Source organism: Myxine glutinosa, chromosome 4 (assembly GCF_964187855.1).
Source record: "Myxine glutinosa chromosome 4, kmMyxGlut1.1, whole genome shotgun sequence".
In the NCBI taxonomy this organism is placed as follows: domain Eukaryota; kingdom Metazoa; phylum Chordata; class Myxini; order Myxiniformes; family Myxinidae; genus Myxine; species Myxine glutinosa.
The window spans coordinates 130,963,028-131,251,385 of NC_136264.1; the positions used below are offsets into that span (position 1 = coordinate 130,963,028).

The following is a 288,358-nucleotide window of genomic DNA, read 5'->3' on the forward strand; positions in this document are numbered from 1 at the left end:
CGCTGGCACGCGAGGCACGGCCTGGTCCAATCGCGGACGGTCTTCCGGAGGCCATGCCAGACGAACTTGTCGGCAACCAGCCTCTGGGAGGCCTTCGTGCCCGGGTGGGACAGGCCGTGGATGGCGTCAAAAACCCGGCGTTCGCGGGCACGATGGGGCGAGGCTGGCCGAGGGAGACGTCGCACAAGAGGGCCGTGCCCGCGCCGTCGAATGGCACCTCGGTGACGCGGAGGCCCGTGACGGCGGTCCACAAGGCCTGGACGTCGGGGTCGGCGGTCTGGTCCGCCGCCATCCGGGCATAGTCGATCCCGAGGTGGACCGCGTGGGCGACGGACCGGGAAAGGCAATCCGCCACCGGGTTGTCCTTCCCCGCGACGTGCCGGATGTCCGTCGTATACTCGGACACGGCCGAGAGGTGATGCTGCTGCCGGGCCGACCACGGCTCGGCGACCTTGGCCATCGCGAAGATCAGGGGCTTGTGGTCGACGAAGGCCGTGAACGGGCGGCCCTCGAGCAGATGGCGGAAGTGCCGGACCGCCAGGTGGAGCCCGAGCAGCTCGCGGTCGAAGGTACTGTACCGCCGTTCGTGCGGGCGGAGCTGCCGGCTGAAAAACGCCAGCGGCTGCCAAGCTCCCTTCACCCATTGCTCGTGCACCGCGCCGACCGCGTAGTCCAACGCGTCGGTGGTGAGGGCGATCGGTGCATCGGGCGCCGGGTGCGCGAGCATGGTGGCGTTAGTCAAGGCGAGCTTCGCGCCCGCGAACGCCGCATCCATCGGCTCGGTCCAAGCAACGTCACCTTTGCCCGGCTTCCCCCGGAGGGCCTCGTGCAGGGGGCGCAGGAGCTGGGCGATGCGGGGCAGGAACCGGTGATAAAAGTTCACCATGCCCAGGAACTCCTGGAGCCCCTTGATCGTGCGGGGGCGCGGAAACCCCCTGACCACCTCCGCCTTGGTCGGCAAGGGGATGGCCCCGTGCCTGGTGACGCGGTGCCCCAAAAAGTCGATTTAGGCTCCACCGAACCGGCACTTGACGGGGTTGATGATCAGGCCATGCTGGCCCAGGCGTTCGAAGAGCGTGCGGAGATGGCGGAGGTGCTCCTCACGGGACGCGGTTGGGACGAGGATGTCGTCCAGGTTGACGTAAACTAAATCCAAGTCGCGCAAGATGCTGTCCATCAGCCGCTGGAACGCCTGAGCCACATTCTTCAACCCGAAGGGCATCCGCAGAAACTCGAAGAGGCCGAATGGTGTAATGACGGCCGTCTTCGATATGTCCTAAGGCCTGACGGGGACCTGGTGGTAGCCGCGGATGAGGTCCACCTTGGAAAAGACGGACATTTTCGCCAACCGGGCGGAAAAGTCCTGGATGTGAGGGACCGGGTAGCGGTCGGGGGTGGTAGCATCGTTGAGGCGGCGGTAGTCCCCGCATGGCCGCCACCCCCCGCCGGGCTTCGGCACGATGTTCAGCGGCGATGCCCAAGCGCTCTTGGAGCGCCGCGCGATGCCCAGCCGCTCCAGCATAGCGAACTCCGCTTTCGCCACGGCGAGCTTCGTCGGCTCGAGGCGGCGTGCCTGGGCGTAGACCTGTGGCCCGACGGTGGGGATGTCATGCTCCACCCCATGCTTGACGGCCACCGCTGAGAAGGTGGGCCGCGTGAGGGCCGGGAAACTGGCGAGGAGGCGGGTGAAGTCATCCGCTGCCGGAAGCGTACAAACCAAACTCACCGGGATGGAACTGTTTAGCAAGCCGCTTGGTGAACCGCTCGGTGAGCCGGTCAGTGAGACGCTCAACGAGCTGCTCAGCGAACAAGCGAGCGAGCTAAAGGTTTCGGCCTGGACGAGCCTTCTGTGCTTCACGTCCACCAACAACCCATTTGCACATAGGAAGTCCGCACCGAGCAATGCCATGGGCACGCTGGCGGTTATGAACGACCATTGAAAGCGCTGCCTTCCAAACTGCAGGGAGAGGCAGCACTTCCCTAATGTGCGTATGGGTGTACCGTTGGCTGCAAGCAACGCGGGCCCCGGCCCGCGGTTCGCTTGTCGGACGCGTGGGCTGGGATGACGCTTACCTGCACTCCTGTGTCGCAGAGGAGGCGGCGCCCGGACAAGGTGTCCGTAATGAATAAGAGGCTGCCGGAATTGCCGATGCTCAGGGCCGCTACCGAGCGTCGGCTCCGTCGTTTCCTGACTTGCCAAACGAGCACGGCAGGCAACACTTCATAGCCTTGTGGCCGAACCTGGCATGGAAACGGCACCAAGCTTGCGGTGGGAGTGGCGGAGGTCACGGCTTTCGCCACTGCAGTGGTGGTGGGCGGGGCGTGGCGGCGGCCATGAGGTGTGCATGTGCATCAGCCTCGGGATGTACGAGGTGTGCATGTGCATCAGCCTCGGGATCCGCGACGGCCGCACCGAAGCTCGCCCGCCTGTCACAAGCCGCAAAAACTTGTCGGCCTCGACGGCCAGAGCGCGGGGTTCCCCTATTTTGGAACTGGCCAACGCGAGGCGTACCTGTGCCGGTAGCTGGCGTAGAAAAAGCGCCCGGAATAAAAAATCCGGGGCTTTGTCACCCAGCAACGACAGCATGTAGTCCATCCGTACCGATGGTCGTGTGTCGCCGAGTTCGGGAAGGTCCAGGAGGCGGTCCACCCGTTCGAGCTCCGTGAGGCCGAACGTGGCGATGAGGAGACGTTTGAGCGCCACGTACCTGTGCTCCGCCGGTGGGTGCCGCAGGATGGACACGACTCGGGCGGCCGTGCCGGGCCTGAGGGCGGCGATCACGTGATAGTAACGCGTCTCGTCCGCCGTTATTCCTCGAAGCTGGAACTGTGCTTCGGCCTGCACGAACCATACCTCGGCCTGTGCTTCCCAAAACTCAGGGAGCTTTACCGCGACCGCGTTGCTGGCCATGGCGCGTTCTGTGGTCAGCGACGGTTGAACCAAAAAGGGTCACCAGTGTAGCGTGGTGCTACGCACACAACTTGTTTGCCAAAGAAGGTAAGCCACAACGCGTAGGGTCAAAAGAGTCTTTATTGTAAAGCTCAAACTGTAGCACTGACTTGCTCAGGGCTGCGAGCCCCGTGTATATCCCGAGGCCACGCCTACCCCTCGGGCGTGGTCGACACCCTCTTGGTGCGCGTAATGATGTCACCGCGCCAGCGAGCCATCGTGTCCAGCAAGCATTCAATTTGAAACCGTTAAGGAACGTGGCATCATACTTCAAGAACGAGTTTGTGTTTAAAACATTTTCCTAAAAAGCCAAATATAAAACATGTCATCAACTAAATAGAATGCACTAGGACTAGGGTGTCCTCGCTTAACGTCGTCCCCGTTAACGTCGTTTCGTTACAACGTCTGTAATAAAATACCAAGGCATCAAGGAACGTCATGATTATTTACCCATAACTAGCTATTACATCGTCATTGGTCACATCACAGCACTCTTCTTATTTCGTACGCAGCCTCCTCATTTATTTCCTCAGCCCTTCTATTTCGCTTTCCACCGAGATTTGACCAGCTGCCAACTGCTCTGACAAAGTCTATTCCAACCTGTCCTGCGAGGTTTTAAAGTTGGCTGTCTTGACTGTCATGTTCTCCTGCGAGGTTTTAAAGTTACAGCTGACCTGCAGCTGACCTCCAGCTGACCTACAGCTGACCTGAGTTGCAAAATGCAACAAATGGAAAGCTCTCGTCGGCATGGGACAGATCAGTTATGTCAGTCATTATTGCAGGCCATGAGAAACAGTAATCCTCATGCAGGTCTCCAACTGTCAGGCCTTCATAAACTCAGTAGTGATGATGACATATCTTGCTACGTACCTCAGTACCTTTGAACACATTGCAACTGCTGCTGGGAAGTCGAGAGAGGAATGGCCTCAACTTTTGGAGCTGTATCTGACAGGAAAGGCCCAACAAGCTTTTCATGCATTGAACAATGATGAAAAGAACAACTATGACCAAGTTGTAGAAGTTATTAGACGCAGATACCATCTCACTCCGGAGGCCTACAAGATGAAGTTTAAGACTGATTCCAAGTGTGGTGATGAAACGTTTGAAGAGTTTGGCAACAGGCTACAGAACCATTTCTTCAGATGGTTACAAATCACCCAGCCTACAGCTGACCTGCATGAAGTACAGTGCATTCAGAAAGTATTCAGACCCCTTCACTTTTTTCACATTTTGTTATGTTGCAGCCTTATGCTGAAATCGTTTAAATTCATTTTTTCCCTCATCAATCTACACTCAATACTCAATACTCAATACAAGTTGGGACACTGGGCCCGTTGTTGTGAAAATCTCAAACGAAGCACAAGATATGTATGCTGATGGATACGAGTGGAGCGGCCGTCCTGCCATGGGTGGAAGAGGCCGTCGCGTCAGCAGAAGCAAGTTTAGAGGTATGCTTCGGGGAAGTAACAACAATGGGACCTCGGTGAATGAAGTGTCCGGGTATTTTACTGAAGGTGATGATGACAGTTATGAAAGTGACACTGACACATATGAACACACCAAGCCATTTCACTTGATCAGGGTATCCGCACTGTGTATGAAGGAGACGAGGGATGAAGTGTACACATTGTTGGACATTGTATGCCCTGACATGAAAGGTGTATACAAACTGCAGTTGAAAATGGATACAGGTGCATCAGGGAATACTTTGCCAACGCGTATTGTGAAGGACATGCATGGCAACAAATGGATGTCAAAACTGACTACGCTTGGTGGGACCAAGCTCACTGCTTACAATGGCAGTGAGATCAAGTGTCATCGAATCCTCAAGCTCTTGTGTCGATATAAAGACTCAGATTGGTTCAAGTACAGGTTCTATGTGGTTGAAGTACCTGGACCTGCAGTACTTGGACTGCCGGCATGTGAACAGCTCAACATTGTCACCATAAACAGCATTGCTCGACAATGGAAGACTTTGCTGAAGGCTGCACCTCCAGCATCAAGGATTCCGAAACCAATGGGCTGCAATGAACAGCCTTACAAGGTCAATTCCGTGGATGATTTGAAAAGGCTGTTCCCGGACAGGTTTGACTGCATTGGGAATTTTAAAGGAAAAGTGAGGCTTCATCTAAAGCCTGATGCAAAGGCATCGATTAACGCACCAAGGAAGTGTAGTGTTCACATCAAAGGGAAGCTAAAGGAGGAACTGATGAAAATGGAAAAACAAGGTATCATCAGGAAAGTGGAGCATCATACGGATTGGTGCTCTTCCATCTGTAATAGTGTAAAGAAAGATGGGAGCTTAAGAGTATGTCTTGATCCGAAATGCCTGAACTCTTGGCTGAAGAGGTGTCCACATAAGATACCGACATTAGACGAGCTGAACCCACAATTTGCTGATGCCACAATATTCTCAACATTAGATGCCTGGGCTGGCTATTGGGCTATGCATCTGGATGAGGAAAGCCAGGGTTTGACCACATTCCGCACACCCTTCAGGCACTGGTGCTTCAAGAGATTGCCTTTTGGGTTATGTGCCAGCCAGGATCTGTTCCAGCAAGCCATGGACTGCATAATCGAGCAAGCACCAGGCTGTATTGGTATTTCGGATGATGTGGCGATATCAGGACAAACCGAAGAGGAGCATGATAGAAATCTTCTGAACCTGATGAAAGTAGCACGAAAAGGGGGTCTGGTTTTCAACTCTTTCAAATGTATATCATCAAGACCGACCGCATCAACTTCTTCGGCTCGATCTACAGCAAACAAGGAATCTCACCTGATCCTGGGAAGATCTGCGACATCCGGTAGATGCAGTCACTGCAGGATAAGGAAGACCTGAGCCAATTCATTGGACTGATGAATTATCTGTCACCACATATTCCCCACTTTGCGGATATGGTGGCACACCACCAAGATTTACTGAAGAATGGAGTGCCATTCCTGTGATAGGAAGACCATCAGTTTGCATTTGAGCAACTGAAACAGAGTGTTGATGCAGGCACCTATCTAACATACTATCATCATGACAAGGAGACAGTTTTGGAAGGGGATGTGTCCCAGAAGGGACTGGGTGCATGCCTTTTGCAGGATGACAAGCCTGTAGCTTTTGCATCACGAACTCTGACACTCACTCAGTCTGCATTCTGTGTTTTCTGTGTTGCCATCACTACTCTGATCAACCATTCCTCCACTCCTAACTTCCTCATTGCCCATGTCAATACTTTGCGTGGAACCCTATCGAATGCTTTCTCCAGATCAACAAACCCAAGAAACAACTTCTTCCTCTTCTCCATGTACTTCTCCTGCAACTGCCTCACAATAAAGAGTGCGTCTTTCATTCCTCTTCTTGGCATAAATCCAAACTGCATTTCGTCGATCTTCACTTTCTTCCTTATCCTCCTCTCCAACACCCTTTCCAATACCTTCATTCCATGATCCAATAACTTTATCGCTCGTTTCGAGCCACACTCCAGAGGGTCACCTTTCCCCTTGTATAGAGGGACGAGGGTACTCAGTTCCCAATCCACTGGAATGCGGCCTTCTTTCACCACCAGATTACAGATCTCTGTCATTCTCTTCACACCCCAACTTCCTGCTGCCTTCAACATATCTCCCACAACTCCCGTCGGCCCTCCCGCTTTTCTACTCTTCATTGCTTTCATCGCTTCCTCAACTTCCTTCTCAGTTATCTTCTGCGCCGGTCCTAAAACTGGGTTACTCTCTATGTTGCCATCCCTTTCATTCTCTGTATTCATCAGCATTTCCATATATCTTTTCCATCTTCCTTTAAATCTATCTGGGTCCACAACGATTTGTCCCACTTCATCCTTCAAACAACTCACCCCCATCACATCACACCTCTCTTTCGCTATCTGCTTTGCAATCCTGAATACCGCTCTCTGACCCTCTTCCGAATCCAAGCGTTCTCCGAACATTTTCCTACATGCCTCCTGCGCCTTTGCTACCTCTTTCTTTGCAGCCTTCTTGACTGCCTTATAACTTTCATGCTCTGCTTTGTCTGCTCCCGTACCCTTCGCCTTCTGCCACTCCTTGAACTTCTTCCTCTTCTCATCAATCCTCTTTCCAACTTCATCATCCCACCACCATGTTTCCGAGTGCCTCGGTGGTCCTTTTTCCATCCACATACCGCACCAACGGCTCCCAACAGACTATCTTTCATTGACATTCAACCACTTTCAAGCTCAACCACATCATCCTCAACCCTACTCAGCCTCTCTTTTAATGCCTCCCTTACTGTCACCTCTTTCAACCTCCACACCTTCATTCTCGGTTGGTACTTCACCCGCCGAGCTCTCCTCGCACCTTTCACCCTTATGTCGCAGACAACCAAGTGGTGCTGTGAAACAGCCTCCTCCCCCGGGATCACCTTTGTGTCCCGGAGGTGCCCCCTATCTCGCCTACGCACCATCAGGTAGTCAACGGTTGTCGTCGACCCACCTGACGTGTATGTAACAAGCTTATTATCCTCTTTCTGGAAGTGAGTATTACAAATCAACAAATCAGCTCCATCAGTAAACTCCAAAATCCTTTCACCTTCTCCATTTCTCACACCATATCCGTAACCCCCATTAACTCCCTCAAAACCGTCCATACTCCTTCCCACGTGTCCATTTAGGTCTCCTCCTACCACAACAACTTCCTCATCTTTCACGTTTTCCATCAGCTTCTCTATGGCACACCAGAACTTGTCCTTCTCTTTATCACTCCGACCAACCTGCGGAGCATATCCCGAGATGACGTTCACCAAGAGCTTTCCAATCATCATTTTCACCATCATCAACCTATCACCGGGAAATTTTGTTTGAATGATTTTGTGTTTTCTGTGTTTGAATGATTCTGTGTTTTCTGTGTTTGAATCATTCTGTGTTTTCTATGTTTGAATCATTCTGTGTTTTCTGTGTTTGAATCATTGTGTTTTAGCTAATCATACTGAGCAGTAATTACATTTTGGTTAAGAGTTATAACAGTTACCCCAGATCCCATGTGTGTGTGGTTCAAGTTGCATCTGATTGTGTTTATTATTTTGATTTAGTTTGGTAGTGTTTTGTTGCATAAACATAATAATTTCAATGAAATAGTGGGGGGGGGCGCTATGTATTCAATTTCAGGTTCGTGTGCAGTTCATGTTAATTTTGGGCAACCACTATAAATGTATTCTACTCGGTCCTACTAATCGGAAAAATGATCTCGCCATTTTTTTCTGTTGACCTTTAGTGACCTTGACTCAAGGTCAAAGTTCAAACGTCATTACAGTGACCATACTTCATCCAAAGTATGACAACCTGGGTACCAAAATGTGGTAAATTTCACAAGGAACATTGGTTATGACATTTGTTTCGTCATTTGACCTTTCGTTTTTTTGTAATATGCAAATGAGCTAATTAGAGACAAAAATATGCATAATTAGCATACCCTATTAAACATATATCCCGGTTATACATATAATGGCTAGTACATCCCGTCTCCAGAAAATGTTAATTGTTAGTAATTAATCACAAATGTATCCTGGGTCCTATTAGCTGACTGATGTTGTCAATATTCTTGTGACTCTTGTGACCTTGAACTAAGGTCAAAGTTCCAAGAGCATATTTTGGCCACAATTCTGCATTACCATGATTGTGTTCCTATGTGCATCTAATGGTTATTGTTGACACACATTGTAAAAAATGTTTGCACCGAGTAAACTGGAAACATGTTTTTGCTTTTAGATTAGCTTCTTATATTGTTCACAACAAAGGATCTTCATAATCTTCTTCTTCTTCTTCTTCTTCTTCTTCATCAATCCCAAAAGCATGTCCGTGGTCATTTTTAGTACAGTTGTCATCATCTGCACCACACACACACATCTCTGTGCAGTTCATATTCTGTGATCTGCATTTTGTTGTCGTACATCCACACTTAACTAGGTGAGTGATGGCATATGGGGCAGGAAGTTGCTTTGTTGAGATGACCACCAGACCATCACCTTCCACTTTCCGCCCAAAGTCTGTAGCAGGTGGGAGCTGTGCGTCAGGCACGTAAGCTTGGTTCCACACCATTGCTTGGTAGTGAGCACGGGCGATAGCTTCTTCCAAAGCTCCTCGAGTCGGCGGCAACTTTTGAGCTTCTGATTGTTTCTTTGTGAACAATCTCTAGCGGAGGTCGCCAACATTGGTGATGGATGTCCCTGGCTCGTACAACTGACAAACAAACTCTTCTGGAGCTGCAATTGTTTCTGCTGATGGTCCATTACGATTACCAAGAGATGCAAAGGCAGATACCACATCAGGGGAAGATTTCATCAGTGCATGCCAGCAGCTAAGCTTACCCTTGCCAGCAAATCTGCCAGTTTGATCTGCCAGTTTGAATGAGGTTGACTGTAGACCTTCATGTAGATACTACAGGTCATTGTATCTTACAAAAGCATTAATTCTTTATCTTAACAGGATTGGAGTCCTTCCCTGAAAAGAGCAAACAGAATATACGTGTGATGCGAACAAGCAAAGTGATTTGGACATCTGCCAGAATCAATTTTGTGTTTTTAGGCAACAAATTAAATGTTAAAAATACCAACAATGGCTAAAAACCCAACCAACATGAGCAAATGAGCATGATGAATGAACAGTATAAAGAAAAGCATTGGGAACTTGAATCCAAAAATCAATATTCGAGACATCCGACTTATTTTGCTTGATCGCATCACGTGGTTAAAATGACATTTGACATTTCACCTTGGGTCAAGGTAAGTAAAGTCAAGTACATGTCAACAGAAAACAATAAGCAACATATTTTTCCAGTTTAGGATCCTGCAGAACACATTTGAGATGGTAACTAATGATTGGCATTCAATAATAATGCGAAGTGATGGGATTTACGTGTATGGTGAAGACTATATGTTAATTTATGCATATTTTTTCTCTAATTAGGTCATTTGCTTATTAATTTGCATATTGCAAACATCTGAGAGGGCAAATGACAAAACAAATGTCATAATCAATGTTCCTTGTGAAATTTGCCACATTTTGGTACCCAGGTTGATATTCTTTGAATGAAGTGTGGTCACTGTAATGACGTTTGAACTTTGACCTTGAGTCAAGGTCACCAAAGGTCAACAGAAAAAAATGGCGACATCATTTTTCCGATTAGAATACATTTATAGTGTGGTGATCTATTCTGTGAGAGCTTGGTATCGTCTTTAATAATCAACTTGATTGAAGGAGCGTCCTGCACTTACTACAAATATCGTGGCGGTGTAGCGGGTGGTCAACGAAGGCGGTGTATCGATAAAACCTGGAAAGGGAAAGGGAGAGGGTCATTGGTGAACATCTTATCAGGTTAAAGTTAAAACATGGAGTACTGCATTAGACCGAGAACTGTTCTTTCTGACAAAAGGAACTTCAGACTTGAATTACAAACGGATTGAGAAACGAGAATTGACTCTTTCAAAATCTACGACCCCCTCGCCCGCCAAGTGCCACTTCCACCGCTCCTCCTCCAACCTTCTGCATCTTATCTTTCACTTCCTCCGTGTATTTTCCCCTCCTTGGGTGCAGCTGCCGCTCTACGTTCACGGCTGCCAGTGCTACGTACGGTTCGACAGGGCTGGTTTTGGAGCTGAAGGACGCCACAAGGAAGGAAGACAAGAGCGATGCAGCTCGGAGTGGAAACGAACACGAGGATATATTACGTGTCTGGGCACGTGGAACTGCGCGAGGTAGCGACGGAACGAAGAACGGGGTTTTATAAGAGGAGGGGAATCTTTTTAAGGGTCGACTATAGTATACGGGGGACCCGGTCTGGGGGGGGGGGGGGTCGACGAGACGGGGGACCCGGTCTGGGGGGGGGGGGGGTCGACGAGACGGGGGACCCGGTCTGGGGGGGGGGGGGGGTCGACGAGACGGGGGACCCGGTCTGGGGGGGGGGGGGTCGACGAGACGGGGGACCCGGTCTGGGGGGGGGGGGGTCGACGAGACGGGGGACCCGGTCTGGGGGGGGGGGGGTCGACGAGACGGGGGACCCGGTCTGGGGGGGGGGGGTCGACGAGACGGGGGACCCGGTCTGGGGGGGGGGGGGTCGACGAGACGGGGGACCCGGTCTGGGGGGGGGGGGGTCGACGAGACGGGGGACCCGGTCTGGGGGGGGGCGTCGACGAGACGGGGGACCCGGTCGGGGGGGTCGACGAGACGGGGGACCCGGTCTGGGGGGGGGTCGACGAGACGGGGGACCCGGTCTGGGGGGGGGTCGACGAGACGGGGGACCCGGTCTGGGGGGGGGTCGACGAGACGGGGGACCCGGTCTGGGGGGGGCGTCGACGAGACGGGGGACCCGGTCGGGGGGGTCGACGAGACGGGGGACCCGGTCGGGGGGGTCGACGAGACGGGGGACCCGGTCGGGGGGGGGGGGGGTCGACGAGACCCGGTCCGGGTTTGACGTGTAGATCTTGCATCGGTAAGGGTGGGAAGGACGCCGGCCGGGCCGGGCATGTTGTCAACAGGATCTCCTGGTTCTGTGAGCTTTTATTTGGGACTTTTCAGCTCTCACTCGGCAAGTTTATGCAGATATAGTAGTGTAGAGTTACTTACCTTGGGTTCGATTCCCAACCCAGGTATAAACTGTCCAAGTGGTGCTTCACAGCAGACGACGGTTTCCTCGATGGACGTTAAACGGTGTGCCATGTGCTATTTATTTATTTATCCATTTTTATTTATTTATCATGTGCAACCCCAGTTTTTTTTTGTTTTTTTTGGCAAGATCGAGGCTCGTTTAAGAGCTAGCCCATTAAACACACATTAGCACATAAAACATAAACGGACACATAAAACAATAAAGGGAGGGGGAGACAAGATGGGGAGAGAGGGAAGCACACAAAACACAGCATGGAAAGCCTGATGTTGGCTTAACGATTACGGTGGCTGAATTGAGAACTTAGTGCCCTGAGTTTGAGCCCCTGTCAGGCCGTTGAATTAACACAAGCTGTGTTGACTCGGCCTGTCATCCTTCCGAGGTTGGAAAATGAGTCCGAGATGACTGGTAACGGGGGGGGGGGGGGGGGGGGCACTGCATCAGCGACACAGCCGTGCTCACAAAAAATGATGAAACCAGAAACCTTTTGCGAAGAGTTGTCAAGTCCTGAACAAATTACAGATTGCTGTCCTGTCCATTCTTGTGAAGGCCAAGGCGAACCACCTAATGTAATCCGTGATGGAACTTCTTCATTTATTTGTTTACACTGTTAAGGGTGGTGCACATGGAAATATGAGATTTGAGATTCAAAATTTCGACACATGTAATACATCAATCACACGGATGTTGTGGCCAATGAAAGCATTTTCAGTCATTGCAACAAGTAATGTTTTCAACGTCAATTCATTCATTACCTCCACCACCGAAGGTGGTCGGAGGTTGTGTTTTTACTCCAGTCTGTCCATTGAGAGATGGGGCCAAAAACGATATACAGCACGATATCTCAAAAAGTTGTGGACGAGTTGTGACAAAACTTGGTGGATGAGTTGGTTACATGACAAGAACAAGCCAATTCGATTTTGGTTCAGGTCCAGATCCATATCCGGCCTATCAGTGGGATACAAATCATAAACGGTTCAGCCTGGCGCAGGTATGCTCCCTTCCGAGTGCCATTCTTGTTTCTACAGTGTAATGTGGTGATGGGAATTTTTGGTGTAACTGCTTTTTCTTGGTTGCCCTGAGGGTTTTAGTAATCGACCACAATATGTGGACTTTTTGAACGTTGACCTGTACAATTTTGGTATTACGAATTATACAGGTTTGACTTTCCTTGTAAGACCAGTAAAGGTGTTAACTTGATTTATCTTGAAACGAGTCTTTTTTTGTTATTGCCCCCTGGATGAACAGGAAGTGCGTGAAGTTCCATCACAGAGGGCCCTTATTACCGGGGCGACTGGCCTGCTGGGCCGAGCAGTGTACAAGGAGTTCCATGCGAATGGCTGGCACACCCTCGGCTGTGCTTTCCGTCGAGCAAGGCCCAACCATCTCGCCTTGGACATCTGCAACCCCAGTGCTGTCAGGCGTCTGCTGCAGGAATTCAAGGTACAGTTCTACCGTTATCGTCCCAATCTGCACTGTGTTCACTTCACAATGTCAAACAAAAGTAGCCATATTAGACAGCTGCCCAATTTTGGCCTTAGAATGGCACGTGTTTTTGTTTTTAAAATTGTCCAAAATATGAGAAGGGAACATCTGAAGACTATTGAACTGCTGACCATCCAGCACAACGTGCCTTTCACAAACGTTTTGAAAACGCTCCAAATTTGTCGATCGATCATCTGACGTGTCCCCCCCCCCCCACAATAAGGAAAAATTTCCAGTTTGCCCTGTATTGTGCCACTGTAGCAAAAGTTAACCCAGGTCTCATGTCTTGTCCCAAGTCAAATCGATCCGCTACAGTCAAAACCGTGTGTTCGTGTTTGTACACCTGTTGGGGATACCACGTGTGTAGTATTCACATATTGTCATTGTTTGGCTATGTCGATGACAACCCCCGTGATTTGATTTGTCGGTATTTTAATTTGGCTTCTGAAAGAAACTCGCACAGCCATATCATGGACGTGACGACATTTGTGGTGTGTCGCTCAGCTGCATACTCGCAATTGCCCAATATGATTATGTATATGTATATTGTCCTGTCCGCAGCTGGTTACCACCGAGCCGAGGACGGATGAGCTGAACCAGCTTTAACTCCCGAGGCGATGCAATTATGGCGGTTATTGCGCGCGCGCGGGACCGAAGAACCACAAAGCGTTTATTCTCACCAACACGCAGGTTTATTCCAAACCCAACCAATAACTACACAACAAAATGTAACAATAATTATTTACAAGGAATTAAGGCGTGGAATGAGAATAAATAAAAAGTGCTGAGGTAAAAATGCTAAGGCGAGGATCCTCCACACTGACACAAAAAACTCACACAGGGTGGAGTAATAAAATAAAAGTCGCGCCCCGGCACTCAGCTGGACCAAATGGACCCCTGTGGTAAGTCATCAGGCGTGGAAGGCCGAAACCACACAGGCAGGAAGCCCGGCAAAATGGCAGCAACGGCAAATGCCAAGGGTGCCCGGTATCGAAGCCAGTGGCCTAGATGGCCCTCTTTCTCTCTCTCTCTCTCAAAGTTTCTCAATCCTTTTTTGTGTGATAATGAAAAATTTGGGGAATACGCTGGCACACGTCGAATACGTTATGGGTAAGTTTTGTATACGTTAAGAGCACGCTGAAGCATGCTGGCATACGTCGTAGTTGCACAAGCACTCCAGCTGGTGCACTCCAGCACACCAGCAACGGTAGCACAAGCCTCCACACAGGCACATTCTCCGAATCCTGTGAGAGACTATCTCGAACCTTCTCCTCCAACCCCTCGCTTCGCGCTCACGCTCTGCCTATGTCATTGGGCCGCGCCACTAGAGGGGGGGGGGGGGGGCTGCTGGTCTCATCCCCCCACCCATCAAACTATTGTAGCTCCGCCTCTCCTAGGCAGGCCTTTGCCTTATCGTGTCCACTGGAGCGTGATTATTTTGGCTGAGCGATATAAATGTTAGGAATGGCCACAGCGGGTATTACGAAAAGGGTAAATTAGCCTTTATCCCTACTACTAATTAACATGGCATAACCCCCATATGATGCACATTTAAACACAATCTTAAGCTACATTTTCCCTACTTATTACATCGAAATGCTCCTACACGTCACATGGTCCATGCTATTCCAATTCAATCCTACCTTTCATATGGTATTCTCTAACCTCCCCCCATAAATGTAACAATATGTATGTATGTATGTATGTATGTATGTATGTATGTATGTATGTATGTATGTATATATATATATATATATATATATATATATATATATATATATATATATATATATATATATATATATATATATATATATATATATACATATACATACATACACATACTAGCAGAAGTACCCGGCAATGCCGGGAACGGGGGGGGAGGGGAGAAGGGGGGGAGAGAGAGAGGGAGGGGGAGGGGGAGGAGGGAAGGGGAGGAGGGAAGGGGAGGGGAGGGATATAGATGGTTACTGGCAATTCATCACATCCACAAATGACGTAATCCACACAATTTATGTACTTTACATAACGTTAATAGGAATACATGGCCGTGTAGATGGGAAATACAGTTTGTTTGAAATAAATCACAAATATCAGATGAAAGTTTTTAAAATTTAGAACTATTCTCACTCAGAGTTAAACATCACCGCAACATTACGCGGTTGCTTCAACGTTTTCTGTGAATTATATGTCATCATTGTGAGATTTTTTTGTATTTTTTTTTTTTGAAATGAGATTTTTATATTTAAAAAAAACGGCAAAAAAGCATCAGAACAGCTGTGAAAAAGCATCAAAACAGCAGTGAAAAAGCATCAGAACAGCAGTGAAAAAGTATCAAAACAGCAATGTAAAAGCATCAAAACAGCAGTAAAAAGCATCAAAACAGCAACAATTGTCCGGTGATTTTTCAATCACCGCAGCTAAATGTGTCGGAGTAATTAACTATTTTCCTTCGTGCATTTTTGTGTGTTTTTTTTTATACACATAAATACATAAAATCACATAAAATACACATAAATACACATAAAAATCAGATCAGAATCAGAATCAGAATCGATATTCTCACAATCATCACAACACACCAGACACGTAGTTAATTACGCAGTGCTTCCTTGTAAACAATGTTCTTTGTCTTTCCTTGTTCGGATAGGATGTATAGATTGTTCTCTTGTCCTACCCGACTACATCCTACGTATAGTTGGCCATGGGAGAAGCACGGGGAATCAAGGTTCAGTCCGACCACCTTGAGAGATTGTCCTTGCGCCTTGTTGATGGTCATGGCAAAGCTGAGCCGTACGGGGAATTGGAGCCTTTTGAACTCGAATGGCAGATCAGATGGTATGATTGGTATCCTCGGAATGAAGACCTGTTCCCCGCTATAGTTTCCCGTAAGTATGTTGGCCTCAATTACGTGAGGCATCAACTTTTTGATAGCCAGTCGTGTGCCGTTGCACAGTTTTGGAGGATCGATATTTCTCAGGAGCATGATTGGAGCACCTTCCTTTAGATGGAGTATGTGGGGAGGCACACCCGGAGGCTGTAGCGAATTGAGGAACTCTACCGGGTAATGGACAGTCTCGTGGTCGTTTTGGATTGAGTCGACAGATCGGTAAGTTCTTAGATCCCCAGGAATAGTTTGCAGAAGATCCAAATTGATTTTGTCCACTGCATCGTTCTTTGGGGCTAGAATTGCCCTTTGACAGAGCCAGGAGTGATTTCGGTAGTTGGCGGGGATGTTGGGGAAGACGTTCGCCTTGAGTTCGTCAGCCGTGGCGACATTGTTGCCGCATGGTACGATGTCCAGTCCATCTTCAGGGCACGTCTCCAAATCTCCATTTCCGATCTGTAACAGCTTCGCTGAAAAGGCGCCTGCGGCTACATCTCCATGAAGGGTGACACGCATGTTTGTGCTGAGTTTCAACTTCGTCACTTTTGACCATAGAGGAGATGCCTTTATACAGGAACTAAGTTCATCTGCCTTGGTCCCACGTGGTATGACTGGCAGGGTCTGTCGGAAATCCCCTGCCATCAGAAGAGTAATGCCTCCCATGACAGTCTGATCATTTCGAATATCTTGCAGTGTGCGGTGAACTGCCTCCAGTGCAACTCTGTGAGACATTGTGCACTCGTCCCAGACAATGAGTTGGCATTGCCGAAATACCTCTGCGACAGCCGATGACTTGGAGATGTTGCACATTGGCTGCTCCTTGTTAGTGAGGCTGAGGGGGAGCTTGAAGGTTGAGTGGGCAGTCTGGCCCCCGGGGAGAAGAGTGGCAGCAATTCCGGAAGAGGCAACAGCCAGAGCAATCATCTTTTTCTGCCTGATTTTTGACAGGAGGAGGTTCATAAGGAACGTTTTTCCAGTGCCTCCAGGTGCGTCCAGAAAGAACAATCCACCTTCAGAAGAGTGTATGCTCGCCAGCACTTGCATGTAGATCTGTTCTTGCTCCACTGTCAGTCTTGGCTCGTTTTCATTGATGTAGTTTTCCAACTCTTGTGCGTTGTATGAAGTCTCTCGGAGTACTTCCCGAGCCAGGTGATTCTGTTGTTGTCGCTGTGTTACAGGAAGGCCAATGACCTCCAGCGAATGTCCTCCAAGAGAAAGCAGTTTGTCTTCTATGAGTACTAAGGCTTCATTGTAGATCGCATCGGAGTAGTCGGCTTCAGCATGAACCTGTCTTGCCCTGTGGAGAATGTCCTCGCTGAGATCGTCACGATGGTTATTCCACAGTTGTACCGGATTGGAGAGACCGCAAGTTTGTAGCATGATGGCAAAGAGATTTCTCAACAGGGCTGGAGAGCGTGAGACTGCTGCTTCTTCTCGAGTGGCATCCCAGTGGCTGTCATCCTCCAGAAGGCCATGCAGGTGGCAGGCTTGGCGGAAGGTGTCGCAAACCTGGCCGTTGAACGTTCTCAGTTCTTGGAAAGAGATGGGTCCTTTGACATGATGGAGTAGAAGGCGCAGGAAGAAGCATTCGAAATTGTTTGGATGTACAGTGTAGACTCGTCCAATTGCATCTGAACGGCGAATGTCGGGATGTCCCACAACTCGTGCTCCTTGTGTACGTCTTTTCCACGTCTTACTGCCAACCACCCAGGTGTAGTACTGTGGGATTTCATTGTAGATGAGTGTTTTGGCGAATTCATCTTGTTGACAATTGGAAGAATGCGGTAAGTGTAGTTGAACTTGGTGGTTCTGCTGCTTTTTGCCTTGCGTTGCCTTCTGTGAAGTACACTCTCTGGCCATTCTCAAGATGTACGGAAAAGTGTACAACGGTTGGGTAGCGTTCGTGGATAGGGAAATTGAGAACTCTCCAGATAGCTTCGTTACTACTGACGTAACGCCCCAGCTGATATGACTCGATCTCGTCGTTTTTGTTCCTCTGAAGGCCGAACATCGCCATGTCCGAACCTTTGTTGACGTATTTGCACACGTATTTGATTGATTTCACTGAGTTGCAGAACTCAACATTGAGATGAGCCTTGAACATTTTAGAGAGAAGTGGACAGTATGGTACAATCCATCGGTTGTCAACGTCTATGCTTCTAGTCTCGGAAATTGAAATAGATGTTTCAGATCCACCGCTTTCAGGCTTTCTCCTCCGGTAAAGTGGGTATCCATCCAGACCAGGCTGCGTTTCCTTGAGAAATGCCCTAGGATATCGCTTGGTGCATTTACCGTCCTTCATACATGGAGACGATGGATTCAGCCGGCCGCAAGGGCCATGCACCATCTGCGTTTTGACAATGTTGAACAGCTCTGGATCCTCATCAGGGTTTGGAAGTTCAGCACTGATAAAAGAGTCTACATTGGAAGCGTGGATCTTTTCTTCTAGCCACACCAGAATGTGGGCATGGGGCAGGCCTCGTTTCTGCCATTCAATGGTGTACATGAAGCATCAGACAGTCCCGAAAACTTTGCCCTTCTTAATCGTCTGCATGAGTTCCTTCTGTTTCTGGTGGAATACCCTTGCGACAATGTCATGGCGATGTGTTGGCTGCTGGTTGATCATCAACTCTCGCTTAATTTCTTCCCACTTCAGATTACAGGTGAAGGTAAGGAAAAGGTCAGGGCGACCGTAATTGCATACGTATGCCATCGCATCCTGGGTCCGCTCGTGCATGTATCGGGGACCTCCGGTGAACGTGGATGGCAAGATGACCAGTTGTCCCATGTTCTGAACATCTCCGTCATTGTTGACAGCATCCCTGAGGTGTGCGTACGATTCTGCCCTCAGTTGACGTTGGTGGAGCCGGATAAAGAGGAGTCTCTCACTTTCGATTTTGGCATACATGTCGACGATGAACTGGTGGAACAGATCACTGCACTGCAGGATATGATTCGTGGAATTCTTTCTGACCATGATGTGGAAGGCATAGAAGTCATTCGCAGATACTTTCTTTCCCCGGCCGCCAGCTTGTTCAACTTCAAAATGATAGCCATCTTGTCCTTTCCAGAAAATCAGAGGGTACTGGAGGGCGTCATAGAATCGGTGAGTCTCCGAAATCCGCTTCGTGCTGTTGTCCCGAAGATGCAGGACAATGTCGTGATTGTTGTACTGCTCTCCTACCATGAGAACTGCAACGTCATTGTTGACTTGCTCGTTAAACCGACGTTCGTGCTCTCCGTGAGGACGTTTGTCAGCTCGAATTACGACCTTGTAATCAGGTGAAGGCATTCTCTCCAATGTCGTCTTGAAGCTGTTGACCAGCGCATTATTTGAGTGGAGCATATCTTGTAAGGCGAGGATTAGTTCAGAGCGTAGGTTGGGGAAGTTCTGTCCTCGTCGGGCAGCTTCTTCTCGGTGGTCACCCATAAAATAGATTTGTAAAAATTTCGGTTGCTCACCTGGTTGAGGGTGGATAGAGCCAATGAGGTGGTATACCTGGCCTTGCACCTTGAATGTAGGCATGAATCCTTGCTCAGTGACGACGCGATCTGCTCCAAACGAAGTCATTTGGAACGAAGAGTTGTAATTACGGATTTCCTTCAGGAAGTGTCTGGATTGAGTCATAGTTGATTGAAGTAGTTCTTTCAAAGGTTCCGGTGGAGATTGGAGAGAAGGCAAAAGGACATTGCCTCCCCTGCAACACATTCCTGGTGTTTCTCCCTTCCATTTCAAGGCATGGCAAAACGGACAGGTGAACGACATGGAGCCAATATCAACGTTTGAGGAGTAGTCAGTGTTCGGATTGTAACTGAATGCAGCCTTCTCCCATGCAATGGCCGGCTGCCGTCTGCCTGATGGTTGCCAGTTGTTGAGTCGTTTTTGGCACTGTTCTTCTGTCTCCTGCTGTCTGGCCCTCGCTACACTTTGTTGATTGTCGTTTAGACGTGCCTCTGTCTCATCTTCTGTCTCTCGCTGTCTGGCCCTTGCCACACGTTGTTGATTAGCGTTCAGACGTGCCTCTGTCTCATCTTCTGTCTCTCGCTGTCTGGCCCTCGCCAGACGTTGTTGATTGGCGTTTAGACGTGCCTGTCTCATCTTCTGTCTCTCGCTGTCTGGCCCTCGCCAGACGTTGTTGATTGGCGTTTATACGTGCCTCTGTCTCATCTTCTGTCTCTCGCTGTCTGGCCCTCGCCAGACGTTGTTGATTGGCGTTTAGACGTGCCTCTGTCTCATCTCCTGTCTCTTGCTGTCTGGCCCTCGCCAGACGTTGTTGATTGGCGTTTAGACGTGCGTCTGTCTCATCTTCTATCTCTTGCTGTCTGAATCTAGAGACACGTTCTTGATTGGCTTGTCAATGTTGAAAAGTATCTTCATCGGTTTCATGGAGTCTCCGATCAGCGATTTTCCTTGCTCGGGAGGTTGAACGTGACAAATTTCTTTTCTTCGGTGCCATTGCCTTTATCACAGTCAGTCTTCTAGTCACTCACTCGTAGACAAATTCAAAATACCAAATTCAAAATACTCGTAGACAAAATACCACGTTTACACGTGGTAAGAAACGACGCAAACGCACGATTGCAACTCTACGTTGTGTCGTGGGCGTGGCCAACGTGGCCTCATGCTCCCAGCTGATTGGCTAACTCGAGTTCGAGCGAGCCATAATGCGCTACGTTATGGCAAAAAATATGGATCTAAAGATGAAAGAAAAAAAAACCTATGTGGTGTGAATGGCAATGTTCCTCGCTGAAATGTGAAAAAACGCAATCGCTTTTCGCTCTGAATTACGTGCGAATGCGTAACTGTGAGTTTATGGTGGCAAGGAACATCACGTGATCGCTCTGAGCGAATCAGCACGCTGCTCTGCCACTGGCTCAGATTCCGTGTATAATATTCCTCGCTGAAAAAAAATCTATGTGAAACATGCTACTATCTATGCTAAATCATGCTAAATGCTAATCATGCTAAAATCTATGCTACTTGCTGTGAGTTTATGGCGGCAAGGAACATCACATGATCGCTCTGAGCGAATCAGCGCGCTGCTCTGCCACTGGCTCAGATTCCGTGTATAATATTCCTCGCTGAAAAAAAATATGGATCTAAAGATGAAGAAAAAAAAAACCTATGTGGTGTTCCTCGCTGAAATGTGAAAAAACGCAATTGCTTTTCGCTCTGAATTACGTGCGAACGCGTAACTGTGAGTTTATGGCGACAAGGAACATCACGTGATCGCTCTGAGCGAAGCAGCGCGCTGCTCTGCCACCGCCTCAGATTCCGTGCATAATATTCCTCACTGAAATGCGCTGAGGTAAAAATATGGTAAAAAAATATTATGAAATAATTATTTTTAGGTTGGCCATGTTCTTCCCAGGCTCAATGGCCATGTCTATGCCAAATATCAAGCACGTGAGCCTCTCCGTTTAGGAGTCTATCGGTAACATCACACACACACACACACACACACACACACACACACACACACACACACACACACACACACACACACACAAACTGTTTTATATATATATATAAAATTAGGGATTCAATTTCAACATGCAGAAGTAATAATCGGAAATAATATTCACTATAGCAGAAATTTTGCATCTCAAAATAAAGATTTTGCATCTTCCAAATATATTTGGAAGAATTAAAAAAACAATCAAACCTGTCTTAACGGCGACCTCGACAGAATGGCTAACTGTCTATCCTCTATAGTCAAAAGCGATTCCAAAAATTTTCCCGCACACGAACCAATGTAAAGTAACCGTTATGGCCACATGTCTAACGAGACCAGTGGCCACTTTATTTTCTTTCCTCGACAACCTTTAACCCATGCCCACCCAACCCACCCAACAATGGTCATTGTTTGGAGTAAAAATTCCAAATCACTCTTGGCCGCCAATATATACCTTGTAGGATGTTCATATAAAAGATGTTTCGTGCACAAAAACGCAAACACTTGTCAACAATAAAATCGATTACATAAGGTGCATGCACTACAGTTCAGGATGGCCTTCGCTATGCTATCCCTACGATCGATCGATGCAGTGCTGCTCATCAATTCACACGTTAATCATGCCAGTAAGTTTTTCTATGCGCGATTACTTTATCTGTGGAACTGCCATGTTCATGGGGTCACGGTCACGTGGGGAAGGTGAGAAATACCAGGGGGGTGGGGGGGGTAGGGGAATGACTAAGAATGCTAATTCTTTCCCCATAGTCGTTTCTCATGGCAAGGTGTCAGGTGTACCAAGCTTCAACATCTTGTGTATGGTTTGGAAGATACAGTATGTATAGTGTACAGTATAAGATTTCACATTTCGATGAGAATTTTTTTTTCCTTAACTTTGTACACTTTTAGAGATGACTAACATTTACTCAGATCTTAACACTTTATTTCATGTCGCCTTTAATATGCACTAAGCACACGCATTGTTTTATCATGGTGTATTATCATGAACAGCGGCCATGGCGGCATCAACAGCAATCAATACTCACTCGCACCATATCACCTCACACATCTGAACATCACCACCACTTTTCACCCCTCAGCCCAAATTGGGCTATAGTCCATGGGCTGGGGTGGTTTCTGTGTGACTTTTATGTGCCCTAAGTTTCTCTTCATATTATTGAAGTAGACCATGTGGGACATCAAAAAAGTGAGGGTGGACATCTGGGAGCCTGGTCGGATTTGAGAAAATGACGTCACAATATCAAGCTTTTGAGTTCATGAGGCGACCAAAAATTTGGGGTAGGGGAAACTAAAATGCTTATAACGCCACAACCATACATGATATAACTGCAAACTACCAAATTTTTGCAAACTGCAAACTACCAAAATTTTGGATTCAAAATATTTGTTTTTATTCACTCTACATGTGACAATATGTAATTATCTGATTATTATGCAAATTTGCTGTCCAGAGGTCAAAAGGTCATGGAAATCGGGGGTTGCTTAAAATCTGACCCACCGGAAGAAAAATGTGAGTTACAGGCTGCCTGTACTACTTGAGAATGTTTGCTGGCTGTCAGAGGTTGCCAAGACATATCTCTATCACATGATATGCATTGTTTAAGAATTAACCCTTTTGTAACGTAAACATCAACTTTGATAAATGGTGCTATTTCAGAAAAGCTGATTTTCCTTTGCAGCGGAAGACACATGCCACAAAAGAAAGTAATCGAACATTTTCATCAGTATGAATATGATCTATCACCAACTACTTATTTCTTTAAGCCTAAATATCACTTAATTTACTAATTTCTTACAATATTCCCATGTCGTTAACCCACCAAGTCCTAAAACAACCACCTGTAGAGGAGGGGGGGGGGGGGGGGGGGGTGTTCGGAACATCCTTAGTCCATTCAGCAAAAATAAACTGCTGAATTTGCTCAGTTTTAGTAATAGTCTAGGTTTTCATATCCAAATGAAGGTATACTGCTGACTGTAGTCACTATTCCAAATCATGCCAATTTGATAATGGGAGAAGGAATACATGTCGATGCCAGGAGTACATTTCCACGCAGCTGTAAGTGTCGCATATGAGTTCTGTTCGGTTTTAGATACAACCAGCTGTATTTTTACAGCAAACATTCTCGTCTCCCATGCCTTGGCACTTGCAGAACTTGCAACAATGCAGGTCACTCTTTCGACATGCACATCTCTCTGTCGCACATTTCAAGCAAGTACAGTGCACAGCATATTCCTCGGGAATGGGTCTGATGGCCTTATCTGGATGGAGAAGTTCATCTTCCTCTTCAAATCCGTATAGGAGAGGATTCAACTCAGTCGTATTTGCAGAGAGAATTGTTGTCATCACATATGTAGCATAATATGCCCTTAGAATATGGGCCTTTATGGCATGGCTTGTCGGTGGCAACTTCTCGAGTGGGGTTTTGCTGTGGTGATGATTATGATCCCTGAGTTCATCCATTGTTGTACAGGTAGTTCAATTCTTTAGGACTTTCACTAGATATGATTCTGCTCTCTCAACTTCATCGTCAGAAGGTCAATTTTGGCTACAACCAAATCCTTGAAGGTAGTCTACTGGGTTTGCTTTAAGGGCCGCTTGCTTTGTGCCAACCTTGCTGGTGTAATCACACCCAGTGAGCGTATGCACAGTGGGAAGGACTTTGCATAGGTCAGGCCCTTTATCTGACGCAAGAGAATGTATTGGAATATATTTGGTAGAGTTTCCACTGCCAGCTTTCAACCACAGTTCATAAAGGCCCTTTTCATGCAGTACATCCCAGTAAAAGAGCAACAGCACAAATACATCAGTGTCTGGGGATAACACCACTAGTCGTTGTATTCCGTGCTCCACAGCATGTAAGGCGTGGGGTATAATTCGTGTATCTGCTTCCTCTATATCAATGCAGAGTTCTGGAATGTCCCTGCAATAGCCATCACAACAGGAAAGACATGGGACTTCGACAGATTCACTTGAAAAGCCACTCACAAATACCTTCAGGCTTGAAGGGGTCTCTCGCGTGTGCTTTATGGCTGTCTGGTGCAGTAAAATCTCAAAATTATGCTTGTTCCTGTTAGCTGGCCAGAACCACTCCATCTGAACTGGTAAAGGTGTATCTTCACTGACTGCATTCCGTTCAATCGGAGAGATGGTTTCTTGTCGCTTTCTTTCCGAGTTTTTGATTGAAATGTCAAAGTATGAATCAAAGATATAATCTATTCGGTCAGCTCCCTTTGCAGATCTCTGTATGTATTCTACAATGCCTCCACTAAATTCACCGAAGTTAGTAAATTCTTTGGCAGTCATCTTCCTTACATTAGCCATGACATCCGCTATATACCCAACCTGCATGTCTTTTGAATCATCCAGAACATCAATTGAATGTTTCTTTGTAATCGATCTCATTCATCAGGTCACTTTTGGTGCTCTTTGACATAAGACCCTGGCTGTCAAAAAGCGAAGAAGATGACGTCAAGTCATATTCTAGAAGGTCTGTCATGGATCTCCCTCGGGCACGGGCAATTTCAATGACACGCTGCCTATGTTTATCTTCCCTCTGTGTTTGTGACTTTCCTGAAGCCTCTTGTCCTTTTGGGAGTGCGCGGATACTCTTGAAAGTTTTCAGATTTGTTCTGTGAATGGTCCGAAATATTTGAGCCGACTGTTCAACAAACCGTTCTTTACGTAGTTTCTCATAGGCTGCGGTCCCAATTGCTTTTACCTGAAGCAGCTGATTCCGGATTTCGTCAGTCATTACTTCCTGTGTCATTATATTGTGAAGTATTTGCTGTGTGGCATCTTTCCTGAAAGGATTCTCCTTGTTTTCAATAACAGTTAGAATTGCTTGGACGTTTCTTTCCCTGGTTTCAGTCTCATATTTGCTGAAGGAGTTGTTTACATCTTGCTGGTACTGGGTTGTAACTCCACTTAGTTCTCTGAAAAGATTACTAATTGCCAGCATCTCATGGTAGATTATGTCCCACATTGCAACGTATTTCTTCTTCTTTGTGCTGCCTATTATCCCCGAGGTGCCTTTCTTGGACCTATTTATCGTTTGCTCCAGCGCCATGTCTGCTCCAGTTGCTCTAAAAGTCCCAGGTGTCCTCTTTATGGCAAATTTGCCCTCTTGGAATGCTATGTGGATCTCAGGTGCTGTTTGTGGGAGTTTGCGCATGTCCTCAAGATAGAGGGAACCCCACCTGATGTAGTTAGTTGGTTGAGTCAAAAGCCATGAAAATTGGAAGCAATGCTTGCACAGTCTGAAGATGTAAATCCCAATTTCCTTCCCTGTCACTTCTGATGAGGTTTTCCAAATGAGTCGCAAGTGTGATAAATGTGTCCCAATATTTGAAGGTTTCACTGCATTTTCCTGCTTCGTTTCTGAAGTCATCAAAAGCACAAAGTAGCTGCTGAGTTGACGTTTTTGATCCTTCCAGAATGCTCACACTCTCATCAAATGACTTGTTAGCAACTGCTGCTTTGAATGCCTCTACATTTTCTAGGTGCTCACTGTATTTTGTTGCATTGCCTTCCTGTTCAAAGAATTCCTTCCATTCCAGCTGACATAATGCTTCTTTTAGGAGCTGCATCCCCTTGAGTGACCTTGAGTAGTTTCTGGCTTCTAGTACCGAGTCAACAACATTGACACCAAACACACAACTTTCTACTCGAATATTTTCAGCCCCGCTTTCTTTCAGATATTTTCCTAAACAGCCTAGTACAACCTTCGCCATATGAAATGAACCAAGACATATGATGATGTTGCTGAACTCATCTGGGCGAATAAGTTGTATTTCCCGCGCTATATGATAAACGCCTTCATCGCACGTGACTCGTAGTACCAACTGATCAATGTTGCGCAGAACACCCTGGAGGTTTTTCATTGCGGTATAAACAGTGTCATACTGGGTAACAGGGTATGGTAGTATGGGTAGAAAAGCAATTCGTTTCCGACTGATTTCATCTGGAGAGCAAACCGAGTTTGTTGCACTCCAGGATGGCATTGTCTGGCTCTTGCCCATTATCAAATTGGCATGATTTGGAATAGTGACTACAGTCAGCAGTATACCTTCATTTGGATATAAAAACCTAGACTATTACTAAAACTGAGCAAATTCAGCAGTTTATTTTTGCTGAATGGACTAAGGATGTTCCGAAACCTCCCCCCCCCCCCCCCCCCCTCCCTCTACAGGTGGTTGTTTTAGGACTTGGTGGGTTAACGACATGGGAATATTGTAAGAAATTAGTAAATTAAGTGATATTTAGGCTTAAAGAAATAAGTAGTTGGTGATAGATCATATTCATACTGATGAAAATGTTCGATTACTTTCTTTTGTGGCATGTGTCTTCCGCTGCAAAGGAAAATCAGCTTTTCTGAAATAGCACCATTTATCAAAGTTGATGTTTATGTTACATTTAGCTCTTTCACGAGCCTCGATTCAGTATACAAAAAAAAAAAAAATAATAATAATAATAATAAAAAGGGTTAATTCTTATACAATGCATATCATGTGATAGAGATATGTCTTGGCAACCTCTGACAGCCAGCAAACATTCTCAAGTAGTACAGGCAGCCTGTAACTCACATTTTTCTTCCGGTGGGTCAGATTTTAAGCAACCCCCGATTTCCATGACCTTTTGACCTCTGGACAGCAAATTTGCATAATAATCAGATAATTACATATTGTCACATGTAGAGTGAATAAAAACAAATATTTTGAATGGTAGTTTGCAGTTATATCATGTATGGTTGTGGCGTTATAAGCATTTTAGTTTCCCCTACCCCAAATTTTTGGTCGCCTCATGAACGCAAAAGCTTGATATTGTGACGTCATTTTCTCAAATCCGACCAGGCTCCCAGATGACCACCCTCACTTTTTTGATGTCCCACATGGTCTACTTCAATAATATGAAGAGAAACTTAGGGCACATAAAAGTCACACAGAAACCACCCCAGCCCATGGACTACTAAGGGGTATTGTCGTCACGGGCGTCGTCCGGGCATCCGGGCGTCCGTCAACTTTTGGTTTCCGTCCATTTCAAGGAGAACAGCTTGTCCGATTAAATCCATTTTTGCAGTGTGTGTTGGGGTTGAGTAGAGGAAGGTTCCTTTCGAAAATGGGCGCGCTGCGATTTTCAATTGCGCCCTCTCTCTCGCTCCCGCTCTCTATCTCTATCTCTATCTCCCTCTCTCTCTCTCTCTCTCTCTCTCTCTCTCTCTCTCTCACTCTCTCTCTCCCTCCCTCTCTCCCCTGCCCGCTCTGTCTTGTGCCCTCTCTCTCTCTCGCACCCTCTCTCTCTCACTCCCACTGTCACTCTCTCTTATGCTTTCTCTCTGTCTCATACCCTCTGTCTCTCTGTCTCATACCCTCTCTCTCTTTGTCTCCTAAAATCTCTCTCTGTCTCCCATCCTCTCTCTCTGTCTGTCTCACGTCCCCTCTCTCTCTCTCTCTCTCTCTCTCTCTCTCTCTCTCTGCCTCGCACCCCCTCTCTCCATCTTGCAGCAGCTTGTCCTCAGTCATCGTTCGGTCCTATCCTTTCGGACAGATGGACCGATTGTCGGTGTCGCTAGAATTTCTGTATGTCGAAAACTGAAGTAAAGATTTGTTTGGCTTTCCTGGTGGATGGAAGACGGTCTATGAGGAACATCCATTGCCAAATTGGTGACTGTCTGAGTGGAAGATTTTACTTTGTGTTCATACACGGTCCACCGTCACAATATATACTGTACAGTAATTCCTCACTTTAAATTAGTTCACTTTAAATAATGTCGATGTTAAACAAATTATTTATTAACCTTAAAATTTTTATATAAACAGTGTGATTCAGAGTTAAACTATTTCTAAACGATTTGGCTAGAACAAAGTGAGCACCTCATTTCAAAATCCACACCTCACGCCTCCCGTGCCACCTTGAATCATGTGCAATTCCACCCAATCACCAAGAGACGCACCCTCCGATTGCCAAGAGATTTCATTTTGAATCGTGGCACGCCTCCCCCAAATGTCCTCCAAGTGGTTCATCTTCCTAAAAGCCCCCCATGAGAAGCATAAGACAAACAAGTTAGAGGTTAGAACAAGTTAAAACAAGTTGGAGGTACTTTGACGACTTGAGAGTGGAGATGGCCTGACAATGGTTGGCCGCATGTTTAACCTCAGCGAGTCAACCATGCGGTCCATTTGTCGGAATGCAGCCAAGGTTAAAGACTCTGTCACCCAATCAACTTTACTCCTGGCAAAAATAACATCCAGAGTAAGAAATCCTTAAAGTGAGAAGATAGAGAAAGTATTGGGAGTATGGGTGGAAAATCGAAATCAGAAGTGTTATGTACCAATCAACTCTACTCTTATTTGTGTGAAGGGGCTGAAGCTATACAACTGCCTAAGTCAAGAAGAAGGGGAGTGATTAACTGCCAACCCTCCATAGCAAGTAAAGGCTGATTTGATAAATTCAGGAAGCGTCAGGTTCTCCATAACTTCAAACTCACAGGTGAGGATGCCAGCGCTGAACAGTGATCATGTTGCAAGATTTCCACATTAATTTAAGGCTATCGTGGAGGCTTAGGGTTACAAGCCACAGCAAGTTTTTAATGCTGACGAAACAGGATTGTTTTCGAAGCGTATGCCAAGCAGGACATACATTTCCAATGAAGAAAAGACTGCTTCAGCATTCAAAGCAGCAAAGGATAGGCTGACACTGCTACTTTGTGGGAACCAGAAGGTAACTCTATAAATGCAAACCGTATTTGTATTCATTTATACTGCACTAGTGTACTGTATTTGTTAATATTGAATATTAATAATTGATGTATTCTTTTTGTGTTTGCTCTGTCAGTTAGTGAAAGAACAGTTCATAGCTGTCTTGGGTCTTTGACATGGTCTGGAACGTATCTCCCCTTGTGCTATGTTAAAATAGGTTCTTGTGGAATTATTTTCCTCAACGCCATTTTCTGGGAATGCATCCCTTGTTTAAAGCAAGGGAGTCCTGCATGTATGTCAAATGAAAAGTAAAGGTTAAAATCTTCACCGTAATATGTTAGAAAAACACCCTAATGTTTTGGGTGTAGCAGCTGTAGCCCTTAGTCGAAGTACTGAAAAGCCCAAACATAAGACGTTATAAATAGTAATACACGTATTGTATATTGCCTAGTGTGTGTGTAATTGATTGCATGATTTATTGGAATTAAGAAAAGCCCAAAATGTAACACTAATTCTCTAGGGGTGTGTCGTACCGAGCTGAAAAATGACCAAAGCGCTTTCTCTCCAAATCGCCAGAACACGCCTTGGTAACAAACACCGGGAGATCTTCCTTGGTTGCTACAAGAAGATCTATTGTATTTAGGCATTGCAAACAAGACATGACAAACATAACAAGGCATCTTATTATAATGGAGCAAATGTATATGGTCATGTACAGTGCATTCAGAAAGTATTCAGACCCCTTAACTTTTTTCACATTTTGTTATGTTGCAGCCTTATGCTGAAATCGTTTAAATTCATTTTTTCCCTCATCAATCTACACTCAATACCCCATAATGACAGAGAGCAAACAGGATTTTAGAAAGTTTTGCAAATTTATTAAAAAGAATAAACTGAAATAACACATTGACATAAGTATTCATACCCTTTGCTATGACACTTGAAATTTAGCTCAGGTTCCTCCCATTTCTCTTGATCATCTTTGAGATGTTTCTACACCTTGATTGAAGTCCACCTGTGGTAAATTCAATTGATTGGACATGATTTGGAAAGGCACACACCTGTCTATATAAGGTCTCTCAGCTGACAATGCATATCAGAGCAAAAACCAAGCCATGAGGTCGAAGGAACTGCCTGCAGAGCTTAGAGACAGGATTGTGTCGAGGCACAGATCTGGGGAAGCCTACGAAAAAATTTCTGCTGCATTGAAGGTTCACAAGAGCACAGTGGCCTCCATAATTCTTAAATGGAAGAAGTTTGGAACAACCAGGACTCTTCCTAGAGCTGGCCGCCCGGCCAAACTGAGCAATCGGGGAGAAGGGCCTTGGCAAGAGAGGTGACCAAGAACCCGATGGTCACTCTGGCTGAGCTCCAGAGATCCTGTGTGGAGATGGGAGAAACTTCTAGAAGGACAACCATCACTGCAACACTCCACCAATCCGGGCTTTATGGCAGAGTGGCCAGACGGAAGCCTCTCCTGAGTGAAAGACACATGAAAGCCCGCTTGGAGTTTCCAAAAAAGCACCGAAAGGACTCTCAGACTGTGAGAAACAAGATTCTGTGGTCTGATGAAACCGAGATTGAACTGTTTGGCTTCCGTCTGGCCACTCTGCCATAAAGCCCAGAACGGTGGAGTGTTGCAGTGATGGTTGTCGTTCTAGAAGTTTCTCCCATCTCCACACAGGATCTCTGGAGCTCAGCCAGAGTGACCATCGGGTTCTTGGTCACCTCTCTTACCAAGGCCCTTCTCCCCCGATTGCTCAGTTTGGCCGGGCGGCCAGCTCTAGGAAGAGTCCTGGTTGTTCCAAACTTCTTCCATTTAAAAATTATGGAGGCCACTGTGCTCTTGGGAACCTTCAATGCAGCAGAATTTTTTTTTGTAGGCTTCCCCAGATCTGTGCCTCGACATAATCCTGTCTCTGAGCTCTGCAGGCAGTTCCTTCGACCTCATGGCTTGGTTTTTGCTCTGTTATGCATTGTCAGCTGTGAGACCTTATATCGACAGGTGTGTGCCTTTCCAAATCATGCCCAATCAATTGAATTTACCACAGGTGGGCTCCAATCAAGGTGTATAAACATCTCAAAGATTATCAAGAGAAATGGGAGGCACCTGTGCTAAATTTCAAGTGTCATCGCAAAGGGTATGAATACTTATGTCAATGTGATATTTCAGTTTTTTCTTTGTAATAAATTTGCAACAATTTCTAAAATCCTGTTTTCTCTTTGTCATTTTGGGGGTATTGAGTGTAGATTGATGAGGGGAAAAATGAATTGAAACGATTGCAGCATAAGGCTGCAACATAACAAAATGTGAAAAAAGTGAAGGGGTCTGAATACTTTCTGAATGCACTGTACGTATGTATGTATATTTGTGACCAAAACGTTGTCTTCTTCATGTATAGGAAAACCAAAGAGCACGGTCCGTGAAACTGTGAGGCAGTGAGGCGCTGAAGCAGTGTGACTATGTATATATTAATTATGTACTGTTTGAAGGTCGGTTACATCCTGTCTATTAATTGGTTACGTCTATTAATTACGTACTGTTTTAATATACCGTTCGACCCTTTAGACTGCTGAGACCCTTAAGTTTAGACCTTTGAATACCCTTTAAGTCCCTTCAGATTAAAAAGACCCATGAAGACCGAAAAGACCCAGAGGACCCAAATAACCTGAAGACCCTTAAAGATCCCAAATATTCAAAAGACCCTGAAGACCATTAAATACCATGAAGACCCTTAAGATACCAAAGACCCGTAAGACGTTTTAGACCCATTAGACTTGCTTGGACATTTTACCATTTAGAGCTTAAGACCAATTGGACCCTTTTAGATTGAAAATAAATTACAATTAAATAATATCACCAATATTACAAATAAATTTGTACAAAAGAAATGTTTGTATTATGACTGGTGTAAATCATGACAACACGATTACTCAAGTTGTCAGGTCATTATCCTCAGTTAAAACAAGCCCGTACCTCTGTAGCGACTTGTGGTGAGGCGGGCGTAGCGAGCCAATCTACACTTGTATATTTAATGTTGACAGAAATGCAGTCGAAGTCTCATTGATAATTGTAATGGGATAAACTCTTCTGAAATAATCACTCATTTGTTAAACTCGCATATGGAAATTATCATCATTGTTGCAGATACGTCATAGTCACAGGAACTGAGAATATGGTATCAAATCTTTGCATGATAGAGGATGCGACTAATCGTATGTGGAGTATGAATGTGAATCCAGTGACTTGTGGTGAATATCCGTGCTGAATCCCTCAGCTGTGAAAAATACGGATGTCCCCAAGAAATTCACGCTGTTGTCTGAAATGTCATAGGTGTACTGGAGAGATGCACGGTAATTACTAACATAGTTAATAACATATTAAATTACTAACATAAATTACTAAAAAGTCTTCTGTTGATTATTTCAGAAGCAGAGGTTATTAAGAGGCCTGTATATTGAAAAGATTCGTTTTTGTGTTTTGGATAAACATGAGTAACTCATCCATTGGACATTTTGAATGCCTCTCGTAGGTTTGCAGTCTTCTTTGAGCCACAAATAACTGCCTGCCAGGAAGGAAAGTGGCGACAGCTGTAGCATCACCGCAAAATTGCTTGTAATAATCCCAGATGTACAATGTGTTTGAGCACGCGGAGTTAATGTTAGCAACTCTGGTGGGGTGACTGAAAGCAACATATGGCTTGTGTAGCTGTTCCATTACCATGTCGGTAGAGGGCTACCACGTCGTGGAGCACCTTGCTTTTTCATACGGGGTGTAAAGCTGGTTGTTCCATATTGTCTATGTATGAGCTGGTGGTTCAAACTGGACCGTTCAGGTATGGTGTACCTTTAACATGAGTGTAACTTTCCTACATTGGATTATGAGATTATGCACGTGCGGATATACCTTCTGTCCCTTTATACCCATTGCATAGTGGACGATCTTTTATAACGTTTGGTAAAAAAAGATGTAAAAAGTGTGAGGGGAGTCCTTGTAAAAAAAACAACAACAAAAAAAAAACAATGTTGCATTTCTTGTAAAAATTATTGTAAGAAAAAACTAAAAAAAGGCAAAAAGCTGCATTTCTTCCATGATGGTTGAGTTTTTACCACCACCACCTAAGGTGGTCAGAGATTAATCTTTTAATTGTATTTTTTGTTTGGAATTACTTATGAAATCGATTTTGTCGTGATACTGTTCAAAGTGTATGCATTTGGAGTAGGTTGGATCATCTTACCATGTGAATAACACGCTATTTATGTAGACTCCTTATTCCACTGAGTCTTACCCAGGCCATGTTGCCCTGAGTGATGTGATTTTCCATGAAGGTAAATGGAAACTTATTCATGAAGAACTAGAATGGCACTCAGTGGAGAGCGTACCTCCACCAGGGTGAACAGTTTACGTTTTGTATGCCACTGATAGGCTGTATCTGCATGCGGACCTCAAAAGAGGAACCCAAAAGTTTAGACCACCTTCATGGTAATCTATCCCTTGTACTCGACAAAATAGATAGTCTTTTTCCGAATAACGCTTCATATGGGTAATTTTGCGATTAAAGTCGAAATCTTCTTCTTCTTCACGATATTCAGTGATGTCACACTATGAAGTCGACTGCCATTGCTGTATTGTCTACGGGTTACATCCACTGAACTAAAAATACATAGAACGCTCATTGCCATTCACAACACAGTGTAGCTACCTGGCGTCATCTTGGTTAGCACTCAATGCTGGGCGAAGGCGATTTCCATCATGCGTTTGTGTGTAATTTAGAACAAAAAACGATCGCGTTTGTTCACCTTTTGTTCGATAGTTTTTCAATAGTAAACTTATCATAGTAAATAGGTAAAAAGGTCTAAGGGGACTCTCCTTTATCCTTTCCTTTTCACAATATAGTTGGAGAACAAATACAGTATTGTTCATTTGGGAGCGTGATCAACTCTGGCCATTTTTATAATGAAACCTACAAAGATCAAATCTGCCCCATTAATTTCACAATATTTTTTTCCCAGTCAAAATTCATGAATTTACCTGTCGTTTTTAAATTATATACCAAAATGATGCAAATCAAAACGATCAAATATAACCTATGTTATTATGTACCCATCCCATGGGTGGGTCGCGTTTGCACATTACCTGCTGAAAAAAGTATAGTCTGTGTTTTGCAAGAAGACTATAAATGTTTGCGTGGTGTGCGCTTAAAAGGTTCTAGATGGTTTAAAGGTCTAAAGGCTACATTGAAATAGTAGTGTGTCTAAGGGGTTGAAAGGGTCTAATCTCTCAAGAATGTAAAAATGGTCTAAAAAGGTCCAAAGCTACTTGTATAAATGGTCAAGGGTCAAAGCTGTCTTATCTGTCTGAAGGATGTAAGGGTCGAAAGGGTGAAGGGATCTAAAGGTGTCTAAAGTGTAGAAAGGGTCCTAAAGGTAAAAGGGGTCTTAAGGGTCTTCTGGATCTTTGGGGTCGAAATGGTCTAAAAGGTCTTAAGGGTCTTTGGAGTCTAAAGGGTCTTTGGAGTCTAAAGGGTCTTTGGAGTCTAAAGGGTCTTTGGAGTCTAAAGGGTCTTTGGAGTCTAAAGGGTCTTTGGAGTCTAAAGGGTCTTTGGAGTCCAAAGGGTCTTTGGAGTCCAAAGGGTCTTTGGAGTCTAAAGTGTCTTTGGAGTCTAAAGGGTCTTTGGAGTCTAAAGGGTCTTTGGAGTCTAAATGGTCTTTGGGGTCATAAAGGGTTTTTGGGGTCTAAAGGGTTTTGGGGGTTATAGTGTTGTGGTGTCTATAGGGTCTTTGGGGTCTAAAAGGTCTTTGGAGTCGAAAGGGTATTTGGGGTCTAAAGGACTTTAGGGTCTTAAGGATCTTAGGGATCTTAAGGGTCAAGGGGGTCTTAAAGGGTCTTCGAAGGTCGAAGGGGTCTCAGCCATCTAAAGGGTCAAAAGGTTTAAAATGAAATGGAAAAGCAAAGACTGCATTGGAGTCATCAGAAGAAACCTGGATAGGATTCGGGTTTCAGCCGCTACTCCACAACCCTCAAACCCACCCAGGTGCAGCCAAGTGAACCTTACAGAATTTTTTTTGCAAGAATGCACTTCTCCTAAGACAGATAGAAGAGAGAAATAAAGAAAAGCAAGAATTAGAATGAACAGAGAGAAATACGAAAAAGTAGAGAGAAATGTGAAAAGAACAAAGATGTTGGGAAGAACCTGGTGAGATAGATTTCAGCAGTTCTTCCACAGGCAAAAAACGGTACATTGCAATAGTACGTAAATTAATTGCAAACGCATACATTACAAACGTTGGAGTAGTCAGGGTGCAACTGATGTTCAAACAGTACCTGATTAATAGGCATATAGTCACACGGCTTCACGGATGGGATGGATGGACGGCTTCACTGATGGACGTACCATATTTTTAGGTTATATATGTATATATATATATATATATATATATATATATACGTATATATATATATATATGTATATACGTATATATATATATATATATGTGTATATATATATATATATATGTATATATATATATATATATATATATATATATATATATATATATATATATATATATATATATATAGTTGCGGATCTCGAGCCCGTCGACGTACTAAGGGGGAGTTGAGCCCTTTTGTCCCTCGAGTTTCGAGTCCACGAGGCCGCTACCCACTTTACACTCGTGGGGGCGGATTGCTGAGCAATTCCAGCCGCCAACCCCGCAGCGAGCGTGTGGAAGGGTTTCTGGTCAAATACCCGAGTACCTTCGATACACATGCCGCCACGAGGACAGGGGCTGAACCTCACACGAGTCACGCTGGGTTGATACGCCCGAGCGGTTTGCGTGTCACGTGACTCGTGCCGTTAATTATTACTAACCCGATCGAGCGGTTTTATTTCGTGCAATGCGCGGCCAATGGGGAAGAGACGTAGACAGTCAAGTTGAAAGCAAAACACAGGTTTATTCACAATTTGTACAATGCCAAAGAGAAGAGACACAGGATAGAAACTTAACCGTTCTTAACTTCCCGCCCAGACAAGGGCCCTCTGACTCACGCGGGGAAAGGGAGGAAGAAAAGGACGCGCTCAAAGCGCGGCCTCTTTGTGCAGCTCGCCCCGGACGGCTCGTTGGGCCTTCCCCTTCGTGATGTTCGTAGCTGGGACGTCGGCCTCAGTCGTGCACGTACGGGAATCCGCACAGCGTGTCCTGAAGTCAGCAAGGCTAAGCGCACGTGCAGGGCGTCCAGGCAGGAGATCGTTAGAGCACAGGGCCACGAAAGAGATCGTCCTGCAAGAGCGTTTATCACGAGAGCGAGGGCAAACGAGAGAGAGAGCCAGGGAGAACAGGGCAGCGGAGAGCGGGGCAGAACGCAGTGAGACCTCGACCTTCGGGCAGAGAGGGCTGAGAGCTTCTTGAGTTCGGGGGCAGAGAGAGTGAGCTTCTCGCTTCGAGAGTTCAGGGTCAGAGAGAGAGTTTGGGGATCCGGGCCGGGTTTTATAGCCCCCCCCCCCCCCCGAAGTCCCACCAGAATGTTCCAAGGGCCTCCCCTGGCCGCCGTTGCTGGCCACTCCCCTTTAGCTCCCATTGGCTGCTGTTGTTGGCCACTCCCCTTTAGCTCCCATTGGCTGTTTGCCGCTTACCAGCCACTCCCTCCGGCTCCTCCCTCGGGCCTCCTCGACTTGTTCTAGGCCCAGCACATGGCATTCCAGGCCCAATGAGGCCTACCTTTACTTACCTGCATCAACGCATACTAACACTGGGAAGGAGACTATACTTCACATTTAATAAGAAATAACTAAACTAAAGCGAGGCTACATGTTGTGGTGCAACTAACTAAAGGGGGGTTGTCTTTATTTCTCAAAACCACAACAATATATATGTACATATATATGTACCGTCGGACTCCGCTATTCGCGGGGGATGCGTTCCTGGAAAATCCGCGAATAGCGGTGCATTGTTTCAATGGAAAAAGGGGGATTAGGTTTCCGGGTCGCGAAAATCCGCGAATGGTGAGGCAAATCCCAATAATGTCGACGATAATCCGTGAATGTGGATGAAAGTCCCGGAAATGGTGAGACAAAACCTGCGAATGTCGACGATAATCAGAGAAGTTTGATGAAAATCCCGTGAATGTATGCTGTGGCATTGTTTCAATGGGGAAAAGAGGGATAGGTTATAGGTTCCCGGCGGTTCCTGATTCATAGAGGAAATTTTTTTAAGTTTAAAATGTTTTCGACCGTAAATGCACATGAATACAGTTTCACAAAAAAATGCTTCCAAAAAAAAAACAAAAAACCGACAACACCAGGTACCATTTCCAATTTATTGAAGGAATGCGATTACAGTTTATTGAAAGTGCTTAACCATAACGCACCTTGAAACTAACAAAAAACACAACACCATCATGTACCGTTTAAAATTTTTATTTTACAAACACGCGCAACTTCCAAATGAAGATGATGATCGTGATGAATTTAAATCCCATGAATTCCTCGAACTCTGGGGATGACCCAAATTATACTCCTGCAACGTCGTGCACTGAGGGAGGGGCAGGACAGGCAGGAGAGGCAGCAGTTGAGGGTGTTGGTGAGGACACCGAGAGGGTGGCAGGAGAGGGTGCTGGTGGTGTTGAGGTGGAGGGAGCAGGGTGAAAGAAATGGGTAATGGAGAGCTGCCTGGCAGATTGCGGCAGGTTTCGATGCAGCTCTTTGTAGGGGAGAAGCAAATCATCCAAGCCCATCTTGAACTTGAGATACCTCTCCATGACTGGGTCAGCATCTTCCAACTTGTCGACAAGCGCCCGCATGTCATGCAGCAACTCGCCCAGGAACTGGACTGTGAGGTTAGACCTTGGCACCTCTTCCTCATCACTGCCCACCTCCTCCTCCTCGGGAACCGTTATAATGGCCTCCAACACCTCCTCGGTGAGTTTGTCGCCATGTGAGGCAATGAGATCCTTCAACTCCTCAGGCTGCATGTTATCAAACCCTTCCCCTCCTAGCTGCCGTACCAACTCGACAATCACATGCCTCTCCTCAGTGTTATCGGGAAAGCCATCATTAATTTTGTCTTCAATAGTTTCTTCACATTCCCACTGATCAGTTTCAACATACTGTTTGTGGTGTCCTTGTGTTTTATACTTCTCCCTCCCCCCCCCCCTTCCCACGCCTCCCCCCCCAAGCCCTCTCCCTTCCACACATCTCCCTGCTCTCAAATGTTGTGTTTGTGTGCTTCCCCTTCTCTCCCCATCTTGTTTTCCGCTCCCTCTTTTTATATATTTTGTTTGTCTGGTTGATTTGTTTGTGAAGTAAATGTTAGCTCTTTCACGAGCCTCGATTCAGTATACAAAAAAAAAAAAAAAAAATACTGAAAACCTTTAGGGATACTCATGACGGGAAGGAATCAATATCGGAATCCGAGCTTGACATGCACTGTTTCTCTTTGTAAACTGCCATTTGGATCAAGGTGGGTTCATACTGTGACGTCACTGGTGAAATCGAAAATCGACACTATCGGGTTGTTTTCGACACTTTGTGATTGGCAAAAGAATTTCGATTTTTTTCCCCTTCAAATTAGACCGTGATTAAGGATTTTCAATGGTTTTCAGAAAAAAACACATTTTGCGTTTGTGTTCCCCTTTAACCAAAATCTAATCAGCTTGTTCTTGTCACCTACCCAACTCATCCACCAAGTTTCATCCGAATACATCCACGATGTTTTGAAATATCATGTTATATATCGTTTTTGGCCCTATATCTCAATGTTGAAGAATCACTTTAAAATTCTAGTATCCGGATCCTCACCATAATCAAATCAATTTGTCCTTGCTACCAAGTTCTGTTTGAATCTGTCCACAACTTTTTAGGTTATCCTGCTTGCAGACAAACAGCCAGACAGGGGTGAAAACTTCAAAGCTTCAAAGCCCACCTTCGGTGGCGTCGGTAATAAACTGGATGTATTGTGCTAACCTGTGCATCGTGTTTTGATAATTGTATATAACAGAAGTACTGGTATGTATGTTTTATTGTTTGAATTATTATTTACTTCATTTCTGGGGTGTTTTTGAGCTGCCTTGTGTATCGCACAGCCCGCATGTGGTGGTGCATTGTGCAGCCGAAAGGAGGGCAGATGTAGTCGAGAACAACCCCTCAAAGTTCTTACAACCTGAACGTTACAGCCCTCTGCAACACTGGCTCACGAGACAGGTAGGTTGAATGATGAGCATTGTTTGTTGCGTTGTGGAAAAATTAATGGTGGAATCGTGTTTTAACTCGTTGTGAAAATGAAATACACAAATATACACACACCCATGCACCTATATTTCTTGGTGCTCTGTTTACAGCTGAAGTTGGCGGTTTTATGATTTACATCAGCACCAATTATGTGTTTGATGGGAAAAACCCCCCGTATGGGCCAAACAGTCAACCACATCCCCTCAACGCTTATGGACGTAGTAAATTGGACGGGGAGAAAGCTGTGCTACGTGATCTTCCAGGTTGGCTTATCCCACATCCTTTCTACCATTTCCCATCTTTTATATAATTTATATATTTTTAAATTGTATACAAAATCTACATTCATGAAAGAATAAGGTAACAAAATGTAAAAAAGGCAATGCATTGACAGTGGGGCAGTGGGGACATATAGGGACAAAACGTGCAAGAGAGTGAATTGAATGAATGAATGAATGATCGTTTTAAAGGCCATTTTCCCCGCTAGAGCAGGGGTTAGCCTTGCGGGCCCCATGACAATCATGGTTCCCTGTTTGAGGCAATGTTTTTATGGCCGGATGCCCTTCCTGACGCCAACCCTTGGTCGCTTCTTACGATGCGCAGGGATACGGTGTACCTCTTCTAAACCGGGGTACACACCGGGATCATTCATCCCAGCAAGCTGGTACTCAATTTGCCGACCTCGGAAGGATGACAGGCTGGTCAACCCCCCTGGCGTTAATTCAGCGATCGACCGGGATTCGAACCCAGGATCCTAGGATCCCAAGCCGGCACATTAACCACTAAGCCAACAGAAAAAGAGAAAGGAGAGAGGGGAGGAATTACAAACTTGCAAGTAAGCACATTATGTTTGGTTGAGTTAGAAAAGATTGAGAGTTGGGATGGGGGATGGCAATATATGGTGGTACACCACCTGCTTTGAAGCCTATCGGTAAATTTTGATTGAACAGCCTCAGGAAGGCCGATACATAAACAGGAGGAACTAGAACGGCACTCAGTAGAGAGCATGCCTCCACCAGGTGAACAGTTTACGTTTTGTATCCGAGAATCGACCAGAAAATCACAATACAGCATTTAATCAAAATCATCCGTCCACAACTTTTGAGATATCCTCCTGCTCTATGTCGTTTTTGGCCCGATCTCCCCTCTGGTGAAGAATCACTTAAAACATTCAACTAGCAGGATCTGGATCCGGATCTTCACCGAAATTGAATCGATTCTTCCTTGTCACACACACAACCTGGACAACAAGTTTCGTCCAAGTCCATCCATAATAATAGTTTCGTCCAAATCATTGACTTCCGGTCCCTCGAACGAGGAGGCTTGCTTCGATCTCTCCACGGCATCGAAGTTCGAGTATTTTCCCATTCATGTCTTTGTCAAATTTCCACTGGTTATTTTATTGCGTATGTGTTATTGTGCATTTCTAGTTAGTTTTGGTTTTGTAATTATTGCAAACTTGTGTGTAATTAGTCGTTTTTTGTTCACACCTCGTGCAAGGCTGGTCTCTCTCGGCTCCCTCCCCCGTCGGTATTTTATGAATATAATTCTTTCCTTCGTTGTGTTTGCTTGTTTCTTTGATTTTCTCCCCCCCCCCCCCCCCCCCACCTCCCACGAACATCTTACCCTTTGTCTAACGTTTTAAATACAAAAAAAATAAAATTACTTTATTAATTCTTTCTCTCCTCACGGATACGTGCTTGTTCTCTCGCCCCTTTGTCTCGTCTTGTGCCCCGCCCCCTTTATCTCCTTTTTCTTCACCTCTCCAGCCTTTCCAACTCTAGTTTCCTCCATACTCATTCAACCCTTTCTACTTCTTTCTCAAAGCCACAGACTTTTCCCAGATTGTTTTTCACAGTTTTGTTTAAATATTATTTAAACATGTTTAAACTTTCCCCTGCAGTGTTTTATTCAGTGGTTTATTACAACATGCTGTATTTCTTCCTATTTAAAAGGCTTTTTAAAATCTCCTCTTCAATTCATTCCACTTCAAAAAAAAATTCAATCTCTCACAGTCCTTCCTTTATACATTCTATAAACTCACCTTCATTCCACCCCCCCTCCTCTATTATAATTTTTCAAACAGATCTCTGACTTGAAAATCACAAAAAACCCAGTTTGTAATGAATGTTCGTTTTTCATTAATCATCCACTTTCTAAACTGGCGTCAGGAAGGGCATCCGGCCATAAAAACATTGCCTCAAACAGGGAACCATGATTGTCATGGGGCCCGCAAGGGCTAACCCCTGCTCTAGCGGGGAAAATGGCCTTAAAACGATCATTCATTCATTTCATTCATCCACTTTCTAAACTCTCACCTCACACCTCCCCTCCTAAACTCCCCCCTCACCCCTCCCTTTCAATTCCCCCCCCTCGCCCCTCCCCTCCAAATCCCCCCCTTTCCCCTCCCCTTCAAATGTCCCTCCTCACCCCTCCCCCCTTCAAAACTCCTCCCCTACCCCTCCCCTTCAAAATTCCCCCTCACCTCTCCCCTCCAAAACTCCCCCCTCACCCCTCCCTTTCAATTCTCCCTCCTCACTACTCTCTTTCAATTCTCCCCCCTCACCCCTCCACTCCTAAACTCCCCCCTCACACCTCCACTCCTAAACTCCCCCCTCGCCCCTCCCCCCCAAATTTCCCCCTTGCCCCTCCCCTTAAAACCTCCCCCCTCCCCTTCAAAACTACCCCCCTCCCCTTCAAATCTCCCCCCCCCCTACCATCTTTCTCCAATTCTCCCCCCTCTTCAAAGCTGCCTCCTCCCCACTTTGTCTCCCTTCTATCTCATACCTCCACCTCCTCCAACATTCTACATTGCTCTGCCCCCCCCCCCCAACCCCCTCAAACAACCCCTCACTGTGCCTCATCCCATCACCATCGAACCTTTTGTCCTCCTCATCCTTCCCTTTCTCATAACTCTTCTCTCCCTACCTCCCCCTCTCACCCTTCATCTTACCCTACCCCTCCCCTCCCCTGTCCTGCACCCGATGCTCCCCCTCCCCCTCCCTCTTCCTTAACGGTATGGACCTCAAACATCCGGGGCCTTCGCTCAAACCTGATTGATCTCTCCATACAGGTTGCTTCTGACAAACCAGACGTAATCTGCTTAACAGAAACTTTCCTCCTTCAAGATTCTCTGATTCCTTAATATCTCTTCCTGGTTACTCCCTCCTCCGGTATGATAGACCTGACCCTCGTCCTGGTGGTGGGGTGGCTATCCTTATCAAAAACTGTCTTCCTCACTCTCCTTGCACTGCCCTCTCTCCACCCCACCCCCAGGAGTACCTCTGGCTACGGCTTCCGCTCCCCTCCCACCTTTTGTTCATATGTGTTTTGTACCGTCCTCCAAACAGTGATGACTCCATTTACATTTCGCTGTCTGACAACATGGACCAACTTCTATCCACTCATCCCAACTCTCTCTTCCTCATATGTGGTGACTTCAACTGTCATCATGCCAGCTGGCTGGGTGTGGGTACCTCTTTCACCAGCCATGGCACCTCAGCAAAGGCCTTCTGCGACTCATTGGGACTGACACAATCAGTCAATTTCCCGACTCGGATCTCAGTCAACGGAGCATCTTCTCTTCTAGACTTGGTTATGACAAACTTCCCTGCAAATGCTCTTTTGCTCCAGATTCCCTGCAAATGTCTTCCTCAATGATCTCTCTGATCTCTCTGGTAAATCCTCTCTATCTCTTTGCTGATGACTCCACTCTCTGCCGCTCCATTCCTCATCCCTCAGATCAGCAGTCTGCAGCCTCCTCACTCTCTGCAGACTTGGACAAAATCACAGACTGGTCAAACAAGTGGAACATGTCTTTCAATCCTGACAAATCTCACACTCTTACTATGTCTCTCCGAAAAGACCGACTGGAAAACCCTCCCATCTACTTTCTCAACAATCCTCTCCAAGAAGTTCTGTCACGCAAGCGTTTGGGTCTCATGATCTGCCATTATCTTTCCTGGGAAAACCACATTTCCAAGCTGGCCTCCAAAGCGAGTCGCACAACGATCCTCCGTCGTGCGAAGTCCTTCCTTGGCCGAAGTTCTTCCTTGGCATACCTAAGCTCCTCACCACATACAAGGCTTTCATGTGCAGCTCAATGGAATACTGCTCTCCCCTCTGGGCTGGTGCTCCTGCCTCACACCTAGCTCGGCTTCACGCTGTTGAAACCAAAGCTTTTGCAGAATCATTGGAATCTCCCACGATGAAGCTGATTGTGAGGACCTTTTACTCACCCACCGCAGGCAGGTAGGTGGTCTTTGTCGTCTACCGATTCCTATCTGGCCTAGCTCCCCCATTTCTATCTGTGCTCTGTCCCCCAAATATTCCTACAGGTCGCACTAGATCTGCCAGCAACCCTCTTCTGGTGAAATTGCCAAAATCAAGACTCTCTGCTCAGCTTCACTCTTTCTTTCCTCTTTACTCCCACCTCGGATCCTGAGTTCGAATCCCAGTCGATCGTTGAATTAACACCAGGGGGGTTGACTCAGCCTGTCATCCTTCCGAGGTCGGAAAATTGAGTACCAGCTTGCTGGGATGAATGATCCCGGTGTGTACCTCGATTTAGAATAGGTACACCGTATCCCTGCGCATCGTAAGAGGCGACCAAGGGTTGGCGTCAGGAAGGGCATCCGGCCATAAAAACATTGCCTCAAACAGGGAACCATGAGCTCATGGGGCCCGCAAGGCTAACCCCCTCTCTAGCGGGGAAAATGGCCTTAAAAAACGATCATTCATTCATTCATACTGGAACAAACTCCCTCACTCTCTTCAATCCCATTCTTCCCTCCAGGTCTTTGAAACAGCAGTTCACGACCATCTCTTATCTTTCCCCATCCAAAACCTTGATATTTTCTACCCATGTTAATTCACCCCAGATCCACTTTTTTGAAATACCAACCTCTTTCCTGGAAGTCCTAGCAGTGTCCATGTGTTTTATACCTCTCCCCCTCCCTCCTGTCCCCCATTCCCATGCCTCCTCCCCCCCCCCCAACCCATCTCCCTCCCACATATCTCCCGATGTCCCTGTACAACAGCGTATAATACCACTCCCGCTCCCTTTATTACACGCTGTTGTACTTCTTGTGTGCTTCCATCTCTCTTCCCATCTTGTCTCCCACTCCCTTTATTATACGTTTTGTGTGTCGGTTTTTTAAAATTTGTGATTAATGTTAGCTCTTAAACGAGCCTCTCGATCTTGTATACAAAAAAAACTATTTTTTTTTTTTGAGATATCCTGCTATATGTTGGTTTTAGCCCCATCTCTCAATGGTGAAAGAATCACTTAAAAAATTAAATAATTCTCATATCCGAATCCATATTCAAATCTTCACTGAAATCTACTCGATTAGTCCTTGTCACAAACCCAACCTCTCACCAAGCTTTGTCGAAATCTGTCCACAACTTTTTGAGATATCCTGCTATGTATCGTTTTTGGCCCTATCTCCCAATGGTGAAGAATCACTTAAAAAATTATACTAGCCGGATCCGAATCTGGATCTTCACCAAAATATAATTTGGTCCTTGTCACATACGCTACCTCTCTGCCAAATTTCGTCCGAATCCGTCCATAACTTTTTGAGATATATTGTTCACAAACAGACAGACAGGGGTGAAAACATAACCTCCATCCACCTTTGGTGGCAGATGTAAAGAGGAACATAGTGCAGGTGTGTGGTAAGCCTAGATTTTTGGAGTTTATTTGGAGGAGGAGGTGGAGGAGGAGGAGGAGGAGGAGGAGGAGGAGGAGGAGGAGGAGGAGGTGGAGGGGAAGTTTATTGGAAGAGTGCTTGCATCCTGGAGAAGTTGGGATAGGGTTGGACGGCAGAGGGAGCTTGACCGATGAAGTGGTCACTGATCTGTCTTTGACGTTAGAGCAGCATTTCCCAACCTGGGGGAAATTTCCCCATGGGGGGAAATTTTAAGATTCCAGCGGGGAAATCTATTCCAAGGGAAATACAATATTAGCATTCGTGTAATATTGTGCTTTAGTGAATAAATCTCAAATCTTTAATTCTTTTGTTCTTCGACTTTTTACTTAACATAAACATTTATAACATCGTCGGTAAATAAAAATTTATATACAAAATTTTTTTTATTTAAATTTATGTGTGTGAGTGTGTATGTGTCTCTGTATGTATATGTGTGAGTGTGTGGGTGTGTATGTGTTGCTATATTTTAATGTTATTTATTATGTTATTTATGTTATTAAGCGAATACATTTTGTGTTTTGGCTACTTTTTTCCTTGTACATATATATATATATATAGGGGGGAAGGGGTGGGGGGGGGGGGGAAATCCGGACGGTTGAACTGGTTGAAGGGGGAAACGACAGGAAAGAGGTTTGGAACCACTGCGTTAGAGCAACAGGCCGTTGCTTTGGCCTCATCGTAGGAAGTTCCAATAATGTTTCGAGCTTTTTAAAAATTTTCTTTCTTTCTTTCTTTTTACTCTGTCTGCCTGCCTGGTCGTCAAACAAAATTGAAAATCATTTCAAACAGGAAACGTATTGTGAGAAATTGCACGTGCCCCCTGGGGTCTCCCGTGAATGGCTCAACAATACTTTTCCCGACCGGTGGATGGGTCGCATTTCACCCAATATGCCCTGGCCCCCTCGTTGGGGCTTTATTTATAGGCTTTTTCATTTTTGTATACAATGTTGATGCTCGTGGAGGAGTTAGAACATATAACATATCAGGATATAACAGAACAAAACGAAAAGTATAAAGAGAGGGGGGAACACACCAACTGCAGGGATTAGGGACAAAATATAGGGAAACTTGGAGACATGAGGCATATGGGGAAGGATGACACGGGATGAACAAGATGGATATAACCGCAAACTGTCAGGAAAAACTGGAAATTTGGGAAGAGATGGGTTTTGCGAGTGTTAACGGGAGAAGAAAAGATCATGGTTTTGTATGGGGGATGATCTGAGATGGTGATGGGATGATGAGAATTGAGAGCAGTTCTCAATCAAGCTGCTGATGAAGGCCTTGTTGGTGGATAAGAGTTCAGGTGTGCCAAGGAAGGATTTTTCACGATGGAGAATGCCCAGTCGAGGACTGGCTTTGGAGGCCAACTTTGAAGTGTGGTTTGCCCAAACAATATCATGGTTTATATGGTGAGGCCCAGAGTTTTGAGTGACTGAGCTTCAAGTTTGAAAAAAAAAAGAGGAAGAACAGGTGGAGGTGAGCTCTCCCCACCTCCCCCCTTCTTCTTCTCCAAGCACACCGGCCAACTCTGGTTGAGAACTCCATCTCAGATGAGAACCCAAAACAGGCCAACTGTGGTTTTGTATGTATTGATGGTTGATTATAAAATTGATTTGACAAAGGGTTTAACACCCCCTCACCCCCTCATCCTCCATCCCCCATCCAATGTTTCCTGCTCTGTTCCTTCCCCTTCTTCAGGGATCCATTTCCCTCTCCCCCACATCCACACCCTCTCAATTCTCCACACCCTTTTGGGTCACACATGTTCTTCTTCATCCACCTCCCCAATGGTGAGACAACCATCTACAGGTGTGTCTTAAGTTCAACCTGTCTGCCATGTGTGCTCGTTTACCTCGTCGTTACCAAGGTGGGTGGAGGTTATGTTTTCACCTCTGCTTGTCTGTCTGTTTGTGTGTGAGCAGGATGTCTCCAAAAGTTATGGACAGATTCAGATGAAATGTGGTGGACAGGTTGGGTGTGTGACGAGAAATAACTGATATGATTTTGGTGACGATCTGAATACGGCTCAGATAATTTATTATTTTTTCTTGTAAGTGGTTCTTTACTATTGAGAGATGGGGCCAAAAACGATATGTCACAGGATATTTAAAAACGTTGTGGACGGCTTATGAGAAAACTTGGTGGATGAGTTGGGTCGGTGTAAAAATGAAATGCTCCATAGTATTGTGGTGGTGGTTCCTATACAGCCTGCGACTGCTTGGCTGCATCCTTTGCTGGGCGAGCCACTGTACTGCTTATGCAATGTACCCCTCCCCCTCATTACCAGTGAGCTGGTACTCATTTTACCAACCTCGGAAGGATGACAGGCTGAGTCAACCCACCTTGTGTAAATTCAACGGCATGACGGGCTTGAACTCAGGACCTCAAGATATCAAGCCAGCCACCTTAACCATTAAGCCAACACCAGGCTTCATAATATTGACATGTGATGATATAGTACACTATGCAAGCAATCAAAGTGCTATACCCGCTGAAGGACTATAAACATATAGGCGGTGATATCATTGTAGTGTGGTGAATATTACAGCTTCTGTAAAGGAAATATCAAATTGTATAATAGCTTGTATAACTCAAAATCTTAGCTGGTGAAGGCAACTCCATGCGACAGATTGTAGCCCATCTTCATGTTTTGGCAGAAGGTGTATTCCATATAAGACTCTAAGTTAGGTCCAGAACCTCGATTCCGTGACCATTTTCTGGCGAGTAAGGTTTGACGATTGATTTGACTTCTATGGACCTTATATAAAAAAATTAGCACCCATGTCCCTCCCAAAAATCCCAGCATTTTCCCCTTAAGGCCCTAATCCAAGATGGCCACCGGCACCATCTTTAAAAATAAAGTTTTGAACAAAAGCACATAGAATTATTTAGAAATGCACTTTTTGGGGTATGTCGACCACGAGGATCCCGAATTTGACATTAGTTTGACGTTACAACATCCTTTTGACCTAGGAATCCAATATGGCCGTCATCTGGTAGAGCAAAAAGGCAACTTTTGAAAAGGAGCACATGAATAAACATTATTTTGCCTGCATCTAGAATAGTCACGAAATTGAGGCTCTGACTAGAGAATTTTTTGTGTGTGTGTGTGTGTGTGTGTGTGTGTGTGTGTGTGTGTGTGTGTGTGTGTGTGTGTGTGTGTGTGTGTGTGTGTGTGTGTGTGTGTGTGTGTGTGTGTGTGTGTGTGTGTGTGTGTGTGTGTGTGTGTGTGTGTGTGTGTGTGTGTGTGTGTGTGTGTGTGTGTGTGTGTGTGTGTGTGTTTGTTTTTAATTTCATGTATTTCTATGTTTTAGGTTTCAGCTGTTCGTGATTTGAATTGAGAAGAAAGCTTATGCCAATGACCACCGTTCCGTGTGTGCTCCAGTGTGGCGGGCTTTGCAACAAAGTCACCGATGCCATTACCTCTGCCGAGAGTTGGGAAAATCTCAAGAAGAAGACCCTGTTATGGAGTGGTCTTGACAAGTTCGGAGACGTCCACGCAACAGTCAATTGGGATAATGGTCCCAGCGGACAATGTGTCCATAATTCATGTAGGTTGACCTTATGGAATGTCAAGAAACTAGAACAGGCCAAGACAAGGCAGATAAAACGAGAGGTCGAGGAATTCCAAGCTCAGTCTTCGTCTACGTCTGAGGCTTTGCCACCAGCTGCCACTCCACCTGAAAAGCGGCTGCGATCGAGCGTTCAAGGGCTGATACATGAAAAAACAAAATGTGTCTAGTGCTGTAAACCGGAGTCGCCCAAGCACCCAGAAACAAAGCTGTCCCTGATTTCGTACGATCATGCATGGGCGGCTTTCAAGAACCACACGGTGGTCCTGGAAGATCAGAGCATGCGAGATAGAATCAACTGTTTGATCGATTGTGCAGCTGATCAGCCCTACGCGATTGAGATCCGATATCACAACAAATGCTGGTTGAAATATGTGCGTTGTTACCAGAAAATGAGTGAAGATGACAAACTCCCACGCATGCACAATGTCAATCTCCGTGAAGCTCAGACTATCTTCTTTGACCACATCAGAACAGTTATCTTTGAGGAACATGAGCTAAGGTCACTGCAGAGCCTCCTCAAAGACTACAGTTCTATCATTTCTCGGTATGGCTTCCCAACATCCAGCGTCAAGTCTTCCTTTATCAAAGATATCCTAACCCGGGAGTTTGAGGGCAAGATCGGCTTCCACACCCGCCCTCAGAGGAACCAGAGCGACCTAGTCTATGATACGTCCAGGGGTGGTTCATATGTGGAAGCAGCGCTTTCCTCCATCGGTGTCAGCAGTGAGCAACTAGTGCGCAACGTGGCCGAGCGGCTCAGGGATGACGTCCTGTCAATCAAACACATCCCCTGGCCGCCGAGAGTCGAAGAGCTAGAAGAGGAGGAAGAGGTATCGCCTCTCATGGTGCAGCTGCTATCTGCTTTGCGGGGAAAAAAGGGGTAGATCTGTCTCCCAGCACACACTCTCTCGCCTCTCTCATCACACAGTACACCACAAAGCGACCAACAGCTACTGCCATCAAAGCCACCGTCACCCTTCACGGGATGACTCGCAGCAAGGAGCTTGTTGATTCTTACTACAAACTGGACATGGGGATCAGCTACCCGAACGTGCTTCTCCTGCGTGACTTCTGGACCATGCATGACCTCTAGCGGTGCTCGATCTGTCATGACGAGATTGCTGAGGGAGAACCAAGCATCAGTATCATTGACAATGATGACTTTCTCAACGACACCTTGACAGGAGGGGGTACTGCGCATCGGAGGTGAACTCAAAGCAAGAGTTGCTGAGATGGAGCGGAGTGCTCTCAAGGCATTGATCGACTTGGTCGAGGTCAGTCAGCTTGTGGACCTCACGGAATTGTTGGAACATCGTGTTGTCGAGGAGTGTGGCGCCTTATTCAACTCCAACTGCACATACAGGAAGACACAAAAGAGCAAGATAATCCAGAGGCTCTCTCTGCAGTCTTTAGTTTTACAGGAACCCTACACCGCTCTCATCGACATGGGCATGATCTGGAGGATGGCAACTCCATCAGCAGCAGACAGGCAAACGCAATATGGCATCGCGTACAAGTGGTCGGACTACGTCCATAAGGTGTCATCTATCATCCTTGCCCGCCATGGTGATGCTGAACGTATCATATGTGTGAACGACCCATACAACGCAACATACGCAACTAAAGATGACGAGCGAGACCTACGGGTACAGGGTAAGGCACATATCCCCAACACCTACATGAAATTGAACGACTCCTTCCCTTCTGCCCCAGCATTCAAAACATTGCTGTGGAGCACGAGCAACAAGGGGCGACTGCAAAAACTGATATGCAACTACCTGACAGACCTTGCACAGAGTGTTGATGTTGAGATGGTCTACTCTGTCGGCTCCCACTGCACAAACTTGTTAACCCAGCAGCCAATGGAGAACTACAGCTTTAACCAGTCAGAGGCTGATACTGTCCTCTTCTCCACATACGCAGTTCTCCGCGAGTCAGGCTACAGTGGCCCCGTTGTAATTGATGCCGCTGACACCGATGCCTATGTCGTGGCAGCGGCCATCTCGCACCAGCTCCCTGGATTACTCTATATAAAGAAGAAGCAGGAGATGGTCTTCTGCCATGGCCTGGTGACTGACGAGATGGCAGACTGCATTGTGCAGCTGCACTGTATGACGGGCTGTGATGCCAATTCAGGCTTCTACGGCAAGGGTAAGAAGTGGATGTATGACCGGGTGACGAAAAGCCCTGTGGCCCGGCGGCAGCTGTCGTGGTGCGGAGATAGCCTTGACCTCGAGGAGGAGGTTCTAGAGGAGCTCTTCCAGTTCACACGAGATGTCATCTATGGCGACAAAAGAGTAGCACCATGGCTGAGGCCTGTGCAGCGAGGTGGAGGACACTGAAGAACAAAGCATTCATCCATCTCCCTCCAGATGCAGATAGCCTATGTCAACACTGCCTCTGTGCAAACTATTTGGCATATCTTTCCCGCCATCCCTCCCTGAAGCACCACCCCTCGCCACTCGGACATGGCTGGGAGCTGGTAGGCGGTCACTGTCGCCCTGTCCACCACACCCGACCTGCCCTCCTGACGCATCTACCTGCACCAGGGACAGCCGAAGAGAGTGGGGAAGATGACGAGGAGGAAGGAGATGATGCTGAGAACAGGGGGGATTCGTCGGAATCTGATGATTCAGACTACAGTGAGGCAGAATGCTCTGATTCAGATTGACCACCTATCAATCTCATTGATTCACCAGTTTACACAAAAGCCGACGTGGTAACTTATTAATGTGTTTCAATTGTGTTGTGGTCAGTTTTCTACAAACCATGGCCAAAAAGTGTAAAATGATTTCTGTTCATATGTCATCAGTGGTTTCATTTGAAAACTGTTCACGTTACAGCCATTAAAATAATTGTTTTTGAAGTGCGAGTTTAGTTACTTTCATTCATTCATCAATTACTTTAATGCAAGAGATCCCAATGAATGTAGTTTGCATTACGTTACGTTTTCGTTATACCGGATGGCGGCCATCTTGGATTCCTGGGTCAAAATGATGTTATGTCAAACCAATGTTAGATTCGGAATCCTCATGTTCGACTTTTGCCATCTTGGCAAAACTTGGATGGCGCCGATGGCCATCTTGGATTTGGGCCCATAGGAAAAAATGCCGGGATTTTTGGGAGGGACATGGGTGCTAATTTTTTTTAATATAAGGTCCATAGAAGTCAAATCAATCGTCAAACCTTACTAGCCAGAAAATGGTCACGGAATCGAGGTTCTGGACCTAACTATCTAAGGAGGATATTCAAAACTGGTACAATATAGTACTGTTAACAACAGAATCTGTTGAAGAAGAAAACTCAAACTTTCCAAAAGTGATGATGAGTACCTCAGGGTATGATCTTTATGTGATGGAAAACGATCCAATTGAGATATTGCGAATGACCTAGCTGAAGGTACGGATGTTAAGATTTTAAAGAACAGTAAGAACTAGAAAGGCACTCCGTGAAGCGCATACCTCTGCCAGGCTAAACAGTTTGTTTTGTATCCCCACTGATAGGCTGGATTTGGATTCGGGCCTGAACCAAATCTAATCGGCCTGTTCTTGTTATCTAACCAACCCATCCACCAAGTTTAGTCAAAACTCGTCCATAACTTTTTTAAATATCATGTTGTATATCGCGGTTTGCCCGATCTCTCAATGGTGAAGAATCACTTAAAAATGAAATAATTCTCGTTCCCCAATCCATATTCAGATCTTCACAAAAATTTAACCAATTCTTCCTTGTCACACACCCAACTTCTCCACCAAGTTTTATCCAAATCCGTCCACAACTTTTTGAGATTTCATGATATTTATCGTTTTAGGCCCTATCTCCTAATGGTGAAGAATCACTTTTAAAATTCTACGAGCCGGATCCGAATCCGGATCTTCACCAAAATCTAATCGTTTCGTCCTTGTCACATACGCCACATCTCTGCCAAATTTCGTCCAAATCCGTCCACAACTTTGAGATATCTTGTTCACAAACAAACAAGAAGACGTCATGTAGAGCACGATACTTGCAAAATCCACCTTCCTCCCCCCCCCCCCCCCTGCCCCCTCCCCCTCTTCCACCAAAAATAACGTTTGCCATTGATCCAGCAAATTGTCCATTTCATCCAGATTAAAATTGACCATCTCGATCAAAGCTCGGGTCAATAGGATGAAAAGTGACGATTTTGCAGATGAAAATTGATGATTTTAAAAAGTTAGACCCAGAGTTGACCTTTCGACCTCAAATATAGTTGGTTTCCCTATTTAGTGAATCAATGTGCAAATGCTGTTCAATCCACAAGTCAATTGGATGAAAATTGATGGTTTTTCAGATGAAAATTGATGATTTTGGAAGTTTGACATTGAGTTGACCTTTTGACCTCAAAAATAGTGGGTTTCCCAATTTAGTGACTTTATACAAATACTGTTCAATTTTCAAGTCAATCAGATGAAAAATGGCGATTTTAGAAATTGGACTTCCAGATGACCTTTGACCTTTGACCTCAAAATCAATAGGCTTCTCAATTGTGACGACCTCTACAACTTGGTGAAGTTTCATGACTATCGGTTTAGAATTGTCACCTGTAAGCGAGTGACAAACAAACAAACAGAATAACAAGACGTCATGCGGAGCACGATACTTGCAAAATCTGCCCCCCACCCCCAAGAAAAAAAAAAACGCAACTGACCGATACAGACAGGGGTGAAAACATATCCTCTATCCACCTTCGGTGGCGAAGGTAATCACATCTTACTATAATTCACCAAATGTCTGTCCGTCTGTCTGTCTGTCTGTCTGTCTGTCTGTAAGGTTCGAATGCGCTGAACCGATCGCAACGATATTTTGGGTGGGTAATCTTGGGATCTCCAGGAGTAAAATAGGCTATTTAGTTTCCCCAATTTCAGCTTTGGTCTCCAGCATTCTCAGGTTTGGACTCCCGCATAACATTCACGTTCGCATAACGTTCATTGTGACGATGTTCTCATTGTGACGATGTTGTTTTCCTGGGTGCCGCACAAACGGCTGCACCGATCGATCGCTGCACGGCTGCACCGATCGAACTCGGTGACCTCGGACAAAGACCTTTTGTAAGGACACGGGTTGAATCCCTGCTTGAGAGAATTCCAACCCCCTCTCCTCCATCACGGCCGTCTCTCCAACTCACAGTCCCACGAGATATGCGGAAAGGACGACCCAAAACCAATATGAACATCATTCGTATATAAACATCATTTAAAGTAAATAATGACCTCGGCCAAAGTTCAAACGACATTTAATCTCTATATGAGAGAATTCCACATAGCTATTTGGGTGGTGAATACGCTAACAGATCGCTGTCTCCATCGATCGCCAACAGATCGCTGTCTCCATCGATCGCTAACAGATCGCTGTCTCCATCGATCTTGCCAAGGCAGTAACAGCTATCGGCTCAAAATCCTTTTAACTGTTGATTTGGTACAGTTACACGTATCGGGAATTTGGTACACGTATCGGGAGTACATACGACATAGCGATTGTGGACACGATTATCGATCACGATTCACGATCACGATCATCACGATCATAGTGTATCGATCACGATTTGAAACACGATGGAATAATATTTACCGATATGAACAGTGATGTGGCTTTTATTGAAATTCTAAAGATACTGTTTAGATTTTGATGATTTGCATGTGATACGATTTAACAGATGTTTATATGAATCGTTTAAAATAAATAAAAACCTTCAATTTCTGATATTTTGCCTTTTCATTTGGGCCTCCAAATTGAAGCCCCGCCCGCAGGGTGGGTACCGTTGCTAGTTAGCTAAATGTGTTGTTCTTTATCTGCTTGAAAACTTTTGCTGATGAAAGGGAACTAAATGAAAAGGCTGAAATGGGCAGCAGAAATGAAACCGTGGGATAACCAAACCTGGGAGAAGGTGCTCTCTACATGTGAATCCAGGTTTTAAGAGATTTATCAATAATTAACGGCAGTTTTTGATAACAGACTGGAGAGGGGTATAATGGTCACTGTACAACACCTACAGTGAAGCATCGGGGTGGATCAATGCAAGCACGTGGGTGCATCGCAGCCAAGGGCGTCAGAGAGTTACATATAGTCAAAGGTGTACACTATAGTCGCGGGCAGGTACTGGCTGGCTGTGCTGTTGTGCCATTCCCTTAGGGATATGTCACATTGGGCGAGGATTCCTCTTCCAACATGACGATGACCCCAAGCATACGGCCACTGTGATGAAAAACTGTCTGGAATGTAAAGACGCTAATATAACATCGACAAATATACCTTTGCCTGAACAAAGTCCTGATACGAACATCATTGAGGCAACGCGCACACGAAGAAAGTAAAACGGCAACCAAACACCTTGGCGGGGTTGTGGAAAGTGATACAGGATATGTGGAACATTCCATAGTCCTACACTGATAAACTATGTGTGAGCATGAAAACAAGGTGCTAGGCTCTATATAAAGAAAGGAAAGGGCTCGTATACCAAATACTAATGCATTGTATCATGCGTTCATTTTGTTTTTGTATATTTCCTGTAACAATACGGTGTGCGTGTGTGTGTTTGGGGTGTGTGGGTGTGTGTTTGGGGTGTGTGTTTGGGGGTGTGTTTATTGCATACAGCTCATTTGCAATTACTCATTATTTGTACATATCCTGTGCATGCTTTCATCATGCTTCCCAATACTGTATATTACTGAACAGTGATGTCAGGTTCATTGTTACGACAAACATAATGGGTTAAAAAGATTTTTTTTAAATGTAATTTAACAAGGTACCCACCCTCACTGGAACCTGTCTCGTGCTGGGTTTGTCGCAGGAGCTGCCATATTGCGTTTGCCACTACTCTATGGTGAGGTGACTGAGCTGGAAGAGAGTGGTGTGACAGTGATATTTGACCGCATACAACATGCCAACAAGTCCGCTAGCCTTGACGACTGGCAGCGTCGACAGCCAACGCACACACAGGACGTTGCCTTTGTTTTGAGGCAGATGGCTGAGCACTGGATGCAGGTGTTTTTTTATTTATTGTAGTTTTGATCCCTTTCATGATAATTGAATGCATCGACCTTCCTCTGCCCCCCCCCCCCTTCTTGCCCCACTTTCTCTGCCCCACTTTCTCTGTCCCACTAACCCTGCCCCACTTTCTCTGCCCCATTTTCTGCCCACCCTTTTGTCTGCCACCCCTTTTGTCTGCTCCCCTTTCTCTGCTCCCCTTTCTCTGCTCCCCTTTCTCTGCCCCATTTTCTGCCCACCCTTTTCTCTGCCACCCCTTTTCTCTGCTCCCCTTTTCTCTGCTCCTCTTTCACTGCTCCCCTTTCTCTGCTCCCCTTTCTCTGCCCCATTTTCTGCCCCATTTTCTGCCCACCCTTTTCTCTGCCACCCCTTTTCTCTGCCACCCCTTTTCTCTGCCACCCCTTTTCTCTGCTCCCCATTCTCTGCTCCCCTTTCTCTGCCCCATTTTCTGCCCCATTTTCTGCCCACCCTTTTCTCTGCCACCCCTTTTGCTGCTCCCCTTTCTCTGCTCCCCTTTCTCAGCTCCCCTTTCTCTGCCCCATTTTCTGCCCACCCTTTTCTCTGCTCCCCTTTTCTCTGCTCCCCTTTCTCTGCCCCATTTTATGCCTACCCTTTTCTCTGCTCCCCTTTCTTTGCCCCTTTCTCTGCCACCCCTTTTCTCTGCTCCCCTTTCTCAGCTCCCCTTTCTCTGCCCCATTTTCTGCCCACCCTTTTCTCTGCCACCCCTTTTCTCTGCTCCCCTTTCTCTGCCCCATTTTCTGCCCACCCTTTTCTCTGCTCCCCTTTTCTCTGCTCCTTTCTTTGCCCCTTTCTCTGCCACCCCTTTTCTCTGCCACCCCTTTCTCTGCTCCCCTTTCTCTGCCCCATTTTCTGCCCACCCTTTTCTCTGCCACCCCTTTTCTCTGCCACCCCTTTTCTCTGCCACCCCTTTTCTCTGCCACCCTTTTCTCTGCTCCCCTTTTCTCTGCTCCCCTTTCTCTGCTCCCCTTTCTCTGCCCCATTTTCTGCCCACCCTTTTCTCTGCTCCCCTTTTCTCTGCTCCCCTTTCTTTGCCCCTTTCTCTGCCACCCCTTTTCTCTGCTCCCCTTTTCTCTGCTCGCCTTTCTCTGCCCCTTTCTCTGCTCCCCTTTCTCTGCTCCCCTTTCTCTGCTCCCCTTTTTCTGCCCCATTTTCTGCCCACCCTTTTCTCTGCCACCCCTTTTCGCTGCCACCCCAGCACATCACCATAATAAACTGATGTTAATGTGTGAGAAACTTATCCTTCCGTGTCTTGTTGTGCCACCTGTGCGTAACCTCTCCCTCCCCCTCCCTGCACCCCATAACCTTTTCTAAAACCACCTTTGCTCACTGCTTTCTTGTGTTCACATTTCCCCCATTGGCTCATGATGTAGGACAAGTCCTTTGGTGGTATTTACCACTGGGCCAGTTGCGACATAATGACCAAATACGAGATTGGATGTGCCATGGCAGATGCTTTCAATCTGCCCAGCAGTCATCTTCGTGCTGTGAGTACAGTACTTTAATATTGGAACGGAGAGTTATTTGACCAAGGACTAACAACAAAATATGGACACTGTTTGGTGTTCCCTTCCATGTATAATCTTGTGATGTCAGGATCCTTTGTTACCTCCGCCGGCAAAGGTGGATGGAGGTTGTGTTTTCACCCCTGCCTGTCTGTTTGTCTATCTGTCTGTGAACAGGATATCTCAAAGTTGTGGACGCATTTGGACGAAATTTAGTGGAGTGGTTGTGTATGTGACAAGGACGAAATGGCTAGATTTTGGTGATCTGGATCTGGATCCGGATCCGAGAATTTTTAAAGTGATTCTTCACCATTGAGTGATGGGGGGGGGGGGGGGGGAACTATGTATATAGCATGATATTTCCAAACGTTGTTACATGATATTACAGAGTGTAAACTGTTCAGCCTGGCAGAGTTATGCACTCTTCCGAGTGCCGTTCTAGTTTATACTGTTGTGGTTTCCGGCGACCCTAGGGAGACACATCCAACACATAAGGGTTCCCTAGTGTAGTTGTATCTAGCAATTTTGTTTCGTTAAAATTACCTCTCCCCTCGTATCAGTGGAAAGGGGGAATGCGTTGTGTTTGTGTAGCAGATTCGAACCCCCTTTCTAATTCTTCTTTTTCTAAATCCCCTTTCTTCTTCGTTGGCACTCTTCTTATCTCTCTGCCCATGTCTCCTCATCTCTCTCCTCATATCTCTCCCCATCTCTCTCTCTCTCTCTCTCTCGATCTCTCTCGATCTCTCTCGATCTCTCTCGATCTCTCTCGATCTCTCCCCCTCTCTCGCTTTCTCTCTCCGCATTTCTTTGCAGTGCATCCATACACGCTTTGCAACACACATTACACGTTACAAAAGCAAAATTAAAAGTCGTTGCAAATCCAATCAAGCACATCATAAAGTGGCGCAGACTTGGATCTGCAAATCAAGAAACGGCATAGCAAAGCGCCGACGGATGGGCGGGCCTCCACCAGTGGACGACGTGGTTGCTGCAGAACCATGGGCTCGGCCAATGAGTGTCACATGATGACAGGAATGCACCAATGAGGAGGTGGTGGTGTCCACGAAGCTCAAGCCACGCTCGAGGAGCGGGCCCCAGAACAAAGTCTCCCCCAGGAACTTTATAATGCCAGGAATTGAAGGGCTTAGGGCTGGTACGCGTCTAAGGAAAATCAGAGCCGAGGCTGAATTTACGAGAACTAACCTCTGTGAGAACGAACTTATCGGGCTGATGGTGCAAAGAGATGACAAGCTGCAGTTTTCCTGGACGTGCACTCTTTCTCTGGCTATCCCTACTTTTATTTCGTTCACTTGGAATGCGTGAGTGCTTTCAACAATTACACCCTCGACTTGTTCAGGGCTGGGTTAGGGACTCACAATTTGCCTATGAGTGTATGATGTGCCTACATGTGTAGAAACGTACTAAGGTGACTAAGTGGGCTGAAGTGCTTATGGGGTAAGATCTTTCTCTTGTGAACTGTTTGTCTGTGAATGTGTCCTTTTGATCTTTATAAGCTGCTTCAAAACTGCCTAATCATCTTTTCTCCATTGGTTAGAGTGTTAGACCATAGTGTGTTCTTCTGACAGGAAGTTCTGCCCCACCATTCCGTTATGGTTAGTCATTAGCTAACATCCCACTTGCGGTATCGCTCGGCCATTTTGATTGACAGCAGTGGGGCGTTGAGAGTGCAGTTCCCCATCTGGGAGGTTTAATTCACCAGAAAGGTAAAGAGGAGTTAGACGCTGGACCCTACCTGAATTAAATGTCTCAGATGGTATCCGTGGTTGCCTAGCAACCTGTCATACCACCGAGTTATCTGGGAAGTGGGTCCGAATACTCCCACGTAACCCCTGAATCCACAATAATATTGTTACGTTTGTGGGGGAAGGAAAAAATAGCTTAGTGAAGTCAGGATTGTGTAAATTAGCATGGACTGTGTGATGCAAAGAAGAAGAACCTTGATGTACGTAATCACTTAGACTACGGATTTTTATGTTAAGAAAATAGGCCTTTTATGTTTTGAAAAGCGGAATTTTTTTTTTTTATGTGAAAAAATCCTGAAATATTTTTTTCCCCCGTTTTATTCATTTTTTATTATTACCAAGTTTTTCAGAAATCAGTCAAAAAAAGAACAAAAAATGGTAAGCTTTTTCCTGCACAACATTAAGCACTTTGGGCTAGTAAACAGGTAAAAAATGACGTTCAGGTACCTTTATTGCAACCGCATTGTTTGATAAGTAGAGGACTAGAAGAAATTGACAAGACCCTTTTAGGAACGGTTAAAGTAGGTGTTTGAAATCATTATCTTGGTAATGTTCTCCTTGGTGAGGCGGTGTCGGCGGTCGGTGAGGACGTTTCTGTAGACGGAGAAGGGCCTTTCCACGTCGACGCTGACGATGGGGCAGTACCTCAAGAGGGGGATGTCAGCAAGCTTGACTCCAGCCGGCACACCAACCTCAGATCCGTGCTGATCTCCATCCAGGATCAAAGCCACTGTCCTCAGCACACCAATGTCGGGATTGCGCTGCAGCACCGCCTTGAACTTGGTGAGCAGGATCTCCTTACGGCAGCCTCGGATCTTTTCGAGCTCCTCCTTGGCCTGATCAAGGAGCTGGAAGGCCTTGGCCAGCTCCATGCCGGCCTCCTCCAGCTGCTTAAGGATCTTCGGGATGAACGACACGTGGGCATTTAAGAAGACCAAACTGAGCTTGATGTCCGCCTTTCCGAACAGGTCCTTGGCACTCCGATTGCCATCGCGTCGTCATCGTTCAGCTGGTCCACAATGTCCTTCACGGCCTCGAAGTGCTCGGCGTAAAACACCGCGGCGTCGATCCACGTCCCCCACCGAGTCAGAATGGGCTCCGGGGGGAGAGAACGATTGGGCTGCTGCTCCTTCCAAAAGACAACACGCGACGGGGCTTTGACGAACACCTTCTTCGTCGTGGCAATCAGGTCGTTGACGTCCTTGAACATTTCTCGGACTGTCTCGCAGACACGGTGGAGCGCGTGGGCAATGCAAGTCACATGCAGCAAGTCCGGGAAGAGTTCCTTCAGGGCATGGCCGGCCTTGATCATATAGGCCGCGGCGTCGCTGACGAGGACCTTGAGGCACTCCGGCTTGAAATCAGGCCAAAGATAGCGCAGCGTGTCATTGACTGCACGCACGATCTCCCCGGAGTTGGTCTTCTCCAGAAACATGCACTGGACGAGGTGGGGACGAAAGTACCCCTCCTTGGACAAGCGTCCCGCGATGATGTTGGCCACATATCGACCTGCCGAATCGGTCGTCTCGTCGACGGACAGCCAGATGGGCTGCTGTCCGAGGTCGGCACGGATCCCCGCCAAAGCCTCGTCGTAGCACTTGTCGAGGTAGTGCTTTCGAATCCAGCTTTCATCGGGGATCTGGAGAGTGATGTGCTTCTCCAGGAACGACCGGAGGGCAGGGTTTTCCAATTTCGACCATGGGATGCCAGCGGCCAACATGGCCTGGCACAGCTCCTGAGCCACCGACGTCGCACTTGTGCCTCTTTCCGCCACCAAAGTCCTCCATGGTGGCTTGCGTGACCGTCCTCTTCTTCTTCAAGGCCAAGTTGCTCTTGTGGCGGTCTCCTCGGACATGTTGGGCCAGCTCAGACTTCTGCTTCGCCCGGAAAGTCTTTTCACAAGCTCGACAGAAAGCCGTGTCACTCGACACGTACTTGAAGGTGGTCCCATCGCCGCCAGCGTTGAATTCCTTCAGCCACTTGTCACGAAGAGCAGCACTCATCTTGATAGGAGACTTGTTCACACTTTGTGTACACTCTCTCACTGTAGTACACCGCCTCACTGCTGTACACGCTGGGGACGCAACGCACGCAAGTGGACGCAACGTTTTGTTTTTGAGATCGATCGCAGTTAAAAATTTCGAAAAATTCCCTAATTTTTTTTAGCGTTGCCAGACATTTTCGACCAAAAGGGCATTTTATTTTATTTTTCCCGAAAAAGGGCGAAATATTTTTTTTCCTCCGAAAATAGCAAAATATTTTTTTTGCACGCAAAAAAGCAGTTTTATGTGAAAAAATAAAAAATATTTTTTCACATAAAAATCCGATGTATAGCACTAATCAGGGTAAACCGTGAGCGTAAGAGTGTTTGCATGTCGCCATAAGGGGCGTGGCTTTTGTGTTAATTGGTTCGAGGGCTTAAGATTAATAACCCCCAGTGTGTAATTGGCTCCCTGTGATTTTTCCCTAATGTTCTTACAAAACTCGGCCAGCCATGCAACCAGCTCCATTACTACAACGACAAGAACAACGAGCGCTCCATTCACCCACAATACCGTCATGCGGACCAAACCCCGAACACTCTCGATGAGAGACTAGACTCCGCCCCCGATAACTCGTAACGGAGAAACCACGCCCCGAGCTTCGTGAGTGGTTGAGAGGATATGGAATGATGTAATGGGGCACGGGGATTGGTCGGGGAGCGACGTCCGCGAGGGAAAAAAGGAGGGTGTGTCCATCTCTCGCTCTCTCTCTTGTTCTGGCTTTGGTGGGAGCGACCGCATCTCTTTTTTTGCCTGGGTTGAGGACGGCTGTACTTCGTGCTGTGTGTGCCTGAGAGATTTATCGGAGCCTTGTGGAGCGTGGGATGACCGGAGGAGGACGGTATTCCCGAGCAGTGGTGCTCTCCAGACGCGCTGTGGCTGCGCGGTGCGGTCCATCCAGGAATTCGGAGGAGGAGGACGTTTTGCCGCCGCTTCGTGGCTCAGTGTGCCCGCGTGGCGATTCGCGCCAACTTGTGCACTTCCCGTGCGGAGACTCGAGAAGCATTCACGTTCGTCTTCGTTGGAGCAAGGCTGAGTATCGGCCGATTCACTACACCATTTTCTCTTTTTTATGTTTTCCCCTGTTGTGTCTGTGTCTGTGTCTGAGCGGAGACGTCTCAACGTAGGAATATAGTTTTTAGCTCACCTGGAACGAAGTTCAGGGGAGCTTATGCGATGGCGTGTCGTCAATCCATCCATTCGTCCGTCAGTCAGTTCGTAAACACTTGCCACTTCTTCTCCGAAACCGCTGAAGGGATTGTGACCAAACTTGGCGCAAATGATATATTTGTTGTGTTGTGACTAAAGTTTGTTCACGGCATAAAAAAAAAAACTCGGGGTCTAAGGGGGTTTACCGGGGTCAAAGTGGATCCAGGTTTGACCCCCCCAAAATAGGTATTTGCTTTTTCCTCTGAAACTACACACAATTTCAATGAAACTTGACCAAAACCTTCACCACCCATGATGTACCAACGTTTGTTCACGGCACTAAAAAAAATCTGCCCCATTGGAGTTCTTCAGGGGGGTTGCCCCCAAAATAGGTATTTGCCCTCTTCTCAGGAACTACACATGCAATTTTGATGAAACTTCATCACAACCATAATCACCCATGGTGTACCAATGATTGTTCAAGGCATTAGAAAAATTGGGGTCTTAGGAGGTATATGGGGAATGGGGTGGGGGGTTTGCCCCCCAAAATAGGTAATTTTTTGTTTGATTGTTTAAAGTCTTACGATTATGTTAGTATGATTCTACATGCTGCCCTGTCTTCTACCAACCAGTAAAATTCTTTTGAAATACCGTTTGAACCTTTTGAGTCGGTGCAGTATACTGTTTATTTTCCCAGGTGAGTGACAGGAGTGTTGCCCCTATGTTTTTCTTATTGTCTTTGCATTTATTGCCATTAAACCCATTATTGGTGAATTTCATTCCTCGTCTTTTCGTTTCTGTGTTGTGGGGATCGGATAACCCCCGTGTGCTTCTCGTTGAGGTAAGGCTTCGGTTCCTTCCCTCGGGCGCCAAAAATAATCCCGCCAAGTTCGGGTATACGCCTCGGAGTTAACGACGTTAGGCTTTCCGTCATCCTGAGTAGAGGTGTTCACTGCTGTCTAGCCTGGGTTTGAATCTTTGCCCAGCTATAAACTGTCATCCTGATGATTCACAGGCAGGGTGATTACATCATTGTGTGTGTGCGTCCCTCAGATGTATGTTAAACAGGGAGTCTCGTCTGCTGGCATTAGTTGGTGGACGTTGAAGATCCTACGGTGTCTTTCGCAAAGAGTAGGCGAGTTATCGCCGGCACCCTGAACAAATTCCTGCCCCGACTGCTGCTGGGAAGGCAATGGCATACCACCCAGTATCAACTATGTGATCATATGAAATCGTTGTGTAATTTTGCTTGAGCCTTTTATCGCATTCAATAAAATCTAATAACTTTGTAACCTGATTTTGGTTAAACACGTTGACTTTGCGCATGTGCCGCAGACCAGTTTGTGAGGTCACCGTTGTTTTTAATCACCTGTACAGTTTAAGCTTCTCAAAAATGGGCAACGCTCATTACCCATTATCTTTTCCCTCCCCTTACACCTGTCGATTTACAGGTGATCGAAGAGCCTACAGGTAACGTGCAACGACCACGCAATGCTACTCTGGACTTTTCCGCGCTGGAGGTCTTGGGCATCGGGAAGCACACTCCTCTTCGGATAGGCCTTCGCAAGGCTCTGTGGCCTTTCCTGGATGATCGCCGCTGGCGCCAGATGGTCTTCCACTGAGATACCTCGTGATCATTTCTCAGTCCTGTTTCTGACCCTTAGTCACGTGCTCATGATCCTGAATTGTACATCGTGAGGGTAGTTAGGCAAGGAGCCGAGGATGACCCCATTGAGTAATGAAATAATTAATTTTTTTGTGTGCTCCCATTTTCCGATGAATTCATCAGTCGTGCGAGGTCCGTGTAAGTTATGCTTATTTTGGATTACCTGTACAGATTCTGTATATCGAAGTGGCAGAAAGTCGGTGTCTTTGCCTATTGTTCTTTAGTGTTACTTTTGCAAGCTTACCGCACTTTTCGTCTTTTTTTTTTTCCCCCCCCCAAGCGTTGGATTTCTCCTCAGGATGTTTGAAATGTTGACCCATGGAGATGTTCGGAAGTCTTCCCCCCTTCTATGGACTGTGTTTTAAAGGGAATAGCAAACCTAAACAGCTAGGCTAATTGTTCTTCCTTTTATGCACACGTTGTTGTGTTGTGTTGTTTTAAGGTGGTAACAGTGCTGGGGGATTTAAAAGGGGGTGGGGGGAGGTGTATTACTGCAGTTTGCTGTTACGGACTTACGCTCGTATTCCTTGGCAGAGCAATCTATAAAATAATTAAAAAGGATTAAATTAAAATGGAAGCCTTGGTTCTGTTACAAGATCAGATAAATGGCGTTTTGTTTTTTTTATCTTGAGGGAAGGGGAAGAGACTAGAGACATGCTCACACTTTTCATTTTTCCCCTCAGCCTCAGGTTTGGGGTGTCGGGCTTGTGTACTCCAATAAACATCCTCGCGCCATTTTAACCGTTTCCATCCCGAGTCTCTTGATTTCAATGTTTAAATTTAGATCCTACGCCTGTGGTAGGTGCGAATTCGTACGTTAATCCGCAGCTGTTTGGATACAATATTTTTTTACCTCAGCACGCCACGTTCGCGTCACTTCCTCACGCGTCGGGATACAGGGGCGGGACATGGGCGGAGAGTTCCGGCCTTCTGGGTGGGGAGGAGGGTGTGTGTGCGTGTGTATGTGTGCGCGTCTCCGAGGTGCGTGGCTCAGGGGTCGTGTGAGGGAGCCTTTCCGAAACTACGGTGCAAGGCAAGACGTTCAGCTTGAGGTGCGTGTGCTTACACGGCCGGTGCTCGCCCGGTCAATGACGCTGCAGTGATTTGCTGGGTTTCTAAATCCCGCTGTTTTGTGCGTGTAGCAGCACGCCGATCGTGTTGTGGTGTATTTACCACAGAGACTGATTGAGGCAGCCTGTTCGTGTCGCGGCCCGTGCTGCTATTCTGTGCTCCAACTGACGACCCTCTCCCTCGGCGTGCGCACTTCAATGTACGCCGACGATTTCCGTACGTACGGAGACCGAAACACGCAGGGCGTCCGGCGATGTCCCGTGCAGAACGTGTACTGTACTTCGCGTATGCAGGTGTCTCCCTTGTGCTCTAAGGGCAACTGTAGTATGCATGCCTGTGGTTAAAAAAATATTTTTTACTGTAACTATGGTTACGTCACACCTTTACCTGGTTATTCAATCAATGTCTGTATCCCGAGGGCTCCTCCGTTCGTGTGTGTCTCACGGGTGTGACGGTGGAACGCCATTAAATAATTATTACATTAGGAGCTATTAAACCCCATGATGGCTGAACGTTCGCAAGAGACGGGTTGTTCATGCGACTTGATCAGTGAACGAACTCTTTGAAAGTAATTGTCTAATCGGATTCCATAATTGATTGTGTCCTCAATTGTTGGCCTTGATCCACAACGCAATTTGCTTTTGACCTGGATTGTCTTGTCCCAACCCAACCACCACCACCGCCACAAGCACCACCACACCCACAACTACCACCACACCCACAACTACCACCACACCCACAACTACCACCACACCCACACAACTACCACCACACCCACACAACTACCACCACACCCACACAACTACCACCACACCCACACAACTACCACCACACCCACACAACTACCACCACACCCACACAACTACCACCACACCCACAACTACCACCACCACCCACACAACTACCTCCACCACCCACACAACTACCACCACCACCCCCACAACTACCACCCCCACAACTACCACCCCTACCCCCACAACTACCACCCCTACCCCCACAACTACCGACCCCTACCCCCACAACTACCACCCCTACCCCCCACAACTACCACCTCTACCCCCACAACTACCACCCCTACCCCCACAACTACCACCCCTACCACCACCACCACCACCACAAATACCACCACCACAAATACCACCCCTACCACCACAACTACCACCACCACCACAACTACCACCACCCCCACAAATACCACCCCCACAACTACCACCACAACTACCACCACCACAACTACCACCACCACCACCCCCACCACAACCACAACTACCACCACACCCACAACTACCACCACACCCACAACTACCACCACACCCACAACTACCACCACACCCGCAACTACCACCACCACACCCACAACTACCACCACCACTCTCACAACTACCACCACCACACCCACCCTACCCTCACCAGGCTAATTGTGTTATTCATGGTCGTCAAAGGTGTTGATCCATTCCTGTGACCTCTGTGCTTTATTGTCAGTTGGTCATGGTAATGATTCATCTTCTTTATTTTTCATTTTTTTTTCAAAGGTCAAGGCTCATGGAGGAGAGAGCAGACTTACATCCTCGTAGTATAGGGAGTCCTGTCTCCATATTCCATGGTTTGGTTGGGTGGGGTGCGGATATGATCCCAAGCATTTCAGGTGGATCATCTGATGCTCTGGTAACACCACCACCTGAAGAAGTCTTGTCCAGCAGTCCTGCTGAGCCCTTTACCTTTTCATGTAGCTTCGTATTTGGTCACGTGTGCCGACTTCCAGATCCTTTTGGGGGCAATCCGGAGGTTCCTGTGAGGTGATGAATCCCAGGTGGATCCATCGACCATCGTTTGGCGACAACAAGGCTGTTTTTTTGCTTCTCACATCAGGGGTGATTCGGGGACTCCCTGAGCGACATGTACGTTATTTGTAGAATACTCAGGGGGAAATTGAAACAGAAACCAGGACGTCACACGTTTAATATGGATTTCTCATGAACATACCTGTCCGCATGCAAGTTGAACCCAGGTGTTCCATTTGAGTCCCCACCCAGTCTCGAATTCTCGTGGTGTTTAAACGAGTTACCTGGTACAGGATTTGTCATTTTTATTTATTTTATGATTGCCACTCTCACCATATTGCTTCGTTGACGCCCTGTTTGTGACGACCAGGACCGCCCTTGGTAACGCGAACGGCTCATGATTCTTGCCACATGGCTCGAGAGAAAAACATTTCGCCGTTTGGGAAAAAAATCGACACATTTTGCCAAAAAATCCAAAGAATGTAAAAAGAAAGCACAAACTCGGGCCGAATGTGGTCACACAATATACAATGGCTGGGATGGCGCTTCGGCCGCTGGAAAACCTTTATCGGGGATTGCGCTGGAGAGCAAGTTGTCCTTATCACAGGTGCTTGAGATGAGGAACCCTTTTTCGCGTTCATTGTCCTTGTTTTGCCGACCGACAGGATGGGAATGTGGAAAACGCTGATCTTGTTTGAGGATTCCCACGATGGTTAATAGCTCGAGGCTTGTGATAAAGATGGAGTGATTATCTGGATTGTGAGCGGGACATAATGATGGAGTGTTGCCTCGCTAATGATAAAAAACTATATTCAGAATGTTTTTTGTTTTTTTTTAAACCGTACATTTTGATAAAGGGCAGAACCAAGTGCACGTGCTTTCTGACCTATCCGAGGAAAAACTTCCCGAAGTTTTGGTAGGAAAATAATAAATATAAAACTAGTTGGTTGAGACCCTCAATCGATTCACCCCATGGAGATGTGGTGCAGTTGTGAAAAGGTGGGCACGCTCATGTGGGTCCTTGTAGATGAATGGCAATCTTCTATGCACCTCCTGGTATTATAATTGCATTTATTTAAAAAGTTAATAAACTTCTGGGAGAATGGGGGCGTGGGGTGGAGGGAGAAGGCGTGCAGGGGAGGACAGGGGGGGCGCTGACCTGAAATGTGGTAACATCATTATCTCAGGCTGCAACTTCACAGATGAAGCAATTTATTTGGAAGGTGAACTGGATTACTTCATATTGAATAATTTTATTTTTCATCGAGTAAATACTGTTACGTTTGTGGGGGTAGATGAGGGAATCCCATAGTAATGGTAGGACTGTATAATTATAGCAGGGGGTAGATGATGGAATCCCATCGTACAGATTGGATTGTATACGTAGTGTGTTCAAAAAGTATCCGACCTTTGTTCATAAAAGATACTCGCATCCAGATAAAAAAATTTTTTATAATAATCTCGTTCAAAGTAGTCCCCTTGGGCTGCCACACACTTCTCCCAACGGTTCTGCCACTGTCAGAAGCAGCGCTGGAACACCTCTTTTGGGATGGCGCGCAGCTGGTCCGTCGCATTCCGCATGATGTCTTCTCTGGAGTCGAAGAAGGCGGTCAGCATGACTTTGACATTGCTGCGGACCTGCCTTGCTTTTTTTGGCCTCGGGGATGTTGGATGCTTCCATTGTGATGACTGCAACTTGGTTTCTGGGTCGTACCCATAAACCCAGGACTCATCGCCAGTGATCACTGTGTTGAGGAAGCTGGGATCGCTGTTCACAGTCTCCAGCATGTCCTGTGCGATCTCCAAACGGAGTTGCTTCTGCTCAATCGTTAGCAGCTTTGGTACGAACTTCGCTGAGATTCTCCTGAAGCCCAAATCCTCCTTCATAATGGAATGAACGGTGTTGAATCTTGCGGATCGTTTCCACTTGGGAATCGCCAAGCTTTACACAAAATTTGATGCAGTAGCGTTGTTCAAGTTTTTCCGTCATTTTGTCAAAAACGAAAATCCGACGGCGCTCACTTACATGTCCTCACTCATCGGCGGTCTGCCGTCGAATGACAGCTTCTGCAGGTGGGAAAAAATTCACGCGTGCGCATTAGGATCGCCTACATACGTGCACCAATCAACGCCTCCCTAGCTTCTTTTTTTTTACGCACGAAAAATAAAGGTCGGATACTTTTTGAACACAGTAGTAGATACAGCATGGACCGTGTCTGCGTAGGAGAGACATCTCGATGTATTTAAGTATGGATACTTGAGCTTAAGATTGTTTATGTGTCTTCACACGAGGGATGAAGCTGAGTTAACTAGTTAGGGATTAAGGTTAGTTCTCCCCAGTACGTGATATTCCCTCTGTGATTTTGTCGCTGTGTTTTTACAACCGCACAAGGCCAGCCATGCAAAGCCTCCATTAAACCACCACAACCGCTGACAGTACCCATACATCTGACAAGTAAGCCCCGCCTTAATTAACACTCATGCCAAGCAAAGCCGGCAGGCCACGCCCCCAGAATGGTACGAGGGGCGTGGAGGAGCAGAGCCAGCAGACCACGCCCCTGAGCTTGTGATTGGTCGGGGTGACGTCGGAGGAGAGAAGGTTCGAGAGGAGTGAGGAAGAAGAGCACGTCTCGCTCGCGCTCTCTCAGTGTGGGTTTTTGGGGAGAAACAGACGTTGGTGGAAGAGCTGTGTCTTTTCTTTTGTGTGTGCGCCTGAGAGGATTGCTTTTGCCGAGTCGGCAGGATTTTGAGGGGTTTTTTGGACACTGCTGAGGTCGAGGTGGACTGGGTCCGACGTCATGCTTTCCCGGACGCAGAGGGACCCGAAAGAGGACCTCCCTCACAAAGGACCTCACGTTCGTGGCACCGAGGGGCACGACTCTGCAGCCATCTTGTGCGCCTCCCGCCTGTGGGGATTCAAGCTTCAACGACCACCAAGCTCCTAAAAGTCCTCGTTGAGGCCAAAGCTGAGTGCTGGCCGTCTAATAGGAAACATTTATTTTCTTATTTGTCCCCTTGTCTGTTTTTGAGTCTGCCAGAGGGTCCCTCAAAGTAGTAAATTAATTTACCTCAACATTTATTTAATCATTGCTTTATTTTCAATTATTTACATTAAAATCATTATTGTTGAATTTTCCTGGCCGTGTTTGCATGTTTTGTGTGTTCCGGATTAAACCCATGTGCTTTCGTTCAGGTAAGCACTTCGCTTCCTTCCATCCCGCGCGCGACCAAACCAACCGCCAATTTCAGCTACTCGCCTTGGAATTAAGGACCGTTTCGGCTATTCGTCCGAGGCTGGTGTTCATCGGCTACGGACAGGACAATATCAATATTTTGTCCTTATTCAGTGATCCATAAAAATAAGTTTAGATTTTGCATTTTTTCTTTTTTACATTTGAGCTTCGATGGAACAAATGATCGGTATCAAACATGTAAAAACATTTTATACCTGCGAGGAATCGACCCTAATTATTTGGGTTTAAAAATGGAAACGATTGAAGCTTTAACTTTCAGGGCTTACTATTACCATGTTTTGAAAGGAAGAAGCCACATAAGAGTGTCGTTGGCTGGAACGAATGAGGTGAGTTTGCTGAAACCTGATTTCAATGGTGGTCCATACAGAGTGAAGAAGAGCATTAATATATCCTGGCTTGTACATTGCACAGCAATATGTGTCCCGCAGTACCCATCAGCTGAGGGTGCGTTGCCGGAACATCTCCGATATGTTTGAGTGAAACCTGTCTTTATTTTTTCTCATTCAGAAAGCCATACATTGGTGAGTTTTCCATGACATATTCACCTGTAAGTCGCGTCAAACGCCCACAGCCTGTTTTAGTGTATCCACTCATCCGCCGTGCTACGTGGTAGGTGCCGTGCTACGCTCTAGTGCCAGAGTGTTGCCTCATTTTTCTAAACTTCAGTATCCCATCACCGTTGTAACCTCGGTCACAATGTTGTCATGTTATTTTTGTTGCTCGCGTTACATGAAGCTTCTGCTGGAAGAGTAGACTGTTCATAAGCGGGATTTAGCAACAATATTTTCACCGCAAGCAATAACGCACCGTGTAGGCTCCCCCAAATTCCTTGGATTTATTGGCGAAAATACTTTGTAAAAGAGAATGAATCTGTGCAGCGAGCAAAACATCACCATTTGCACCTTCACAGTACAAGTCGCGACATGTTTAAAGCTCGAGGAGCTGGAAACCGTCAGCTTGATGCGGCGTCGCAGCATCTCTCGAGACGGACCCGAAGATCATTCAAAGAGCAGGTGGTCGCCGATGCTCGGATGGTAACCGTTGTTGGTTCTGAGCCAATTTTTTCCATGACCCACATGAGCCAGACACCTGCGTCAACGGGGTTTATCTATTAATTATTTAGCAGCAATTGTTAAAGCTTTGAGATGTGACCTCTTTCATGGGTACTTATGATTGATTGATGCGCAAATAAGTCCCAACGGTTGCGCTCAAATATTTATGCTCCAGGAACAGCTACGGTTTTTGTCTGTACAGTACAAAAAAAATGAATTGTAACCAACTACCTGCTTTTCTTTGTCTGAGCTGTTTGTTTCAAATACTCATCTGGAGAGATTGAAAATGCCATCCTTGTTACCTCCGCCACCGAAGGTGGATGGAGGTTATGCTGTCACCCTTGTCTGTTTGTGAACAAGATATATCTCAAAAAGTTGTGGACGGATCTGGCCAAAACTTGGTGGACGGGTTGCTTGTGTGACAAGGACAAAGCAATTCGATTTTGGTGAAGATCCGAATCCAGGTATGAGAATTATTTAATTTATCAAGTGATTCTTCACCATTGAGTGAATGTGCCAAAAACTATATGTAGCATGATATTTCAAAAAGTTGTGGATGGATCTGGCCAAAACTTGGTGGACAGGTTGCTTGTGTGACAAGGACAAAGCAATTCGATGGATCTGGGGGACGGCACTTCCGTTAGCAAGGGGTGGGGGGGGGGGGTTAATCCCCTTGTCCTGTTGAGCTGGCCGTCCGACCGGTCCTGGGGGTATGACGTCACTTCCGGTCGATGGTAAGTAGGGTTGTAAGCCCAATTTGTCTTAATACCTAAGTACTACCACTGGCCGTAAGCGAGGAAATACTCCCACCCGGGCCGCAGCGTGATTGGATTGCGCCGAGCGAAGCGAGCTGCGACTCGGGCCGTTATCAAGAGACTAAACCCGATTCCGAGCGTTGGCCGAATCGTGCCACAGGTACTCAATTGAAAGAAGGGACTAAAGCGATCGGGGGGGAAAGAAGAAACCAAAGTAAGGGAATACCAGATATTTATTAACTATGTACAAAACCAAAGAAACCAAGGAAGAAACGAAAGTAATATACAGGACGAAGAAGAAGAAGATACACAGGGCAAGCCTTAAAACAGTCTTATATTATACCCCAGACAACACGAACAGACTTACACGACAGGGAGAATGGCAATGGTAGGGATGCACCAGGGAGAGAAGGGTCCAAGCAGATGGTAAGGATGCGCCAGGGAGAGAAGGGTCCAGGCAGCGGCACAGCGTTGAGGTTCACTCCAGGTTCACGCTCCGGGCTCGAGGCGAACAGCGGCCGGCAGCTTCGCGTCTCAACAACCGGCGACAATAGGGCCCTAGAGGGTCTCGAACTATTGCCGCAATGCGAGCACCCCCACGTCTCTCTCTCTTCTCGGTTCGGCTGGATCACTCATCTGGCTAAGCAGTCCCCCGTGCCCGCCTTTATTGCTGTGTTGGAAATCAAGCCGCCGGCTCTGATGACCCGCCTACCGGTTCGCTCACCGCGGTGCTGGTTGGCCAGTAAGGGCTTGCTGACTCCAGCTCTGCCGATGCGTCGACCTGCCACGCCCGTGATCTGGCGGCTCCTCCCTCTTCTTCTCCGAGATGGAGCACATGGGCAATGGCATCTTGTGCGGAGATAACAAACCACTCGCACCGCTTTTGAAGGGAATTTTGGAGCCTACTCTTATTTCATTAATGCAACGCAGATTCAACTACTGGGAACAGATCCTTAACTGAAACACATAATAATGAAATAACTACGGAGAGGTCCTATGGTTCGCTACGTGTGGTACATGGACTAACTAGGGTGCGATTTTTAACAAGCCAATTGATGGGAATATTTACAGGGGGATATTTATAAGGGATGCATTTACTAAAATTTACTAGTGAAGGTTCTAAAAACCGTAACATGTAGCATGATATTTCAAAAAGTTGTGGATGGATCTGGCCAAAACTTGGTGGACATGTTGCTTGTGTGACAAGGACAAAGCAATTCGATTTTGGTGAAGATCCGAATCCAGGTATGAGAATTATTTAATTTATTAAGTGATTCTTCACCATTGAGTGAATGTGCCAAAAACTATATGTAGCATGATATTTCAAAAAGTTGTGGACGACTTGTGACAACGTAGTGGATGAGTTGGTAAGGTGACGAGAACAAGCGGATTGGATTTTGGTCCATGTCGGATCCAGATCTGACCTATCAGTGGGATACAGTTCATTCTGAATGACCATCTTGGCTCTGTCACGATCATCTCATCTGGTACAGTAGGTGCGGTGGATGTTTTCCATTCGTTACTCAGTCATGGTAATGACATGTCGTTATCGGGACATTACTGTGCTTACATTCCTTGCTTCAGGAGGAAGGGGGTTTGTGGTGCACGTGTGTGCTGGTGCCTCAGAAGCTATTTTTATTCATAAAAAGACAATTGATGTCCAAAGGAGTTGGGGTCTGCTGATTAATGGTAGTGCTTTGGTGAGTTTGCCTGATGAATGTGAACCTTTGGAAGAGCACAGTTCAGCCTCAGCGCTTCGTTCCCACATGAACCATGAGACGTCGGGACTGTGCCCTTGAATGTGGACCGTGAGTGATAAAGGAGGATGCGAGTGTGACCACTTGTACGCTTTAACTTGTAGCTCCTGCATTATTCACGCATGTTGAGGTTGCTCATTTCAGTCGAGTTCGGAGCTCCACATGCAGTTGTGTGGATTTCGCCATTAATTGGTATATCCCATTCTTATTCATAATGCTATTGTGGCGGACACGAAAGCTCACTGGCGTGAGGGCATCATTCCACGCACCAAGTGGGCGGCGGCCACGCCCGAGGGGTAGGCGTGGCCACGGGATATAACCCGGGCACGCAGCCCGGAGCGCGCCAGTGCGGATGAGTGAGCAATGAATAAAGAGCTCGATGATAACCAAAGCGTTGTGGCCTACCTTTTGTTCAACGTGTGTGCTCCCGCACCACATTGGTGACCTCCAATTGGTTCAACCGTAGTTGAACCCCCGAACGCGCAATGGCCATCAACGCGATCAAGCTGCCGGAGTTCTGGGAAGCGCAGGCCGACACCTGGTTTCTTCAAGCCGAGGCCCAATTCCAGCTCCGGGGCGTCACGGCGGACGACACGAGGTACGTCTACGTGGTCGCTGCCCTTGGCTCCGGCATGGCCGCGCGCGTCGTGTCCTTCCTCCGGCACCCGCCGGACGAGGGCAAGTACGCGGCGCTCAAGCAGCTGCTCCTCGATACGTTTGGCCTCCCAGAGGCCGACCGCGCCGACCGTCTTTTGCACCTTCCCGCCCTCGGCGACACACGCCCGTCTGCCCGCATGGATTACAGGCTAGCCCTGCTCGGCGACGGCCGCGCGGATTTCCTGTTCCGTGCTCTCTTCCTCCACGCGCTGCCTGTACAGGTGCGGCTCGCGTTGGCCGGGTCGACCATTACGGAACCGCGGGCCCTGGCCAGGGAGGTGGACAAGTACTTCGCAGCCCACGACGCGCGGCCGGCATATAGCACGGCCGTCGTGGGTCCCGGCGCCACGCACGGCGCTGGTGGTTCGGATCCTTCCGAGCACGGCGTAGGTTTGGCGGATCGCCGCGTGGCATGGCGTTCGGATCCTCCCGAATACGGCGTAGGTTTGGCGGATCGCCGCGTGGCATGGCGTTCGGTTCCTTCCGAGCGCGGCGTAGGTTTGGCGGATCCGTGCGTGGCCGCCGCCACGCCCCGCCCACCACCGTCGTCGCAACCGGTGTGGCGACCACCACCGGGCCAGACCTGGTGCCATTTCCATGCCAGGTTCGGCCACAAGGCCAAGTCCTGTCGCCCGCCTTGTACTTTTGGCAGGTCGGGAAACGACCAGGCCAGCGCTCGCTTCCTGCCATGAGCGTCGGCCATACTGGCAGCCTGTTGTTCATCACGGACACCTTATCCGGGCGCCGTTACCTGTGCGACACGGGAGCGCAGGTGAGTGTCGTTCCCGCCGGTACATCCGACAAGCAGTCCGCGGGCCGGGGCCCCGCGCTGCTTGCTGCCAACGGTACGCCCATTCGCACGTACGGAAAACGCTGCCTTTCTCTGTGGTTCGGAGGGCAGGTTTTCCGATGGTCGTTCGTCACTGCCGACGTGCCTATGGCACTGCTTGGTGCGGACTTCCTCTGTGCCAATGGCCTGTTGGTCGACGTCAAGCACAGAAGGCTTGTCCAGGCTGAGACGTTCAGCTCGCTCGCTTGCGCGCTGCCCGCCTCGTTGAGCAGCGCATGGAGCGGCTCATCGAGTGGCTCGCCAAGCGGCTTGCTGAGCGGTTCGGTTCCGGCCAGGTTCATCTGCACGCTTCCGGCAGCGGACGAATTCACCCGCTTCCTCGCCCGTTTCCCGGCCCTCACGAGGCCCACCTTCTCGGCGGGGACCGTCAAGCACGGGGTGGAACATCACATCCCCACCGCCGGGCCACCGGTCTACGCCCGGGCACGCCGCCTCGAGCCGACGAAGCTCGCCGTAGCTAAAGCGGAGTTTGCTACGCTGGAGCGGCTCGGCATCGTGCGGCGCTCCGGGAGCGCTTGGGCGTCGCCGCTCCACATCGTGCCCAAGCCCGGCGGGGGATGGCGACCGTGCGGGGACTACCGCCGTCTCAACGACGCCACCACCCCCGACCGCTACCCCATCCCCCATATTCAGGACTTTTCCGCCCGCTTGGCGAATATGTCCTTCTTCTCGAAGGTGGACCTCATACGCGGTTACCACCAGGTCCCCGTCAGGCCGGAGGACATCCCGAAGACGGCTGTCATCACGCCGTTCGGTCTTTTCGAATTTCTTCGGATGCCCTTCGGTTTGAAGAATGCGGCTCGGGCGTTCCAGCGCCTAATGGACAGCGTCTTGCGCGACTTGGATTTCGTCTACGTGTACCTGGACGACATCCTCGTCGCCAGCGCGTCCCGCGAAGAGCACCTACACCATCTCCGCACGCTCTTCGAACGTCTGGGCCAGCATGGCCTCATCGTGAACCCCGCCAAGTGCCGGTTCGGCGTCGCCGACATCGACTTTTTGGGGCACCGCGTCACCAGGCACAGGGCCTCCCCCTACCGGCCAAGGTGGAGGCGGTGAAGGGGTTTCCGCGCCCCCGCACGATCAAGGGGCTCCAGGAATTCCTGGGCATGGTAAACTTTTACCATCGGTTCCTGCCCCGCATCGCCCAGCTCCTGCGCCCCTTGCACGAGGCCCTCCAGGGCAAGCCGGGCAAAGGTGACGTTACCTGGACCGAGCAGATGGACGCGGCGTTCGCGGGCGCGAAGCTCGCCTTGGCTAACGCCACCATGCTCGCGCACCCGGCGCCCGATGCACCGATCGCCCTCACCACTGACGCCTCGGACTACGCGGTGGGCGCGGTGCACGAGCAATGGGTGCGTGGTGCCTAGCAACCGTTGGCGTTCTTCAGCCGGCAGCTTCGCCCGCCCAAACGCCGCTATAGTACCTTCGACCGCGAGTTGCTCGGGCTTCACCTGGCGGTCAGGCACTTCCACCATCTGCTCGAGGGCCGTGCGGTCACGGCCTTCGTCGACCACAAGCCACTGGTTTTCGCGATGGGCAAGGTCGCCGAGCCGTGGTCGGCCCGGCAGCAGCGTCACCTCTCGGCCGTGTCCGAGTACATGACGGACATCCGGCACGTCACGGGGAAGGACAACCCGGTGGCGGATTGCCTTTCCCGGTCCGTCACCCACGCAGTCCACCTTGGCATCGACTATGCCCGGATGGCGGCGGACCAGGCCGCCGACCCCGGCGTCCAGGCCTTGCGGACCGCCGTCACGGGCCTCCGCGTCACCGAGGTGCCGTTCGACGGCGCGGCCCTCTTGTGCGACGTCTCCCTCGGGCGGCCTCGCCCCATCGTGCCCGCGGGCTGGCAGCGCCAGGTTTTTGACGCCATCCACGGCCTGTCCCACCCGGGCACGAAGGCCTCCCAGAGGTTGGTCGCCGACAAGTTTGTCTGGCATGGCCTCCGGAAGGCCGTCCGCGGCTGGACCAGGACGTGCCTCGCGTGCCAGCGCGCGAAGGTGCACCGGCACACCCAGGCTCCATTCGCCCCGTTTACGGTGCCGGCACGTAGGTTCGACCACGTGCACGTGGACCTGGTGGGACCTCTGCCCCCCTCGCGGGGCTTCACCCACATCCTCACCATGGTGGACCGCACCACCCGGTGGCCGGAGGCCGTGCCTTTGGCGGCGACGGCGGCGGCGGACATCGCGCAGGCGTTCATCGTCACCTGGGTCGCCCGGTTCGGCGCCCCCTCGGATATCTCGTCCGACCGCGGCCCCCAGTTCACCTCGGAGCTCTGGGGGGCGGTCCCGCGGGGGCTCGGGGTCCAGCTGCACCGAACCACGGCCTACCACCCCCAGGCCAACGGCCTGTGTGAGCGGTTCAACCACTCGTTGAAGGCCGCGCTCCGGGCCACCCTCCGCGACGGCGGCTGGGTCGACAGGCTCCCCTGGGTCCTGCTGGGCCTCCGGACGGCGCCCAAGGACGACCTGCGCGCATCCGCGGCGGAGTTGGTCTTCGGACAGCCGCTGCGGGTGCCGTGCGAGTTCCTCCCCGACCCCACGGCACCATGGTCCGCGGCGCAGGAGCGCTCCGCGCTGCAGGAGACCGCCCGGAGGTTCGCCCCGGTGCCGACGGCGCACCACGGGCACCCGCCTACGCACGTCGCCCCGGAGCTTCGCACCGCGGAGTACGTCTTCGTCCGGCACGACGCCCACCGGACACCACTGCGGCCCCCGTACGACGGGCCTTTCCACGTGCTGGAGACCGGGGTGAAACATTTCACCTTGGACATCGGCGGCACTCCCGACCGCGTCTCGGTGGATCGCCTCAAGCCGGCCCACCTCGACGTGGACCACCCACCGCCGGTGGCTCGGCCCCCGCGTCGGGGCCGCCCCCCTGCGGGCGGACCCCCGGCACCGCCCAGGCCCGCCGGCACGCCGCCCCCCGGTCCTGCACCCATCCCGGGTGCAACCGGAGGCATCCCTGCACCCCGGACGCCGCCAGTCGCCAGAGGGCGCTTCGGCCGGGTCATCCGGTTGCCCCGCAAACTGGCCCTCCAGGTGCGCGGGAATTCTGGGGGGGCGTGTGTGGCGGACACGAAAGCTCACTGGCGTGAGGGCATCATTCCACGCACCAAGTGGGCGGCGGCCACGCCCGAGGGGTAAGCGTGGCCGCGGGATATACACCGGGCGCGCAGCCCGGAGCGCGCCAGTGCGGATGAGTGACCAATGAATAAAGAGCTCGATGATAACCAAAGCGTTGTGGCCTACCTTTTGTCCAACGTGTGTGCTCCCGCACCACACTATCTTCTTCTTTACAGCAACTCAACGGATGGCCTGTTTCGCATCTCCACATGAACAGATAGCTCACAATTCTGGAATAGCAGGTTCAAATACTCCATCGTTATCTGTTGGTGCTTATAATTCACGTATAAATACACAGATTTCTCTTCACGGCCATGTTTTGCACCTGATAGCGATATAAGCTCCTCCATGAGTCATCGATCGCTGTTAAAAAAACAAACATTTTGATCTCAGTTTTGCCATTTTTGAATCGCATCTGGGCTGCCCCTCACCTGGTTAGCCACTTCATCTTCCTCATTCTGTCGCATCACATGCATCAAAAGGTGGTCGGGTTCAGTTAAATTATGGTTCTACCAGCAACGTTGTGCCACGAAGGGCATATTTACTATCAAATTGTTCCTCTGCTTATCCACAGCTTTTCTCCTCATTGTACAATACAGCATTACTGATTTGAATACACTACCAGTCAAACAGTTTTAGAACGCCTCAATTTTTCCAGTTTTTATTGAAATTTATGCAGTTTAATGGCTCAATGTACTCTGAAATTAAGCATAGAACAAATAAACAATGGAGATAAAAAAGAAATCATCGAATCATTTTGATTAACAAAATTTAATTTTTTAATTTTTGACTCAGCAAAGTAGCCACCTTTTGCAGATATAACTGCCGAACACACTCATGGCATACTTTCTACAATGGAAATCAAATATTGTTCGGGAAGTTCTTCCCAACACTGTTGCAGAAGTTCCCACAAATGTGTTGCACTTGCAGGTTGCTTTGCTTTCACCCCTTTCTGTCCAGTTCATCCCAAACCAGCTCGATGGGGTTTAAGTCTGGAGACTGTGCTGGCCATTCCATGATTTGAAGCCTACCGTCTTGTTCTTTTCCTCGAAGGTAGTTTTGACATAGCCTGGAGGTGTGTTTAGGGTCATTATCTTCCTGTAGGATGAACCCCTGACCAACAAGGCGTATACCAGAGTATACCAGAGCATGGTGCTGCAAAATGCTGTGGTAGCCCTTTTGGTTCAGGGTGCCAGTCACTCTGTGCAAGTCGCCAACTCTGGATCCAGCAAAAGAGCCCCAGACCATCACGCTTCCTCCTCCATGTTTGACAGTTGGTGTCACACACTGAGGAACCATCCTTTTGCCTACTCGACGGCGTACAAAAACCCTGCGTGATGAACCAAAGATTTCAAATTTTGTTTCATCGGTCCATAAGAGCTTCTCCCAGTCTTCAGTAGTCCATTGGCGGTGCTTCATGGCCCAGGCAAGCCTGTTTTTCTTATTTTGCAATCTTAGCAATGGCTTTCTTACTGCCACTCGACCTGTCAAACCTGCAGCTCGAAGTCTTCTCTTCACAGTTGAAACTGAGACTTGCTTACTTCGACCAGTGTTAAGCTGTGCTTGAAGCTGTTGTCCTGTGAGCCGCCCATCACGCAAGCTGTTGACTCTCAGAAACTTGTCTTCTGATTCTGTTGTGGCTTTGGGTCTGCCAGACCTCTTCCTGTCAGAGTTTCCTCCAGTTTCCAATATACTACTTCCTGCAGTGCCATATTGTCCAAATAATGCTTCAGTGGGTGTAATAACAGACTGTTCCAACACTGCTTTTATACAGACAGGGGGTTTGTAATCAAGTCATCAGCAGAGGTTGGAACACCTGTAGGAATTGTTTGCATCAACTGTCAAGGCTTAATTTACTTACATTGCTGCAGAACAGCTGTAAGTTGTTAACCCATTACTTGTTCCCTGAAGAAGGCCTTTTAAATAATATAACTGTGCAATTTACATTATTTTCCCGTTTTTGCTAGCCTAAACTTGCTTTTTTTTAACCTCGAGCAGTTGACTGCCTACCTTTGTACCATTTCAGGTTATTCACTGGACTTGAATTGCTTAAATTTCAATAAAATTGGAAAAATTGAGGTGTTCTAAAACTTTTGACCTGTAGTGTAAACATCCACACCATGATAGAATTCTGAGGCCTTCAAGGAAAACGATTTGTCGATACGTGAATGGTACCACAGTGCTCATGCAGGAAGGTGATGCGAATGACCACATGTTGTCTCTGTTTCACTTTGGGCTCTCAATCCCAGTACGACATGCTAATCTCTTCCTGTAAAATTGGTTAAATCCTGTGGATTGAATTGTTGGTTTGTCAAATCCATTTTTATTCCTCTCTTGGGCTGGCTTATGGCCTTTGTGTTGTTTTGGAGTAAAAACACAGCGGGGTAGGAAATATCCTGCTATCTCTTTGAAGGGACACACACACACACACACGAAAGTGCTGCTGTATCCTTTCGGGAACAAACATCGTAGGACCAAAGTTGTACTTTCTTCTTTAGGGAACAAACACCATTGGGCCAAAGTCCATTATTCTTGAAAGTGAATGAAGGATAGCATTTTGCTCCTAGCTTTTGTACTTTTTTATTGGCCCTATCACATAGCTTACCAGACTCGGTGGCGTCGTGGTTAGCGTCTGCTTTGAGTCTTGGAGGTCATTGGATGAAACCATGGCCAAGTTATACCAACGACTTTAAAAACGTGGCCGCGTAGGAGACATCTCGATGTATTTACGTAGGGAAACTGGAGCTTCAGATTGTTTGTGTCTTCACACGAGGGGTGAAGCTGTGTTAACTCGTTAGGGTAACTTAAAAAACTGGTATGTGCTGTTCCCTTGCTCGATGTTCAGCATTTGAAAGGATAGAGCAAAGACAAACAACACTGGAAAGGCAATGGCAAACCAACCACAATAGCCCTTGCTAAGAAACTGCTTTAGCAGCACCAATGCTCTGTAAAGATAAAGAGTACGGTTCATCAAATCAAAATTACATAGCTTCAAATAAATTGCACCAATGACACGTAGTGGTGGTGAATGAGATTCTTGAGATGGGTTAAGAGTTGTCTCCTTTTTAAACCTGTGCAGCTTGTTCACCTTCATATCTCTCTGAAGGGTCTGCGTGTCTCCATGCAGAACTACTCAAATATAGATCGTTCATTCTCGGATCCTATTTAATCTATATAAGCATAATATAATCATGTCGAGTCTCCTCGGGCAATGGTGGCGTGCCAGACTCCACGATCCTCCAGTAATCTATATACTCGGGCGATACTACAGTTGAAAGCGAGTGAGTTCACCTGTCTTGTCTGTTTTTGTGATCTTTATCTTCCAAAACCTTCACCATTTTGAAAATGCTGAAATGCTAAAATGACATTTTGAAATTCCCTTTTCATCGCAGTGGTTTTGGAGGAATCGAGTTTTTTTTTATCAATTAAAAGTTTATAAGAGCATGTTTGTCACAATAATGGGAAAGAGGTGCAGGTAATGTTTTGAGCGTCAGTCCTTAGAGAAAACAAATAAATGCAATAAAATAAAAGGGTGTCTGATGAAGGTCGAACGCTCAAACGTCTCCTGCACCTCGTTTCCCACAGCGATAAACATGCTCTCATCGGCATTCGGTTGACAAAATCCATTGTTTATCGTGTCCTTTGACGCATGCTGATAGTGGCCTTCACAGAGACTTACAGTATTCACTAGTCTTGAATGCTGCTTCGCTTGAAAGCCAAAAGTTTCTTGGTAGTTACCTCTGCCACCGAAGGTGAACGGAGGTTATATTTTCACCCCTGTCTGTTTGCTTGTCTGTCTATCTGTTTGTGAACAGGATATCTCAAAAGTTATGGACATATTGGGATGAAATTTGGTGGACAGTTTGGGTGTGTGACAAGGACGTATTGATTCGTGTTTGGTGAAGATCTGGATAGGAGAATTTAAGTGATTCTTCACCATTGAGAGATTGGGCCAAAAACGATATCGAGAACGATATCTCAAAAAGTTGTGGACTTGTTCTGACAAAACCTGGTGGGTGAGTTGGGTGTGTGACAAGAACAATCCGATTAGCTTTTAGTTCAGGTCAGGATCCAGATCCGGCCTATCAGTGGGATACAACACGTAAACTGTTCAGCCTGGCGGAGGTATGCGCTCTACCGAGTACCGTTCTAGTTTGTCTTACATTTCTATCTGAGCACTGCTCGTGGTGCTGGGATACCAGGTTCAAATCCCAAATACTGTGTTGATTTCTTCCTTGCATGCCAGTGTCATGCAAATATATGCTGTTTCTTAACGGTATTGGTCTATGCCCTGTACTCCTTAATCCATGTCGGAACACTACACAGTAATACAGTAAAATAAAAATCCTTATTGAAATTTTTGTTTCCACTTGCTGTAACCTCATTCTTTTCTCCTCCTTTTTAATACCCTGGTCAAGGCTCTGGAATTCCATGGTACGTTCAATTTGACGATCGGCTCTCCGGACTTTTGCATCACAAAGCATAGAAAACGTTGGCATATGGACTATAAAACCGAATTACATAGAGGCCATCTGGATCATCATCTAGATCTGGCCCAATTCGGAATGTCAGTCCAGGAAAACTATTATGCTACGTAACTGTTCCTTGACTGTCTTCACTCCTCGAGATATTTTGTAAACCTCTTCGGTTTGCCATTATGTACAATGAATAGTTTGGAATCTCAAAGAAACTCATGTCATGTTTCTCCGCCATGATGACCCAGTCCACCTTCCCACGCAGCGTTCACGATGCCTGCATTGTGCCTTGTCTTGTGTTGTTTGCTGAAATCTCGTACATTCCTGGTGCCATTGTTCTACCTCGGTGTGCTAACGGGATGAGGCCTTTGTGTTGTAAGCCGAAGGGCATCTCTTCTTGCAGAATCGTGTTGCATGTTGTTTCATTTGGAAACTCTAGCTTGGCATCAAATTCTCAAGGTGCAGCTGTAATGGTAAGCAGCGCAAATAGGCCCCAGAACGGTGGGGGCCTGGCCGAGCCTGTTTGGCGGAAAGTGCCAAGTCCGCAGGTCTGCTTTTAATGGAATCCATATGATCAGCAATTCTGCCCAGTGAGCTGTATTCTGGGAATTGTAATTGCCGCTCCTGTTTTTGTGCTTCAATGCCGTTTTGCATCCTCCCTGTTTGTGGTCGGTAAACAAGGTCCAAGTTAGGTCACTTAGTTCAGCTGTGACCTGGTTTTGCTTCCCTCACTGGCACGTGACCTGCTCGTGTTGAGGCTGCAAGTACAGCACCACCAAAAGGGTGGCTCTTGCATTTGAAACTCTAACGTCTCTGCTCTTTTAATAACCAAAGTGCAAATTTTCTAACAAGTCAGATCCATTATTGAGGAGTTGCAAAGGAGGACTCTTCTCCGCTCTTTGAGTTAAATAGTTTTTCTCTCCACCTTCACCTTCCAGGATATTGCCCATTATATTGATGAATCTTCAATAACCTTTGTATTGCTAAATCCCATTGCTCTCCAGCTTTTCAACTTCTTCTTATTCACAATAAGGAGTTTTAAGTCTTCATTCCATTAATGTTGACTGACTCTTGTGATGCGGTCAGGGTGTTTCACTTTCAAATGGGCCTGTCTCTCTGATCAAGCCCAAGGTTTCAGTAGCAGCATGAATTATAAATGATGCAGATCAGGATACGATCCGTACATTATACCCGGCTGGTGTTGAGGGGTGGGGTGGGGTGTCCCATCATCGCTTTCAATAGTGATGCTTTCACTGAGCCTTGGGGTCAGTTGCTGGCCATTTTCCTTCCTGTGTCTTTCCACTTTCACAGGCATGTCCGTGCAAATGGCTGACGGGCATGTGCAATGTTTTCTTTTTCTTTTCTTTGTGTGGCGCAGGTTGTGCCATTCCTGAAGGAGGTGGAGCTTCAGTTTCTTCCTCCTGCACTACATTGGAGTCATCGAGAGTATATTCACACACACACACACACACACACACACACACACACACACACACACACACACACACACACATTTGGGATGAGCGGCAGCTGTTGTTGATTGCTTTTTGTGGGGGCTAAGTTGGGCATAACAGGAGAGAGGGGGATTGGGTTGCGGGGGGGAGGGGTGGTGTTTAATGAAAATCGTTTGTTTTTTTCCCCCCAATGTCACAGAAACTGAATATTTACAGGTGATGGAAACTTTTTCTGTAAAGCAGACATGCAGATAAAAGAGCTGATGGTTGGCACATGTCAGCCACTGAATATTAGACGTGCTTGTGTCTGCTGAAACTGGAAATGGAGACAGATGCGAATGGCAACACAGTTGGATCTGTTAATGCCACCTGCAATGAGCATGTGGAGAAAATTGTCACCAACCTTATTGAGACTCAAAAGGTTTCTGATGACGCAAGTTTTGCTCGACAAGTCACAGGATCTACCGTTGAAGTGGGCAGTATCAGGAATGGTCTCGGTTCTGGCAACCGAGCCGTTGAGGAAAGTTTAGTGTCAGATAGCGATCCACTCTCATTTGGGACTCAGAGCGAAGCGTTTAAAAAGGTAGCTCGGGTCTCTCGAGGTCCCACAGACATTCATGGGGGGTCATCTACAGATGAAGGAGATGAAGGCTTTTTGTCTGGAGGGGGGCGTGGTGCAAAGGGAAATGTGATTAGTGCCCAAACTGAGCTTTCACTTAGCCTTGGAGCTAGTGATCACACTATTGCTGATGATGACTGGACAAAAACCATGGAATCAGATCGACCGGCCCCAGCATCCACCCACTTTTATAACACAGGGCAACACTCCGACTGCAATGTTGGCTATCTCGAGCAAACAGCTGCCTCCTCTTGCATGCGTGAAATGCCTAATGATGAAATGATCAGGCACAGTCAGTGTCGACAGGTCGTAACAAAAGGTACCCAGGAGATGATGCAGCAAAGTGCTTCTGAAAAACAGATTAGCGATGTTGACACAACGTCTGAGGAGGCTGTCTCTGTCACTTTTGGCTCTGGTACACCTCATGATCATTCTCCATCAATAGTTGACTCGAGTGAGGGTGAGGCCAGCTTCCTGGATGCTGCAACTGACCAAACGGCAAAGAGCTTCATGGAAAATATCTTCCAGGCTGTCGATGAAGATATGCCAGGGATTGATAGAAGAGTTGCAGTACAACAAGAACCTCTTGAAGAAGATGAACAGGAAACTGACATATCTTCAGTGGCCTTGGACGATGAGGCATATGTTGGGCGCCATCTTGTCTGTCCTGCTTATACATTGGAGAAAAGTAATGGTTTTCAGCCAGATGGTAAAGGTGAAGAGATTATTTCACAGGTGCAAGAGGACATCATGGAGGCATGCCCTGAAATAATGAAAAATGCATCAAGTGGCAGAGCTGTAAATGTGGAACATGAGGTCCTCCAGAACTCTAAGCTGGCTAATCCTGCAGCAAAAACACCTTTGCGTCATGTGACTAACGGGATCAAAGGTCAAACTGAAGTTGAAACTGGATCAAGAACGAGGGGAGGTCAGTGGATTGGTGCCAAGGGTGGTACGTCGAGAGGGAAAAAGATACTTTTGCCACGGCCTCGACAGACAACTCGGCGGAGAGAACCAAGTTCTTGTGCAACCACCAGTAGTGGTGTCAATAGGCCTCGAAGCGTGGAGCAGGCCTCAGAGGGAAGTCGTTCATCTTTTGAGGTAAGAGGTAATTTTCTTGAAATTGTTTGATTTATTGGTGCCTTGGTGGAAGATTATGAACTCTCATGGTAATTTGACTTTTTGGTTTATTTTTCCTGATAAGACACCCAGTGCAAGAAGCAAGTCTGTTGCTGTCGTGAGACGTGCGTTATCGAAATCCGCAAATGCAGCGTGTACCTCTCCTCGCCAAGCTGCTGTAGGGACCACAACACAAGGCCAGGCACGAGCAATTGGACATGGGCCTCATAGGCAAGATCAAGGCAAGTACTCTTCAATGATGCTTGTTGCTAAAACTACCATCCACATTGTTTAACTTTCTTTCATTATTATGTGATTGAAAAACGCAAATGAAAATATTTGTCGGCACGGCAATGTAAGGAGATCCACTTCGTAGATTTCAAAACGTGTTTTGTTTCTACTTTGTAGATTTCAAAACATGTTTTGTTTCCACTTTGTAGATTTCAAAACATATTTTGTTTCCACTTTGTAGATTTCAAAACTTATTTTATTTCATTATTATGAATGGCTTGGGAGAGAGTTTATGGAAGTTCTGAGAATTGAATGCGTATTGTTTAAATATTTTTCTGTTTGTTTACGTCTGCAGCTCCTTCATCAGCTAAAAGCAAACATCCTTTCCCTCCATCAAGACCTTTGCCATCTTCTCCAGCAACTTTGTCTGGCCATACTGTACAGGATGGTGCTACGCCACTCGCTTCCATGAGGACCCAACAAGCTAATAAAAATGTAGTGGCGAATTCTGCAAGGCCACAAGTTGGGCAGAATTCTTCCACAGAAGCCTCTCGTCACACTCGAGGAAACACCCCACAGCCTGGAACAAAGCAGCGGCATCTTCTTCTCCATGAAAAAACGAGGTCGTTACCCTATTCACGACGGGATGTAATAAGACCGACATCTTCTACCAACCAGGCAGGTGCGAAAGTACAAGCTGACGTAAAAGATGGACCTTCATTGAGCCTTCCACGTCTCAAGATTCGACCAATAAACGTTTCGCACACACCACGTCAGGCAAAGGGAACTGCCATACCCTCTACGTCCCTGTCATCACGGCAGTCTGTGAACCAGATCCCCCGGTCTCCCAGACAGCGCAGCGCCAGCATCTCATCCGGCACAAGTGGCCAGTCCCTGCCGGCCATTCTTCCCAGCTCAGCCGGTGGTGAGCAACCGTGACGCTGATGGTTACATGGGATAAATAATGAATCTGAGCTCCAACCTGGTGAAAGAATCTCATTGTTGGAAAGTCACTTATTCATTCATTCCATTCATTCATTCATTTCTTTGGTCAAAAGTCGCTTGTACTCAACTATGAAAATTGCTATTTTGTAGGTATTATTATTATTTACAGTTTGATCTTCGCAGCTCCTGGCGAATGTGCACGAAAATCTTGGGACATGAGTACGCGAGTAAGCTTCCAGCCTTGCTTGGGTGAGAATGAATGCTGCTATAACGCTGTGCTAACTCTGCTTTAACTCTGCCACAATGCTCTCCCCTGTGTCCTAACACCGATTAACCACTCAGGGTCGTATTATTCATCACTAACTTGCCAACTACTCTGCTCTCTCTTATGGAATACCATCGCTTCACGGATATGATTGCAGGAATTGCGACTGGATCTTCACCTTGCAGCGAGTGTAGCAAACGCTTTTATACAATCGGTCCCTTCAGCGACCAAAAATACAAAAACTATTTTGGAAGTTATAGGCACAGAAAGGCACTGTGTACTGTTCGAGCTTTGCTTGTGGTATAGCATTGTGTGGATGAATACATTCTTTGAGCATCAAAGAACAATTTGTGTTTGGAAGAGTTCATAATCGCCAAGATCGAGAGAACCACGGAGCGGAGAGAACGAGGGTACAACCAACTCAAGATGTTCTCGAAAAGACAAACTTGGAAAGTCCTCCTTTTGTGGGCTTTTGTCTTTCAGACAAAATCTCGAGTTGTTTCTGTTAATTTATTTAATCAGTTTATTTAGCGACATCATAAATGTTCTAAAAATGGATCGTTACGAGACCAGGGCAATGGATAGATTTTTAAGCAAGCTCACATTCAAGTCATTCTGTTCTGGGTGCGATCTCCGGTAGGGGTAGGGTCAATTCCAACAAAACTGTCGTCTGGCTCAATTCTCTCAAAGCTTTGCAAATGAGCACAGCATTTGAAGGGGTGCGTTAGGCCGGCTGGTTGGACTTTTGATCCTACAAGCCCTTGAAACGCGATTTATCGGATGTGATCTGCTATTTAAAGTTTGCCATCCGTAGGGCCACTGCGACGGATTAAAGATCACGAGTAATCCTATTGAGGCAAATTTGTCAACACCGTGCTTGCAAACTTTAGACTTTGTCTAGCCTCCTGGTCTATAAGCCACGATAGCTTTAAATTATGCAACCAAAAGGGAATAGCTTAGCATTTCCAGAGAATGGAGTGCTCCACAATGCGGTACCCACTGCCCACACTGTACCAGATGGTTTTTCTCAGCCGATATTGCATCTACTCTTCGTTTGTTCCATTCTGCTTTTCTTCTTCCGCCCTCAAAAGTCCCAAATTGTAACGTTTCAAGGAGACAACGTGAATGTTGACTCCATGAGCAGTTTACATTTTTGTGGATTTGAGGGATTATGATGCCGCTTCAGTAAAAACATCTTTTGAGAAGAGCTCTGCCTCAGACATTGCATGGCTGGCTTACCTTTTCCTGGGGCTGTCCGTTTCATATATGGAGTCTCTTTCAGTGTTTCGTGTAAGGCCAGAGTTGCATTGTCGCGTGCAGACCACTCCACGCTGGAACCTGTATCAGACTGTTGGACTGCTGGTATACTGGGAATCTTTGCAGTATTGTTTGTTTTTCGAGTTGAGCCAAACATTTAGTACAATGGAATTTATAAAGTGTTTCCGATGCATGAACAAAAGGCATTTTGTCAATTCTTGGTCGGCTGCAGGAGAGGGTGGAGAGCAGGAGAGGGTGATATGAAAGATGGGGGAGCAGAAATGGGCAAAGTTTTCTGTAGTAGTTCCCAGAGTGCATAAGTTAATCCAGTATATATTTACATGGTGTGCAAGTTAACCCAGTACATGTTTCCAGGGTGTGCAGGTTAACCAAAGTACATGTTTCCAGAGTGCATAAGTTAATCCAGTAGATGTTTCCAGGGTGTGCAAGTTAACCCATTACATGTTTCCAGGGTGTGCTAGTTAACCCATTACATGTTTACAGAGTGTACAAGTTAACCCAGTACATGTTTACAGGGTGCACAAGTTAACCCATTACATGTTTACAGGATGCGCAGGTTAACCCAATACATGTTTCCAGGGTGTGCAAGTTAACCCAATACATGTTTCCAGGATGTGAAAGTTAACACTGTAGTCTGTATGCTACATGTTTCTGGAACGGTGAGGTTATTCCGGTACATGGTTCCGGGATGTGGACGTTAACCAGTACATGTTTCCGGGATGTGGAAGTTAACCCAGTGCATGTTTCCGGGATGTGGAAGTTAACCCAGTGCATGTTTCCGGGATGTGGAAGTTACCTGGTAAGTGTTCCCCAGATGTGTACATTAACCCAGTGCATGTTTCCGGTATGTGGAAGTTAACCCGATACATGATCAGCTGTATGTTAACATGAATTTGGATGTCTTCATTATTGAATCTTTCTGCTGTCCTCGCGTCCTTAGTACTACTTAGTCTCACGACTACGTTTACGTTACTACTCCTCACGTCCTTATTCCATTATTCTAATTTCTGAAACAAAAGTGTGAGAAATTCAATATTCAGCAGGATATGATTTGGACCTTTTACTTTAAGGAAGATACAAGTGGGCGGAGAAGTTTTGGGATGACACCAATAGGTGTGAAAGCATCCTGCACGCGAAGGTGTGCTGTTGAATTAACGGGGAGCCATTTTGATTTTATTTAAAATTTTCTTTCCAGTTCGTTTGTAAACATTAGAAGAACTCGTGTGGTGGCTTTATGTTGATTGGATCTTCTCGATACGATGATGACCAGTTGTGGGAAGGCTGTATTTTAGGGAGTTTCCTGCGTTTGTGCAGTGTGGTGGAAGGGTTTGGGTTTGTTTTGCTATTCATTGTTCTAGCGGTGACTGTGGCCGGGTGTGGTAAGATCCGAGTTCTCTTGGCCCAACGGAATGTACGCAGACCAATTTTAGTTATATTGGGGCTATGTAAGTGAGCGAGTGAGATGCGGTTTGGGGCATGTCAGAGGGCCTGGTTTGCATGCCATAACCCCAGCAATTCCCAAGTTGTAATACATGTTCTCACTGCTGAGCGTAAACTGAGATTTTGTATCGACAACACCTACTGATTCGGTTTGGTGCAACCATACGGCTGGCTGTTAAGGAACCAATAACCTGAAATTGACTGCTTTCGATCCCTTCATTTGTTACCATCTTACTTTTGTTGACAGCTACCGGAAACCAATTTTTGTTTTTCAATTTTGTTGCTCCAAAGATAGTTGGATCACGATGAGGTGGGAGTTGGGGTACGTATGATGAATTAAAGGTTCTGGGAGGTGAGTTGCCAGGATTCTAAAGCTGGTGTAAAGCTTCAGTTAGTATGGACGAGTTACAATTGAACGTTTTAGGGTGTAGGGTGTCGCATGCCCACTGTGCCAGGAATGTGGTACTTGGACTCTTGCATAACATTTTCCCCAAGTTTGGTTTTTTATTCCTCCACTGACAAAGTTGCCAGAGGCATTATGTTTTTGGGTTGTCTGTCCGGCTGTCCGTCCATCTGTCCTTCCGTCTGTCCATCCGTGTGTGATAGGGTTTTCGTTTTTGCAATAACTTAAGAACGACTGAAGGGATCCAAGTCAAACTTGGTACAAGTACTGTATGTATAATGATGCAAAGATTAAATGATTACATTATGGGGTCAGAAGGTCCTGTTAGGTAAAAATACTGTTACTGAGCGAACTTGTGAATCAGTGATGGGATTTTGACCAAACTTGGTATAAGTATATGTTATGATGCAAAGATGAACTGATTAGATTTTGCCATCAAGAGGTCAAAGCAGAGAGTCTAGTAGGCTTCTGTTACCGGGTAGCCTAAGAATGGCTGAAGGGAACCTAGTAAAACTTGGTATAAGTATGTATAATGATGCAAAGATAAACGGATGTAATTAGGAGGTCAAAGGTCCCTTTAAGTAAAAATTGCATTACTGCACTAATTTGTGATCCAGTGATTGGATTTTGACCAAACATGGTCTAAGTACACAGTGGCCTGTAAAAGTATTCACCCCACTCCAAAGTTTTCACATTTTGTTGCCACCTGAGCTTATTTCATGATTCTTTCAAATCAAACTTATTATATAGTCTTCACAAACTACTCCAAAGTGATAAAGCAAAAAATGCAAATAAAATGTGAATAAGTTAAATTAACAGAGAAAATCACATGATTCTCAGTTGCACAAATATTCAAACTCTTTGCCTAATTAACCCTAAATCACTTCGGGAGCAAATTATTTGTTTGAAAGGTTACAAAATAAGTGTAATAGGTTTCACCTGTATGTAATCAGTGGTTCAATTTAAAAATTAAGTTCCCCCACTTATGTAAGGAGTTTCAAGATGCAACTCACATGGTCAACCAACAAGGCAAACAAGAAGACCAAGGAGCTTTCCAAAGAAGTCAGAAATAAAGTGGTGGAGAAGCCCCAATCAGGAGAGGGTTATAATTAGATATCAAAGTCACTCATTATCTCTTTGAGTACGGTGAAACCCGTCATTAAGAAGTGGAAGACGTTGTCTTTTGAGAAACCTTGACACTCGCATCATGGTCATAAACCCTATGCCGGTTGGCAAGCTAACCCTGTAATATGTAAGTGAAGTAAACTGCAGTAGGATATAGAAGTTAAGTGAAAATATTGTTGCGCACCTATAGGCAGCAGTTTGCAACGCCTTGAGGGTGGACCTCAAATTTGAGCTCAGATGGTGGATCAGATCTCTGGGAAACCTGTTTTCTTAATACAGAAGGACCTCGCTATTCGCGGGAATACATTCCTGGAAAATGCTGCGACTTGCGAAACTGCCAATGGCAGGGCATTGTTTCAATGGAAAAAAGGGGGATTGGTTCCCGAATCATGAAAATCCGCAAATATCGAGCAACAAACCGGGAATGGCAAGGCAAAATCCACAAATGGTGAGGAAAAATCCGCGAATGTCGGGGATAATCCGCGAATGTCAATTAAAATCCCACAAATGGCGAGGCAAATCCCACGAATGTCGATGATAATCCGCGAATGTATGCCATGACATTGTTTCATTGTGGAAAAGTGAGACAGCTAATTGCACTAATAGATGCTGTAGAGTGTTTTCATTCTATACAGTATCTCGCGGGGATGATGGTTTTTGCTGCTGGTGAAATATCCCGCAAAGCTATTCATAGTGTGAATGGCAGGATATCCCGCGAAACATTATTTACCTGTGAACGGCAGCGGGATATCACGTGAAGCTGTTCACATTGTGAAGGACGGGATATCCCGTGAAAGCAGTGAAAACACAAAGCACAGCGCTGCGAATGTAGAACAGGTCATTCTTGCGGCTCGTAGAAGATGTTTTTTTTGCGTAAGTCCAGCTGCTTTGTACATGGCTGGTGAAAGTTGGGTTTTATAAACTAGCAACGGTACCCGCCCCACGGGCGGGGCTTCAATTGGGAAACCCAAATGAAAAGGAAAAATATCAGAAAATGAAGGCTTTTTTATTTTAAACGATTCATATAAACATCCGTTGAATCATATCACACGCAAATCATCACAATCTAATCAGTACATGGCGCCCATTTTGAAACAAGATTGAATTCTGCAAAACGGAAGCGGCCGCTGCACATCTTTCTGAGTCGCACATTTATGTGTGAAGAATGCGCGCCGAATCTAACACGGAAGCGGCCACTACACCTGTTTCTCAGTCGTTTTGCACATGCTGCCATGTTACTTTGGAGCCGCACGTTTATATAGGAAGAGTTCATCAAGAGTCAATCTACTCTCTCCTGGTATGTAAAATTTCAACAAAAGCCACATCACTGTTCATATCGGTAAATATTATTCCATCGTGTTTGGAAAAACTGGAAACTTGGAAAAATTGGAAAAACAATATAGCCTATTTTACTCCAGGGGATCCTAGGATTACCCACCCAAAATATTGTTGCGATCGGTTCAGCCATTTTTGCGGTACCTTCGAACGGACACAGACAGACAGATGGACGGACGGACGGACGGACATTTGGTGAATTATAGTAAGATGTGTGAAGCTAGCGGCTCGTGAAAAAAAAAAAAAAATTACGCCCCCGAAAAATCACAAATTCGCGGGACACGGCTGCGAATAGAAAAAAAACTGCGAATTCACGGGACACTTTTCCACGAATAGAGAAACAGGTCGCATTTTATCAAGCCGCGAATATGCGGAACACGCAAATAGCGGAACCGTGAATAGCGGGGTCCGACTGTACTGCAAATTGTGATTTAATTTGGAGCTTGATTGCATGAATGAAGTGAATGAATAACACCACTTTCATCATGAACAAATAATTTATTAAAAGCATACAATAACAAACTAAGACATGATAAATAAGCAATGATGATCACGAGCAATAATGCTATGGACCAGCAGGGGAAGGTAAATAACAAAGGGAGGGAATAAAATCAAATGGGGATGCAATGATTGTCTTTATCTATTTGCTGATGACTAAACCCTCTGCCGTGACATCCCTCATCCTTCAGGCAGGAAGGCTGCAGCCTCTTCCCTCTCTTCATATCTGGAAAAAAAAAAAAAAATCACAAGCTGGTCAAACACTTGGAATATGTCTTTCAATTTCAATTGGGAGAAAAAAAAAATCCTGACAAGTCTCACACTCTTGCTATCTCTCTCCAAAAAGACAGTCTGGAAAACCCTGCCATCTACTTGTTTAACAACCCTCTTGAAGAAGTTCAGTCATTCAAACTCCTTGGTCTCATTATCAGCCATGATCTTTCTTGGGCAAACCACGCTTCTAAGTCGGTCTCTATAACCAGTCGCTGGCTGAGCATCCTCTGTCTTGCAAAGTCCTTCCTTGGCACACCTAAACTCGTATACACCTACAAGGACCACAGCTTGATGGGGTACTGCTCTCGCCTCTGGGCTGGTGCCCTTGCTTCACACCTTGAAAAGCTTATCGCAACGGAAACCAAGGCCTTCAAGATCATTGGAACATCCTGGGACGAAGCTGAGTCTATGGGCACGTCATTTTCACATTGCAGACAGGTCGGTGGTCTCTCTGTCTTCTACCACCTCCTTTCTGGTCTTGCACCATCTGTCTTCTATTGGCTTTATACTACTTGAATCACATGTCTTACCCACGTCAAGCACTGCATGCTTCTCCCATTGTCTTCAATCGACTGCTACCATGTTCCTCTCATTCGCATCCTGCCTTGTACACTAGAATTGTCTCTGACAACACATTCTTTCAATCATACTCAATATTTCGTTCATCTGTAGTAAGCATGCATGTTGATACTGGTAACAAATTCGTTTTCTTTCTGGAATTCTTGTGCGAATGGATTTTCCGTGGCCGTACAGCGATGCTGATTTTTCTTTCAGTTAGTGTTGCAGCTGAGAGCAGGAGGGTGGGAGCAAAGCATGGTGGAACAGCAAGCGATTCTTCAGGAGGACAGCCAGCCAGAACAGGTATGGCTAAGGTGAAGAGAGGAGGAATCTGTAATATGAAACAATGTTTGGCTTAAAATATAGACATTCAAAGAAATAGCTGAAATGCCCATGGATTTGTTTTTCCCTCTAGGTACTGTGATTGTACGTCCCACAGTGTCGGCCTTGTTCAGGCAGCCTCAAAATGACTCGATCAAGGTCGATCACATGACCAATACACCTAGACTGGTTGAATGGTCTGTTGCAAGTCCAAACATACTCCTTGCGCTAGACGCTCTGTGTGTTGTGCTGCAGTATTTCAACTCTCAGGTATATCATCAGCCATGAAAATAATTTGGCTTATTATTGTTTATTTCCCACAGGTAAACAAAATCGTTTATATTGGGGGGAAAAAATGTTTATTAATTTATGTACAACTCGGCCAGAACTTGGGCTGGTCTGGTCAGTGAGACGTTTAAAGGCTTACCTTAAGATGAAGAGATAACAGGTTTGGATCTCTTGCCTCACATTGACATAATGCCCATGTGATGTATGTAATAAATAAACATTACACATGTAGCAGAAAATAAGAATATTGAGTGAGGTTAAGCTGGAACGCAGATACTTGTAAAATAGTATTTTTGGATATAAAATCTTGACTTGTAGTTACAGTCAATATTATGCAGGTGCATGTTCATAAAATAAAACAATTAAGTTTGATTGTGTCTAAAATATAGGAAAGGTAATAAATATGGAAAGCACATTCACACCAAACATACCTGTGTGCACAGTCGCGATCTGCTCGTGATACTTTCCTGTTAACCATGTGGGTTGATGCATGTTTGTGTGTGCACGTGTGCGCAGCATGACTTTGCAGTGCAGCAAAGAAAACAGGTGGACCAACAGCTTGAATTGATGCAAGAGAAGCTTGGTAAACTATCAGATATTTTATCCCTCTTTATGCCATTATGTTTATCCCGAGTATCCCTGATATATCTTGAGCCATTATGTTTTTGGGGTTTTCCATCTGGCTGTGCGTCCATCCATGCGTGCGTAGAAGATTTTCGTTACTGTAATAACTTGCGAACCACATCAGAAATTTCAACCAAAAAGTGATTCTTTACCATTGAGAGGAAGGGCCAAAACGATATATAGCACGATATTTCAAGTTAAGGACAGGTTGGGACTAAACCTGGTGGATAGGTTGGGTGTGTGACAAGAATAAGACGATTCGGTTTTGGTTAAGGTACAGATGCCGATCCGGCGTATCATTGAGCTACAAAAAGTAGACTGTTCAGCCTGTGGGGGTTTGCGCTCTACCGAGTGCCGTTCTAGTTTTACAAGTTATTTTGCTTTACATGTTATTTTATACATTTTACATGTTAATTCCTGTTTTACATGTTATTTCTGTTTTTCATGGTATTTTATGCATATTTCATGCTCTTTTATACATTTAACATGTTCGTTTGTAAATTTTATTTCATTCATTTCACATGGTTTTGTTTCTCCTTTTTCTACTTTCACATGCATAAATATTTGATCAATGTTGCTTGATTCGGGTTAAGGGTTCTCTTTTCCCTTTGCTTTCTGTAGATCTAGCGAGAGTACAAGGCTCTACCTTGGGCAAAGCATGCGAAACGCTAAGCCACAGGTTGCAGGAAGAGCTTGGTAAGGCCAAGGCTGAAAGCCAAGTGGCACTGCAAGCATGCCGTGCAGAGCTGGGGGAACAGTTGGAGAGTCAACGAGAGCAGTTGGAACAAGAGCGAAGCACACATGTCAACTCACTCGGGAAACGTCACCATGAGCAGGTAAACGGTAGCCCTGGTAATGGTAGATTGTGTGAAAGCCATTTAATATGGAACAAGATCGTTTATTACGTTCATCACATGGACCTCAAAACCCACAGCTGCAATTTTAACCTCCTCTTTTTCTAAGTATGTATTTGGGTTAAGATTGCACAAAATTGTCCTCTTTGGTGTTCTCATCTAAGCACCGATCTCCAGGATTGATGAGGCCATGTGAGATGGTGCTGTAATCAAGATGTTTCTTTAATTGCTTTTGCTGTTTAAAAAAACCCCCCAAAAAACCCCAACTAATGAGTAAGGTTGTGGAAAAATATATAAACAAAAATGTATTTGCCTCCATCAAATGCACTTCCTTGATTTTATGCAATCAGTATTATTAGGTGATGTTAACCATTGATTTAGGTGATGTGATGCAGTTTACTTGGGCAAGACAAACATTACATCATCATCCCAAATAAACAAACTACTTTGTATAGTTTAATATCCCCTTTTTACCCTGCGCTCGCGAAGCGAAAAGTGGGGTTAAGCATTCATGTATGTAGGTACATACGTGTCTGCAATTCAGTAAAGTAAAGGGTGTGCCATGTCAGCATTTTAAAAATTCATTTTCTTGGCAACCGTTAGTCCGATTGACATGGAATTTTCACCATAGGTGTGCCTCCTCCTTTATAATATTTTAATGATAATCATGACGTCATAGGTCACGTGTTACAGGCGCCATCTTGGAAAAACCGAAAAACGTTGCACCTCTATCTCCAAAACTGCTCTTTGGAAAAAATGAAAACATGGCTCATTGTCAAGTACTCACCATGGGGAATAAGATATGTTGATGATGATGTCATCCGGTGCCTTAATTCTGACGTCATAATTCGACAAGTACAACACTTGATCTGATCAGTATGAAAAAAAAAAATTCCTCTGCAACTGTTAGTCCGATTGGCACGAAATTTTCAGAATATGAGCGGCTCCTCCTGTGGAATTTTTTAATAATGATAATTATGACGTAATATGTCACATGGTACAGGCGCCATCTTGGAAAAATCGAAAAAAGGTTGCACCTCTATCTCCGAAACCGCTCCATGGGAAAAAACTGAAACATGGCTCATTGTCAAGTACTCCGCTTGGGCAATAATATGTTAATGATGATGTCATTGGTACTTTAATTATGACGTCATAATTCGACAAGTACAACGCTTGATTCGATCAGTATAAATTTATTTCTCTGCAATTCTTGGTCTAATTGACACGAAATTTTCACCATAGGAGGGCCTCCTCCTGTAGAATATTTCAATGATTATTATGATGTAATAGGTCATGTGGTACAGGCGCCATTTTCGAAAAACTTTGCATCTCGATATCTCTGAAACCACTCCATGGAAAAATTGAGACCTGGCTCATTGTCACCGACTCCCCATGGGGAATAAGATATGTTAATGATGATGTCATCGGTGCCTTCGTTATGACGTCATAACTCGAAAAATACAACACTTATCCATCCAATCATTATTTAAAAAAAATTCAGCAACTGTTCATCTGATGGACACAAAATTTTCACCATAGGAGCTGTAAATACTCCTTTGGAATATTTTAATGATAATCATGATGTCATAGGTCATGTGTTACAGGCGCCATCTTGGAAAAACCGAAAAACGTTGCACCTCTATAATCTCCAAAACCACTTATGGAAAAAATTGAAACGTGGCTCATTGTAAATAACTCCATATGGGGAATAGGTGTTGTTAACTATGACGTCATTGGTGCCATAATTATGACGTCATAATTAGACAGGGACAACGCTTAGTCTGATCAGTTTGAAATTTATTGAGCATGATCTATGCAACAATTATTTAGAGAATATACATTTATGATGTCATCGCTCATGTGGTCTGGCAGCCATATTGGATCAAAAAAAAAAGAATTGTTCAAAAACAAAAGAGTTGGCTCACACCAAGTTGACTGCGCAGGGTAAGTATTTTATGAATACCATCTAGTTTCTTGTCTTTGTTTGCAAACTCAGAATCCCGACCTTGTTGTCTTCCACCCAACCCCTCATCCCTCATATGTTCAGCTTGAGGAGTTGCTACACTCGCACAAAACGCAACTGCAAGAGATGGGGGCTCGGCACAAAAAACAGCTCAACACCCTTAAAGAACAGCATAGTCGAATTCTAGAGGGTATGTGATAACAAATGGTTGTAGTGAGTCAACCGGTGGTTACATTCTTATTACAACCAAACACAAGTTCATTACAGTTCTGATTGTTTTTAAGCTCATTGTACTTTGAGGTTGGTACTGGAGGGAACATGTTAACTCAATATGGCCATTGTGATTCTTGTTAAAAGCAAAGTCGGAGCAGACCCTTTGGGATGAGTGGATCCTCCGTGCAGCCCTAGATAGCCAGTCCTTCAGAGTATTTGATATACAACACAAGATGACAGCTATGCTTAATCCATTTTGCACACTAAAAAAAAAAAAACCACCTTTAGAGGCCATTTTTCAAAAAAATTTCAAAAATTTGGCACACTCACGCAAGATAATTCGTGTTTGTGTTGTGAACATTTTATATGCCTCACAGAGGCAGTTCAGCATTTGATTCTGTTACGGGGTCCTCCCGGTGACTACCTGGTCTCGGTGACCCCCCGGACCGTGAGAGGAACTCCGCCAGAAAGATCTATGAATTATACGCTTTCATAACGCAATCAATTGAATTCCAGTCAATAAGAAACCCCACACCAAGGATCAAGAGTAATCAATAATATATTCTCCAAGCAATCAACAACCATCACAATCAATCCAATATCACTAAGATGGCCATCTTATATATGTTCCCCCCTTTCCCCACTCACGACCCCTTTTGGTCACTGTCCCTCACAATGTCTCTGGGCCCCTCCAGACCAAGGTGAAGGTCGGCTTCTCCGCACACGGGCGGTTGAACGAACCCCTGGCTGACGTGCTCCCAAACGTGCACGTCACGTAACGGGAACAACGGCTGCAGCGCACCCCTCCTTGCCAAGCAAAGCGGGCAAAGCAACGCACGGCTTGCCCAGCGCGCGAGGCCCAAGGTGCGACCCGTACGCGTCCTTGTAGACGGGGAGGCGAACTGTGCCGGACGCTTGGTTCCGTGCACGAACCCACGGCAACTTGACGTGTAAATGGGTAATTACCCCGCGCAGGTGACTCCTTTCGCCAGACGGGTTTTCAAACGCAGCGTCCCCCACGCTGCTCAATATCGATACTCCTCGCCTTGGAGCTCGGCGAGGAAGAGGAAGACGATCGCCGCTTCTCTCGGCCCTCGTGTCTTTTCTTCTTCCGTTTCCGGTCTCCTTTTCCCCAGAAGGGCTCCTGACCCTTTAATCACAACAACCTTTAATCGACTACACATTAATAAGCAAAGACCTGAATAGTAATTCACATTAATTCACATAAATCCGTAACACTCCCCCCTTCAAGAAAGAAAGTTTGAACCCAGCGAAAACTTTCTTTGCCGGCCAACTTGGATAAACAAACCAGATAACTCACCCCCCCCCCCCCCCCCCCACCCAAATCATCAGTTCCCCCCGGGCACAGTTATCACTTAAAAATAAAGCAACAAAATTTCACACAATCCCCTAGATTAATTCCCTCTGGACCAAGCGTCAACCATTTGTAGTTTCTCTTGAATGACGGTTAAGAGGTGGTGACCAAAGCCCCCAAATTTAAACCTCTCGATAGCACTTTTTCGGGAGGCCCAGCTGAGTATTCCCTACATGGACGCCTTAAGGAATGTGGAGTTCACGGTTAGTCCGGGGAGGAAAGTTCATTACATGGACGCCTTTAAGAACGTGGAGTTCACGGTTAGTCCGTGCAGGAAAGTTCACTACCTGGACGCCTTTAAGAACGTGGCGTTCACGGTTAGTCTGTGTAGGAGCCCCGGCTCGGCGGCTCCCCCGTATATAGTGCTTCAACTTCTCCAGACTCCTAACAGTTACGGTGGGACCCCTGGTCCCAGCCGTTACCTGACTGGCGGTCTCCTTCTCGGCCAGTGCTCTGACGTTCATTCTTTCGGGAGGTGCCATAACTCTGGGAGCCTCCATAGTAATATCGGCTGCTGCCAACCCCAAAACTACTGCCAAGTTGTCCTCTTCTGTAGACCTCTCGACGCCTACGAAATGCCTTCCCTACTGTTATGGTCCGACCCTCCAAATCCTTACCATTCCAATTCTTCTCTGCCTCTCTGGCGTCTCTTGTGCTTGCAAACGTGACAAAGCCGAACCCTCTTGACCGTTGCGTTTCCCTGTCTTTTACCACCCGCACTTCCACCAGCGGCCCATATCTGTTGAAGACAGAGGTCAGAACTTCTTCCTCTGTGTTGAAGTTCAGTCCCCCTACAAATAACTTGGAACTTTTGTCGCCATCCCGAGCGGGGGTGGTGTTATTTCCCCTGCGGGGCTCTTTGCCCACCCTCGGGTTACCATAAATTTGCCCCCCGGCCAAATCATTCCCGATAATCACAGATACTCCCTCTACAGGAAGCGTGGCTTGTAAACCGACGGTGACCGGTCCTGACACCAAATCGGATTCCAAATGGATGACATGAAGTGGGGCACTAACACAGCCACCGATCCCTTGTAACCGAACACTATCACCAGTTGCGGTACTCTTTGACAATGGCAAAATGCCTTCAAGCATTAAGGATTGATGGGCTCCTGTGTCCCTCAAAACCCTAACCGGTCTTGGGTTAGTCAAGTCTCCCTTGAGTGAGACCAACCCCTCATAAATAAAAGGTTGGTAACTCTTCTGTGGGCGATTTCTTACGCTTGCCATCGCATTCGGAGTGGTAATAGTCGGACTCCGCTCTGGGTCTTCCCTTTTCATGAGGTAACAACTGGACATCAAGTGTCCAGGTTTCTTGCAAAAAGCGCAAGTACGCCCGGAGGAAAAACTCATGGTCTGCCTCGGGCCCCCCGAAAAATAAGTTTGTCTTTGGCCCGTAGCCCTCTGATTTCGAACAGGTGGGGTATCCGCGTGGTCCCCATAATCCTCTCGAGGCCGCCGCCATGTATTGTCGTTCTCCGCACCGGGTGTTCCATAACTCCCCTGCTGAAGTCTAGGCGAGGAGCTAGGTGTGTGGACCCCTATCCGGTGTGTTAAGGCATAATCATCTGCCATGGTGGCTGCGTCCCACAACTTTGGTACTTTCTTTTCCTGCAGGTACACTTTGATGTCCTCGTGGACACACTGTTGAAATTCCTCCACCAGCATCAGGTCCCGCAATGCTTCGAAGTCGTTCCCGACTCCTTTCGACTCACACCACCGATCAAACATGTTTTCTTTCACTCTGGCAAACTCCACATGGGTCTCACTCTCACTCTTCCTGGCATTCCTGAATTTTTGCCGGTAAGCTTCAGGAACCAACTCATAGGCTTTGAGGATGTGCTTCTTCAATACCTCATAATCTGCACATTGGTCCATTGGTAGCGCCGAATAAATCTCTTGAGCTTTACCCACCAGCACACTTTGCACTAGTATGGTCCAGGCCTCCTCCGGCCAGTTTAACTGTCGAGCCACTTTCTCAAAGTGTGGAAAAAATTGAGTGACTTCCTTTTCACTGAAGGGTGGAACCAGCCTCACATGTCTGCCCACCTCCCAGGTGTTCTGGCTAGGTGTCGACCCCGTCAGCAAGGGTGGTACCTCTCCCCGTTCTCTCATTAAATCCAGCTCCTTGAATTTAATTTCTTGCTGAAGCGCCAGATCACGTTCCTTCAACTCCCTTTCGGCTTTTCTCTCCTCTGCTTCGAGTTCCCTGGCAGCTCTCCTCTCCTCTGCTTTTCTCCCTTCTAACCTTTCCTGGAGTTCTCGTTCCACTCTCCTTTCCTCTGCTTGTTTCTCTTCTCTCCTCTCTTCTACTTTCCTTTCTTCTTCTGCTCTTTCCTTTTCTGCTTTCCTTTCTTCTTCTGCTAACCTTTCCTGGAGTTCTCGTTCCACTCTCCTTTCCTCTGCTTGTTTCTCTTCTCTCCTCTCTTCTGCTTTCCTTTCTTCTTCTGCTCTTTCCTTTTCTGCTTTCCTTTCTTCTTCTGCTCTTTCCTTTTCTGCTTTCCTTTCTTCTTCTTTTAACCTTTCCTGGAGTTCTCGTTCCACTCTCCTTTCCTCTGCTTGTTTCTCTTCTCTCCTCTCTTCTGCTTTCCTTTCTTCTTCTTTTAACCTTTCCTGGAGTTCTCGTTCCACTCTCCTTTCCTCTGCTTGTTTCTCTTCTCTCCTCTCTTCTGCTTTCCTTTCCCCTTCTGCTCTTTCCTTTTCTGCTTTCCTTTCTTCTTCTTTGATCCGTTCCTGGCTCCGTAATTGCAACTCCAGTTTCCGGAGCTCAACGTCTTCTGGTTCTTCGGGTAGCCACTGCCAGGCTAACTCGTCCCATGTTCCTAATCCCACCATAGATTGTATCACCGTGGTCTGCAACTCTGCCTTCGTCAAATTAGTTCGGACCTCCAAGTTAAAATGTTTGGCCAATTTCAAGAGGTCCGCTTTTAGTAACGCTCGGAACTGTGCCTCACTAGGTGTTACCGCAAAGTTCTGTGCAACAAACGCCATGGTGACTATCGTTAACACCTGTTAACCTTCACCCAAGACTTTACCACAATTTCTCAAAAATTTACCAATTAATAATTAATTAATTAATTTTAATTAATAAAAATTATTATTTTATTATGTTATACAATTTTAGATCCCGGAATTCAATTGGACGAGCCCCCAATTCTGTTACGGGGTCCTCCCGGTGACTACCTGGTCTCGGTGACCCCCCGGACCGTGAGAGGAACTCCGCCAGAAAGATCTATGAATTATACGCTTTCATAACGCAATCAATATGAATTCCAGTCAATAAGAAACCCCACACCAAGGATCAAGAGTAATCAATAATATATTCTCCAAGCAATCAACAACCATCACAATCAATCCAATATCACTAAGATGGCCATCTTATATATGTTCCCCCCTTTCCCCACTCACGACCCCTTTTGGTCACTGTCCCTCACAATGTCTCTGGGCCCCTCCAGACCAAGGTGAAGGTCGGCTTCTCCGCACACGGGCGGTTGAACGAACCCCTGGCTGACGTGCTCCCAAACATGCACGTCACGTAATGGGAACAACGGCTGCAGCGCACCCCTCCTTGCCAAGCAAAGCGGGCAAAGCAACGCGCGGCTTGCCCAGCGCGCGAGGCCCAAGGTGCGACCCGTACGCGTCCTTGTAGACGGGGAGGCGAACTGTGCCGGACGCTTGGTTCCGTGCACGAACCCACGGCAACTTGACGTGTAAATGGATAATTACCCCGCGCAGGTGACTCCTTTCGCCAGACGGGTTTTCAAACGCAGCGTCCCCCACGCTGCTCAATATCGATACTCCTCGCCGAGCTAAGAAGATCGCCGCTTCTCTCGGACCTCGTGTCTTTTCTTCTTCCGTTTCCGGTCTCCTTTTCCCCAGAAGGGCTCCTGACCCTTTAATCACAACAACCTTTAATCGACTACACATTAATAAGCAAAGACCTGAATAGTAATTCACATCAATTCACATAAATCCGTAACACTTCGCTGACTGGATGATGCAGCATTTCTGTTGTTGATTGAATGGATGGAGGAATGTGGTTTGCTTCACTAATTGAGCAACCATCTAACACTCGTGTTGAACCTCACAAAAGGAAATTTCATTTCTCCACCATATCCTCATCTGTGCTGTTACTAGATGTGGAAAAAGCACAAAACGCTGAAAGAAAGAATCTGAAGGAGGAGTTTGAGAAGATTCGCCTTGACCTTCAGGTGAGGCTGGAGATGTTACCAGGATGCAACTCTTGTGATGGTATAATTTGTGTTGGGGTTGTTGGCCTTATTTCAGCCACATTCCTGAGAAACATATCTATAATTATATATAAAACACAGTTTGTGTGTGTGTGTGTGTGTGTGTGTGTGTGTGTGTGTGTAATGTTACCGATAGACTCCTAAACGGAGAGGCTCACGTGCTTGATATTTGGCATAGACATGGCCATTGAGCCTGGGAAGAACATGGCCGACCTAATAAAAATTATTTCATAACTTTTTTTTTACCATATTTTTACCTCAGCGCATTTCAGCGACGAATATTATACACGGAATCAGAGCCGGTGGCAGAGCAGCGTGCTGATTCGCTCAGAGCGATCACGTGATGTTCCTTGCCGCCATAAACTCACAGTTACGCGTTCGCATGTAATTCAGAGCGAAAAGCGATTGCGTTTTTTTCACATTTCAGTGAGGAACATTGCCATTCACACCACATAGGGTTTTTTTTCTTTCATCTTTAGATCCATTTTTTTTTTTCAGCGAGGAATATTATACACGGAATCTGAGCCGGTGGCAGAGCAGCGCGCTGATTCGCTCAGAGCGATCACGTGATGTTCCATCCCCGCCGCCAGACCATTGAACATAAAACACAGTTTGTGTGTGTGTAATGTAATATTACCTCCCCTCCCCTCCCCCCTCCGTCCTCCCCTCCCCCCTCCATCCTCCCCTCCATCCTCCCCTCCCCCCCTCCATCCTCCCCTCCCCCCCCTCCATCCTCCCCTCCCCCCCCCTTCCCCTTCCCCATCCCTTCCCCCTCCACCCTACCCCCTCCCTTCCCCCTACACCCTACCCCCTCCCCTTTCCCCCCTCCCCTTCCCCCTTACCCTCCCCCTTCCCCCACCTCCCCTTCCCCCTCCCCCTCCCCTTCCCCCTACCCCTTCCCTCCCCCCTCTCCCTCCCCTTCCCCTCCCCCCTCTCCCCCCTCCATCCTCCCCTCCCCCTCCATCCTCCCCTTCCCCTCCCCTCCCCCCTCTTCTCCCCTCCCCCTCTCCTCTCCTCCCCTCCCCTCCCCCCCTCCCCCTCCCCTTTCCCCTCCCCCTCCCCTTCCCCCTCTGCCTCCCCTTCCCCCTACCCCTTCCCTCCCCCCTCTCCCTCCCCTTCCCCTCCTCCCTCTCCCCCCTCCGTCCTCCCCTTCCCCCTCCCCCCTCCCTCCCCCCTCCACCCTCCCCTCCCCCCCCTCCATCCTCCCCTTCCCCTTCCCCCTCCCTTCCCCATCACCCTACCCCCTCCCTTCCCCCTACACCCTACCCCCTCCCCTTTCCCCCTCCCCTTCCCCCCTTACCCTCCCCCCTCCCCTTCCCCCCTTACCCTCCCCCTTCCACCCTTACCCTCCCCCTTCCCCCACCTTCCCCTACCCTCCCCCTCCTCCCCCCTCCCATCCCCCTCCCCTCCCCCTCCCTCCCCTCCCTCTCCTCTCCCCTCCTCCTCCCCCCCCACTCCCTCCCCTACCCCCTCCCCTCCCCCCCCTCTTCTCCCCTCCCCCCCCTCTCCTCCCCTCCCCCCCGTTCCCCCCCTCTCCTTCCCCCTCCCCCTCCCCTTCCCCTCCCCTTCCCCTCCCCTCCCCCGCCCGGCAATGCTGGGTACTTCTGCTAGTACATAATAGAAGGCACTATTGCCAAAGCATGAGTTAGATTGCATTAGAGGGGTTAGCTGTGGAGCCACCATACCCACCACACTTTTTGTTAAAATGCTACATTAGCCCCTCCATTTTCTCGAGAAAGGTCAATAAACCCAGCAGCCAATTACTGTACATTAGCCTCCACTTGTAAGCACACCCCTTGAGAAACAGAAAAGGTGTGCTTTTAGCCAGAGTGAATCTTTTCCTGGTCTCCACACTGCAATGAGATGGACGCTTCACAGTGCTTTTAACCCTTTGAGTACGGGATTTTTTTTTGATAATTACGGGAATGCAACCATGTACTGACAATCTATTTATAGGTATAGTCGATGACGTGTAGGAACATCATCCGTACACAAAACGTTTTCGCGGGTTGCGGCACTGGACGTCATCCGTACTCAAAGTGTTAAAGACCATATGTTTGCAAACCTATATTTATTTTCAATAGAAACGACTTCAAAATTAACTTTTTTCTGACAAAATTGGTGTTTGTTTTTTGCTGTTAGCAATTGTGCATTGAATTCTGCTTCAGTAGTGTGAAACATAGCAATTTGGGGGAGATCATGGCACTGTATGAAGCCCCTCATCATTTAGAGCATGTGGGGGGAACCTTTCCAAGTCGGAGGGCCGTAACAACTATTGTTAAATTTGGTGCGGGCCGGATATATACTTAGTGATGTGTTGGTAATTTACACAGCACACATGCAACTAAGTAATGCAACTAATAATTTTGATTGTTGTTGATGCACAAAAATGATTGTAATGTCACAAAACCTCCTCATTCTTGATACTAACAAAACAAATGTAACATAGGAAATCATTTACATTTTAATAATACGGTGCAGTCATAAGCCTTACTATAATGGAGCAAACGAGGATGTCACTGAAACTCCAATAGTACCACCTTTGGTGGTACCCGGTATTGCAAATCATCTTCCTTTATCTTGTGATCTATATTATAATAGGCTACGGTGATTCTGTCTGTCTGTCCGGGGGTGTGGCTTACTCCATTTACAGAGTAGCTCCACCCATTCTTGGAGAGGCTTCATGCAAACAAATATCCACCATTTTATTAACTCGAATAGCTTTGAGGCATGTTTAGTTAGGCCCGTGCTGTCTTTCTCTCTCACACAGGTTTATTTCAATTCTGATTCGATATATCATTTCATTTTTAACAGCCGCTAACATAGTTTTAGACTCGGTTGAAAAAAAACGGGAAGAGAATCCCATGAAAGTTTCCGTTTATAGAACGAAATGTTTTCTCAAAGGCCTGTAAACTAAAGCCCATTCATTGAGAGTCACCCTCACGATTTTATCTCGAATTCACCATCTGATTTAATTTTTATCGATGGTTTTAGACTCAGTGTCAGAAATAATTTAGAACATTCACGCACACACGGGAAAATGCAGACATATATTTTTAAAAATCGCGCCACGATGATACACGAAAATACACCGCCTAAAATAACAGTCGGGGAAAATGTCGACATATATTAAAATTTCGCTTTTTCTTTTCCGTTAAGATATATTACTTTTACTTTTGATGACAGTCGTCACAAAAACGACACATATTTCTTCGTTCTTATTTCATTCAACATTATCATCCGGAAGTAAAATATGTTTCAGGAAATTACCGAGAGATATTTCTTCGTTTTTTAAAAAATTAGTTATGTGCGCATACACTTTAAATAGGTTTATTTGAAATCTTTAATTTTCACAATGTAATTTACTTGCCATTTGTCATTTGATGATTACGAGACACTTCCTCTTGAGGATCGTGACAATTCATGCGTTGCGTGGAAACTTCCATTTCCAAAATGAATGCGACGGTCGATGAAGAACGCAGACTTGAACAGGATGCAGCAAGAAAACGAATGAGACGGGCGAACGAGTCCGTCGACGAACGTCAATGCAGACTTGAACAGGATGCAGCAAGAAAAAGAACGAGACGGGAGAACGAGACCCTCAACGAACGTGATCACAGACTCTCACAGGATGCTGCTGCAACAACGATGAGGAGGGTTGGAGAGGAGTGAAGGGTTGGAGAGTGAGGAGCTAGGGGTTGGAGAATGAGGAGCTAGGGGTTGGAGAGTGAGGAGCTAGGGGTTGGAGAGTGAGGAGCTAGGGGTTGGAGAATGAGGAGCTAGGGGTTGGAGAGTGAGGAGCTAGGGGTTGGAGAGTGAGGAGCTAGGGGTTGGCGAGTGAGGAGCTAGGGGTTGGCGAGTGAGGAGCTAGTAGTTGGAGAGTGAGGAGCTAGGGGTTGGAGAGTGAGGAGCTAGGGGTTGGAGAGTGAGGCGCTAGGGGTTGGAGAGTGAGGCGCTAGGGGTTGGAGAATGAGGAGCTAGGGGTTGGAGAGTGAGGAGCTAGGGGTTGGAGAGTGAGGAGCTAGGGGTTGGACAGGAGCGAGAAATTGGAGAGGAGTGAGGGGTTTGAGAGTGAGGAGCGAGGGGTTGGAGAGTGAGGAGCGAGGGGTTGGAGAGCGAGGGGTTGGAGAGCGAGGAGTTGGAGAGTGAGGAGCTAGGGGTTGGAGATTGAGGAGCTAAGGGTTGGAGAGTGAGGAGCTAGGGGTTGGAGAGTGAGGAGCTTGGGGTTGGAGAGTGAGGAGCTAGGGGTTGGAGAGTGAGGAGCTAGGGGATGGACAGGAGCGAGAAATTGGAGAGGGGCGAGGGGTTGGAGAGCAAGGAGCGAGGAGCTGGAGAGTGAGGGGCGAGGGGTTGGAGAGTGAGGAGCTAGGGTTTGGAGAGTGAGGAGCGAGGGGTTGGAGAGTGAGGAGCGAGGGGTTGGAGAGTGAGGAGCGAGGGGTTGGAGAGTGAGGAGCGAGGGGTTGGAGAGTGAGGAGCGAGGGGTTGGAGAGTGAGGAGCGAGGGGTTGGAGAGTGAGGAGCGAGGGGTTGGAGAGTGAGGGCCGATTGGAGCGGAGAGTGGGGGGCGATTGGAGCGGAGATTGAGGGGCGATTGGAGAGGAGAGTGAGGAGCGATTGGAGGGGAGTGTGAGGAATTGGAGAGGAGTGTGAGGAATTGGAGAGGAGTGTGAGGAATTGGAGAGGAGTGTGAGGAATTGGAGAGGAGTGTGAGGAATTGGAGAGGAGTGTGAGGGATTGGAGAGGAGTGTGAGGGATTGGAGAGGAGTGTGAGGGATTGGAGAGGAGTGTGAGGGATTGGAGAGGAGTGTGAAGGATTGGAGAGGAGTGTGAGGGATTAGAGAGGATTGTGAGGGATTGGAGAGGAGTGTGAGGTATTGGAGAGGAGTGTGAGGTATTGGAGAGGAGTGTGAGGTATTGGAGAGGAGTGTGAGGAGGTATTGGAGTGGAGTGTGAGGAGGTATTGGAGAGGAGTGTGAGGAGGTATTGGAGAGGAGTGTGAGGAGGAGTGGGAATGGAGAGGCGTGAGGGTGGAGAGAGGAGAGTGTCAGGTGGAGAGGAGTGAGGGGTCACATATTATGTGAAATAAATAAATTGTGTTCATTACACCATTTCTGGATCTGATGAATTGCCAGTAACCATTTTGTAAAATTTAATGTGCAGCATCTAAATGAAGATATCCAAATGTCACACACGTCAATGCCCGTGGGATTCCCACGGGTGACCCCACTAGTATAATAATAATATGTCATGTACAATGATTACGGTAAGTACAAGACATAGGTACAAGTACAAAATACATGTAAAACATTGAAGGAGGGACGTCAGATAACCCTATTATTGGCCAATGTTCTGTGATGCTGTGTTGCTGAGATCTGATCATCGGTGTCACAATCCAACAAGAGCCTATCAATACAAGTCCTGGTGTGTCCTTGACCATGACGCAACCACTGTGTGGGACAACAGCTCAACACCTGTTGGATTGGTTGAATACAATACCCTTCAGATTGAATAATATTGTTACAGAACCAGGATTCGCCACGAGGGGGACTTCTCGGACTCTCCTCGACCTCCAGCCCTGCAGGCCGCCCTGCCCGCATAAATCCGCAGCCGATGTGTTGTTCTCGCCGTACCTGGCAGGGTCCACGCTCTTTTACAAACGCATGAGCTTTATGGTGGTTTGGCGATGCTAATTGTGGTATGTACCCTCAGTTTGCAATGTACAAAAGGTTTGACCTATCCAGGCTATAAAATGGTGATGGTCCAATGCAAGAATGTGAATTCTTGTGTGCCCCAACGTAGATTCAAAGGGTCCTGGCACCTTGAAAAAGGGTGCCAAAATCGGTCTTAATTTGAGTTTCGTGCACAATGATATAGTGATATGATATGTATTACTGCAGACCGAAGGGGTTCAACAACGGCACAAATTAGCATTAATTAGCGTTATAATTGTACTTTTGAGCCGCCCAAGCATGAAATTAATGGCAAAATATCCTCCGATCTCATATCGTTCAGAATCGGGCACGTAAGAATCATTTCACTTCGACTGAAACTGATCAAGAAGCTTTTTATGCTAATTAGTGACCCAATTATGAATTTTAAATATTTTAGCCCAACTATGAATCGTTTATCAAAAGATAAGTTTGAACTCCCCAAAGACCCAGAGGACCCAAAAGTCCCTGAGGACCCAAAAGACCCCAAAGTTCCTGAGGACCCAAAAGACTCATGACCCAAAAGTCCCTGGGGACTCAAAAGACCCAGATGACCCAAAAGTCCCCAAGCACCCAAAAGATTCCGAGGAGCCTTAATCTCCCCCCCCCCCCCCCCCCCACCGCCCCACCCCCCTCCGCTCCCCGCCCTCCCCCTCCCCTACCACCCCATCCACCTCCAAGTCCAACAGGCAGGTATGCTACAAGGCAGTGAAGACCAATGAAAAATTGGTCCAATAGTCCAACGGGCCCCCTAGACGAATAAGTAACGCAACAGCAAATATGCCAAATTATAGGTGCGGTAATGACATTTTGTAATGTTTTCACAAACTTCAACAACAGATGAACACATCTGATCTAACTGGCAGAACCTGACTCGTACCTTTTGGAAGAGCGAAGCACTTTTATCCAGGACCAAGCATCCCTCCATGATATAGTCACGTGAAAAAGTAAGTACACCCACTCCATGTAAAGTTTTGACTTTTTCAACATATTTCAACATACAGCTATTTGATCTTCATTTCAACAATATTGATAGATAAAGATGATATAATATAACAAATATCATGAAACATTAACATTTTGTAGTCCATTGTATAATTTAAATAAACATAAATGCAAATTTTGCATGTGGAAAAAGTAAATACACCCTTGGCTCTAATAGGAGGTATTGCCCCCTTTGGCAGAAACAACCTCAAGTAGGTGTTTCTTGTAACTGTCTACCAGTTTCTAACATCGACTGGGATAAATTTTTGCCCACTCCTCCATGCAGAATTCTTTCAGCTGTGCGATGTTTGAGGGGTTTCTTGCATGCACAGCTCGTTTCAAATCCCCCCACAACATCTCGATGGGATTTAGATCCAGGCTTTGGCTTGGCCATTCCAGAACCCTCCATTTCTTTTTTTTCAGCCATTCCTTGGTGGATTTATTGGTATGTTTAGGGTCATTGTCATGTTGCAAGGTCCACCTTTGGTTGAGCTTCAACTCTCCGACAGATGGCCTCACATTATCCTCAAGCACCCTCTGGTACAATGAAGAATTCATAGTGGATTCTATGATGGTGAGCTGCCCAGGCCCTGATGCAGCAAAGCTGCCCCAAACCATAATATTTCCACCACCATGCTTTACAGTTGGTATCAGGTTCTTGTGGTCAAACGCTGTCTTTGGTTTTCGCCAAACATGTCTTCTGGTACTGTGGCCAAATAGCTCTACCTTTGACTCATCTGTCCAGAGCACATTGTTCCAGAAGTGCTGGTCTTTGCCTTGGTGTTCATTGGCAAACTTTAGTCTTGCCCTGATGTTCTTTCTGGACAGCAAAGGTTTCCTCCTGGCACACCTCCCATGTAGATCAAATTTGTGCAGACTCTTTCTAATGGTAGACTCGTCCATTTTGACATCAACAGTGGCAAGAGCTACCTGTAGGTCCCGTGATTACATTCTGGGGTTCTTCGACACTTCTTTCAGCATCTTGTGGTCTGCTCTCGGGTTGAACTTGCTGGGGCGGCCTGGCCTGAACAAGTTGGCAGTTGTTTAGAATCTTCTCCACTTGTAGATGATCTTCCGGACAGTCGAATGATTGATTTCAAATTATTTGGAGATCTTTTTAAATCCCTTCCCAGACTCGTAGGCCTCTGTAACCTTCTTTCTGAAGACCTCAGAGAGCTCTTTTGATCTAGGCATGGTGACGCCGCACACTTCAACAACATAGAGCAAACCAAACTAAATGTCTGAGGTTTAAATAAGACAGGTTCCTCCAAGATCCTCCCTAACGATGTTCTAATCATTTGCACCTCAGCTGGTGCACCTGATTCTAATTTTAGGTATTTGAAGTCGTGATAAATGTCGGGGTGTACTTACTTTTTCCACATACGAAATTTGCATTTATGTTTATTTAAATTATACAATGGACTACAAAATGTAAATGTTTCATGATATTTGTCATATTATATTGTGGCGGACACGAAAGCTCACTGGCGCGAGGGCATCATTCCGCGCACCAAGTGGGCGGCGGCCACGCCCTAGGGGTAGACGTGGCCGCGGGATATACACCGGGCGCGCAGCCCGGAACGCTCCAGTGTTACAGTTTAGCTCTCGAATAAAGACTCTTACAACTTACCGCGTTGTCCACTTCCTCCTTGCTTACAAGCAGCGCGCATAACACCACGCTTTATTGGTGACCTCCAACGTTCTGGTCAGCCGTCACTGACCACCCGAACCCGCCACAGCCATGGCCACCAACGCGGTAGCGATAAAGCTCCCCGAGTTCCGGGAAGCTCAGGCGGAGATCTGGTTCCTGCAGGCCGAAGCCCAGTTCAGGCTTCGACGCATCACGGCGGACGAGACACGCTACTGCCACGTGGTCGCCTCCCTCGGGGCCGGCGCGGCCGCCCGCGTCGTGTCGGTCCTGAGGAACCCACCGGCCGACGACAGGTACGAGGCGATCAAGCGTCTCCTCCTCGCCACGTTTGGCCTCACGGTGGACGCACGGGCCGATCGCCTCTTGGACCTCCCCGAGCTCGGTGACACGTGACCGTCGGTCCGAATGGACCATATGCTGTCGCTCATGGGCGACGAAACCCCGAACGCTCTATTCCGGGCGTTATTTCGACGCCAGCTGCCGGCACGAGTACGCCTCGCGTTGGCCGGTTCCGCGACAACGGAACCCCGCGCGCTCGTGGCCGAGGCCGACAAGTTATACGCGGCTTTGGACACGCAGGCGAGTTTCGGTGCGGCCGTAGCGGCTCCCGAGCCTGAAACCGCTGCGGGTGCCCACCCCTACTACACGATGCACCGCGTAGCCGCTGAACCTCCTGCGGGTGCCCACCCCTGCTCCGAGGGGCGCCTCGTGGAGGCCGCCACGCCCCGCCCACCACCACCGCGGAAACCGCGACCTCCGGCTTCGCCGCAAACCTGGTGCCATTTCCACGCTAGTTTCGGCCACGAGGCTCGGCAATGTCGCCCGCCGTGCTCATTCGGCAGGTCGGGAAACGCCCGGGCCGGCCCTCGGTAGTGGCACTGAGCGCCGGCCGATTAAACAGCCTCCTGTACATAACGGACACCTTATCCGGGCGCCGTTACCTGTGCGACACGGGAGCGCAGGTGAGTGTCGTTCCCGCTGGTACGTCCGACAAGCAGTCCGCGGGCCGGGGCCCCGCGCTGCTTGCTGCCAACGGTACGCCCATTCGCACGAACGGAAAACGCTGCCTTTCTCTGCGGTTCAGAGGGCAGGTTTTCCGATGGTCGTTTGTCACTGCCGACGTGCCTATGGCACTGCTCGGCGCGGACTTCCTCTGTGCCAATGGCCTGTTGGTCGACGTCAAGCACAGAAGGCTTGTCCAGGCTGAGACGTTCAGCTCGCTCGCTTGCGCGCTGCCCGCCTCGTTGAGCAGCTCACGGAGCGGCTCATCGAGCGGCTCGCCGAGCGGCTTGCTGAGCGGTTCGGTTCCGGCCAGGTTCATCTGCACGCTTCCGGCAGCGGACAAATTCACCCGCCTCCTCGGCCGTTTCCCGGCCCTCACGAGGCCCACCTTCTCGGCGGGGACCGTCAAGCACGGGGTGGAACATCACATCCCCACCGCCGGGCCACCGGTCTACGCCCGGGCACGCCGCCTCGAGCCGACGAAGCTCGCCGTAGCTAAAGCGGAGTTTGCTACGCTGGAGCGGCTCGGCATCGTGCGGCGCTCCGAGAGCGCTTGGGCGTCGCCGCTCCACATCGTGCCCAAGCCCGGCGGGGGATGGCGACCGTGCGGGGACTACCGCCGTCTCAACGATGCCACCACCCCCGACCGCTACCCCGTCCCCCATATTCAGGACTTTTCCGCCCGCTTGGCGAATATGTCCTTCTTCTCGAAGGTGGACCTCATACGCGGTTACCACCAGGTCCCCGTCAGGCCGGAGGACATCCCGAAGACGGCTGTCATCACGCCGTTCGGTCTTTTCGAATTTCTTCGGATGCCCTTCGGTTTGAAGAATGCGGCTCAGGCGTTCCAGCGCCTCATGGACAGCGTCTTACGCGACTTGGATTTCGTCTACGTCTATCTGGATGACATCCTCGTCGCAAGCGCGTCCCGCGAAGAGCACCTACACCATCTCCGCATGCTCTTCGAACGTCTGGGCCAGCACGGCCTGATCGTGAACCCCGCCAAGTGCCGGTTCGGTGTCGCCGAAATCGACTTTTTGGGGCACCGCGTCACCAGGCACGGGGCCGTCCCCCTACCGGCCAAGGTGGAGGCGGTGAAGGCGTTTCCGCGCCCCCGCACGATCAGGGGGCTCCAGGAGTTCCTGGGCATGGTAAACTTTTACCATCGGTTCCTGCCCCGCATCGCCCAGCTCCTGCTCCCCTTGCACGAGGCCCTCCGAGGGACGCCGGGCAAAGGTGATGTCACCTGGACCGAGCAGATGGACGCGGCGTTCGCAGGCGTGAAGCTCACCTTGGCTAACGCCACCATGCTCGCGCACCCGGCGCCCGATGTACCGATCGCCCTCACCACCGACGCCTCGGACTACGCGGTGGGCGCGGTGCACGAGCAATGGGTGCGTGGAGCTTGGCAACCGCTGGCGTTCTTCAGCCGGCAGCTTCGCCCGCCCGAACGCCGGTACAGTACCTTCGACCGCGAGTTGCTCGGGCTCCACCTGGCGGTCAGGCACTTCCGCCATCTGCTCGAGGGCCGTGCGTTCACGGCCTTCGTCGACCACAAGCCACTGGTGTTCGCGATGGGCAAGGTCGCCGAGCCGTGGTCGGCCCGGCAGCAGCGTCACCTCTCGGCCGTGTCCGAATACACGACGGACATCCGGCACGTCGCGGGGAAGGACAACCCGGTGGCGGATTGCCTTTCCCGGTCCGTTGCCCACGCGGTCCACCTCGGCATCGACTATGCCCGGATGGCGGCGGACCAGGCCGCCGACCCCGACGTCCAGGCCTTGCGGACCGCCGTTACAGGCCTCCGCGTCAATGAGGTGCCGTTCATCAGCGCGGGCACGGCCCTCTGGTGCGACGTCTCCCTCGGGCGGCCTCGCCCCATCGTGCCCGCGGGCTGGATTTTCGACTCCATCCACGGCCTGTCCCACCCGGGCACGAGGGCCTCCCAGAGGTTGATCGCCGACAAGTTTGTCTGGCATGGCCTCCGGAAGGCCGTCCGCGGCTGGGCCAGGACGTGCCTCGCGTGCCAGCGCGCGAAGGTGCACCGACACACCCAGGCCCCATTGGCCCCGTTTGCGGTGCCGGAACGTCGGTTTGACCACGTTCATGTGGACCTGGTGGGACCTCTGCCCCCCTCACGGGGTTTCACCCATGTCCTGACCATGATGGACCGCACCACCCGGTGGCCGGAGGCCGTGCCTTTGGCGTCAACGACGGCGGCGGACGTCGCGCAGGCGTTCATCGCCACCTGGGTTGCCCGGTTCGGCGCCCCCTCGGACATCTCGTCCGACCGCGGCCCCCAGTTCACCTCGGAGCTCTGGGGGGCGGTCGCGCGGGGGCTCGGGCTCCAGCTGCACAGCACCACGGCCTACCACCCCCAGGCTAACGGCCTGTGCGAGCGGTTCTACCGCTCGTTGAAGGCCGCGCTCCGGGCGACCCTCCGCGATGGCGGCTGGGTCGACAGGCTCCCCTGGGTGCTGCTGGGCCTCCGGACGGCACCCAAGGACGACCTGCGCACATCCGCGGCGGAGTTGGTCTTCGGGCAACCGCTGCGGGTGCCGGGCGAGTTCCTCCCCGACTCCACGGCACCATGGTCCGCGGCGTAGGAGCGCTCCGCGCTGCAGGAGACCGCCCAGAGGTTCACCCCGGTGCCCACGGCGCATCACGGGCACCCACCTACGCACGTCGCCCCGGAGCTTCGCACCGCGGAGTACGTCTTCGTCCGGCACGACGCCCACCGGACACCACTGCGGCCCCTGTACTACGGGCCTTTCCACGTGCTGGGGACCGGGGTGAAACATTTCACCTTGGACATCGGTGGCACTCCTGACCGGGTCTCCATAGACCGCCTCAAGCCGGCCCACCTCGACGTGGACCACCCACCGCCGGTGGCTCGGTCCCCGCGTCGGGGCAGACCCCCAGCACCGCCCGGCCCTGCCGGCACGCCGCCCCCCGAGCCTGCACCCATACCGGGTGCAGCCGGAGGCATCCCAGCTGGCATCCCTGCACCCCGGACGCCGCCAGTCGCCAGAGGGCGCTTCGGCCGGGTCATCCGTTTGCCCCGCAAACTGGCCCTCCAGGTGCGCGGGAATTCTGGGGGGGCGCGTGTGGCAGACACGAAAGCTCACTGGCGCGAGGGCATCATTCCGCGCACCAAGTGGGCGGCGGCCACGCCCGAGGAGTAGGCGTGGCCGCGGGATATACACCGGGCCCGCAGCCCGGAACGCTCCAGTGTTACAGTGGAGCTCTCGAATAAAGACTCTTACAACTTCCCGAGTTGTCCGCTTCCTCCTTGCTTACAAGCAGCGCGCGTAACACCGCGCTTTAATATCACCTTTACCTGTCAATATTGTTGAAATGAAGATCAACTAGCTGTATGTTGAAATATGTTGAAAAAGTCAAAACTTTACATGGGGTGTACTTACTTTTTCACGTGACTGTATGTTTCCACTTGCTTGCCTGTTTCTTGTTAAGTTATAAATAAGCTCAACCTTCATGATGACAAAGAAGATCTCTTATGTTGATCCATTCTGGATGTAAATTGTGCTTGAAAGTGTTTTAAGTTGATAAATATTCTATGGAAATGTTGATTCAAAGCAGATGTTGCTCACCAGTCATGTTTCTGACAATCGATGCTCAACAGGTAAACGTTTTTTTTTGGGGGGGGGGGGGGGCTTCCCACCATTATGATGGTCGTTTCATTTTGGCCGTTATTGCTCGTGTGCTCAGGACCAAGTGGATACTCTCATCTTTCAGAAGGAGGCCTTGCAGGACAAGGCACGACGATTTGAGGCCGCACTGCAACGTGGTACTGAAGAGCATGTACAGGTAGGCTGGGAGGTGTTATATTACTCGGAGGTACAGAGAAACGAAGCTCATCGTTTTGTGTCAGTGATTTATTTATTTTTGACCTGCCGCAGGAGGCCCTGGCCCCATATCAACACATTCAGCAGGAATTGCAAAGTCTGCGTGCGGTGCTCGAGTTGAGGAACTCTACAATACATGAACTACAAGAGCGTGTGCTGCAGCTGCAGGATCTGGTTTGTGCTAGTCCAGCAATATCGCTTTGTCTCTTCGGTAATGACATGATATATCGGCACAATAAGTGGTCACCAATTTATAATGGGAGAGGGGAGGGGTTTAAAACTGGCAATTGGGACGAGAAGATTGGTGGGACATGGAAAAGGAGGATATGGGATGAGAAAGAAGGTTGAGAGGAGATGTGAGTAAGGGAACTTGGGGAGTGTGTGTGGTTGAGGGGTTTATGATTCTGAAACTTTTACACACTTAATAATGGGGTCACAAAGGACAAATCGGCATGGTATATGGGGTTTGAACCTGGAATTTCAGTGTTGGATGTGAACGTCATGGATTACATGAAGAAATGTGCTTACCTTGTATTTTTATCTGGTCTTGGATTTCGGATTTGGTCGCGTCCATCCGTCCATGGGTCCGCAACCATATCTTGGAGGTGTATGCACTGATTTTGTTCATACTTGGCACAAAGATGATACATACATGACGTTATACATATGCACATCATTTTGTTTTCCGATGCAATCCAAGATGGCCGACTGGCGGCCATTTTAGTAGTAAAAAACACGATATTCAACACATCCTCAACCATTTCTCGGAAATGCATTTGCCGATCTTGTTCAATCTAAGCACACAGATAATGAATGATGGCTTCCATATGCGCATCATTTATTTTCGAGATCAGATCAAATATGGCTGACTGGCGGCCATTTTGTTAAACGTGTCCCCAACCATTTATTGGACATGCGTGGTCTGATTTTGTTCAAACTTGGCACAAGCACAGCACATGACAGCATATACGTGCACTTCACTTTATTTTGTGATTGATCAAAGATAGCCGACTGGGAGACTGGTGGCTATTTTAGTTGTAAAAAACCCGATATTGACCACGGCCTCAACCATTTGTCGGACATGCATTTACCAATGTTGTTCAAATTTGGCACACAGATAATGAATGATGGGTTACATGTGCACGTCATTTTTTTTTCTTTTTCCCAAGATCAGATCCAAGATTGCTGACTGGTGGCCATTTTGTTACCTAAACGTGTCCCCATTCATTTCTCAGACATGCATGGACCGATTTTCTTCAAACTTGGCACAAAGACAATACATGAGTATACATATGCAGAAGATTTTGTTTTGTCATCCGACCAAAGATGGCCAAATGACAGCCTTTAACACCGACAGTAAAATTACGAAAGTCACGGAGGGGGCCATGACATTTTGTCTTTTCTTCTTGTTAATTTTGTTGCTTTGATGCATCTCCTCAGCCTGTCCGTCTCCTCATGTGTTGGTTCAGAGCAAAGATTCAGTGGCATAGCGGTTACCCCAGGCCCTCCTCCCCCATCCCAGCAAATGATGCTACCGCAGCCATGTGCTGCATGCCAAAGAAGAAGAACAACAAAAATGTATGTCATAAATTCCACGTGTGTGATGTTCAGGCAATGCCCATGTGTGTACATGTGTGCAGGAGGAGGCAAATGTGGCGTTGAAGGAGCAAACGCGTACGTTGAGGCAGCAGAATGAGGAGCTGCGGATGCGTGCTAATAAAAACTCTGCTTTAGCACGGTACTTTCACCTTTACATCACTGGATGTCATGGAAAACAAAAGTACCGTAAAAGAGAATTACTGCATCTCTTTGGAACACTCGGGCATGATTGGTTATGAGAGTTTGACACATTTTAATTACATGCTTCCATTTGTTATTACCTCCACCACCAAAGGTGGATACCACCACCATAGGTGGATGGAGGTTATGTTTTCACCCCTGTCTGTCCGTTTGTCTGTTTGTTTGTGAACAATATATCTCAAAAAGTTGTTGATGGATTCGGATGAAATTTGGCAGAGATGTAGCGTAGCGTATGTGAAAAGGACGAAATTATTAGATTTTGGTGAAGATCCGGATTTGGATCCGGCTACTAGAATTTTTAAAATGATTCTTTACCACTGGGACATAGAGCCAAAAACGATACATAGCAGGATATCTCAAAATGTTGTGGACGGATTTGGACGAAACTTGGTGGACCGGTTGGTTTGTGACAAGGAAGAATCGATTCGATTTTGGTGAAGATCTGAATATGGATTCGGATATGAGAATTATTTAATTTCTGTGATTCTTCACCATTGAGAGATGGGGCCAAAAACGATACATAGCAGGATATCTCAAAAAGTTGTGGACGGATTATTTTGATTAAATGTGATTCTGTATTGTGATTTTCTGGTCTACTCTATGATACAAAACGTAAACTGTTCACCTGGCAGAGGTATGCTCTCTACTGAGTGCCGTTCTATTTGATTACTGTGTCAATGGTATCATGGTCATTGACCTTTTTTTTTTCTTTTCTTTTTTTTTGTATACAAGATCGAGGCTCGTGAAAGAGCGAACATTAATCACACAGAAAGACAAACAGACACATAAAACAAATAACATCGGGAGCGGTAGACAAGATGGGGAGAGAGGGGGAAGGACACAAACACAACATTTGAGAGCAGGGACCGAGAGACATGGAGACATCGAGAGATCTGTGGGAGGGAGAGGGCTTTGGGGGGGAGGCATGTGAAGGGGGGGAGGCATGTGAAGGGGGGGAGGCATGGGAAGGGGGGGGGGGTGGGAGAGGTATAAACATATGGACACTGCCAGGATTTCCAGGAAATAAGTTGGAATTTCAAACAAGGTGGATCTGGGGTGAATTAGTGGGGGTAGAAAAGATCAAGGGTATGGATGGGGGAAGATAAGAGATGGTGGTGAACAGCTGTTTTAAAGACCTGGAGGGAGGAGAGGGATTGAAGGGAGTGTGGGAGTTTGTTCCACAGGCGGGAGAAAAGAGGAATGAAAGAGTGAAGGTGAGCAGAGAGCCGAGATTTCGGCAGTTTAACCATCAGAGGGTTGCTGGCAGATCTTGTGCGACCTGTAGGAATATTTGGGGGACAGAGCACAGAGAGAGCTGGGGGAGCAAGGCCGGAGAGGAGTCGGTAGAAGACAGAAAGACCACCTACCTGCCTGCGGTGAGTGAGTGAAAGGCCCTCAGAGATAGCTTCATCGCGGGAGATTCCAATGATTTTGAAAGCTTTGGATTCAACAGCGTGAAGCCGAGCCAGGTGTGAGGCAGGAGCACCAGCCCATAGGGGAGAACAGTATTCCATTGAGCTGCGGATGAAAGCCTTGTAAGTGGTGAGGAGCTCAGGTGTGCCGAGGAAGGACTTCGCACGACGGAGGATGCCCAGTCGGCGACTGGCTTTGGAGGCCAGCTTGGAAATGTGGTTTTCCCAAGAAAGATCATGGCAGATAGTGAGACCCAAAAGCTTGAGTGACAGAACTTCTTGGAGAGGATTGTTGAGAAAGTAGATGGGAGGGTTGTCCAGTCGATCTTTTCGGAGAGACATAGTAAGAGAGTGAGATTTGGCAGGATTGAAAGACATGTTCCACTTGTTTGACCAGTCTGTGATTTTGTCCAGGTCTTCAGAGAGTGAGGAGGCTGCAGACTGCCGATCTGAGGGAAGAGGAATGGAGCGGCAGAGAGTGGAGTCATCAGCAAAGAGATAGAGAGGATTTTCCAGAGAGTCAGAGAGATCATTGATAAAGACCAGAAAAAGCACAGGGCCCAGCACACTTCCTTGGGGAACTCCAGCCTGAACAGGAAGGGGAGATGAGAGAAATCCATTCAGGGCCACACGTTGACTACGACCAGAGAGGAAGTCCGCACCTTTCGTGCCAGGAATGTGACTGTTACACTATGGCTGAAGCACAGCACCGAATTATTAGATGCCGTGACCGAGCACGCAACACGTAGCCCTTGACCACAATCTGCATCACTCGCTTCTCTCATAGGAAACGAGCTGTGTTTACAAGATTCATCCCAAAAGTTCTGTTACCACCACCTATGTGATATATATCGTACCATTTCCAAACTTCATAACATTCTTCATTATGTCCAATGCACTGGACAATTCAGCGGCCATCCAACTATTTTGATCCCAGCACAAAAACCTTCCTTCTAAAGTATCCTTAATGGAGAGTACATGGGTGTGTGCATATCTGCATTTTGAGAATGATACCCATTACCCATCGCTGAATTTCTTGCTGGGTTTCATGTGCATTTGTCTTCTGCAACACCATTAGGTTAAGAGGAGTTTGGATTTCTGCCTTACAGCAGCTTTCTCTGTACTTGATGCCGTTATTTTCTGAATCCTAAAATTAAATTGTGAGAAACTTGATATTCGGTAGATAATGAGGCAGTACACATGACATTTTGTGATAACCTGGTTGTTTTACTTACAAATGGGGTGACAACTTTTGAGATGACGATCATTGAGCATGGAGCGTGAGCATCCAAACAGCAATGTGGCACTAATGAATCTTCTTCTTCTTTCGTATACAGCACAAGGCTACAGTGTAGCATAAGTTGTAGCACAAGGCTGTGCCGCTGATGTCTAGGTTCGAACAATAATTTGTAATTTGTTCAGGGTGCCGACGATGGCTCGCGTACTCGTCGCGAATGACACTGTCGGATCTTTAACGGCCACCAACTAATTCTGGCAGAAAGGATGCCCAGTTTAACGTCCATCTGATGGATGGCGCACACATCCATGAATTTCCCTGTCTGTGTAACATCAGGATGACAGTTTATAGCTGGTTCGGTATTCAAACCCAAGCTAAACAGTTTAGAGGCGAGTGTGTAAACCTCGAGGCCATCTTGCCAGCCCTTACAGTAATGAATGAAATGCCCAGACGAGCTAGTTTCTAGGACGTGCATCACACACAATTGCTCTTCTCGCCCACCATAATCACAATCACATAATCTCACGAGAGCATCGTGCTCATGGGTTTTGAGTGAGTCTTGGAGAATATTTTGCTTTTGTACGTGAAGTAGTTAGACTGTAAGCGAAATCGTTTTCACCATGCCAAAAACGACCCTGATGTGAAATTGGGCCTACTATTAGAGCGACCTCAACCAGAAGCTTAAATGTCCAAGTAGATAAAATATACACACTTCATCCTGGGAGGCCTCTTTGGATGCTGACGTGCAGTATAGATGAGCCTAGAGACTCTATGATTAGAGACATGTGATGGGGTAGACCAGATAGCAGAAATTTTGAATTTGTGTTAGACACCGATGTAAAATGGCCTGCTAAAAAAGCAGCTGGGGATATTTAATGTACTGTGGCATGTAAAAGTATTCACCCCCTACCAATAATGCCACATTTAGATGAATTCCGAATTATGTAGAAACTTTTTCATTCATAATTTGAGATCAAACTAAACACTGTTATAGTTGAAGGAGGTTACATGTCAGGAATACCTCGAAAAAAACATGTACAAATCAAAATTCACTGGTTGTAAAAGTATTCATCCCCTTAGATCAGTACTTCTTCACATGAAAATTGCTCTAGTTCTGCCAAGTTTGACGGGGATCGTCGATGGACTGCAATCTTCAAAGTCTCGCCATAAATGTTCAATTGTGTTCAATTGTGTTCATAACATTCTTCATTATGTCCAATGTACTACATTCAGCGGTCATCCAACTATTTTGATCCCAGCACAAAAACCTTCCTTCTAAAGTATCCTTACTTTGTTGTGTTTGTGTCCTTCCCCCTCTCTCCCCATCCTGTCTGCCACTCCCCTTGTTTTTTGTGTTTTGTGTGTCGGTTTGACTTTTTGTGTGATTAATGTTAGCTCTTTCACGAGCCTCGATCTTGTATACAAAAAAAAAAAAAAAGTCAGGACTTTGACTGGGATACTCAAAAACATTTATTCTCTTTTTATTCAGCCACTCCAGTGTGGCTTTAGCTTTGTGCTTTGGATCATTGTCTTGCTGCAATGTGAATCCTTTCCCCAATTTCAAATTCATGGCTGATTCAAGCAGGTTTTCATGAAAGGTTCTCTTGTATTTTGCCCAATCCATTGTCCGTTCTATCCTGAGAAGTTTGCCAGTCCCTGCTGATGAAAAGCAGCCCCATAACATGATGCTGCCACCACTATGCTTGACAGTAGGGATGGTGTTGACTGGGTGAAGTGCAGTGTTAGGTTTGCGCCAGAAGTACTGCTTTGAATTTAGACCAAAAAGGTCATGTTTTGTCACGTCTGACCACAAAACATTTCTTCTCTTGCCTGTACTATCATTAAGATCGTTTTTCACAAACTCCATAGAGCTTTTAAATGCGTCTTTTGCAGTAACGGCTTCTTTCTTGCCACTTGTCCATAGAGGCCAGCTTTGTGAAGGGGACAGGGTATTGTTGATTGATGAACACTGACTAGTTTCTTGCTTGCCTGGCTGCTGTGTTTGGATGGGCAACATGATCTGGGTAGAGTCTGGGTGGTATGATATGTCTTCCACTTTTTAATGATGGATTTCACTGTACTCAAAGGGATATGGAGTGACTTTGAAATCTTCTTGTAACCCTCTCCTGAGTGACGCTTCTCCACCACTTTAAGTATGACTTCTCCTTGGTCCTTATGTTTGCCGTGTTGGTTGACCAATTTAGTTGCACCTTAAAATTCCTTAAACTCCGTAAGTAAATGGGGGAGTTTCACTTTTTAAGTTAAAATAAAGATTACATCCAGGTGAAACTTATTGCACTTATTTTGTAACCTTTCAAACAAATAATTTGCTCCTGAAGTGATTTAGGATTAATTAGGCAAAGAATTTGAATACTTGTGTAACTGAGAATCATCAGATTTTCTCTGTTAATCTAACTTATTCATGTTTCATGTGCATTTTTAACCTTTATCACTTTGGAGTAGTTTGTGAAGACTCTCTATATATTAGGTTTGATTTGAAAGAATCATTAAATAAGCTCAGGTGGCATCAAAATGTGAAAAGTTTGGAGGGGGGTGAATACCTTTACAGGCCACGGTCCACACTACACAATGAGTGTTAGCAGATGGGACAACCAGATTAATGTCCCCTTCTAAAAGACTACATACTTTGTGATGGGCTGCCATGTCCGTAGAGCAGCTGCACAACTCTGTTTTCTGTTACAAATCGAAAACACAGAATCAACCATTCCGAGCACATGACCTCTATCCTGCCATTCACATTTTTCTCACTAATAAGACATTATCCTCAAGCATGAGTAACATTTACAAACCCCCTCCTCAACCCTACCCCTCTTTTCACCCCTTGTAGGCAGCTGTCCTTCGAGCAATCAGCCCTACAGCAAACATTGCAAAAGGAAAGCAAGACAAACAGGTCTCTATCGATGGAGAATGAGGAGCTTCTTTGGCGTATCCACAACGACAATCCACCAAGCCCCTCTCGCTGTCCTACATCAAATTTTCCTTTACCAAGCGTTATTCTCCGGCCACCCCCAGCCTCTGCTCCCGCGTCTCCGACCCGGGCCCAGTATGTTCCTCGACCCGTAGTGTCACGATCATCAGTGCGACGGTGGGGGGGTGCTAAACCAATCTCTCCCGTTACAGTTGATGCCATGGCTGTCGGAGCTGGCAACGGGACATCCATCGGAGTTCAAACGCACTCTCAGACCCGTGTCATGGCCATGTCCAAATCTTGGGAACAAGCGTCACCACAATCCAGCACTGGAAACGCCATTTTTGAGTCAAATATTGTGCATTGTTCAACACCGGACAAAGTCGATATTGGAAATGGTAACGATTTTGTATGTAGCCCGACAGGTTTTTCAACTCTACCTGCTGAAACCGTCGATTCGTTTGTAGTTTGTTCTGCTGGAAAAGCATCGACGACGCCGCTCGTGTGTGATGCAAACAAAGCACTACCCTCGGTAAAAACAGTCAGCCACAGAGAGAGGGCCCACACGACGGATAATTGTGTCGAGCCTCATCCCACCCGTTCCGGAAATAGGCCACACTCCGTTAACCAAAATGGCAGAAATATGCAGCAGCAAAATGCTCGTGAATCACCGCTGCACAACAATTCGACGCAGATGCATCAATGATATTTTGTTGTTGTATACGTCACAGGGGCCTTTCATAAGGGGAAAGGAATTGAGAAACAAAGTTACTCAGAACAGTGGGTAATTCTCATTCTGAACGAGGTGGAGATTGATTGTTTGAATGACTTGTTTCTGTTGTTGTTTATCATTTACTTGAGGTTAGACAGCCTGTGGTTGTGCATTTTCTTCCTCCATAAAACGGTTAATTTTTATAATTATTTTGCCAGTTAACAAGCTTCATGCCGGACGTATCAACCTGAAAATGAACATGACTGGATCTACACGTCCGAATCGTCAATAAAATGGTAGAAATAAGTTGCAAGGGACAATGGGGTTTTGTTCAGAATGTGGACCGCACTTGGGTTTGTTTATGTGTTAAAAGTTAAAAAGAAATGCAATCTACATCGGGTTTTGTACATATGCATATACAAAGTGGATTTGTAGCGATGATTGTTGTTGGCACTTGATTCATGGCAGCTGTATCTCGAGGTAATTGTTCTCCCTCTTTCTCTCTCCTGCTCCTTCTCTCCCCACTCTCTCTTTTCCCTCTCCCTCCATCTTCCTCTCCCCCTTTTTTCTCTCTCTCTCTCTATCTCTCTCTATCTCTCTCTCTCTATCTCTCTCTCTATCTCTCTCTCTCTCTCTATCTTCCTCTCCCCCTTTTTCTCTCTCTCTCTCCATCTTCCTTTCTCCTCTCTCTCTCACTCTCACGCTCTCACTCTCTCTCTCCATCTTCCTCTTTCCCTCTCTCTCACTCTTACTCTCACTCTCTTCCCTTGTCCATCAACTTTGTGTATTGTGGAAGTTGTAATTATTGCAAATTTGGCCCCTTTGCTGGATCTCTCTGCTACTTTGGGTTGTCTGTACGCATGGCGTGCTTCGTGTCATACATTCTCTACTGAACATATCATTTGGGGTAGATCCAGATTTTATCACGACAATGAAAACTGTCTGCACGAATCAAGTTCTCAGCATGAGAAATGCTTGGTGGTGCATTTACTGGTTTTAAGTGATCCACAAAAACCAGGTTGGACAACTGTACAGGTAACAGGTACACCTCCAAATGGTCCTGTGCTTGGGGATCCAGTGGGGCATGTAAAAGCTGAAAGTTTCAAACCTGATCCAAGCAGTGGATGTACGTGTTAACAGGTGCATAGACCATTGAAACCATTGACTGGTTTGGGTCATAATGCATACACACATAACAGCCCTGAACAACATTCCTTCACTTCTGTAATGCATTTTGTGTCATCCAGCATTGCGGCATTCACAAGAGAGAAATGATACATTACCGTAGTCTTCAGTATGTATTGAACCACCAAATCAATGGAATAAAGTTCAAAGTGACTGATGCAGCTACTGTGCACTAATGTGTTGAAACCTTGATTGAAGATCAACTTTCTCAAGGTGAGTTCCATTTCCTGTAAACACGGTGAGGCTTCTCCCTCTATGAGCTTAAACTTTTATATATACTGAGCATCAAAAGAAACTTATCACTTTCATTTTTTGAAATGTGCATCTTTACAAACACGTTTCTTCAATTGTAATGGCTGATTGTGTAACGGGAACTTCACTTCAATCACCTGGTTGATCAACAATGGCATGCTTGAGTGGTTCTGCATAGGGATTTTTCCCTTTAAATAATGACCCTCATAATGAAATCCTTCAGTGATCGTGGTTCGACATTCATTTACTGCTGTCTATAGTCACTCTAGACTAGAGGCTTTTCACAGGGAAAACAACAAGAAAATTCAGATGCCACGCCTGACATCTGAACAACGTTTAAGGGCAATTGGGATGCTTGAGGCTGGTGTAAGCAGGTGAACAATTGCCCAACGTCTGAGTCCAGATTTTGCCTCCATGCTGCTGATGGGCGTCAACGGGTATGGCGCAGAGGTCGGGAAAGGTATGCATCATGCTGTATTCGCCAGATCAATCATTGGAGAGGACCCAGTGTGATGGTATGAGCCGGCATTTCCACCAGTTTCAGGACACATCTGGTCGTCATCGAAGGCAATCCCACTAGTCAGCGTTATGTCAATGATGTTTTGAGACCTCATCTGCTGCCATTTCTCCAGGCTCATCCTGACATCGCAGTTTTCCAGCAGGACAACGCTCGACCCCATGCTGCTCGCCTGACCACCAAATTCCTCCACGAACAGGGTGTTGAAATGATGCCTTGGATGCCTTATTCCCCTGACCTCAATCCCATTGAACATTTATGGGATGAGCTTGGTCGACGTCTTGCATCGAGGAGATCAACGGCTGTCAATCGGCAAATGCTCATTCAAGGCTTGCAGGAGGAGTGGGACAGACTTCCCCAGGACCGCATCAGACATCTGGTACAGACTATGCGTCGGAGGTGTACAGCCTGCATCACAGCTCAGGGAGGACACACGATATTGAGGACTGCTGTCATTCTATCCTTGACTGTTAGGAGTGTTGTGTCTATTCCTGTGTCATTTTGTTTTGACTGTATTCAGGTGCGTGCCTTTGTGTTGCAGCGCTGTGACTTTTGTTGCACCACCCCTTGTGATGTTCATGCTTTTTGCTTTTTTGTGATTGAGGCAACCTCTTGTTGTAGCGATGTTGTCTGTTCGCACAGAATAAATATGATTTTCTCTGCAACCGTTGGTCCGATTGACAGGATGTTTTCACCATAGGTGCAACTCCACCTGTAGAATTTTAAAATGATAATTATGACGTCATAGGTCACGTGGTTTGGCCGCCATCTTTGAAAAATCGAAAAACTTTGCACCTCTATATCTCGGAAAGTGCTGAATAGAAAAAATTGAGATTGCTCATTGCAAAGAACTCTCCATGCGGAATAAAATATGTTAATGTTGATGTCATAGGTGCCTCCATTATGACGTCATAATTCGACAAGTACAAAACTTCATCCGATCAAGATGAAATTTATTGAGCATAATCTAGGAATAAATTAGTTAAGAAAAAAATAATAATGTCATTGGTCACGTGGTTCGGCCGCCATATTTGTTTGAACACAAAAGCCTTAACAACCACTGAAAATACATCCTGGCGAGGGTTTGCAATCTCTGATTGCTCTTTTTCTTGTTTATTGACGTGTTTAGTAAAGATAGCTGAACTTTACCTGTGTTCAAATATTTTTCATTTTTATGTGGAGGATTTCAATGAGTGTCCTTCTAAAGATTTGATAAGTTTCTTTTGATGTTGAGTTTACAAAGAATGCAATGTGTGTGTTCCTTTATTAAGAGAATGAGACAAATGCAGCCTTTGTCAGGCCAAATGGTTTATATGACTTTCCATACCAACCCTCCATTGCTAAACTTCATGAACACCGATTCAAATTTCCCAGTAATAGTCAGGTTTGTTATGTAATTTCGTTCTTTTTTTGTGGAGATTAGCAAAACTATACATTTTTGGAAAGCTGATAACACCAGGAATCCGAAAAACCATGTTTCCATTTGCGCAAATTTTTCTTTGGCGGCCATATTGGATTTTCAAAATGGCCACCATCGGAAACCTATTTTTCGCGATATCTCAACATCCGAACCACCTAGAGTGCTGATTCCAACACCTATACCCACATTTTTGGGGATGAGGAATCACATGAAGCCATCTAAAATAATCTACACCTACCCTGGGATACCAGGTGGCAGCCTACAGCGGATTTTCAAGATGGCCACTTTCAGGAAACATGTTTTTTTCTGAATATGTATACCACATTGAGTGATGTTTCGCTACATTGTGGCACACGGATCATAATTATGAAACCACATCCCTCATATATCCTAAACAGGTGATTTATGTATTCAAGAGGTAAGTATATAGAGATGAGGCTATACAATCCATAATTATACATGTAATAATTACTTTTATTTGAACATAGAATATTTCCCATAGATGAAATTTTATCTTTGTCAACATTCATCAACATTTTGTCCTCATAGGTTTTCAAATGTCCTCATCACTGTCGTCAGAGCAGAGAACAGGTTGACAGTCATCGTCGTTTTCACATTCGGAGCTGCACAAACACAAGTCTGTGCATGCCAAGTCATTGGCACGGCACGAACACCGTCTCGATGAGCAGTCTCCTTTGCACTGACATCTGACCATCTCAAGTATTGCTTTCGGTGCTGGTGGTACATCTGTCATTAGTGGTTTCAATTCCCCATCGTTGTCCTTGAAGTAGCCATGTTGCTGTGGATCCAAGAACACTTGATGTGCGATAGTAGCCTGAGCCCATACCCTTGCCTGAAGATGTACACGATCAACATGCTGATTTAGAGCCCCTAGCGTTGGAGGTAACTTGTGACTTTCAGTCATGTGTTTACAGAAGAGGTACCAGCGCAACTCCGGAATGCTGTTGATACATATTCCCTTTGGTACGTACACTGCACATACAAATCTTGCCAAGTTGGACATCTGATCTGCGGTCACATCTGCAGCATCACCGAGCATTCTCATGGCCTGTATCACGTCACTATCGGCTCTGACGAAAGCTTCAAACCATGTTGTTTTGCCTATTCGCGAAAACCGTCCAGTATTGTCTGCTCCTGTGAATGTGTGGAATGCTGGCAATGCCTTGGCCTTTTCGACGCCAAGATTGTTCCAGATTGGTTGTACTTGCACAAGGCCCGACACAAGGGAGACAGCAGTGTTTTTGAGCAGAACATCATAGTTAGCTATGACCAAGACCAGGACATCCGTATCAGGAGAGAAGAAGGTAAGCTGTTCTGCGTTGGGATTGTGGCGAGTTGCCAGCACTGCTTGGTGAATCATCAGAGTGTCTGCCTCCTCATGATTATTGTCTTCAAAATGCACGCCTTTGTTACTCTTGGCCTTTCCTGCTGCACATATAATTATCAGCTTGGAGGCATCTCTGTTGTACTCCAACGTTTTCTCAGCCAGATATTCTGCCAAATCTGACTTTGTCTGATCGTGTGACAAGAACCGCTTCATGGTGATGTGTTGGATCTTGGTATTGTCCTTCACTTGGTACTGGACTGGATTGTGCCCCCCTCGTCTTTTTTGTCTTGTGCTTTGCTTCAACGAATCGGCCTTGTAAGTATCAAACACGAGGATAACTTCGTCAAAATGTCTTGTCAGTGACATCAATCTGGTATTAAAGCTGACACTGAGATCTTCAACGGTTACTGTTGCAGCTGGTTTTGTCGACAATTTCTGTACAAGAACCATGGCGTCGACTACTGCTATTTTCATAGCTGCAGAGTTATGGACTTGAGCTTGAGGACTTGAGGTCGGAGCTAAGTCACCCGGAGCTAAGTCTCCATGTTTCACAAGGAGATGGATTAACTTTGACTTGTCAAGGCAAGGAAGCAGGTCACCGTTTGGTGCGAACAAGGCGCGAGGTGTAAGGGTGAATTCGTAGTTGCCTATTGCGTCTTTCTGGTCAACATCACGGCTTGATTTTGTCAATATCATCAGCCTTCCATACAAGTCTTTTGTTTCCTTCAAGTCGACTGACTTGTCCCTGAGCATGATCTTGGTCTTCTTCACACCAGACAAGTACATCGTGTTGTTTTCTTTTTTCACGGGTGCAAATAAGCTGACTGTTCCGTTGATTCTTTCATCAACATACTCTTCGTACAAGTGTTGACCAATGTTGTCGATATTCAGGATTTGTGACGTGTGCTCCTCTGGGACATAGGCATGTGTGATCAAGTTGTATATGCTATTTCCTTCTGTGGTAAATGGATTGCCATGACTCATGATAGCAGCCTTGATCTTTTCAACCGCTGTATTGTTCAGATTCACTGCCCTCGGACTAAGTTCGTGGTGTTCTGTCACTTTGTCTGTTTTGGTGTCGAACTGATCTTTGAATTCTCTGGTCAGCCGTGACAATTCTGGAGAGGCCATAAAGAATCTCTGCCTTGCATTGGCATTATTGGAGATGCCTGGAAGTCCAGAATGAACCTTCATTGCTCTGTTTTCCTGTTCACAAGCGTGGTCTGCACCGATTGATACAAAGGGGATGCTAGATTTCGTTACTGAGATATTTCCATTCGCGAGTTCCCTATATGTGGCCGGATGCGTCTTCCTCAGGTCATACATATCTGCTATGTATCGCGGCCAAAGACGTTTGTATTTGATACGATCCATGGAGAAAAATAGCTTGCTGAGTGCCTCACCAGATTCGAGGTGGAGTTTGAGATCTGCGTCCAAAGAAGCTTCCACAAAGAACAGAATTGTCTCCACTCGATGCAGGTAATTCATCAAGGACTTGAACATGGCTTTTTTGGATTGTTCTGTTTCCCAAGTCTTGAATATGTTCACAACATCAGCTGTAGTGATGACATTCAACAGTTTTGTGTTGGCTTCTTTCACACTTGTGGCTTTGGTGAACTTGTCCTTTTCTGAACATGCCTCGTCTATTTCTTCTGACATATCTGAGCAAACGGCTTTCAACTGTGGATAATCTTTGAAGAACAGGTCCAGCGCCATTTCATAAAGTGCTATATATGAATAAATATGAGCACGGAGAGTGCATTTGTAATGCGAACATCTCAGGATCTGCCTTATTGTTGAAGGTCCGTAGAGGTCGGCCTCTATCCACGCGTCATCAATACCTGAGTTCTCAATGGAAGTACCCAGGGCTCTCAAAGCAGCCATGACCACATGCAGCTCGCCAAGCCGAGGTACAACGGTACCTTTCAGGTCTGGCCTTGCATCCAGCAGCCTTATCACCTTTTCATAGAGGGCCATATCCCAGGAAATGACTGTAGGGTGGCTTGTACCAACAACTAAGTTCTTTAGCTGAGTTGTCTGAGAGATGACGGTCAGAAGAGTCGACCACTCGTGTGCTACTTCAGGTAGAAGGGGTAAGACTCCGACTTGTGTCAAACTGTGACTACCCGACAGCAATGAGTGGTATCCTGCCCAACCAGGTATATATGTGCTGTTTGATTTCTGCATTCTGGTGATCATAGAAGCAACCAACCATCCTAGATGTGTAAGGTGATACGCTGGTGATATACCATCCTTGCTGATGTGGAATGTGTCTGTTCTCTTTATGGTTTTCGGCACCGGCTTGTCACAATGAAGCATAGGAACCTGGTACGGGGTCACTGACAAACTGGTAGTGTCAGCTATGCTCAGTTGTGGCACCAATGTTTCTCCTTGAGTGTCACGTTTTTGATAAACAGCAATGATTGTTCCATGGGTTGTCCCTTTGCCATCCACGCTGTCTTCAGCAAAGTCTGTGTTATCAGCTGCAAAAAACACAAAAGTTCCCTTCTTCAAAAATGGAGGAACATAAAGTCCTTGGAACTTCAGGGTGTTTTCCACAATGGCATTTGCTAGGGCTGTTTCGAGGTGCATAACACGACTGTACGAGACACAGTAACCTTGAGAGCAGAGACTTTCCAGGAGTTTCTTGTTTCTTGTGTCATGGTGAACTGCCAAGGCTAATCCTAGAGACTGTGGAGTTTCTTGTGATTTGGTTGATCGGAAGGTCGCAGAATCAGTTTTGGGCCTATAGTTCACTTGCTTGTCAGATTTGAATCCACCCAATAGCATCTGACTAACAGTGAGTACTTCTCTGTTAACGTGAGTGGTTCGTTTTTCAGTTTCTAGTGTTTCTGTTGGCCCCACCATAACCCATCTGATCATTGCGTGGAGTGCTGCTGGAACATCATCTGTGCTGCTAGTGACCTGTATAGCATCGGATGAGTTTTCCTGTTGGTGGAAGTTCTTGATAATTCTGCGCAATGCCTTTGCTGCTTTATAGATAATATTCAGATCGTCTACTTCACTTTCTATCATGGCAGACTGAACCATATCGGATTCGCATGCATCTGGGGAGTAAAGAACAGAAGGTTTTCTCCTGTCCTTTTGCCTAACAGACGTTACGTGTGGTAGTTCTAGAAGAATTCTCTCCTTGAGCCAGTGTCTACTATATGCAGGGAAGTGGTGCGCCAATGCATCTGTGCCACCAAGCAAGTTGATGTATGTTGTTTCAATATGTGCCATGGATAAGTATTGTTTATTCTGAGTTTGACAGTCGACAAGGCTAATTAACTCAATCAAACATGATGTTTGAAACGGATGACCTCTCTCTGTTGTTCCCTTGTTATCCTTGGTACGTAACACATGGAATACATTTGTTGTCCAACATGACTTGTGGTATTGAACATCGATTGCATGTGCATCAGTGGGTGAGATGGATGTGTTTAACCTAGTTTGCAGGGTGAGATTTCCAGACAGCTCCACAGCATCGTGTAATGCTTTCCCACCGTTTTCTGTTCTCAATGTGTACAATTTTTGCTCGTTATCTTCCTGGCAGAAAAAGCAATGTTCCTTAATGAATGGAGCTGTTGCAGAACGTGTAAACGGACTGGTGGTGGAAGTTGATGGTTCGTCCAGTTCTGTGCTTTTTCGCTTTTGTCCACGTTTTTTCTCTGTGTAGGAGCCGGCTGAAATGTGATATTGATGGCGGTCTTTGGCACGTTGTACCTTCTCTTTGTTGGTTGCATTTGAATAACAGATACGATGCCAAACTGCATTATTGAATTGCAGACTTTCACTTGTTTCATCCTTTAAGCGACTGTGAATTTTAACATATTTTCCATCTTGGTAGGCTGCTCTATCATTAAGGGTTTGTAGCAAGTGTTCAAACGAGTCCGGTTTGGGCTGCTGGACAAGCGTTCCATATTTTGCTGAAGCGGTTTGACAAATTATGCAGTGCTGCCACTGTGTGGGCTGAGTCGTAACTTCACTCATCTTCTCTCAAGACCTGCAAATATATAAAACGACAACAGGTAAGTAATTGTGAGCTTCATAAGGTTTATTTTAAATGAACTATTAGGTCTGATATAATGACTTTCCATGTACATGAACTGAACATGTTGAAATGATTATTTTCATGTACATGAATTATGAAATGAAATGAAATGAGTAGATTATTTTAGATGGCTTCATGTGATTCCTCATCCCCAAAAATGTGGGTATATGTGTTGGAATCAGCACTCTAGGTGGTTCGGATGTTGAGATATCGCGAAAAATAGGTTTCCGATGGTGGCCATTTTGAAAATCCAATATGGCCGCCAAAGAAAAATTTGCGCAAATGGAAACATGGTTTTTCGGATTCCTGGTGCTATAAACTTTCCAAAAATGTATAGGATTGCTAATCTCCACAAAAAAAGAACGAAATTATAAATCTGAACATAATGAACCTGACTATAATATTCCAACCCCCAAAATGTATTTAAGGTTACATACTATATATTCACCTTGTATCTGTGCACATTTTGGTGAACTTTCCCTTATGGGTAATTTTGTTTTAAATGTTCCCCAAAAGGATTCGCCGGAGGTGCTGCATTACCTGGTCCATGTGTGGAGCGGACGAAGCAAACCCCTAATCCAACTCCTGACACCAAAAATCCATTTAATAGACCAGTCCCGCATTATGGGACATATCAGAGATCACATTGATAAGTGTATATTTATTAGCATAGATAAAATAACAAACCGACAGAATTTTAAAATAATTTAAAAAATTCCACAAAAGAACAAAGGCAAAAACAGAATAGGAAGAGGAGCCTGGGATATCTTCTGAAGGAAGGAAACCCAAGGGGCCAAAAAGGGGCACGAGGCCAATTCAAATAGCAGGACCTTTAGCCACAAGAAGGTTCACCCATACATGATACATACACAAACAAATAAAATCAGGAAAAGGTTAAAAACCAATGAACCATAAAACCTTTAAAAATATGATTCACACCACAATAAGAGGTTAATGACATTATTAAGGACGACCACCGGAGCCAGGGGAGCCAGTATTCTCCGGGGATGAAGATTTGGTTCTTCAATCCCTGGAGACAGAAGGGCAGATGCCCCAAACTCACCTCGCCTTGGCAAGGCCCGGGGGTCGTCCTGGCGCAAATTTGTGACGTGGTCATTAAGATCAAAATGGGACCACGAGCCCTCCCTTGGATCGTCCATGCCGACCGAGTGAGACCCTACACGGGCGAGCAGGCGCCCTCATGGATCGCCTTGGCCTTAGAGGCAGGACCCAGTACCTCCAATGACAGGGGCTCATAGTTCAGAGGACTGGGGGGAGTAGTGTTGGGGAGTAGTGTCCCCCACGTGGGGGAATGATGGTGTCACCATTCCTCACACGGGGGGGAGGGGAGCCCATGAGCACTACTTTAGGGGGATGGCAGTGATAGGTCCATGGAGGGCCCAGCAATGGTTGCCTCCACGGGGCACCGAAGCTAGCCGAGGGAGGGCTAGGATAATTGCTCGGGAACTAGAAGACCTTAGGGACCAGAATTAAGTTGTGACACCGGACTATAGAGGGGACATAGGTAGCTTAGATGGTTGATAATAAAACAGGGTGTGCATAGTGTAAAGGGATGACGGGGAAGCACGAGTTTTCGGGGAAGTAGTTAGATAGATGATGCTGTGTGTTTGAGGAGTTGTGTTGCAGTGTGAGAGGAGTTGTGGGTGAGAAAAAGTGGAATTGTGTTTGAGGTGTGTGAGCACAAAAGGTGTGCAAGATAAATTGTGTGCGAGATAAGTAGTGTGGAATGCTTGGTGTGGAAGTAAAAGGTGCGGAATGCATGGTGCGAAGGAGTGAATGGGGGGTGTGGAACCCATTCACGAAAGCCTGGGGGGGGTGGGGGTAGTGTAAAGCCAGGTATAGGGCATAGGTAAATTGTATGGATATTGACACCTGTGGTGCGGGTAGTGGAAAGTAGTGCTTTGGAGGGTGCATGAGACTGTGGAATGGCTGGGCGTGTGGCTTACTTAGTGCATATAGTTATTGGGGCACTCCGCCACTAGTAGTTTGTCGGCCAGGTGAGGCCGTAGGTAGGCTCTGGGAGCCGGATAGGTTAGTTTGTGAGTGGGGCCCGAGGATCCCAGGAGAGGACCCGGGTTGCCCGATGCCAAGGTGGGCACAGAGGGGGTAAGAGCCAGGGAGGGCCTTCCCCAGTTAGGTAGTCGCGAGGAGCAGGTAAGCTCCGGTGGCGGAGGTGCTCAGGTAGGTAGACCTGCTGGTAGGGCCACACGACCCAGCCCCGAAATTGTGCGAGGGCACAGCGAGAAAATTTGCGGGAGTGAGACCCAAATTCAGAGGGCACCACAGTGTGGGCAATGGGAATTCTGGTTCTTAGAACCACATAGTTTAAAGAGGCCGATTGGCAGGGTACGACCCCGGGTAGTTTAAATTAGTTAACGTTATTAGAGTAGTTAGGATATGAGAAATCCCTTCGCACCATCCACAGCCATTCACCAAGGAGGAGGAGCTCCACACCGAGGCTCTGTAAACTGTTTGAGTAGTGAGACGCATCAGGACGTAATGTGACATTGTGTTTGTTCCATCCCTTCCTTCCTGGGAGGGATTGGGAGACGAATTTGGAATTAGAGGGGGATATGGGAGACAAGACAAGTAAATACATGGGAGACAAGTAAATATATGGGAGACAAGTATTATTGACGGATTGTAAATACAAGGGGGGGGGGCTTGGGTAGTGTAGCCAACGGTGGGGGGTACGGACGGCTTGGGACAAGCCTGCTCTGCTCGCTCTTCCGCGTCCCTCGCGCCGCACCACCTTGTTTTTCTATGTGCCACTGTGTGCTTTCCGCTTGCTTGTTGTGCTTTGTCTCTCCCCCCGCCCCAGGACCATTTTGGAGGCCGAACTGTGCAGCACCATCGAACTGTGCAGCATCCCTTCTGCACCTTGCTGCCCTGTCCTTGTTTCATCAGTGCAGCCGACCTGTGCAGCACCTTGCTGCCATGTCCTTTTGCTGCACCTTTGTTCGACCTGTGCAGCACTTTGCTGCCACAAACCCTTTTGCTGCACCTTGTCACTCATTTTGGACCACAAGCTTTGCTGCAAAATCATCTTGCACCTTCGGACCACTTGGTTGAGTGGCATTGATGCCACGCAGATGGACCACGTGAGAACGGCCCTGCTGGCCAAATAAAAAGCATTATTTTATTATTGTGTGCTAGGGATAACGAAGTTCTGCAAGTTTAGATGGCCCTGATGCTTCAAATGGCCTGTATGCTGGTCAGCGGGCCAGCCGGTTTGTTAGAAGCACACAGAAGAAGCAAGATGCAAGCAGCAAGTGCCATTTATGAGTGTGTTTTGTTGTGTTTTCTCTCCCGTCCAATCTTCTCTTCCAAAAAGTACAGGTCCTGGGTCATAGTATTGTAAATAAAGTTAAGTTCTGTGCTTGTAAATATAAGAATGCTGCCCACCGGCTATGTGTTTAGTTTGAAATTCCGGAAATACTCGGGTAGTTGTGGGTGTGAAATTGTTAGGTAGCTGCTCAACGCAATAGGAGGGACATATGTAGTGCTGAAACTGTCGCACACATGGGACAGAGTAAATGCTAGGGGGAACCACACCTATGTGTCACATTTAAATGTAATATTAATTTTGCATGTCAGGCTCTACCGGTCGTTCCATTGGTGGGTTCGACTCGGGACGAGTCTGGTGAGAGAGGGGTGTAGTGTTACGGTTTTGGAATAAAGGTTAATTCCCCCTCGTAGGTAGACGCACCACAACATGTAGCCTCGCGATAGTTCAGTTATTTCTTCGTGAATGAAAGCGTAGTCCTTTCCTGTGTTAGTTTTGCGTTGAGCAGGCCCGTGAGTAGGGCAGTCTTTTGGGCTGGAAATGCCACGTGGTATGCCTTCAACAGGTCTGGCAAGGCCGAAGGGAGGCGCTGCAGAGGGAGTGGCCGGTAAGCACGAGCCGCCAAATCAGGGCTCGAGGGGAGTGGCTAACCACAGCGATGAGAGGTGGGGCTTGGAACATTCGAGTAAGGCCGGGGCAGAGCCATCATACCCTGCTCCGAGCCCCCCACCTCAGTTCTGAGTTCAGTTGAAGGTTCGGAGTTCGCCTGAGTCAGAGCCGGGGAGTATCGTGAGTTCAAGTGGAGTTCGAGTTCAGTTGAGAGTTCAGTTTGCGATGAGTTGAGTCAGAGCCCCTGTGAGAGTGAGTTCTGAGTTCGGGTCGAGGCTTTGATTGAGTCAGAGTCGTGTGCACAGGCAGTGGAGTTGAGCTGGAGAACGCGAGTGGAGCTGCAGAACGAGGGAATTGAACAATTGCTTATCATCATTGTACATGAACTTGCCCCGTGCCCCGAGCCCTGTGTTCTGCGCTGTATTAATCACGCTCGAGAAGACGACCATTCCGGGCCACAGACGCGCGATTTCCTCCTGCCTGCCTTCTCCTGCATACGTGCCGTGACCGCCAGAGAGCCACGCCGGGCGAGCTGCCCCGGAGCGACCGAAGGCAAAGCGCGTTTGGCGCGCGAACTTCTTTTCTGCTTCTCCCCGTGTGCGTGAGTGGGCCCTGTGTCTGGGTTTTAGTTAAATTGGTTAGGCTTCTGCTCTGTGTCCCCTTTCCTTCATCCTGATTATGGTACATTGTAAATAAATTGTGTTATTCCTTTTATTTGACCGTTCTCGTCCCTTCCATTGATTGGCGACTAGAACGACTAGAACCGCTCGAATCGGGTTCCATAAAAGTAACGACATGAGTCACGTGATACGCATACCGCTCGGGCATACTCGATTAAGCGTGGCTTGTGTGAGGTTCGGTCCCTGCTTTCGTGGCAGCGTGGGTGCGTGGCAGGTACGTGCGACGTCGACCCGATACCCTTTTTCACGTTTGCTGCAGAAGTGACGATTCGGCCTCATGGACACGAAAACCCAGGGGGGGAAAGGGGTTTAATCCCCCCTTTGTAACGTGGAACGGGCTTCGGGAGACCCGCAACAGTATTATACCGGGATTAGCCGATATCGTGCATGTGGCTCCTGGTGAAAAAAGTCCTTGGGTTTTGCAGTTTTGTTTTTAGTTTCTTTTCCTTCGTATTTAAATTGATCAAACGAGAGAGTTCCAATGATTGAATATGGATCCATAATGACTGTCCAGACACCTTGAGCTTCCTGTATCACACCGTCCGGTGCTGGGGTTCTGCCTCCGAGGCCTACGTGGTGCTGCAGTAACCGACCCTCTGATGGTCTCGGTGCCGGCGAGGTGCACCCTCCCTCCCATGCCATCATGGACTGCGTGCGCCTGTTCGTGGATGTGGCGAGTTTTGTGATGTTCAGGTGCATGACCTTTCGGGCCGCTCTTGCAGTGGGCGGGAGGTTTCTGGCGGTGGGTTTCATCGGCGGGGCTTTGAGCAAGGATCGTGATGGAAGAATGCCTGAAAACTTGCACGTCGTGAGTGCTGCCATATTCTTGGCTCTGCATTTTGCCTTCATGCCCGTGCTGTCCTTGGGCTGCTTGCTAGACGAGAACTGCCATGGATTTCGACGGATTCGGCTCCTGGCTGCACACCTGGCTCTGCATTGCACACCTGGCTCTACATTGCGCACCTGGCTCTCCGTTGCGCACCTGGCTCTCCGTTGCGCACCTGGCTCTGCGTTGCACACCTGGCTCTCCGTTGCACACCTGGCTCTCCATTGCACACCTGGCTCTCCGTTGCATACCTGGCTCTCCGTTGCGCACCTGGCTCTCCGTTGCATACCTGGCTCTGCGTTGCGCACCTGGCTCTGCGTTGCGCACCTGGCTCTCCATTGCGCACCTCGCTCTGCGTTGCGCACCTGACTCTGCGTTGCGCACCTGACTCTGCGTTGCGCACCTGACTCCGTTGCACACCTGGCTCTGCGTTGCGCACCTGGCTCTCCGTTGCGCACCTGGCTCTCCGTTGCGCATCTGGCTCTGCGTTGTGCATCTGGCTCTGCGTTGCGCACCTGACTCTCTGTTGCGCACCTGGCTCTGCGTTGTGCACCTGGCTCTCCGTTACGCACCTGGATCTGCATTGCGCACCTGGCTCTCCGTTGTGCACCTGGCTCTCCATTGCGCACCTGGCTCTGCGTTGTGCACCTGGCTCTGCGTTGTGCACCTGGCTCTCCATTGCATGCTTCTCCTTGGTTTTGTCGGTGACGTTTTGGATCTACCTTGGCATCACAGATGGGCACTCCCTTCCTGCCACGGCTGCCCTCCCTCTGCTCATGACTTGATCTGCTCGCCATCGCCCCCCCCCCCCCCCCGCCGTGCTCGTTCCTGCGCCCCTCCACCCGCTGCTTGGTCTGTGTGTGCATGGGACTTCCCCGTGTTTTTCTGCGCAAACGCTGTGGCTATCGCCGGAGTTGTGGGATGGAGGTCTGGGTGACGGTCAATGTCGCAGCCTCCATGGCCTCTTCGGTCTGGTTTAACTTCATGGGGAGGCTTGGTACAGCTTTATTTATTTATTCTCACTCCACTTCATGGTTCCTTTCTTGTGCACCACTCGAGGTCTAGTCTACCACAATTGATTGTTTTGATCTACTTCATTATTTTGATATTTTAAATTGCAATACCTTATATTTTCCTTGTGGCCTTTTTGTGTTGAAATAACTTAATATATTGGTTTATGCATTTTATAACTTGCATCTTGCTGCATCTTATATTATTATTGTAACTTATTATTGTAATCAAAATGCAGTATTTGTAAATTGACTAATTCCGCCTATGGCTGCGGAAGTCTTTTTGGAATAAACGGATTATCATTATATTATTATTATAATGCAGTGGTATTGTTTTCATAATAATAATAATAATAGTTAATTCTAATAATATAGTAAATATAATCGTAACACTGCAATCAATCCCTTTGTCGTTATTGCAGAGTTTCTAGATTGAAACGGTGTATGGTTGGTTCATTGTTGACTCGAAACAGAATAAACCATGGTCTCAATGTAAAAATAATTTAATACTTACATTATTTGCGACCTGGTAATGGTATCCCCACCCAGGTGATATTCTCCTCAACTAAAGTATCAAACAAACCCGGCTACACCGATGTTCGACTTTCGGTCTTGTTTTGTGTGTACAGTCCCACAAGGCTGCGAGTTGCGTCATTGTCCGTGGTGTGTCTGTGCTGCTGATGTTCCCTGTAGGTTGGGGCAGGAATTTCAGGAACGAGCAACGGTACCTGCCATATGGGCGGGGCTTCAATTGGGAGGCCCACATGAAAAGGCAAAATATCAAAAATTGAAGGCTTTTTTATTTTCAACGATTCATATAAACATGCGTTAAATCATATCACACGCAAATCATCAAAATCTAAACAGTATTTGTAGAATTTCAACAAAAGCTACATCACTGATCATATCGGTAAATATTATTCCATCGTGTTTGGAAAAACTGGAATATTGGAAAAATTGGAAAAACAATGCAGCCTAGTTTACTCCAGGGGGTGTCGATTACCCACCCAAAATTTCGTTGCGATCGGTTCAGCCGTTTTTGCGGTACCTGGGAACAGACAGACAGACATTTGGTGAATTAATAGTAAGAATATGGCCAGGGTACTCACCTCTTCTTCACAAAGAACACCATGGGTGTTTCTCTTCTTCACAAAGAACACCATGGGGGGTCTTTAACCTCCAGAAATTGTCAGCAGACAACATGGCCGTTGAACGTCTATCCGAGGGAAGGCGCACTGCTGAATCGCCTTACCTGTGAAATAGTTTGTAGTTGGGTCAGGATGCGAGGTGAGTGTGCATACCTTTCGAGTCTGGACCATCCTGCAAGTACCTATAGATTTGTATAGAAAATTCTGGGTGTCCCATTTTACAATCAATATTTGTCCTCTTTATTATTTAATTCCATCAGCCTTTTTACAATCAATATTTGTCCTTTTTATTATTTAATTATATCAACCTTTTTACAATCAATATTTGTCCTTTTTATTATTTAATTCCATCAGCCTTTTTACAATCAATATTTGTCCTTTTTATCATTTAATTCCATCAACCTTTTTACAATCAATATTTGTCCTTTTTATCATTTAATTCCATCAACCTTTTTACAATCAATAATATTTGTCCTTTTTATCATTTAATTATATTGAAGGAGCTCGGGCTCCCACGTCGATCGGAAGAATGGACGCGACAAAAAGCTGGAATTCGTCCGAGTTGCTTTATTCAAACAAAACACTCAGGTAATCTGAAAAGCCCGTTTATCGGGCAGCAATATATATACACACATTATCCCGGAGCGTTTGCCCAGGAAAGGCGAGAGGGGGCGTGGCCGAGCGTCCTGGCTGCGGCCTGGCAAGTTGAGGGCGAGCCTGCCCGGGCGTCCCGACAGAGGCCTGGCAAGTTGAGCGCGGGCCTGCCCGGGCGTCCTGGACGAGCCCGGCATGGTGATCGCTCCGCGTCCTTGATAGGTGCAAGGCGATTGTGAAAACCCAGCGGTAGCCGCTACACACGTCCCCCCAGAATCGACTTGCACCGGCAGTGTCAATTTGAGGGGGGTCCTGATGACCCGGCCGAAGCGACCCCTGGCGGGTCGTTGGGGGCGGGGGGTCCGGTGTGGTGGTGGGCGGTCGAGTGGGGGGCACTGTGGACGGGGGGCGGCCTCGCCGCGGCGGAAGGGCCACCCGTGGTGGTTGGTCGACGTCCACGTGCGCCGGCTTGAGGCGGTGCACCGCAATCCGGTCCGACCTGCCGCCGATGTCGATGACGAACGACTTGTCGTCCCGTCACAGGACCCGGAAGGGCCCGTCGTACGGCGGCCGGAGTGGCCCCCGATGTGCGTCGTGACGCACAAAAACATACTCCGCTGTGCGAAGTGCTGGGGGGACGTAGGACTGGGGGTCACCGTGGTGGGATGTTGGCATGGGGGCAAACCATCAGGCGGCCTCCTGGAGGTCCGAGCGCTGGTGAGCTACGGACCAGGGACTGGTAGCGTCGGGCCGTAGACAAGCTCGGCGGTGGATGCCTGGAGGTCCTCCTTGGGGGCCGTGCGGAGGCCCAAAAGGACCCACGGCAGCCGGTCGGCCCAACCGCCGTCTTGAAGGCCGGCCATGAGCGCGGCTTCATGGAGCGGTGGAATCGCTCGCACAACCCGTTTGCTTGGGGGTGGTAGGCCGTAGTACGGTGGAGCTTGACCCCCAGGTTGCGGGCGACCGCGCCCCACAGCTCGGAGGTGAACTGTGGTCCGCGGTCTGACGAGATGTCCGCCGGTGCGCCGAAGCGGGCGACCCAGGTGGCGATGAAAGCCTGCGCCACGTCGGCGGTGGTGGTGGAGACGAGGGGAACGGCCTCCGGCCACCTGGTGGTCCTGTCCACCATGGTGAGCAGGTGTGTGAACCCCCGTGATGGGGGGAGGGGGCCCATCAGATCCACGTTGACGTGGTCGAAACGTCGTTAGGGCACGGTGAAAGGTGCCAGCGGGGCCTGGGTGTGTCAGTGGACCTTGGCCCGTTGGCAGGCTGTGCAGGTGCTGGTCCAATCGCGGACGTCCCGACGAAGGCCGTGCCAGACGAATCGCGCCGACACCAGCTTCTGGGAAGCTTTCCGGCCCGGGTGGGAAAGGCCGTGGAGGAGGCGAAGATGCGGCGTTGCCAGGTGACGGGCACGATGGGGCGAGGCTGGCCTTGGGAGACGTCGCAGAGCAGGACAGTGTCCGCGAAGGGGATGTCGGCCAGGCGGAGGCCCGTGTCCACCGCCCGGAGGGCTTGCACCATGGTGTCGGTGGTTTGGTCCGCTGCCATAAGCGCGAAGTCCACGCCCAGGTGGACCGCGTTCGCGCTGGCCTGGGAAAGACAGTCGGCCACGGCGTTGTTTTTGCCGGCAACGTGCCGGATGTCCGTGGTAAACTCCGACACGGCGGAGAGGTGGCGCTGTTGGCGGGCCGACCACGGCTCCGTGACCTTGGCCATTGCGTAAACCAACGGCTTGTGGTCGACGAACGCCGTGAAAGGTCGGCCCTCCAGGAGGTGGCGGAAATGGCGGACGGCCAGGTGTAGACCGAGGAGCTCACGGTGAAACGTGCTGTATTTGAGCTCGTTCGGCCGGAGCTGCCGGCTGAAAAAAGCGAGTGGCTGCCAAACCCCGTTCACCCATTGCTCATGTACGGCGCCCACCGCGTAGTCGGAGGCATCCGTGGTGAGGGCGATGGGAGCGTTGAGCACCGGGTGAGCGAGCAGTGTTGCGTCGGCGAGGGCCCGCTTTGAGCTTTGGAAGGCCGCGTGCATTGCTGCGGACCAGGCGATGTCGTGCTTGGCCGGCTTGCCCCGGAGGGCTTCGTAGAGGGGCCGCATGAGTTGAGCAGCGCGGGGCACGAAGCGGTGATAAAAATTCACCATTCCCAGGAATTCCTGCAGGGCCTTTATGGTGCGGGGACGCGGGAACGTGGTGATGGCCTCGACCTTGGTTGGCAGCGGCACGGCCCCGTTCTTGGTGATGTGGTGGCCCAAAAAATCAACGGCCGTCGTGCCGAAGTGGCATTTGGCCGGGTTGACGAGGCCGTGCTCGCTGAGGCGCCCGAACAGTGTTCGGAGGTGGAGGAGGTGCTCGGCCCGGGACGTGCTGGCGACGAGGATGTCGTCCAGGTAAACGAAAAGGAACGGCAGGTCACGCAGCACGCCGTCCATCAAGCGCTGGAACGCCTGAGCCGCGTTCTTGAGACCAAACGGCATCCGTAAGAATTTGAATAAGCCGAACGGCGTGATGACTGCCGTTTTAGGGACGTCGGCCGCCCTGACAGGTACCTGGTGATATCCCCGTATGAGATCAATTTTCGAAAAAATGACCCGTCCCGCCAGACGGGCGGAGAAGTCTTGGATGTGCGGGATCGGATACCTGTCGGGGGTGGTAGCGTCGTTAAGGCGGCGGTAGTCACCACATGGGCGCCAGCCACCCCCTGGCTTTGGGACGATGTGTAGTGGCGAAGCCCACGCGCTATCGGAGCGCCGCACGATGCCGAGGTGTTCTAAAGCGTCGAACTCGGCTTTGGCCACGGCGAGCTTGGCTGGGTCGAGGCGGCGGGCTCTGGCGTAGACTGGCGGGCCTGTGGTTGGTATGTGGTGCTCGATCCCATGCCGTACTGCGACGGCCGAAAACGTCGGCCGCGTGAGGGCCGGGAACTCCGTGAGCAGGCAAGCAAACTCGTTCGCCGCAGGGAGGGCGCATGCCAGCTCGGTCGGCGCGTAGCTGCTCAATGTGCATACCAGGGAGCTGAAGGTTTCGGCGTTGATTAAACGACGCCGTTGGACATCCACCAGCAGTCCGTGTGCGCAGAGGAAGTCGGCGCCTAGCAGAGCCATGGGCACGTTTGCGGTTACAAACGTCCAAGCAAAGCATTGGCCGCCGAAGCAGAGGGTGACGTTGCGCGGGCCGAAGGTGCGGATGGCCGATCCGTTGGCCGCAACCAAGGAGGGGCCGCAAACCGCGGACTGCCTGTCCTGGTCAGAGGCGGGTATGACGCTCAGTTGGGCGCCGGTGTCGCACAGGAAGCGCCGTCCGGACGCTTTATCCGTGATGAACAGTAAGTTGCCCGTGTGGCCGGCACTCATGGCTGGTAATGAACGCCGGCCCGGCCGTTTCCCGGCCTGCCGAAGGTGCACGGGCGTCGTCATGTCCGGGCCTTCTGTCCGAACCTGGCATGATAGTAACACCACGCTTGGTCAGGTGGAGGCCCCGGTCGTCATGCTGGAGGTGGTCGGCTCGGTGTAGCGGCCGCCAATTGCGTCGGCAGTTCAGTCGTCGACCGTGCCGGGTGCTCGGGCGCCATGGGTGTTGCGTCGGACGGCGGTGGGCCCCAGGTCGCTGCTGCGATGCGCTGGCATGCGGCGGAGATCTTGTCGGCTTCCCTGGCAAGGGCACGGGGATCCGTGATCGTCGTGCTTGCCAGGGCGAGGCGTACCGGGCTAGGCAGCTGACGGAGGAACAGCTCCCGGAACAGGATTGCCGGAGAGTGCTCGCCGAGCAGCGAAAGCATGTAGTCCATTCGCTCGGAAGGGCGCGTGTCGCTGAGCTCGGGCAGATCGAGCAGGCGCCGTGCGCGTTCCGCCGATGGGAGGGCGAAAGCGTCGAGGAGGAGCTTTTTAATCACGCCGTATTTGTCAGCGGCTGGCGGGCTCTCGAGGAGGCTCAGGGCGCGGGCCACGGTGGCTGAACCGAGCGCTGCTACCACATGGTGGAAGCGGGTGTCGTCGGCCGTGATGCCTCGCAGGGCGAACAGGGAGTCCGCCTGTGCGAACCAAACCGCCGTGTGAGCCTCCCAGAAGGTAGGCAGTTTAAGGGCCACTGCCGTGTCCATGTCGGTAGGTCACCAATGAAGGAGCTCGGGCTCCCACGTCGATCGGAAGAATGGACGCGACAAAAAGCTGGAATTCGTCCGAGTTGCTTTATTCAAACAAAACACTCAGGTACTCTGAAAAGCCCGTTTATCGGGCAGCAATATATATACACACATTATCCCGGAGCGTTTGCCCAGGAAAGGCGAGAGGGGGCGTGGCCGAGCGTCCTGGCTGCGGCCTGGCAAGTTGAGGGCGAGCCTGCCTGGGCATGCCCTGGCGTCCTGACCGAGGCCTGGCAAGTTGAGCGCGGGCCTGCCCGGGCGTCCTGGACGAGCCCGGCATGGTGATCGCTCCGCGTCCTTGATAGGTGCAAGGCGATTGTGAAAACCCAGCGGTAGCCGCTACAATATCAACATTTTTACAATCAATAATATTTGTCCTTTTTATCATTTAATTCCATCAACCTTTTTACAATCAATATTTGTCCTTTTTATCATTTAATTATATCAACCTTTTTACAATCAATATTTGTCCTTTTTATCATTTAATTCCATCAACCTTTTTACAATCAACATTTGTCCTTTTTATCATTTAATTCCATCAACCTTTTTACAATCAATAATATTTGTCCTTTTTATCATTTAATTCCATCAACCGTTTTACAATCAATAATATTTGTCCTTTTTATTATTTAATTCCATCAACCTTTTTACAATCAATAATATTTGTCCTTTTTATTATTTAATTCCATCAACCCTTTCACAATCAATAATATTTGTCCTTTTTATTTTTTAATTCCATCAACCTTTTTACAATCAATAATATTTGTCCTTTTTATTATTTAATTCCATCAACTTTTTTACAATCTATCTATGTATAATACTAGTACCCGACTGCAAAGCCGCATTGAGCCGGCGAAGCCAAAGCCTCTTGCCTCTATTTTACCCATCACTATGGCATCAGTAGGTTCGGTAGTTGGTAGTAGGTAGGTGTAGCAGGTACCGTACCTAGTTCAAAATGACACCATTTGCATTCTGGATGAGATTAAAATTGATAAAATTTCCTTCTTGATTAATTCGGTGAATTCCGTCTCAACTTCGGATATTTCCAGCCGTGAAAAACTATCCCCTACGGCCGCGAGATTTCTAAAAAAATAATTATTCGTCAATTTCAGAATATTTGACGCCGTTTTCACCCTCCGAAACGCGTAATAAGCTTTTTTGAAATAATTTTTGAAATGCTCGAATCTCATTGGTTCCGGTGTTTGGTGACGATTTTCGTTGAAGATAACTAGGTTGGTCTTACAGTATTTTAATTACACATTAGAGGTGCATTAGATTGTGAATCAAACAAAGACGGGTGAAACAAACTCCAATTGAGCTTTTTCTCAATTTTTTTATGCATACTTCCGCATCCGGACGATGGCGGCCTCCATTGATAGATTTGGTTTTAGAAATATTTTTTCAAATGCTCCAATCTCATTGGTTCCGGTGTTTGGTGACGATTTTCGTTGAAGATAACCACGCCCGTGCGGGCCGAGGTTGGTCTTAAAGTATTTTAATTACAAATTAGAGGTGCATAAGATTGTGAATCAAACAAAGACGGGTGAAACAAACTCCTATTGAACTTTTTCTCAATTTTTTTATGCATACTTCCGCATCCGGAAGACGGCGGCCTCCATTGAATGATTTGGTTTTAGAAATATTTTTTCAAATGCTCGAATCTCATTGATTCCAGTGTTTGGTGACGATTTTCGTTGAAGATAACGAGGTTGGTCTTAAAGTATTTTAATTACAAATTAGAGGTGCATAAGATTGTGAATCAAACAAAGACGGGTGAAACAAACTCCTATTGAACTTTTTCTCAATTTTTTCATGCATACTTCCGCATCCGGAAGATGGCGGCCTCCATTGAGCGATTTGGTGCATCACAGCTTCGGAATTCTCAAGCCAAGGGATCCAGCATAATCTGGTTTTCAACATAATACGTACGAGTTTATTCACAACACCGGCTTCGCCGGCTATAAAACACAGTTTGTTTGTGTGTTACCTATAGACTCCGAAACGGAGAGGCTCACGTACTTGATATTTGGCACAGACATGGCCATTGAGCCTGGGAAGGACATGGCCTACCTAAAAATATTTGACGAGATCCATATTTTTTATTCATATTTACCTCAGCGTATTTCAGCGAGGAACATTGCACACGGATCTCAGCATGTGCCAGAGCAGCTCGCTGATTCGCTCAGAGCGATCACGTGATGTTCCAGCCTCGCCGCCAGACCATTGAACTGTACCCGGCATTGCCGGGCGGGGGAGGGGAACGAGGGGAGGGGGGAGGAGGAGGGGGAGGGGGGGGGAGGAGGAGGGGGAGGGGGGGAGGAGGAGGGGGAGGGGAGGAGGGAGAGGAAGAGGAAGTGTCCTATGTCCTCCTCCCCCTCCCCCTCTCCTCCCCTCGCCCTCCCCCTCCACCTCTCCTCCTCCCCGTTCCCCTCCCCTCCCGTTCCCACTCCCCCCCGTTCCCCTCCCCTCCCCTTCCCACTCCCCCCGTTCCCCTCCCCTTCCCACTCCCCCCATTCCCCTCCCCTCCCCCACCCGGCAACGCTGGGTACTGCTGCTAGTCAATAATATTTGTCCTTTTCACCCCTCAGCCCAATGCGCCAAAAGGTATTGTCGTGACGGATGTCGTCTGGGCGGGCGGGCGGGCGTCCGGGCATCCGTCAACTTTTGGTTTCTGTCAATTTCAAGGAGAACGGCATGCCTGATTACATCCATTTTTGCTGTGTGTGTTGGGGTTGAGTAGAGGAAGGTTCCTTTCGAAAATGGGAGCGCTGCGATTTCCAATATGGCCGCCACTGTAGCCATCTTGAAATTGGTTTCCGTCAATTTCGAGCAGAACGGCTTGTCCGATTAAATCCATTTGTGTAGTGTGTGTTGGGGTTGAGTAGAGGAAGGTTCCTTTCGAAAATGGGCACGCAGCGATTTTCAATATGACCGCCACGGCAGCCATCTTGAAATTGGTTTCCGTCAATTACGAGCAGAACGGCTTGTCCGATTAAATCCATTTTTGCAGTGTGTGTTGGGGTTGAGTAGAGGAAGGTTCCTTTCGAAAATGGGCGTGCTGCAATTTTCAATATGGCCGCCACGGCAGCCATCTTGAAATTGGTTTCCACCATGCATGGGCTGAGGGGTTACGCTCGCTTTGCGGTGCTATTTATTTTTATTTAATTCCATAAACCTTTTTACAATCAATAATATTTGTCTTTTTTATTATTGAATTCCATCAACCTTTTTGCATTCAATATTTGTCCTTTTTATTATTTAATTCCATCAACCTTTTTACAAGCAATATTTGTCCTTTTTATTATTTAATTCCATCAACCTTTTTACAATCAATAATATTTGCCCTTTTTATTATTTAATTCCATCAACCTTTTTGCAATCAATATTTGTCCTTATTATTATTTAATTCCATCAACCTTTTTACAATCAATATTTGTCCTTTTTATTATTTAATTCCATCAACCTTTTTACAATCAATAATATTCCGATCCTGTTCAATCTGACCATTGAGCTGATTGTGCACGCGGCGCAGGCCTCAGCAGCAGCTTACGGCCCTCCTTGACGTGGCCTCCGCCACGGCTGACTTGCTGAGTCTGCAGTTCAAGCAGGCAAAGTGCGCATCCCTGTCGCTGAGTTGTCGACAGGGAATATGGGTCGGCGATTCGAATTTTCGATCCAGGGCAGGCCCATGCCTGCATTGAGTAGCGAGGAACATTATCGCTATCTCGGAACCCCCATCGGTGTATATCGCGATGACGAGGACATCTGCTCGTTGATTTCTAATATGACGGCGGATGTCCTCAAAATTAAACAGTCATTGCTGGCACCTTGGCAGAGGTTGGATGCCATCCAAACATTTATTCAACCCTGTTTGTCATTCGCATTACGCGCGGGGGACGTCCCGAAGAAATACGTCCACAGGTTGGTTGCTGTGATTGTCGCTGCTGCCAAAGAAATCTGCCAACTACCTGTCCGCGCAACAAATAACTATATATTCGCGGGCCGAGATGTTGGCGGGTTGGGGTTGCAGCACCCCGGATCTGAGGCAGATATCCAAACCATCGTTCAGACGGTGCGGTTTCTGGCCTCAAAAGACCCTTCTTTGCGCAGCATTGCCTCACAGCAACTCTTGTCGGTCGTCGGCCGAACGATCCACCGCGATCCTGAGGAGTCAGACGTAGACAAGTTCTTGTCTGGCTCTATGGAGGGGCCGTTGTCGAATTCTGGGAATAGCGGCCAAATTTCTACCCTATGGTCAAGGGCGAGGGCAGCGGCGAGAAGATTGAAAATAACTATCCGCCGCGCCCTTTCAGGCGAGCCAGTGGTCTCTCTGGCCCAGTCCCAGGAGTGTGGCGCGGGTGAAATCTGTGCTGCACTGAGAGCCTGGACCAGAGAGAAGTTTGCCCAACAGTTTCTCGCCATGCCAGACCAAGGGAAGGTGGCCGCTTGCCTGAAGGGAGATAGGTTTGCCAACGGCTACTCATGAATTCACGCGGGATCCTGCATGCATTTTTGCGACCGGCGCTTCATTCACAGGGCGAGGCTCAACTGTCTGCCGACGAATGCTGCCATACACCGGTGGAACCTTTGGGGGGGGACCTGGAAAACAAAAAAAAGATTCTTAGATGAAAAGTTGAAGGTGTTTTTTTTCCACTTGGAGGAATATTTAAATTTCAAAACTCCGTTGAGGGTCAAGGGAAGTTGTATAGTGGTTTGTGGGTTCCTTGTCTCTTTAATATTCTTCCCACTTATGATTATTCTCCTCCGATTCCTTATCCTTCTCCTCCTCTTTCTCCTTCTTCTTCTTCTTCTCCGCCTCCTCCTCTTCGTCTGTGTGCTGAAGCCTCTCTGTGCCCGTTCAAACCTTTCTTGCGATGACTATTCCAAAAACGTTAATGGAATTAAATAATAAAAAGGACAAATATTATTGATTGCAAAAAGGTTGATATAATTAAATAATAAAAGGACAAATATTGATTGTAAAAAGGTTGATGGAATTAAATAATAAAAAGGACAGATATTGATTGTAAAAAGGTTGATGGAATTAAATGATAAAAAAGACAAATATTATTGATTGTAAAAAGGTCGATGGAATTAAATAATAAAAAGGACAAATATTGATTGTAAAAAGGTTGATTGAATTCAATGATAAAAAAGACAAATATTATTGATTGTAAAAAGGTTGATGGAATTAAATAAAAAGGACAAATATTGATTGTAAAAAGGTTGATGGAATTAAATAATAAAAAGGACAAATATTGATTGTAAAAAGGGTGATGGAATTAAATAATAAAAAGGACGAATATTGATTGTAAAAAGGTTGATGGAATTAAATAATAAAAAGGGCAAATATTACTGATTGTAAAAAGGTTCATGGAATTAAATAATAAAAAGGACAAATATTGATTGTAAAAAGGCTGATGGAATTAAATAATAAAAAGGACAAATATTGAATGCAAAAAGGTTGATGGAATTCAATAATAAAAAAGACAAATATTATTGATTGTAAAAAGGTTGATGGAATTAAATAATAATAAATATCACCGCAAAGCGGGCGTAACCCGTCAGCCCATGCATGGTGGAAACCAATTTCAAGATGGCTGCCGTGGCGGCCATATTGAAAATTGCAGCACGCCCATTTTCGAAAGGGAACTTTGTCTACTCAACCCCAACACACACTGCAAAAATGGATTTGATCGGACAAGCCGTTCTGCTCGAAATTGACGAAAACCAATTTCAAGATGGCTGCCGTGGCGGCCATATTGAAAATCGCCGCGTGCCCATTTTCGAAAGAACCTTCCTCTACTCAACCCCAACACACACTGCACAAATGGATTTAATCTGACAAGCCGATCTGCTCGAAATTGACGGAAACCAATTTCAAGATGGCTGCCGTGGCGGCCATATTCAAAATTGCCGCATGCCCATTTTTGAAAGGAACCTTCCTCTACTCAACCCCAACACACACTGCAAAAATGGATTTGATCGGACAAGCGGTTCTGCTTGAAATTGATGAAAACCAATTTCAAGATGGCTGCCGTGGCGGCCATATTGAAAATCGCAGCGCGTCCATGAACCTTCCTCGACCCAACCCCAACACACACTGCAAAAATGGATTTGATCGGACAAGCCGTTCTGCTTGAAATTGACGGAAACCAATTTTTAAGATGGCTGCCGTGGCGGCCATATTGAAAATCACCGCGTGCCCATTTTCGAAAGGAACCTTCCTCTACTCAACCCCAACACACACTGCAAAAATGGATTTGATCGGACAAGCCGTTCTGCCTGAAATTGACGGAAACCAATTTCAAGATGGCTGCCGTGGCGGCCATATTGAAAATCGCCGCGTGTCCATTTTCGAAAGGAACCTTCCTCTACTCAACCCCAACACACACTGCACAAATAGATTTAATCTGACAAGCCGTTCTGCTCGAAATTGACGGAAACCAATTTCAAGATGGCTGCCGTGGCGGCCATATTGAAAATCGCAGCGCATCCATGAACCTTCCTCGACCCAACCCCAACACACACTGCAAAAATAGATTGATCGGACAAGCCGTTCTGCTTGAAATTGACGGAAACCAATTTCAACATGGCTGCCGTGGCGGCCATATTGAAAATCACCGCGTACCCATTTTCGAAAGGAACCTTCCTCTACTCAACCCCAACACACACTGCACAAATGGATTTGATCGGACAAGCCGTTCTGCTCGAAATTGACGGAAACCAATTTCAAGATGGCTGCCGTGGCGGCCATATTGAAAATCGCAGCGCGTCCACGAACCTTCCTCGATCCAACCCCAACACACACTGCAAAAATGGATTTGATCAGACAAGCCGTTCTGCTTGAAATTGACGGAAACCAATTTCAAGATGGCTGCCGTGGCCGCCATATTGAAAATCACCGCGTGCCCATTTTCAAAAGGAATCCTTCCTCTACTCAACCCCAACACACACTGCACAAATGGATTTAATCTGACAAGCCGTTCTGCTCGAAATTGACGGAAACCTGTCGGGTACTAGTGTTATATTGTGGCGGACACGAAAGCACTGACGTGGTGACATCACCCCGCACACCAAGTGGGAGTGGGCCACGCCCTGGAGAGAGGCGTGGCCTCACGATATACACGGGGCGCCATTGCCATGGCCAACAACGCAATGTCGGTTAAACTTCCCTAATTTTGGGAGGCCCAGGCCGAAGTTTGGTTCGTCCAAGCCGAAGCCCAGTTTCAGCTTCGGCGCCTCACCGACGACGACACGCGCTACTGCCACGTTGTCGCCTCCCTCGGGCCCGGCACGGCCGCTCGAGTTGTGTCCGTCCTTCGCCACCCACCGGACGGCCACAAGTACGAGGCACTCAAGCGGCTGCTCCTAGCCACGTTCGGCTTCACGGAGGACGCACGGGCCGACCGCCTCCTGGATCTCCCCGAGCTTGGCGACACGCGCCCGTCGGTCCGAATGGACCATATGCTGTCACTGTTGGGCGACGAAGCCCCTGGTTCTCTATTCCGGGCGCTTTTCCGTCGCCAACTTCCAGCACAGGTACGCCTGGCGTTGACCGGGACCGTGCTAACGGAACCCCGAGCATTGGCCGCAATGGCGGACAGGTACTTCGCGGCTTCGGACACGCGGGCGAGAGTCGGTGCGGCCCACCTCGTGGATCCCGAGGCCGATGCTGATCCACAGCATCAGCTTCCACAGCATACACAGCATGCTGATACGCACCTTGTGGCCGCCGCCACGCCCCGCCCACCGCCTCGGCGAAAACCGCCACCGCGGGGAAAACTGCCGGCTCCACTGGCCTGGCGGAGCCAGCCGCGCTCCTCCAGCTCCACCACCTGGTGCCGGTTCCACGCCAGGTTCGGCCACGAGGCTCGACAGTGTCATCCGCCATGCTCCTTCGACAGGTCGGGAAACGCCCGGGCCGGCGCTCGATAGTGGCAATGAGCGCCGGCCGTTCGAACAGCCTGCTGTTCATCACGGACACCTTATCCGGGCGCCGTTACCTGTGCGACACAGGAGCGCAGGTGAGTGTCGTTCCTGCCGGTACGTCGGACAAGCACGCCGCGGGCGGGGGCCCCGCGCTGCTTGCCGCAAACGGGACGCCCATCTGTACGTACGGAAAACGCTGCCTCTCTCTGCGGTTCGGAGGGCAGGTTTTCCGATGGTCGTTCGTCACCGCCAACGTGCCCATGGCATTGTGTTACATATTTATGTGAATGTATGTGAATTACTATTCAGGGCTTTGCTTATCAATGTGTAGTCGATTAAAGGTTGTTGTGATTAAAGGGTCAGGAGCCCTTCTGAGAAAAAGGAGACCGGAAACGGAAGAAGAAAAGACACAAGGTCCTGGAGACGGGACGATTCTTCTTCTTCCTCGCCGAGCTCGGACGCGAGCGGTATCGATTGAGCAACGTAAGAGAATCGGCGTTTAAAAGCCCGTCTGGCGAGAGGAGTTACCGGGACGTGTAACTACCCTTTGACACGTCAAGTCACTGTGGGTTCGTGCACGGAACCAAGCAGCTGGCACAGTTCGCCTCCCCGTCTACAAGGCCGCGTATGGGTCGCACCTTGGGCCGCGCGCGCTGGGCAAGCCGCGTGTTTGTTACTTTGCCTGCTTTGCTTTACCCGCTTGGCTTGGCCAGGAGGTGCGTGCTGCAGCCGTTGTTCCCGGTACGGGACGTGCCCGGTGAAAGCACGTCAGGAAGGGTCCGTTCAACCGCCCACGTGCGGAGATCGAACTACAGGCGTACGGAGACATTGAGAGAGACATTGACCATGGAGGGAGTCGGGAGTGGGGCTCACGTGAGGAATGTATAAGATGGCCATCTTAGAGTTATTATAGATGAGTTTACATCTTTGTACTATTGATTCCTGATTGTGGATGGTTGTTGATTGCTCGGGGAATATATTGTTACGGACCGCAGTTTAGATGTTATATTTGCCGAGCGGAGGCTCCGCGACCGAACAGTTGCTCCCCTTTTCTTCCCTTACACTCACCCGATTCACCCAGACGTTGGCCAAATCGCGCTATGCTAAATCAATGATGGAAAGGACACGATGACTGGGATAGATGAAACGACGCAAGGGGTACAGTTCTCAAGACCTCCGGAGGAGGGTATAATTACAGTGGTGGAGAAAAGGGGGTAGATTACAAGGCAGAGTGAGGTAAAGACACAGAAGAGATGGGCACTTAAATACAGTCTTATCTTAGCCCAGACAGACCACGGACAAATGGACAAGGTAGACTTACACAGGGATTGATGGCAGGAAGGGACAGGTAGGTCGATGGCACAAGGTGCACCTTGGCTTGGCTCGGGGACAGGATAAAGCACGGTTCAAAAGATGCAGGGAGGTCTCACAGCGCTTGGAGGTGGTCTTGCTTGCTCCAAGCTCAGCGCGCATCTGACGTCACCTCCCTCTCACTGCGCATGCTCAGCGGGGAGTGACACGCCCTCGGCTGGTTGGTTCCACCCCACTGGGGCCGGTCCGCCGCTTCCATTGGGTGCGGGGGTTACCGGGCTCCGCCCTTGACGAGGAGCCGACAGGGAGCCCCTGTTTGGTAACCCCGTCGAGCACATGTCCGATGGCGGCTCGTTGGGAAGGCCTGGTGCCCTCCCACCACTCCTACCAAGCCGGAGTGAGGACGCGCACTCCCTGCGCTCGTTGTTGTTGTTGTTGTTGTTGAACTGTGAGGAAGAGCTGCGGGGAGGTATTGGGAGGTCCTAAACTTCCTAACGGTGCCATACAATCACATTCTGGTGCAACGAAGGGTCAGAATTAATGGAAACGAATCCTTAACTGACATAGACTAAGAATAACTAGCAAGATGTCCTATAGTTGTCTTACATGAGATGCGGTGAACCTGGGTGCGACATTTAATGGGGGAAATAGGGGGAGGTCGGGTCTACAGAGTGTTGTTTACAGAAAATGGGACTAGGGAATGGGGGATTGGGGAGAGTTGGGAAGTATTGAGGAAATAGGGGAATATTTACAAGCGGATATGGATGGATGCAAATCCCATATCCGCAACACTGCACCCTTCTCGACCTCGGGGCGTCCCGACCCGATAAATTTTTACCTACTTTAGTGTGGCACTCAGATGTAGTTCCCTCTACTATTAACTCAACCCTGAGTGCGACAGTTTTACAGATGTTCACAAATGAGTAAATATGTCCCCCTGCGACGTTGCACCCTTCTCCTAACAGAAACACACCCACAGGATAACCGAATCGCGGAAAGCATCCTCAAACTAAACATACAGCCGGTAGGGAGCATCATTTACAGTTGACGCTACTTTTATTTACAAGGCTAACCCAGGACCTGTGATTGTTCTTTCTGGGGGGGAGAGGGAGCATCATTTACAGTTGACGCTACTTTTATTTACAAGGCTAACCCAGGACCTGTGATTGTTCTTTCTGGGGGGGAGACAGTCTGCTCTGCATCAATGCACCATGAAAGCACCCAAAACGCACCAATACACCCTTAGGCACCAATCGGTGCCCAGTCATCATAGTTCGTCAATGTTCAATAATAAAAATAAACCAACAACCCCTAACCCTGCAGGTGGTCTCTTGCTCTTTGGCTCCCTCTGCTGGCTATTTACTTTCTTCCAGATGTTGTCATGTCCTTTCATTTTCTTACTGGCGGCCTATTTGAGCATAAAATGAAATGCACCCAACGTGTCCATTTTTATTTATTTATGGCCCACAGGGCCGACTAGTGTGGTTCACCTGTGGGGCATCGGTGCCCTGTGGCCAAGGTCCGCCAGCAAGATTTCGGGCCCTCATGGCCGGTTCCAGCAAAGGGGCCATGCCCCAACCCATGGGGTCCATCAGTGGGGCTCGGCCACAGACATGTGGTCCATAATGTGGTGCATCGATGCAGACAGCTGGTTCTGGGAGTTCCGGGCGCACAATGGCCGACTCACGCACGCTCCCCTCGGCGCCCAATGGCGCACAGGTCATGTGGGAGACAAAAGGGGGACAAGACAAATGAGCGAGGGGTAAGGTCACAAGGGTACACATCAATAAGGCAATGCAAGGCGAAATGCGTACGGAGAGTGAAATGAGAAAGCTCGTCCCTACCGTACATCACCCCCCCTGTCACCTACACTACCCTTGCCCTTACCCCATATTTACAAAATCTACACATTTACAAATTCGTCGCTAATGTCTCGTCTCCCCATATTTCTCCAATACCAAATTCGTCACCACAATCCCTCTAACCAAAATTTGCCATCACCCAATTCGTCATCAATCCTCATAAGGAGGAAGAGATGGAACATCAAGCACAATGTCACACCCACGTCATGATGCGTCTCACATTCCAAACATTTGCACAGTAAAATAACAAAACATGGCATGGTGTGGAGGTACGTCATCTTTACTTCAGGTGAGTGCATGTAGATGGTGCGAGGAGACTTCAATCCTAACTATCCTCTAAATGACTTTAACACCCTTTACACTACCCAGGGTCTTTCCCTGCCAATCCATTGGCCAACTTACACTATGGGTTCTAAAAACCAATTCCCATTGACCAAACTGTGGTGCTTCTCAATTTGGGGTCTCACTCCCCCGATTCATCTCCCGGTGCCCTTGCACAATTTCTGGGCTGTGACATGTAGCTCTCCCAGCAGGTCTACCCACCTGCACACCTCCACCACTGCAGTTGCCACCCGAGCTTACCTAGCTCCTCACCCTAACCTATCTAACTGGGGAAGGCCCCTCCTGGCTCTGTCACCCCTTGGTGCCCTCTGGCACTGGGCTACCCGGGTCCGTCCTCCGGATCCTCGGGCCCCATCCACATCTACCGGCTCCCAGAGCCCACCTGCGGCCTCACCTGGCCGACATCCTCACAGTGGTGGAGTGCCCAAACCAACTACACACACTAACAGGCTACACGCCCAGCCATTTCCACAACACTAATGCACCCATCCAAATACCATTCTTCCACCCGCACCACAGATGCCAATATCCAACCACAATTTACCTATACCCTCTACCTAACACTTACACTACCCGCCCCGGGTATTCGTGATGGGGGTCCATCCTTCCCCCATTCACACCTTCGCACCATCCACTCCACTCCATAGTTTCCATTCTACTCACTCCACAACCATCCATTCCAATACTCCATATATTCCACACTCCATGTATTCCACACTCCATGTATTCCACACAACCATTCTCCATTCACCTGTAGTGGCACACCTGTGCAATCATACCTGGTGCCACCTGCACCCTCCTTCTCCCTGGACCATTTGGTCAGCACAACTCATCACTATCACTCACTCAAACACTGCTCCACACACCTGTTCAGTTGCACACCTGTGCAATCACACCTGCTCAATCACACCTGTTCCTCACACACTGCTCAATACACTTGAATACACCTCCAACACTCACACGGCATCATCTCAACTACCTGTTCCCCTGCTAACTTAGTGCTCCCCGTCTTCCCTTTAAACTAAGCACATACCACGTCATTATCATCCACTCTAAGCTACCTGCGTCCCCAGCTACCTGGTGTCATTGTCACTAACTAACCTTACCGTTACCTAATGTCAATCTCTTCTAGATCCCTACACACAATATCCTAACCCACCCGGGCTAGTTTTCACTGCCATACACCCCATAACTCTAGTGCTCCTTTGCCCCCCCCCCTGTGAGGGATGACAGAGTTGCCATCCCACCACATCGGGGACGTCCCACTATCAATTTTGCTCGTCCAATTTCCATAAATCAAAAATTTTCCATCCCAAAATTTCGAATCCAAAAACACTATCAGTATCATCATCATCATCACAGTCCGCTATATCCTAGCCTCGGTGCGTCATGACATCATTAAACTCGGCTTCGTAAAGCCGGGCAATTAATTCGGGTGGTTTGGTCGCCGGCAGGTTGAATCCGTCCGGCTTTCGGTTCAAGGGAGGTGGTTTGGTCGGGCCGAGATTCCACGCACCATCTCGGCGTGGCACCTTGCGGTCCCGGCCCCGATGGCTCAATCTCCCCCGGTCGGAACCCCGTCCCCGCCAGGGGGCACCGTCCGCTTCCTCCCACTCGCCCTTGAACCGCACCGGTCGCCTCGCCCGCCAAGGCCCGGACTCGACCGTGCGGGGCGGGGCCAAGCCCGAATCGGCAACGACGCTTCGAAGAGAAACGACGCAGCTTCGATCCGCGCCGGGCCCTGCATCCCACAAAACACACCGCGCCCCGAGTGCTCGCATCGGCTATCCGTCGCCCTAAACGCTAACCCGGTTACCGTCGATGCTTCACCTGCATGCTCACTTGCATACGCCACCCCTTTCACACTCCCAAAACCCGGCGTTCCAACGCCGTCCGTCCATTCCACCAACGCTCTCCCTGTTACACACCACACCTCTCGCGCACACTCGCCGTTCGCACACCTCGGTCCACACCTCTCCTCCGTTACGTCCTCCGTAACACTCACCATGGGCGTGCACTCTGGCATCCACCCACTAACGCGCTCACATGGGCTCTCCCACACTCGCGCTACCACCAACTCAGGTGTGCTTCCTCGCACACCCTCAACCATTCCAAGCGTGCATTCTCGCAGCCGCTCCACCACCAACTCACTCCTCGTGTCACACTCCCCCTCGCACGTACACTCCGTATTGCTCTCACTCCCTGTGTCACACCCCGTACACCCCGACGTGCATTCTCGCTCGCACTCGGTATCACACTCGCGCTTCGTAACACGCTCACCCTTTGACGCACACTTTTTCCTCACACGCGTGCCATTTTTACTCACACGGGACCCTTCACCAACGCCCGGATGCCTCCTCGATCCCAAGCGCGCGAAAATTCTTTTGTCGCCAAACATCCTCTTACAAAATCTCCCCGCACAACAGCATGTCTCACCTTCGGGGTTCTTCTTCCTCCCTGCACCAAAACCTGCAAACTCTTTATTTGGTGAGTGAGCACATCATTATGAGTTGAGCACCGACCTTGTACATATTCCATCTTTTCCTCCCGCCGCGAGTGGTTTTCTAAGTCCCCGGTCTCTTCAATTTCAATGCCCACTTCCACTTTTTCTTTACTCGCCTCGACGACCGTTGGCTTTAATAAAATTCCCTCTACCTCATCGGTCGCCGGCTTTTCCAAACCCCGTGTCGCGATTTCTACCCCCGTCATTGTACCCGCGCTTTCCTCCGCTTCGCTCAACCAGCGCTTCTCGACCCGCGTTACCTCGTCGTGCACCCCTGGGACTCTCTCGCCCACCCTGCGGTCTCTGTCCCTCTCCGCTTCCCTTACCTCATATGCGACTCTGTCCCTCGCCATTTTCTCCCTATTGGCCCTCATTCCGTTCATTATTCTGTTTTCCATTTTATCAATCAATTTCTCCCCCTCTATTCTCAGCATCTCGGTGAATTGCGCCAGGAAGTCCCCCACATCAAAGCCCGCTGCTACGGTCACGGGCGCGGCAAAATTTGGTGCCGCTGTAACCACGTGCGCGAGAGCGCCATTTTAGGCACCTGATACCTCCTCAACCACACCTTCTTTACTCTCCTCCACCATTTTCCCCACTTCTTCCTTGGGGTCCTGGGTCGATTCTACCCCACTCTCCTCTACCGGAACCCAGCCGTCTTGATCTCCCATAGCGCGACTTTCAAAATTCGGGTTTTTGTAAAACAAAAGCAATTTCGGTACTTTATAATTTTGACCAAATTTTGTCTAGATGTTTTTTTTTAAAATTTGGTTCGGGCCTCGTATCTCACTCCCTGACACCAGTTGTTACGGACCGCGGTTTAGATGTTATATTTGCCGAGCAGAGGCTCCGCGACCGAACAGTTGCTCCCCTTTTCTTCCCTTACACTCACCCGATTCACCCAGACGTTGGCCAAATCGCGCTATGCTAAATCAATGATGGAAAGGACACGACGACTGGGATAGATGAAACGACGCAAGGGGTACAGTTCTCAAGACCTCCGGAGGAGGGTATAATTACAGTGGTGGAGAAAAGGGGGTAGATTACAAGGCAGAGTGAGGTAAAGACACAGAAGAGATGGGCACTTAAATACAGTCTTATCTTAGCCCAGACAGACCACGGACAAACGGACAAGGTAGACTTACACAGGGATTGATGGCAGGAAGGGACAGGTAGGTCGATGGCACAAGGTGCACCTTGGCTCGGGGATAGGATAAAGCACGGTTCAAAAGATGCAGGGAGGTCTCACAGCGCTCGGAGGTGGTCTTGCTTGCTCCAAGCTCAGCGCGCATCTGACGTCACCTCCCTCTCACTGCGCATGCTCAGCGGGGAGTGACACGCCCTCGGCTGGTTGGTTCCGCCCCACTGGGGCCGGTCCGCCGCTTCCATTGGGTGCGGGGGTTACCGGGCTCCGCCCTTGACGAGGAGCCGACAGGGAGCCCCTGTTTGGTAACCCCGTCGAGCACATGTCCGATGGCGGCTCGTTGGGAAGGCCTGGTGCCCTCCCACCACTCCTACCAAGCCGGAGTGAGGACGCGCACTCCCTGCGCTCGTTGTTGTTGTTGTTGTTGTTGTTGAACTGTGAGGAAGAGCTGCGGGGAGGTATTGGGAGGTCCTAAACTTCCTAACGGTGCCATACAATCACATTTTGGTGCAACGAAGGGTCAGAATTAATGGAAACGAATCCTTAACTGACATAGACTAAGAATAACCAGCAAGATGCCCTATAATTGTCTTACATGAGATGCGGTGAACCTGGGTGCGACATTTAATGGGGGAAATAGGGGGAGGTCGGGTCTACAGAGTGTTGTTTACAGAAAATGGGACTAGGGAATGGGGGATTGGGGAGAGTTGGGAAGTATTGAGGAAATAGGGGAATATTTACAAGCAGATATGGATGGATGCAAATCCCATATCCGCAACAATATCATTGATTATTCCGGATCCTTGGTGTGGGGTTTCTTATTGATTGGAATTCATATTGATTGCGTTACGAAAGCGCAGAAATAATAGATCTTTCTGGCGGAGTTCCTCTCACGGTCTGGAGGTCACCGAGACCAGGTAGTCACCGGGAGGACCACGTAACAGAATTGGGGGCTCGTCCAAATTACGCTTTGCGGATTCGCAATTGGGTCTACGTCCGGGATCTAAAATTGTATAAAATAATAAAATAATATTTTTATTAATTAAAATTTATTAATTTAGTATTAATTGGTAAATTTTTGGGGAAATTGGGGTAAAGTCTTGGGTGAAGGTTAACAGGTGTTAACGATAGGCACCATGGCGTTTGTGGCACAGACCTTTGCGGTAACCCCGAGTGAGGCACAGTTCCGAGCGTTACTAAAGTCGGACCTCTTGAAATTGGCCAAACATTTTAACTTAGAGGTCCAAACTAATTTGAGGAAGGCAGAGTTGCAGACCGCGGTGATACAGTCTATGGTGGGATTAGGAACATGGGACGAGTTAGCCTGGCAGTGGCTACCCGAAGAACCAGAAGACGTTGAGCTCCGGAAACTGGAGTTGCAATTACGGAGCCAGGAACGGATCAAAGAAGAAGAAAGGAAAGCAGAAGAGAGGAGAGAAGAGAAACAAGCAGAGGAAAGGAGAGTGGAACGAGAACTCCAGGAAAGGTTAAAAGAAGAGGAAAGGAAAGCAGAAGAGAGGAGAGAAGAGAAACAAGCAGAGGAAAGGAGAGTGGAACGAGAACTCCAGGAAAGGTTAGCAGAAGAAGAAAGGAAAGCAGAAAAGGAAAGAGCAGAAGAAGAAAGGAAAGCAGAAAAGGAAAGAGCAGAAGAAGAAAGGAAAGCAGAAGAGAGGAGAGAAGAGAAACAAGCAGAGGAAAGGAGAGTGGAACGAGAGCTCCAGGAAAGGTTAGAAGGAAGAAAAGCAGAGGAGAGGAGAGCTGCAAGGGACCTCGAAGCAGAGGAGAGAAAAGCGGAAAGGGAATTAAAGGAACGTGACATGGAGCTTCAGCAAGAAATTAAATTCAAGGAGCTGGAGTTAATGAGAGAACGGGGAGAGGGACCACCCTTGCTGACGGGGTCGACACCTAGCCAGAACACCTGGGATGTGGGCAGACATGTGAGGCTGGTTCCACCCTTCAGTGAAAAGGAAGTCGCTAAATTTTTTCCACACTTTGAGAAAGTGGCTCGACAGTTAAACTGGCCGGAGGAGGCCTGGACCATACTAGTACAAAGTGTGCTGGTGGGAAAAGCTCAAGAGATTTATTCGGCGCTACCAATGGACCAATGTGCAGATTATGAGGTATTGAAGAAGCACATCCTCAAAGCCTATGAGTTGGTTCCGGAAGCTTACCGGCAAAAATTCAGGAATGCCAGGAAGAGGGAGAGTGAGACCCATGTGGAGTTTGCCAGAGTGAAAGAAAATATGTTTGATCGGTGGTGTGAGTCAAAAGGAGTCGGGAACGACTTCGAAGCATTGCGTGACCTGATGCTGGTGGAGGAATTTCAACAGTGTGTCCACGAGGACATCAAAGTGTACCTGCAGGAAAAGAAAGTACCGAAGTTGTGGGACGCAGCCACCCTGGCAGATGATTATGCCTTAACACACCGGATAGGGGTCCACGAACCTAACTCCTCGCCTAGATCTCCGCAGGGGAGGTGGGGAACAGCAGGTGCGGAGAACGAAAATACATGGCGGCGGCCTCGAGAGGATTATGGGGACAACGCGGATACCCCACCTGTTCGAAATCAGAGGGCTGCGGGCCCAAGACAAACTTATTTTTCGGGGGGCCCGAGGCAGACCACGAGTTTTTCCTCTGGGCCTACTTGCGCTTTTTGCAAGAAACCTGGACACTTGATGTCCAGTTGTTACCTCATGAAAATGGAAGACCCAGAGCGGAGTCCGACTAGTACAACTCCGAATGCGATGGCAAACGTAAGAAATCGCCCACAGAAGAGTTACCAACCATTTATTTATGAGGGGTTGGTCTCACTCAAGGGAGACTTGACTAACCCAAGACCGGTTAGGGTTTTGAGGGACACAGGAGCCCATCAATCCTTAATGCTTGAAGGCATTTTGCCATTGTCAAAGAGTACCGCAACTGGTGATAGTGTTCGGTTACAAGGGATCGGTGGCTGTGTTAGTGCCCCACTTCATGTCATCCATTTGGAATCCGATTTGGTGTCAGGACCGGTCACCGTCGGTTTACAAGCCACGCTTCCTGTGGAGGGAGTATCTGTGATTATCGGAAATGATTTGGCCGGGGGGTAAATTTATGGTAACCCGAGGGTTGGTAAAGAGCACAGCAGGGAAAATAACACCCCACCAGCTCGGGATGGCGACAAAAGTTCCAAGTTATTTGTAGGGGGACTGAACTTCAACACAGAGGAAGAAGTTCTGACCTCTGTCTTCAACAGATATGGGCCGCTGGTGGAAGTGCGGGTGGTAAAAGACAGGGAAACGCAACGGTCAAGAGGGTTCGGCTTTGTCACGTTTGCAAGCACAAGAGACGCCAGAGAGGCAGAGAAGAATTGGAATGGTAAGGATTTGGAGGGTCGGACCATAACAGTAGGGAAGGCATTTCGTAGGCGTCGAGAGGTCTACAGAAGAGGACCACTTGGCAGGAGTTTTGGGGTTGGCAGCAGCCGATATTACTATGGAGGCTCCCAGAGTTACGGCACCTCCCGAAAGAATGAATGTCAGAGCACTGGCCGAGAAGGAGACCGCCAGTCAGGTAACGGCTGGGACAAGGGGTCCCACCGTAACTGTTAGGAGACTGGAGAAGTTGAAGCACTATATATGGGGGAGCCGCCGAGCCGAGGCTCCTACACGGACTAACCGTGAACGCCACGTTCTTAAAGGCGTCCAGGTAGTGAACTTTCCTGCACGGACTAACCGTGAACTCCATGTTCTTAAAGGCGTCCATGTAATGAACTTTCCTCCCCGGACTAACCGTGAACTCCACATTCCTTAACTCCACATTCGTCCATGTAGGAATACTCCGCTGGGCCTCCCGAAAAAGTGCTATAGAGAGGTTTAAATTTGGGGGCTTTGGGTCACCACCTCTTAACCGTCATTCAAGAGAAATTAGAAGGGGTTGACGCTTGGTCCAGAGGGAATTAATCTACGGGATTGTGTGAAATTTTGTTGCTTTATTTTTAAGTGATGACTGTGCCCGGGGGGAACTGATGAGTTGGGGGGGGGGGGGGGTGAGTTATCTGGTTTGTTTATCCAAGTTGGCCGGCAAAGAAAGTTTTCGCTGGGTTCAAACTTTCTTTCTTGAAGGGGGGCAGTGTTACATATTTATGTGAATGTATGTGAATTACTATTCAGGGCTTTGCTTATCAATGTGTAGTCGATTAAAGGTTGTTGTGATTAAAGGGTCAGGAGCCCTTCTGAGAAAAAGGAGACCGGAAACGGAAGAAGAAAAGACACGAGGTCCTGGAGACGGGACGAATCTTCTTCTTCCTCGCCGAGCTCGGACGCGAGCTGTATCGATTGAGCAACGTAAGAGAATCGGCGTTTAAAAGCCCGTCTGGCGAGAGGAGTTACCGGGACGTGTAACTACCCTTTGACACGTCAAGTCACTGTGGGTTCGTGCACGGAACCAAGCAGCTGGCACAGTTCGCCTCCCCGTCTACAAGGCCGCGTACGGGTCGCACCTTGGGCCGCGCGCGCTGGGCAAGCCGCGTGTTGCTTTGCCTGCTTTGCTTTACCCGCTTGGCTTGGCCAGGAGGTGCGCGCTGCAGCCGTTGTTCCTGGTACGGGACGTGCCTGGTGAAAGCACGTCAGGAAGGGTCCGTTCAACCGCCCACGTGCGGAGATCGAACTACAGGCGTACGGAGACATTGAGAGAGACATTGACCATGGAGGGAGTCGGGAGTGGGGCTCACGTGAGGAATGTATAAGATGGCCCTCTTAGAGTTATTATAGATGAGTTTACATCTTTGTACTATTGATTGCTGATTGTGGATGGTTGTTGATTGCTCGGGGAATATATCATTGATTATTCCGGATCCTTGGTGTGGGGTTTCTTATTGATTGGAATTCATATTGATTGCGTTACGAAAGCGCAGAAATAATAGATCTTTCTGGCGGAGTTCCTCTCACGGTCCGGGGGTCACCGAGACCAGGTAGTCACCGGGAGGACCACGTAACAATTGCTTGGTGCGGACTTCCTGTGCGCAAATGGGCTTCTGGTCGACGTAAAGCACAGACGTCTTGTCCAGGCCGAGACGTTCAGCTCGCTCGCTTGTGCGCTGCCCAGCTCGTCGAGCAGCCCACTGAGCGGCTCACCGAGCGGCTTGCCAAGCGGCTTGCTGAACGGTTCGGTTCCGGCCACGTTGATCTGTACGCTTCCGGCAGCGGACGAATTCACCCGCCTCCTCGCCGGCTTCCCGGCCCTCACGCGGCCCACCTTCTCGGCGGGGGCCGTCAAGCACGGGGTGGCCCATCACATCCCCACCATCGGGCCACCGGTCTACGCCCGGGCACGCCGCCTCGAGCCGACGAAGCTGGCGGTAGCAAAAGCGGAGTTCGCTACCCTGGAGCGACTCAGCATCGTTCGGCGCCCGGAGAGTGCTTGGGCATCGCCGCTGCACATCGTGCCGAAGCCCGGCGGGGGATGGCGACCGTGAGGGGACTATCGCCGTCTCAATGACGCCACCACCCCCGACCGCTACCCCGTCCCCCACATTCAGGACTTTTCCGCCCGTTTGGCGGGCATGTCCTTCTTCTCGAAGGTGGACTTCATACGCGGTTACCATCAGGTCCCCGTCAGGCCGGAGGACGTCCCGAAGACGGCGGTCATCACGCCGTTCGGACTCTTTGAATTCCTGTGGATGCCCTTCGGTCTGAACAATGCGGCTCAGGCGTTCCAGCGGCTGATGGACAGCGTCCTGCACGACTTGGATTTTGTATACGTCTACCTGGACGATATCCTCGTCGCCAGCGCGTCCCGCGAAGAGCACCTACACCACCTCCGCACGCTCTTCGAACGCCTGTGCCAGCATGGCCTGATTGTGAACCCCGCAAAGTGCCGGTTCGGCGTCGCCGACCTCGATTTTCTGGGGCACCGCGTCACCAGGCACGGAGCCGTCCCCCTGCCGGCCAAGGTGGAGGCGGTGAAGGGGTTTCCGCGCCCCCGCACGATTAGGGGGCTGCAGGAGTTCCTGGGCATGGTGAACTTTTACCATCGGTTCCAGCCCAGTATCGCCCAGCTCCTGCGCCCCTTGCACGAAGCTCTCCGAGGTAAGCCTGGCAAAGGCGACGTCACCTGGACCGAGCAGAAGGACGCGGCGTTCATGGGCGCGAAGCTCGCCTTCGCTAACGCCACCATGCTCGCGCACCCGGCGCCCGATGCGCCGATCGCCCTCACCACCGACGCCTCGGACTACGCGGTGGGCGCGGTGCACGAGCAATGGGTGCGTGGAGCTTGGCAACCGCTGGCGTTCTTTAGCCGGTAGCTTCGCCCGCCCGAACGCCGTTACAGTACCTTCGACCGCGAGTTGCTCGGGCTTCACTTGGCGGTCAGGCACTTCCGCCATCTGCTCGAGGGCCGTGCGTTCACGGCCTTCGTCGACCACAAGCCACTGGTTTCGCGATGGGCAAGGTCACCGAGCCGTGGTCGGCCCGGCAGCAGCGTCACCTCTCGGCCGTGTCCGAGTACACGACGGACATCCGGCACGTCGCGGGGAAGGACAACCCGGTGGCGGATTGCCTTTCCCGGGCCGTCGCCCACGCAGTCCACCTCGGCATCGACTCTGCCCGGATGGCAGCGGACCAGGCCGCTGACCCCGACGTCCAGGCCTTGCGGACCCCTGTCACGGGCCTCCGCGTCACCGAGGTGCCGTTCGATGGCGCGGGCGCGGCCCTCTTGTGCGACGTCTCCCTCGGGCGGCCTCGCCCCATCGTGCCCGCGGGCTGGCAGCGCCAGGTGTTTGACGCCATCCATGGCCTGTCCCACCCGGGCGCGAGGACCTCCCAAAGGTTGATCGCCGACAAATTCGTCTGGCATGGCCTCCCGAAGGCCGTCCGCGGCTGGGCCAGGACGTGCCTCGCGTGCCAGCGCGCCAAGGTGCACCGGCACACCCAGGCCCCGTTGGCCCCGTTTACGGTGCCGGAACGCCAGTTTGACCACGTCCACGTGGACCTGGTGGGACCTCTGCCCCCCTCGCGGGGTTTCACCCACGTCCTCACCATAGTGGACCGCACCACCCGGTGGCCGTAGGCCGTGCCCTTGGCGTCGACGACGGCGGCGGACGTCGCGCAGGCTTTCATCGCCACCTGGGTCACCCGGTTCGGTGCCCCCTCAGACATGTCGTCCGACCACGGCCCCCAGTTCACCTCGGAGCTCTGGGGGGCGGTCGCGCAGGGGCTCGGAGTCCGGCTGCACCGAACCACGGCCTACCAGCCCCAGGCTAACGGCCTGTGTGAGCGATTTCACCGCTCATTGAAGGCCGCGCTCCGGGCCACCCTCCGCGACGGCGGCTGGGTCGACAGGCTCCTCTGGGTCCTGCTGGGCCTCCGGACGGCGCCCAAGGAGGACCTGCGCGCATCCGCAGCGGAGTTGGTCTTCGGGCAACCGCTGCGGGTGCCGGGCGAGTTCCTCCCCGACTCCACGGCACCATGGTCCACGGCACAGCAGCGCTCCGCTCTGCAGAAGACCGCCCAGAGGTTTGCCCCGGTGCCGACGGCACGCCACGGGCACCCACCGACACACGTCGCCCCGGAGCTTCGCACGGCGGAGTACGTCTTCGTCCGCCACGATGCCCATCGGACACCACTGCGGCCCCCGTACGACGGGCCTTTCCGCGTGCTGGAGACCGGGGTGAAGCACTTCACCCTGGACATCGGCGGTACTCCTGACCGCGTTTCTGTGGACCGCCTCAAGCCGGCCCACCTCGACGTGGACCATCCACCGCCGGTGGCCCGACCCCCGCGTAGGGGCCGCCCCCCTGCGGGCGGACCCCCGCCACCGCCCAGCCCCGCCGCCACTGACCCTTCAGGTGCGCGGGGATTCTGGGGGGGGGGGGCACGTGTGGCGGACACGAAAGCACTGACGTGGTGACATCACCCCGCACACCAAGTGGGGGTGGGCCACGCCCTGGAGAGAGGCGTGGCCTCACGATATACACGGGGCGCGCAGCCCTGAGCAGCTCAGTATTACAGTGAGCTCTTGAATAAAGACTCTTACAAATTACCGCATTGTCCGCTTCCTCCTTGCTCACAAGCAGCGCGCGTAATACCGCGCTTTAATATATAGATAGATTGTAAAAAGATTGATGGAATTAAATAATAAAAAGGACAAATATTATTGATTGTAAAAAGGTTGATGGAATTAAATCATAAAAAGGACAAATATTATTGATTGTAAAAGGGTTGATGGAATTAAATAATAAAAAGGACAAATTTTATTGATTGTAAAAAGGTTGATGGAATTAAATGATAAAAAGGACAAATATTGATTGTAATCAGGGAACATCAGCAGCACAGACACACCACGGACAATGGCGCAACTCGCAGCCTTGTGGGACTATACACACAAAACAAGACCGAAAGTCGAACATCGGTGTAGCCGGGTTTGTTTGATACTTTAGTTGAGGAGAGTATCACCTGGGTGGGGATACCATTACCAGGTCGCAAATAATGTAAGTATTAAATTATTTTTTACATTGAGACCATGGTTTATTCTGTTTCGAGTCAACAATGAACCAACCATACACCGCTTCAATCTAGACACTCTGCAATAACGACAAAGGGATTGATTGCAGTGTTACGATTATATTTACAATATTATTAGTATTAACCATTATTATTATTATTATGAAAACAATACCACTGCATTATAATAATAATATTGAAGGAGCTGTGCTCCTACGCGAGTCGAAAGGATTGACGCGACAAAAGACGGGAATTCGTCCGAGATTCTTTATTGAGCGAACCAAAACTCAAGTAACGGTTGGGTCGAGGAAGGTTCATGGACGTGCTGCGATTTTCAATATGGCCGCCACGGCAGCCATCTTGAAATTGGTTTCTGTCAATTTCGAGCAGAACGGCTTGTCAGATTAAATCCATTTGTGCAGTGTGTGTTGGGGTTGAGTAGAGGAAGGTTCCTTTCGAAAATGGGCACGAGGCGATTTTCAATATGGCCACCACGGCAGCCATGTTGAAATTCGTTTGCATCAATTTCGAGCAGAACGGCTTGTCCGATCAAATCCATTTGTGCAGTGTGTGTTGGGGTTGAGTAGAGGAAGGTTCCTTTCGAAAATGGGCACGCGGCGATTTTCAATATGGCCACCACGGCAGCCATCTTGAAATTGGTTTCCGTCAATTTCGAGCAGAACGGCTTGTCCGATCAAATCCATTTGTGCAGTGTGTGTTGGGGTTGAGTAGAGGAAGTTTCCTTTCGAAAATGGGCACGCGGTGATTTTCAATATGGCCGCCACGGCAGCCATCTTGAAATTGTTTCCGTCAATTTCAAGCAGAACGGCTTGTCTGATCAAACCCATTTTTGGAGTGTGTGTTGGGGTTTGGTCGAGGAAGGTTCATGGATGCGCTGCGATTTTCAATATGGCCGCCATGGCAGCCATCTTGAAATTGGTTTCCGTCAATTTCGAGCAGAACGGCTTGTCCGATCAAATCCATTTGTGCAGTGTGTGTTGGGGTTGAGTAGCGGAAGTTTCCTTTCGAAAATGGGCACGCGGTGATTTTCAATATGGCCGCCACCGCAGCCATCTTGAAATTGGTTTCCGTCAATTTCAAGCAGAACGGCTTGTCTGATCAAACCCATTTTTGGAGTGTGTGTTGGGGTTGGGTCGAGGAAGGTTCATGGACGCGCTGCGATTTTCAATATGGCCGCCACGTCAGCCATCTTGAAATTGGTTTCCGTCAATTTCGAGCAGAACGGCTTGTCAGATTAAATCCATTTGTGCAGTGTGTTGGGGTTGAGAAGAGGCAGGTTCCTTTCAAAAATGGGCACGCGGTGATTTTCAATATGGTCGCCACGGCAGCCATCTTGAAATTGGTTTCCGTCAATTTCAAGCAGAACGGCTTGTCCGATCAAATCCATTTTTGCAGTGTGTGTTGGGGTTGGGTCGAGGAACGTTCATGGACGCGCTGCTATTTTCAATATGGCCGCCATGGCAGCCATCTTGAAATTGGTTTCCATCAATTTCGAGCAGAACGGCTTGTCCGATCAAATCCATTTGTGCAGTGTGTGTTGGGGTTGAGTAGAGGAAGGTTCATTTCGAAAATGGGCATGCGGTGATTTTCAATATGGCCGCCACGGCAGCCATCTTGAAATTGGTTTCCATCAATTTCAAGCAGAACGGATTGTCCGATCAAATCCATTTTTGCAGTGTGTGTTGGGGTTGGGTCGAGGAAGGTTCATGGACGAGCTGCGATTTTCAATATGGCCGCCACGGCAGCCATCTTGAAATTGGTTTCCGTCAATTTCGAGCAGAACGGCTTGTCAGATGTAATCCATTTGTGCAGTGTGTGTTGGGGTTGAGTAGAGGAAGGTTCCTTTCGAAAATGGGCACGCGGCGATTTTCAATATGGCCGCCACGGCAGCCATCTTGAAATTGGTTTCCGTCAATTTCGAGCAGAACGGCTTGTCCGATCAAATCCATTTGTGCAGTGTGTGTTGGGGTTGAATAGAGGAAGGTTCCTTTCGAAAATGGGCACGCGGCGATTTTCAATATGGCCGCCACGGCAGCCATCTTGAAATTGGTTTCCGTCAATTTCGAGCAGAACGGCTTGTCCGATCAAATCCATTTTTGCAGTGTGTGTTGGGGTTGGGTTGAGTCAGGTTCATGGATGCGCTGCGATTTCCAATATGGCCGCCACGTCAGCCATCTTGAAATTGGTTTCCGTCAATTTCAAACAGAACGGCTTGTCCGATCAAATCCATTTTTGCAGTGTGTGTTGGGGTTGGGTCGAGGAAGGTTCATGGACGCGCTGCGATTTTCAATTTGGCCACCACGGCAGACATCTTGAAATTGGTTTCCGTCAATTTCGAGCAGAACGGCTTGTCCGATCAAATCCATTTGTGCAGTGTGTGTTGGGGTTGAGTAGAGGAAGGTTCCTTTCGAAAATGGGCATGCGGTGATTTTCAATATGGCCGCCACGGCAGCCATCTTGAAATTGGTTTCCATCAATTTCAAGCAGAACGGCTTGTCCGATCAAATCCATTTTTGCAGTGTGTGTTGGGGTTGGGTCGAGGAAGGTTCTTGGACGTGCTGCGATTTTCAATATGGCCGCCACGGCAGCCATCTTGAAATTGGTTTCCGTCAATTTCAAGCAGAACGGCTTGTCAGATTAAATCCATTTGTGCAGTGTGTGTTGGGGTTGAGTAGAGGAAGGTTCCTTTTGAAAATGGGCATGCGGCGATTTTCAATATGGCCGCCACGGCAGCCATCTTGAAATTGGTTTCCGTCAATTTCGAGCAGAACGGCTTGTCCGATCAAATCCATTTGTGCAGTGTGTGTTGGGGTTGAGTAGAGGAAGGTTCCTTTCGAAAATGGGCACGCGGTGATTTTCAATATGGCCGCCACAGCAGCCATCTTGAAATTGGTTTCTGTCCATTTCAAGCAGAACGGTTTGTCCGATCAAATCCATTTTTGCAGTGTGTGTTGGGGTTGGGTCGAGGAAGGTTCGGGGATGAGCTGCGATTTTCAATGTGGCCGCCATGGCAGCCATCTTGAAATTGGTTTCCGTCAATTTCGAGCAGAACGTCTTGTCAGATTAAATCCATTTGTGCAGTGTGTGTTGGGGTTGAGTAGAGGAAGGGTCCTTTCGAAAATGGGCACGAGGCGATTTTCAATATGGCCGCCACGGCAGCCATCTTGAAATTGGTTTCCGTCAATTTCAAACAGAACGGCTTGTCCGATCAAATCCATTTTTGCAGTGTGTGTTGGGGTTGGGTCGAGGAAGGTTCATGGACGCGCTGCGATTTTCAATATGGCTGCCACGGCAGCCATCTTGAAATTGGTTTCCGTCAATTTCAAGCAGAGCGGCTTGTCCGATCAAATCCATTTTTGCAGTGTGTGTTGGTGTTGGGTCGAGGAAGGTTCATGGACGCGCTGCGATTTTCAATATGGCCGCCATGGCAGCCATCTTGAAATTGGTTTCCGTCAATTTCGAGCAGAACGGCTTGTCAGATGAAATCCATTTGTGCAGTGTGTGTTGGGGTTGAGTAGAGGAAGGTTCCTTTCGAAAATGGGCACGCGGCGATTTTCAATATGGCCACCACGGCAGCCATCTTGAAATTGGTTTCCGTCAATTTCGAGCAGAACGGCTTGTCCGATCAAATCCATTTGTGCAGTGTGTGTTGGGGTTGAGTAGAGGAAGTTTCCTTTCGAAAATGGGCACGCGGTGATTTTCAATATGGCCGCCACCGCAGCCATCTTGAAATTGGTTTCCGTCAATTTCAAGCAGAACGGCTTGTCTGATCAAACCCATTTTTGGAGTGTGTGTTGGGGTTGGGTTGAGGAAGGTTCATGGACGCGCTTCGATTTTCAATATGGCCGCCACGTCAGCCATCTTGAAATTGGTTTCCGTCAATTTTGAGCAGAACGGCTTGTCAGATTAAATCCATTTGTGCAGTGCGTGTTGGGGTTGAGTAGAGGTAGGTTCCTTTCAAAAATGGGCACGCGGTGATTTTCAATATGGCCGCCACGGCAGCCATCTTGAAATTGGTTTCCGTCAATTTCAAGCAGAACGGCTTGTCCGATCAAATCCATTTTTGCAGTGTGTGTTGGGGTTGGGTCGAGGAAGGTTCATGGACGCGCTGCGATTTTCAATATGGCCGCCACGGCAGCCATCTTGAAATTGGTTTCCGTCAATTTCGAGCAGAACGGCTGGTCAGATTAAATCCATTTGTGCAGTGTGTGTTGGGGTTGAGTAGAGGAAGGTTCCTTTCGAAAATGGGCACGCGGCGATTTTCAATATGGCCGCCATGGCAGACATCTTGAAATTGGTTTCCGTCAATTTCGAGCAGAACGGCTTGTCCGATCAAATCCATTTGTACAGTGTGTGTTGGGGTTGAGTAGAGGAAGGTTCCTTTCGAAAATGGGCATGCGGTGATTTTCAATATGGCCGCCACGGCAGCCATCTTGAAATTGGTTTCCATCAATTTCAAGCAGAACGGATTGTCCGATCAAATCCATTTTTGCAGTGTGTGTTGGGGTTGGGTCGAGGAAGGTTCATGGACGAGCTGCGATTTTCAATATGGCCGCCACGGCAGCCATCTTGAAATTGGTTTCCGTCAATTTCGAGCAGAACGGCTTGTCAGATGAAATCCATTTGTGCAGTGTGTGTTGGGGTTGAGTAGAGGAAGGTTCCTTTCGAAAATGGGCACGCGGCGATTTTCAATATGGCCGCCACGGCAGCCATCTTGAAATTGGTTTCCGTCAATTTCGAGCAGAACGGCTTGTCCGATCAAATCCATTTGTGCAGTGTGTGTTGGGGTTGAATCGAGGAAGGTTCCTTTCGAAAATGGGCACGCGGTGATTTTCTATATGGCCGCCACCGCAGCCAGCTTGAAATTGGTTTCCGTCAATTTCAAGCAGAACGGCTTGTCCGATCAAATCCATTTTTGCAGTATGTGTTGGGGTTGGGTTGAGTAAGGTTCATGGATGCGCTGCGATTTTCAATATGGCCGCCACGTCAGCCATCTTGAAATTGGTTTCCGTCAATTTCGAGCAGAACGGCTTGTCAGATTAAATCCATTTGTGCAGTGTGTGTTGGGGTTGAGTAGAGGTAGGTTCCTTTCAAAAATGGGCACGCGGTGATTTTCAATATGGCCGCCAGGGCAGCCATCTTGAAATTGGTTTCCGTCAATTTCAAGCAGAACGGCTTGTCCGATCAAATCCATTTTTGCAGTGTGTGTTGTGGTTGGGTCGCGGAAGGTTCATGGACGCGCTGCGATTTTCAATATGGCCGCTACGGCAGCCATCTTGAAATTGGTTTCCGTCAATTTCGAGCAGAACGGCTTGTCCGATCAAATCCATTTGTGCAGTGTGTGTTGGGGTTGAGTAGAGGAAGGTTCCTTTCGAAAATGGGCATGCGGTGATTTTCAATATGGCCGCCACGGCAGCCATCTTGAAATTGGTTTCCATCAATTTCAAGCAGAACGGCTTGTCCGATCAAATCCATTTTTGCAGTGTGTGTTGGGGTTGGGTCGAGGAAGGTTCATGGACGTGCTGCGATTTTCAATATTGGCGCCACGGCAGCCATCTTGAAATTGGTTTCCGTCAATTTCGAGCAGAACGGCTTGTCAGATTAAATCCATTTGTGCAGTGTGTGTTGGGGTTGAGTTGAGGAAGGTTCCTTTCGAAAATGGGCATGCGGCGATTTTCAATATGGCCGCCACGGCAGCCATCTTGAAATTGGTTTCCGTCAATTTCGAGCAGAACGGCTTGTCCGATCAAATCCATTTGTGCAGTGTGTGTTGGGGTTGAGTAGAGGAAGGTTCCTTTAGAAAATGGGCATGCGGTGATTTTCAATATGGCCGCCACGGCAGCCATCTTGAAATTGGTTTCCGTCAATTTCAAACAGAACGGCTTGTCCGATCAAATCCATTTTTGCAGTGTGTGTTGGGGTTGGGTCGAGGAAGGTTCATGGACGCGCTGCGATTTTCAATATGGCCGCCACGGCAGCCATCCTGAAATTGGTTTCCGTCAATTTCAAGCAGAGCGGCTTGTCCGATCAAATCCATTTTTGCAGTGTGTGTTGGGGTTGGGTCGAGGAAGGTTCATGGACGCGCTGCGATTTTCAATATGGCCGCCATGGCAGCCATCTTGAAATTGGTTTCCGTCAATTTCGAGCAGAACGGCTTGTCAGATGAAATCCATTTGTGCAGTGTGTGTTGGGGTTGAGTAGAGGAAGGTTCCTTTCGAAAATGGGCACGCGGTGATTTTCAATATGGCCGCAACCGCAGCCATCTTGAAATTGGTTTCCGTCAATTTCAAGCAGAACGGCTTGTCTGATCAAACCCATTTTTGGAGTGTGTGTTGGGGTTGGGTCGAGGAAGGTTCATGGACGCGCTGCGATTTTCAATATGGCCGCCACGTCAGCCATCTTGAAATTGGTTTCCGTCAATTTCGAGCAGAACGGCTTGTCAGATTAAATCCATTTGTGCAGTGTGTGTTGGGGTTGAGTAGAGGCAGGTTCCTTTCAATAATGGGCACGCGGTGATTTTCAATATGGCCGCCACGGCAGCCATCTTGAAATTGGTTTCCGTCAATTTCAAGCAGAACGGCTTGTCCGATCAAATCCATTTTTGCAGTGTGTGTTGGGGTTGGGTCGAGGAAGGTTCATGGATGCGCTGCGATTTTCAATATGGCCGCCATGGCAGCCATCTTGAAATTGGTTTCCGTCAATTTCGAGCAGAACGGCTGGTCAGATTAAATCCATTTGTGCAGTGTGTGTTGGGGTTGAGTAGAGGAAGGTTCCTTTCGAAAATGGGCACGCGGCGATTTTCAATATGGCTGCCATGGCAGACATCTTGAAATTGGTCTCCGTCAATTTCGAGCAGAACGGCTTGTCCGATCAAATCCATTTGTGCAGTGTGTGTTGGGGTTGAGTAGAGGAAGGTTCCTTTCGAAAATGGGCATGCGGTGATTTTCAATATGGCCGCCACGGCAGCCATCTTGAAATTGGTTTCCATCAATTTCAAGCAGAACGGATTGTCCGATCAAATCCATTTTTGCAGTGTGTGTTGGGGTTGGGTCGAGGAAGGTTCATGGACGAGCTGCGATTTTCAATATGGCCGCCACGGCAGCCATCTTGAAATTGGTTTCCGTCAATTTTGAGCAGAACGGCTTGTCAGATTAAATCCATTTGTGCAGTGTGTGTTGGGGTTGAGTAGAGGTAGGTTCCTTTCAAAAATGGGCATGCGGTGATTTTCAATATGGCCGCCACGGCAGCCATCTTGAAATTGGTTTCCGTCAATTTCAAGCAGAACGGCTTGTCCGATCAAATACATTTTTGCAGTGTGTGTTGGGGTTGGGTCGAGGAAGGTTCATGGACGCGCTGCGATTTTCAATATGGCCGCCACGGCAGCCATCTTGAAATTGGTTTCCGTCAATTTCGAGCAGAACGGCTTGTCAGATTAAATCCATTTGTGCAGTGTGTGTTGGGGTTGAGTAGAGGTAGGTTCCTTTCAAAAATGGGCACGCGGTGATTTTCAATATGGCCGCCACGGCAGCCATCTTGAAATTGGTTTCCGTCAATTTCAAGCAGAACGGCTTGTCCGATCAAATCCATTTTTGCAGTGTGTGTTGGGGTTGGGTCGAGGAAGGTTCATGGACGCGCTGCGATTTTCAATATGGCCGCCACGGCAGCCATCTTTAAATTGGTTTCCGTCAATTTCGAGCAGAACGGCTGGTCAGATTAAATCCATTTGTGCAGTGTTTGTTGGGGTTGAGTCGAGGAAGGTTCCTTTCGAAAATGGGCACGCGGCGATTTTCAATATGGCCGCCATGGCAGACATCTTGAAATTGGTTTCCGTCAATTTCGAGCAGAACGGCTTGTCCGATCAAATCCATTTGTACAGTGTGTGTTGGGGTTGAGTAGAGGAAGGTTCCTTTCGAAAATGGGCATGCGGTGATTTTCAATATGGCCACCACGGCAGCCATCTTGAAATTGGTTTCCATCAATTTCAAGCAGAACGGATTGTCCGATCAAATCCATTTTTGCAGTGTGTGTTGGGGTTGGGTCGAGGAAGGTTCATGGACGAGCTGCGATTTTCAATATGGCCGCCACGGCAGCCATCTTGAAATTGGTTTCCGTCAATTTCGAGCAGAACGGCTTGTCAGATGAAATCCATTTGTGCAGTGTGTGTTGGGGTTGAGTCGAGGAAGGTTCCTTTCGAAAATGGGCACGCGGCGATTTTCAATATGGCCGCCACGGCAGCCATCTTGAAATTGGTTTCCGTCAATTTCGAGCAGAACGGCTTGTCCGATCAAATCCATTTGTGCAGTGTGTGTTGGGGTTGAATCGAGGAAGGTTCCTTTCGAAAATGGGCACGCGGTGATTTTCTATATGGCCGCCACCGCAGCCATCTTGAAATTGGTTTCCGTCAATTTCAAGCAGAACGGCTTATCCGATCAAATCCATTTTTGCAGTATGTGTTGGGGTTGGGTTGAGTAAGGTTCATGGATGCGCTGCGATTTTCAATATGGCCGCCACGTCAGCCATCTTGAAATTGGTTTCCGTCAATTTCGAGCAGAACGGCTTGTCAGATTAAATCCATTTGTGCAGTGTGTGTTGGGGTTGAGTAGAGGTAGGTTCCTTTCAAAAATGGGCACGCGGTGATTTTCAATATGGCCGCCAGGGCAGCCATCTTGAAATTGGTTTCCGTCAATTTCAAGCAGAACGGCTTGTCCGATCAAATCCATTTTTGCAGTGTGTGTTGTGGTTGGGTCGCGGAAGGTTCATGGACGCGCTGCGATTTTCAATATGGCCGCTACGGCAGCCATCTTGAAATTGGTTTCTGTCAATTTCGAGCAGAACGGCTGGTCAGATTAAATCCATTTGTGCAGTGTGTGTTGGGGTTGAGTCGAGGAAGGTTCTTTTCGAAAATGGGCACGCGGCGATTTTCAATATGGCCGCCACGGCAGACATCTTGAAATTGGTTTCCGTCAATTTCGAGCAGAACGGCTTGTCCGATCAAATCCATTTGTGCAGTGTGTGTTGGGGTTGAGTAGAGGAAGGTTCCTTTCGAAAATGGGCATGCGGTGATTTTCAATATGGCCGCCACGGCAGCCATCTTGAAATTGGTTTCCATCAATTTCAAGCAGAACGGCTTGTCCGATCAAATCCATTTTTGCAGTGTGTGTTGGGGTTGGGTCGAGGAAGGTTCATGGACGTGCTGCGATTTTCAATATTGGCGCCACGGCAGCCATCTTGAAATTGGTTTCCGTCAATTTCGAGCAGAACGGCTTGTCAGATTAAATCCATTTGTGCAGTGTGTGTTGGGGTTGAGTTGAGGAAGGTTCCTTTCGAAAATGGGCATGCGGCGATTTTCAATATGGCCGCCACGGCAGCCATCTTGAAATTGGTTTCCGTCAATTTCGAGCAGAACGGCTTGTCCGATCAAATCCATTTGTGCAGTGTGTGTTGGGGTTGAGTAGAGGAAGGTTCCTTTAGAAAATGGGCATGCGGTGATTTTCAATATGGCCGCCACGGCAGCCATCTTGAAATTGGTTTCCGTCAATTTCAAACAGAACGGCTTGTCCGATCAAATCCATTTTTGCAGTGTGTGTTGGGGTTGGGTCGAGGAAGGTTCATGGACGCGCTGCGATTTTCAATATGGCCGCCACGGCAGCCATCCTGAAATTGGTTTCCGTCAATTTCAAGCAGAGCGGCTTGTCCGATCAAATCCATTTTTGCAGTGTGTGTTGGGGTTGGGTCGAGGAAGGTTCATGGACGCGCTGCGATTTTCAATATGGCCGCCATGGCAGCCATCTTGAAATTGGTTTCCGTCAATTTCGAGCAGAACGGCTTGTCAGATGAAATCCATTTGTGCAGTGTGTGTTGGGGTTGAGTAGAGGAAGGTTCCTTTCGAAAATGGGCACGCGGTGATTTTCAATATGGCCGCCACCGCAGCCATCTTGAAATTGGTTTCCGTCAATTTCAAGCAGAACGGCTTGTCTGATCAAACCCATTTTTGGAGTGTGTGTTGGGGTTGTGTCGAGGAAGGTTCATGGACGCGCTGCGATTTTCAATATGGCCGCCACGTCAGCCATCTTGAAATTGGTTTCCGTCAATTTCGAGCAGAACGGCTTGTCAGATTAAATCCATTTGTGCAGTGTGTGTTGGGGTTGAGTAGAGGCAGGTTCCTTTCAATAATGGGCACGCGGTGATTTTCAATATGGCCGCCACGGCAGCCATCTTGAAATTGGTTTCCGTCAATTTCAAGCAGAACGGCTTGTCCGATCAAATCCATTTTTGCAGTGTGTGTTGGGGTTGGGTCGAGGAAGGTTCATGGATGCGCTGCGATTTTCAATATGGCCGCCATGGCAGCCATCTTGAAATTGGTTTCCGTCAATTTCGAGCAGAACGGCTGGTCAGATTAAATCCATTTGTGCAGTGTGTGTTGGGGTTGAGTAGAGGAAGGTTCCTTTCGAAAATGGGCACGTGGCGATTTTCAATATGGCTGCCATGGCAGACATCTTGAAATTGGTTTCCGTCAATTTCGAGCAGAACGGCTTGTCCGATCAAATCCATTTGTGCAGTGTGTGTTGGGGTTGAGTAGAGGAAGGTTCCTTTCGAAAATGGGCATGCGGTGATTTTCAATATGGCCGCCACGGCAGCCATCTTGAAATTGGTTTCCATCAATTTCAAGCAGAACGGATTGTCCGATCAAATCCATTTTTGCAGTGTGTGTTGGGGTTGGGTCGAGGAAGGTTCATGGACGAGCTGCGATTTTCAATATGGCCGCCACGGCAGCCATCTTGAAATTGGTTTCCGTCAATTTCGAGCAGAACGGCTTGTCAGATTAAATCCATTTGTGCAGTGTGTGTTGGGGTTGAGTAGAGGTAGGTTCCTTTCAAAAATGGGCATGCGGTGATTTTCAATATGGCCGCCACGGCAGCCATCTTGAAATTGGTTTCCGTCAATTTCAAGCAGAACGGCTTGTCCGATCAAATCCATTTTTGCAGTGTGTGTTGGGGTTGGGTCGAGGAAGGTTCATGGACGCGCTGCGATTTTCAATATGGCCGCCATGGCAGCCATCTTGAAATTGGTTTCCGTCAATTTCGAGCAGAACGGCTGGTCAGATTAAATCCATTTGTGCAGTGTGTGTTGGGGTTGAGTAGAGGAAGGTTCCTTTCGAAAATGGGCACACGGCGATTTTCAATATGGCCGCCATGGCAGACATTTTGAAATTGGTTTCCGTCAATTTCGAGCAGAACGGCTTGTCCGATCAAATCCATTTATACAGTGTGTGTTGGGGTTGAGTAGAGGAAGGTTCCTTTCGAAAATGGGCATGCGGTGATTTTCAATATGGCCGCCACGGCAGCCATCTTGAAATTGGTTTCCATCAATTTCAAGCAGAACGGATTGTCCGATCAAATCCATTTTTGCAGTGTGTGTTGGGGTTGGGTCGAGGAAGGTTCATGGACGAGCTGCGATTTTCAATATGGCCGCCACGGCAGCCATCTTGAAATTGGTTTCCGTCAATTTCGAGCAGAACGGCTTGTCAGATGAAATCCATTTGTGCAGTGTGTGTTGGGGTTGAGTAGAGGAAGGTTCCTTTCGAAAATGGGCACGCGGCGATTTTCAATATGGCCGCCACGGCAGCCATCTTGAAATTGGTTTCCGTCAATTTCGAGCAGAACGGCTTGTCCGATCAAATCCATTTGTGCAGTGTGTTTTGGGGTTGAATCGAGGAAGGTTCCTTTCGAAAATGGGCACGCGGTGATTTTCTATATGGCCGCCACCGCAGCCATCTTGAAATTGGTTTCCGTCAATTTCAAGCAGAACGGCTTGTCCGATCAAATCCATTTTTGCAGTATGTGTTGGGGTTGGGTTGAGTAAGGTTCATGGATGCGCTGCGATTTTCAATATGGCCGCCACGTCAGCCATCTTGAAATTGGTTTCCGTCAATTTCGAGCAGAACGGCTTGTCAGATTAAATCCATTTGTGCAGTGTGTGTTGGGGTTGAGTAGAGGAAGGTTCCTTTCGAAAATGGGCATGCGGTGATTTTCAATATGGCCGCCACGGCAGCCATCTTGAAATTGGTTTCCGTCAATTTCAAACAGAACGGCTTGTCCGATCAAATCCATTTTTGCAGTGTGTGTTGGGGTTGGGTCGAGGAAGGTTCATGGACGAGCTGCGATTTTCAATATGGCCGCCACGGCAGCCATCTTGAAATTCGTTTCCATCAATTTCGAGCAGAACGGCTTGTCCGATCAAATCCATTTGTGCAGTGTGTGTTGGGGTTGAGTAGAGGAAGGTTCCTTTCGAAAATGGGCATGCGGTGATTTTCAATATGGCCGCCACGGCAGCCATCTTGAAATTGGTTTCCGTCAATTTCAAACAGAACGGCTTGTCCGATCAAATCAATTTTTGCAGTGTGTGTTGGGGTTGGGTCGAGGAAGGTTCATGGACGCGCTGCGATTTTCAATATGGCCGCCACGGCAGCCATCTTGAAATTGGTTTCCGTCAATTTCGAGCAGAACGGCTGGTCAGATTAAATCCATTTGTGCAGTGTGTGTTGGGGTTGAGTAGAGGTAGGTTCCTTTCGAAAATGGGCACGCGGCGATTTTCAATATGGCCGCCATGGCAGACATTTTGAAATTGGTTTCCGTCAATTTCGAGCAGAACGGCTTGTCCGATCAAATCCATTTATACAGTGTGTGTTGGGGTTGAGTAGAGGAAGGTTCCTTTCGAAAATGGGCATGCGGTGATTTTCAATATGGCCGCCACGGCAGCCATCTTGAAATTGGTTTCCATCAATTTCAAGCAGAACGGATTGTCCGATCAAATCCATTTTTGCAGTGTGTGTTGGGGTTGGGTCGAGGAAGGTTCATGGACGAGCTGCGATTTTCAATATGGCCGCCACGGCAGCCATCTTGAAATTGGTTTCCGTCAATTTCGAGCAGAACGGCTTGTCAGATGAAATCCATTTGTGCAGTGTGTGTTGGGGTTGAGTAGAGGAAGGTTCCTTTCGAAAATGGGCACGCGGCGATTTTCAATATGGCCGCCACGGCAGCCATCTTGAAATTGGTTTCCGTCAATTTCGAGCAGAACGGCTTGTCCGATCAAATCCATTTGTGCAGTGTGTTTTGGGGTTGAATCGAGGAAGGTTACTTTCGAAAATGGGCACGCGGTGATTTTCTATATGGCCGCCACCGCAGCCATCTTGAAATTGGTTTCCGTCAATTTCAAGCAGAACGGCTTGTCCGATCAAATCCATTTTTGCAGTATGTGTTGGGGTTGGGTTGAGTAAGGTTCATGGATGCGCTGCGATTTTCAATATGGCCGCCACGTCAGCCATCTTGAAATTCGTTTCCGTCAATTTCGAGCAGAACGGCTTGTCCGATCAAATCCATTTGTGCAGTGTGTGTTGGGGTTGAGTAGAGGAAGGTTCCTTTCGAAAATGGGCATGCGGTGATTTTCAATATGTCCGCCACCGCAGCCATCTTGAAATTGGTTTCTGTCAATTTCAAGCAGAACGGCTTGTCCGATCAAATCCATTTTTGCAGTGTGTGTTGGGGTTGGGTCGAGGAAGGTTCATGGATGAGCTGCGATTTTCAATATGGCCGCCACGGCAGCCATCTTGAAATTCGTTTCCATCAATTTCGAGCAGAACGGCTTGTCCGATCAAATCCATTTGTGCAGTGTGTGTTGGGGTTGAGTAGAGGAAGGTTCCTTTCGAAAATGGGCATGCGGTGATTTTCAATATGGCCGCCACGGCAGCCATCTTGAAATTGGTTTCCGTCAATTTCAAACAGAACGGCTTGTCCGATCAAATCAATTTTTGCAGTGTGTGTTGGGGTTGGGTCGAGGAAGGTTCATGGACGCGCTGCGATTTTCAATATGGCCGCCACGGCAGCCATCTTGAAATTGGTTTCCGTCAATTTCGAGCATAACGGCTTGTCAGATTAAATCCATTTGTGCAGTGTGTGTTGGGGTTGAGTAGAGGAAGGTTTCTTTCGAAAATGGGCATGCGGTGATTTTCAATATGGCCGCCATCTTGAAATTGGTTTCCGTCAATTTCAAGCAGAACGGCTCGTCCGATCAAATCAATTTTTGCAGTGTGTGTTGGGGTTGGGCCGAGGAAGGTTCATGGACGTGCTGCGATTTTCAATATGGCCGCCATGGCAGCCATCTTGAAATTGGTTTCCGTCAATTTCGAGCAGAACGGCTTGTCAGATGAAATCCATTTGTGCAGTGTGTGTTGGGGTTGAGTAGAGGAAGTTTCCTTTCGAAAATGGCTCGCGCTGATTTTCAATATGGCCGCCACCGCAGCCATCTTGAAATTGGTTTCCGTCAATTTCAAGCAGAACGGCTTGTCTGATCAAACCCATTTTTGCAGTGTGTGTTGGGGTTGGGTCGAGGAAGGTTCATGGATGCGCTGCGATTTTCAATATGGCCACCACGTCAACCATCTTGAAATTGGTTTCCGTCAATTTCGAGCAGAACGGCTTGTCAGATTAAATCCATTTGTGCAGTGTGTGTTGGGGTTGAGTCGAGGAAGGTTCCTTTTGAAAATGGGCACTCGGCGATTTTCAATATGGCCGCCACAGTAGCCATCTTGAAATTGGTTTCCGTCAATTTCGAGCAGAACGGCTTGTCTGATCAAATCCATTTGTGCAGTGTGTGTTGGGGTTGAGTAGAGGAAGGTTCCTTTCGAAAATGGGCACGCGGTGATTTTCTATATGGCCGCCACCGCAGCCATCTTGAAATTGGTTTCCGTCAATTTCAAACAGAACGGCTTGTCCGATCAAATCCATTTTTGCAGTGTGTGTTGGGGTTGGGTCGAGGAAGGTTCATGGACGCGCTGCGATTTTCAATATGGCCGCCACGGCAGCCATCTTGAAATTGGTTTCCGTCAATTTCAAGCAGAGCGGCTTGTCCGATCAAATCCATTTGTGCAGTGTGTGTTGGGGTTGAGTAGAGGAAGGTTCCTTTCGAAAATGGGCATGCGGTGATTTTCAATATGGCCGCCATGGCAGCCATCTTGAAATTGGTTTCCATCAATTTCAAGCAGAACGGATTGTCCGATCAAATCCATTTTAGCAGTGTGTGTTGGGGTTGGGTCGAGGAAGGTTCATGGACGAGCTGCGATTTTCAATATGGCCGCCACGGCAGCCATCTTGAAATTGGTTTCCGTCAATTTCGAGCAGAACGGCTTGTCAGATTAAATCCATTTGTGCAGTGTGTGTTGGGGTTGAGTAGAGGTAGGTTCCTTTCAAAAATGGGCATGCGGTGATTTTTCAATATGGCCGCCACGGCAGCCATCTTGAAATTGGTTTCCGTCAATTTCAAGCAGAACGGCTTGTCCGATCAAATCCATTTTTGCAGTGTGTGTTGGGGTTGGGTCGAGGAAGGTTCTTGGACGTGCTGCGATTTTCAATATGGCCGCCACGGCAGCCATCTTGAAATTGGTTTCCGTCAATTTCGAGCAGAACGGCTTGTCAGATTAAATCCATTTGTGCAGTGTGTGTTGGGGTTGAGTAGAGGCAGGTTCCTTTCAATAATGGGCACGCGGTTGTAGTGAAATCGTATCCGTACTGAACCCGGGTGGGGATGCTCGCTGCTCGCTGTCATTGTTGTCCCCACTAGGGGCGTGACTATAAGACCCGTTGCTGTGTCAGTGCTCCGAGACTTCTCCCTTGTGTCATGTTACATCGGTAGCCTCGTTAATGGTACGCCTTTATAGAATATCTAGCTTGCTTGCATTGACTGATATGAATGGCTTTATGAGATGTCGCATCGTATGCTTATTGTGTATTTCTACTTACAGGAATGATGTGATGATCTAAATGCAATTAAACCAAACCGTTGGACTAAAAGTTGTGCGGACCTGAATGGTTTTCCACAACACTTAATTGCATTTATGATCTGCTGACATGGCTGGCAACAAGACGTTGACGGTGTCCATTTTCAGCGCCGACCCACAAGCCACGGACGGAGGCTTGCAACTCAAGCACTGGCTCAAGCAACTGGAGCATCTCTTTAATGAGCCTGATACCGCTCCGACGCCTGCCGCGAAGCTGGCAATATTACACTCAAAAATCGACTACCGGGTCTACCACTCGGTCGCTCAATGCACGACGTATGATCTTACCGTCGCGGAGCTCAAGCGGCTTTATATAAAAGAAAAAAGCCCTGTGTATGCGCGTTATTTGCTGCAGACGCGACGGCAGCAACCCAACGAGCCTATGGATCATTACGCCCAGGAGCTCCGGCAGCTCATGCTGGACAGCGCCCAGCCACGGACTCCCGAGCAGGCTAAAGATGATCGACTTTTAGATGCCTTCATAGCAGGGGTCTCCTCTCAGGAACTACGTCTCAAACTCTTGGAGAAGACCGACCTGACCTTCGCTACGGCGGTTGAGCAAGCGACGGTGTATACTGAAGCGCGGATGCAATCGAACGCCTATGATCGCACGCGCCTTTTGGCGGGCACCTCACTACACGCCCGGCCGGAGAGGACCACTGACGAGGACGTGGATCCGCCTGCTGAACTCCGGGATGCTCCGGAGGATGACCCTACCCTGACAGCTGCCGTTACGACCAGCAGACCCAAGGCCTTGCGCGGGGCCGCATGTTTTCGTCTACCTCGATAACCTTACGGTTTGTGGATATGACCAAGGGCACCATGACGCTAATCTGAAGCGCTTCCTTGAGGTCGCGCAACGGTATCACTTAACTATGAACGAGGATAAGTGCCGATACTCCCTACGCACCATAGATCTTCTGGGGTACACCGTGACCCATGGCTCTGTCTCTCCGGATAAGGAACGTCTGCGACCTTTGCTCGACATGGCCCCTCCCTGCGATCGGGCTTCCCTGAAACGCGCCCTTGGGCTGTTCGCCCATTACTCCAAATGGGTGCAAAATTTCTCCGCGAAACTTCGCCCCCTTGTGGCCTGCGACACCTTTCCCCTGTGTTCGGCCGCATTGACGGCCTTTGAAGGACTTAAGACCGACATCGCCCGAGCCGCCGTAGCAACCATTGACGAGAGCGGCTCGTTCGTCCTCGAAAGTGACGCCTCGGATCAGGCCATCGCGGCGACCCTCTCCCAAGGGGGACGTCCCGTGGCTTTCTTTTCACGGACTCTTACCTCCGCTGAGCGGCGGCACTCGTCCGTTGAAAAGGAAGCGTATGCGATCGTCGAGTCTATTCGGCGATGGCGCCCGTACCTACTCGGGCGGAGCTTCCAAATCATCACGGACCAGCAAAGCGTTGCGTTCATGTACGACACCTTACACGCCCAGCGCATTAAGAACGAGAAAATCACTCGCTGGCGTATCGAACTCGCCGACTTCTGTTACACCATCAAATATCGCCCAGGGAAGGATAACCAGGCCGCCGATGCCTTATCGCGCCCCACTACATGTGCTGGTATCACCTCGTTGGAGGGCCTACGGGTGCTGCATGCTACTGCGGGCCATCCCGGCGTAACGCGTTTCGCTCATTTCGTGCGGAGTGGGAATCTCCCTTACTCGATTGACGATATCCGCCGTATCTGTCGCGACTGCGCTATCTGCGCGGAAATCAAACCGCGTTTCTATAACCCCCCTATGGGGACTCTGGTGAAGGCTACACGCCCGTGGGAACGCTTGGCGATGGATTTCAAGGGCCCTTTGCCGGTGTCGAGCGGCTCTCGCTATCTGCTCACTATCGTTGATGAGTACTCACGATTCCCCTTTGCTTATATGTGCGCGGACATGACTGCTGCCACGGTGATGCGTTGCTTACAGAACTTGTTCTCAATGTTCGGTTACCCGGCCTATGTCCATACCGACCGGGGTGCAGTCTTCTTGTCTCAGGAGGTGCGCGGCTATCTGCTCCAAAACAACGTTGCGTCTAGTTACACCACGCCGTATAGACCCCAGGCTAATGGGCAGATCGAACGCTTCAACGGGATTATCTGGAGGGCCGTCATGCTCCATCTCCGGACCCACGGCCGGGGCCTCGATAAATGGGCTTGGTCGCTACCTGCGGCGTTGAACTCAATCCGGGCACTCCTGAGTACGGCAACTAACCAAACTCCCCACGAGCGTCTTTTCCACCACCCCAGGAGCTCGGGGTGTATACGGTCTTTGCCCAGTTGGCTCGCTGGGCCCGGGCCGGCCTACCTTAAACGGGCAGTTCGCGCGAGCAAGTACGACCCCCTTGTGGACAAAGTGCAGATTCTCCAGGCTAATCCTGAGCATGCTCGTGTGATGACGTCTGATGGTCGTGAGACTACTGTCTCCGTTCGTCATCTTGCCCCTTGCGGGGTCGACGACCTTAGTAGGGAATCGGACGGACCAGTCGAACCCGTCTATGAGACTATGACCTCTCCCGACGCTCCCATCGCCGACAGTCCACCGACCCTCCCCCCGTCGAGACTGCCCGGGTCCGACGACTTGGCGTTACCCCCTTCATCACCCGACCCTGTTGACGCCTCTGACACCGGGGATACAGGGTTACGAGACGCCGTACCCGGGGAATTTCGAACGCGTGCTGGCAGAGAAATTCGCCGCCCGGCCCGCTACGGTTGGGCCGACTAATACTCCGCGCCCATGCTGACGCTCACTCGCTTTTAGCCGCGCGGCCATATAATTCTGACGGGGGGTGAATGTAGTGAAATCGTATCCGTACTGAACCCGGGTGGGGATGCTCGCTGCTCGCTGTCATTGTTGTCCCCACTAGGGGCGTGACTATAAGACCCGTTGCTGTGTCAGTGCTCCGAGACTTCTCCCTTGTGTCATGTTACATCGGTAGCCTCGTTAATGGTACGCCTTTATAGAATATCTAGCTTGCTTGCATTGACTGATATGAATGGCTTTATGAGATGTCGCATCGTATGCTTATTGTGTATTTCTACTTACAGGAATGATGTGATGATCTAAATGCAATTAAACCAAACCGTTGGACTAAAAGTTGTGCGGACCTGAATGGTTTTCCACAACAGCGGTGATTTTCAATATGGCCGCCACGGCAGCCATCTTGAAATTGGTTTCCGTCAATTTCAAGCAGAACGGCTTGTCCGATCAAATCCATTTTTGCAGTGTGTGTTGGGGTTGGGTCGAGGAAGGTTCATGGATGCGCTGCGATTTTCAATATGGCCGCCATGGCAGCCATCTTGAAATTGGTTTCCGTCAATTTCGAGCAGAACGGCTGGTCAGATTAAATCCATTTGTGCAGTGTGTGTTGGGGTTGAGTAGAGGAAGGTTCCTTTCGAAAATGGGCACGTGGCGATTTTCAATATGGCTGCCATGGCAGACATCTTGAAATTGGTTTCCGTCAATTTCGAGCAGAACGGCTTGTCCGATCAAATCCATTTGTGCAGTGTGTGTTGGGGTTGAGTAGAGGAAGGTTCCTTTCGAAAATGGGCATGCGGTGATTTTCAATATGGCCGCCACGGCAGCCATCTTGAAATTGGTTTCCATCAATTTCAAGCAGAACGGATTGTCCGATCAAATCCATTTTTGCAGTGTGTGTTGGGGTTGGGTCGAGGAAGGTTCATGGACGAGCTGCGATTTTCAATATGGCCGCCACGGCAGCCATCTTGAAATTGGTTTCCGTCAATTTCGAGCAGAACGGCTTGTCAGATTAAATCCATTTGTGCAGTGTGTGTTGGGGTTGAGTAGAGGTAGGTTCCTTTCAAAAATGGGCATGCGGTGATTTTCAATATGGCCGCCACGGCAGCCATCTTGAAATTGGTTTCCGTCAATTTCAAGCAGAACGGCTTGTCCGATCAAATCCATTTTTGCAGTGTGTGTTGGGGTTGGGTCGAGGAAGGTTCATGGACGCGCTGCGATTTTCAATATGGCCGCCATGGCAGCCATCTTGAAATTGGTTTCCGTCAATTTCGAGCAGAACGGCTGGTCAGATTAAATCCATTTGTGCAGTGTGTGTTGGGGTTGAGTAGAGGAAGGTTCCTTTCGAAAATGGGCATGCGGTGATTTTCAATATGGCCGCCACGGCAGCCATCTTGAAATTGGTTTCCATCAATTTCAAGCAGAACGGATTGTCCGATCAAATCCATTTTTGCAGTGTGTGTTGGGGTTGGGTCGAGGAAGGTTCATGGACGAGCTGCGATTTTCAATATGGCCGCCACGGCAGCCATCTTGAAATTGGTTTCCGTCAATTTCGAGCAGAACGGCTTGTCAGATGAAATCCATTTGTGCAGTGTGTGTTGGGGTTGAGTAGAGGAAGGTTCCTTTCGAAAATGGGCACGCGGCGATTTTCAATATGGCCGCCACGGCAGCCATCTTGAAATTGGTTTCCGTCAATTTCGAGCAGAACGGCTTGTCCGATCAAATCCATTTGTGCAGTGTGTTTTGGGGTTGAATCGAGGAAGGTTCCTTTCGAAAATGGGCACGCGGTGATTTTCTATATGGCCGCCACCGCAGCCATCTTGAAATTGGTTTCCGTCAATTTCAAGCAGAACGGCTTGTCCGATCAAATCCATTTTTGCAGTATGTGTTGGGGTTGGGTTGAGTAAGGTTCATGGATGCGCTGCGATTTTCAATATGGCCGCCACGTCAGCCATCTTGAAATTGGTTTCCGTCAATTTCGAGCAGAACGGCTTGTCAGATTAAATCCATTTGTGCAGTGTGTGTTGGGGTTGAGTAGAGGAAGGTTCCTTTCGAAAATGGGCATGCGGTGATTTTCAATATGGCCGCCACGGCAGCCATCTTGAAATTGGTTTCCGTCAATTTCAAACAGAACGGCTTGTCCGATCAAATCCATTTTTGCAGTGTGTGTTGGGGTTGGGTCGAGGAAGGTTCATGGACGAGCTGCGATTTTCAATATGGCCGCCACGGCAGCCATCTTGAAATTCGTTTCCATCAATTTCGAGCAGAACGGCTTGTCCGATCAAATCCATTTGTGCAGTGTGTGTTGGGGTTGAGTAGAGGAAGGTTCCTTTCGAAAATGGGCATGCGGTGATTTTCAATATGGCCGCCACGGCAGCCATCTTGAAATTGGTTTCCGTCAATTTCAAACAGAACGGCTTGTCCGATCAAATCAATTTTTGCAGTGTGTGTTGGGGTTGGGTCGAGGAAGGTTCATGGACGCGCTGCGATTTTCAATATGGCCGCCACGGCAGCCATCTTGAAATTGGTTTCCGTCAATTTCGAGCAGAACGGCTGGTCAGATTAAATCCATTTGTGCAGTGTGTGTTGGGGTTGAGTAGAGGTAGGTTCCTTTCGAAAATGGGCACGCGGCGATTTTCAATATGGCCGCCATGGCAGACATTTTGAAATTGGTTTCCGTCAATTTCGAGCAGAACGGCTTGTCCGATCAAATCCATTTATACAGTGTGTGTTGGGGTTGAGTAGAGGAAGGTTCCTTTCGAAAATGGGCATGCGGTGATTTTCAATATGGCCGCCACGGCAGCCATCTTGAAATTGGTTTCCATCAATTTCAAGCAGAACGGATTGTCCGATCAAATCCATTTTTGCAGTGTGTGTTGGGGTTGGGTCGAGGAAGGTTCATGGACGAGCTGCGATTTTCAATATGGCCGCCACGGCAGCCATCTTGAAATTGGTTTCCGTCAATTTCGAGCAGAACGGCTTGTCAGATGAAATCCATTTGTGCAGTGTGTGTTGGGGTTGAGTAGAGGAAGGTTCCTTTCGAAAATGGGCACGCGGCGATTTTCAATATGGCCGCCACGGCAGCCATCTTGAAATTGGTTTCCGTCAATTTCGAGCAGAACGGCTTGTCCGATCAAATCCATTTGTGCAGTGTGTTTTGGGGTTGAATCGAGGAAGGTTCCTTTCGAAAATGGGCACGCGGTGATTTTCTATATGGCCGCCACCGCAGCCATCTTGAAATTGGTTTCCGTCAATTTCAAGCAGAACGGCTTGTCCGATCAAATCCATTTTTGCAGTATGTGTTGGGGTTGGGTTGAGTAAGGTTCATGGATGCGCTGCGATTTTCAATATGGCCGCCACGTCAGCCATCTTGAAATTCGTTTCCGTCAATTTCGAGCAGAACGGCTTGTCCGATCAAATCCATTTGTGCAGTGTGTGTTGGGGTTGAGTAGAGGAAGGTTCCTTTCGAAAATGGGCATGCGGTGATTTTCAATATGTCCGCCACCGCAGCCATCTTGAAATTGGTTTCTGTCAATTTCAAGCAGAACGGCTTGTCCGATCAAATCCATTTTTGCAGTGTGTGTTGGGGTTGGGTCGAGGAAGGTTCATGGATGAGCTGCGATTTTCAATATGGCCGCCACGGCAGCCATCTTGAAATTCGTTTCCATCAATTTCGAGCAGAACGGCTTGTCCGATCAAATCCATTTGTGCAGTGTGTGTTGGGGTTGAGTAGAGGAAGGTTCCTTTCGAAAATGGGCATGCGGTGATTTTCAATATGGCCGCCACGGCAGCCATCTTGAAATTGGTTTCCGTCAATTTCAAACAGAACGGCTTGTCCGATCAAATCAATTTTTGCAGTGTGTGTTGGGGTTGGGTCGAGGAAGGTTCATGGACGCGCTGCGATTTTCAATATGGCCGCCACGGCAGCCATCTTGAAATTGGTTTCCGTCAATTTCGAGCATAACGGCTTGTCAGATTAAATCCATTTGTGCAGTGTGTGTTGGGGTTGAGTAGAGGAAGGTTTCTTTCGAAAATGGGCATGCGGTGATTTTCAATATGGCCGCCATCTTGAAATTGGTTTCCGTCAATTTCAAGCAGAACGGCTCGTCCGATCAAATCAATTTTTGCAGTGTGTGTTGGGGTTGGGCCGAGGAAGGTTCATGGACGTGCTGCGATTTTCAATATGGCCGCCATGGCAGCCATCTTGAAATTGGTTTCCGTCAATTTCGAGCAGAACGGCTTGTCAGATGAAATCCATTTGTGCAGTGTGTGTTGGGGTTGAGTAGAGGAAGTTTCCTTTCGAAAATGGCTCGCGCTGATTTTCAATATGGCCGCCACCGCAGCCATCTTGAAATTGGTTTCCGTCAATTTCAAGCAGAACGGCTTGTCTGATCAAACCCATTTTTGCAGTGTGTGTTGGGGTTGGGTCGAGGAAGGTTCATGGACGCGCTGCGATTTTCAATATGGCCACCACGTCAACCATCTTGAAATTGGTTTCCGTCAATTTCGAGCAGAACGGCTTGTCAGATTAAATCCATTTGTGCAGTGTGTGTTGGGGTTGAGTCGAGGAAGGTTCCTTTTGAAAATGGGTACTCGGCGATTTTCAATATGGCCGCCACAGCAGCCATCTTGAAATTGGTTTCCGTCAATTTCGAGCAGAACGGCTTGTCTGATCAAATCCATTTGTGCAGTGTGTGTTGGGGTTGAGTAGAGGAAGGTTCCTTTCGAAAATGGGCACGCGGTGATTTTCTATATGGCCGCCACCGCAGCCATCTTGAAATTGGTTTCCGTCAATTTCAAACAGAACGGCTTGTCCGATCAAATCCATTTTTGCAGTGTGTGTTGGGGTTGGGTCGAGGAAGGTTCATGGAGGCGCTGCGATTTTCAATATGGCCGCCACGGCAGCCATCTTGAAATTGGTTTCCGTCAATTTCAAGCAGAGCGGCTTGTCCGATCAAATCCATTTGTGCAGTGTGTGTTGGGGTTGAGTAGAGGAAGGTTCCTTTCGAAAATGGGCATGCGGTGATTTTCAATATGGCCGCCATGGCAGCCATCTTGAAATTGGTTTCCATCAATTTCAAGCAGAACGGATTGTCCGATCAAATCCATTTTAGCAGTGTGTGTTGGGGTTGGGTCGAGGAAGGTTCATGGACGAGCTGCGATTTTCAATATGGCCGCCACGGCAGCCATCTTGAAATTGGTTTCCGTCAATTTCGAGCAGAACGGCTTGTCAGATTAAATCCATTTGTGCAGTGTGTGTTGGGGTTGAGTAGAGGTAGGTTCCTTTCAAAAATGGGCATGCGGTGATTTTTCAATATGGCCGCCACGGCAGCCATCTTGAAATTGGTTTCCGTCAATTTCAAGCAGAACGGCTTGTCCGATCAAATCCATTTTTGCAGTGTGTGTTGGGGTTGGGTCGAGGAAGGTTCTTGGACGTGCTGCGATTTTCAATATGGCCGCCACGGCAGCCATCTTGAAATTGGTTTCCGTCAATTTCAAGCAGAACGGCTTGTCAGATTAAATCCATTTGTGCAGTGTGTGTTGGGGTTGAGTAGAGGAAGGTTCCTTTTGAAAATGGGCATGCGGCGATTTTCAATATGGCCGCCACGGCAGCCATCTTGAAATTGGTTTCCGTCAATTTCGAGCAGAACGGCTTGTCCGATCAAATCCATTTGTGCAGTGTGTGTTGGGGTTGAGTAGAGGAAGGTTCCTTTCGAAAATGGGCACGCGGTGATTTTCAATATGGCCGCCACCGCAGCCATCTTGAAATTGGTTTCTGTCCATTTCAAGCAGAACGGTTTGTCCGATCAAATCCATTTTTGCAGTGTGTGTTGGGGTTGGGTCGAGGAAGGTTCGTGGATGAGCTGCGATTTTCAATGTGGCCGCCATGGCAGCCATCTTGAAATTGGTTTCCGTCAATTTCAAGCAGAACGTCTTGTCAGATTAAATCCATTTGTGCAGTGTGTGTTGGGGTTGAGTAGAGGAAGGGTCCTTTCGAAAATGGGCACGAGGCGATTTTCAATATGGCCGCCACGGCAGCCATCTTGAAATTCGTTTCCGTCAATTTCGGGCAGAACGGCTTGTCCGATCAAATCCATTTGTGCAGTGTGTGTTGGGGTTGAGTAGAGGAAGGTTCCTTTAGAAAATGGGCATGCGGTGATTTTCAATATGGCCGCCACGGCAGCCATCTTGAAATTGGTTTCCGTCAATTTCAAACAGAACGGCTTGTCCGATCAAATCCATTTTTGCAGTGTGTGTTGGGGTTGGGTCGAGGAAGGTTCATGGACGCGCTGCGATTTTCAATATGGCTGCCACGGCAGCCATCTTGAAATTGGTTTCCGTCAATTTCAAGCAGAGCGGCTTGTCCGATCAAATCCATTTTTGCAGTGTGTGTTGGTGTTGGGTCGAGGAAGGTTCATGGACGCGCTGCGATTTTCAATATGGCCGCCACGGCAGCCATCTTGAAATTGGTTTCCGTCAATTTCGAGCAGAACGGCTGGTCAGATTAAATCCATTTGTGCAGTGTGTGTTGGGGTTGAGTAGAGGTAGGTTCCTTTCGAAAATGGGCACGCGGCGATTTTCAATATGGCCGCCATGGCAGACATTTTGAAATTGGTTTCCGTCAATTTCGAGCAGAACGGCTTGTCCGATCAAATCCATTTATACAGTGTGTGTTGGGGTTGAGTAGAGGAAGGTTCCTTTCGAAAATGGGCATGCGGTGATTTTCAATATGGCCGCCACGGCAGCCATCTTGAAATTGGTTTCCATCAATTTCAAGCAGAACGGATTGTCCGATCAAATCCATTTTTGCAGTGTGTGTTGGGGTTGGGTCGAGGAAGGTTCTTGGACGTGCTGCGATTTTCAATATGGCCGCCACGGCAGCCATCTTGAAATTGGTTTCCGTCAATTTCGAGCAGAACGGCTTGTCAGATTAAATCCATTTGTGCAGTGTGTGTTGGGGTTGAGTAGAGGCAGGTTCCTTTCAATAATGGGCACGCGGTTGTAGTGAAATCGTATCCGTACTGAACCCGGGTGGGGATGCTCGCTGCTCGCTGTCATTGTTGTCCCCACTAGGGGCGTGACTATAAGACCCGTTGCTGTGTCAGTGCTCCGAGACTTCTCCCTTGTGTCATGTTACATCGGTAGCCTCGTTAATGGTACGCCTTTATAGAATATCTAGCTTGCTTGCATTGACTGATATGAATGGCTTTATGAGATGTCGCATCGTATGCTTATTGTGTATTTCTACTTACAGGAATGATGTGATGATCTAAATGCAATTAAACCAAACCGTTGGACTAAAAGTTGTGCGGACCTGAATGGTTTTCCACAACACTTAATTGCATTTATGATCTGCTGACATGGCTGGCAACAAGACGTTGACGGTGTCCATTTTCAGCGCCGACCCACAAGCCACGGACGGAGGCTTGCAACTCAAGCACTGGCTCAAGCAACTGGAGCATCTCTTTAATGAGCCTGATACCGCTCCGACGCCTGCCGCGAAGCTGGCAATATTACACTCAAAAATCGACTACCGGGTCTACCACTCGGTCGCTCAATGCACGACGTATGATCTTACCGTCGCGGAGCTCAAGCGGCTTTATATAAAAGAAAAAAGCCCTGTGTATGCGCGTTATTTGCTGCAGACGCGACGGCAGCAACCCAACGAGCCTATGGATCATTACGCCCAGGAGCTCCGGCAGCTCATGCTGGACAGCGCCCAGCCACGGACTCCCGAGCAGGCTAAAGATGATCGACTTTTAGATGCCTTCATAGCAGGGGTCTCCTCTCAGGAACTACGTCTCAAACTCTTGGAGAAGACCGACCTGACCTTCGCTACGGCGGTTGAGCAAGCGACGGTGTATACTGAAGCGCGGATGCAATCGAACGCCTATGATCGCACGCGCCTTTTGGCGGGCACCTCACTACACGCCCGGCCGGAGAGGACCACTGACGAGGACGTGGATCCGCCTGCTGAACTCCGGGATGCTCCGGAGGATGACCCTACCCTGACAGCTGCCGTTACGACCAGCAGACCCAAGGCCTTGCGCGGGGCCGCATGTTTTCGTCTACCTCGATAACCTTACGGTTTGTGGATATGACCAAGGGCACCATGACGCTAATCTGAAGCGCTTCCTTGAGGTCGCGCAACGGTATCACTTAACTATGAACGAGGATAAGTGCCGATACTCCCTACGCACCATAGATCTTCTGGGGTACACCGTGACCCATGGCTCTGTCTCTCCGGATAAGGAACGTCTGCGACCTTTGCTCGACATGGCCCCTCCCTGCGATCGGGCTTCCCTGAAACGCGCCCTTGGGCTGTTCGCCCATTACTCCAAATGGGTGCAAAATTTCTCCGCGAAACTTCGCCCCCTTGTGGCCTGCGACACCTTTCCCCTGTGTTCGGCCGCATTGACGGCCTTTGAAGGACTTAAGACCGACATCGCCCGAGCCGCCGTAGCAACCATTGACGAGAGCGGCTCGTTCGTCCTCGAAAGTGACGCCTCGGATCAGGCCATCGCGGCGACCCTCTCCCAAGGGGGACGTCCCGTGGCTTTCTTTTCACGGACTCTTACCTCCGCTGAGCGGCGGCACTCGTCCGTTGAAAAGGAAGCGTATGCGATCGTCGAGTCTATTCGGCGATGGCGCCCGTACCTACTCGGGCGGAGCTTCCAAATCATCACGGACCAGCAAAGCGTTGCGTTCATGTACGACACCTTACACGCCCAGCGCATTAAGAACGAGAAAATCACTCGCTGGCGTATCGAACTCGCCGACTTCTGTTACACCATCAAATATCGCCCAGGGAAGGATAACCAGGCCGCCGATGCCTTATCGCGCCCCACTACATGTGCTGGTATCACCTCGTTGGAGGGCCTACGGGTGCTGCATGCTACTGCGGGCCATCCCGGCGTAACGCGTTTCGCTCATTTCGTGCGGAGTGGGAATCTCCCTTACTCGATTGACGATATCCGCCGTATCTGTCGCGACTGCGCTATCTGCGCGGAAATCAAACCGCGTTTCTATAACCCCCCTATGGGGACTCTGGTGAAGGCTACACGCCCGTGGGAACGCTTGGCGATGGATTTCAAGGGCCCTTTGCCGGTGTCGAGCGGCTCTCGCTATCTGCTCACTATCGTTGATGAGTACTCACGATTCCCCTTTGCTTATATGTGCGCGGACATGACTGCTGCCACGGTGATGCGTTGCTTACAGAACTTGTTCTCAATGTTCGGTTACCCGGCCTATGTCCATACCGACCGGGGTGCAGTCTTCTTGTCTCAGGAGGTGCGCGGCTATCTGCTCCAAAACAACGTTGCGTCTAGTTACACCACGCCGTATAGACCCCAGGCTAATGGGCAGATCGAACGCTTCAACGGGATTATCTGGAGGGCCGTCATGCTCCATCTCCGGACCCACGGCCGGGGCCTCGATAAATGGGCTTGGTCGCTACCTGCGGCGTTGAACTCAATCCGGGCACTCCTGAGTACGGCAACTAACCAAACTCCCCACGAGCGTCTTTTCCACCACCCCAGGAGCTCGGGGTGTATACGGTCTTTGCCCAGTTGGCTCGCTGGGCCCGGGCCGGCCTACCTTAAACGGGCAGTTCGCGCGAGCAAGTACGACCCCCTTGTGGACAAAGTGCAGATTCTCCAGGCTAATCCTGAGCATGCTCGTGTGATGACGTCTGATGGTCGTGAGACTACTGTCTCCGTTCGTCATCTTGCCCCTTGCGGGGTCGACGACCTTAGTAGGGAATCGGACGGACCAGTCGAACCCGTCTATGAGACTATGACCTCTCCCGACGCTCCCATCGCCGACAGTCCACCGACCCTCCCCCCGTCGAGACTGCCCGGGTCCGACGACTTGGCGTTACCCCCTTCATCACCCGACCCTGTTGACGCCTCTGACACCGGGGATACAGGGTTACGAGACGCCGTACCCGGGGAATTTCGAACGCGTGCTGGCAGAGAAATTCGCCGCCCGGCCCGCTACGGTTGGGCCGACTAATACTCCGCGCCCATGCTGACGCTCACTCGCTTTTAGCCGCGCGGCCATATAATTCTGACGGGGGGTGAATGTAGTGAAATCGTATCCGTACTGAACCCGGGTGGGGATGCTCGCTGCTCGCTGTCATTGTTGTCCCCACTAGGGGCGTGACTATAAGACCCGTTGCTGTGTCAGTGCTCCGAGACTTCTCCCTTGTGTCATGTTACATCGGTAGCCTCGTTAATGGTACGCCTTTATAGAATATCTAGCTTGCTTGCATTGACTGATATGAATGGCTTTATGAGATGTCGCATCGTATGCTTATTGTGTATTTCTACTTACAGGAATGATGTGATGATCTAAATGCAATTAAACCAAACCGTTGGACTAAAAGTTGTGCGGACCTGAATGGTTTTCCACAACAGCGGTGATTTTCAATATGGCCGCCACGGCAGCCATCTTGAAATTGGTTTCCGTCAATTTCAAGCAGAACGGCTTGTCCGATCAAATCCATTTTTGCAGTGTGTGTTGGGGTTGGGTCGAGGAAGGTTCATGGATGCGCTGCGATTTTCAATATGGCCGCCATGGCAGCCATCTTGAAATTGGTTTCCGTCAATTTCGAGCAGAACGGCTGGTCAGATTAAATCCATTTGTGCAGTGTGTGTTGGGGTTGAGTAGAGGAAGGTTCCTTTCGAAAATGGGCACGTGGCGATTTTCAATATGGCTGCCATGGCAGACATCTTGAAATTGGTTTCCGTCAATTTCGAGCAGAACGGCTTGTCCGATCAAATCCATTTGTGCAGTGTGTGTTGGGGTTGAGTAGAGGAAGGTTCCTTTCGAAAATGGGCATGCGGTGATTTTCAATATGGCCGCCACGGCAGCCATCTTGAAATTGGTTTCCATCAATTTCAAGCAGAACGGATTGTCCGATCAAATCCATTTTTGCAGTGTGTGTTGGGGTTGGGTCGAGGAAGGTTCATGGACGAGCTGCGATTTTCAATATGGCCGCCACGGCAGCCATCTTGAAATTGGTTTCCGTCAATTTCGAGCAGAACGGCTTGTCAGATTAAATCCATTTGTGCAGTGTGTGTTGGGGTTGAGTAGAGGTAGGTTCCTTTCAAAAATGGGCATGCGGTGATTTTCAATATGGCCGCCACGGCAGCCATCTTGAAATTGGTTTCCGTCAATTTCAAGCAGAACGGCTTGTCCGATCAAATCCATTTTTGCAGTGTGTGTTGGGGTTGGGTCGAGGAAGGTTCATGGACGCGCTGCGATTTTCAATATGGCCGCCATGGCAGCCATCTTGAAATTGGTTTCCGTCAATTTCGAGCAGAACGGCTGGTCAGATTAAATCCATTTGTGCAGTGTGTGTTGGGGTTGAGTAGAGGAAGGTTCCTTTCGAAAATGGGCATGCGGTGATTTTCAATATGGCCGCCACGGCAGCCATCTTGAAATTGGTTTCCATCAATTTCAAGCAGAACGGATTGTCCGATCAAATCCATTTTTGCAGTGTGTGTTGGGGTTGGGTCGAGGAAGGTTCATGGACGAGCTGCGATTTTCAATATGGCCGCCACGGCAGCCATCTTGAAATTGGTTTCCGTCAATTTCGAGCAGAACGGCTTGTCAGATGAAATCCATTTGTGCAGTGTGTGTTGGGGTTGAGTAGAGGAAGGTTCCTTTCGAAAATGGGCACGCGGCGATTTTCAATATGGCCGCCACGGCAGCCATCTTGAAATTGGTTTCCGTCAATTTCGAGCAGAACGGCTTGTCCGATCAAATCCATTTGTGCAGTGTGTTTTGGGGTTGAATCGAGGAAGGTTCCTTTCGAAAATGGGCACGCGGTGATTTTCTATATGGCCGCCACCGCAGCCATCTTGAAATTGGTTTCCGTCAATTTCAAGCAGAACGGCTTGTCCGATCAAATCCATTTTTGCAGTATGTGTTGGGGTTGGGTTGAGTAAGGTTCATGGATGCGCTGCGATTTTCAATATGGCCGCCACGTCAGCCATCTTGAAATTGGTTTCCGTCAATTTCGAGCAGAACGGCTTGTCAGATTAAATCCATTTGTGCAGTGTGTGTTGGGGTTGAGTAGAGGAAGGTTCCTTTCGAAAATGGGCATGCGGTGATTTTCAATATGGCCGCCACGGCAGCCATCTTGAAATTGGTTTCCGTCAATTTCAAACAGAACGGCTTGTCCGATCAAATCCATTTTTGCAGTGTGTGTTGGGGTTGGGTCGAGGAAGGTTCATGGACGAGCTGCGATTTTCAATATGGCCGCCACGGCAGCCATCTTGAAATTCGTTTCCATCAATTTCGAGCAGAACGGCTTGTCCGATCAAATCCATTTGTGCAGTGTGTGTTGGGGTTGAGTAGAGGAAGGTTCCTTTCGAAAATGGGCATGCGGTGATTTTCAATATGGCCGCCACGGCAGCCATCTTGAAATTGGTTTCCGTCAATTTCAAACAGAACGGCTTGTCCGATCAAATCAATTTTTGCAGTGTGTGTTGGGGTTGGGTCGAGGAAGGTTCATGGACGCGCTGCGATTTTCAATATGGCCGCCACGGCAGCCATCTTGAAATTGGTTTCCGTCAATTTCGAGCAGAACGGCTGGTCAGATTAAATCCATTTGTGCAGTGTGTGTTGGGGTTGAGTAGAGGTAGGTTCCTTTCGAAAATGGGCACGCGGCGATTTTCAATATGGCCGCCATGGCAGACATTTTGAAATTGGTTTCCGTCAATTTCGAGCAGAACGGCTTGTCCGATCAAATCCATTTATACAGTGTGTGTTGGGGTTGAGTAGAGGAAGGTTCCTTTCGAAAATGGGCATGCGGTGATTTTCAATATGGCCGCCACGGCAGCCATCTTGAAATTGGTTTCCATCAATTTCAAGCAGAACGGATTGTCCGATCAAATCCATTTTTGCAGTGTGTGTTGGGGTTGGGTCGAGGAAGGTTCATGGACGAGCTGCGATTTTCAATATGGCCGCCACGGCAGCCATCTTGAAATTGGTTTCCGTCAATTTCGAGCAGAACGGCTTGTCAGATGAAATCCATTTGTGCAGTGTGTGTTGGGGTTGAGTAGAGGAAGGTTCCTTTCGAAAATGGGCACGCGGCGATTTTCAATATGGCCGCCACGGCAGCCATCTTGAAATTGGTTTCCGTCAATTTCGAGCAGAATGGCTTGTCCGATCAAATCCATTTGTGCAGTGTGTTTTGGGGTTGAATCGAGGAAGGTTCCTTTCGAAAATGGGCACGCGGTGATTTTCTATATGGCCGCCACCGCAGCCATCTTGAAATTGGTTTCCGTCAATTTCAAGCAGAACGGCTTGTCCGATCAAATCCATTTTTGCAGTATGTGTTGGGGTTGGGTTGAGTAAGGTTCATGGATGCGCTGCGATTTTCAATATGGCCGCCACGTCAGCCATCTTGAAATTCGTTTCCGTCAATTTCGAGCAGAACGGCTTGTCCGATCAAATCCATTTGTGCAGTGTGTGTTGGGGTTGAGTAGAGGAAGGTTCCTTTCGAAAATGGGCATGCGGTGATTTTCAATATGTCCGCCACCGCAGCCATCTTGAAATTGGTTTCTGTCAATTTCAAGCAGAACGGCTTGTCCGATCAAATCCATTTTTGCAGTGTGTGTTGGGGTTGGGTCGAGGAAGGTTCATGGATGAGCTGCGATTTTCAATATGGCCGCCACGGCAGCCATCTTGAAATTCGTTTCCATCAATTTCGAGCAGAACGGCTTGTCCGATCAAATCCATTTGTGCAGTGTGTGTTGGGGTTGAGTAGAGGAAGGTTCCTTTCGAAAATGGGCATGCGGTGATTTTCAATATGGCCGCCACGGCAGCCATCTTGAAATTGGTTTCCGTCAATTTCAAACAGAACGGCTTGTCCGATCAAATCAATTTTTGCAGTGTGTGTTGGGGTTGGGTCGAGGAAGGTTCATGGACGCGCTGCGATTTTCAATATGGCCGCCACGGCAGCCATCTTGAAATTGGTTTCCGTCAATTTCGAGCATAACGGCTTGTCAGATTAAATCCATTTGTGCAGTGTGTGTTGGGGTTGAGTAGAGGAAGGTTTCTTTCGAAAATGGGCATGCGGTGATTTTCAATATGGCCGCCATCTTGAAATTGGTTTCCGTCAATTTCAAGCAGAACGGCTCGTCCGATCAAATCAATTTTTGCAGTGTGTGTTGGGGTTGGGCCGAGGAAGGTTCATGGACGTGCTGCGATTTTCAATATGGCCGCCATGGCAGCCATCTTGAAATTGGTTTCCGTCAATTTCGAGCAGAACGGCTTGTCAGATGAAATCCATTTGTGCAGTGTGTGTTGGGGTTGAGTAGAGGAAGTTTCCTTTCGAAAATGGCTCGCGCTGATTTTCAATATGGCCGCCACCGCAGCCATCTTGAAATTGGTTTCCGTCAATTTCAAGCAGAACGGCTTGTCTGATCAAACCCATTTTTGCAGTGTGTGTTGGGGTTGGGTCGAGGAAGGTTCATGGACGCGCTGCGATTTTCAATATGGCCACCACGTCAACCATCTTGAAATTGGTTTCCGTCAATTTCGAGCAGAACGGCTTGTCAGATTAAATCCATTTGTGCAGTGTGTGTTGGGGTTGAGTCGAGGAAGGTTCCTTTTGAAAATGGGTACTCGGCGATTTTCAATATGGCCGCCACAGCAGCCATCTTGAAATTGGTTTCCGTCAATTTCGAGCAGAACGGCTTGTCTGATCAAATCCATTTGTGCAGTGTGTGTTGGGGTTGAGTAGAGGAAGGTTCCTTTCGAAAATGGGCACGCGGTGATTTTCTATATGGCCGCCACCGCAGCCATCTTGAAATTGGTTTCCGTCAATTTCAAACAGAACGGCTTGTCCGATCAAATCCATTTTTGCAGTGTGTGTTGGGGTTGGGTCGAGGAAGGTTCATGGACGCGCTGCGATTTTCAATATGGCCGCCACGGCAGCCATCTTGAAATTGGTTTCCGTCAATTTCAAGCAGAGCGGCTTGTCCGATCAAATCCATTTGTGCAGTGTGTGTTGGGGTTGAGTAGAGGAAGGTTCCTTTCGAAAATGGGCATGCGGTGATTTTCAATATGGCCGCCATGGCAGCCATCTTGAAATTGGTTTCCATCAATTTCAAGCAGAACGGATTGTCCGATCAAATCCATTTTAGCAGTGTGTGTTGGGGTTGGGTCGAGGAAGGTTCATGGACGAGCTGCGATTTTCAATATGGCCGCCACGGCAGCCATCTTGAAATTGGTTTCCGTCAATTTCGAGCAGAACGGCTTGTCAGATTAAATCCATTTGTGCAGTGTGTGTTGGGGTTGAGTAGAGGTAGGTTCCTTTCAAAAATGGGCATGCGGTGATTTTTCAATATGGCCGCCACGGCAGCCATCTTGAAATTGGTTTCCGTCAATTTCAAGCAGAACGGCTTGTCCGATCAAATCCATTTTTGCAGTGTGTGTTGGGGTTGGGTCGAGGAAGGTTCTTGGACGTGCTGCGATTTTCAATATGGCCGCCACGGCAGCCATCTTGAAATTGGTTTCCGTCAATTTCAAGCAGAACGGCTTGTCAGATTAAATCCATTTGTGCAGTGTGTGTTGGGGTTGAGTAGAGGAAGGTTCCTTTTGAAAATGGGCATGCGGCGATTTTCAATATGGCCGCCACGGCAGCCATCTTGAAATTGGTTTCCGTCAATTTCGAGCAGAACGGCTTGTCCGATCAAATCCATTTGTGCAGTGTGTGTTGGGGTTGAGTAGAGGAAGGTTCCTTTCGAAAATGGGCACGCGGTGATTTTCAATATGGCCGCCACCGCAGCCATCTTGAAATTGGTTTCTGTCCATTTCAAGCAGAACGGTTTGTCCGATCAAATCCATTTTTGCAGTGTGTGTTGGGGTTGGGTCGAGGAAGGTTCGTGGATGAGCTGCGATTTTCAATGTGGCCGCCATGGCAGCCATCTTGAAATTGGTTTCCGTCAATTTCAAGCAGAACGTCTTGTCAGATTAAATCCATTTGTGCAGTGTGTGTTGGGGTTGAGTAGAGGAAGGGTCCTTTCGAAAATGGGCACGAGGCGATTTTCAATATGGCCGCCACGGCAGCCATCTTGAAATTCGTTTCCGTCAATTTCGGGCAGAACGGCTTGTCCGATCAAATCCATTTGTGCAGTGTGTGTTGGGGTTGAGTAGAGGAAGGTTCCTTTAGAAAATGGGCATGCGGTGATTTTCAATATGGCCGCCACGGCAGCCATCTTGAAATTGGTTTCCGTCAATTTCAAACAGAACGGCTTGTCCGATCAAATCCATTTTTGCAGTGTGTGTTGGGGTTGGGTCGAGGAAGGTTCATGGACGCGCTGCGATTTTCAATATGGCTGCCACGGCAGCCATCTTGAAATTGGTTTCCGTCAATTTCAAGCAGAGCGGCTTGTCCGATCAAATCCATTTTTGCAGTGTGTGTTGGTGTTGGGTCGAGGAAGGTTCATGGACGCGCTGCGATTTTCAATATGGCCGCCACGGCAGCCATCTTGAAATTGGTTTCCGTCAATTTCGAGCAGAACGGCTGGTCAGATTAAATCCATTTGTGCAGTGTGTGTTGGGGTTGAGTAGAGGTAGGTTCCTTTCGAAAATGGGCACGCGGCGATTTTCAATATGGCCGCCATGGCAGACATTTTGAAATTGGTTTCCGTCAATTTCGAGCAGAACGGCTTGTCCGATCAAATCCATTTATACAGTGTGTGTTGGGGTTGAGTAGAGGAAGGTTCCTTTCGAAAATGGGCATGCGGTGATTTTCAATATGGCCGCCACGGCAGCCATCTTGAAATTGGTTTCCATCAATTTCAAGCAGAACGGATTGTCCGATCAAATCCATTTTTGCAGTGTGTGTTGGGGTTGGGTCGAGGAAGGTTCATGGACGAGCTGCGATTTTCAATATGGCCGCCACGGCAGCCATCTTGAAATTGGTTTCCGTCAATTTCGAGCAGAACGGCTTGTCAGATGAAATCCATTTGTGCAGTGTGTGTTGGGGTTGAGTAGAGGAAGGTTCCTTTCGAAAATGGGCACGCGGCGATTTTCAATATGGCCGCCACGGCAGCCATCTTGAAATTGGTTTCCGTCAATTTCGAGCAGAACGGCTTGTCCGATCAAATCCATTTGTGCAGTGTGTTTTGGGGTTGAATCGAGGAAGGTTCCTTTCGAAAATGGGCACGCGGTGATTTTCTATATGGCCGCCACCGCAGCCATCTTGAAATTGGTTTCCGTCAATTTCAAGCAGAACGGCTTGTCCGATCAAATCCATTTTTGCAGTATGTGTTGGGGTTGGGTTGAGTAAGGTTCATGGATGCGCTGCGATTTTCAATATGGCCGCCACGTCAGCCATCTTGAAATTCGTTTCCGTCAATTTCGAGCAGAACGGCTTGTCCGATCAAATCCATTTGTGCAGTGTGTGTTGGGGTTGAGTAGAGGAAGGTTCCTTTCGAAAATGGGCATGCGGTGATTTTCAATATGTCCGCCACCGCAGCCATCTTGAAATTGGTTTCTGTCAATTTCAAGCAGAACGGCTTGTCCGATCAAATCCATTTTTGCAGTGTGTGTTGGGGTTGGGTCGAGGAAGGTTCATGGATGAGCTGCGATTTTCAATATGGCCGCCACGGCAGCCATCTTGAAATTCGTTTCCATCAATTTCGAGCAGAACGGCTTGTCCGATCAAATCCATTTGTGCAGTGTGTGTTGGGGTTGAGTAGAGGAAGGTTCCTTTCGAAAATGGGCATGCGGTGATTTTCAATATGGCCGCCACGGCAGCCATCTTGAAATTGGTTTCCGTCAATTTCAAACAGAACGGCTTGTCCGATCAAATCAATTTTTGCAGTGTGTGTTGGGGTTGGGTCGAGGAAGGTTCATGGACGCGCTGCGATTTTCAATATGGCCGCCACGGCAGCCATCTTGAAATTGGTTTCCGTCAATTTCGAGCATAACGGCTTGTCAGATTAAATCCATTTGTGCAGTGTGTGTTGGGGTTGAGTAGAGGAAGTTTCCTTTCGAAAATGGCTCGCGGTGATTTTCAATATGGCCGCCACCGCAGCCATCTTGAAATTGGTTTCCGTCAATTTCAAGCAGAACGGCTTGTCTGATCAAACCCATTTTTGCAGTGTGTGTTGGGGTTGGGTCGAGGAAGGTTCATGGACGCGCTGCGATTTTCAATATGGCCACCACGTCAACCATCTTGAAATTGGTTTCCGTCAATTTCGAGCAGAACGGCTTGTCAGATTAAATCCATTTGTGCAGTGTGTGTTGGGGTTGAGTCGAGGAAGGTTCCTTTTGAAAATGGGCACTCGGCGATTTTCAATATGGCCGCCACAGCAGCCATCTTGAAATTGGTTTCCGTCAATTTCGAGCAGAACGGCTTGTCTGATCAAATCCATTTGTGCAGTGTGTGTTGGGGTTGAGTAGAGGAAGGTTCCTTTCGAAAATGGGCACGCGGTGATTTTCTATATGGCCGCCACCGCAGCCATCTTGAAATTGGTTTCCGTCAATTTCAAACAGAACGGCTTGTCCGATCAAATCCATTTTTGCAGTGTGTGTTGGGGTTGGGTCGAGGAAGGTTCATGGACGCGCTGCGATTTTCAATATGGCCGCCACGGCAGCCATCTTGAAATTGGTTTCCGTCAATTTCAAGCAGAGCGGCTTGTCCGATCAAATCCATTTGTGCAGTGTGTGTTGGGGTTGAGTAGAGGAAGGTTCCTTTCGAAAATGGGCATGCGGTGATTTTCAATATGGCCGCCATGGCAGCCATCTTGAAATTGGTTTCCATCAATTTCAAGCAGAACGGATTGTCCGATCAAATCCATTTTAGCAGTGTGTGTTGGGGTTGGGTCGAGGAAGGTTCATGGACGAGCTGCGATTTTCAATATGGCCGCCACGGCAGCCATCTTGAAATTGGTTTCCGTCAATTTCGAGCAGAACGGCTTGTCAGATTAAATCCATTTGTGCAGTGTGTGTTGGGGTTGAGTAGAGGTAGGTTCCTTTCAAAAATGGGCATGCGGTGATTTTTCAATATGGCCGCCACGGCAGCCATCTTGAAATTGGTTTCCGTCAATTTCAAGCAGAACGGCTTGTCCGATCAAATCCATTTTTGCAGTGTGTGTTGGGGTTGGGTCGAGGAAGGTTCTTGGACGTGCTGCGATTTTCAATATGGCCGCCACGGCAGCCATCTTGAAATTGGTTTCCGTCAATTTCGAGCAGAACGGCTTGTCAGATTAAATCCATTTGTGCAGTGTGTGTTGGGGTTGAGTAGAGGAAGGTTCCTTTTGAAAATGGGCATGCGGCGATTTTCAATATGGCCGCCACGGCAGCCATCTTGAAATTGGTTTCCGTCAATTTCGAGCAGAACGGCTTGTCCGATCAAATCCATTTGTGCAGTGTGTGTTGGGGTTGAGTAGAGGAAGGTTCCTTTCGAAAATGGGCACGCGGTGATTTTCAATATGGCCGCCACCGCAGCCATCTTGAAATTGGTTTCTGTCCATTTCAAGCAGAACGGTTTGTCCGATCAAATCCATTTTTGCAGTGTGTGTTGGGGTTGGGTCGAGGAAGGTTCGTGGATGAGCTGCGATTTTCAATGTGGCCGCCATGGCAGCCATCTTGAAATTGGTTTCCGTCAATTTCAAGCAGAACGTCTTGTCAGATTAAATCCATTTGTGCAGTGTGTGTTGGGGTTGAGTAGAGGAAGGGTCCTTTCGAAAATGGGCACGAGGCGATTTTCAATATGGCCGCCACGGCAGCCATCTTGAAATTCGTTTCCGTCAATTTCGGGCAGAACGGCTTGTCCGATCAAATCCATTTGTGCAGTGTGTGTTGGGGTTGAGTAGAGGAAGGTTCCTTTAGAAAATGGGCATGCGGTGATTTTCAATATGGCCGCCACGGCAGCCATCTTGAAATTGGTTTCCGTCAATTTCAAACAGAACGGCTTGTCCGATCAAATCCATTTTTGCAGTGTGTGTTGGGGTTGGGTCGAGGAAGGTTCATGGACGCGCTGCGATTTTCAATATGGCTGCCACGGCAGCCATCTTGAAATTGGTTTCCGTCAATTTCAAGCAGAGCGGCTTGTCCGATCAAATCCATTTTTGCAGTGTGTGTTGGTGTTGGGTCGAGGAAGGTTCATGGACGCGCTGCGATTTTCAATATGGCCGCCATGGCAGCCATCTTGAAATTGGTTTCCGTCAATTTCGAGCAGAACGGCTTGTCAGATGAAATCCATTTGTGCAGTGTGTGTTGGGGTTGAGTAGAGGAAGGTTCCTTTCGAAAATGGGCACGCGGCGATTTTCAATATGGCCACCATGGCAGCCATCTTGAAATTGGTTTCCGTCAATTTCGAGCAGAACGGCTTGTCCGATCAAATCCATTTGTGCAGTGTGTGTTGGGGTTGAGTAGAGGAAGTTTCCTTTCGAAAATGGGCACGCGGTGATTTTCAATATGGCCGCCACCGCAGCCATCTTGAAATTGGTTTCCGTCAATTTCAAGCAGAACGGCTTGTCTGATCAAACCCATTTTTGGAGTGTGTGTTGGGGTTGGGTTGAGGAAGGTTCATGGACGCGCTTCGATTTTCAATATGGCCGCCACGTCAGCCATCTTGAAATTGGTTTCCGTCAATTTCGAGCAGAACGGCTTGTCAGATTAAATCCATTTGTGCAGTGTGTGTTGGGGTTGAGTAGAGGTAGGTTCCTTTCAAAAATGGGCACGCGGTGATTTTCAATATGGCCGCCACGGCAGCCATCTTGAAATTGGTTTCCGTCAATTTCAAGCAGAACGGCTTGTCCGATCAAATCTATTTTTGCAGTGTGTGTTGGGGTTGGGTCGAGGAAGGTTCATGGACGCGCTGCGATTTTCAATATGGCCGCCACGGCAGCCATCTTGAAATTGGTTTCCGTCAATTTCGAGCAGAACGGCTGGTCAGATTAAATCCATTTGTGCAGTGTGTGTTGGGGTTGAGTAGAGGAAGGTTCCTTTCGAAAATGGGCACGCGGCGATTTTCAATATGGCCGCCATGGCAGACATCTTGAAATTGGTTTCCGTCAATTTCGAGCAGAACGGCTTGTCCGATCAAATCCATTTGTACAGTGTGTGTTGGGGTTGAGTAGAGGAAGGTTCCTTTCGAAAATGGGCATGCGGTGATTTTCAATATGGCCGCCACGGCAGCCATCTTGAAATTGGTTTCCATCAATTTCAAGCAGAACGGATTGTCCGATCAAATCCATTTTTGCAGTGTGTGTTGGGGTTGGGTCGAGGAAGGTTCATGGACGAGCTGCGATTTTCAATATGGCCGCCACGGCAGCCATCTTGAAATTGGTTTCCGTCAATTTCGAGCAGAACGGCTTGTCAGATGAAATCCATTTGTGCAGTGTGTGTTGGGGTTGAGTAGAGGAAGGTTCCTTTCGAAAATGGGCACGCGGCGATTTTCAATATGGCCGCCACGGCAGCCATCTTGAAATTGGTTTCCGTCAATTTCGAGCAGAACGGCTTGTCCGATCAAATCCATTTGTGCAGTGTGTTTTGGGGTTGAATCGAGGAAGGTTCCTTTCGAAAATGGGCACGCGGTGATTTTCTATATGGCCGCCACCGCAGCCATCTTGAAATTGGTTTCCGTCAATTTCAAGCAGAACGGCTTGTCCGATCAAATCCATTTTTGCAGTATGTGTTGGGGTTGGGTTGAGTAAGGTTCATGGATGCGCTGCGATTTTCAATATGGCCGCCACGTCAGCCATCTTGAAATTGGTTTCCGTCAATTTCGAGCAGAACGGCTTGTCAGATTAAATCCATTTGTGCAGTGTGTGTTGGGGTTGAGTAGAGGAAGGTTCCTTTCGAAAATGGGCATGCGGTGATTTTCAATATGGCCGCCACGGCAGCCATCTTGAAATTGGTTTCCGTCAATTTCAAACAGAACGGCTTGTCCGATCAAATCCATTTTTGCAGTGTGTGTTGGGGTTGGGTCGAGGAAGGTTCATGGACGAGCTGCGATTTTCAATATGGCCGCCACGGCAGCCATCTTGAAATTCGTTTCCATCAATTTCGAGCAGAACGGCTTGTCCGATCAAATCCATTTGTGCAGTGTGTGTTGGGGTTGAGTAGAGGAAGGTTCCTTTCGAAAATGGGCATGCGGTGATTTTCAATATGGCCGCCACGGCAGCCATCTTGAAATTGGTTTCCGTCAATTTCAAACAGAACGGCTTGTCCGATCAAATCAATTTTTGCAGTGTGTGTTGGGGTTGGGTCGAGGAAGGTTCATGGACGCGCTGCGATTTTCAATATGGCCGCCACGGCAGCCATCTTGAAATTGGTTTCCGTCAATTTCGAGCAGAACGGCTGGTCAGATTAAATCCATTTGTGCAGTGTGTGTTGGGGTTGAGTAGAGGTAGGTTCCTTTCGAAAATGGGCACGCGGCGATTTTCAATATGGCCGCCATGGCAGACATTTTGAAATTGGTTTCCGTCAATTTCGAGCAGAACGGCTTGTCCGATCAAATCCATTTATACAGTGTGTGTTGGGGTTGAGTAGAGGAAGGTTCCTTTCGAAAATGGGCATGCGGTGATTTTCAATATGGCCGCCACGGCAGCCATCTTGAAATTGGTTTCCATCAATTTCAAGCAGAACGGATTGTCCGATCAAATCCATTTTTGCAGTGTGTGTTGGGGTTGGGTCGAGGAAGGTTCATGGACGAGCTGCGATTTTCAATATGGCCGCCACGGCAGCCATCTTGAAATTGGTTTCCGTCAATTTCGAGCAGAACGGCTTGTCAGATGAAATCCATTTGTGCAGTGTGTGTTGGGGTTGAGTAGAGGAAGGTTCCTTTCGAAAATGGGCACGCGGCGATTTTCAATATGGCCGCCACGGCAGCCATCTTGAAATTGGTTTCCGTCAATTTCGAGCAGAACGGCTTGTCCGATCAAATCCATTTGTGCAGTGTGTTTTGGGGTTGAATCGAGGAAGGTTCCTTTCGAAAATGGGCACGCGGTGATTTTCAATATGGCCGCCACGGCAGCCATCTTGAAATTGGTTTCCATCAATTTCAAGCAGAACGGATTGTCCGATCAAATCCATTTTTGCAGTGTGTGTTGGGGTTGGGTCGAGGAAGGTTCATGGACGAGCTGCGATTTTCAATATGGCCGCCACGGCAGCCATCTTGAAATTGGTTTCCGTCAATTTCGAGCAGAACGGCTTGTCAGATTAAATCCATTTGTGCAGTGTGTGTTGGGGTTGAGTAGAGGTAGGTTCCTTTCAAAAATGGGCATGCGGTGATTTTCAATATGGCCGCCACGGCAGCCATCTTGAAATTGGTTTCCGTCAATTTCAAGCAGAACGGCTTGTCCGATCAAATCCATTTTTGCAGTGTGTGTTGGGGTTGGGTCGAGGAAGGTTCATGGACGCGCTGCGATTTTCAATATGGCCGCCATGGCAGCCATCTTGAAATTGGTTTCCGTCAATTTCGAGCAGAACGGCTGGTCAGATTAAATCCATTTGTGCAGTGTGTGTTGGGGTTGAGTAGAGGAAGGTTCCTTTCGAAAATGGGCATGCGGTGATTTTCAATATGGCCGCCACGGCAGCCATCTTGAAATTGGTTTCCATCAATTTCAAGCAGAACGGATTGTCCGATCAAATCCATTTTTGCAGTGTGTGTTGGGGTTGGGTCGAGGAAGGTTCATGGACGAGCTGCGATTTTCAATATGGCCGCCACGGCAGCCATCTTGAAATTGGTTTCCGTCAATTTCGAGCAGAACGGCTTGTCAGATGAAATCCATTTGTGCAGTGTGTGTTGGGGTTGAGTAGAGGAAGGTTCCTTTCGAAAATGGGCACGCGGCGATTTTCAATATGGCCGCCACGGCAGCCATCTTGAAATTGGTTTCCGTCAATTTCGAGCAGAACGGCTTGTCCGATCAAATCCATTTGTGCAGTGTGTTTTGGGGTTGAATCGAGGAAGGTTCCTTTCGAAAATGGGCACGCGGTGATTTTCTATATGGCCGCCACCGCAGCCATCTTGAAATTGGTTTCCGTCAATTTCAAGCAGAACGGCTTGTCCGATCAAATCCATTTTTGCAGTATGTGTTGGGGTTGGGTTGAGTAAGGTTCATGGATGCGCTGCGATTTTCAATATGGCCGCCACGTCAGCCATCTTGAAATTGGTTTCCGTCAATTTCGAGCAGAACGGCTTGTCAGATTAAATCCATTTGTGCAGTGTGTGTTGGGGTTGAGTAGAGGAAGGTTCCTTTCGAAAATGGGCATGCGGTGATTTTCAATATGGCCGCCACGGCAGCCATCTTGAAATTGGTTTCCGTCAATTTCAAACAGAACGGCTTGTCCGATCAAATCCATTTTTGCAGTGTGTGTTGGGGTTGGGTCGAGGAAGGTTCATGGACGAGCTGCGATTTTCAATATGGCCGCCACGGCAGCCATCTTGAAATTCGTTTCCATCAATTTCGAGCAGAACGGCTTGTCCGATCAAATCCATTTGTGCAGTGTGTGTTGGGGTTGAGTAGAGGAAGGTTCCTTTCGAAAATGGGCATGCGGTGATTTTCAATATGGCCGCCACGGCAGCCATCTTGAAATTGGTTTCCGTCAATTTCAAACAGAACGGCTTGTCCGATCAAATCAATTTTTGCAGTGTGTGTTGGGGTTGGGTCGAGGAAGGTTCATGGACGCGCTGCGATTTTCAATATGGCCGCCACGGCAGCCATCTTGAAATTGGTTTCCGTCAATTTCGAGCAGAACGGCTGGTCAGATTAAATCCATTTGTGCAGTGTGTGTTGGGGTTGAGTAGAGGTAGGTTCCTTTCGAAAATGGGCACGCGGCGATTTTCAATATGGCCGCCATGGCAGACATTTTGAAATTGGTTTCCGTCAATTTCGAGCAGAACGGCTTGTCCGATCAAATCCATTTATACAGTGTGTGTTGGGGTTGAGTAGAGGAAGGTTCCTTTCGAAAATGGGCATGCGGTGATTTTCAATATGGCCGCCACGGCAGCCATCTTGAAATTGGTTTCCATCAATTTCAAGCAGAACGGATTGTCCGATCAAATCCATTTTTGCAGTGTGTGTTGGGGTTGGGTCGAGGAAGGTTCATGGACGAGCTGCGATTTTCAATATGGCCGCCACGGCAGCCATCTTGAAATTGGTTTCCGTCAATTTCGAGCAGAACGGCTTGTCAGATGAAATCCATTTGTGCAGTGTGTGTTGGGGTTGAGTAGAGGAAGGTTCCTTTCGAAAATGGGCACGCGGCGATTTTCAATATGGCCGCCACGGCAGCCATCTTGAAATTGGTTTCCGTCAATTTCGAGCAGAACGGCTTGTCCGATCAAATCCATTTGTGCAGTGTGTTTTGGGGTTGAATCGAGGAAGGTTCCTTTCGAAAATGGGCACGCGGTGATTTTCTATATGGCCGCCACCGCAGCCATCTTGAAATTGGTTTCCGTCAATTTCAAGCAGAACGGCTTGTCCGATCAAATCCATTTTTGCAGTATGTGTTGGGGTTGGGTTGAGTAAGGTTCATGGATGCGCTGCGATTTTCAATATGGCCGCCACGTCAGCCATCTTGAAATTCGTTTCCGTCAATTTCGAGCAGAACGGCTTGTCCGATCAAATCCATTTGTGCAGTGTGTGTTGGGGTTGAGTAGAGGAAGGTTCCTTTCGAAAATGGGCATGCGGTGATTTTCAATATGTCCGCCACCGCAGCCATCTTGAAATTGGTTTCTGTCAATTTCAAGCAGAACGGCTTGTCCGATCAAATCCATTTTTGCAGTGTGTGTTGGGGTTGGGTCGAGGAAGGTTCATGGATGAGCTGCGATTTTCAATATGGCCGCCACGGCAGCCATCTTGAAATTCGTTTCCATCAATTTCGAGCAGAACGGCTTGTCCGATCAAATCCATTTGTGCAGTGTGTGTTGGGGTTGAGTAGAGGAAGGTTCCTTTCGAAAATGGGCATGCGGTGATTTTCAATATGGCCGCCACGGCAGCCATCTTGAAATTGGTTTCCGTCAATTTCAAACAGAACGGCTTGTCCGATCAAATCAATTTTTGCAGTGTGTGTTGGGGTTGGGTCGAGGAAGGTTCATGGACGCGCTGCGATTTTCAATATGGCCGCCACGGCAGCCATCTTGAAATTGGTTTCCGTCAATTTCGAGCATAACGGCTTGTCAGATTAAATCCATTTGTGCAGTGTGTGTTGGGGTTGAGTAGAGGAAGGTTTCTTTCGAAAATGGGCATGCGGTGATTTTCAATATGGCCGCCATCTTGAAATTGGTTTCCGTCAATTTCAAGCAGAACGGCTCGTCCGATCAAATCAATTTTTGCAGTGTGTGTTGGGGTTGGGCCGAGGAAGGTTCATGGACGTGCTGCGATTTTCAATATGGCCGCCATGGCAGCCATCTTGAAATTGGTTTCCGTCAATTTCGAGCAGAACGGCTTGTCAGATGAAATCCATTTGTGCAGTGTGTGTTGGGGTTGAGTAGAGGAAGTTTCCTTTCGAAAATGGCTCGCGCTGATTTTCAATATGGCCGCCACCGCAGCCATCTTGAAATTGGTTTCCGTCAATTTCAAGCAGAACGGCTTGTCTGATCAAACCCATTTTTGCAGTGTGTGTTGGGGTTGGGTCGAGGAAGGTTCATGGACGCGCTGCGATTTTCAATATGGCCACCACGTCAACCATCTTGAAATTGGTTTCCGTCAATTTCGAGCAGAACGGCTTGTCAGATTAAATCCATTTGTGCAGTGTGTGTTGGGGTTGAGTCGAGGAAGGTTCCTTTTGAAAATGGGTACTCGGCGATTTTCAATATGGCCGCCACAGCAGCCATCTTGAAATTGGTTTCCGTCAATTTCGAGCAGAACGGCTTGTCTGATCAAATCCATTTGTGCAGTGTGTGTTGGGGTTGAGTAGAGGAAGGTTCCTTTCGAAAATGGGCACGCGGTGATTTTCTATATGGCCGCCACCGCAGCCATCTTGAAATTGGTTTCCGTCAATTTCAAACAGAACGGCTTGTCCGATCAAATCCATTTTTGCAGTGTGTGTTGGGGTTGGGTCGAGGAAGGTTCATGGACGCGCTGCGATTTTCAATATGGCCGCCACGGCAGCCATCTTGAAATTGGTTTCCGTCAATTTCAAGCAGAGCGGCTTGTCCGATCAAATCCATTTGTGCAGTGTGTGTTGGGGTTGAGTAGAGGAAGGTTCCTTTCGAAAATGGGCATGCGGTGATTTTCAATATGGCCGCCATGGCAGCCATCTTGAAATTGGTTTCCATCAATTTCAAGCAGAACGGATTGTCCGATCAAATCCATTTTAGCAGTGTGTGTTGGGGTTGGGTCGAGGAAGGTTCATGGACGAGCTGCGATTTTCAATATGGCCGCCACGGCAGCCATCTTGAAATTGGTTTCCGTCAATTTCGAGCAGAACGGCTTGTCAGATTAAATCCATTTGTGCAGTGTGTGTTGGGGTTGAGTAGAGGTAGGTTCCTTTCAAAAATGGGCATGCGGTGATTTTTCAATATGGCCGCCACGGCAGCCATCTTGAAATTGGTTTCCGTCAATTTCAAGCAGAACGGCTTGTCCGATCAAATCCATTTTTGCAGTGTGTGTTGGGGTTGGGTCGAGGAAGGTTCTTGGACGTGCTGCGATTTTCAATATGGCCGCCACGGCAGCCATCTTGAAATTGGTTTCCGTCAATTTCAAGCAGAACGGCTTGTCAGATTAAATCCATTTGTGCAGTGTGTGTTGGGGTTGAGTAGAGGAAGGTTCCTTTTGAAAATGGGCATGCGGCGATTTTCAATATGGCCGCCACGGCAGCCATCTTGAAATTGGTTTCCGTCAATTTCGAGCAGAACGGCTTGTCCGATCAAATCCATTTGTGCAGTGTGTGTTGGGGTTGAGTAGAGGAAGGTTCCTTTCGAAAATGGGCACGCGGTGATTTTCAATATGGCCGCCACCGCAGCCATCTTGAAATTGGTTTCTGTCCATTTCAAGCAGAACGGTTTGTCCGATCAAATCCATTTTTGCAGTGTGTGTTGGGGTTGGGTCGAGGAAGGTTCGTGGATGAGCTGCGATTTTCAATGTGGCCGCCATGGCAGCCATCTTGAAATTGGTTTCCGTCAATTTCAAGCAGAACGTCTTGTCAGATTAAATCCATTTGTGCAGTGTGTGTTGGGGTTGAGTAGAGGAAGGGTCCTTTCGAAAATGGGCACGAGGCGATTTTCAATATGGCCGCCACGGCAGCCATCTTGAAATTCGTTTCCGTCAATTTCGGGCAGAACGGCTTGTCCGATCAAATCCATTTGTGCAGTGTGTGTTGGGGTTGAGTAGAGGAAGGTTCCTTTAGAAAATGGGCATGCGGTGATTTTCAATATGGCCGCCACGGCAGCCATCTTGAAATTGGTTTCCGTCAATTTCAAACAGAACGGCTTGTCCGATCAAATCCATTTTTGCAGTGTGTGTTGGGGTTGGGTCGAGGAAGGTTCATGGACGCGCTGCGATTTTCAATATGGCTGCCACGGCAGCCATCTTGAAATTGGTTTCCGTCAATTTCAAGCAGAGCGGCTTGTCCGATCAAATCCATTTTTGCAGTGTGTGTTGGTGTTGGGTCGAGGAAGGTTCATGGACGCGCTGCGATTTTCAATATGGCCGCCACGGCAGCCATCTTGAAATTGGTTTCCGTCAATTTCGAGCAGAACGGCTGGTCAGATTAAATCCATTTGTGCAGTGTGTGTTGGGGTTGAGTAGAGGTAGGTTCCTTTCGAAAATGGGCACGCGGCGATTTTCAATATGGCCGCCATGGCAGACATTTTGAAATTGGTTTCCGTCAATTTCGAGCAGAACGGCTTGTCCGATCAAATCCATTTATACAGTGTGTGTTGGGGTTGAGTAGAGGAAGGTTCCTTTCGAAAATGGGCATGCGGTGATTTTCAATATGGCCGCCACGGCAGCCATCTTGAAATTGGTTTCCATCAATTTCAAGCAGAACGGATTGTCCGATCAAATCCATTTTTGCAGTGTGTGTTGGGGTTGGGTCGAGGAAGGTTCTTGGACGTGCTGCGATTTTCAATATGGCCGCCACGGCAGCCATCTTGAAATTGGTTTCCGTCAATTTCGAGCAGAACGGCTTGTCAGATTAAATCCATTTGTGCAGTGTGTGTTGGGGTTGAGTAGAGGCAGGTTCCTTTCAATAATGGGCACGCGGTTGTAGTGAAATCGTATCCGTACTGAACCCGGGTGGGGATGCTCGCTGCTCGCTGTCATTGTTGTCCCCACTAGGGGCGTGACTATAAGACCCGTTGCTGTGTCAGTGCTCCGAGACTTCTCCCTTGTGTCATGTTACATCGGTAGCCTCGTTAATGGTACGCCTTTATAGAATATCTAGCTTGCTTGCATTGACTGATATGAATGGCTTTATGAGATGTCGCATCGTATGCTTATTGTGTATTTCTACTTACAGGAATGATGTGATGATCTAAATGCAATTAAACCAAACCGTTGGACTAAAAGTTGTGCGGACCTGAATGGTTTTCCACAACACTTAATTGCATTTATGATCTGCTGACATGGCTGGCAACAAGACGTTGACGGTGTCCATTTTCAGCGCCGACCCACAAGCCACGGACGGAGGCTTGCAACTCAAGCACTGGCTCAAGCAACTGGAGCATCTCTTTAATGAGCCTGATACCGCTCCGACGCCTGCCGCGAAGCTGGCAATATTACACTCAAAAATCGACTACCGGGTCTACCACTCGGTCGCTCAATGCACGACGTATGATCTTACCGTCGCGGAGCTCAAGCGGCTTTATATAAAAGAAAAAAGCCCTGTGTATGCGCGTTATTTGCTGCAGACGCGACGGCAGCAACCCAACGAGCCTATGGATCATTACGCCCAGGAGCTCCGGCAGCTCATGCTGGACAGCGCCCAGCCACGGACTCCCGAGCAGGCTAAAGATGATCGACTTTTAGATGCCTTCATAGCAGGGGTCTCCTCTCAGGAACTACGTCTCAAACTCTTGGAGAAGACCGACCTGACCTTCGCTACGGCGGTTGAGCAAGCGACGGTGTATACTGAAGCGCGGATGCAATCGAACGCCTATGATCGCACGCGCCTTTTGGCGGGCACCTCACTACACGCCCGGCCGGAGAGGACCACTGACGAGGACGTGGATCCGCCTGCTGAACTCCGGGATGCTCCGGAGGATGACCCTACCCTGACAGCTGCCGTTACGACCAGCAGACCCAAGGCCTTGCGCGGGGCCGCATGTTTTCGTCTACCTCGATAACCTTACGGTTTGTGGATATGACCAAGGGCACCATGACGCTAATCTGAAGCGCTTCCTTGAGGTCGCGCAACGGTATCACTTAACTATGAACGAGGATAAGTGCCGATACTCCCTACGCACCATAGATCTTCTGGGGTACACCGTGACCCATGGCTCTGTCTCTCCGGATAAGGAACGTCTGCGACCTTTGCTCGACATGGCCCCTCCCTGCGATCGGGCTTCCCTGAAACGCGCCCTTGGGCTGTTCGCCCATTACTCCAAATGGGTGCAAAATTTCTCCGCGAAACTTCGCCCCCTTGTGGCCTGCGACACCTTTCCCCTGTGTTCGGCCGCATTGACGGCCTTTGAAGGACTTAAGACCGACATCGCCCGAGCCGCCGTAGCAACCATTGACGAGAGCGGCTCGTTCGTCCTCGAAAGTGACGCCTCGGATCAGGCCATCGCGGCGACCCTCTCCCAAGGGGGACGTCCCGTGGCTTTCTTTTCACGGACTCTTACCTCCGCTGAGCGGCGGCACTCGTCCGTTGAAAAGGAAGCGTATGCGATCGTCGAGTCTATTCGGCGATGGCGCCCGTACCTACTCGGGCGGAGCTTCCAAATCATCACGGACCAGCAAAGCGTTGCGTTCATGTACGACACCTTACACGCCCAGCGCATTAAGAACGAGAAAATCACTCGCTGGCGTATCGAACTCGCCGACTTCTGTTACACCATCAAATATCGCCCAGGGAAGGATAACCAGGCCGCCGATGCCTTATCGCGCCCCACTACATGTGCTGGTATCACCTCGTTGGAGGGCCTACGGGTGCTGCATGCTACTGCGGGCCATCCCGGCGTAACGCGTTTCGCTCATTTCGTGCGGAGTGGGAATCTCCCTTACTCGATTGACGATATCCGCCGTATCTGTCGCGACTGCGCTATCTGCGCGGAAATCAAACCGCGTTTCTATAACCCCCCTATGGGGACTCTGGTGAAGGCTACACGCCCGTGGGAACGCTTGGCGATGGATTTCAAGGGCCCTTTGCCGGTGTCGAGCGGCTCTCGCTATCTGCTCACTATCGTTGATGAGTACTCACGATTCCCCTTTGCTTATATGTGCGCGGACATGACTGCTGCCACGGTGATGCGTTGCTTACAGAACTTGTTCTCAATGTTCGGTTACCCGGCCTATGTCCATACCGACCGGGGTGCAGTCTTCTTGTCTCAGGAGGTGCGCGGCTATCTGCTCCAAAACAACGTTGCGTCTAGTTACACCACGCCGTATAGACCCCAGGCTAATGGGCAGATCGAACGCTTCAACGGGATTATCTGGAGGGCCGTCATGCTCCATCTCCGGACCCACGGCCGGGGCCTCGATAAATGGGCTTGGTCGCTACCTGCGGCGTTGAACTCAATCCGGGCACTCCTGAGTACGGCAACTAACCAAACTCCCCACGAGCGTCTTTTCCACCACCCCAGGAGCTCGGGGTGTATACGGTCTTTGCCCAGTTGGCTCGCTGGGCCCGGGCCGGCCTACCTTAAACGGGCAGTTCGCGCGAGCAAGTACGACCCCCTTGTGGACAAAGTGCAGATTCTCCAGGCTAATCCTGAGCATGCTCGTGTGATGACGTCTGATGGTCGTGAGACTACTGTCTCCGTTCGTCATCTTGCCCCTTGCGGGGTCGACGACCTTAGTAGGGAATCGGACGGACCAGTCGAACCCGTCTATGAGACTATGACCTCTCCCGACGCTCCCATCGCCGACAGTCCACCGACCCTCCCCCCGTCGAGACTGCCCGGGTCCGACGACTTGGCGTTACCCCCTTCATCACCCGACCCTGTTGACGCCTCTGACACCGGGGATACAGGGTTACGAGACGCCGTACCCGGGGAATTTCGAACGCGTGCTGGCAGAGAAATTCGCCGCCCGGCCCGCTACGGTTGGGCCGACTAATACTCCGCGCCCATGCTGACGCTCACTCGCTTTTAGCCGCGCGGCCATATAATTCTGACGGGGGGTGAATGTAGTGAAATCGTATCCGTACTGAACCCGGGTGGGGATGCTCGCTGCTCGCTGTCATTGTTGTCCCCACTAGGGGCGTGACTATAAGACCCGTTGCTGTGTCAGTGCTCCGAGACTTCTCCCTTGTGTCATGTTACATCGGTAGCCTCGTTAATGGTACGCCTTTATAGAATATCTAGCTTGCTTGCATTGACTGATATGAATGGCTTTATGAGATGTCGCATCGTATGCTTATTGTGTATTTCTACTTACAGGAATGATGTGATGATCTAAATGCAATTAAACCAAACCGTTGGACTAAAAGTTGTGCGGACCTGAATGGTTTTCCACAACAGCGGTGATTTTCAATATGGCCGCCACGGCAGCCATCTTGAAATTGGTTTCCGTCAATTTCAAGCAGAACGGCTTGTCCGATCAAATCCATTTTTGCAGTGTGTGTTGGGGTTGGGTCGAGGAAGGTTCATGGATGCGCTGCGATTTTCAATATGGCCGCCATGGCAGCCATCTTGAAATTGGTTTCCGTCAATTTCGAGCAGAACGGCTGGTCAGATTAAATCCATTTGTGCAGTGTGTGTTGGGGTTGAGTAGAGGAAGGTTCCTTTCGAAAATGGGCACGTGGCGATTTTCAATATGGCTGCCATGGCAGACATCTTGAAATTGGTTTCCGTCAATTTCGAGCAGAACGGCTTGTCCGATCAAATCCATTTGTGCAGTGTGTGTTGGGGTTGAGTAGAGGAAGGTTCCTTTCGAAAATGGGCATGCGGTGATTTTCAATATGGCCGCCACGGCAGCCATCTTGAAATTGGTTTCCATCAATTTCAAGCAGAACGGATTGTCCGATCAAATCCATTTTTGCAGTGTGTGTTGGGGTTGGGTCGAGGAAGGTTCATGGACGAGCTGCGATTTTCAATATGGCCGCCACGGCAGCCATCTTGAAATTGGTTTCCGTCAATTTCGAGCAGAACGGCTTGTCAGATTAAATCCATTTGTGCAGTGTGTGTTGGGGTTGAGTAGAGGTAGGTTCCTTTCAAAAATGGGCATGCGGTGATTTTCAATATGGCCGCCACGGCAGCCATCTTGAAATTGGTTTCCGTCAATTTCAAGCAGAACGGCTTGTCCGATCAAATCCATTTTTGCAGTGTGTGTTGGGGTTGGGTCGAGGAAGGTTCATGGACGCGCTGCGATTTTCAATATGGCCGCCATGGCAGCCATCTTGAAATTGGTTTCCGTCAATTTCGAGCAGAACGGCTGGTCAGATTAAATCCATTTGTGCAGTGTGTGTTGGGGTTGAGTAGAGGAAGGTTCCTTTCGAAAATGGGCATGCGGTGATTTTCAATATGGCCGCCACGGCAGCCATCTTGAAATTGGTTTCCATCAATTTCAAGCAGAACGGATTGTCCGATCAAATCCATTTTTGCAGTGTGTGTTGGGGTTGGGTCGAGGAAGGTTCATGGACGAGCTGCGATTTTCAATATGGCCGCCACGGCAGCCATCTTGAAATTGGTTTCCGTCAATTTCGAGCAGAACGGCTTGTCAGATGAAATCCATTTGTGCAGTGTGTGTTGGGGTTGAGTAGAGGAAGGTTCCTTTCGAAAATGGGCACGCGGCGATTTTCAATATGGCCGCCACGGCAGCCATCTTGAAATTGGTTTCCGTCAATTTCGAGCAGAACGGCTTGTCCGATCAAATCCATTTGTGCAGTGTGTTTTGGGGTTGAATCGAGGAAGGTTCCTTTCGAAAATGGGCACGCGGTGATTTTCTATATGGCCGCCACCGCAGCCATCTTGAAATTGGTTTCCGTCAATTTCAAGCAGAACGGCTTGTCCGATCAAATCCATTTTTGCAGTATGTGTTGGGGTTGGGTTGAGTAAGGTTCATGGATGCGCTGCGATTTTCAATATGGCCGCCACGTCAGCCATCTTGAAATTGGTTTCCGTCAATTTCGAGCAGAACGGCTTGTCAGATTAAATCCATTTGTGCAGTGTGTGTTGGGGTTGAGTAGAGGAAGGTTCCTTTCGAAAATGGGCATGCGGTGATTTTCAATATGGCCGCCACGGCAGCCATCTTGAAATTGGTTTCCGTCAATTTCAAACAGAACGGCTTGTCCGATCAAATCCATTTTTGCAGTGTGTGTTGGGGTTGGGTCGAGGAAGGTTCATGGACGAGCTGCGATTTTCAATATGGCCGCCACGGCAGCCATCTTGAAATTCGTTTCCATCAATTTCGAGCAGAACGGCTTGTCCGATCAAATCCATTTGTGCAGTGTGTGTTGGGGTTGAGTAGAGGAAGGTTCCTTTCGAAAATGGGCATGCGGTGATTTTCAATATGGCCGCCACGGCAGCCATCTTGAAATTGGTTTCCGTCAATTTCAAACAGAACGGCTTGTCCGATCAAATCAATTTTTGCAGTGTGTGTTGGGGTTGGGTCGAGGAAGGTTCATGGACGCGCTGCGATTTTCAATATGGCCGCCACGGCAGCCATCTTGAAATTGGTTTCCGTCAATTTCGAGCAGAACGGCTGGTCAGATTAAATCCATTTGTGCAGTGTGTGTTGGGGTTGAGTAGAGGTAGGTTCCTTTCGAAAATGGGCACGCGGCGATTTTCAATATGGCCGCCATGGCAGACATTTTGAAATTGGTTTCCGTCAATTTCGAGCAGAACGGCTTGTCCGATCAAATCCATTTATACAGTGTGTGTTGGGGTTGAGTAGAGGAAGGTTCCTTTCGAAAATGGGCATGCGGTGATTTTCAATATGGCCGCCACGGCAGCCATCTTGAAATTGGTTTCCATCAATTTCAAGCAGAACGGATTGTCCGATCAAATCCATTTTTGCAGTGTGTGTTGGGGTTGGGTCGAGGAAGGTTCATGGACGAGCTGCGATTTTCAATATGGCCGCCACGGCAGCCATCTTGAAATTGGTTTCCGTCAATTTCGAGCAGAACGGCTTGTCAGATGAAATCCATTTGTGCAGTGTGTGTTGGGGTTGAGTAGAGGAAGGTTCCTTTCGAAAATGGGCACGCGGCGATTTTCAATATGGCCGCCACGGCAGCCATCTTGAAATTGGTTTCCGTCAATTTCGAGCAGAACGGCTTGTCCGATCAAATCCATTTGTGCAGTGTGTTTTGGGGTTGAATCGAGGAAGGTTCCTTTCGAAAATGGGCACGCGGTGATTTTCTATATGGCCGCCACCGCAGCCATCTTGAAATTGGTTTCCGTCAATTTCAAGCAGAACGGCTTGTCCGATCAAATCCATTTTTGCAGTATGTGTTGGGGTTGGGTTGAGTAAGGTTCATGGATGCGCTGCGATTTTCAATATGGCCGCCACGTCAGCCATCTTGAAATTCGTTTCCGTCAATTTCGAGCAGAACGGCTTGTCCGATCAAATCCATTTGTGCAGTGTGTGTTGGGGTTGAGTAGAGGAAGGTTCCTTTCGAAAATGGGCATGCGGTGATTTTCAATATGTCCGCCACCGCAGCCATCTTGAAATTGGTTTCTGTCAATTTCAAGCAGAACGGCTTGTCCGATCAAATCCATTTTTGCAGTGTGTGTTGGGGTTGGGTCGAGGAAGGTTCATGGATGAGCTGCGATTTTCAATATGGCCGCCACGGCAGCCATCTTGAAATTCGTTTCCATCAATTTCGAGCAGAACGGCTTGTCCGATCAAATCCATTTGTGCAGTGTGTGTTGGGGTTGAGTAGAGGAAGGTTCCTTTCGAAAATGGGCATGCGGTGATTTTCAATATGGCCGCCACGGCAGCCATCTTGAAATTGGTTTCCGTCAATTTCAAACAGAACGGCTTGTCCGATCAAATCAATTTTTGCAGTGTGTGTTGGGGTTGGGTCGAGGAAGGTTCATGGACGCGCTGCGATTTTCAATATGGCCGCCACGGCAGCCATCTTGAAATTGGTTTCCGTCAATTTCGAGCATAACGGCTTGTCAGATTAAATCCATTTGTGCAGTGTGTGTTGGGGTTGAGTAGAGGAAGGTTTCTTTCGAAAATGGGCATGCGGTGATTTTCAATATGGCCGCCATCTTGAAATTGGTTTCCGTCAATTTCAAGCAGAACGGCTCGTCCGATCAAATCAATTTTTGCAGTGTGTGTTGGGGTTGGGCCGAGGAAGGTTCATGGACGTGCTGCGATTTTCAATATGGCCGCCATGGCAGCCATCTTGAAATTGGTTTCCGTCAATTTCGAGCAGAACGGCTTGTCAGATGAAATCCATTTGTGCAGTGTGTGTTGGGGTTGAGTAGAGGAAGTTTCCTTTCGAAAATGGCTCGCGCTGATTTTCAATATGGCCGCCACCGCAGCCATCTTGAAATTGGTTTCCGTCAATTTCAAGCAGAACGGCTTGTCTGATCAAACCCATTTTTGCAGTGTGTGTTGGGGTTGGGTCGAGGAAGGTTCATGGACGCGCTGCGATTTTCAATATGGCCACCACGTCAACCATCTTGAAATTGGTTTCCGTCAATTTCGAGCAGAACGGCTTGTCAGATTAAATCCATTTGTGCAGTGTGTGTTGGGGTTGAGTCGAGGAAGGTTCCTTTTGAAAATGGGTACTCGGCGATTTTCAATATGGCCGCCACAGCAGCCATCTTGAAATTGGTTTCCGTCAATTTCGAGCAGAACGGCTTGTCTGATCAAATCCATTTGTGCAGTGTGTGTTGGGGTTGAGTAGAGGAAGGTTCCTTTCGAAAATGGGCACGCGGTGATTTTCTATATGGCCGCCACCGCAGCCATCTTGAAATTGGTTTCCGTCAATTTCAAACAGAACGGCTTGTCCGATCAAATCCATTTTTGCAGTGTGTGTTGGGGTTGGGTCGAGGAAGGTTCATGGACGCGCTGCGATTTTCAATATGGCCGCCACGGCAGCCATCTTGAAATTGGTTTCCGTCAATTTCAAGCAGAGCGGCTTGTCCGATCAAATCCATTTGTGCAGTGTGTGTTGGGGTTGAGTAGAGGAAGGTTCCTTTCGAAAATGGGCATGCGGTGATTTTCAATATGGCCGCCATGGCAGCCATCTTGAAATTGGTTTCCATCAATTTCAAGCAGAACGGATTGTCCGATCAAATCCATTTTAGCAGTGTGTGTTGGGGTTGGGTCGAGGAAGGTTCATGGACGAGCTGCGATTTTCAATATGGCCGCCACGGCAGCCATCTTGAAATTGGTTTCCGTCAATTTCGAGCAGAACGGCTTGTCAGATTAAATCCATTTGTGCAGTGTGTGTTGGGGTTGAGTAGAGGTAGGTTCCTTTCAAAAATGGGCATGCGGTGATTTTTCAATATGGCCGCCACGGCAGCCATCTTGAAATTGGTTTCCGTCAATTTCAAGCAGAACGGCTTGTCCGATCAAATCCATTTTTGCAGTGTGTGTTGGGGTTGGGTCGAGGAAGGTTCTTGGACGTGCTGCGATTTTCAATATGGCCGCCACGGCAGCCATCTTGAAATTGGTTTCCGTCAATTTCAAGCAGAACGGCTTGTCAGATTAAATCCATTTGTGCAGTGTGTGTTGGGGTTGAGTAGAGGAAGGTTCCTTTTGAAAATGGGCATGCGGCGATTTTCAATATGGCCGCCACGGCAGCCATCTTGAAATTGGTTTCCGTCAATTTCGAGCAGAACGGCTTGTCCGATCAAATCCATTTGTGCAGTGTGTGTTGGGGTTGAGTAGAGGAAGGTTCCTTTCGAAAATGGGCACGCGGTGATTTTCAATATGGCCGCCACCGCAGCCATCTTGAAATTGGTTTCTGTCCATTTCAAGCAGAACGGTTTGTCCGATCAAATCCATTTTTGCAGTGTGTGTTGGGGTTGGGTCGAGGAAGGTTCGTGGATGAGCTGCGATTTTCAATGTGGCCGCCATGGCAGCCATCTTGAAATTGGTTTCCGTCAATTTCAAGCAGAACGTCTTGTCAGATTAAATCCATTTGTGCAGTGTGTGTTGGGGTTGAGTAGAGGAAGGGTCCTTTCGAAAATGGGCACGAGGCGATTTTCAATATGGCCGCCACGGCAGCCATCTTGAAATTCGTTTCCGTCAATTTCGGGCAGAACGGCTTGTCCGATCAAATCCATTTGTGCAGTGTGTGTTGGGGTTGAGTAGAGGAAGGTTCCTTTAGAAAATGGGCATGCGGTGATTTTCAATATGGCCGCCACGGCAGCCATCTTGAAATTGGTTTCCGTCAATTTCAAACAGAACGGCTTGTCCGATCAAATCCATTTTTGCAGTGTGTGTTGGGGTTGGGTCGAGGAAGGTTCATGGACGCGCTGCGATTTTCAATATGGCTGCCACGGCAGCCATCTTGAAATTGGTTTCCGTCAATTTCAAGCAGAGCGGCTTGTCCGATCAAATCCATTTTTGCAGTGTGTGTTGGTGTTGGGTCGAGGAAGGTTCATGGACGCGCTGCGATTTTCAATATGGCCGCCACGGCAGCCATCTTGAAATTGGTTTCCGTCAATTTCGAGCAGAACGGCTGGTCAGATTAAATCCATTTGTGCAGTGTGTGTTGGGGTTGAGTAGAGGTAGGTTCCTTTCGAAAATGGGCACGCGGCGATTTTCAATATGGCCGCCATGGCAGACATTTTGAAATTGGTTTCCGTCAATTTCGAGCAGAACGGCTTGTCCGATCAAATCCATTTATACAGTGTGTGTTGGGGTTGAGTAGAGGAAGGTTCCTTTCGAAAATGGGCATGCGGTGATTTTCAATATGGCCGCCACGGCAGCCATCTTGAAATTGGTTTCCATCAATTTCAAGCAGAACGGATTGTCCGATCAAATCCATTTTTGCAGTGTGTGTTGGGGTTGGGTCGAGGAAGGTTCATGGACGAGCTGCGATTTTCAATATGGCCGCCACGGCAGCCATCTTGAAATTGGTTTCCGTCAATTTCGAGCAGAACGGCTTGTCAGATGAAATCCATTTGTGCAGTGTGTGTTGGGGTTGAGTAGAGGAAGGTTCCTTTCGAAAATGGGCACGCGGCGATTTTCAATATGGCCGCCACGGCAGCCATCTTGAAATTGGTTTCCGTCAATTTCGAGCAGAACGGCTTGTCCGATCAAATCCATTTGTGCAGTGTGTTTTGGGGTTGAATCGAGGAAGGTTCCTTTCGAAAATGGGCACGCGGTGATTTTCTATATGGCCGCCACCGCAGCCATCTTGAAATTGGTTTCCGTCAATTTCAAGCAGAACGGCTTGTCCGATCAAATCCATTTTTGCAGTATGTGTTGGGGTTGGGTTGAGTAAGGTTCATGGATGCGCTGCGATTTTCAATATGGCCGCCACGTCAGCCATCTTGAAATTCGTTTCCGTCAATTTCGAGCAGAACGGCTTGTCCGATCAAATCCATTTGTGCAGTGTGTGTTGGGGTTGAGTAGAGGAAGGTTCCTTTCGAAAATGGGCATGCGGTGATTTTCAATATGTCCGCCACCGCAGCCATCTTGAAATTGGTTTCTGTCAATTTCAAGCAGAACGGCTTGTCCGATCAAATCCATTTTTGCAGTGTGTGTTGGGGTTGGGTCGAGGAAGGTTCATGGATGAGCTGCGATTTTCAATATGGCCGCCACGGCAGCCATCTTGAAATTCGTTTCCATCAATTTCGAGCAGAACGGCTTGTCCGATCAAATCCATTTGTGCAGTGTGTGTTGGGGTTGAGTAGAGGAAGGTTCCTTTCGAAAATGGGCATGCGGTGATTTTCAATATGGCCGCCACGGCAGCCATCTTGAAATTGGTTTCCGTCAATTTCAAACAGAACGGCTTGTCCGATCAAATCAATTTTTGCAGTGTGTGTTGGGGTTGGGTCGAGGAAGGTTCATGGACGCGCTGCGATTTTCAATATGGCCGCCACGGCAGCCATCTTGAAATTGGTTTCCGTCAATTTCGAGCATAACGGCTTGTCAGATTAAATCCATTTGTGCAGTGTGTGTTGGGGTTGAGTAGAGGAAGTTTCCTTTCGAAAATGGCTCGCGGTGATTTTCAATATGGCCGCCACCGCAGCCATCTTGAAATTGGTTTCCGTCAATTTCAAGCAGAACGGCTTGTCTGATCAAACCCATTTTTGCAGTGTGTGTTGGGGTTGGGTCGAGGAAGGTTCATGGACGCGCTGCGATTTTCAATATGGCCACCACGTCAACCATCTTGAAATTGGTTTCCGTCAATTTCGAGCAGAACGGCTTGTCAGATTAAATCCATTTGTGCAGTGTGTGTTGGGGTTGAGTCGAGGAAGGTTCCTTTTGAAAATGGGCACTCGGCGATTTTCAATATGGCCGCCACAGCAGCCATCTTGAAATTGGTTTCCGTCAATTTCGAGCAGAACGGCTTGTCTGATCAAATCCATTTGTGCAGTGTGTGTTGGGGTTGAGTAGAGGAAGGTTCCTTTCGAAAATGGGCACGCGGTGATTTTCTATATGGCCGCCACCGCAGCCATCTTGAAATTGGTTTCCGTCAATTTCAAACAGAACGGCTTGTCCGATCAAATCCATTTTTGCAGTGTGTGTTGGGGTTGGGTCGAGGAAGGTTCATGGACGCGCTGCGATTTTCAATATGGCCGCCACGGCAGCCATCTTGAAATTGGTTTCCGTCAATTTCAAGCAGAGCGGCTTGTCCGATCAAATCCATTTGTGCAGTGTGTGTTGGGGTTGAGTAGAGGAAGGTTCCTTTCGAAAATGGGCATGCGGTGATTTTCAATATGGCCGCCATGGCAGCCATCTTGAAATTGGTTTCCATCAATTTCAAGCAGAACGGATTGTCCGATCAAATCCATTTTAGCAGTGTGTGTTGGGGTTGGGTCGAGGAAGGTTCATGGACGAGCTGCGATTTTCAATATGGCCGCCACGGCAGCCATCTTGAAATTGGTTTCCGTCAATTTCGAGCAGAACGGCTTGTCAGATTAAATCCATTTGTGCAGTGTGTGTTGGGGTTGAGTAGAGGTAGGTTCCTTTCAAAAATGGGCATGCGGTGATTTTTCAATATGGCCGCCACGGCAGCCATCTTGAAATTGGTTTCCGTCAATTTCAAGCAGAACGGCTTGTCCGATCAAATCCATTTTTGCAGTGTGTGTTGGGGTTGGGTCGAGGAAGGTTCTTGGACGTGCTGCGATTTTCAATATGGCCGCCACGGCAGCCATCTTGAAATTGGTTTCCGTCAATTTCGAGCAGAACGGCTTGTCAGATTAAATCCATTTGTGCAGTGTGTGTTGGGGTTGAGTAGAGGAAGGTTCCTTTTGAAAATGGGCATGCGGCGATTTTCAATATGGCCGCCACGGCAGCCATCTTGAAATTGGTTTCCGTCAATTTCGAGCAGAACGGCTTGTCCGATCAAATCCATTTGTGCAGTGTGTGTTGGGGTTGAGTAGAGGAAGGTTCCTTTCGAAAATGGGCACGCGGTGATTTTCAATATGGCCGCCACCGCAGCCATCTTGAAATTGGTTTCTGTCCATTTCAAGCAGAACGGTTTGTCCGATCAAATCCATTTTTGCAGTGTGTGTTGGGGTTGGGTCGAGGAAGGTTCGTGGATGAGCTGCGATTTTCAATGTGGCCGCCATGGCAGCCATCTTGAAATTGGTTTCCGTCAATTTCAAGCAGAACGTCTTGTCAGATTAAATCCATTTGTGCAGTGTGTGTTGGGGTTGAGTAGAGGAAGGGTCCTTTCGAAAATGGGCACGAGGCGATTTTCAATATGGCCGCCACGGCAGCCATCTTGAAATTCGTTTCCGTCAATTTCGGGCAGAACGGCTTGTCCGATCAAATCCATTTGTGCAGTGTGTGTTGGGGTTGAGTAGAGGAAGGTTCCTTTAGAAAATGGGCATGCGGTGATTTTCAATATGGCCGCCACGGCAGCCATCTTGAAATTGGTTTCCGTCAATTTCAAACAGAACGGCTTGTCCGATCAAATCCATTTTTGCAGTGTGTGTTGGGGTTGGGTCGAGGAAGGTTCATGGACGCGCTGCGATTTTCAATATGGCTGCCACGGCAGCCATCTTGAAATTGGTTTCCGTCAATTTCAAGCAGAGCGGCTTGTCCGATCAAATCCATTTTTGCAGTGTGTGTTGGTGTTGGGTCGAGGAAGGTTCATGGACGCGCTGCGATTTTCAATATGGCCGCCATGGCAGCCATCTTGAAATTGGTTTCCGTCAATTTCGAGCAGAACGGCTTGTCAGATGAAATCCATTTGTGCAGTGTGTGTTGGGGTTGAGTAGAGGAAGGTTCCTTTCGAAAATGGGCACGCGGCGATTTTCAATATGGCCACCATGGCAGCCATCTTGAAATTGGTTTCCGTCAATTTCGAGCAGAACGGCTTGTCCGATCAAATCCATTTGTGCAGTGTGTGTTGGGGTTGAGTAGAGGAAGTTTCCTTTCGAAAATGGGCACGCGGTGATTTTCAATATGGCCGCCACCGCAGCCATCTTGAAATTGGTTTCCGTCAATTTCAAGCAGAACGGCTTGTCTGATCAAACCCATTTTTGGAGTGTGTGTTGGGGTTGGGTTGAGGAAGGTTCATGGACGCGCTTCGATTTTCAATATGGCCGCCACGTCAGCCATCTTGAAATTGGTTTCCGTCAATTTCGAGCAGAACGGCTTGTCAGATTAAATCCATTTGTGCAGTGTGTGTTGGGGTTGAGTAGAGGTAGGTTCCTTTCAAAAATGGGCACGCGGTGATTTTCAATATGGCCGCCACGGCAGCCATCTTGAAATTGGTTTCCGTCAATTTCAAGCAGAACGGCTTGTCCGATCAAATCTATTTTTGCAGTGTGTGTTGGGGTTGGGTCGAGGAAGGTTCATGGACGCGCTGCGATTTTCAATATGGCCGCCACGGCAGCCATCTTGAAATTGGTTTCCGTCAATTTCGAGCAGAACGGCTGGTCAGATTAAATCCATTTGTGCAGTGTGTGTTGGGGTTGAGTAGAGGAAGGTTCCTTTCGAAAATGGGCACGCGGCGATTTTCAATATGGCCGCCATGGCAGACATCTTGAAATTGGTTTCCGTCAATTTCGAGCAGAACGGCTTGTCCGATCAAATCCATTTGTACAGTGTGTGTTGGGGTTGAGTAGAGGAAGGTTCCTTTCGAAAATGGGCATGCGGTGATTTTCAATATGGCCGCCACGGCAGCCATCTTGAAATTGGTTTCCATCAATTTCAAGCAGAACGGATTGTCCGATCAAATCCATTTTTGCAGTGTGTGTTGGGGTTGGGTCGAGGAAGGTTCATGGACGAGCTGCGATTTTCAATATGGCCGCCACGGCAGCCATCTTGAAATTGGTTTCCGTCAATTTCGAGCAGAACGGCTTGTCAGATGAAATCCATTTGTGCAGTGTGTGTTGGGGTTGAGTAGAGGAAGGTTCCTTTCGAAAATGGGCACGCGGCGATTTTCAATATGGCCGCCACGGCAGCCATCTTGAAATTGGTTTCCGTCAATTTCGAGCAGAACGGCTTGTCCGATCAAATCCATTTGTGCAGTGTGTTTTGGGGTTGAATCGAGGAAGGTTCCTTTCGAAAATGGGCACGCGGTGATTTTCTATATGGCCGCCACCGCAGCCATCTTGAAATTGGTTTCCGTCAATTTCAAGCAGAACGGCTTGTCCGATCAAATCCATTTTTGCAGTATGTGTTGGGGTTGGGTTGAGTAAGGTTCATGGATGCGCTGCGATTTTCAATATGGCCGCCACGTCAGCCATCTTGAAATTGGTTTCCGTCAATTTCGAGCAGAACGGCTTGTCAGATTAAATCCATTTGTGCAGTGTGTGTTGGGGTTGAGTAGAGGAAGGTTCCTTTCGAAAATGGGCATGCGGTGATTTTCAATATGGCCGCCACGGCAGCCATCTTGAAATTGGTTTCCGTCAATTTCAAACAGAACGGCTTGTCCGATCAAATCCATTTTTGCAGTGTGTGTTGGGGTTGGGTCGAGGAAGGTTCATGGACGAGCTGCGATTTTCAATATGGCCGCCACGGCAGCCATCTTGAAATTCGTTTCCATCAATTTCGAGCAGAACGGCTTGTCCGATCAAATCCATTTGTGCAGTGTGTGTTGGGGTTGAGTAGAGGAAGGTTCCTTTCGAAAATGGGCATGCGGTGATTTTCAATATGGCCGCCACGGCAGCCATCTTGAAATTGGTTTCCGTCAATTTCAAACAGAACGGCTTGTCCGATCAAATCAATTTTTGCAGTGTGTGTTGGGGTTGGGTCGAGGAAGGTTCATGGACGCGCTGCGATTTTCAATATGGCCGCCACGGCAGCCATCTTGAAATTGGTTTCCGTCAATTTCGAGCAGAACGGCTGGTCAGATTAAATCCATTTGTGCAGTGTGTGTTGGGGTTGAGTAGAGGTAGGTTCCTTTCGAAAATGGGCACGCGGCGATTTTCAATATGGCCGCCATGGCAGACATTTTGAAATTGGTTTCCGTCAATTTCGAGCAGAACGGCTTGTCCGATCAAATCCATTTATACAGTGTGTGTTGGGGTTGAGTAGAGGAAGGTTCCTTTCGAAAATGGGCATGCGGTGATTTTCAATATGGCCGCCACGGCAGCCATCTTGAAATTGGTTTCCATCAATTTCAAGCAGAACGGATTGTCCGATCAAATCCATTTTTGCAGTGTGTGTTGGGGTTGGGTCGAGGAAGGTTCATGGACGAGCTGCGATTTTCAATATGGCCGCCACGGCAGCCATCTTGAAATTGGTTTCCGTCAATTTCGAGCAGAACGGCTTGTCAGATGAAATCCATTTGTGCAGTGTGTGTTGGGGTTGAGTAGAGGAAGGTTCCTTTCGAAAATGGGCACGCGGCGATTTTCAATATGGCCGCCACGGCAGCCATCTTGAAATTGGTTTCCGTCAATTTCGAGCAGAACGGCTTGTCCGATCAAATCCATTTGTGCAGTGTGTTTTGGGGTTGAATCGAGGAAGGTTCCTTTCGAAAATGGGCACGCGGTGATTTTCTATATGGCCGCCACCGCAGCCATCTTGAAATTGGTTTCCGTCAATTTCAAGCAGAACGGCTTGTCCGATCAAATCCATTTTTGCAGTATGTGTTGGGGTTGGGTTGAGTAAGGTTCATGGATGCGCTGCGATTTTCAATATGGCCGCCACGTCAGCCATCTTGAAATTCGTTTCCGTCAATTTCGAGCAGAACGGCTTGTCCGATCAAATCCATTTGTGCAGTGTGTGTTGGGGTTGAGTAGAGGAAGGTTCCTTTCGAAAATGGGCATGCGGTGATTTTCAATATGTCCGCCACCGCAGCCATCTTGAAATTGGTTTCTGTCAATTTCAAGCAGAACGGCTTGTCCGATCAAATCCATTTTTGCAGTGTGTGTTGGGGTTGGGTCGAGGAAGGTTCATGGATGAGCTGCGATTTTCAATATGGCCGCCACGGCAGCCATCTTGAAATTCGTTTCCATCAATTTCGAGCAGAACGGCTTGTCCGATCAAATCCATTTGTGCAGTGTGTGTTGGGGTTGAGTAGAGGAAGGTTCCTTTCGAAAATGGGCATGCGGTGATTTTCAATATGGCCGCCACGGCAGCCATCTTGAAATTGGTTTCCGTCAATTTCAAACAGAACGGCTTGTCCGATCAAATCAATTTTTGCAGTGTGTGTTGGGGTTGGGTCGAGGAAGGTTCATGGACGCGCTGCGATTTTCAATATGGCCGCCACGGCAGCCATCTTGAAATTGGTTTCCGTCAATTTCGAGCATAACGGCTTGTCAGATTAAATCCATTTGTGCAGTGTGTGTTGGGGTTGAGTAGAGGAAGGTTTCTTTCGAAAATGGGCATGCGGTGATTTTCAATATGGCCGCCATCTTGAAATTGGTTTCCGTCAATTTCAAGCAGAACGGCTCGTCCGATCAAATCAATTTTTGCAGTGTGTGTTGGGGTTGGGCCGAGGAAGGTTCATGGACGTGCTGCGATTTTCAATATGGCCGCCATGGCAGCCATCTTGAAATTGGTTTCCGTCAATTTCGAGCAGAACGGCTTGTCAGATGAAATCCATTTGTGCAGTGTGTGTTGGGGTTGAGTAGAGGAAGTTTCCTTTCGAAAATGGCTCGCGCTGATTTTCAATATGGCCGCCACCGCAGCCATCTTGAAATTGGTTTCCGTCAATTTCAAGCAGAACGGCTTGTCTGATCAAACCCATTTTTGCAGTGTGTGTTGGGGTTGGGTCGAGGAAGGTTCATGGACGCGCTGCGATTTTCAATATGGCCACCACGTCAACCATCTTGAAATTGGTTTCCGTCAATTTCGAGCAGAACGGCTTGTCAGATTAAATCCATTTGTGCAGTGTGTGTTGGGGTTGAGTCGAGGAAGGTTCCTTTTGAAAATGGGCACTCGGCGATTTTCAATATGGCCGCCACAGCAGCCATCTTGAAATTGGTTTCCGTCAATTTCGAGCAGAACGGCTTGTCTGATCAAATCCATTTGTGCAGTGTGTGTTGGGGTTGAGTAGAGGAAGGTTCCTTTCGAAAATGGGCACGCGGTGATTTTCTATATGGCCGCCACCGCAGCCATCTTGAAATTGGTTTCCGTCAATTTCAAACAGAACGGCTTGTCCGATCAAATCCATTTTTGCAGTGTGTGTTGGGGTTGGGTCGAGGAAGGTTCATGGACGCGCTGCGATTTTCAATATGGCCGCCACGGCAGCCATCTTGAAATTGGTTTCCGTCAATTTCAAGCAGAGCGGCTTGTCCGATCAAATCCATTTGTGCAGTGTGTGTTGGGGTTGAGTAGAGGAAGGTTCCTTTCGAAAATGGGCATGCGGTGATTTTCAATATGGCCGCCATGGCAGCCATCTTGAAATTGGTTTCCATCAATTTCAAGCAGAACGGATTGTCCGATCAAATCCATTTTAGCAGTGTGTGTTGGGGTTGGGTCGAGGAAGGTTCATGGACGAGCTGCGATTTTCAATATGGCCGCCACGGCAGCCATCTTGAAATTGGTTTCCGTCAATTTCGAGCAGAACGGCTTGTCAGATTAAATCCATTTGTGCAGTGTGTGTTGGGGTTGAGTAGAGGTAGGTTCCTTTCAAAAATGGGCATGCGGTGATTTTTCAATATGGCCGCCACGGCAGCCATCTTGAAATTGGTTTCCGTCAATTTCAAGCAGAACGGCTTGTCCGATCAAATCCATTTTTGCAGTGTGTGTTGGGGTTGGGTCGAGGAAGGTTCTTGGACGTGCTGCGATTTTCAATATGGCCGCCACGGCAGCCATCTTGAAATTGGTTTCCGTCAATTTCGAGCAGAACGGCTTGTCAGATTAAATCCATTTGTGCAGTGTGTGTTGGGGTTGAGTAGAGGCAGGTTCCTTTCAATAATGGGCACGCGGTGATTTTCAATATGGCCGCCACGGCAGCCATCTTGAAATTGGTTTCCGTCAATTTCAAGCAGAACGGCTTGTCCGATCAAATCCATTTTTGCAGTGTGTGTTGGGGTTGGGTCGAGGAAGGTTCATGGATGCGCTGCGATTTTCAATATGGCCGCCATGGCAGCCATCTTGAAATTGGTTTCCGTCAATTTCGAGCAGAACGGCTGGTCAGATTAAATCCATTTGTGCAGTGTGTGTTGGGGTTGAGTAGAGGAAGGTTCCTTTCGAAAATGGGCACGTGGCGATTTTCAATATGGCTGCCATGGCAGACATCTTGAAATTGGTTTCCGTCAATTTCGAGCAGAACGGCTTGTCCGATCAAATCCATTTGTGCAGTGTGTGTTGGGGTTGAGTAGAGGAAGGTTCCTTTCGAAAATGGGCATGCGGTGATTTTCAATATGGCCGCCACGGCAGCCATCTTGAAATTGGTTTCCATCAATTTCAAGCAGAACGGATTGTCCGATCAAATCCATTTTTGCAGTGTGTGTTGGGGTTGGGTCGAGGAAGGTTCATGGACGAGCTGCGATTTTCAATATGGCCGCCACGGCAGCCATCTTGAAATTGGTTTCCGTCAATTTCGAGCAGAACGGCTTGTCAGATTAAATCCATTTGTGCAGTGTGTGTTGGGGTTGAGTAGAGGTAGGTTCCTTTCAAAAATGGGCATGCGGTGATTTTCAATATGGCCGCCACGGCAGCCATCTTGAAATTGGTTTCCGTCAATTTCAAGCAGAACGGCTTGTCCGATCAAATCCATTTTTGCAGTGTGTGTTGGGGTTGGGTCGAGGAAGGTTCATGGACGCGCTGCGATTTTCAATATGGCCGCCATGGCAGCCATCTTGAAATTGGTTTCCGTCAATTTCGAGCAGAACGGCTGGTCAGATTAAATCCATTTGTGCAGTGTGTGTTGGGGTTGAGTAGAGGAAGGTTCCTTTCGAAAATGGGCACGCGGCGATTTTCAATATGGCCGCCATGGCAGACATTTTGAAATTGGTTTCCGTCAATTTCGAGCAGAACGGCTTGTCCGATCAAATCCATTTATACAGTGTGTGTTGGGGTTGAGTAGAGGAAGGTTCCTTTCGAAAATGGGCATGCGGTGATTTTCAATATGGCCGCCACGGCAGCCATCTTGAAATTGGTTTCCATCAATTTCAAGCAGAACGGATTGTCCGATCAAATCCATTTTTGCAGTGTGTGTTGGGGTTGGGTCGAGGAAGGTTCATGGACGAGCTGCGATTTTCAATATGGCCGCCACGGCAGCCATCTTGAAATTGGTTTCCGTCAATTTCGAGCAGAACGGCTTGTCAGATGAAATCCATTTGTGCAGTGTGTGTTGGGGTTGAGTAGAGGAAGGTTCCTTTCGAAAATGGGCACGCGGCGATTTTCAATATGGCCGCCACGGCAGCCATCTTGAAATTGGTTTCCGTCAATTTCGAGCAGAACGGCTTGTCCGATCAAATCCATTTGTGCAGTGTGTTTTGGGGTTGAATCGAGGAAGGTTCCTTTCGAAAATGGGCACGCGGTGATTTTCTATATGGCCGCCACCGCAGCCATCTTGAAATTGGTTTCCGTCAATTTCAAGCAGAACGGCTTGTCCGATCAAATCCATTTTTGCAGTATGTGTTGGGGTTGGGTTGAGTAAGGTTCATGGATGCGCTGCGATTTTCAATATGGCCGCCACGTCAGCCATCTTGAAATTGGTTTCCGTCAATTTCGAGCAGAACGGCTTGTCAGATTAAATCCATTTGTGCAGTGTGTGTTGGGGTTGAGTAGAGGAAGGTTCCTTTCGAAAATGGGCATGCGGTGATTTTCAATATGGCCGCCACGGCAGCCATCTTGAAATTGGTTTCCGTCAATTTCAAACAGAACGGCTTGTCCGATCAAATCCATTTTTGCAGTGTGTGTTGGGGTTGGGTCGAGGAAGGTTCATGGACGAGCTGCGATTTTCAATATGGCCGCCACGGCAGCCATCTTGAAATTCGTTTCCATCAATTTCGAGCAGAACGGCTTGTCCGATCAAATCCATTTGTGCAGTGTGTGTTGGGGTTGAGTAGAGGAAGGTTCCTTTCGAAAATGGGCATGCGGTGATTTTCAATATGGCCGCCACGGCAGCCATCTTGAAATTGGTTTCCGTCAATTTCAAACAGAACGGCTTGTCCGATCAAATCAATTTTTGCAGTGTGTGTTGGGGTTGGGTCGAGGAAGGTTCATGGACGCGCTGCGATTTTCAATATGGCCGCCACGGCAGCCATCTTGAAATTGGTTTCCGTCAATTTCGAGCAGAACGGCTGGTCAGATTAAATCCATTTGTGCAGTGTGTGTTGGGGTTGAGTAGAGGTAGGTTCCTTTCGAAAATGGGCACGCGGCGATTTTCAATATGGCCGCCATGGCAGACATTTTGAAATTGGTTTCCGTCAATTTCGAGCAGAACGGCTTGTCCGATCAAATCCATTTATACAGTGTGTGTTGGGGTTGAGTAGAGGAAGGTTCCTTTCGAAAATGGGCATGCGGTGATTTTCAATATGGCCGCCACGGCAGCCATCTTGAAATTGGTTTCCATCAATTTCAAGCAGAACGGATTGTCCGATCAAATCCATTTTTGCAGTGTGTGTTGGGGTTGGGTCGAGGAAGGTTCATGGACGAGCTGCGATTTTCAATATGGCCGCCACGGCAGCCATCTTGAAATTGGTTTCCGTCAATTTCGAGCAGAACGGCTTGTCAGATGAAATCCATTTGTGCAGTGTGTGTTGGGGTTGAGTAGAGGAAGGTTCCTTTCGAAAATGGGCACGCGGCGATTTTCAATATGGCCGCCACGGCAGCCATCTTGAAATTGGTTTCCGTCAATTTCGAGCAGAACGGCTTGTCCGATCAAATCCATTTGTGCAGTGTGTTTTGGGGTTGAATCGAGGAAGGTTCCTTTCGAAAATGGGCACGCGGTGATTTTCTATATGGCCGCCACCGCAGCCATCTTGAAATTGGTTTCCGTCAATTTCAAGCAGAACGGCTTGTCCGATCAAATCCATTTTTGCAGTATGTGTTGGGGTTGGGTTGAGTAAGGTTCATGGATGCGCTGCGATTTTCAATATGGCCGCCACGTCAGCCATCTTGAAATTCGTTTCCGTCAATTTCGAGCAGAACGGCTTGTCCGATCAAATCCATTTGTGCAGTGTGTGTTGGGGTTGAGTAGAGGAAGGTTCCTTTCGAAAATGGGCATGCGGTGATTTTCAATATGTCCGCCACCGCAGCCATCTTGAAATTGGTTTCTGTCAATTTCAAGCAGAACGGCTTGTCCGATCAAATCCATTTTTGCAGTGTGTGTTGGGGTTGGGTCGAGGAAGGTTCATGGATGAGCTGCGATTTTCAATATGGCCGCCACGGCAGCCATCTTGAAATTCGTTTCCATCAATTTCGAGCAGAACGGCTTGTCCGATCAAATCCATTTGTGCAGTGTGTGTTGGGGTTGAGTAGAGGAAGGTTCCTTTCGAAAATGGGCATGCGGTGATTTTCAATATGGCCGCCACGGCAGCCATCTTGAAATTGGTTTCCGTCAATTTCAAACAGAACGGCTTGTCCGATCAAATCAATTTTTGCAGTGTGTGTTGGGGTTGGGTCGAGGAAGGTTCATGGACGCGCTGCGATTTTCAATATGGCCGCCACGGCAGCCATCTTGAAATTGGTTTCCGTCAATTTCGAGCATAACGGCTTGTCAGATTAAATCCATTTGTGCAGTGTGTGTTGGGGTTGAGTAGAGGAAGGTTTCTTTCGAAAATGGGCATGCGGTGATTTTCAATATGGCCGCCATCTTGAAATTGGTTTCCGTCAATTTCAAGCAGAACGGCTCGTCCGATCAAATCAATTTTTGCAGTGTGTGTTGGGGTTGGGCCGAGGAAGGTTCATGGACGTGCTGCGATTTTCAATATGGCCGCCATGGCAGCCATCTTGAAATTGGTTTCCGTCAATTTCGAGCAGAACGGCTTGTCAGATGAAATCCATTTGTGCAGTGTGTGTTGGGGTTGAGTAGAGGAAGTTTCCTTTCGAAAATGGCTCGCGCTGATTTTCAATATGGCCGCCACCGCAGCCATCTTGAAATTGGTTTCCGTCAATTTCAAGCAGAACGGCTTGTCTGATCAAACCCATTTTTGCAGTGTGTGTTGGGGTTGGGTCGAGGAAGGTTCATGGACGCGCTGCGATTTTCAATATGGCCACCACGTCAACCATCTTGAAATTGGTTTCCGTCAATTTCGAGCAGAACGGCTTGTCAGATTAAATCCATTTGTGCAGTGTGTGTTGGGGTTGAGTCGAGGAAGGTTCCTTTTGAAAATGGGCACTCGGCGATTTTCAATATGGCCGCCACAGCAGCCATCTTGAAATTGGTTTCCGTCAATTTCGAGCAGAACGGCTTGTCTGATCAAATCCATTTGTGCAGTGTGTGTTGGGGTTGAGTAGAGGAAGGTTCCTTTCGAAAATGGGCACGCGGTGATTTTCTATATGGCCGCCACCGCAGCCATCTTGAAATTGGTTTCCGTCAATTTCAAACAGAACGGCTTGTCCGATCAAATCCATTTTTGCAGTGTGTGTTGGGGTTGGGTCGAGGAAGGTTCATGGACGCGCTGCGATTTTCAATATGGCCGCCACGGCAGCCATCTTGAAATTGGTTTCCGTCAATTTCAAGCAGAGCGGCTTGTCCGATCAAATCCATTTGTGCAGTGTGTGTTGGGGTTGAGTAGAGGAAGGTTCCTTTCGAAAATGGGCATGCGGTGATTTTCAATATGGCCGCCATGGCAGCCATCTTGAAATTGGTTTCCATCAATTTCAAGCAGAACGGATTGTCCGATCAAATCCATTTTAGCAGTGTGTGTTGGGGTTGGGTCGAGGAAGGTTCATGGACGAGCTGCGATTTTCAATATGGCCGCCACGGCAGCCATCTTGAAATTGGTTTCCGTCAATTTCGAGCAGAACGGCTTGTCAGATTAAATCCATTTGTGCAGTGTGTGTTGGGGTTGAGTAGAGGTAGGTTCCTTTCAAAAATGGGCATGCGGTGATTTTTCAATATGGCCGCCACGGCAGCCATCTTGAAATTGGTTTCCGTCAATTTCAAGCAGAACGGCTTGTCCGATCAAATCCATTTTTGCAGTGTGTGTTGGGGTTGGGTCGAGGAAGGTTCTTGGACGTGCTGCGATTTTCAATATGGCCGCCACGGCAGCCATCTTGAAATTGGTTTCCGTCAATTTCAAGCAGAACGGCTTGTCAGATTAAATCCATTTGTGCAGTGTGTGTTGGGGTTGAGTAGAGGAAGGTTCCTTTTGAAAATGGGCATGCGGCGATTTTCAATATGGCCGCCACGGCAGCCATCTTGAAATTGGTTTCCGTCAATTTCGAGCAGAACGGCTTGTCCGATCAAATCCATTTGTGCAGTGTGTGTTGGGGTTGAGTAGAGGAAGGTTCCTTTCGAAAATGGGCACGCGGTGATTTTCAATATGGCCGCCACCGCAGCCATCTTGAAATTGGTTTCTGTCCATTTCAAGCAGAACGGTTTGTCCGATCAAATCCATTTTTGCAGTGTGTGTTGGGGTTGGGTCGAGGAAGGTTCGTGGATGAGCTGCGATTTTCAATGTGGCCGCCATGGCAGCCATCTTGAAATTGGTTTCCGTCAATTTCAAGCAGAACGTCTTGTCAGATTAAATCCATTTGTGCAGTGTGTGTTGGGGTTGAGTAGAGGAAGGGTCCTTTCGAAAATGGGCACGAGGCGATTTTCAATATGGCCGCCACGGCAGCCATCTTGAAATTCGTTTCCGTCAATTTCGGGCAGAACGGCTTGTCCGATCAAATCCATTTGTGCAGTGTGTGTTGGGGTTGAGTAGAGGAAGGTTCCTTTAGAAAATGGGCATGCGGTGATTTTCAATATGGCCGCCACGGCAGCCATCTTGAAATTGGTTTCCGTCAATTTCAAACAGAACGGCTTGTCCGATCAAATCCATTTTTGCAGTGTGTGTTGGGGTTGGGTCGAGGAAGGTTCATGGACGCGCTGCGATTTTCAATATGGCTGCCACGGCAGCCATCTTGAAATTGGTTTCCGTCAATTTCAAGCAGAGCGGCTTGTCCGATCAAATCCATTTTTGCAGTGTGTGTTGGTGTTGGGTCGAGGAAGGTTCATGGACGCGCTGCGATTTTCAATATGGCCGCCACGGCAGCCATCTTGAAATTGGTTTCCGTCAATTTCGAGCAGAACGGCTGGTCAGATTAAATCCATTTGTGCAGTGTGTGTTGGGGTTGAGTAGAGGTAGGTTCCTTTCGAAAATGGGCACGCGGCGATTTTCAATATGGCCGCCATGGCAGACATTTTGAAATTGGTTTCCGTCAATTTCGAGCAGAACGGCTTGTCCGATCAAATCCATTTATACAGTGTGTGTTGGGGTTGAGTAGAGGAAGGTTCCTTTCGAAAATGGGCATGCGGTGATTTTCAATATGGCCGCCACGGCAGCCATCTTGAAATTGGTTTCCATCAATTTCAAGCAGAACGGATTGTCCGATCAAATCCATTTTTGCAGTGTGTGTTGGGGTTGGGTCGAGGAAGGTTCATGGACGAGCTGCGATTTTCAATATGGCCGCCACGGCAGCCATCTTGAAATTGGTTTCCGTCAATTTCGAGCAGAACGGCTTGTCAGATGAAATCCATTTGTGCAGTGTGTGTTGGGGTTGAGTAGAGGAAGGTTCCTTTCGAAAATGGGCACGCGGCGATTTTCAATATGGCCGCCACGGCAGCCATCTTGAAATTGGTTTCCGTCAATTTCGAGCAGAACGGCTTGTCCGATCAAATCCATTTGTGCAGTGTGTTTTGGGGTTGAATCGAGGAAGGTTCCTTTCGAAAATGGGCACGCGGTGATTTTCTATATGGCCGCCACCGCAGCCATCTTGAAATTGGTTTCCGTCAATTTCAAGCAGAACGGCTTGTCCGATCAAATCCATTTTTGCAGTATGTGTTGGGGTTGGGTTGAGTAAGGTTCATGGATGCGCTGCGATTTTCAATATGGCCGCCACGTCAGCCATCTTGAAATTCGTTTCCGTCAATTTCGAGCAGAACGGCTTGTCCGATCAAATCCATTTGTGCAGTGTGTGTTGGGGTTGAGTAGAGGAAGGTTCCTTTCGAAAATGGGCATGCGGTCAATATGTCCGCCACCGCAGCCATCTTGAAATTGGTTTCTGTCAATTTCAAGCAGAACGGCTTGTCCGATCAAATCCATTTTTGCAGTGTGTGTTGGGGTTGGGTCGAGGAAGGTTCATGGATGAGCTGCGATTTTCAATATGGCCGCCACGGCAGCCATCTTGAAATTCGTTTCCATCAATTTCGAGCAGAACGGCTTGTCCGATCAAATCCATTTGTGCAGTGTGTGTTGGGGTTGAGTAGAGGAAGGTTCCTTTCGAAAATGGGCACGCGGCGATTTTCAATATGGCCGCCACGGCAGCCATCTTGAAATTGGTTTCCGTCAATTTCGAGCAGAACGGCTTGTCCGATCAAATCCATTTGTGCAGTGTGTTTTGGGGTTGAATCGAGGAAGGTTCCTTTCGAAAATGGGCACGCGGTGATTTTCTATATGGCCGCCACCGCAGCCATCTTGAAATTGGTTTCCGTCAATTTCAAGCAGAACGGCTTGTCCGATCAAATCCATTTTTGCAGTATGTGTTGGGGTTGGGTTGAGTAAGGTTCATGGATGCGCTGCGATTTTCAATATGGCCGCCACGTCAGCCATCTTGAAATTCGTTTCCGTCAATTTCGAGCAGAACGGCTTGTCCGATCAAATCCATTTGTGCAGTGTGTGTTGGGGTTGAGTAGAGGAAGGTTCCTTTCGAAAATGGGCATGCGGTGATTTTCAATATGTCCGCCACCGCAGCCATCTTGAAATTGGTTTCTGTCAATTTCAAGCAGAACGGCTTGTCCGATCAAATCCATTTTTGCAGTGTGTGTTGGGGTTGGGTCGAGGAAGGTTCATGGATGAGCTGCGATTTTCAATATGGCCGCCACGGCAGCCATCTTGAAATTCGTTTCCATCAATTTCGAGCAGAACGGCTTGTCCGATCAAATCCATTTGTGCAGTGTGTGTTGGGGTTGAGTAGAGGAAGGTTCCTTTCGAAAATGGGCATGCGGTGATTTTCAATATGGCCGCCACGGCAGCCATCTTGAAATTGGTTTCCGTCAATTTCAAACAGAACGGCTTGTCCGATCAAATCAATTTTTGCAGTGTGTGTTGGGGTTGGGTCGAGGAAGGTTCATGGACGCGCTGCGATTTTCAATATGGCCGCCACGGCAGCCATCTTGAAATTGGTTTCCGTCAATTTCGAGCATAACGGCTTGTCAGATTAAATCCATTTGTGCAGTGTGTGTTGGGGTTGAGTAGAGGAAGGTTTCTTTCGAAAATGGGCATGCGGTGATTTTCAATATGGCCGCCATCTTGAAATTGGTTTCCGTCAATTTCAAGCAGAACGGCTCGTCCGATCAAATCAATTTTTGCAGTGTGTGTTGGGGTTGGGCCGAGGAAGGTTCATGGACGTGCTGCGATTTTCAATATGGCCGCCATGGCAGCCATCTTGAAATTGGTTTCCGTCAATTTCGAGCAGAACGGCTTGTCAGATGAAATCCATTTGTGCAGTGTGTGTTGGGGTTGAGTAGAGGAAGTTTCCTTTCGAAAATGGCTCGCGCTGATTTTCAATATGGCCGCCACCGCAGCCATCTTGAAATTGGTTTCCGTCAATTTCAAGCAGAACGGCTTGTCTGATCAAACCCATTTTTGCAGTGTGTGTTGGGGTTGGGTCGAGGAAGGTTCATGGACGCGCTGCGATTTTCAATATGGCCACCACGTCAACCATCTTGAAATTGGTTTCCGTCAATTTCGAGCAGAACGGCTTGTCAGATTAAATCCATTTGTGCAGTGTGTGTTGGGGTTGAGTCGAGGAAGGTTCCTTTTGAAAATGGGCACTCGGCGATTTTCAATATGGCCGCCACAGCAGCCATCTTGAAATTGGTTTCCGTCAATTTCGAGCAGAACGGCTTGTCTGATCAAATCCATTTGTGCAGTGTGTGTTGGGGTTGAGTAGAGGAAGGTTCCTTTCGAAAATGGGCACGCGGTGATTTTCTATATGGCCGCCACCGCAGCCATCTTGAAATTGGTTTCCGTCAATTTCAAACAGAACGGCTTGTCCGATCAAATCCATTTTTGCAGTGTGTGTTGGGGTTGGGTCGAGGAAGGTTCATGGACGCGCTGCGATTTTCAATATGGCCGCCACGGCAGCCATCTTGAAATTGGTTTCCGTCAATTTCAAGCAGAGCGGCTTGTCCGATCAAATCCATTTGTGCAGTGTGTGTTGGGGTTGAGTAGAGGAAGGTTCCTTTCGAAAATGGGCATGCGGTGATTTTCAATATGGCCGCCATGGCAGCCATCTTGAAATTGGTTTCCATCAATTTCAAGCAGAACGGATTGTCCGATCAAATCCATTTTAGCAGTGTGTGTTGGGGTTGGGTCGAGGAAGGTTCATGGACGAGCTGCGATTTTCAATATGGCCGCCACGGCAGCCATCTTGAAATTGGTTTCCGTCAATTTCGAGCAGAACGGCTTGTCAGATTAAATCCATTTGTGCAGTGTGTGTTGGGGTTGAGTAGAGGTAGGTTCCTTTCAAAAATGGGCATGCGGTGATTTTTCAATATGGCCGCCACGGCAGCCATCTTGAAATTGGTTTCCGTCAATTTCAAGCAGAACGGCTTGTCCGATCAAATCCATTTTTGCAGTGTGTGTTGGGGTTGGGTCGAGGAAGGTTCTTGGACGTGCTGCGATTTTCAATATGGCCGCCACGGCAGCCATCTTGAAATTGGTTTCCGTCAATTTCAAGCAGAACGGCTTGTCAGATTAAATCCATTTGTGCAGTGTGTGTTGGGGTTGAGTAGAGGAAGGTTCCTTTTGAAAATGGGCATGCGGCGATTTTCAATATGGCCGCCACGGCAGCCATCTTGAAATTGGTTTCCGTCAATTTCGAGCAGAACGGCTTGTCCGATCAAATCCATTTGTGCAGTGTGTGTTGGGGTTGAGTAGAGGAAGGTTCCTTTCGAAAATGGGCACGCGGTGATTTTCAATATGGCCGCCACCGCAGCCATCTTGAAATTGGTTTCTGTCCATTTCAAGCAGAACGGTTTGTCCGATCAAATCCATTTTTGCAGTGTGTGTTGGGGTTGGGTCGAGGAAGGTTCGTGGATGAGCTGCGATTTTCAATGTGGCCGCCATGGCAGCCATCTTGAAATTGGTTTCCGTCAATTTCAAGCAGAACGTCTTGTCAGATTAAATCCATTTGTGCAGTGTGTGTTGGGGTTGAGTAGAGGAAGGGTCCTTTCGAAAATGGGCACGAGGCGATTTTCAATATGGCCGCCACGGCAGCCATCTTGAAATTCGTTTCCGTCAATTTCGGGCAGAACGGCTTGTCCGATCAAATCCATTTGTGCAGTGTGTGTTGGGGTTGAGTAGAGGAAGGTTCCTTTAGAAAATGGGCATGCGGTGATTTTCAATATGGCCGCCACGGCAGCCATCTTGAAATTGGTTTCCGTCAATTTCAAACAGAACGGCTTGTCCGATCAAATCCATTTTTGCAGTGTGTGTTGGGGTTGGGTCGAGGAAGGTTCATGGACGCGCTGCGATTTTCAATATGGCTGCCACGGCAGCCATCTTGAAATTGGTTTCCGTCAATTTCAAGCAGAGCGGCTTGTCCGATCAAATCCATTTTTGCAGTGTGTGTTGGTGTTGGGTCGAGGAAGGTTCATGGACGCGCTGCGATTTTCAATATGGCCGCCACGGCAGCCATCTTGAAATTGGTTTCCGTCAATTTCGAGCAGAACGGCTGGTCAGATTAAATCCATTTGTGCAGTGTGTGTTGGGGTTGAGTAGAGGTAGGTTCCTTTCGAAAATGGGCACGCGGCGATTTTCAATATGGCCGCCATGGCAGACATTTTGAAATTGGTTTCCGTCAATTTCGAGCAGAACGGCTTGTCCGATCAAATCCATTTATACAGTGTGTGTTGGGGTTGAGTAGAGGAAGGTTCCTTTCGAAAATGGGCATGCGGTGATTTTCAATATGGCCGCCACGGCAGCCATCTTGAAATTGGTTTCCATCAATTTCAAGCAGAACGGATTGTCCGATCAAATCCATTTTTGCAGTGTGTGTTGGGGTTGGGTCGAGGAAGGTTCATGGACGAGCTGCGATTTTCAATATGGCCGCCACGGCAGCCATCTTGAAATTGGTTTCCGTCAATTTCGAGCAGAACGGCTTGTCAGATGAAATCCATTTGTGCAGTGTGTGTTGGGGTTGAGTAGAGGAAGGTTCCTTTCGAAAATGGGCACGCGGCGATTTTCAATATGGCCGCCACGGCAGCCATCTTGAAATTGGTTTCCGTCAATTTCGAGCAGAACGGCTTGTCCGATCAAATCCATTTGTGCAGTGTGTTTTGGGGTTGAATCGAGGAAGGTTCCTTTCGAAAATGGGCACGCGGTGATTTTCTATATGGCCGCCACCGCAGCCATCTTGAAATTGGTTTCCGTCAATTTCAAGCAGAACGGCTTGTCCGATCAAATCCATTTTTGCAGTATGTGTTGGGGTTGGGTTGAGTAAGGTTCATGGATGCGCTGCGATTTTCAATATGGCCGCCACGTCAGCCATCTTGAAATTCGTTTCCGTCAATTTCGAGCAGAACGGCTTGTCCGATCAAATCCATTTGTGCAGTGTGTGTTGGGGTTGAGTAGAGGAAGGTTCCTTTCGAAAATGGGCATGCGGTCAATATGTCCGCCACCGCAGCCATCTTGAAATTGGTTTCTGTCAATTTCAAGCAGAACGGCTTGTCCGATCAAATCCATTTTTGCAGTGTGTGTTGGGGTTGGGTCGAGGAAGGTTCATGGATGAGCTGCGATTTTCAATATGGCCGCCACGGCAGCCATCTTGAAATTCGTTTCCATCAATTTCGAGCAGAACGGCTTGTCCGATCAAATCCATTTGTGCAGTGTGTGTTGGGGTTGAGTAGAGGAAGGTTCCTTTCGAAAATGGGCATGCGGTGATTTTCAATATGGCCGCCACGGCAGCCATCTTGAAATTGGTTTCCGTCAATTTCAAACAGAACGGCTTGTCCGATCAAATCAATTTTTGCAGTGTGTGTTGGGGTTGGGTCGAGGAAGGTTCATGGACGCGCTGCGATTTTCAATATGGCCGCCACGGCAGCCATCTTGAAATTGGTTTCCGTCAATTTCGAGCATAACGGCTTGTCAGATTAAATCCATTTGTGCAGTGTGTGTTGGGGTTGAGTAGAGGAAGTTTCCTTTCGAAAATGGCTCGCGGTGATTTTCAATATGGCCGCCACCGCAGCCATCTTGAAATTGGTTTCCGTCAATTTCAAGCAGAACGGCTTGTCTGATCAAACCCATTTTTGCAGTGTGTGTTGGGGTTGGGTCGAGGAAGGTTCATGGACGCGCTGCGATTTTCAATATGGCCACCACGTCAACCATCTTGAAATTGGTTTCCGTCAATTTCGAGCAGAACGGCTTGTCAGATTAAATCCATTTGTGCAGTGTGTGTTGGGGTTGAGTCGAGGAAGGTTCCTTTTGAAAATGGGCACTCGGCGATTTTCAATATGGCCGCCACAGCAGCCATCTTGAAATTGGTTTCCGTCAATTTCGAGCAGAACGGCTTGTCTGATCAAATCCATTTGTGCAGTGTGTGTTGGGGTTGAGTAGAGGAAGGTTCCTTTCGAAAATGGGCACGCGGTGATTTTCTATATGGCCGCCACCGCAGCCATCTTGAAATTGGTTTCCGTCAATTTCAAACAGAACGGCTTGTCCGATCAAATCCATTTTTGCAGTGTGTGTTGGGGTTGGGTCGAGGAAGGTTCATGGACGCGCTGCGATTTTCAATATGGCCGCCACGGCAGCCATCTTGAAATTGGTTTCCGTCAATTTCAAGCAGAGCGGCTTGTCCGATCAAATCCATTTGTGCAGTGTGTGTTGGGGTTGAGTAGAGGAAGGTTCCTTTCGAAAATGGGCATGCGGTGATTTTCAATATGGCCGCCATGGCAGCCATCTTGAAATTGGTTTCCATCAATTTCAAGCAGAACGGATTGTCCGATCAAATCCATTTTAGCAGTGTGTGTTGGGGTTGGGTCGAGGAAGGTTCATGGACGAGCTGCGATTTTCAATATGGCCGCCACGGCAGCCATCTTGAAATTGGTTTCCGTCAATTTCGAGCAGAACGGCTTGTCAGATTAAATCCATTTGTGCAGTGTGTGTTGGGGTTGAGTAGAGGTAGGTTCCTTTCAAAAATGGGCATGCGGTGATTTTTCAATATGGCCGCCACGGCAGCCATCTTGAAATTGGTTTCCGTCAATTTCAAGCAGAACGGCTTGTCCGATCAAATCCATTTTTGCAGTGTGTGTTGGGGTTGGGTCGAGGAAGGTTCTTGGACGTGCTGCGATTTTCAATATGGCCGCCACGGCAGCCATCTTGAAATTGGTTTCCGTCAATTTCGAGCAGAACGGCTTGTCAGATTAAATCCATTTGTGCAGTGTGTGTTGGGGTTGAGTAGAGGAAGGTTCCTTTTGAAAATGGGCATGCGGCGATTTTCAATATGGCCGCCACGGCAGCCATCTTGAAATTGGTTTCCGTCAATTTCGAGCAGAACGGCTTGTCCGATCAAATCCATTTGTGCAGTGTGTGTTGGGGTTGAGTAGAGGAAGGTTCCTTTCGAAAATGGGCACGCGGTGATTTTCAATATGGCCGCCACCGCAGCCATCTTGAAATTGGTTTCTGTCCATTTCAAGCAGAACGGTTTGTCCGATCAAATCCATTTTTGCAGTGTGTGTTGGGGTTGGGTCGAGGAAGGTTCGTGGATGAGCTGCGATTTTCAATGTGGCCGCCATGGCAGCCATCTTGAAATTGGTTTCCGTCAATTTCAAGCAGAACGTCTTGTCAGATTAAATCCATTTGTGCAGTGTGTGTTGGGGTTGAGTAGAGGAAGGGTCCTTTCGAAAATGGGCACGAGGCGATTTTCAATATGGCCGCCACGGCAGCCATCTTGAAATTCGTTTCCGTCAATTTCGGGCAGAACGGCTTGTCCGATCAAATCCATTTGTGCAGTGTGTGTTGGGGTTGAGTAGAGGAAGGTTCCTTTAGAAAATGGGCATGCGGTGATTTTCAATATGGCCGCCACGGCAGCCATCTTGAAATTGGTTTCCGTCAATTTCAAACAGAACGGCTTGTCCGATCAAATCCATTTTTGCAGTGTGTGTTGGGGTTGGGTCGAGGAAGGTTCATGGACGCGCTGCGATTTTCAATATGGCTGCCACGGCAGCCATCTTGAAATTGGTTTCCGTCAATTTCAAGCAGAGCGGCTTGTCCGATCAAATCCATTTTTGCAGTGTGTGTTGGTGTTGGGTCGAGGAAGGTTCATGGACGCGCTGCGATTTTCAATATGGCCGCCATGGCAGCCATCTTGAAATTGGTTTCCGTCAATTTCGAGCAGAACGGCTTGTCAGATGAAATCCATTTGTGCAGTGTGTGTTGGGGTTGAGTAGAGGAAGGTTCCTTTCGAAAATGGGCACGCGGCGATTTTCAATATGGCCACCATGGCAGCCATCTTGAAATTGGTTTCCGTCAATTTCGAGCAGAACGGCTTGTCCGATCAAATCCATTTGTGCAGTGTGTGTTGGGGTTGAGTAGAGGAAGTTTCCTTTCGAAAATGGGCACGCGGTGATTTTCAATATGGCCGCCACCGCAGCCATCTTGAAATTGGTTTCCGTCAATTTCAAGCAGAACAGCTTGTCTGATCAAACCCATTTTTGGAGTGTGTGTTGGGGTTGGGTTGAGGAAGGTTCATGGACGCGCTTCGATTTTCAATATGGCCACCACGTCAGCCATCTTGAAATTGGTTTCCGTCAATTTCGAGCAGAACGGCTTGTCAGATTAAATCCATTTGTGCAGTGTGTGTTGGGGTTGAGTAGAGGTAGGTTCCTTTCAAAAATGGGCACGCGGTGATTTTCAATATGGCCGCCACGGCAGCCATCTTGAAATTGGTTTCCGTCAATTTCAAGCAGAACGGCTTGTCCGATCAAATCTATTTTTGCAGTGTGTGTTGGGGTTGGGTCGAGGAAGGTTCATGGACGCGCTGCGATTTTCAATATGGCCGCCACGGCAGCCATCTTGAAATTGGTTTCCGTCAATTTCGAGCAGAACGGCTGGTCAGATTAAATCCATTTGTGCAGTGTGTGTTGGGGTTGAGTAGAGGAAGGTTCCTTTCGAAAATGGGCACGCGGCGATTTTCAATATGGCCGCCATGGCAGACATCTTGAAATTGGTTTCCGTCAATTTCGAGCAGAACGGCTTGTCCGATCAAATCCATTTGTACAGTGTGTGTTGGGGTTGAGTAGAGGAAGGTTCCTTTCGAAAATGGGCATGCGGTGATTTTCAATATGGCCGCCACGGCAGCCATCTTGAAATTGGTTTCCATCAATTTCAAGCAGAACGGATTGTCCGATCAAATCCATTTTTGCAGTGTGTGTTGGGGTTGGGTCGAGGAAGGTTCATGGACGAGCTGCGATTTTCAATATGGCCGCCACGGCAGCCATCTTGAAATTGGTTTCCGTCAATTTCGAGCAGAACGGCTTGTCAGATGAAATCCATTTGTGCAGTGTGTGTTGGGGTTGAGTAGAGGAAGGTTCCTTTCGAAAATGGGCACGCGGCGATTTTCAATATGGCCGCCACGGCAGCCATCTTGAAATTGGTTTCCGTCAATTTCAAGCAGAGCGGCTTGTCCGATCAAATCCATTTTTGCAGTGTGTGTTGGGGTTGGGTCGAGGAAGGTTCATGGACGCACTGCGATTTTCAATATGGCCGCCATGGCAGCCATCTTGAAATTGGTTTCCGTCAATTTCGAGCAGAACGGCTTGTCAGATGAAATCCATTTGTGCAGTGTGTGTTGGGGTTGAGTAGAGGAAGGTTCCTTTCGAAAATGGGCACGCTGTGATTTTCAATATGGCCGCCACCGCAGCCATCTTGAAATTGGTTTCCGTCAATTTCAAGCAGAACGGCTTGTCTGATCAAACCCATTTTTGGAGTGTGTGTTGGGGTTGGGTCGAGGAAGGTTCATGGACGCGCTGCGATTTTCAATATGGCCGCCACGTCAGCCATCTTGAAATTGGTTTCCGTCAATTTCGAGCAGAACGGCTTGTCAGATTAAATCCATTTGTGCAGTGTGTGTTGGGGTTGAGTAGAGGCAGGTTCCTTTCAATAATGGGCACGCGGTGATTTTCAATATGGCCGCCACGGCAGCCATCTTGAAATTGGTTTCCGTCAATTTCAAGCAGAACGGCTTGTCCGATCAAATCCATTTTTGCAGTGTGTGTTGGGGTTGGGTCGAGGAAGGTTCATGGACGCGCTGCGATTTTCAATATGGCCGCCATGGCAGCCATCTTGAAATTGGTTTCCATCAATTTCGAGCAGAACGGCTGGTCAGATTAAATCCATTTGTGCAGTGTGTGTTGGGGTTGAGTAGAGGAAGGTTCCTTTCGAAAATGGGCACGCGGCGATTTTCAATATGGCTGCCATGGCAGACATCTTGAAATTGGTTTCCGTCAATTTCGAGCAGAACGGCTTGTCCGATCAAATCCATTTGTGCAGTGTGTGTTGGGGTTGAGTAGAGGAAGGTTCCTTTCGAAAATGGGCATGCGGTGATTTTCAATATGGCCGCCACGGCAGCCATCTTGAAATTGGTTTCCATCAATTTCAAGCAGAACGGATTGTCCGATCAAATCCATTTTTGCAGTGTGTGTTGGGGTTGGGTCGAGGAAGGTTCATGGACGAGCTGCGATTTTCAATATGGCCGCCAGGGCAGCCATCTTGAAATTGGTTTCCGTCAATTTCGAGCAGAACGGCTTGTCAGATGAAATCCATTTGTGCAGTGTGTGTTGGGGTTGAGTAGAGGAAGGTTCCTTTCGAAAATGGGCACGCGGCGATTTTCAATATGGCCGCCATGGCAGACATCTTGAAATTGGTTTCCGTCAATTTCGAGCAGAACGGCTTGTCCGATCAAATCCATTTGTACAGTGTGTGTTGGGGTTGAGTAGAGGAAGGTTCCTTTCGAAAATGGGCATGCGGTGATTTTCAATATGGCCGCCACGGCAGCCATCTTGAAATTGGTTTCCATCAATTTCAAGCAGAACGGATTGTCCGATCAAATCCATTTTTGCAGTGTGTGTTGGGGTTGGGTCGAGGAAGGTTCATGGACGAGCTGCGATTTTCAATATGGCCGCCACGGCAGCCATCTTGAAATTGGTTTCCGTCAATTTCGAGCAGAACGGCTTGTCAGATGAAATCCATTTGTGCAGTGTGTGTTGGGGTTGAGTAGAGGAAGGTTCCTTTCGAAAATGGGCACGCGGCGATTTTCAATATGGCCGCCACGGCAGCCATCTTGAAATTGGTTTCCGTCAATTTCAAGCAGAGCGGCTTGTCCGATCAAATCCATTTTTGCAGTGTGTGTTGGGGTTGGGTCGAGGAAGGTTCATGGACGCACTGCGATTTTCAATATGGCCGCCATGGCAGCCATCTTGAAATTGGTTTCCGTCAATTTCGAGCAGAACGGCTTGTCAGATGAAATCCATTTGTGCAGTGTGTGTTGGGGTTGAGTAGAGGAAGGTTCCTTTCGAAAATGGGCACGCTGTGATTTTCAATATGGCCGCCACCGCAGCCATCTTGAAATTGGTTTCCGTCAATTTCAAGCAGAACGGCTTGTCTGATCAAACCCATTTTTGGAGTGTGTGTTGGGGTTGGGTCGAGGAAGGTTCATGGACGCGCTGCGATTTTCAATATGGCCGCCACGTCAGCCATCTTGAAATTGGTTTCCGTCAATTTCGAGCAGAACGGCTTGTCAGATTAAATCCATTTGTGCAGTGTGTGTTGGGGTTGAGTAGAGGCAGGTTCCTTTCAATAATGGGCACGCGGTGATTTTCAATATGGCCGCCACGGCAGCCATCTTGAAATTGGTTTCCGTCAATTTCAAGCAGAACGGCTTGTCCGATCAAATCCATTTTTGCAGTGTGTGTTGGGGTTGGGTCGAGGAAGGTTCATGGACGCGCTGCGATTTTCAATATGGCCGCCATGGCAGCCATCTTGAAATTGGTTTCCATCAATTTCGAGCAGAACGGCTGGTCAGATTAAATCCATTTGTGCAGTGTGTGTTGGGGTTGAGTAGAGGAAGGTTCCTTTCGAAAATGGGCACGCGGCGATTTTCAATATGGCTGCCATGGCAGACATCTTGAAATTGGTTTCCGTCAATTTCGAGCAGAACGGCTTGTCCGATCAAATCCATTTGTGCAGTGTGTGTTGGGGTTGAGTAGAGGAAGGTTCCTTTCGAAAATGGGCATGCGGTGATTTTCAATATGGCCGCCACGGCAGCCATCTTGAAATTGGTTTCCATCAATTTCAAGCAGAACGGATTGTCCGATCAAATCCATTTTTGCAGTGTGTGTTGGGGTTGGGTCGAGGAAGGTTCATGGACGAGCTGCGATTTTCAATATGGCCGCCAGGGCAGCCATCTTGAAATTGGTTTCCGTCAATTTCGAGCAGAACGGCTTGTCAGATGAAATCCATTTGTGCAGTGTGTGTTGGGGTTGAGTAGAGGAAGGTTCCTTTCGAAAATGGGCACGCGGCGATTTTCAATATGGCTGCCACCGCAGCCATCTTGAAATTGGTTTCCGTCAATTTCAAGCAGAACGGCTTGTCCGATCAAATCCATTTTTGCAGTGTGTGTTGGGGTTGGGTTGAGTAAGGTTCATGGATGCGCTGCGATTTTCAATATGGCCGCCACGTCAGCCATCTTGAAATTGGTTTCCGTCAATTTCGAGCAGAACGGCTTGTCAGATTAAATCCATTTGTGCAGTGTGTGTTGGGGTTGAGTAGAGGAAGGTTCCTTTCGAAAATGGGCATGCGGTGATTTTCAATATGGCCGCCACGGCAGCCATCTTGAAATTGGTTTCCATCAATTTCAAGCAGAACGGATTGTCCGATCAAATCCATTTTTGCAGTGTGTGTTGGGGTTGGGTCGAGGAAGGTTCATGGACGAGCTGCGATTTTCAATATGGCCGCCACGGCAGCCATCTTGAAATTGGTTTCCGTCAATTTCGAGCAGAACGGCTTGTCAGATTAAATCCATTTGTGCAGTGTGTGTTGGGGTTGAGTAGAGGTAGGTTCCTTTCAAAAATGGGCATGCGGTGATTTTCAATATGGCCGCCACGGCAGCCATCTTGAAATTGGTTTCCGTCAAGTTCAAGCAGAACGGCTTGTCCGATCAAATCCATTTTTGCAGTGTGTGTTGGGGTTGGGTCGAGGAAGGTTCATGGACGCGCTGCGATTTTCAATATGGCCACCACGGCAGCCATCTTGAAATTGGTTTCCGTCAATTTCGAGCAGAACGGCTGGTCAGATTAAATCCATTTGTGCAGTGTGTGTTGGGGTTGAGTAGAGGAAGGTTCCTTTCGAAAATGGGCACGCGGCGATTTTCAATATGGCCGCCATGGCAGACATTTTGAAATTGGTTTCCGTCAATTTCGAGCAGAACGGCTTGTCCGATCAAATCCATTTGTACAGTGTGTGTTGGGGTTGAGTAGAGGAAGGTTCCTTTCGAAAATGGGCATGCGGTGATTTTCAATATGGCCGCCACGGCAGCCATCTTGAAATTGGTTTCCATCAATTTCAAGCAGAACGGATTGTCCGATCAAATCCATTTTTGCAGTGTGTGTTGGGGTTGGGTCGAGGAAGGTTCATGGACGAGCTGCGATTTTCAATATGGCCGCCACGGCAGCCATCTTGAAATTGGTTTCCGTCAATTTCGAGCAGAACGGCTTGTCAGATGAAATCCATTTGTGCAGTGTGTGTTGGGGTTGAGTAGAGGAAGGTTCCTTTCGAAAATGGGCACGCGGCGATTTTCAATATGGCCGCCACGGCAGCCATCTTGAAATTGGTTTCCGTCAATTTCGAGCAGAACGGCTTGTCCGATGAAATCCATTTGTGCAGTGTGTGTTGGGGTTGAATCGAGGAAGGTTCCTTTTGAAAATGGGCACGTGGTGATTTTCTATATGGCCGCCACCGCAGCCATCTTGAAATTGGTTTCCGTCAATTTCAAGCAGAACGGCTTGTCCGATCAAATCCATTTTTGCAGTATGTGTTGGGGTTGGGTTGAGTAAGGTTCATGGATGCGCTGCGATTTTCAATATGGCCGCCATGTCAGCCATCTTGAAATTGGTTTCCGTCAATTTCGAGCAGAACGGCTTGTCAGATTAAATCCATTTGTGCAGTGTGTGTTGGGGTTGAGTAGAGGTAGGTTCCTTTCAAAAATGGGCACGCGGTGATTTTCAATATGGCCGCCAGGGCAGCCATCTTGAAATTGGTTTCCGTCAATTTCAAGCAGAACGGCTTGTCCGATCAAATCCATTTTTGCAGTGTGTGTTGTGGTTGGGTCGCGGAAGGTTCATGGACGCGCTGCGATTTTCAGTATGGCCGCTACGGCAGCCATCTTGAAATTGGTTTCCGTCAATTTCGAGCAGAACGGCTGGTCAGATTAAATCCATTTGTGCAGTGTGTGTTGGGGTTGAGTCGAGGAAGGTTCTTTTCGAAAATGGGCACGCGGCGATTTTCAATATGGCCGCCACGGCAGACATCTTGAAATTGGTTTCCGTCAATTTCGAGCAGAACGGCTTGTCCGATCAAATCCATTTGTGCAGTGTGTGTTGGGGTTGAGTAGAGGAAGGATCCTTTCGAAAATGGGCATGCGGTGATTTTCAATATGGCCGCCACGGCAGCCATCTTGAAATTGGTTTCCATCAATTTCAAGCAGAACGGCTTGTCCGATCAAATCCATTTTTGCAGTGTGTGTTGGGGTTGGGTCGAGGAAGGTTCATGGACGTGCTGCGATTTTCAATATTGGCGCCACGGCAGCCATCTTGAAATTGGTTTCCGTCAATTTCGAGCAGAACGGCTTGTCAGATTAAATCCATTTGTGCAGTGTGTGTTGGGGTTGAGTTGAGGAAGGTTCCTTTCGAAAATGGGCATGCGGCGATTTTCAATATGGCCGCCACGGCAGCCATCTTGAAATTGGTTTCCGTCAATTTCGAGCAGAACGGCTTGTCCGATCAAATCCATTTGTGCAGTGTGTGTTGGGGTTGAGTAGAGGAAGGTTCCTTTAGAAAATGGGCATGCGGTGATTTTCAATATGGCCGCCACGGCAGCCATGTTGAAATTGGTTTCCGTCAATTTCAAACAGAACGGCTTGTCCGATCAAATCCATTTTTGCAGTGTGTGTTGGGGTTGGGTCGAGGAAGGTTCATGGACGCGCTGCGATTTTCAATATGGCCGCCACGGCAGCCATCTTGAAATTGGTTTCCGTCAATTTCAAGCAGAGCGGCTTGTCCGATCAAATCCATTTTTGCAGTGTGTGTTGGGGTTGGGTCGAGGAAGGTTCATGGACGCACTGCGATTTTCAATATGGCCGCCATGGCAGCCATCTTGAAATTGGTTTCCGTCAATTTCGAGCAGAACGGCTTGTCAGATGAAATCCATTTGTGCAGTGTGTGTTGGGGTTGAGTAGAGGAAGGTTCCTTTCGAAAATGGGCACGCGGTGATTTTCAATATGGCCGCCACCGCAGCCATCTTGAAATTGGTTTCCGTCAATTTCAAGCAGAACGGCTTGTCTGATCAAACCCATTTTTGGAGTGTGTGTTGGGGTTGGGTCGAGGAAGGTTCATGGACGCGTTGCGATTTTCAATATGGCCGCCACGTCAGCCATCTTGAAATTGGTTTCCGTCAATTTCGAGCAGAACGGCTTGTCAGATTAAATCCATTTGTGCAGTGTGTGTTGGGGTTGAGTAGAGGCAGGTTCCTTTCAATAATGGGCACGCGGTGATTTTCAATATGGCCGCCACGGCAGCCATCTTGAAATTGGTTTCCGTCAATTTCAAGCAGAACGGCTTGTCCGATCAAATCCATTTTTGCAGTGTGTGTTGGGGTTGGGTCGAGGAAGGTTCATGGACGCGCTGCGATTTTCAATATGGCCGCCATGGCAGCCATCTTGAAATTGGTTTCCATCAATTTCGAGCAGAACGGCTGGTCAGATTAAATCCATTTGTGCAGTGTGTGTTGGGGTTGAGTAGAGGAAGGTTCCTTTCGAAAATGGGCACGCGGCGATTTTCAATATGGCTGCCATGGCAGACATCTTGAAATTGGTTTCCGTCAATTTCGAGCAGAACGGCTTGTCCGATCAAATCCATTTGTGCAGTGTGTGTTGGGGTTGAGTAGAGGAAGGTTCCTTTCGAAAATGGGCATGCGGTGATTTTCAATATGGCCGCCACGGCAGCCATCTTGAAATTGGTTTCCATCAATTTCAAGCAGAACGGATTGTCCGATCAAATCCATTTTTGCAGTGTGTGTTGGGGTTGGGTCGAGGAAGGTTCATGGACGAGCTGCGATTTTCAATATGGCCGCCAGGGCAGCCATCTTGAAATTGGTTTCCGTCAATTTCGAGCAGAACGGCTTGTCAGATGAAATCCATTTGTGCAGTGTGTGTTGGGGTTGAGTAGAGGAAGGTTCCTTTCGAAAATGGGCACGCGGCGATTTTCAATATGGCTGCCACCGCAGCCATCTTGAAATTGGTTTCCGTCAATTTCAAGCAGAACGGCTTGTCCGACCAAATCCATTTTTGCAGTGTGTGTTGGGGTTGGGTTGAGTAAGGTTCATGGATGCGCTGCGATTTTCAATATGGCCGCCACGTCAGCCATCTTGAAATTGGTTTCCGTCAATTTCGAGCAGAACGGCTTGTCAGATTAAATCCATTTGTGCAGTGTGTGTTGGGGTTGAGTAGAGGAAGGTTCCTTTCGAAAATGGGCATGCGGTGATTTTCAATATGGCCGCCACGGCAGCCATCTTGAAATTGGTTTCCATCAATTTCAAGCAGAACGGATTGTCCGATCAAATCCATTTTTGCAGTGTGTGTTGGGGTTGGGTCGAGGAAGGTTCATGGACGAGCTGCGATTTTCAATATGGCCGCCACGGCAGCCATCTTGAAATTGGTTTCCGTCAATTTCGAGCAGAACGGCTTGTCAGATTAAATCCATTTGTGCAGTGTGTGTTGGGGTTGAGTAGAGGTAGGTTCCTTTCAAAAATGGGCATGCGGTGATTTTCAATATGGCCGCCACGGCAGCCATCTTGAAATTGGTTTCCGTCAATTTCAAGCAGAACGGCTTGTCCGATCAAATCCATTTTTGCAGTGTGTGTTGGGGTTGGGTCGAGGAAGGTTCAAGGACGCGCTGCGATTTTCAATATGGCCACCACGGCAGCCATCTTGAAATTGGTTTCCGTCAATTTCGAGCAGAACGGCTGGTCAGATTAAATCCATTTGTGCAGTGTGTGTTGGGGTTGAGTAGAGGAAGGTTCCTTTCGAAAATGGGCACGCGGTGATTTTCTATATGGCCGCCACCGCAGCCATCTTGAAATTGGTTTCCGTCAATTTCAAACAGAACGGCTTGTCCGATCAAATCCATTTTTGCAGTGTGTGTTGGGGTTGGGTCGAGGAAGGTTCATGGACGCGCTGCGATTTTCAATATGGCCGCCACGGCAGCCATCTTGAAATTGGTTTCCGTCAATTTCAAGCAGAGCGGCTTGTCCGATCAAATCCATTTGTGCAGTGTGTGTTGGGGTTGAGTAGAGGAAGGTTCCTTTCGAAAATGGGCATGCGGTGATTTTCAATATGGCCGCCATGGCAGCCATCTTGAAATTGGTTTCCATCAATTTCAAGCAGAACGGATTGTCCGATCAAATCCATTTTAGCAGTGTGTGTTGGGGTTGGGTCGAGGAAGGTTCATGGACGAGCTGCGATTTTCAATATGGCCGCCACGGCAGCCATCTTGAAATTGGTTTCCGTCAATTTCGAGCAGAACGGCTTGTCAGATTAAATCCATTTGTGCAGTGTGTGTTGGGGTTGAGTAGAGGTAGGTTCCTTTCAAAAATGGGCATGCGGTGATTTTTCAATATGGCCGCCACGGCAGCCATCTTGAAATTGGTTTCCGTCAATTTCAAGCAGAACGGCTTGTCCGATCAAATCCATTTTTGCAGTGTGTGTTGGGGTTGGGTCGAGGAAGGTTCTTGGACGTGCTGCGATTTTCAATATGGCCGCCACGGCAGCCATCTTGAAATTGGTTTCCGTCAATTTCGAGCAGAACGGCTTGTCAGATTAAATCCATTTGTGCAGTGTGTGTTGGGGTTGAGTAGAGGAAGGTTCCTTTTGAAAATGGGCATGCGGCGATTTTCAATATGGCCGCCACGGCAGCCATCTTGAAATTGGTTTCCGTCAATTTCGAGCAGAACGGCTTGTCCGATCAAATCCATTTGTGCAGTGTGTGTTGGGGTTGAGTAGAGGAAGGTTCCTTTCGAAAATGGGCACGCGGTGATTTTCAATATGGCCGCCACCGCAGCCATCTTGAAATTGGTTTCTGTCCATTTCAAGCAGAACGGTTTGTCCGATCAAATCCATTTTTGCAGTGTGTGTTGGGGTTGGGTCGAGGAAGGTTCGTGGATGAGCTGCGATTTTCAATGTGGCCGCCATGGCAGCCATCTTGAAATTGGTTTCCGTCAATTTCAAGCAGAACGTCTTGTCAGATTAAATCCATTTGTGCAGTGTGTGTTGGGGTTGAGTAGAGGAAGGGTCCTTTCGAAAATGGGCACGAGGCGATTTTCAATATGGCCGCCACGGCAGCCATCTTGAAATTCGTTTCCGTCAATTTCGGGCAGAACGGCTTGTCCGATCAAATCCATTTGTGCAGTGTGTGTTGGGGTTGAGTAGAGGAAGGTTCCTTTAGAAAATGGGCATGCGGTGATTTTCAATATGGCCGCCACGGCAGCCATCTTGAAATTGGTTTCCGTCAATTTCAAACAGAACGGCTTGTCCGATCAAATCCATTTTTGCAGTGTGTGTTGGGGTTGGGTCGAGGAAGGTTCATGGACGCGCTGCGATTTTCAATATGGCTGCCACGGCAGCCATCTTGAAATTGGTTTCCGTCAATTTCAAGCAGAGCGGCTTGTCCGATCAAATCCATTTTTGCAGTGTGTGTTGGTGTTGGGTCGAGGAAGGTTCATGGACGCGCTGCGATTTTCAATATGGCCGCCATGGCAGCCATCTTGAAATTGGTTTCCGTCAATTTCGAGCAGAACGGCTTGTCAGATGAAATCCATTTGTGCAGTGTGTGTTGGGGTTGAGTAGAGGAAGGTTCCTTTCGAAAATGGGCACGCGGCGATTTTCAATATGGCCACCATGGCAGCCATCTTGAAATTGGTTTCCGTCAATTTCGAGCAGAACGGCTTGTCCGATCAAATCCATTTGTGCAGTGTGTGTTGGGGTTGAGTAGAGGAAGTTTCCTTTCGAAAATGGGCACGCGGTGATTTTCAATATGGCCGCCACCGCAGCCATCTTGAAATTGGTTTCCGTCAATTTCAAGCAGAACGGCTTGTCTGATCAAACCCATTTTTGGAGTGTGTGTTGGGGTTGGGTTGAGGAAGGTTCATGGACGCGCTTCGATTTTCAATATGGCCACCACGTCAGCCATCTTGAAATTGGTTTCCGTCAATTTCGAGCAGAACGGCTTGTCAGATTAAATCCATTTGTGCAGTGTGTGTTGGGGTTGAGTAGAGGTAGGTTCCTTTCAAAAATGGGCACGCGGTGATTTTCAATATGGCCGCCACGGCAGCCATCTTGAAATTGGTTTCCGTCAATTTCAAGCAGAACGGCTTGTCCGATCAAATCTATTTTTGCAGTGTGTGTTGGGGTTGGGTCGAGGAAGGTTCATGGACGCGCTGCGATTTTCAATATGGCCGCCACGGCAGCCATCTTGAAATTGGTTTCCGTCAATTTCGAGCAGAACGGCTGGTCAGATTAAATCCATTTGTGCAGTGTGTGTTGGGGTTGAGTAGAGGAAGGTTCCTTTCGAAAATGGGCACGCGGCGATTTTCAATATGGCCGCCATGGCAGACATCTTGAAATTGGTTTCCGTCAATTTCGAGCAGAACGGCTTGTCCGATCAAATCCATTTGTACAGTGTGTGTTGGGGTTGAGTAGAGGAAGGTTCCTTTCGAAAATGGGCATGCGGTGATTTTCAATATGGCCGCCACGGCAGCCATCTTGAAATTGGTTTCCATCAATTTCAAGCAGAACGGATTGTCCGATCAAATCCATTTTTGCAGTGTGTGTTGGGGTTGGGTCGAGGAAGGTTCATGGACGAGCTGCGATTTTCAATATGGCCGCCACGGCAGCCATCTTGAAATTGGTTTCCGTCAATTTCGAGCAGAACGGCTTGTCAGATGAAATCCATTTGTGCAGTGTGTGTTGGGGTTGAGTAGAGGAAGGTTCCTTTCGAAAATGGGCACGCGGCGATTTTCAATATGGCCGCCACGGCAGCCATCTTGAAATTGGTTTCCGTCAATTTCAAGCAGAGCGGCTTGTCCGATCAAATCCATTTTTGCAGTGTGTGTTGGGGTTGGGTCGAGGAAGGTTCATGGACGCACTGCGATTTTCAATATGGCCGCCATGGCAGCCATCTTGAAATTGGTTTCCGTCAATTTCGAGCAGAACGGCTTGTCAGATGAAATCCATTTGTGCAGTGTGTGTTGGGGTTGAGTAGAGGAAGGTTCCTTTCGAAAATGGGCACGCTGTGATTTTCAATATGGCCGCCACCGCAGCCATCTTGAAATTGGTTTCCGTCAATTTCAAGCAGAACGGCTTGTCTGATCAAACCCATTTTTGGAGTGTGTGTTGGGGTTGGGTCGAGGAAGGTTCATGGACGCGCTGCGATTTTCAATATGGCCGCCACGTCAGCCATCTTGAAATTGGTTTCCGTCAATTTCGAGCAGAACGGCTTGTCAGATTAAATCCATTTGTGCAGTGTGTGTTGGGGTTGAGTAGAGGCAGGTTCCTTTCAATAATGGGCACGCGGTGATTTTCAATATGGCCGCCACGGCAGCCATCTTGAAATTGGTTTCCGTCAATTTCAAGCAGAACGGCTTGTCCGATCAAATCCATTTTTGCAGTGTGTGTTGGGGTTGGGTCGAGGAAGGTTCATGGACGCGCTGCGATTTTCAATATGGCCGCCATGGCAGCCATCTTGAAATTGGTTTCCATCAATTTCGAGCAGAACGGCTGGTCAGATTAAATCCATTTGTGCAGTGTGTGTTGGGGTTGAGTAGAGGAAGGTTCCTTTCGAAAATGGGCACGCGGCGATTTTCAATATGGCTGCCATGGCAGACATCTTGAAATTGGTTTCCGTCAATTTCGAGCAGAACGGCTTGTCCGATCAAATCCATTTGTGCAGTGTGTGTTGGGGTTGAGTAGAGGAAGGTTCCTTTCGAAAATGGGCATGCGGTGATTTTCAATATGGCCGCCACGGCAGCCATCTTGAAATTGGTTTCCATCAATTTCAAGCAGAACGGATTGTCCGATCAAATCCATTTTTGCAGTGTGTGTTGGGGTTGGGTCGAGGAAGGTTCATGGACGAGCTGCGATTTTCAATATGGCCGCCAGGGCAGCCATCTTGAAATTGGTTTCCGTCAATTTCGAGCAGAACGGCTTGTCAGATGAAATCCATTTGTGCAGTGTGTGTTGGGGTTGAGTAGAGGAAGGTTCCTTTCGAAAATGGGCACGCGGCGATTTTCAATATGGCCGCCATGGCAGACATCTTGAAATTGGTTTCCGTCAATTTCGAGCAGAACGGCTTGTCCGATCAAATCCATTTGTACAGTGTGTGTTGGGGTTGAGTAGAGGAAGGTTCCTTTCGAAAATGGGCATGCGGTGATTTTCAATATGGCCGCCACGGCAGCCATCTTGAAATTGGTTTCCATCAATTTCAAGCAGAACGGATTGTCCGATCAAATCCATTTTTGCAGTGTGTGTTGGGGTTGGGTCGAGGAAGGTTCATGGACGAGCTGCGATTTTCAATATGGCCGCCACGGCAGCCATCTTGAAATTGGTTTCCGTCAATTTCGAGCAGAACGGCTTGTCAGATGAAATCCATTTGTGCAGTGTGTGTTGGGGTTGAGTAGAGGAAGGTTCCTTTCGAAAATGGGCACGCGGCGATTTTCAATATGGCCGCCACGGCAGCCATCTTGAAATTGGTTTCCGTCAATTTCAAGCAGAGCGGCTTGTCCGATCAAATCCATTTTTGCAGTGTGTGTTGGGGTTGGGTCGAGGAAGGTTCATGGACGCACTGCGATTTTCAATATGGCCGCCATGGCAGCCATCTTGAAATTGGTTTCCGTCAATTTCGAGCAGAACGGCTTGTCAGATGAAATCCATTTGTGCAGTGTGTGTTGGGGTTGAGTAGAGGAAGGTTCCTTTCGAAAATGGGCACGCTGTGATTTTCAATATGGCCGCCACCGCAGCCATCTTGAAATTGGTTTCCGTCAATTTCAAGCAGAACGGCTTGTCTGATCAAACCCATTTTTGGAGTGTGTGTTGGGGTTGGGTCGAGGAAGGTTCATGGACGCGCTGCGATTTTCAATATGGCCGCCACGTCAGCCATCTTGAAATTGGTTTCCGTCAATTTCGAGCAGAACGGCTTGTCAGATTAAATCCATTTGTGCAGTGTGTGTTGGGGTTGAGTAGAGGCAGGTTCCTTTCAATAATGGGCACGCGGTGATTTTCAATATGGCCGCCACGGCAGCCATCTTGAAATTGGTTTCCGTCAATTTCAAGCAGAACGGCTTGTCCGATCAAATCCATTTTTGCAGTGTGTGTTGGGGTTGGGTCGAGGAAGGTTCATGGACGCGCTGCGATTTTCAATATGGCCGCCATGGCAGCCATCTTGAAATTGGTTTCCGTCAATTTCAAGCAGAACGGCTTGTCCGATCAAATCCATTTTTGCAGTGTGTGTTGGGGTTGGGTTGAGTAAGGTTCATGGATGCGCTGCGATTTTCAATATGGCCGCCACGTCAGCCATCTTGAAATTGGTTTCCGTCAATTTCGAGCAGAACGGCTTGTCAGATTAAATCCATTTGTGCAGTGTGTGTTGGGGTTGAGTAGAGGAAGGTTCCTTTCGAAAATGGGCATGCGGTGATTTTCAATATGGCCGCCACGGCAGCCATCTTGAAATTGGTTTCCATCAATTTCAAGCAGAACGGATTGTCCGATCAAATCCATTTTTGCAGTGTGTGTTGGGGTTGGGTCGAGGAAGGTTCATGGACGAGCTGCGATTTTCAATATGGCCGCCACGGCAGCCATCTTGAAATTGGTTTCCGTCAATTTCGAGCAGAACGGCTTGTCAGATTAAATCCATTTGTGCAGTGTGTGTTGGGGTTGAGTAGAGGTAGGTTCCTTTCAAAAATGGGCATGCGGTGATTTTCAATATGGCCGCCACGGCAGCCATCTTGAAATTGGTTTCCGTCAAGTTCAAGCAGAACGGCTTGTCCGATCAAATCCATTTTTGCAGTGTGTGTTGGGGTTGGGTCGAGGAAGGTTCATGGACGCGCTGCGATTTTCAATATGGCCACCACGGCAGCCATCTTGAAATTGGTTTCCGTCAATTTCGAGCAGAACGGCTGGTCAGATTAAATCCATTTGTGCAGTGTGTGTTGGGGTTGAGTAGAGGAAGGTTCCTTTCGAAAATGGGCACGCGGCGATTTTCAATATGGCCGCCATGGCAGACATTTTGAAATTGGTTTCCGTCAATTTCGAGCAGAACGGCTTGTCCGATCAAATCCATTTGTACAGTGTGTGTTGGGGTTGAGTAGAGGAAGGTTCCTTTCGAAAATGGGCATGCGGTGATTTTCAATATGGCCGCCACGGCAGCCATCTTGAAATTGGTTTCCATCAATTTCAAGCAGAACGGATTGTCCGATCAAATCCATTTTTGCAGTGTGTGTTGGGGTTGGGTCGAGGAAGGTTCATGGACGAGCTGCGATTTTCAATATGGCCGCCACGGCAGCCATCTTGAAATTGGTTTCCGTCAATTTCGAGCAGAACGGCTTGTCAGATGAAATCCATTTGTGCAGTGTGTGTTGGGGTTGAGTAGAGGAAGGTTCCTTTCGAAAATGGGCACGCGGCGATTTTCAATATGGCCGCCACGGCAGCCATCTTGAAATTGGTTTCCGTCAATTTCGAGCAGAACGGCTTGTCCGATGAAATCCATTTGTGCAGTGTGTGTTGGGGTTGAATCGAGGAAGGTTCCTTTTGAAAATGGGCACGTGGTGATTTTCTATATGGCCGCCACCGCAGCCATCTTGAAATTGGTTTCCGTCAATTTCAAGCAGAACGGCTTGTCCGATCAAATCCATTTTTGCAGTATGTGTTGGGGTTGGGTTGAGTAAGGTTCATGGATGCGCTGCGATTTTCAATATGGCCGCCATGTCAGCCATCTTGAAATTGGTTTCCGTCAATTTCGAGCAGAACGGCTTGTCAGATTAAATCCATTTGTGCAGTGTGTGTTGGGGTTGAGTAGAGGTAGGTTCCTTTCAAAAATGGGCACGCGGTGATTTTCAATATGGCCGCCAGGGCAGCCATCTTGAAATTGGTTTCCGTCAATTTCAAGCAGAACGGCTTGTCCGATCAAATCCATTTTTGCAGTGTGTGTTGTGGTTGGGTCGCGGAAGGTTCATGGACGCGCTGCGATTTTCAGTATGGCCGCTACGGCAGCCATCTTGAAATTGGTTTCCGTCAATTTCGAGCAGAACGGCTGGTCAGATTAAATCCATTTGTGCAGTGTGTGTTGGGGTTGAGTCGAGGAAGGTTCTTTTCGAAAATGGGCACGCGGCGATTTTCAATATGGCCGCCACGGCAGACATCTTGAAATTGGTTTCCGTCAATTTCGAGCAGAACGGCTTGTCCGATCAAATCCATTTGTGCAGTGTGTGTTGGGGTTGAGTAGAGGAAGGATCCTTTCGAAAATGGGCATGCGGTGATTTTCAATATGGCCGCCACGGCAGCCATCTTGAAATTGGTTTCCATCAATTTCAAGCAGAACGGCTTGTCCGATCAAATCCATTTTTGCAGTGTGTGTTGGGGTTGGGTCGAGGAAGGTTCATGGACGTGCTGCGATTTTCAATATTGGCGCCACGGCAGCCATCTTGAAATTGGTTTCCGTCAATTTCGAGCAGAACGGCTTGTCAGATTAAATCCATTTGTGCAGTGTGTGTTGGGGTTGAGTTGAGGAAGGTTCCTTTCGAAAATGGGCATGCGGCGATTTTCAATATGGCCGCCACGGCAGCCATCTTGAAATTGGTTTCCGTCAATTTCGAGCAGAACGGCTTGTCCGATCAAATCCATTTGTGCAGTGTGTGTTGGGGTTGAGTAGAGGAAGGTTCCTTTAGAAAATGGGCATGCGGTGATTTTCAATATGGCCGCCACGGCAGCCATGTTGAAATTGGTTTCCGTCAATTTCAAACAGAACGGCTTGTCCGATCAAATCCATTTTTGCAGTGTGTGTTGGGGTTGGGTCGAGGAAGGTTCATGGACGCGCTGCGATTTTCAATATGGCCGCCACGGCAGCCATCTTGAAATTGGTTTCCGTCAATTTCAAGCAGAGCGGCTTGTCCGATCAAATCCATTTTTGCAGTGTGTGTTGGGGTTGGGTCGAGGAAGGTTCATGGACGCACTGCGATTTTCAATATGGCCGCCATGGCAGCCATCTTGAAATTGGTTTCCGTCAATTTCGAGCAGAACGGCTTGTCAGATGAAATCCATTTGTGCAGTGTGTGTTGGGGTTGAGTAGAGGAAGGTTCCTTTCGAAAATGGGCACGCGGTGATTTTCAATATGGCCGCCACCGCAGCCATCTTGAAATTGGTTTCCGTCAATTTCAAGCAGAACGGCTTGTCTGATCAAACCCATTTTTGGAGTGTGTGTTGGGGTTGGGTCGAGGAAGGTTCATGGACGCGTTGCGATTTTCAATATGGCCGCCACGTCAGCCATCTTGAAATTGGTTTCCGTCAATTTCGAGCAGAACGGCTTGTCAGATTAAATCCATTTGTGCAGTGTGTGTTGGGGTTGAGTAGAGGCAGGTTCCTTTCAATAATGGGCACGCGGTGATTTTCAATATGGCCGCCACGGCAGCCATCTTGAAATTGGTTTCCGTCAATTTCAAGCAGAACGGCTTGTCCGATCAAATCCATTTTTGCAGTGTGTGTTGGGGTTGGGTCGAGGAAGGTTCATGGACGCGCTGCGATTTTCAATATGGCCGCCATGGCAGCCATCTTGAAATTGGTTTCCATCAATTTCGAGCAGAACGGCTGGTCAGATTAAATCCATTTGTGCAGTGTGTGTTGGGGTTGAGTAGAGGAAGGTTCCTTTCGAAAATGGGCACGCGGCGATTTTCAATATGGCTGCCATGGCAGACATCTTGAAATTGGTTTCCGTCAATTTCGAGCAGAACGGCTTGTCCGATCAAATCCATTTGTGCAGTGTGTGTTGGGGTTGAGTAGAGGAAGGTTCCTTTCGAAAATGGGCATGCGGTGATTTTCAATATGGCCGCCACGGCAGCCATCTTGAAATTGGTTTCCATCAATTTCAAGCAGAACGGATTGTCCGATCAAATCCATTTTTGCAGTGTGTGTTGGGGTTGGGTCGAGGAAGGTTCATGGACGAGCTGCGATTTTCAATATGGCCGCCAGGGCAGCCATCTTGAAATTGGTTTCCGTCAATTTCGAGCAGAACGGCTTGTCAGATGAAATCCATTTGTGCAGTGTGTGTTGGGGTTGAGTAGAGGAAGGTTCCTTTCGAAAATGGGCACGCGGCGATTTTCAATATGGCTGCCACCGCAGCCATCTTGAAATTGGTTTCCGTCAATTTCAAGCAGAACGGCTTGTCCGACCAAATCCATTTTTGCAGTGTGTGTTGGGGTTGGGTTGAGTAAGGTTCATGGATGCGCTGCGATTTTCAATATGGCCGCCACGTCAGCCATCTTGAAATTGGTTTCCGTCAATTTCGAGCAGAACGGCTTGTCAGATTAAATCCATTTGTGCAGTGTGTGTTGGGGTTGAGTAGAGGAAGGTTCCTTTCGAAAATGGGCATGCGGTGATTTTCAATATGGCCGCCACGGCAGCCATCTTGAAATTGGTTTCCATCAATTTCAAGCAGAACGGATTGTCCGATCAAATCCATTTTTGCAGTGTGTGTTGGGGTTGGGTCGAGGAAGGTTCATGGACGAGCTGCGATTTTCAATATGGCCGCCACGGCAGCCATCTTGAAATTGGTTTCCGTCAATTTCGAGCAGAACGGCTTGTCAGATTAAATCCATTTGTGCAGTGTGTGTTGGGGTTGAGTAGAGGTAGGTTCCTTTCAAAAATGGGCATGCGGTGATTTTCAATATGGCCGCCACGGCAGCCATCTTGAAATTGGTTTCCGTCAATTTCAAGCAGAACGGCTTGTCCGATCAAATCCATTTTTGCAGTGTGTGTTGGGGTTGGGTCGAGGAAGGTTCAAGGACGCGCTGCGATTTTCAATATGGCCACCACGGCAGCCATCTTGAAATTGGTTTCCGTCAATTTCGAGCAGAACGGCTGGTCAGATTAAATCCATTTGTGCAGTGTGTGTTGGGGTTGAGTAGAGGAAGGTTCCTTTCGAAAATGGGCACGCGGCGATTTTCAATATGGCCGCCATGGCAGACATTTTGAAATTGGTTTCCGTCAATTTCGAGCAGAACGGCTTGTCCGATCAAATCCATTTGTACAGTGTGTGTTGGGGTTGAGTAGAGGAAGGTTCCTTTCGAAAATGGGCATGCGGTGATTTTCAATATGGCCGCCACGGCAGCCATCTTGAAATTGGTTTCCATCAATTTCAAGCAGAACGGATTGTCCGATCAAATCCATTTTTGCAGTGTGTGTTGGGGTTGGGTCGAGGAAGGTTCATGGACGAGCTGCGATTTTCAATATGGCCGCCACGGCAGCCATCTTGAAATTGGTTTCCGTCAATTTCGAGCAGAACGGCTTGTCAGATGAAATCCATTTGTGCAGTGTGTGTTGGGGTTGAGTAGAGGAAGGTTCCTTTCGAAAATGGGCACGCGGCGATTTTCAATATGGCCGCCACGGCAGCCATCTTGAAATTGGTTTCCGTCAATTTCGAGCAGAACGGCTTGTCCGATCAAATCCATTTGTGCAGTGTGTGTTGGGGTTGAATCGAGGAAGGTTCCTTTCGAAAATGGGCACGCGGTGATTTTCTATATGGCCGCCACCGCAGCCATCTTGAAATTGGTTTCCGTCAATTTCAAGCAGAACGGCTTGTCCGATCAAATCCATTTTTGCAGTATGTGTTGGGGTTGGGTTGAGTAAGGTTCATGGATGCGCTGCGATTTTCAATATGGCCGCCACGTCAGCCATCTTGAAATTGGTTTCCGTCAATTTCGAGCAGAACGGCTTGTCAGATTAAATCCATTTGTGCAGTGTGTGTTGGGGTTGAGTAGAGGTAGGTTCCTTTCAAAAATGGGCACGCGGTGATTTTCAATATGGCCGCCAGGGCAGCCATCTTGAAATTGGTTTCCGTCAATTTCAAGCAGAACGGCTTGTCCGATCAAATCCATTTTTGCAGTGTGTGTTGTGGTTGGGTCGCGGAAGGTTCATGGACGCGCTGCGATTTTCAGTATGGCCGCTACGGCAGCCATCTTGAAATTGGTTTCCGTCAATTTCGAGCAGAACGGCTGGTCAGATTAAATCCATTTGTGCAGTGTGTGTTGGGGTTGAGTCGAGGAAGGTTCTTTTCGAAAATGGGCACGCGGCGATTTTCAATATGGCCGCCACGGCAGACATCTTGAAATTGGTTTCCGTCAATTTCGAGCAGAACGGCTTGTCAGATTAAATCCATTTGTGCAGTGTGTGTTGGGGTTGAGTAGAGGTAGGTTCCTTTCAAAAATGGGCATGCGGTGATTTTCAATATGGCCGCCACGGCAGCCATCTTGAAATTGGTTTCCGTCAATTTCAAGCAGAACGGCTTGTCCGATCAAATCCATTTTTGCAGTGTGTGTTGGGGTTGGGTCGAGGAAGGTTCAAGGACGCGCTGCGATTTTCAATATGGCCACCACGGCAGCCATCTTGAAATTGGTTTCCGTCAATTTCGAGCAGAACGGCTGGTCAGATTAAATCCATTTGTGCAGTGTGTGTTGGGGTTGAGTAGAGGAAGGTTCCTTTCGAAAATGGGCACGCGGCGATTTTCAATATGGCCGCCATGGCAGACATTTTGAAATTGGTTTCCGTCAATTTCGAGCAGAACGGCTTGTCCGATCAAATCCATTTGTACAGTGTGTGTTGGGGTTGAGTAGAGGAAGGTTCCTTTCGAAAATGGGCATGCGGTGATTTTCAATATGGCCGCCACGGCAGCCATCTTGAAATTGGTTTCCATCAATTTCAAGCAGAACGGATTGTCCGATCAAATCCATTTTTGCAGTGTGTGTTGGGGTTGGGTCGAGGAAGGTTCATGGACGAGCTGCGATTTTCAATATGGCCGCCACGGCAGCCATCTTGAAATTGGTTTCCGTCAATTTCGAGCAGAACGGCTTGTCAGATGAAATCCATTTGTGCAGTGTGTGTTGGGGTTGAGTAGAGGAAGGTTCCTTTCGAAAATGGGCACGCGGCGATTTTCAATATGGCCGCCACGGCAGCCATCTTGAAATTGGTTTCCGTCAATTTCGAGCAGAACGGCTTGTCCGATCAAATCCATTTGTGCAGTGTGTGTTGGGGTTGAATCGAGGAAGGTTCCTTTCGAAAATGGGCACGCGGTGATTTTCTATATGGCCGCCACCGCAGCCATCTTGAAATTGGTTTCCGTCAATTTCAAGCAGAACGGCTTGTCCGATCAAATCCATTTTTGCAGTATGTGTTGGGGTTGGGTTGAGTAAGGTTCATGGATGCGCTGCGATTTTCAATATGGCCGCCACGTCAGCCATCTTGAAATTGGTTTCCGTCAATTTCGAGCAGAACGGCTTGTCAGATTAAATCCATTTGTGCAGTGTGTGTTGGGGTTGAGTAGAGGTAGGTTCCTTTCAAAAATGGGCACGCGGTGATTTTCAATATGGCCGCCAGGGCAGCCATCTTGAAATTGGTTTCCGTCAATTTCAAGCAGAACGGCTTGTCCGATCAAATCCATTTTTGCAGTGTGTGTTGTGGTTGGGTCGCGGAAGGTTCATGGACGCGCTGCGATTTTCAATATGGCCGCTATGGCAGCCATCTTGAAATTGGTTTCCGTCAATTTCGAGCAGAACGGCTGGTCAGATTAAATCCATTTGTGCAGTGTGTGTTGGGGTTGAGTCGAGGAAGGTTCTTTTCGAAAATGGGCACACGGCGATTTTCAATATGGCCGCCACGGCAGACATCTTGAAATTGGTTTCCATCAATTTCGAGCAGAACGGCTTGTCCGATCAAATCCATTTGTGCAGTGTGTGTTGGGGTTGAGTAGAGGAAGGATCCTTTCGAAAATGGGCATGCGGTGATTTTCAATATGGCCGCCACGGCAGCCATCTTGAAATTGCTTTCCATCAATTTCAAGCAGAACGGCTTGTCCGATCAAATCCATTTTTGCAGTGTGTGTTGGGGTTGGGTCGAGGAAGGTTCATGGACGTGCTGCGATTTTCAATATTGGCGCCACGGCAGCCATCTTGAAATTGGTTTCCGTCAATTTCGAGCAGAACGGCTTGTCAGATTAAATCCATTTGTGCAGTGTGTGTTGGGGTTGAGTTGAGGAAGGTTCCTTTCGAAAATGGGCATGCGGCGATTTTCAATATGGCCGCCACGGCAGCCATCTTGAAATTGGTTTCCGTCAATTTCGAGCAGAACGGCTTGTCCGATCAAATCCATTTGTGCAGTGTGTGTTGGGGTTGAGTAGAGGAAGGTTCCTTTAGAAAATGGGCATGCGGTGATTTTCAATATGGCCGCCACGGCAGCCATGTTGAAATTGGTTTCCGTCAATTTCAAACAGAACGGCTTGTCCGATCAAATCCATTTTTGCAGTGTGTGTTGGGGTTGGGTCGAGGAAGGTTCATGGACGCGCTGCGATTTTCAATATGGCCGCCACGGCAGCCATCTTGAAATTGGTTTCCGTCAATTTCAAGCAGAGCGGCTTGTCCGATCAAATCCATTTTTGCAGTGTGTGTTGGGGTTGGGTCGAGGAAGGTTCATGGACGCGCTGCGATTTTCAATATGGCCGCCATGGCAGCCATCTTGAAATTGGTTTCCGTCAATTTCGAGCAGAACGGCTTGTCAGATGAAATCCATTTGTGCAGTGTGTGTTGGGGTTGAGTAGAGGAAGGTTCCTTTCGAAAATGGGCACGCGGTGATTTTCAATATGGCCGCCACCGCAGCCATCTTGAAATTGGTTTCCGTCAATTTCAAGCAGAACGGCTTGTCTGATCAAACCCATTTTTGGAGTGTGTGTTGGGGTTGGGTCGAGGAAGGTTCATGGACGCGCTGCGATTTTCAATATGGCCGCCACGTCAGCCATCTTGAAATTGGTTTCCATCAATTTCGAGCAGAACGGCTTGTCAGATTAAATCCATTTGTGCAGTGTGTGTTGGGGTTGAGTAGAGGCAGGTTCCTTTCAATAATGGGCACGCGGTGATTTTCAATATGGCCGCCACGGCAGCCATCTTGAAATTGGTTTCCGTCAATTTCAAGCAGAACGGCTTGTCCGATCAAATCCATTTTTGCAGTGTGTGTTGGGGTTGGGTCGAGGAAGGTTCATGGACGCGCTGCGATTTTCAATATGGCCGCCATGGCAGCCATCTTGAAATTGGTTTCCATCAATTTCGAGCAGAACGGCTGGTCAGATTAAATCCATTTGTGCAGTGTGTGTTGGGGTTGAGTAGAGGAAGGTTCCTTTCGAAAATGGGCACGCGGCGATTTTCAATATGGCTGCCATGGCAGACATCTTGAAATTGGTTTCCGTCAATTTCGAGCAGAACGGCTTGTCCGATCAAATCCATTTGTGCAGTGTGTGTTGGGGTTGAGTAGAGGAAGGTTCCTTTCGAAAATGGGCATGCGGTGATTTTCAATATGGCCGCCACGGCAGCCATCTTGAAATTGGTTTCCATCAATTTCAAGCAGAACGGATTGTCCGATCAAATCCATTTTTGCAGTGTGTGTTGGGGTTGGGTCGAGGAAGGTTCATGGACGCGCTGCGATTTTCAATATGGCCGCCAGGGCAGCCATCTTGAAATTGGTTTCCGTCAATTTCGAGCAGAACGGCTTGTCAGATGAAATCCATTTGTGCAGTGTGTGTTGGGGTTGAGTAGAGGAAGGTTCCTTTCGAAAATGGGCACGCGGCGATTTTCAATATGGCTGCCACCGCAGCCATCTTGAAATTGGTTTCCGTCAATTTCAAGCAGAACGGCTTGTCCGATCAAATCCATTTTTGCAGTGTGTGTTGGGGTTGGGTTGAGTAAGGTTCATGGATGCGCTGCGATTTTCAATATGGCCGCCACGTCAGCCATCTTGAAATTGGTTTCCGTCAATTTCGAGCAGAACGGCTTGTCAGATTAAATCCATTTGTGCAGTGTGTGTTGGGGTTGAGTAGAGGTAGGTTCCTTTCAAAAATGGGCACGCGGTGATTTTCAATATGGCCGCCAGGGCAGCCATCTTGAAATTGGTTTCCATCAATTTCAAGCAGAACGGCTTGTCCGATCAAATCCATTTTTGCAGTGTGTGTTGGGGTTGGGTCGAGGAAGGTTCATGGACGCGCTGCGATTTTCAATATGGCCGCCACGGCAGCCATCTTGAAATTGGTTTCCGTCAATTTCGAGCAGAACGGCTGGTCAGATTAAATCCATTTGTGCAGTGTGTGTTGGGGTTGAGTAGAGGAAGGTTCCTTTCGAAAATGGGCACGCGGCGATTTTCAATATGGCCGCCATGGCAGACATCTTGAAATTGGTTTCCGTCAATTTCGAGCAGAACGGCTTGTCCGATCAAATCCATTTGTGCAGTGTGTGTTGGGGTTGAGTAGAGGAAGGTTCCTTTCGAAAATGGGCATGCGGTGATTTTCAATATGGCCGCCATGGCAGCCATCTTGAAATTGGTTTCCGTCAATTTCAAGCAGAACGGCTTGTCCGATCAAATCCATTTTTGCAGTGTGTGTTGGGGTTGGGTCGAGGAAGGTTCATGGATGTGCTGCGATTTTCAATATGGCCGCCACGGCAGCCATCTTGAAATTGGTTTCCATCAATTTCGAGCAGAACGGCTTGTCAGATTAAATCCATTTGTGCAGCGTGTGTTGGGGTTGCGTAGAGGAAGGTTCCTTTCGAAAATGGGCATGCGGCGATTTTCAATATGGCCGCCACGGCAGCCATCTTGAAATTGGTTTCCATCAATTCAGAGCAGAACGGCTTGTCCGATCAAATCCATTTGTGCAGTGTGTGTTGGGGTTGAGTAGAGGAAGGTTGCTTTCGAAAATGGGCACGTGGTGATTTTCAATATGGCCGCCACCGCAGCCATCTTGAAATTGGTTTCTGTCAATTTCAAGCAGAACGGCTTGTCCGATCAAATCCATTTGTGCAGTGTGTGTTGGGGTTGAGTAGAGGAAGGTTCCTTTCGAAAATGGGCATGCGGTGATTTTCAATATGGCCGCCACCGCAGCCATCTTGAAATTGGTTTCTGTCAATTTCAAGCAGAACGGCTTGTCCGATCAAATCCATTTTTGCAGTGTGTGTTGGGGTTGGGTCGAGGAAGGTTCATGGATGAGCTGCGATTTTCAATATGGCCGCCACGGCAGCCATCTTGAAATTCGTTTCCGTCAATTTCGAGCAGAACGGCTTGTCCGATCAAATCCATTTGTGCAGTGTGTGTTGGTGTTGAGTAGAGGAAGGTTCCTTTCGAAAATGGGCATGCGGTGATTTTCAATATGGCCGCCATGGCAGCCATCTTGAAATTGGTTTCCGTCAATTTCAAGCAGAACGGCTTGTCCGATCAAATCCATTTTTGCAGTGTGTGTTGGGGTTGGGTCGAGGAAGGTTCATGGACGTGCTGCGATTTTCAATATGGCCACCACGGCAGCCATCTTGAAATTGGTTTCCGTCAATTTCGAGCAGAACGGCTTGTCAGATTAAATCCATTTGTGCAGCGTGTGTTGGGGTTGCGTAGAGGAAGGTTCCTTTCGAAAATGGGCATGTGGCGATTTTCAATATGGCCGCCACGGCAGCCATCTTGAAATTGGTTTCCGTCAATTTCGAGCAGAACGGCTTGTCCGATCAAATCCATTTGTGCAGTGTGTGTTGGGGTTGAGTAGAGGAAGGTTGCGTTCGAAAATGGGCACGCGGTGATTTTCAATATGGCCGCCACGGCAGCCATCTTGAAATTGGTTTCCGTCAATTTCGAGCATAACGGCTTGTCAGATTAAATCCATTTGTGCAGTGTGTGTTGTGGTTGAGTAGAGGAAGGTTTCTTTCGAAAATGGGCATGCGGTGATTTTCAATATGGCCGCCATCTTAAAATTGGTTTCCGTCAATTTCAAGCAGAACGGCTCGTCCGATCAAATCCATTTTTGCAGTGTGTGTTGGGGTTGGGTCGAGGAAGGTTCATGGACGCGCTGCGATTTTCAATATGGCCGCCATGGCAGCCATCTTGGAATTGGTTTCCGTCAATTTCGAGCAGAACGGCTTGTCAGATGAAATCCATTTGTGCAGTGTGTGTTGGGGTTGAGTAGAGGAAGGTTCCTTTCGAAAATGGGCATGCGGCGATTTTCAATATGGCCGCCACGGCAGCCATCTTGAAATTGGTTTCCGTCAATTTCGAGCAGAACGGCTTGTCCGATCAAATCCATTTGTGCAGTGTGTGTTGGGGTTGAGTAGAGGAAGTTTCCTTTCGAAAATGGGCTCGCGGTGATTTTCAATATGGCCGCCACCGCAGCCATCTTGAAATTGGTTTCCGTCAATTTCAAGCAGAACGGCTTGTCTGATCAAACCCATTTTTGCAGTGTGTGTTGGGGTTGGGTCGAGGAAGGTTCATGGACGCGCTGCGATTTTCAATATGGCCACCACGTCAACCATCTTGAAATTGGTTTCCGTCAATTTCGAGCAGAACGGCTTGTCAGATTAAATCCATTTGTGCAGTGTGTGTTGGGGTTGAGTCGAGGAAGGTTCCTTTTGAAAATGGGCACTCGGCGATTTTCAATATGGCCGCCACAGCAGCCATCTTGAAATTGGTTTCTGTCAATTTCGAGCAGAACGGCTTGTCTGATCAAATCCATTTGTGCAGTGTGTGTTGGGGTTGAGTAGAGGAAGGTTCCTTTCGAAAATGGGCACGCGGTGATTTTCAATATGGCCGCCACCGCAGCCATCTTGAAATTGGTTTCCGTCAATTTCAAACAGAACAGCTTGTCCGATCAAATCCATTTTTGCAGTGTGTGTTGGGGTTGGGTCGACGAAGGTTCATGGACGCGCTGCGATTTTCAATATGGCCGCCACGGCAGCCATCTTGAAATTGGTTTCCGTCAATTTCAAGCAGAGCGGCTTGTCCGATCAAATCCATTTGTGCAGTGTGTGTTGGGGTTGAGTAGAGGAAGGTTCCTTTCGAAAATGGGCATGCGGTGATTTTCAATATGGCCGCCACGGCAGCCATCTTGAAATTGGTTTCCATCAATTTCAAGCAGAACGGATTGTCCGATCAAATCCATTTTTGCAGTGTGTGTTGGGGTTGGGTCGAGGAAGGTTCATGGACGAGCTGCGATTTTCAATATGGCCGCCACGGCAGCCATCTTGAAATTGGTTTCCGTCAATTTCGAGCAGAACGGCTTGTCAGATTAAATCCATTTGTGCAGTGTGTGTTGGGGTTGAGTAGAGGTAGGTTCCTTTCAAAAATGGGCATGCGGTGATTTTCAATATGGCCGCCACGGCAGCCATCTTGAAATTGGTTTCCGTCAATTTCAAGCAGAACGGCTTGTCCGATCAAATCCATTTTTGCAGTGTGTGTTGGGGTTGGGTCGAGGAAGGTTCATGGACGCGCTGCGATTTTCAATATGGCCGCCACGGCAGCCATCTTGAAATTGGTTTCCGTCAATTTCGAGCAGAACGGTTGGTCAGATTAAATCCATTTGTGCAGTGTGTGTTGGGGTTGAGTAGAGGAAGGTTCCTTTCGAAAATGGGCACGCGGCGATTTTCAATATGGCCGCCATGGCAGACATTTTGAAATTGGTTTCCGTCAATTTCGAGCAGAACGGCTTGTCCGATCAAATCCATTTGTACAGTGTGTGTTGGGGTTGAGTAGAGGAAGGTTCCTTTCGAAAATGGGCATGCGGTGATTTTCAATATGGCCGCCACGGCAGCCATCTTGAAATTGGTTTCCATCAATTTCAAGCAGAACGGATTGTCCGATCAAATCCATTTTTGCAGTGTGTGTTGGGGTTGGGTCGAGGAAGGTTCATGGACGAGCTGCGATTTTCAATATGGCCGCCACGGCAGCCATCTTGAAATTGGTTTCCGTCAATTTCGAGCAGAACGGCTTGTCAGATGAAATCCATTTGTGCAGTGTGTGTTGGGGTTGAGTAGAGGAAGGTTCCTTTCGAAAATGGGCACGCGGCGATTTTCAATATGGCCGCCACGGCAGCCATCTTGAAATTGGTTTCCGTCAATTTCGAGCAGAACGGCTTGTCCGATCAAATCCATTTGTGCAGTGTGTGTTGGGGTTGAATCGAGGAAGGTTCCTTTCGAAAATGGGCACGCGGTGATTTTCTATATGGCCGCCACCGCAGCCATCTTGAAATTGGTTTCCGTCAATTTCAAGCAGAACGGCTTGTCCGATCAAATCCATTTTTGCAGTATGTGTTGGGGTTGGGTTGAGTAAGGTTCATGGATGCGCTGCGATTTTCAATATGGCCGCCACGTCAGCCATCTTGAAATTGGTTTCCGTCAATTTCGAGCAGAACGGCTTGTCAGATTAAATCCATTTGTGCAGTGTGTGTTGGGGTTGAGTAGAGGTAGGTTCCTTTCAAAAATGGGCACGCGGTGATTTTCAATATGGCCGCCAGGGCAGCCATCTTGAAATTGGTTTCCGTCAATTTCAAGCAGAACGGCTTGTCCGATCAAATCCATTTTTGCAGTGTGTGTTGTGGTTGGGTCGCGGAAGGTTCATGGACGCGCTGCGATTTTCAATATGGCCGCTACGGCAGCCATCTTGAAATTGGTTTCCGTCAATTTCGAGCAGAACGGCTTGTCAGATTAAATCCATTTGTGCAGTGTGTGTTGGGGTTGAGTTGAGGAAGGTTCCTTTCGAAAATGGGCATGCGGCGATTTTCAATATGGCCGCCACGGCAGCCATCTTGAAATTGGTTTCCGTCAATTTCGAGCAGAACGGCTTGTCCGATCAAATCCATTTGTGCAGTGTGTGTTGGGGTTGAGTAGAGGAAGGTTCCTTTAGAAAATGGGCATGCGGTGATTTTCAATATGGCCGCCACGGCAGCCATCTTGAAATTGGTTTCCGTCAATTTCAAACAGAACGGCTTGTCCGATCAAATCCATTTTTGCAGTGTGTGTTGGGGTTGGGTCGAGGAAGGTTCATGGACGCGCTGCGATTTTCAATATGGCCGCCACGGCAGCCATCTTGAAATTGGTTTCCGTCAATTTCAAGCAGAGCGGCTTGTCCGATCAAATCCATTTTTGCAGTGTGTGTTGGGGTTGGGTCGAGGAAGGTTCATGGACGCGCTGCGATTTTCAATATGGCCGCCATGGCAGCCATCTTGAAATTGGTTTCCGTCAATTTCGAGCAGAACGGCTTGTCAGATGAAATCCATTTGTGCAGTGTGTGTTGGGGTTGAGTAGAGGAAGGTTCCTTTCGAAAATGGGCACGCGGCGATTTTCAATATGGCCGCCACGGCAGCCATCTTGAAATTGGTTTCCGTCAATTTCAAGCAGAACGGCTTGTCCGATCAAATCCATTTTTGCAGTATGTGTTGGGGTTGGGTTGAGTAAGGTTCATGGATGCGCTGCGATTTTCAATATGGCCGCCACGTCAGCCATCTTGAAATTGGTTTCCGTCAATTTCGAGCAGAACGGCTTGTCAGATTAAACCCATTTGTGCAGTGTGTGTTGGGGTTGAGTAGAGGTAGGTTCCTTTCAAAAATGGGCACGCGGTGATTTTCAATATGGCCGCCAGGGCAGCCATCTTGAAATTGGTTTCCGTCAATTTCAAGCAGAACGGCTTGTCCGATCAAATCCATTTTTGCAGTGTGTGTTGTGGTTGGGTCGCGGAAGGTTCATGGACGCGCTGCGATTTTCAATATGGCCGCTACAGCAGCCATCTTGAAATTGGTTTCCGTCAATTTCGAGCAGAACGGCTGGTCAGATTAAATCCATTTGTGCAGTGTGTGTTGGGGTTGAGTCGAGGAAGGTTCTTTTCGAAAATGGGCACGCGGCGATTTTCAATATGGCCGCCACGGCAGACATCTTGAAATTGGTTTCCGTCAATTTCGAGCAGAACGGCTTGTCCGATCAAATCCATTTGTGCAGTGTGTGTTGGGGTTGAGTAGAGGAAGGTTCCTTTCGAAAATGGGCATGCGGTGATTTTCAATATGGCCGCCACGGCAGCCATCTTGAAATTGGTTTCCATCAATTTCAAGCAGAACGGCTTGTCCGATCAAATCCATTTTTGCAGTGTGTGTTGGGGTTGGGTCGAGGAAGGTTCATGGATGTGCTGCGATTTTCAATATGGCCGCCACGGCAGCCATCTTGAAATTGGTTTCCGTCAATTTCGAGCAGAACGGCTTGTCAGATTAAATCCATTTGTGCAGCGTGTGTTGGGGTTGCGTAGAGGAAGGTTCCTTTCGAAAATGGGCATGCGGCGATTTTCAATATGGCCGCCACGGCAGCCATCTTGAAATTGGTTTCCATCAATTCCGAGCAGAACGGCTTGTCCGATCAAATCCATTTGTGCAGTGTGTGTTGGGGTTGAGTAGAGGAAGGTTGCTTTCGAAAATGGGCATGCGGTGATTTTCAATATGGCCGCCACCGCAGCCATCTTGAAATTGGTTTCTGTCAATTTCAAGCAGAACGGCTTGTCCGATCAAATCCATTTTTGCAGTGTGTGTTGGGGTTGGGTCGAGGAAGGTTCATGGATGAGCTGCGATTTTCAATATGGCCGCCACGGCAGCCATCTTGAAATTCGTTTCCGTCAATTTCGAGCAGAACGGCTTGTCCGATCAAATCCATTTGTGCAGTGTGTGTTGGGGTTGAGTAGAGGAAGGTTCCTTTCGAAAATGGGCATGCGGTGATTTTCAATATGGCCGCCATCTTGAAATTGGTTTCCGTCAATTTCAAGCAGAACGGCTCGTCCGATCAAATCCATTTTTGCAGTGTGTGTTGGGGTTGGGTCGAGGAAGGTTCATGGACGCGCTGCGATTTTCAATATGGCCGCCATGGCAGCCATCTTGAAATTGGTTTCCGTCAATTTCGAGCAGAACGGCTTGTCAGATGAAATCCATTTGTGCAGTGTGTGTTGGGGTTGAGTAGAGGAAGGTTCCTTTCGAAAATGGGCATGCGGCGATTTTCAATATGGCCGCCACGGCAGCCATCTTGAAATTGGTTTCCGTCAATTTCGAGCAGAACGGCTTGTCCGATCAAATCCATTTGTGCAGTGTGTGTTGGGGTTGAGTAGAGGAAGTTTCCTTTCGAAAATGGGCTCGCGGTGATTTTCAATATGGCCGCCACCGCAGCCATCTTGAAATTGGTTTCCGTCAATTTCAAGCAGAACGGCTTGTCTGATCAAACCCATTTTTGCAGTGTGTGTTGGGGTTGGGTCGAGGAAGGTTCATGGACGCGCTGCGATTTTCAATATGGCCACCACGTCAACCATCTTGAAATTGGTTTCCGTCAATTTCGAGCAGAACGGCTTGTCAGATTAAATCCATTTGTGCAGTGTGTGTTGGGGTTGAGTCGAGGAAGGTTCCTTTTGAAAATGGGCACTCGGCGATTTTCAATATGGCCGCCACAGCAGCCATCTTGAAATTGGTTTCTGTCAATTTCGAGCAGAACGGCTTGTCTGATCAAATCCATTTGTGCAGTGTGTGTTGGGGTTGAGTAGAGGAAGGTTCCTTTCGAAAATGGGCACGCGGTGATTTTCAATATGGCCGCCACCGCAGCCATCTTGAAATTGGTTTCCGTCAATTTCAAACAGAACGGCTTGTCCGATCAAATCCATTTTTGCAGTGTGTGTTGGGGTTGGGTCGAGGAAGGTTCATGGACGCGCTGCGATTTTCAATATGGCCGCCACGGCAGCCATCTTGAAATTGGTTTCCGTCAATTTCAAGCAGAGCGGCTTGTCCGATCAAATCCATTTGTGCAGTGTGTGTTGGGGTTGAGTAGAGGAAGGTTCCTTTCGAAAATGGGCATGCGGTGATTTTCAATATGGCCGCCACGGCAGCCATCTTGAAATTGGTTTCCATCAATTTCAAGCAGAACGGATTGTCCGATCAAATCCATTTTTGCAGTGTGTGTTGGGGTTGGGTCGAGGAAGGTTCATGGACGAGCTGCGATTTTCAATATGGCCGCCACGGCAGCCATCTTGAAATTGGTTTCCGTCAATTTCGAGCAGAACGGCTTGTCAGATTAAATCCATTTGTGCAGTGTGTGTTGGGGTTGAGTAGAGGTAGGTTCCTTTCAAAAATGGGCATGCGGTGATTTTCAATATGGCCGCCACGGCAGCCATCTTGAAATTGGTTTCCGTCAATTTCAAGCAGAACGGCTTGTCCGATCAAATCCATTTTTGCAGTGTGTGTTGGGGTTGGGTCGAGGAAGGTTCATGAACGCGCTGCGATTTTCAATATGGCCGCCACGGCAGCCATCTTGAAATTGGTTTCCGTCAATTTCGAGCAGAACGGTTGGTCAGATTAAATCCATTTGTGCAGTGTGTGTTGGGGTTGAGTAGAGGAAGGTTCCTTTCGAAAATGGGCACACGGCGATTTTCAATATGGCCGCCATGGCAGACATTTTGAAATTGGTTTCCGTCAATTTCGAGCAGAACGGCTTGTCCGATCAAATCCATTTGTACAGTGTGTTTGGGGTTGAGTAGAGGAAGGTTCCTTTCGAAAATGGGCATGCGGTGATTTTCAATATGGCCGCCACGGCAGCCATCTTGAAATTGGTTTCCATCAATTTCAAGCAGAACGGATTGTCCGATCAAATCCATTTTTGCAGTGTGTGTTGGGGTTGGGTCGAGGAAGGTTCATGGACGAGCTGCGATTTTCAATATGGCCGCCACGGCAGCCATCTTGAAATTGGTTTCCGTCAATTTCGAGCAGAACGGCTTGTCAGATGAAATCCATTTGTGCAGTGTGTGTTGGGGTTGAGTAGAGGAAGGTTCCTTTCGAAAATGGGCACGCGGCGATTTTCAATATGGCCGCCACGGCAGCCATCTTGAAATTGGTTTCCGTCAATTTCGAGCAGAACGGCTTGTCCGATCAAATCCATTTGTGCAGTGTGTGTTGGGGTTGAATCGAGGAAGGTTCCTTTCGAAAATGGGCACGCGGTGATTTTCGATATGGCCGCCACCGCAGCCATCTTGAAATTGGTTTCCGTCAATTTCAAGCAGAACGGCTTGTCCGATCAAATCCATTTTTGCAGTATGTGTTGGGGATGGGTTGAGTAAGGTTCATGGATGCGCTGCGATTTTCAATATGGCCGCCACGTCAGCCATCTTGAAATTGGTTTCCGTCAATTTCGAGCAGAACGGCTTGTCAGATTAAATCCATTTGTGCAGTGTGTGTTGGGGTTGAGTAGAGGTAGGTTCCTTTCAAAAATGGGCACGCGGTGATTTTCAATATGGCCGCCAGGGCAGCCATCTTGAAATTGGTTTCCGTCAATTTCAAGCAGAACGGCTTGTCCGATCAAATCCATTTTTGCAGTGTGTGTTGTGGTTGGGTCGCGGAAGGTTCATGGACGCGCTGCGATTTCGAAAGGAACCTTCCTCTACTCAACCCCAACACACACTGCACAAATGGATTTCATCTGACAAGCCGTTCTGCTCGAAATTGACGGAAACCAATTTCAAGATGGCTGCCGTGGCGGCCATATTGAAATTCGCCGCGTGCCCATTTTCGAAATGAACCTTCCTCTACTCAACCCCAACACACACTGCACAAATGGATTTAATCTGACAAGCCGTTCTCCTCGAAATTGACGGAAACCAATTTCAAGATGGCTGCCGTGGCGGCCATATTGAAAATCGCAGCGCGGCCATGAACCTTCCTAGACCCAACCCCAACACACTCTGCAAAAATGGATTTGATCGGACAAGCCGTTCTGCTTGAAATTGACGGAAACCAATTTCAAGATGGCTGCCGTGGCGACCATATTGAAAATCACCGCGTGCCCATTTTCGAAAGGAACCTTCCTCTACTCAGCCACAACACACACTGCACAAATGGATTTGATCGGACAAGCCGTTCTGCTCGAAATTGACGGAAACCAATTTCAAGAGGGCTGCCGTGGCGGCCATATTGAAAATCGCCGCGTGCCCATTTTCGAAAGGAACCTTCCTCTACTCAACCCCAACACACACTGCACAAATGTATTTCATCTGACAAGCCGTTCTGCTCGAAATTGACAGAAACCAATTTCAAGATGGCTGCCGTGGCGGCCATATTGAAAATCGCAGCGCGTCCATGAACCTTCCTCGACCCAACCCCAACACACTCTGCAAAAATGGATTTGATCGGACAAGCCGTTCTGCTCGAAATTGACGGAAACCAATTTCAAGATGGCTGCCGTGGCGGCCATATTGAAATTCGCCGCGTGCCCATTTTCGAAATGAACCTTCCTCTACTCAACCCCAACACACACTGCACAAATGGATTTAATCTGACAAGCCGTTCTGCTCGAAATTGACGGAAACCAATTTCAAGATGGCTGCCGTGGCGGCCATATTGAAAATCGCAGCGCGGCCATGAACCTTCCTAGACCCAACCCCAACACACTCTGCAAAAATGGATTTGATCGGACAAGCCGTTCTGCTTGAAATTGACGGAAACCAATTTCAAGATGGCTGCCGTGGCGACCATATTGAAAATCACCGCGTGCCCATTTTCGAAAGGAACCTTCCTCTACTCAGCCACAACACACACTGCACAAATGGATTTGATCGGACAAGCCGTTCTGCTCGAAATTGACGGAAACCAATTTCAAGAGGGCTGCCGTGGCGGCCATATTGAAAATCGCCGCGTGCCCATTTTCGAAAGGAACCTTCCTCTACTCAACCCCAACACACACTGCACAAATGTATTTCATCTGACAAGCCGTTCTGCTCGAAATTGACAGAAACCAATTTCAAGATGGCTGCCGTGGCGGCCATATTGAAAATCGCAGCGCGTCCATGAACCTTCCTCGACCCAACCCCAACACACTCTGCAAAAATGGATTTGATCGGACAAGCCGTTCTGCTCGAAATTGATGGAAACCTGTCGGGTACTAGTATTATATATAGATAGATTGTAAAAAGGTTGATGGAATGAAATAATAAAAAGGACATATATTATTGATTGTAAAAGGGTTGATGGAATTAAATAATAAAAAGGACAAATATTATTGATTGTAAAAAGGTTGATGGAATTAAATGATAAAAAGGACAAATATTGATTGTAAAAAGGTTGATATAATTAAATTTTAAAAAGGACAAATATTGATTGTAAAAAGGTTGATGGAATTAAATAATAAAAAGGACAAATATTATTGATTGTAAAAAGGTTGATATAATTAAATAATAAAAAGGACAAATATTGATTGTAAAAAGGTTGATGGAATTAAATAATAAAAAGGACAAATATTGATTGTAAAAAGGTTGATGGAATTAAATAATAAAAAGGACAAATATTGATTGTAAAAAGGTTGATATAATAAAAAGGACAAATATTGATTGTAAAAAGGCTGATGGAATTAAATAATAAAAAGGACAAATATTGATTGTAACAAGGCTTACATGGGACACCCAGAAATTTCTATACAAATCTATAGGCACTTGCAGGATGGTCCAGACTCGAAAGGTATGCACACTCACATCGCATCCTGACCCAACTACAAACAATTTCACAGGTAAGGCGATTCAGCAGTGCGCCTTCCCTCGGATAGACGTTCAACGGCCATGTTGTCTGCTGACAATTTCTGGACGTTAAAGACCCCCATGGTGTTCTTTGTGAAGAAGAGAAACCCCCATGGTGTTCTTTGTGAAGAAGAGGTGAGTACCCTGGCCATATTCTTACTATAATTCACCAAATGTCTGTCTGTCTGTTCCCAGTGCACATCGGATTTTTATGTGAAAAAAGAAAAAATATTTTTTCACATAAAACGGCTTTTTTGCGCGCAAAAAAATTATTTTGCTATTTTCGGAGAAAAAAAGAATTTCGCCCTTTTTCGGGAAAAATAAAATAAAATGCCCTTTTTGGTCGAAAATGTCTGGCAACACTAAAAAGAATTAGGGAATTTTTCGAAATTTTAAACCGATCGAAATTTGTAACTGCGATCGAAATTTTTAACTGCGATCGATCTCAAAAACAAAACGTTGCGTCCACTTGCGTGCGTTGCGTCCCCAGCGTGTACAGCAGTGAGGCGGTGTACTACAGTGAGAGAGTGTACACAAAGTGTGAACAAGTCTCCTATCAAGATGAGTGCTGCTCTTCGTGACAAGTGGCTGAAGGAATTCAACGCTGGCGGCGATGGGGCCACCTTCAAGTACGTGTCGAGTGACACGGCTTTCTGTCGAGCTTGTGAAAAGACTTTCCGGGCGAAGCAGAAGTCTGAGCTGGCCCAACATGTCCGAGGAGACCTCCACAAGAGCAACTTGGCCTTGAAGAAGAAGAGGACGGTCACGCAAGCCACCATGGAGGACTTTGGTGGCGGAAAGAGGCACAAGTGCGACGTCGTGGCTCAGGAGCTGTGCCAGGCCATGCTGGCCGCTGGCATCCCATGGTCGAAATTGGAAAACCCTGCCCTCTGGTCGTTCCTGGAGAAGCACATCACTCTCCAGATCCCCGATGAAAGCTGGATTCGAAAGCACTACCTCGACAAGTGCTACGACGAGGCCTTGGCGGGGATCCGTGCCGACCTCGGACAGCAGCCCATCTGGCTGTCCGTCGACGAGACGACCGATTCGGCAGGTCGATATGTGGCCAACATCATCGCGGGACGCTTGTCCAAGGAGGGGTACTTTCGTCCCCACCTCGTCCAGTGCATGTTTCTGGAGAAGACCAACTCCGGGGAGATCGTGCGTGCAGTCAATGACACGCTGCGCTATCTTTGGCCTGATTTCAAGCCGGAGTGCCTCAAGGTCCTCGTCAGCGACGCCACGGCCTATATGATCAAGGCCGGCCATGCCCTGAAGGAACTCTTCCCGGACTTGCTGCATGTGACTTGCGTTGCCCACGCGCTCCACCGTGTCTGCGAGACAGTCCGAGAAATGTTCAAGGACGTCAATGACCTGATTGCCACGACGAAGAAGGTGTTCGTCAAAGCCCCGTCGCGTGTTGTCTTTTGGAAGGAGCAGCAGCCCAATCTTTCTCTCCCCCCGGAGCCCATTCTGACTCGGTGGGGGACGTGGATCAACGCCGCGGTGTTTTACGCCGAGCACTTCGAGGCCGTCAAGGACATTGTGGACCAGCTGAACGATGACGACGCGATGGCAATCCGGAGTGCCAAGGACCTGTTCGGAAAGGCGGACATCAAGCTCAGTTTGGTCTTCTTAAATGCCCACGTGTCGTTCATCCCGAAGATCCTTAAGCAACTGGAGGAGGCCGGCATGGAGCTGGCCAAGGCCTTCCAGCTCCTTGATCAGGCCAAGGAGGAGCTCGAAAAGATCCGAGGCTGCCGTAAGGAGATCCTGCTCACCAAGTTCAAGGCGGTGCTGCAGCGCAATCCCGACATTGGTGTGCTGAGGACAGTGGCTTTGATCCTGGATGGAGATCAGCACGGATCTGAGGTTGGTGTGCCGGCTGGAGTCAAGCTTGCTGACATCCCCCTCTTGAGGTACTGCCCCATCGTCAGCGTCGACGTGGAAAGGTCCTTCTCCGTCTACAGAAACGTCCTCACCGACCGCCGACACCGCCTCACCAAGGAGAACATTACCAAGATAATGATTTCAAACACCTACTTTAACCGTTCCTAAAAGGGTCTTGTCAATTTCTTCTAGTCCTCTACTTATCAAACAATGCGGTTGCAATAAAGGTA

The 288,358-nt window shown here is 48.3% G+C and overlaps 2 protein-coding genes and 1 pseudogene across 5 annotated transcripts; 2 read left to right on the top strand and 1 right to left on the bottom strand.

Moving 5' to 3' along the window:
* The first annotated feature begins 10,218 nt into the window (after positions 1-10,218).
* MAT2B (methionine adenosyltransferase 2 non-catalytic beta subunit) lies at positions 10,219-64,526 on the top strand. The gene is given in 9 exon segments (XM_078776425.1): positions 10,219-10,667; positions 12,824-13,023; positions 39,201-39,258; positions 39,260-39,292; positions 39,294-39,318; positions 39,456-39,608; positions 55,446-55,639; positions 57,034-57,147; positions 63,571-64,526. Coding segments are annotated over 9 exon segments (1,014 nt in total). The 5' UTR covers positions 10,219-10,601; the 3' UTR covers positions 63,742-64,526.
* Positions 64,527-64,693: 167 nt separating this feature from the next.
* On the top strand, positions 64,694-126,645 carry LOC137425220 (uncharacterized). Of its 4 annotated transcripts, XM_068113417.2 has the most exons (17): positions 64,782-64,837; positions 64,964-65,072; positions 83,947-84,014; positions 84,222-85,742; positions 85,846-86,002; positions 86,347-86,916; positions 87,120-87,185; positions 94,328-94,414; positions 94,527-94,702; positions 95,237-95,303; positions 95,966-96,180; positions 98,246-98,351; positions 103,887-103,960; positions 117,073-117,171; positions 117,264-117,383; positions 118,850-118,947; positions 124,507-126,645. In XM_068113417.2, the coding sequence occupies exons 4-17, from the start codon at positions 84,345-84,347 to the stop codon at positions 125,291-125,293; spliced, it is 4,020 nt and encodes a 1,339-aa protein (XP_067969518.2). In that variant the 5' UTR covers positions 64,782-64,837; positions 64,964-65,072; positions 83,947-84,014; positions 84,222-84,344; the 3' UTR covers positions 125,294-126,645. The 4 variants fall into 4 exon arrangements, with proteins under 4 accessions (XP_067969519.2, XP_067969516.2, XP_078632537.1 ...); XM_068113415.2 differs by lacking the exon at positions 64,964-65,072 and having other exon boundaries at positions 64,708-64,837; XM_078776411.1 differs by lacking the exon at positions 87,120-87,185 and having other exon boundaries at positions 64,740-64,837; positions 64,928-65,072.
* A 7,930-nt stretch (positions 126,646-134,575) lies between these two features.
* Positions 134,576-134,757, bottom strand: LOC137426324 (U2 spliceosomal RNA; annotated as a pseudogene).
* Positions 134,758-288,358: the final 153,601 nt, after the last annotated feature.

Coding starts and splice junctions, on each gene's coding strand:
- LOC137425220 (XM_068113415.2), top strand. CDS start 84,345: ATGGAGACAGATGCGAATGGCAACACAGTTGGATCTGTTAATGCCACC. Junction 94,415..94,526: donor AGGACAGCCAGCCAGAACAG/GTATGGCTAAGG, acceptor TTTTCCCTCTAG/GTACTGTGATTGTACGTCCC. Junction 118,948..124,506: donor AAAAACTCTGCTTTAGCACG/GTACTTTCACCT, acceptor CACCCCTTGTAG/GCAGCTGTCCTTCGAGCAAT.